At 43.1% G+C, this 288,358-nt stretch overlaps 3 protein-coding genes across 13 annotated transcripts; 1 reads left to right on the top strand and 2 right to left on the bottom strand.

The window, feature by feature from the left end:
* The first annotated feature begins 22,719 nt into the window (after positions 1-22,719).
* Positions 22,720-78,162, top strand: LANCL2 (LanC like 2). The gene is made up of 9 exons (XM_030551426.1): positions 22,720-24,002; positions 50,309-50,426; positions 53,599-53,806; positions 56,108-56,255; positions 58,715-58,861; positions 63,300-63,482; positions 67,106-67,282; positions 73,266-73,338; positions 77,288-78,162. The coding sequence occupies exons 1-9, from the start codon at positions 23,784-23,786 to the stop codon at positions 77,401-77,403; spliced, it is 1,389 nt and encodes a 462-aa protein (XP_030407286.1). The 5' UTR covers positions 22,720-23,783; the 3' UTR covers positions 77,404-78,162.
* Positions 78,163-90,044: 11,882 nt separating this feature from the next.
* VOPP1 (VOPP1 WW domain binding protein) lies at positions 90,045-287,744 on the bottom strand. Of its 11 annotated transcripts, none has more exons than XM_030551415.1 (9): positions 223,022-223,093; positions 215,436-215,556; positions 214,135-214,243; positions 213,478-213,598; positions 123,564-123,622; positions 122,818-122,911; positions 102,387-102,464; positions 101,206-101,342; positions 90,045-93,269 (listed from the first exon to the last, which is right to left on the bottom strand). In XM_030551415.1, the coding sequence occupies exons 3-9, from the start codon at positions 214,157-214,159 to the stop codon at positions 93,088-93,090; spliced, it is 696 nt and encodes a 231-aa protein (XP_030407275.1). In that variant the 5' UTR covers positions 214,160-214,243; positions 215,436-215,556; positions 223,022-223,093; the 3' UTR covers positions 90,045-93,087. The 11 variants fall into 11 exon arrangements, with proteins under 11 accessions (XP_030407275.1, XP_030407276.1, XP_030407277.1 ...); XM_030551416.1 differs by having other exon boundaries at positions 215,436-215,559; positions 223,022-223,036; XM_030551417.1 differs by lacking the exon at positions 215,436-215,556 and having other exon boundaries at positions 223,022-223,094.
* On the bottom strand, positions 240,293-287,747 carry BLVRA (biliverdin reductase A). The gene is made up of 7 exons (XM_030551414.1): positions 287,670-287,747; positions 251,646-251,773; positions 250,010-250,129; positions 249,008-249,105; positions 248,397-248,504; positions 246,302-246,473; positions 240,293-243,745 (listed from the first exon to the last, which is right to left on the bottom strand). Exons 2-7 carry the CDS (start codon positions 251,762-251,764, stop codon positions 243,472-243,474), a joined length of 891 nt encoding a protein of 296 aa, XP_030407274.1. The 5' UTR covers positions 251,765-251,773; positions 287,670-287,747; the 3' UTR covers positions 240,293-243,471.
* Between the last annotated feature and the right edge of the window lie 611 nt (positions 287,748-288,358).

Genomic DNA, 288,358 nt, shown 5'->3' with positions numbered 1-288,358 from the left:
GGACACGGGGATTTGCAACCCTGCAGAGCAAGCCTGGCTTTATTAAAATGCCGAGCTGCATTGCCACAAAACAACACAATCACACGGTCTTTAGCTGCGTTGAAGCCAGGGGCATGTCTTTCTGATTTCGAAGTGTAAGTGTGGTTGGACATTTTTTTCCAGAAGAGCCCAGTCTCATCAGCATTAAAAACGTATTCTGGAAGATAGCCCTTTTCTTCTATGATTTTCTTTAATTGTTTGGGGTAGGCTTTTGCTGCCTCTTCATTGGCAGATGCAGCTTCACCAGTAGTTTGCACATTTTTGAGATTGAAGCAGCTCCTAAAACTGTTAAGCCAACCTTGGCTGGCTTTGAATTCCTTCTCCCCAGCAGGCTGTCCCTCTTTGGTGGGAGGTTTGAACAGCACGTAGAGGCCTAGAGCCTTTTCTCACAATGTGTTGCCATCGATAGGCACACGTTTACGGTTCTTGTCTTCCAGCCATAAGACTAATGCCTTTTCAATCTTCACTAAAGTCTTAGCACACACCTGGCTCATCACCTTAGCAGTTATTGGAGCACTTGATGCCACAGCTTGACAAATTTCTCTTGAATCTTGATGGCACGGATGCGAGATTCTTTGCGGTCAGATTTACATGCCAGGTTGGAGACCGACACACCATCTCTCAGTAAGTCCAACACAGCTAGTTTTTCCTCCAGCATTGGAACAAATCGCTGTTTCTTCAGTTGAGCACCAGATGAAGTAGTTGGCTTGCATTTGGGGCCATGTTGTACAAAAAATATGTATCTTTAAACACTAGAATCACACTCAGTCAGCGAGATGCTCACACTATGAGAGGCACACAGAAACTAAGACCGACTGAGGGAACAGCAGATTCACATCTCCCATCTCACGCTCACTCCAGGGCATACGCTCATTGAGTGGAATGGTGGGTGGAATCGCCCATACTATTGTATTTAAATTGTTATTTTTCTTTCTATTTGCCGAGCGTATATAGTTGAATTCGTGTAAGTTAAAAGGGTGCATGATGCGGCTCCACTGTAATTGGTATGGAGACTGATCTATCCTTTCATCTTCGAAAGTGATCCCTTTACACCAGGGTTGAGGAGATTTTCCAGGGCAGTGTACCACACAGAAACTTTTACTGCTGCTGCCTGAGCTGTAACTATAGATGAAGGATTCCAGTCTCCAGAGCTGCCAGTCCAACACCTTTCATGAGCACCAAATTCAATCTTCTCCAACCCTGACCCTTACAAAGCTCCCCCTCCCTAAAAGCCAGGGAGAAAAGATGGGACTTGCAGTGAACCCTGAATGTCAGCAAACAGGCTATGTCAGACCAATGGTGTTAGGGCATGGGGGGAGTCAATTTCAAAGGCAAGAAGCCTTAATGGAGAGGGCCCTTTTGTACCAGCTGGGTTCTAGCTCAAACATTTCCATTGATCTCTATTGTGGCAGTATCTCACAAGGAAAGAGGCAGTCATTGTGATTGTGACAGGGCTGCCCAGAAGATTCAGGGGGCCTGGGGCAAAGCAATTTTGGGGGCCCTCTCCATAAAAAAAATTGCAATACTATACAATACTATATTCTCGTGGGGGCCCCTGCGGGGCCTGGCGCAAATTGCCCCACTTGCTCCCCCACCACAGGCGACCCTGGGCAAAATAAACCTTGTGCATCATGGCACAAACCCAGTTTTGAGAGAACTTTTTTACAAGGTATCACTGGTCCTCAGTATCAGCTAGTGCTAAAAGATACTAACGCTCATTAAAAGGGTTGGAAAAAATTTCCGTCAAAATTTTTTCTGGATTGAAAACTAGGGGTTTTTAAAAAGCAGAAAAAAATCACGGACAATGTCTGCTTTTCTTCAAAATTTGTTGTGGTTTTTTTTAAATTGAAAAGCTGAAATTAGTCTGCCAAAACCTGAATATGGTTTGGGGTTTCAGAAGTGTGTGGCCAAATATTTGCTCCTTGCTGTATTTGATTGTTTAAAGAAACAATAAAAAAATTCTGCTTAAAAAAAATCCAAAATTTTTGAACCACCTCAGCTTGTGACCAAACGCCTGAGCCCATTGAGTCAGAGATTTTTCCAGGTTTCTGATACTCTGCTGGCTTCCTTGACTCATATCTGTCTCCATAACTTTGCATTCATTTAGCTTAGAACATAAGAACAGCCATACTGGGTCAAACCAAAGCTCCATCCAGCCCAGTATCCTATCTACCAACAGTGGCCAATGCCAAGTGCCCCAGAGGGAGTAAACCTAACAGGTAATGATCAAGTGATCTCTCTCCTGCCATCCATCTCTATCCTCTGACAAACAGAGGCTAGGGACACCATTCCTTACCCATCCTGGCTAATAGCCATTAATGGACTTCACCACCATGCCTTTATCTGGCTCCATGGGGTCCCTCACAAACTGGAGACAGTTCCTGTGGGTTTGTCTTTAGTATAGCTTATGTACATACTCCATGAACTGAGCATTTGAGCTTGTTCCAGAATCTGGGATGAGCCTATGTTGTGAAAACTGAAATGCTCAAAATAGCACATGCATGTGAATGGACACAGGATGCTAAAATTAAATTAACCCAGGTGTTCTCAAACTGGGGGTCAGGACCCCTCAGGGGGTCACAAGGTTATTAGTGGGGGGTCACAAGCTGTCAGCCTCCACCTCAAACCCCACTTTGCCTCCAGCATTTATAATAGTGTTAAAGATATCAAAAAGTGTTTTTAATTTATAAGGGGAGGGTGTCGCAGAGGTTTGTTATGTGAAAGGGATCACCAGTATAAAAGTTTGAGAACCACTGAATTAACCCCTTTGAAGCCTCAGGGAATGCAGCGGGGGGGTCTCCCTTGGTAGGGTTGGGAAGGATATTGCTCTTCTCTGTGATCCCTCCCCCAGTGGCTAATTTTAAATGAAGCTACCCTCCCCTGACATGAATCTCCCTATGGCACTGAAATTAAATATAGACTATAATTTAGCATTTGAGAAGTGAAAGGGATGGTAGCCCTAATGGAAAAGCTAACAACGTGGCTCTTCTGCAAGCCTCAAACTGCTGAATGAGCTTTAGGGTAGGGAAGGCTGTGCCTCCCAAACAGCCTGGCCCTGCCCCCATCCGACCCCCACCCACTTCCTTCCCCCCTCAGAATCCCCAACCCATCCTGCTCCTTGTCCCCTCACCGTCCCTCAGAGACCCTGGGACCCCATCCCTGCTCCCTGTCCCCTGACTGCCCCAACCCCTATCCACTCCCCGCTGAGTCCTGACAGACCCCCAGAACGCCCACAATCCAACCTCCCCATTCCCTGTCCCCGACCACCCCCCAACCTCTGCCCCCTCCCTGTCCCCTGCCCCTTAGCCAACCCCCCCCGGCCCCTTATCCCCAGCTCCCCCCTCACCCGCAGCCTCAGCACATCTAGCAGCGTCCCTCGACAGTGGCAGCGTGGCTCCGGCGGGGCCCCTGAGCTCCACCCCACTCAGAGCTGCATGGTAAGGGGGAGGGGCTGCGAGCTCCAAGCTGAGCAGAGGGATTTCAGGCCCCATTGGAGCTCGCAGCCCTGCCCCCTTACCATGCGGCTCTGAGCAGGGCAGAGCTCGGGCCCTGCTGGAGCCAGGCTGCAGTGGTGTTCTGGGACGCTGCTGGATGCGCTGAGGCTCGGGAAGAGGGGCGGGGGCGGGCCAGGGCCCGGGAGGGAGCCTCAGCCATTCTCTTGTGGGCCCTGGTGGAGCCTGGGGCAAATTGCCCCACTTGCCCCCTCCTCTGGGTGGCCCTGGATTGTGAGGCTTGATGACAGGGAGGCTAATATAACTAAACCCTGGACCTGCTTTCAGCAATTGTTGATAACTCTTGACAATTATGTTCTCACCACAGGGTTTTGTACTTTATCTATTGAAATTGGCTAGTCTATTTCCTTAATGAGGCAGTCTGCAGCCTGAAGGCTGTGATTTATTCTACTTCCCAAATAGTTTAATTCTGCACTGGTTACTGTTGTCTGAAATATCGATCTCTCGACGAGTAATACTAATTAGAGCAAGAGCCACAGTGACTGTTATAGTTAAGGTTACATGACAATTACCTTCTGTGTCCCATTGTTGTTCATACATTTCAGAACTGTCCCCTTTCTGGATTAAATTTTCCATTCTTGGTCTCTGCCAAAAATGCATTATGTTGGGAAGTCTGAGCCAAAATGGTTCATCTGTTTGGAGCACAAAGATTTCCTGGTGCAAAATGGGGCTGTAAAGTGTGGGATGCACTTTTCTGGTTATAAAAGAAACTCATCCCTTTTTGTGAACAGCCCTGAAACTAAAGTTGATAATTCAGCATGGAAACAGGCCTCTCTGAGGAGCAGTGTCTTCCTTTGTTCCAAAGGAAATTGGTTTCGAGTCTAATTTTAAGCCTTTGAAAATCATATATTGGGCAATTATGGTAGGTACTTTTATTGAACTAATAAACTGTTCCCCTAAGGAAGAATCCATTGTATCAGTATGGGATACAAAGTTAGCTGAGTAGGAAAAGTCTAGTTTAATATTTTACAGTAGGGATATTCAGGCTGGGGAAAGGACTCCACGCCTTAAAAGCTGAGGAAGGGCTCCTGTTGTTTCATAAGGTGTGCAGGAGTTTAGGGAAGGCCCAGTGTACATTGCAAATGCAGAGCCCAAAATAAGGCTTCAGTGATGCTGTAGGTGGGTTCTCTGCACAGGGATGAATTTCTCCCTCAGAACAAATGACTTGTTTGTTGGAGTCTAGAGGCATTGAGTGAATTTCGAGTGGGGTGGCACTGGTGTAACTAAGAGCAGAAATAGGAATAGCAGGCCCCAATTCAGATAAGCACTTAACCGCATGCTTAAGTGCTTTGCAGTGTGGGTACCCTAACTCTAATGAGTTACATACTCACAAAGTGGTAGAGGTCTGAGGAGATGCAAGGGCAGATGGCAGCTTTCAGAATTGCCTGAAATACAAAGTGACAGTGTGAGTCAGCATGTTTCTGGTACAGTAGTATTAGAAGCTATTTAACATCTTAAATTGGGAAAGCTTCCTAAGGTACATGCAGGATGGTCTTCTGGGAGAATGTAAGGGTCCTTATTTAGTAGATTTCTATAGGCTAGATTGTACCACTTTTGCATGAGTCCCCCAGGGAGGGGAGGAAGAGTGACAGAAGCATTTCATCTCCCCAGACCCTGTGCCCCCCTTTGAAGGACCAGGCACCTGGGGAGCAGCCATGGTGGGTTGCCGCGGTATAAAGGTTATATTGGCCTGATAGTGCATTATCGGGTTATCCCAAATGTTTTGTGCAGGTCCCCCAAAAACTATTTCCTCATGCTTTGACAGGCCCCAGCTCCCCAAACCACCCACCTGTGGCTCTGACTCTATAAACATTCCTACCATTTGCCTTAACATCCTTACTTAACCCTTGCTCTCCCAACACTTCAGTCCTGACATCCCCAGGGGATGTTTCACCCATACCCCAAACCACTGAGGCCTCAGCTCTCTGAGTTGCCTCAGGCACCAGCTCTCACTAACAATTGCCTCAAGGTTCCAATTTCTTGGTTCCTCCTACACTCCACTCCTCTCAATGCCCCCCCCGCCGCAGTTTATCTTTTTAAGTTGTGCAAACTTAAAAGTTGATGTAGTGGCATTTATCATAAGACAATCAGGTATTCTGGTACTATGGCTAGGGAGCTCCAATACCACAATGACAGGTGAGATAGACAGGCAGGCGTCGAGCGTGTGAAAATGGGCTTAGAAGGGAGTTAAGGAAACCTGTACAGCTTCACCTCACAAAAGGCCAAGGTAGCAGGTGTGCATCATCTGCATGCCCATCAACTACAGAAGGCATTTAACCTCCTGGAGGCTGAATGCTTCACAGTGCTCCCTGGGAGTAGGGTGGCTCCTTGACTCCATTACTGTGGGCTGTGCCCAAATGACACAATTGAGCCCTGCATGAATAGAGACTTGATCTAAAATATGATCATCTCTCTGTGAAGAAATGATCAGTGTGTATCTGACACACTGCTAAGCTAAAAGCCAGTTTTTCTGATCAGGTACCTGCTATTAGCTTGACTAACCTATACTGGCATTCACTTGCTAACATTAGAAAACATTAGGCAGAATTCACACAAATTCTGTATATATAAAACTGCAAACAGCATATATCTAGTAATTCTGTTAAGTGTAAGCTGTCAGGGTTGCTCCTATAATGATGTCAACTCCTGACTTGAAGTGAAATGTAATAATTTGTGTAACTCCCTTGTGCCTACATAATCAGTTCAGTCTGGTTTTGAACTTAGTCTATTCCCAGCTGACATGCTTGTGATCCTTTTGCACCCTTCGGCTCTTGGCAAAGATCCTGACAAACAAGGTTAAATTAAAAAGATTCAAAATACCAGAGGCGACGGATTTCCAAGACTTGATCTGCCAGAAAAAAAAGAAATATTTCTTTTTCAAGTAGAACAAAGGACAAAGTGAAGTCACTTTAGCAATGCTAACTTAATGCTCTCTAGAGTAAAAACCAACATTGACAAACTGGGAGATCACATGCAGAAATATTGAGTCTTTGACAGGCTCTTTTTTGCTAGTAAAATCAGAATAGGATGAAGAGGACTCTGAGCTTGTAGGAAAGAGAGGTATGTGCCGTTTACCGTAACTACCTGCAGCAATTAGCCACCTCTGATTAGTTGGTATGGGTATCTCTTGGATATTGTTGAGAAATAATAATCCCTCTAAGCTTAATGCAATGTTTTTGATCAGAAACTCCTACAATTTATTTCAAACTTTACTGATATCACTAAAAAGATGGCTCATTGGAAGATCAAATATCAACATTCATATGTCAAAGCTAATTTTGTGCTGTGATAGGCATAGAATTCACAGCACTTGAAAATGAAATGTTCTGTCTGCAGAGCAAATGATAACCTCAGCAGGGGCAACACAAGCCAAGAGTATCATTTGCTATCGGGCAAGGGGCGCAGTTGACCCTCCTTGACTTTTTCATAGATCTTTATGATCCACTTTCTGCTCCCCCCCACTGGCTTTGTAGGATATAATATAATCACATACGATATACAATATAGGCTGATACAACGTTGCCTAGCCAATGTGCCTTAGCTCTGATCTAGGATGAGAGGGTAGGTCATGCCTCTTTGCCCATTTGGTCTCTTTGCTGAGACTGCTGTCACATGACAGTGTGGAGTTAGTCTAGTGCCATTGAGACACCATATGCAAACTACAAGGATGACCCACCATAAGCAAGCAGACTCTTTGATCTTGCAGGGGAATAGTAACTATATTGTAGCATATAATTTACACAAGAAAACCTTTACACAATTCTTAAAATCACACAAACTCGCATACAACTGAATAGACACAATATTAACTAACACAGTTTTCTCCCCTCTCTTCCCCCCTCTAACACTGCAAAGGACAGTAGCATTTACCATCATGTAAAATGGTTCCACTAAAATAGGTGACTGGGGCACAGGCTGGCCATCTTTGCATTTACTAAATATCTGCTTGATTTTGTTATATTGAGGGTCTGGCTTTACTTTATACATCACCAGACAGCCTATGGGATTCTTGGATGATTGTAAAACTAGACAGTAAAGATACTACTGTAGTGTGGCTCGGCCGCGGTTTGTCCCTCAGCGGGGCTGTGGGGTATTCCACCGCCTCACTACCAATACTCTTAAGCCTGGCCCTAGGTAAGGGTGGGGCAACAAACACTGAGCCAGTACGCTCAGGCCCTCCGGCAGGGCTGAGCAGCAATAGTCTTAACCCCAGCCCTAGGTCAGGACGGGGCAACAAACACAGAGTTAGTATGCTCAGGCCCTCAGGCAGGTCTGAGCAGCAATAATAGATTTCGGCCTCCTCAGGCCAGGGAAAGGGGGAGTCTGCCACCCCTGGAGGGGTTGCAGGGGGGACGCAGGCCCTCCCACTCCACTGCGTCCTAGCCCGGGGCCCTAGCAGCAGCAGAAACTCGCTGCTGTCAGTGGGGATCCTGGCCGCAATACACTGACATTGGCTCTGGCAGTGCTGCAGCCAGACTGGGGTCGGCTGCCCCGGGCCACTTCCACTCTCCCCCTCGTCGGGTACCTGAGTCCTCGTAGCGTCACCAGCGGTCTCAGCCACCATCGGTTCCTCTGGGTAAGTGTGCGAGGGTGGGTTCAGCGGCTCCTTGGGGTAGCGGGCCAGAGGCAGGCTTGGCCCTTCCTCGGGATAGCGGGCAAGAGGCAGACTCAGCCCTTCCTCAGGGTAGCAGGCGCGGGCCAGTCTCGGCTGGCCAGGTGTGAACTCCAGCTGGCAGCGGCCGCAGACGTCTGGTCCCGGCGGTGGCTGGGCTCCTACTGACCTCTGCAGGTCACCTTTTATACTTCCGGGTCTGTGCCGTGACCTCTGAGGGGCAGGTGCAGGACCCGGCGACTCCGCCCACAACGAGGTTGGGGGAGGTTTGTCCTGCAGCGAGGCTGTGGGGTATCCCACCGCCTGGCTACAATTACAAATCAAATACAAAAAGGATGGAATTCTGCTGTGTTGATCTAGAAGAGAGTACAGGAGGTCATGACATTTTTGCATCAGTATCATTAATAGAGAGGATTTGTTATAGAACAAAGCTAGTATTAAAAGCTTCCATCTGGTGAGGCTTAAAAAAAAACACACACAACAACCTGCAATCTTGTGACTCTGAGTGTGTGTGCATGCGCACACACGTGCATTCACTGTGGCTAGAATGATGTTTATAATCTGTGGTGCCTCAGGACAGTGTCTCCAGATGTAGCCAGGAGATTAACTTGGAAGAAAATCAGAATAATTCAAAGATCACTTTCATTTCTTCAGAAGTTATCCAAGAGGAAATACAGTCTTTAAAATAACCGTGTCTGGATGGAAAACATAATTTCAAGATGTTTGAGCAAATACCCCGTCAAGTGTTATACTCCAGCTTTATTCAGTAACGGAAGGAGTTTCACTGAAGCCAAGAGACCTTATCATTATAAGACTTTGCCATCAGCCATCAAGATTCTGCATGGAACTAATATCAGGTCCCTACAGGAAGCTGAAAGTTTTAGTGTTACTCAGAAAAATGAGAGTGCTGAGTCATATTCATCCAACAAATCCAATGAAGTTATAACTATATCCTGTTCTGAATAAACACTGATGTAAAAGGCCAAGGTATTTATAGCAAGTAAACTCTGAGCCTGAAGGTTAGGAAGTTTATTAGCCCAGGAAATGGCTATTACTGAATTAACAGGAAACAAGTTGCAGCTGTTGTTTTTATACTCAGATGTGTTTGTTTTCTCAGCCCTCTCACCCAGGATCCAGTTCTGCACTGAGGGCCCAATTCATGGTTCTGGTTGAGCTGTACTCAGCAGTTAGGGTTGCCAGACATCTGGTTTTCGACAGGAATGTCTGGTCGAAAAGGGACCCTGGCATGTCCGGTCAGCACGGGGCTGTTAAAGGGCTGGTTGGTGGTGCTGCAGGTCTAAGGCAGGTTGGGCTCTACCTATCTTAGCATCAGACTGTGCCCCGGAAGTGGCCAGCAGGTCTGGCTCCTAAGTGAGAGGGCCATGGGGATCCACGTGCTGCCCCTGCCCTGAGCACCAGCTCTGCACTCACCTTGGCTGGGAACAGTGACCAGTGGGAGCTGGGGAGCGGTGCCTGTAGGCAAGAGCAGTACACTCAGGGCCAGCTCCAGGCACCAGCTCAGCAAGCAGATGCTTGGGGTGGCTAAGGGGAAGGGGCAGCACGTCAGGCTTTTCAGCGGCAATTCGGTGGCGGGTCCCTCGGTCCCTCTCGGAGGGAAGGACCTGCCGGCGAACTGCCGCCGAAGAAGAAAGTGGCACAGTGGAGCTGCTACAGACTATGATTGCAGCTTTTTTTTTTCCGCCGCTTGGGACGGCAAAAACCCTGGAGCTGGCCCTGAGTGCACGGAGCCTCCTGGCCCCCATGGCTTGGAGCCACACCTGCTGGCTGCTTCCAGGGTGCAGCCTGGTGCCAGGACAGGCAGGGCGCCCGCCTTAGCCCCACTGCGCCACTGCCCAGGAGCTGCCAGAGGTAAGCCCACACTCCAACCTTGAGCTCCAGCCCCCTGTCCCAGCCCTGAGTCCCCCCAAAAGCCAGAGCCCCCTCCTACGCCCAACCACCCTGCCTCAACCTGCAGCCCCCTCCTGCACTCCAAATCCTTTAGCCCCACCCCCCCAGCCTAGAGCCCCTCCTTCACCCCAAACCCCTCATCCCTGACCCCACTCCAGAGCCTGCATCCCCAGCCAGAGTCCTCACCCCCCTCCCACACCCCAACTCTCTGCCCCAGGCCAGAGTCCCCTCCTGCACCCTGAACCCCTCATTTCTGGCCCCACTCCTGAGCCTGCATCCCCAGTTAGAGCCCTTACCCACTCCCACATAGTAAAACCCTGCCCCAGCACAGTGAAAGTGAGTGAGGGTGGGGGAGAGCAAGCCACAGAGGCAAGGGGAATGTAGTGGGGAAGGGGCGGGGAAGGGGATGGGGCCTCAGGGAAGGGGTGGGGCTAGGGTGTTCAGTTTTGTGTGATTAGAAAGATGGCAACCTTGTCAGCAATGGAACAGAGATAGGAACAAATGTGCCTTTATGGTTTGACCCTTGATACTATTTAGGGTAGCTTCATTGTCCCATGGGCCCAAGGGACAGTTTAGTAGTTGGGGATAACAGGAGAGTGGTGGTGTAGAGGCCACACAAGTCTTCCAACTATGCTAGGGGCTGGGAGATAGAGTGGTATAGACATGACATATAGGACACGAAGGACCAAGAATCTGGCCCAATTTGTATAAGTTCTTCTGCTCTGACTGGCTATTGCCCTCAGAATTCCATATGCCAATGCCCACAGTAATAAACATGATCACCTCAGCTTCTGATCCACTCTGCACCCTAAACCCAGTTTTAGCAACCTCCTCCAGGCTTTTCTGATTTCTCCCCTTGCTAAGTTTAATTCTCTGTAATGTTGTTAAGGCTGCACATCTTAAATCAACTCACAAACAGATGTTTGTGCAGAATTCAGAAGCCTGTTTGTTAAGCAATGTATCTCAATGTGAGTACACACCAACACCTGTTAATTTCAAGGTGTACTTTAATGTGTTGATTCTGACCTATAAAGCCGGAAATGATTTGGGACCTCACAACCTCAGTGACTGGCCTCTCTCCCTGTGTGATGCAGCTGTGGTTAGCAGAGACCCTCAAGGTAGAAGTTCCTTAGTTTGAAAGAAAGGTGATTATTCCTAGGGCAAACAAGATGAGCGCCTGTTAACCTTAGAATTCACTTCCACAGGAAGGCTGAAATAACCCGGATTTGTTGATCTTCCAGGCACACTGTGAAACCTATGTCTTTGGGCAAGCATTTGGGAAGAGTTAAGCTTTGAACAACATGATGATAAAAATGCCTGTGGCCAATCTATGCAAGCACTCCTACCATTGCTAGCAGTGATGAGTCTGACTGCCTAAAGCTTTAGGAAAGCCTATTATAAACAAGGATATTAAGGGCTATTTCCAAATAAACATTTTGAAATAGCTTCCACTACCAGTCTGGCTATAAAGTTATTGGAAAAAAAAGGCTGCAAAAACAATTTTTATAGGAAATATTTTTCTCTACCACTTTTCTCATACTCAGAAAATGCTGAACTATTTCTGCTCATACTTTCCTTTAAAAAGGCGGTGGGGAGCTAATGGTCAAAGATGAAGACTTGGAAATTTCAGCCTGGAAGTCTCGAGTTTCAGAAAGTTATGACTGACTGAAAACAGTGGCAATATGTTAAAAACATGTTGAAGTATTTATGCAAGAAGTTGGAACTGCTTTGACTTGCAGCTGTGCTGGTCTGTTATATGCCTTTGTACAGGAATAATGATATGTGCTATAGGTATTGAAAATCCTAATGAAGATTTTATAATACATGCCCAGGCATCAGTTTTTTTTCTTATTTTCAGAGTACTAAAAGCATTTTAGACAGTAATCACTCATCCAGAATCTTTTCTTTTTAATCAAATTGTTTAAATGGTACACGAGAGCAAAATAAAATGAAAAATATCCTTGACTGTAATTTTTATATTTTTAAATAGATAATTTTAGCTATTTTCTCCAGTAGTGTGAGACTACATGTGCTAAATTGTAGCTAGGAATGTTCTTTTTTTAAAGACTAGTTATAATCAAGGGCTTCTAATGATAAAGATTAATCACCCATATAGTAACTACAATTTATAAGCATGAGAACCACTGAAATAACGAATATGTTCATAGTATGTATGTGAAGGAAGAACTATATCGTTAAATCTTTTGTTTCCTTTGTGACTCTCATATTGTATAACAAAACAGAACTTTCCATTAAATGCATTATAAAAGCTATTTCTTCCTGGTGAAATAATTCTCCATAGCTGCTTTCCAAATTCACTTCTGCACAAACACAGCCATTCACTGCCATGAAAAGAACACCATTCTGGAAGTCCCCATTTCTGTGGCTTCTGCCTTCAGTACAACTATATCATTACTATAATCTTTTCAAAGTCCTAGCCTTCTTTGGCATGTGCTACCCACTAACATCCCATAATACAAACTGCATTGCAATTATAGTTCTTATAATTTCTAGAAAGAAAGTGTGATGGTATATGTAAAATTACCACTACAATTAATAAAAAGATTTGAAAGTTTTCACAAATACCCCCAAATATTAATATTAAGCTGAAGATGGGAGGAATTGTGGGGTGAGATTTCCTTGCCTTTGGAGGAGTGCATCCTTCTGTCAAATCAACCCTGTCTGGAATTACTTCTGTCTTCTGGGAAATCCACTAGTTCTTAAGGAAAGAATGTTGCACAGAGGTGCATGTGATTAGCTACTACTAGTCTCCATCCACCTATTGGGCACCTACATCTCTCCCTTAAAACCTACAGAACCCTGGGTGCATAGTGTTTACACAAAAGAGAACCCGTGGGCTCCCAGAAAAAGGAGAGCACATCACAATTCCTTTTCTCTTCCATGATATGGTCTTTCCTTCCACAAGGATTTCGGCTTTATTGCTTCTGCATGCACAGTGCAGCAGAGGGCAGCACTGGACTCCATCCTTGGCACATTTAAGTTGGGATCCTGTAATTTGCTGTAGCTGCATATATGCTTGCTGAGCACCCCCAAAGCTCTGCTGTGGATACCAGGCTATTCAATTAAATCCTTCTCTGCTCTTCTGGAGCCCCTGCTGGAATTTGCATACATACAGACTCAAACACTGGAACAACTGCCTCCACATGGATCCTTCATCTGGAGGAGCTAGAGTATTCTCATAAATTAGCATTTGCGAATAGTGCAAAGAATTAGAACAAAGAGTATTCATTATACTCTGATCTTATTTTTGTCAGGGGAGCAGTGTCCTAGTGATCCAATGGAAGAACTGTGTTTCTAGGCCCCAAGATTCTAGAATATTGAGTACACTTAGGGTTGCCAGGTGTCCCTCACTCCCTCTCCCACACCCCTTCCCCAGCCTGGAGCCCTCTCCTGCACCCCCAAACCCCTCTGGACCCACCCCAGAGCCCATACACGTAGCTGGAGCCCTCACTGCCACCCCCTACCCCACAATCTAACCCCCTTCCCCAGGCTGGTGAAAATGAGTGCGTGAGTGAGGGTGGGGGATGCAGTGAGCAGGGAAAGGGACAAGGCAGGAGGCAGGGAAAGGGTGTTCGGTTTTCTGAAAAGAGAAAGTTGGCAATCCTAAGTACACTGCAGCTTTGGAAAATTTTATAATCTGCATCCTGGTTAATAAGTTAAGAATGAATGTTGACAGCTAACACATCCGAGTCATACTGGATACAGTTGTATTTACTTTTGAACACAGCTGAAGTGCTCAGTTGCAAGTTCAGGGCCTGCTCCAACTTCCATTGAAATCAATGGGAGAATTTCTTAGAAATTGGGTCAGCCCCTTTTCATTAATAAAGGTTTATATTACTTCTGAAATTTGCAATGATGCTAGCACTGATATAACAAGGAGATGGAATTGCAGTACACACAGAAAAGTTATTCTGATCCATTTGTCCTCTGCAGGTACAACTAAAACAGGATTTGATTTGCTAAAGACAGCAGTTTTATATTAGTATATTTATAGTTTTTAACGTATGATAGAGGGTGAACCTGGTTTCCCCTAGTGGAAACTATGGCATAAATATGAATGATCTTTTAATATGGGAGTTATTGACTTGACTTCATAGATAAGGGAATCCAAATCAGTGGAGTTACCTTAACAGTGATTTGGACCAAATTCTTTAACATAAGAGGAATATTTGTTGTTTGTGTCCCAGTGTATAAACTTTTGAACTATAGTATATGTTCTCAGAGCCTGTATTAGCCCTTCAGCAGAACCAGTGTATAATGCATAGCTATCCTGTTCATACTGATATTGTCTAACCCTATATGGTTTAGGAAAACTATTTCAACTCTGTTATTAATATTTTATTTTATGTCAAATTGGCATAGTTTAAATGGCTTCCAGCAGAGCACTGCTTTTACATTTCTGTTGTATGTTTTCTCCTTCAATGTTCAGACCTGGGAGCTTAATTCAGAATGATTGAAGTATTTGTACAAGTCAAATACCAGGAAAAAGGAATAAAACACCAATCAGTAAGCTATCTTAACAGGGAATTCACTTCAAACAGAAATCTCCCTCCCAGTTATAAAATGAAAGTTTTTTATATACATCTTTTTTCTACTTCACACTGCATTAGCTGTCACCAACAAGAACTTGGCTTGTTGTTCCAGTGCCAGCATTTAAAGTGGGTTTTAAAGTTTGTTCTCCATCCCTGAATAAACACCATACATACAGACCCTTTAATAAGATTAGATTTTTTTTACATGCAATAGGGAGATGTCACCATGGAGATCAGTCCACACTAAAACCACCCAAGTTGCCAACTTGTCTCCTCTAATTCAGGATGACTGTTCTGCTGGAAAAGTAAAAGTGTGGGGGTGTTTGACTGTGTCCATGTGCACATGTAATTGTAATTAAAAGAAAGATTATAAGAAGCAATCAGAAAACAAGATTTGGGAAAATCCAAAAAATCATTCATGACGTTAAGAATGTCATTATGAATTGCAATCACTAAAAGAAAAATCCCACCCCAACTTCTACTGTCATAAATATCCTCCCATCCTTAGGCAGCAGAACCCATGCAGAAGGGAGAGGGCTGATTTGGGGTGATGATGTAAAGCATGCACCCACTAGATGGTCCCCACAGGGCAAGGGCAGGTGGGGGCTTTGCATAATTAGGCCAGGAGACTGGTGTCTCGTCTATGGATCCTGTGGTCCTCCTCCCCTACTAGGGCTGTGTTAGGGGCAAGCAAGAACACTTTTTCCATAAGGCTGAAGAATATTCTGCAGAGTGGCTCCTGACAGGATTGGGAAGGAAGATGTCTTTCCTCTCACCTCTTTCCCCCTGTGTCTTTCTGCAGGGCCCAGACCAGCTGCTCATGCTGGGTTCTATGAAGATTTGGCTTTAAACACCTAGTCATGCAGCCTCTTCTCATGTGAATAACGACTAGAGCATCAGACCACTAGTGAGGAATGAAATGTGCATGTGTTAATTCTCAGAATAAGCTACTGTACAATGCATTTCTATTCATGGGAATGAATGAGGTTCTATTGTGAGTTACAAATACCAGGTAAAATGAGGTAAGCAGTGTAAACGCTATGTGTGTGACCCTGCCAAGTGTCTCAGCAAGATTCAGCAACCTCATTTCTCGTCAAGATTCATGAAACTGCAATTCCCATTGAAAGAGGCACTCGGCATGTTGCAGAGACAAGTCCATAACATGTGGTAGAAAATTTATGTATTGTTTTCAGTCACAATACATGCAATCCCCATGATAGCAGTAATCAATTCAGATGTACAAGGAAGTTTAGCTTTTGGTTTACCTTAGCCACTTGCAGAGTGCAAGTTGTCCCTTTCCTGATACAGATTTCTAATTAAACATGTGACCTATCAGTCTATTTCATCCTCAGTGCCAAACCTGTTATCTGCAGGGCCCTGCTGTGCACTTTCACCTTCATCAAGAGAGGTCAGCATTTCTTTCATAGACTTTCTTGATCTTGAATCAGTGAAATCAGTGACAGTTTTCTCACCATCTTGAATAGGAACAGGATGGCCCTTTGATCACCACTGGTTCCTTCCCTCCCCCACATCTTTTCATCCTCCCTCAACTGTCCCCAGTACTGATCGTCCCCATTTTCCTTCACAATGTGTTCTTTCTGTCTCTCTCATCCTACTGCTTCCTTTGCTTGCAAATCATGTTAAACTTCTTTGCTTAAGACTGCATACATTTTGCTTATCTATCATATTAAAAACTCTTCTGTCTCATCCCACACTCTGTTCCTGTGTGAAAAAAAGTGACTGAATGTTGGGCACAATTCTGTAAGGTGGGGAGCACCTCTTACAAAACGCAGAGGACACTCAACTCCCATCAAAGTATATGGGAGTTAAGAATGTTCTGTGCCTCCCAGGATCAAGCCTATTATTTCTGATGACTGTTGGGCCCAGGTCTTATTGCTATCCCTAACTCAAGGCAGTGGTTGAGGTTGGTTCTTAAGCCACATTAATAGTATTTCATTCAAGGGACAGGGGGCATGGGTCAGCACTCATGCCGCACTCCCCGTCAGTACCCAGCCCGGGGAAGCTGATGATCTAACCAGCAGACCAAATTTGATGGTGAATCCTGGTCACATGGCACCTGAGGAAAGTTGAGCATATGCAAGAAGATTCAAGAGGTGGAAGAGAAAACACAAAAATGAAACCCATGAGGTAACAGCAGAAGTTTGAAAGCCCTACTCACGGGTAGATTCTTGACACACAGAAAACACCGCTGTAATCCTGAGCTTGTTTTAGATCAGTGGTTCTCAAACTGTGGGTCGGGACCTCAAAGTGGGCCATTTTAATGGAGTCGTCAGGGCTGGCTTAGACTTATTGAAGTCTGGGGCTGAAGCCTGAGCCTCACTGGCCGGGCTTCAGCCCTGGGCCACAGGGCTCAGATTACAGGCCCCCTGCCTGGGGCTGAAGCCCTTGGGTTTTGGCTTTGGCCCCCTCACCCGAGGCGATGGGGCTCAGGCAGGCTCAGGTTTCAGTCCCCGCTCCTGGGGTCATGTAGTAATTTTTGTTGTCAGAAGGAGATCGCAGGGCAATGAAGTTTGAAAACCCCTATTTTAAATATTGTGCAGTAAATAGATGTGCATAAATATATAGAAGACTGCCTTTTCCACCAGCTATATGGCATTGAGTGTGATATTTATCTTCTAATAGTTGATTTGTACTTTCAACTTCCTTACAAAACTTGATGTGGCTGGAAATAACCCTCCTGAAAAATATATTGCTAAACTAATGATTGTCAAGTGGTCATGTTTAATAACATTGAGTAATTGTTTCATTTTCAACATAGCTACAATTAACAAGACACCAGGAGAATATTTAAGGGTATCTTCAGATGACTGCATTATTAATTGTAATCCTCTGGATGTGAAATCAAGAAACATTAAGGGTAAGATGACAAGGAGATGAAATGGGTGACTATGGCAAACATTTATTCTTTAAAAATAGACAGAAGTTCAACTGCTGCTCAGTCTGATCGTTTCATATTAGTGTACACTCATCAAAACAAAGCAATACAGTGCCAGCATTTGATGACACTGCTCTCTCTTAGAAGTTCAAAGATATGGAAAAAAGAATTCTAGGTTCCCAAGCAACAGCATGTTAAATGGAATTGTTATTAAAAGCAGCTATACAGTGACTGAATATCACAGTGATTTACAAGCGATACAGTGAGACATACAAGCTCTCAAGTAGCGAGATCAAACAATAATAGAAACTAATTACTCATAGCAGCCAAAGAAGTGTGCTGTTTATGAAAATGCAACATGGTATATTATATGAACCAGATTCACTCTTGCATAAGTGGATTCAACACCAACTGAAGCTGAGTCCACTTACAAAGGGCTGGATTTGGTCCAAAGTCTGTAAGTACAATATAATGAAAATGTAGGACCTGATTCTTCAAATACTTACTACAGAGCACAGATGCTTACTACCATGAGTAGTCCCATTGTCTTCAGGCCGTATTTTGGTATGATGCCTTTCAGATAAACTGTATCCCTAAATTTCTTTCAAATATTAGATTATATCAGAGGTAGAAGTTCAGACAAGGGAAAAGAGAGATGTTTTCACATGAATTAAAGTATCAGTACAGGTGGAGAGTCAATGAGGTTGAGAAATATTGGATAGGTATTCTAGCTAGGAATAGTGCCAGATGAGTAGTGTCCCTCCCTGCCTCGTCTCCCACTCACTCCTCTCCACCCTCTCCCTCCCATCCGCCGGAGTCCCTAGAGCCCCTCCTGCTTGCGGCCAGAGGACCCCCAGCTGAACAGCCCTGGACCACCGGCCGCCCCCAATGCCAGGTCACCTGCTGGCCTCAGCTGCCTGCTGGCCTCCAGTTGGAGCTGAGCTCTTGCTAGCTTGGGGGAGAGGATGGGGCCAGGGCCTGGGTTAGGGGAGGTTTATTATACCCGCCGCCCATGCATTCCAGCTACTGATGAATCACATGTCCTTCAGTGAATACAATCCATGAAGGAATAATCCCTGAATCATGCAGTGGTATTTGTTCCTGCAACCATGTTGCTTTGAAGTACTGCATTGAGCTGGTAAAGGTCATAAAAATACAGACTTCTCTTCACAAGTCGGGGGGAGGGGTCAACATAATTAGAGCCAGTGACTCTGAAACTGAGGGGAAGGGAGTTTGATGGGGTCTAACTCCCCACCCCCACCCCCCTGACCACTGCCAACTGCTGTCAAATGAAGCTCAACAAAGCTATATTTAGAGTTATGCAGGAGCAGACATTAATCTCATCTTTAGTTTCCCAGAATTTGCAAAGCAATTTACTTCAGATGCTGATGCCCTATCATCCTGTCCCTGCTGAAGAAAACATAGAGAGGTCTGTTGCTTGTATATGTCAGATGATGTTACACAAAGACCTGGAGAAAATATGGAGCAGCAAGAATGAAAACTACTAGTGAAGGAATAATTAAAACAGAAACATTGCTGCCAGTGCTTTGGGAGGCTCTTGATGATTGTTCATACTGATTACAAAAACCACATCAGATTTCAATATGATGAAACACTCGTGGGTTTAACACTGAGCACAATTGTGTACTAGCCCGTGGGGTGAACTGTATGATGCAAAAGGCTCTTTCCATCCCTGTCAGTTATGATCATATGTTAAACATGATGGGATCAACAAGCAAAATATATGGGAAACTGTAATGTCATTACGGATTTATTAATTTATTATTTATTATTTATACATTATCCAAAACAAACAAGACACTTTATTATACATTTTGAAAGGACATGGCACTTTCCCTAAAAAGCTAGATCAGGCAATGCAGCAAGGAAGACAAAAACAAAAGTAGTAGGTGCAAGGCTAGAGGAAGGATGTGTGAAGACTTTACGTATTAATCATTTGGCAAAAATGATCAGAAGATGATTAGCCCATATCATCCCATCAATTTTTCTTTTTTTAAGATGAACTCTTTATTGAGTTATGTTATGTAACTAATTTCTAAGCAAAATACAGTGGGGAATTCTGTTTTTTTTAAATGACATGAAATGACCCATTATCACTATTTATTATTTGTTCTACATTATATAAAATATAAAGACATCCCTGCCCTGAAGAGCTTACAATCTAAAAGACAGACACAGAAGAGACAAGACGCATGGAAAGCCCAGGACTGTGATCTAAGTTAGGTGCTTGTTTTGGGAACGCAGCAAAGAATCCTGTGGCACCTTATAGACTAACAGACGTTTTGGAGCATGAGCTTTCGTGGGTGAATACCCACTTCTTCAGATGCATGTTTTGGGAACAACTCCCTTCCCCTGTCCAATGAGGAAAAAAATGGGATCCATATTGTCCCTCCCCCTTTATCCATAACATCCAGAAATTGTGTGCACTGGCATCAAAGGGAGAATATTCAGGTATGTTTGTGTCTATTTTCCTATTAGTGTAAAAAGAAAAATTGTCAGCTGAAGAATGTTTTAAAAAACCTCCAAAGTATATCCAGCTGTCTGGGTACAAAAGAACGGAGGAAGGAGAGAGTTGCTATTTCCTCACAGACCCTGTCAACATGACATGAAAAATGCTGCAAGAAACCACTGGAATGCAAAGAAAACCTTCTGCTTGCAACATTTTTAGTCTATAATACCTTGCCAACAGTTGTCCCAAGTGTTTTACAAACATTGGATGTATCAGCTGATAGCAGAAAATAAGTCTTTAGCTCAGCTGAGGCTGATCTGGTGCACTGTAGAATGATTTCTCCCCAGTGTGGACAGGAAGTTGCAAGCATGGAAGCTGTACAAATGTACTGCCTCAGATTTAAGCAGTACCCCCAACACTATTTCCAACAAGAGCAGTGAGGATTATGGGAAAAGTGCTTCAGAAGTCCCAGAATGCACAGATACAACAGCGACGGCAAGAGAAGGTGCGTGAGAAAAATCACTTTTTGTATTAAAAGAAAATTCAGATTTTAAAAAATGGGTTTCCACACTAGCAGGTATTGAATAAATTTCCAAGGGCACTGTGCATGTGCAAAGATGTTTTAACCTACTCAAGCTATTATGATAAGATTTGAAATAGTTCAGACCTTTGTTATATAACGCGACATAAATGAAAAAACAGGCCTTTCTGTAAACAAGACTAGTTCTTTGGTCCAGATTTTGTTCTTTGAACATAGATAAGCATATTCAATTGTATAACTTACAGATTTTGATGGCTATTTCTTTTCCAGAGATTGTATGTGGTAACAAATGTTATTTTTTTATGACACACACGATAGGTTTAATTCCACTTTGTCATAAATTCCACTCTTAAAAAATAAAGGGAAAAATGTTTTCTAAAATCTATATTATACCACAAGATAATGGCTGTGTGCACAAACATACCTATTTATACATAGGTATGTGCATGTGTAATCTATGCCTGCTTGGTGTGGTGCTCTGTTCCCCCCTAGGGGCACCTAGCTTAGCTAGAGATTGGTGAATCTGCTACAGCCTTAAATTACAGGGATGCTGGAATAATTTGTATAGTGGGGGTACTGAGAACCTGTATATGGTGGAAACCACTTCAAGCCAGGGGGTGCGGCATATCCCCTAGTTGCAGCACCTATGCTTACTTAAGAGTCAGCTACCTTTTTAGCTTATGCAGTAGAGGCTCACACAGTAAGCTTCAGAGGTCCTAGGTTCAGTCCTGTACGCAGGTGAACAGCGTCTATTGGTATTACACATGCATATGTGTGCACATACATACAAACTAGCACCCCTAGCCAGAATAGACTTACATTCATTCTTAATTTTCTGCACTCTGAATATTCACATTGAAGGCAGTAAGTCTATGCAGGATAGGCGTCATGGACTAGAACCTTGATAAACTGCATACTTCATAATTATTACCAAAAGTGGTGGTTTACCCACTTATTAGTAAATATTTAATAGGAGACTGCTGTAATGAGATCTAGATATCCACATTTTTACAAGATTTTCTACAGTACCTTTACTTAGAGTGTAAGCTCTCCAAGGCAAGGACTGTCTTTCTGTAATGTATTTGTTCAGTGCCCACCAGAATGAGGCCCCGATCCATGACTGGGATCCCTTGGGAATATCACAACATAAATAATTCAGATTTGAATATTATGAAGTGTTATAAAATCAACAATGTCAAAATAAATATAGAATACATTTTGTGATGCGCTCTTAATTTTTGTTGTTTATTCATTTACACCTCTTAATTTTAAGCATGTATTTAAGTGCTTGCCTGAATAGGTACTGATTTAGTCATATGTTTAAGTACACCAGGGCTTTTCGGTTAAACCTCTGAGGTGGTGAACTCCTCTTCAGAAATGCTGAGTGTACTAATCTTCCATGCACTTCAGTGGGATTTGAGGGCACACTTCACTTTGCAGGATCAAGCCATTAATTGCTCATTTGCAAAATTCAATCAGTTATTCACAATAGGAAATCCTATCATAACTTAAAAGTGTTGAAGTTACAGAATCTGTATATGTGCATAAATATATTCACACACAAGTAGAATCTTGCTGATCTGCACTATTTTATACAGTTAAGCTGACACACTGTCTCCAAGATATCTGTTTTCCATTTCCAATACTAAGCAACTGGGATTTGGCAGGCAGTCTCTTTTTCCACACAAAGCTGTAACAGTTTGAATATAATAAATAAAGAAACCAGACTATATTATCTGAAACCTGTTATGGGCTGCTGCTGCCTGTCTATAAAAAAGAAACATATATGAGAAACTAAAACAGTGAGCCAAGAGGAACAAAAAATGGAGATTGGGGTAGGCAAAAATGCTCAGCCAAGACTATTAAACTAAGAAACATTCAGTGAATTAGACAAATACCAGCACCACCATCTGTTCATACATGTGTGACTGTTTCACATATGTGTAGATGCTGTAGGTGCTTTTTTCTTTTTTGGTTTGGGTGTATGACAGCCTGGTGAAAGGTGGCAGCTCAATTGACTGTTGGAAATAGTTAAGTGTGCAGGCAGCGCTCCCCCCTGATCTTGTCATGCAAAATGTATTCCTTCTTCATCGGAGGCAAGGGGGACACAAATTTCACAGCAGCACAGGAAGAATAAACTGCAAAGAGGAAATTACAAACTGAGGGAGCAGAAGATTAAAGGCTGCTTTTCCTCATCCCCCTCCGCCCAGGAAGAGTTCTTTGTTATGTTTATAAAATTGATTAGATAGGCGTGGATTTGTGACTATGGATTGGAGAAAGGCTGCTGCTGTCATCATTTTGGTGGATGGGCTATGAATGAAAGTTGAATATCAGTGCATTGAGCAAAGGAAGGGTAGAGCCTTTCCCATTTACGTGCATGTTTATCGGGGTCAGGGATTAGTTCTATAGGGTTTTTCTCATTCTCGCCTGATGGTTGCAGCAAGCTGGAGGGTTCGGATGACACTGGGGAAGGAATTGATCATTTATTGCCTATACTTTGGATTTTCTTTCCCCTCGGTGGTTCTGGTTATTATGTGAACTGCAGTGTCTCAAGGGAGCTGTAATTTAGGTGCCTTGTGCTATTATGTGAAATAATTTGGGAATTTCTCCCTCTGCAGAGAAACAGAGGCAGTAGGAAGGAGCTCAGATTTGCAGCCTTGGGTGTTGTTCGCAGCAACAGCCTGATTTATTTTTCGGACAGGTTGGTGGAGCAGAGGGGGAGAAGATGAAGAACACCGATGGGTTTTTTGGAGCTGCGATCAAGGCTCAGTGGATTTAAAGTGGCTCTCTCTCGGAAGAGGTGCCCAGCTGTCCGGGCAACGACTGATGGGCGGCCGGTTTTTTTGTTTTTTTTTACTGTGCCTGCCCTTACTTCCTCTCCGTCGTGCTGTTTCGTGCAAAAAGGGGAGGAAACTGCCCATCGTGTCTTAATGTTCAGCGGGGCGTGGCGCGCCTCTTCTCCCAGCCCCGTTCTATGGCAGGCGGCAGCCCGCTTCCTTATTTTTAAAGTTGGTATTTTCTGCTTCTCAGAAGTGGGGGCAGGGACACAGCTACCCTGATACCTGCCAGCTGTGCCCCCCACCGCACTGTTATCAAGGCAGGGCGCGTTTTCCCCGGCGCTAGTGTCAGCTTTTGCCCCAGCCGTTGGCGTGGTGCTGGGGCTGCAGCAAGCAGCGCGTTGCTGCTCTCAGGGCGGGCGCGTGTCCCTGGCGACTCGCCGTGCAGCAGGGGGCGGGCCGGGGGCAGGCTGCCATGGGAGAGAGCATGTCCAAGCGACTGAAGCTGCAGCTGGGGGGCGAGGCGGAGATGGAGGAGCGGGCGTTCAGCAACCCCTACCCGGACTACCAGCTCCACGCAGCCTCCGCCGCCGCCTGCTCGAGCCCAAGCGAGGCCGCGGAGACCCAGCGAGACCCCGCGCCCTCCCCAGGCGGGGAAGAGACTGAGTCCCGCCCCTTCGGCCCGGACGGGAAGGTGAGCGAGCGAGCGAGCGCGCGCTGGGCCTGGGGGGCCGCCTCCTCCCAGCATTCGAGAACGCCCCGGGCTGCCCCCCAGCGTTCTAGAACCCCGCAGGGCTCTGGAACGTTCAGCCTCCCTCCTCCCCGCCGGGGGGTGGGGCGGCGCGGCGGCGAGCGGGGCGCTCTGCTGGAGCTGCTTGTTGCCCCAGGTGGCCGGGCTGGGGGCAGCGCCCGGAGGGAGGGAAGGCGCGTGGCCACACGGGGTGCAGCAGGGTGGTCATTGACAGAGATTAGGGTGGCTCCAACATTTCCCCCTACACGCCACCCCCACCAGACGTGGCTCTCATCCGCCTTGCCAGGGCCTCTTCCCACAGCACTAGGTGCTCCATTGCATGCCACCCATGCGCCATTCTGTACCCTGCACTCCCCACAGCCACCTTCCTCCAGCCCTGTGCTTACTTACTCTACCCCATTATGCCTCCCACCCGCTCTGCCACACTCTCAAGGCACCAACTCCTCTCAGCCCCCACACAGCACATTGCACCCATCTGCTTCCTGCACATTGTTATTGATCTGTATTTTACAGCAGTGCTCAGAGCCCGCCCCCCCCCACCAGGCCATCCTACAAACTCACAGGCCCTCTCCCTGGCCCTTATACCCCCACCTTACCTGCATTAGCCGGAGACACCCCATTTCCTAGTAGGGTGGCCATTCACACATCCCCCAAATACCGGACATTCCAATAGGTTCAGAAATGGTGTGAGCCCATCCTGCTGGTGTGACTGCACATATGTGCATGCAAGATCACACTGCACACAGGATGTCATTTTTAAGAGAATGTTCCTCTGCTCCCCCACCACTGATGTGACCTTGTGTGCAGCTCAAACTGGGGGTGGCAGAGAGGTGCGTTTTTCAAAATGGTACCTTCTCTCGGTCCAGTGCTGGATAAAACCACATTTGCTTTTGTTTCAGTACTGGCCAGGGCACAAACCATCCAAAAGGAAGACTTTCAGGTTCAAACTGGATGAATGACCTGTTTGTTTCTGACCAAAGCTTTTACGTGCTTTGCCCACCCTCACAGACCCCTCAGGCTATGTCTGTGCTTATAGTGGCATGTAGTGTACTTGCACTGCACCCCATCTGGCATAGATATACATAGCAGTGTATACAGTGAAGCACTGCTTAGGTGAGTAAAAGTACATCAGAGCCTTAGGGTATATCCTACACTGCACTCTACACAGCCAAGCAGCCTCTGCCCCATCTACACTGCTGTTTTCAACAGTGTAGTGTCCTGCTGCCTCCCCCAGTGCTGGATGTTTTCCCTGCCACAGGGAGCTGCCGGTTTTTTTTCTCCACCACAGGAAAAGGCACTGCCAGAGCCTTTCCCCATTTCCTCCACCATGCCAGAGCCTTTCGCTGCCGTGTGTAGCTACACACTGCAGTGTGGATGCAGCCTGCTTTTCACTGACATATAGGTTCACGTACCCTGCATACCACCCCTAGTCAGACAAGGCCTTGGATTCTAGTTTAAACCCACAAAAATAAGAATACTTGGTTCTTGTCTTCACTGAAGGAAAAGAAGGTGTGCTCTTAACTTGAGGTAGGAACATGCTTTTATTGGCAGTGAAGGCAAGGCCTCACAGCAAGACTGGAAACACTAGCCTTAGCAGCAGCCCTCAATGTATGCACAGTAGAAGCTGTTTTATCCAGCACTTCACCATCCGGAAAGCTTTATAAACCAGCATTTCTGATCTTCATTGAAATTCTGGTTTATAGTCAGGTTGGTGTGGGGCTGTTAGGGGGCTGGGGTGCAGGAGAGGGTGTGGAGCGTGGGCTCTGGGAGGGAGTTAAGGTGCAGGAGGGGGCTCAGAGTAGCAGGTTGGGGCGCAGGAGGGAGTGTGGGGTGCCGGATCCAGAGGGCACTCATTTTGGGCAGCTCCCCGCAAGTACCAACCTGTCCCAGCTTCTCCTAGGTGGAGGTGCAGCAGGTGGCTCTGTGCGCTGCTCCCACCCCAAGTGCTAGCTCTGCAGCTCCCATTGGTTGGGAAACACAGCCAGTGGGAGCTGTGGGGGCAGCACTTGCAGGTGGAGGCAGTGTGCAGAGCTGTCTGCCATGCCTCCGCCTGTGAGCTGGACAGGTCGCCGCTTGTGGGGAGCTGCCCAGGTGAGCGCCCCCCAGATCTGGCACCCAACCCACTGCCCTGAGCCCCCTGTCACATCCAAACTCCCTCCCAGAGCCCAAGCCCCACACCCCTCCTGCACCCAAAGTCTCTTCCTTTTGGTTAACCGGCATTTTTCACTTACCAGCACCTTCCATTCCTCTAACATGCTGGATAAAACTGCTTTTACTGTATATGTTACAGCTCAGAAATGATCAAACTTTCATTAATAAAGTTATGCAGAGAATGGAGAGGAGAGAGCGAGCCTCTGTTGGGTCACTTCCCTTCCAAATGCCCAGTTTTCACCACAGTATTCTCAGGGTTTGTTTACACAGTCACTTACTATGTGGCAAGCCGCGATGTGACTCTACAGCTTACTAGCTTGCTGTGCAGTAGTGTCCTCTATGAGCATTGCTGTGGTGCAGTGGGACTTTCACTGTGCTGTGGCAGTGTCCCTGGCTTGCCGCACATTGACAGTGTAGCCAAGTCCTCAGTCTGCTATTTTTAGAAAAGATGGATTTCTCTGTGTTTGATGGAGTCCACACTTACTCTTTAGATATTGCTGAGCCATTCCTTCCTCTTTAATCTATGGCTACTTCCATGTACACATGAAGAACAATTTTTTTTGTAATTTTTTTAATTGATTCTATAAGTCTCTTGCCTTGTGATTACATCAAATGATGTACATTTGCCAAACTATTTAATCAGGAGAAGATCTCTCTCTGGTTACTGGTATGGCCACCACCACATTCGTATCTGAGCACCTCACAGTCTGTCTAAATTCCTCCAGCATCCCAATGAGATAGGCAAGTACTATTCTCATTTTTACAGAAGAAACAGAAAAGCTGAATGACTGTCCAGGATCACACAGGAAGTCTGTAGTGGGCAAAGAATTGAGCTTTTGAAGGAGTCCCAGGCTTCGGAGTCCCAGGTTCCCACTCTAACCACTGAGTATTTTCTTCTCAATACCATTGGATGACTCTGCCTCTGCCCTTACTGCGAATTACTGAATTTTAACATGGGTAACAGCTCATGTAGGATAAGAGTAACTGCATGCCATTCTGAGAACCATGCAAAACCTGCTTGGGTGAATAAAGGATAACATGGTGACTTATTCTGAATTTGTGATATTAAATAATCATCTTGACACTTTAATGTAGCTTTATTTTAAATATAGGCTAGTGGTAGTGCTCTTGTGGCTAGGATTCCCCTTCTTTAAGCAAAACAGAAACCTTTGGCATCACAACTCCTGCCAAAACAATTAACTGCTAATTGGCATCTGTGTTGGACATCTTGTCAGCAATGAGAATGGGCTCATAGATTAGAGGGGGTTAAGACACATTGAAGATCTATTGAGAAGAAGTTTGCACTGTAGCTGCACATGCAGTATTTGTAGATAAACAGAACTCTCCATTCTTCACTCTGTCATCTTTTTTTAATCGCTAGCACCAAAATCAATTAGGTCCCGATTCTGCAAACTGCTCCCATATCCCTGCATCCAAATGGAGTACCACTGTAGGGCTGTGTGCACAGAGTGATTTGCAGGATCAGTGCCTTTACTGGCCAAATTCTTAAAGGCCAAATTCTGATCTGTCTCTGAGTCTCTATTGGGAGTGGGTTTTGTGTGTGTGTATATTCAAAGGCATAATTTCTTCTTTGAAAAGAAAAGAAAAGTGTGTCTTGGGGATGTAATGTTATTGATATTAGAATTAAAATTGGATGTCCCCAGAGACTTTTGTAAATACAGGTATAGATCAAAAATCTTCATAAAACCAGGGTTATAAATTCTAATTTATTTTATGAATTTTGCAAGTAGTACCACATACTAAATATATTCAATAAGGGGAAAGGGAATTGGTTTATCTAAATATCTTTATTGTGTTAACACAGAAACACTTGAAAAGTTTTCCCTAAGTGGATCATCTGCAGGGTAGGAGATCCATCTTTTCACACCAACCCTACTTTACATTCTACACATTCTGTCCAGGTTTTAGAGAAAATGTGCATTCATAACTGCTTATTCAGAGAGCATCACAAAAGTGAGAACAAGACTTGGAAAATCTGATGAGGGAAGATTTTTGCTTCTGTTTTGTTTTTAAGTAACTACATTTATAAAATGCATGTGGGAAGAAAATATTAACTGTATCGCAGAACATTTCAGATTCTGATTCATTTGAGAATTTTATGAATCCTTAACTCAGTGAAATTCTCCCATTGCAGATTCATGCTTCAGGAATTCCTAGCTCTAGATTTGCCCTAGGAATTTGTTTCATTTTGCTAGTCTCACTATAATGGAGCATGCTAAATTGCAATGCCTGTGTATGTTCATCCTGTCACACATGGCATTCACTGTTGATAAGTGAGGCAGTTGATAGCTAACTGTGCAGCTTTATTTGGAAGTATTTTGGGTCACCTGTGTACCTTATTATTTTCTACAAGGCAGGTATTCTATTTTTGAAGAATTAAAAGTAGAAAATCTATTTTCCTTCTTTGGAAAAAGACTGAATCAGATTCTATAGTCCCATTAAATAGATTTAAGCTGCTTTAAAGTCAGTGGAGTTACTCTGCTTCCCCCCTCCCACTCTGACTGTTTCTGTTTTTTACTAGTAAATTGGTTTTGTCATAAGATTGTGTGAGTATACTTTTCCTCATGAGATTTTGCTGGCGTGTGTGTAATTTCCTCCCTCCATCCCCAAATCCTAAAACTGTCTCTGACTTTATTGGGCCCTCCTAGAATATCATATGGCCTCAGCATTATATCTGGAACCTCATGTCATTACTTTTGAGAGTGGAGGTAGATATAGGCTTCTGTCCTGTAACATAGACAGACCCCACTTTGAACCCCACTTTTACACAGGTTCAGGGTCTGTTTATATAGAGTGACTTGCAGGATTACAGTCTAAGGTTTGTAAAAATCAAAACACATGAAGAAAACCTCAGTGTTTTGCATGATCCCCATCTGCTACAACGCAAGTGGAATGGTGAGTAAGAACTATGTGACTCGCATAATGACAGCTGCAAATATACGGGGATACGGGGTACTTCAGTTGCCACAGAAGTCACTGTAGTATCAAGCAATCCATTTGATTTCATAAGTTGTCAAGTTAGCCACATAAAACTCATCCACTTTGGAGAAAGGCCAGCTCTTCAAATGGTCATGTTAAATGTGAGACAGGGCTAACTGCTGTATACAAACTTTGTTTTATAAATCTACGTGTAGCACCCCCTCTCCACTGGGTTACCTTCTTTAATGCTGGTCTGCTTACAGGTGTTGATGAACAGGTCTGGGTTCTTCTGGATCCTGCCACCCACTCATCAGGGTGTATCTTCTTTATTTTTTCCTATGAAATTATTTGGTGGTGCCGCCATCCTCCTCGCTCCTTCCTGGCAGGGTCACCAGGGCAGCTGGTGGAGGAAAATTCTACACAGGGTAATCCCCACTTACTTGCTGGATACTTAGAGACTTCCAAGAAATAACACAAACACATACAATATATTGTAACACAATAATTATATTAAACAGGAGACAAATATAACAAAACAGGGTAAAACACTATTGTTAGCTTCACTGGTGCCCACGCTGCTAATACCTGTGACCTCCCTAGTCACATGACTTGATGTAGCAAATGTAAGGTTAGTGTCCCGTTGTGTGCATACTTTGTTGAGGCCCCTGATGACCTGTGACCACAAAATTCTTCTCCACGGTGGTTTGGCAGTGTGGCTGACAGGGTTCAGTACAGCCCAAAGGACTCACAAGTGGGAGGAGGTGGTAAATCCCTCCATAGGTTTAATATGCCGCAGGTTATAAAATCCCCAAACCCTTCCTCCCTGGCTTAAGGACACAGTTCAGAGAGTAGGGTATCCCCAAAACAATTTCCCTGGCTGACTGACTAAAAGATGGTGCACTCACAAACTCCATGAATGATCCTCAGGTTCAGAGATGACTCTGGACTCCTTGGTCACTGCAGAGGGTCTGATCTCTGCTGGCCGGGATCTTCTTCAGGCAGGAATCAGGCTGCTTTGGTCCCAGGATTTCCCCTCACCACAAACGGGTGCAGGGCTCAAGGTGCAGATTACACAACTCTACTAAAATCCAAACTGTAGTCTCCTAGCCCAGAGTCCAGACACACGCACAGCAGGCAGCAGCCCTGAACTAGCAGGCAGAGCAGAGCTGACCGTGTGGTGACTGGTATCCCCTAGGTAGGGGGATGAATTAATGGCATGCCGGGGGAGAGGGAGCAAAAAAAAAAAAAAAAAAAGCCAGCAGCGGAGCCAAAAAAAAAAAAAAAGCCGGAGGCTCCCCCCCACCGTTAGGCAGCAGTGGCACAGCCCTGTCTCCACCCAACTCTCAGCTCTGACCCCCAGCACACCCCTAGCTCCCCCATCCCCTCGCTCCCGGGCCCAGCCTGGGCTCCAAGCTCTGCAGCCGAGCCATACTCCGGGCCCCTCCTGCAGCTCCCAGCTCAGCCGCTCCTGGGTTCCGTCGCTCAGTCTGGCCCTGCAACGGGGCTGTTCCGTTCCGCCCCACCTGGGACACTTGCCCCCACAGCCCAGGGCAGCCCCACCCCAGCCACAGGGAGCTCGGGGACCTACCCAGGCGGGGGGCGAACCAGGCAGCTGGGCCCGGCACCTCCTGGCAGGAGCGTGTCCGCCCCACACGTGTCTCCACCCCCCGCCCACCTGGGCCCTGCCTACTCTGCGCTGCCCCCGCCCCACCGCGCTGCAGGTCTGGAGCAGCCTCTGCATTGCACTTCCAGCCTTGGCCATGGCCTGTGTGCAAACCTGGAAGGGAGGAAGAATGCTGTGTGCTTGGAGAAGAGGTGGGGCCAAGGGGGAGATTTGGGGAGGGATCCAACTGGGGAAGAAGGGGGTGGAGTTCGCGCGGGGGAGGGCAGGGAGAGCCCGTCCAGGCTCCTCCTGTGTGCCGGAGCGGAGGGCAAAATTTCTTGTTTGTCCAGTGTTCCGACCGAACATTGGTCGGGATGTGGGACAAACAAATATCGGGACAGTCCCGATAAAATCGGGATGTCTGGTCACCCTACCCCTAGGGACCTGGAGGGCTAACTCAGCCTGGCGGGAGGAGTTTCCCAGCAAAACTCTACAAACTGGGAAACATCAGTGGAGAAGGAAAAGCCCAGCTAAGGGATCTTGCTTTCAGGTCCCTTGAGGCCAGTTCTCAGGGGAAACCCTGCATGCAGGCCTGGGACTTACTAGCTCCCCACACAGCCAGTCCTGCCCTTCCCCTGGCTGGCTCCAGATTGACTCAAAAATGGCTTCTCCAATTTCCTGAACTCCCTGGGAGGGTCATCTCACTCCTTATTGGTTGCCAGGCAGACTCTGAGTTTGCCTTGGCTCTCCCTCTCTACCAGGGACAGTGTGCCTCATCCCTGAGCTGCCAGCAAACGGCCCCAAGAATCTAGGTAATCTCTTTAGGGGTTACATACACATTGGAACTCTGAATTTGCGATGTGAAAACAAAACTATTTCAAATTATCCGGTTAACTTAAATCACTTAAACAGCTAACCCTTTCAAATGTCAAATTTATAGGTTTCAGAGTAGCAGCTGTGTTAATCTGTGTCTGCAAAAAGAACAGGAGTACTTGTGGCACGTTAGTGACTAACAAATTTATTTGAGCATAAGCTTTCGTGGGCATCCGATGAAGTGGACTGTTGCCCATGAAAGCTTATGCTCAAATAAATTTGTTAGCCTCTAAGATGCCACAAGTACTCCTTTTTATAGATGTATAGGTCAGTCATTCACATAGCTGAAGTATTCTTTTTACATTGGAAGTGATTTGGATTTAAATTGTATATGTAAAAGTTTTAGAAAAGTGATAAACTTAATCTATATGTGTATGGATTGTGGGGGTGGGGAGTTAAGGGGTGTGTGTGTATAATATTTATTAGGGCTGTCAAGCAATTAAAAAAATAATTGCACTGTTAAGCTAATAGAATACCATTTATTAAAAATTTTTTGGATGTTTCCTACATTTTTAAATATATTGAGTTCAATTACAACATAACACAGTGTACAGTGCTCACTTTATAGTTATTTTTGATTCAATTCACCTAATACAAGTACTGTAGTGCAATTTCTTTATAATGAAAGTTGAACTTACAAATGTAGAATTATGTACAAAAATAACTGCATTCAAAAATAAAACAATTTAAAACTTTAGAACCTACAAGTCCACTGAATCCTATTTCAGACAATCGCTGAGACAAACAAGTTTGGTTACAATTTGCAGAAGATAATGCTGTCCACGTCTTGTTTACAATGTTGCCTGAAAGTGAGAACAGGCATTCGCATGGCACTATTGTAGCCAGTATTGCAAGATACAGCTTTACTCTGATATAACGCCAACTGATATAACATGAATTCGGATATAACATGGTAAAGCAGTGCTCTGGGGGGGCAGGGCTGCGCACTCTGGTCGATCAAAGCAAGTTCAGTATAACGCGGTTTCACCTATAATGCAGTAAGATTTTTTGGCTCCTGAGGACACCGTTATATCGAGGTAAAGGTGTATTTATGTGCCAAATGTGCTAAAGATTCATATGCCCCTTCATGCTTCAACCACCATTCCAGAGGACATGCATCCGTGCTGATATGGGGTTCTGCTCGGTAACGATCCAAAGCAGAGCAGACCGACCACATGTTCATTTTCATCATCTGAGTCAGATGCCACCAGCAGAAGGCTGATTTTCTTTTTTGGTGGTTAGGGTTCCATAGTTTTCTGCATGGGAGTGCTGCTTTTTTAGGACATCTGAAAGCATGCTCCACACCTCATCCCTTTCAGATATTGGAAGGCACTTCAGATTCTTAAACCTTGGGTCGAGTGCTGTACCTATCCTTAAAAATCTCACATTGGTACCTTCTTTGCATTTTGTCAAATCTGCTGTGAAAGTGTTCTTAAAACGAACATGTGTTGGGTCATCATCCGAGACTGCTCTAACATGAAATATATGGCAGAATGCACGTAAAACAGAACAGGAGACATACAATTCTCCCCCAAGGAGTTCAGTCACAAATTTAATTAACACATTTTTTAACGAGCGTCATCAGCATGGAAGCATGTTCTCTGGAATGGTGGCCAAAGCATGAAGGAGCATATGAATGTTTAGCATATCTGGCATGTAAATACCTTGCAATGCAGGCTACAAAAGTGCCATGCGAAACCCTGTTCTCACATTCAGGTCACATTGTAAATAAGAAGCACTCAGCAGTATCTCCTGTAAATGTAAACAACTGAACAGCGCCGGTATAGACAGTGCTTTGTCACCAGGAGCTGTGCTTTTGGTGATAAAGCTACCACTCCTCATTCAGGGTGGTTATTTTTATTGCCAAGAGAGCTCTCTCCTGGCAATGAAGTGCAACTACGCTGCCCACGTCACAGCATTGCTGCGCTGTAACATGGCAGTGTAGACATACCCTAACAGTACCTCATGCTTCCTTTGTTTAGTGAACCAGTTAGTTTTTAAATAACAGATTGTCAAATCATTGCCATATAATTATTAGAGACAAAATAATAATTATTATTCATTACAGATCTGCTAGTTTTAAATGCAAAACTTGTTTTGATAAACTGTTTTTCTTGTGTATCCAGCACATGTATTTTTATAGTATTTTTATTTAATTAATTAAAAAAAATTAAATGCTGGGCTTTGTGCATATTTAAGTTAATTTGAATTTCCATCCAAACAGAGCCTGGCCCAAACAAAAATAAAATTAATCTTCTAGTAAATAAGAAATACATACTTCAAAATTTTCTAATAAAAATGTACAAACTAAGAATTTGAATGCAGATTAAGCCATGTAATTGCTTGAACAAATAGAGATAGATATAGTGTATACCCTCCTGGTTAGCAAATAAAAATACCAAATTTAGTGTGTAATAGCTATATTTGATTGCAAACTGGTGGTTTGGAATCTTGATGACTCCCATTAACCAGGACAATTGTCTGCAGATGGCTCTGTTTTACCTGTAAGTCTTTCTGTATATGGGTGTGCTGGCAAATGGGCAATGAAGTCTTGCAGTGACATGAGATCATGTTACCTGAACCGGAATTTGTATCCTATCACAGTAATTTAGCACTAGCCTAGTCTCTTGTAAGGTATGATTACAAAGCTTATACTCTACTGAGTATAATCATCTTATTTGTATAAATGTACCACTCTTGTATCTGAAACTAGAAATATGAGATATAACTCTGAGGGCCTATTGTACTTATGCAAACCAACATGCTTGAAAGGTTGATTCAAATTTATTGGTAATCATTCGTTAACTAAAAGGTACTTATGCAAAACTAGATTAAAACTGATTATTTAAATCAAGATTTCATATTTGCTGACTTAAATGAATCTATCCTGCATAGGACTGGCTTAACATTCAAAGGAATTTACAGATATTAGTTCAGCTATCAAAGGATCCAACAATATTGGAAGTGGAAACCTATTGGAAGTTACGAGGGGTACAGGGGAAGAGACTCAAAGGGCTATAGAGTCCAAACAAAGAGTCTTCTCTAATTCATAGCAAAATGCATCTGCTACTCCTGCTGGAATTCTGTGCTACTGTGCAATGCAGAATTTGCGCAGAATCACTGTTCCCTGCAGAATTTTATTTTTTCCTGCAGAATTTGTGACTTCCCCCCAGCACTCCTGCCTGCTGTCAGCCCTGGGCGGCTGGGGCTCCCACTGTCAGCAGGAGCCCTAGCTGCCAGGGGCTGTCAGCAGGAGCATGATTATATTTTGATGGTCTGACAAATAAAATGTGCAGAATTCCCCCAGGAATAATCTGCCTGTAATATTTCAGAGATAAGGTGGGTGAGATAATACGTTTTATTGGACCAACTTCCTTTGGTGTGAGAGAGAAAAGCTTCAGGCTTACACCAGGCTCTTCTTCAGTTCTGGGAAACGTCTAATAGCCTGGGACCAACATTCAGTATTCCATTCATTTACTTTTCATTCATTTCACTTAACTGTTTCTTTAGCAACAAAAGTATTAGAAATTAAACTTGAAGTTTCTACATTTTTTAAACTATAAATGTATATATTCTTAGATTCACCTATTGACTTTTTTTCCTGTATGTTAGTGTTAAGGTCTCTGAAGAAGCACATTAAGATCTTGCCTACCTTTGCAGTGGTGTGTAGGGTAAACATAGCTACATGCCACAGTGAAAGACTCTGGCAAAGAGAGGCAGCGGGGAAAGGCTCCAGCAGCTCCCCACTGCCTGAGTCTTTCCCCACGTCTGGAACCTTTTCCCTGCTACCTCCTTTCTGACTGAGCCTTTCCTTGTGACAGGGAAAGGCTCTGGCAGTTCCCCCTATCAAAGCCTTTCACTGCAGTGTGAAAAAGCTGCCGCATTGGGGAGGTAGTAGGACACTACACTGCAAAAAATTGCTGTGTAGACTGGGAAGGCACTGCTTGGGTGCGTAGAGAGCCATGTAGGGTTCATACATTGAGATTCAGGTGTATGGCGCTCTGTTCTACTTGTCTAAGACATGCCTCGCTCTCTGCACTGCTGTTTATAGCCATGCTAGCTGGGCATTCACTGTCTGTACTCTGCATGCCACCAGAAGTGTAGATCTACCCTAAGGACAGAGTTCCAGTGCTGAGTGGTATCCATTCTTGTTCTCAGCTTCATCCTGCAATAAAGAAAGAGTACCCTGCTTTTAACTTTGAGTCATCACCATGACTCAGTCCCAGGGGTGGTTCTATGTATTTTATGTATCAGAGGGGTAGCCGTGTCAGTCTGGATCTGTAAAAGCAGCAAAGAGTCCTGTGGCACCTTATAGACTAACAAACATACTGGAGCATGAGCTTTTGTGGGTGAATGCATCCGATGAAGTGGGTATTCACCCACGAAAGCTCATGCTCCAGTACGTCTGTTAGTCTATAAGGTGCCACAGGACTCTTTGCTGCTTCTATGTATTTTACCACCCGAAGCACGGCAGTCAGGCGGCTTTCAGCGGCATGCCTGTGGGAGGTCTGCCGGTAACGTGGATTCGACGGCATGCCTGCAGGAGGTCCGCCGATCCCGCGCCTTCGGCATATCCACCACCGAATTTCCGCCGAAGCTGTGGGACCGGTGGACCTCCCGCAGGCATGCCACCAAAGGCAGCCTGACTGCCGCCCTCATGGCAACTGGCAGGCCGCCCCCTGCAGCTTGCTGCCTGAGGCATGCGCTTGCTGTGCTGGTGCCTGGAGTCGCCCCTGCTCAGTCCCCTCATGATTCCATGATGAAGTGTCAAATAATATTGTGACAGTGCTGAACAAAAGTTATGACTAGTGAGCATATGCGGTAGCTGTTTTTTTAAAAAACACGCTATAACTAAGAGTTGGGTTAGCTGATCTGTGTCATTAGATTTAAAAATATCTTAATAAATTGTTGCATGTGTCCTGACAACCCATATACTAGACACTGTACTTAATTAGGATGACTTTTAAGTAGGACTTTAATGATGATTAACTGTAAAGATTGCGGCTTAATGGGAATGCAAAGTTTTAATGGGGACATCTTCATGTGATTTTTTTTTTAGGGGCATTTAGTTCCTTGGCTGTGTCTCTGTATCATGCTAGTTCTATTTGTTCCTTTTAAATGATTTTTCAATCCTTCCTGGACTGTCCTACATGCAAAAAGTCTGTGAAGTGCATCACCATTATTGCTGGGCTGTTTACTCCTTCAGTGTCAGCTGTACTTGTTGGGTTACCGTGTTGGGCATCTCACAGCTCTCTCTTTTAGGGCAGCAGACTCTTTCTTTTCCTAGGACTCAATCCTACTCCCATTGAAGCAAAACGGAATCTTACCACTGACTTCACTGGAGGCCGGCTCAGGCCTCTAGTCTACATGTGCGCGTCTTCCTAACTCTGTGTGGGATGGTCCAGTAGTGTGATGGGATTGTAATAATATTGCTTAATCAGGACAAAAGGCCATTTCCAGGCTGGCCTGGTTAAACAGTTCTGTGATACTACATTCAAGCCCAGTGCTGCTTAATATAGTCAAGCAATGCAGAACATGTATTTGCTTCCTGTGGCTCTTCCCTCCCCCCGCACAGCAAGCAGGAATCTCTGCGAGCAGCTCCAAGGCAGAGGGCAGGAGCAGCACATGGCAGTGGGGGGAGGAACAGCTGAACTGCCTGGCAATTGATAGTCTGCTGGGCAGCTGCAGCACAGGGAACTTAAGGGAGCAGGGAGCTGATAAGGGGGCTGCTGGTCCACCCTGGTTCCAAGCCCTCACCAGCTAGCTGCAAGGGGCCGCTCTTCTTGCAAGCAGTAGACAAAGCAGGCAGCTGCCAAACAACTTTAGAAGGGAGCATTACACAACTTGAAACGAGCATGTTCCCTAATTAACATTATCCGGGATGACATTAAGTGAGGAGTTACTGTATTTGGATAATCTAGGTTTTATTGTAATAATACATGCCAACCAAAATATACTATGAGGCAAGTGGCCATTTTGGATACCCAAATACCTTAGATTTATTCTTCATACTCTTGCACTTCCTTTAGACATTGTTGATGTTCTATACAGTTCTGAAAATCTTGAGAATTTAAGTGAATGAGTGGCTTCTTGGTCCCCCACTTGAGGCACTTTAGAGGTCTGATTTACAGAAATTGCTTAGCGCCCACTCTCTGAAAATCAGGTTTTTTAAGGCATCTTGAGTTAGACACCCAAAGCAGCTAGACACTTCTGAAAATCCTGGACTACAACTTTTAAAAAAGAAGAAAAGTTATCTTCAAACTGAATTTGCTACCAAGCATCCACTCCTCCTTTTGTGAGTCCTTGGTTTTATTTTTAAGTCTTCTCCCCTGCCCCCAAAGGTAAGATGATTTATGAGTGTAAGAACTTGTTCTAAAAATAGCATGTGGAGTTTTTCTCACAGCCATTGATGTTTACATGAGTTCTAACTATGCTGCTTGCACGAGAATGAATGTTAGATCAATGAAAACAGGATAAAGTGTTCTGCAGTCAGTGTTTCAGAATGTTCAATAAGGACCTGCTTTTGCAGAACTGGCATTTGTTTCCATAGGGATTGGAGTGAGCTGCAGCACGATTGTTAGATCTCTCTTAAACTTCATTTGCTGTATGGTGACAATGCCAAATATCTTTTTTTCAGAAAAGCAGCTGTAGTCAAAGATGCAAAAATGAATAGTAAGTTAATAAAAAACAGAAAAAAAAAGTCTTTTGCTAAACTGAGTCCTGGTACCTCTGTGACTCTTTAGAGATGCATCACCTAGCTGGATTCTGCAGATGCTGAGGCTACTTGGGCTCAGAAGAAGGAACTCCCTGCCTTCCAAGGCCACAATGTGGCATATATTGCCCGGTCTAGAGGAGAAAAATGAGGTGTGTTTACCAAATGTGTTAGCTAGTGTAACCCTTCTGCCAGGTGCTGATGGCAGCAACAAAGGCCAGGTTCACAAAACAGAATGGCTCCAGCCCCACCCAGAAAATTGAATACAGCATGGGGCACCTCCAATATGGCAATATGCCCCCATTCGCAAACACTGAGTTTGTGCATAACAAAAGAAGACTTCCAAGGGGAGAGGGAACTCAGCTTGATTTGGGAAAAAGATCGCAACAGTGACTCAGAGGTATGCAAGCAATAAGTAAAACACCTCACAATATCTTGAGCAGTTTCTTTGCTGCATTTCCCAGCTTGCAATATGAAAGTCCAAGGTCCGTTTAACTCCCCCTTTCCCTCCACCGCACCCACTCCACTCACAATTTCTTGTCTGAGGTCAGTCAAGCCTGATTGTCCAGAGGTTCGTTCATGTGGCTTCACCTCCACTCACTGGATGAGGGACAAATGATGCCACCACCATCACCACTGCTCTGCTGTGTCCTAGGGTACATCTACACTAAGGGATTATTCCGATGTTACATAAACCGGTTTTGTAAAACAGATTGTATAAAGTCGAGTGCACGCGGCCACACTAAGCACATTAATTCGGCGATGTGTGTCCATGGTCCAAGGCTAGCGTCGATTTCCGGAGCGTTGCACTGTGGGTAGCTATTCTGTAGCTATCCCATAGTTCCCGCAGTCTCCCCTGCCCCTTGGAATTCTGGGTTGAGATCCCAGTGCCTGATGGGGCAAAAATCATTGTCGCGGGTGGTTCTGGGTAAATGTCGTCAGTCATTCCTTCCTCTAGGAAAACAATGGCAGACAATCATTTCGCGCCCTTTTCCCCTGGATTGCCCTGGCAAACGCCATAGCATGGCAACCATGGAGCCCGTTCAGCTTTTTTTTTTTTACTGTCACCGTATGTGTACGCTAACGGAGGCGTTACTGCAGCACTACACAGCAGCATTCGTTTGCTTTTGCATGATAGCAGAGACGGTTATCAGTTGTTCTGTACCATCTGCTGCCATTGTAAATTGGTAGTAAGATGACGGTTATCTGTCATTCTGTACTGTCTGCTGCTATCATGAGTGCCCCTGGCTGAGGTCGGCCAGGGGCGCAAAGACAAAAATGGGAATGACTCCCTGGGTCATTCCCTTCTTTATGTTGTATCTAAACATAGAGTCAGTCCTGCCTAGAATATGGGGCAAGTGTACTAGAGAACCAGTGTATCAGAGCACAGCTGCTCCATGTCAGATCCCGCAGAAATGATGAGCTACATGCCATTCACGGGGGGTGCCCCTGCAACATCCCCACCCGTTGCGTCCCTTCTCCCCCAACCTTCCTGGGCTACTGTGGCAGTGTCCCCCCATTTGTGTCATGAAGTTATAAAGAATGCAGGAATAAGAAACAGTGACTTGTTAGTGAGATAAAATGAGGGGGAGGCAGCCTCCCGGTGCTATGACAGTCCAGGCAGGACATTAAGCGGTGCGGAGGAGAGAAGCCCAGCATTCCGCTGCTATGACAGTCCAAGCAGTACAGAATCTTTTCTTTACACAGGAAAGGGAGGGGGCTGATGGAGATCAGCCCCCAGTTGCTATGATGAGGACGGTTACCAGCCGTTCTGTACCATCTACTGGGAATGACCAGGAATCATTCCTATTTTTACCCAGGCGCCCCTGGCCAGCCTCACCTGCGGCCAGCCACGAGCACTCACGGGCTGATGGTGACGACTCATAGACTCTAGGACTGGAAGGGACCTTGAGAGGTCATCGAGTCCAGTCCCCTGCCCTCATGGCAGGACCAAATACTGTCTAGACCATCCCCAATAGACATTTAGACGGATAGCAGTCCTACTGCACTGTCTGCCACCAGGGAGGGGAGAGGAGTAGATACTGCTCTTCACTGCTGCAGCATTGCGTCTACCAGCAGCATTCAGTAGACATAGGGTGACATTGAAAGAAGTCAAGAAATGATTTCTTTCCCTTTTCTTTCACGTGGGAGGGGGAGTAAATTGACAAGCTATTCCTGGAACCACGCCGGACAATGTGTTTGAACCTACAGGCATTGGGAGCTCAGCCAAGAATGCAAATACTTTTTGGAGACTGCTGTGGACTGTGGGATAGCTGGAGTCCTCAGTACCCCCTCCCTCCCTCCATGAGCGTCCATTTGAGTCTCTGCCTTCCCGTTACGCTTGTCACGCAGCACTGTGTAGCCTGGAGATTTTTTTCAAATGCTTTGGCATTTAGTCTTCTGTAACGGAGCTCTGATAGAACAGATTTATCTCCCCATACAGCAATCAGATCCAGTATCTCCTGTACGGTCCATGCTGGAGCTCTTTTTGGATTTGGGACTGCATCGCCACCCGTGCTGATCAAAGCTCCACGCTGGGCAAACAGGAAATGTAATTCAGAAGTTCGCGGGGCTTTTCCTGTTTACCTGGCCATTGCATCCAAGTTGAGATTGCTGTCCAGAGTGGTCACAGTGGTGCACTGTGGGATACCGCCCGGAGGCCAATACCATCGATTTGCAGCCACACTAACCCTAATCCTATATGGTAATACTGATTTTAGCGCTACTCCTCTCGTTGGGGAGGAGTACAGAAACCGATTTAAAGAGCCCTTTATAGCGATATAAAGGGCCTCATAGTGTGGACGGGTGCGGTGTTAAATCGGTTTAACGCTGCTAAAATTGGTTTAAACGCATAGTGTATACCAGGCCCTAGTCTGATCCTACAGCACCATGACCACTTAGCTAAGTAATCACAGTTCTAGGATTTGCAACAGCAGCAAAGTCACTCCCCTATCTAGCATCTCTTATCACATTGCATTTAGTTGCAATTCCACACTCTAATGGTCCACCACTTAGTGTTTTCAGCTCTTAGTGCAAAGAAACAAGGAGTCTCAACTGAGTTTTAATTAGCTCTGTCTGAAAACACTGGAGAGGGAGGGTCAAATGGCAGTTAGGGCCTTTAAACAGGGTCCTCATCCCTAGATAGAAACACCTACCCTCCCACCCCACCCTCTGTCCATCACTTTAATTTTGCTCACTGTCCCATGCTTAGCAAATGAAGGTTACATTCACATATAATATGCCATGGATTAGGGCATATTAACTACAGTTCTGCTGCCCTTTAATCATACAATAAGGATAACATTTCATTACCCCTGCATCCAAGGGCTAAGAAAATTTTAACTCAAAACAGGCAAAATTGATTGCCTTGCAGGTGGCCTGGCTGGCTGGTCCCCACGTGCCCTGCCTGCAGGAAGGGAAGGGATGCGCATGACCGTCCCGCCATTGTCAGAGACACGCACCTGCTGGAGCCTCATGTGCATGCGTGTCCCAGAGCTCTTCGCCCCAGCCCAGCCCAGGGGCCTGGCCCCAGGTCGGGCTCTGGCTACAACCCCCCAGCTGCAGCCCGGGCCACCAGTGCCCCGCCGCAACCGGGCTGTGCACCCGGCAGGGGAGGCCCCAGACCCAGCAGGGGGGCAGAGAGTGGCCACAAGCGGGCCATGGGGGTGGGGAGCAGGTAGCGGCCTGAGGCTCTGAGGGAAGTGGTCCCAGGCCTGATGGGGGACAGGGAAAGGCCTCAGGCAGGCCATGGGAGTGGGAGGCAGGGAGCGGCCCCAGGCCGAGAGGGAATCTAGAACGGAACCAGATTCCCTAACTTCTGGACTCCGATGAGGCTTTTCACCAGTATTCAGGCATAAAGTTTGGACTCCAGCTTGTCACCCCAGCCCAGTCTCTCTGGCTCCTCAGCACCTGAAGGGAGGACAGAATAAGGCAGGGCACAAGCCCTGAGGCGCTGCAAAGCCCATCTTCCTTCCTTGAACGTTTCATGAGTGCCTGGGGTGTTTGCGAAGCAGGTTCATATCCCACCTTGTGTTTCTAGTAATGTGGCTGTCCCATGAGTGCTAAGTTACTCTTTGAAGTGGGAGCTCCCTCTAGTTTGCCTATTGAAACTATTCCACATTACTTTAAGGCGGGAGGGATAGCTCAGTGGTTTGAGCATTGGCCTGCTAAACGCAGGGTTGTGAGTTCAATCCTTGAGGGAGCCACTTAGGGATCAGGGCAAAAATCTGGGGGATTGGTTCTGCTTTGAGCAGGGGGTTGGATGAGATGACCTCCTGAGGTCCCTTCCAACCCTGGTATTCTATGAAGTAGGTCTGCTTCTGGCTTTTCCTCTAATTAAAAACCTCTTAGCAGCTGTGATTGTGATCAACAACATTGCTAAGTGGTGTTATGCTAATTAGCACGTTAGCAAACATGTTAGGTAAACATATCTCCCTTTCCTAGCCTAGACAGTGCTGCATTCATAGCTCCTCTTCTCCGTGCCCAGAAGCAGAGTCCAAAGATTTATTCAAACACAAACATTTCAAGGTGCTTAAACTGTGTTTAGACAAGCCATCGCTCTGCTCAAGTGTATTGTTAGACATGGAAAGATTAGATTTTTTTTTTGTAAACGTCAATTTCACTGTAGACATTCAAACCGTTTTTTTAAAAAATTGCACCATTAATAATAAAAATACACAGGCAAAATAGGAGAAATGCTGTTTGAGAACTGTAGTTTGCGAAGGATATTTATTTTATATATTTTTAACATGTTGTTGACAGTTTGTGTTTAACAGTTATAAAGCTTTAATTTTTTTGAATCTCAGTGTTATTAAATAATTATTGCCCTAAATGCTCATAACTTCCTGCAACTGTGAACATGTAAAGTGATTAAAAATTGGAGAAACTATTTAAAAATCAGATTTGATATTCTCCGTTTTTAAAAGAAGTCATCAACTTAAAAATCATACTTCTGACTGAAATCTTTTTATGTAAAATGACTGAGTGAGATGAGAAGGAAATACATTTTTCTGTTTGTTCACTTGACAGGAAGTTGTATATCGTCAGTTTCATTGTTTTCCCCATATTGTCAGTAAGTTTCTCCTTTGGTTTGTGAGGTTTTACTTTTGTCACACATCATCAGGGGAGAGAAAAACATAAGAGATTAAATATGATTGTAAAATCACAAAAGTCTTCAGAGAGCTTGAGGGGCTAATGATCCAAAGGAAGGACGGTCCAGTGGTTAGAGAACTATCTGGCAACTCTGGGGAAGTCCATTCAGGGCCAGGTTAATAAAGATATTTAGGTGCCTAAAGATACAGATAAACACCTAGTGGGGTTTTCAGAACACCTAGGCACTTGATTTCTCAGTGGGAATTAGGAGCCTATGTCAAGGTTTCTTCCCCCAGTTTGAACTTTATGGTTCAAGAAGTGGGGACCTGCATGATCACTTTTAAGCTTAATTACTAGCTTAAATCTGGTACGCTGCCACCAGCCAGAAGTCTATGTCTGGCACACTTCTGTTCCCCCAAAACCTTCCCTGGGGAACCCAAGACCCAAACCCCTTGGGTCTTAAAACAAGGAGAAATTAACCATCCCCCTCCTTTTTCCCCCAGACTCTCCCCTCCCTGGGTTGCCTTGAGAGGCTTATACAGATCCAAACTCCTTGGATCTTAAAACAAGAGGAATTAACCATCCCCCTTCCTTTTCCCCCCAGACTCTCCCTGGTGAGCTTAGACTCAATCCCTTGGATTCTAAAACAAGGAAAAATCAATCACGTTCTTAAAAAGAAAGCTTTTAATTAAAGAAAGAAAAGGTAAAAATTATTTCTGTAAAATCAGGATGGAAAATGCTTTACAAGGTACTCAGATTCATATAGACTAGAGGTACTCCCCCCACCCCTAGCCTGAGATTCAAAGTTACAGCAAACAGAGGTAAAAATCCTTCCAGCAAAAAGACGCATTTACCAGTTGAGAAAACAAACATAAGGCTAATCTGCCTTGCCTGGCTATTACTTACTATTTTGAAACATGAAAGACTGATTCAGAAAGATTGGAGAACCTGGAATGATGTCCCGTTCCTCTCAGTCCCGAGAGCGAACAACGAACCAAACAGAAAGCACAAACAAAGACTTCCCTCCACCAAGATTTGAAAGTATCTTGTCCCCCTATTGGTCCTCTGGTCAGATGTCAGCCAGGTTTACTGAGCTTCTTAACCCTTTACAGGCAAAAGAGACATTAACCCTTAACCATGTTTTTATGACAGCCTAAATATGCAGATAGGTGCCTAATGGATTTTTCAAAAACACCTGTGCACCTAAATACCTTTCAGTAATCTGGCCCCTAGTGTCTCTCTGCCTCCACTTGACATCTGTAAAATATAAAAAAATATAAATAGTACTTCACTTCCACAAAGGGGCATTGCTAAGATAAATATACTAAAGATTGAGGTATTCAAATGCTATCATGATGGGGCCAAATGAGCACCTAAAATAGCTTCAGGTGCCACACTGTCCGTCTAACTTACTTGCTCTTTTAAATTTACTGGATTTTAAATTGACAGTATTCTTTCAAACCATAAGACTTTCCAGTGGTTGTATTTATTACCTAAGATGTTTCAGGGAAAGGAGAAGTTGACTACTGCGCGATCCAGTCAGGCAGCTGGCTTGACATAAAAATCACAAATGCAAAATCAGCTACGGTTGCAATATGAGTGTAATTCAGCAAGTATTGATCTGTGTTACTGCAACCTCAGATAGCATAGCTGGGCATAGAAGTGACACAGTGCTGGATTAGATCTCTTACTCTTGCATTGTTATACCAGACTATTTACAATGGTTTGGGGTTTTTTATAACATTAAAAAAAATCTGAAATTAATGTGCAGGATTTGGTCCTGTACAGAGGAGTAAACTGAGTTGCCAGTAATATTGTACAGAAAGTACAGGAGAGAGCCAGTCCTACCTGTCCTTCAAAGAGTTTCCTGCTGTTTAGTTTGAATTTCATGAAATAACATCAAGCTCTTTTTTTCTTTTTCTTTTCTTTTCTTTTTTTTTAAGCAAGAGGGAGACTTTCTTCCAAGCCGTGTGAAATTTTTAGATTCCAGCTCTACAAATACAAGAAACTGAACAAATAATTGTAGTGACTGATAACCTCCCTTTTTGTTTAAAAAAGTACCATACCATAACTTTTTAAATAAGATTTGATGCTGAATTTGACCTTAGATTTACTTTAAAGTCTTCAGGCTAACAAAAGTAGGGGCTGGAACATGTAGGCATGAAAAGACATACAAGCTATAGTTATCATATATGCCAAAATTCAGTTAAATTGTATGCTATGTACATGAACCCGAGACTCGCATTGACTTCAGAGAGTTTGGATTAGGTCCTGTGTGCATGCACACTATACATTATTTTTATATAATATATCTATACACACACAGGTCACTACCAGCAATGGAAAACTAATAAGGTTTATGAATCCATTATGCAGCATTTAATCTGCAAAATTATGTATTTATGTTTCCTGGCCTTCTATTGTTTCAGGTTGAAAAGAGCTTTTTCATTTCCCACATAATTGAAAGAAAAAAATCAGGGTCATAATGGATTTGAATTGTTTGTTCTTTATATAGAGAACAGAGTAGCAGTTAGGAAGATAGCATGAGTTTATTTCACCAACAGCAGAGGAGAAGTAATACAGAAACTGTATTTCTGAAGAGAGCCATTTCTGCTCTGAGAATTTGTCATCCCCTTGTGCAGCACACTCCAGTGGAAATCAGGAATAAAATTAATATCTTGCTATTAGAAGTCAGATTCAACACCCCCCCCCCTTTGTGCATTCCATTGCCAGAAATAGGCATGGTAGGAAGCCAGCATGAAAAGATGAACACCAGCTGGAATAATTCTCATAAAAATGAATATGTTGCTCATGCTATATACAAAATAGTACATGTTATTCTCAGCTGTAAAGCTGCCATGAGAATCTGTTTTTTCACATTCTATAAATTAAATGTATATAAAATCCATCTTTCCCCACACTTGCCCATCCCAATATCTTTCATTAACCAGATCAGTGCAAAAGTGACTGCATGGATCAGCTTGCAGGAGTGGAGCTTCTGGGTGTTTCTTCACGTTGGGTGGGTCTTTAAAACAGAGAATAGATTTTTAAGCAAGATTGTTTCTAAACAAATTTAAAATAATTTTCTGCAGAAAATCAGGCCAGTTTAAATTCAGTGACATGCATCAAAATAAATGATTTGGGATTGAAGGAATGGAATTCTTAAACAAATGTTCCTAAAACATAAGGTAAAATATTATCAGACAAATAATGTACCTGCTCAGTTGTTAAACCTTCAGAGCAACCCCCCCCCACCCCCCCAAGATGTAATAAGTATTTGGGCAGGGCTTTGAATAGTACTAGCAACTGATATTCTGTTCTCACTTAGGCTGGTGTAAATTTGGAGTAGCTCCATGGGGGTCAATAGTGTTACACTGGTATAAACCCAGTTTAAGTGAAATCAGAGTAAATCCCATAGTGCCTTTCCTCTTCACTTCTCAAAGCGTTTTATCAAGGTGTGTGGTAGGTATTATTCTCATTTTAGAGCAGGGAAAACTCAGGCATAAAGAGGTTGAATTATTTATCTAGGTGAGAGGGTCCAGAACAGAACCCAGGACTTCCTAGTCCTTCCTCTAAAAAACGACCTCTGTTGGAGGGACCTGCCATGCAGGACAGCCTGATTTGGTAATATGACTGGAATATTCTCATTTTTGTTGAAGTTATTTTGTTCCAGGATATTAGAGAGACAAGGAGCTCTGTGTAGCTTGAAAGCTTGTCTTTTTCATCAACAGAAGTTGGACCAATAAAAGATATTACCTCACACCACCTAATCTCTGGAATGTTCTCAGTAATTTAAAGACCATTTAAATGCTCTTATTTTTATTTATTTAATGTCCATTTAACATTCGGTAGATTAATAGCCTTGGAGACCGAAGTCCTTCATTCCACTCTGTTTATTCCACAGAAGAGTTATAGCGCATTGTATCAGTGCCACCTTTCCTCACTCTTCCTCCAGTATGCATTGGTCCTTGGAGTAACCACCTTGAGGGGAGAGAGAACAGTTTAGTCTCCATATATCATGGTGAAAATGTTGGTTTTAATTCTTGCCCACCCTTCGTGTTGGGGCTACACTACTGTTGTCTAATGGGAAATGGCCATGACCACCAAACCTAGATCATTGAACAGCTGTCAGTTGCAAATAGCTTTGGGTGACTACCAGCTTGGGCTGGTGGATTTGAACCCTCACCCTGGAGGTATACATCTGAATGTCTAATAAATTACTGGGATTCTCTAGAAAAGAAAAAATGTGTAAACTATAAACTGTCATACATAAGTCATCTGTTCTGTATCTGTAAAATGGATGCTTGAAATCAACTAAACGTACAGATCAGTGTGGACAGCTGTACTAAGTGTAGCGTTTTTGGAGTACTTAACTTCATGATTGCACACAAGGCTCTGTTTTACTAATTTTACTGAAGCCTCCCTCATTTTTCATGTATTATAGTCAAGCAAAAACCTGTTGTCTTAATGAACTAATCTCCTGTTGCAATGGAAAATCGCAAATGGCATCAGGTGGACATGTTAATATTAACAGCCTCCAACTATCTGTTTTATTTCAGTTGCCAGTGGAAAAAACTATACAATACGGAGGCTGAGAATTGCTAAAAAGGTTAAACATTTTAACAAACAACCAGCTGAGCTAACAACTCGCTGAATTAGTTGTGTAACTATTCTAGATACTGGAGGCTACTAACGTGTCTGTCTACTGGTTTTAGCAGCTGTGAAAGCTGTACTAGCTCTCATGTTCTTAGAGCTCTCTCCCAATTTGCTAGGATAATCTGAAGTGAAGAAACTAATCTACCATACTATGCTAGATATTTTGTTCTTTCTAGGGAAGTTCAAATGAAAGCTCTTCTCAAATGTTTTTGAGTGATGTACTGTCTGAACCATTGCAGTCAAGTACTGATCTACCAGATTGTCTGCTAAGAACATAATAAAAACTTGTCAGTGAAATAAATTGTCCATAATCAAAAATTGGAAGGATTACCAATTTCTTTCCCCTCCCTCCAAAATGGATAATTGTATTTTACATTATTTAAAGATCCCCACCTATATACTATTTGTAACATTTGTGTGTGTGTGGGGGGGGTGTTAATGTTTCGATGGGGGGAAAAATCACCAAAAAATTGTATTCTAAAAGTACATTTTTATAGGATGCTTAGTATTCACGTTTGGAATGTGGAAGCTGTGAATAACTTTACTTACAGAAGTAGTCCCCATGGAGGTCAACAGGGCAGTACATTATAGATAAGTGATTATTTCATGAACTGTGGCTGTACTCTGTAGTGTGTCTTCTCATATACTGTACCATTAGTGACAGAGTGAATGGTGGTGACAGTGCAGGATCCCAGATTATACTGCATCACATCTGTATGTAGCTTCCCTAATCAAAAATACAACCAATACGTGGACTAAGTTCTTGAAATGTTATGATAAAGCAATTGTAATGAACATATTACACAGTGATTCCTACAGAAGTCTATACCCCTTACAGGAAAACTACCACTCTACATGCATTGTGCACATAAGATTTAGTTCTGCGAATACATGAGTAGCTGTACTCACCCGAGCAGTTGTATTACATTTAATGATTTGCAGTCTGTCTAAAAATAAACTCCAGAAACTGAAAATTCTATCTATTGATCTTGCACTTAGCCATGCTAGTGTTAGCTGAGTTGTCATGGCTGCTTTCACACAACTTCTTTGCTTTTATTAGTTTGTTTCAGCCTTTTCATATTTTATTGAAGTTGCTTTTAACAACACCCCACATACATGAGAGAGAAAATCAAATTTTGTGAGGGTAAGAGTGAAGAGAAACATGAATTGCATCTCCTACAGATTTATCTTTTATGGAATAATCAGGATTTTAGACCAGGAGAGGAGGGTTGTGGTTTTTTTTTTAAATTATCGTTGTGTGTTTTATTATTAACAGGAATGGGGACAATTTCAGAGCTATTTGAGCATTTCATTAAAATAGATCATTTAACTGAAGCCTCCACTCTCATCTCTTCCATTATGCACCTTTATTTTTCCCAGTCAGCCATTTCTGGCACGCTAGTTCAATCCATGAAGGCAGTATTACCTAATGATTAGAGCAGGGACCTGGTAATCAGGGCTTCTGGGTTCTGTTCATGTTTGAGTTCACTCTGGCGTCTCGGGTGCTGGGGGGCAATTCTCTTAACCTCTGTTTGCTTTTATTTATCCACTTTTAAACTGAATATACTTTTTACCTACCTCACAGAAGTAGTGTTAGGTTTGTTTAGTGCTTTAAGATCCTCAGGGCGGGTCTACACTTAAAACATTGTAGGGGCATAGTTGCACCTCTTCAGCGAAGGTGCTATTACGCCAACAGCAGAGCTTCTCCTTTGGGCATAGTTAATCTACTCTGCGAAAGGCAATACCTATATTGATGGGAGAAGCCCTCCAGTCGACATAGTGCTGTCTACACCAGGGGTTAGGTTGATATAAAGTGTTGCTTAAGGGTGTGGCTTTTTCACACCCCAGAGCGATGTAGTTATACTGATCTAAGTTTATAGACCTGGCCTTAGATGAAAGGCAGTATGTAAGTTCATAGTTATTATTAAAAAACTAATACTATTACTACCACGGCATCCATATAATTCTTTAAGTTTACATGAAGGGCTGCTAAAAGAGCTTTGTTTTAATATTCATATGCAAGCGTGACTAGATAAAAATGTTTTCCCTCTTAGGCTAAGGCCTATAAACTGCATGAGGACACTAAGGACCAGCTACCCACTGCTTATGTGCTGTGTACAGTCTAACTGGCTAAAACATTAGAAAAATTTGGGCTTGGTTTTTCCAAGTGAGTTTGAATTTTTTTCACTCCCCTCTCCTTAAATTTCTCTGTCCTGATTTCAGATCAGTTCTCAGTTCACAAGACGGATCCAGAGTAAAATCAGAGACCTGCTGCAGCAAATGGAAGAAGGACTAAAGACAGCAGACCCACATGACTGCTCTGCATATACTGGCTGGACAGGTGAGAAGTCTGAGATCTGAATCGAACGCTTTCAGTTAACTGAGTGAGTTATTGGGGCCCCTGATGGTTTCCACTCTGGTATGAGGGTTTTGTGTTCTGAGAGAAATGGCAATTGCATCATAATCTTATGGTAAGTCTGTGCAAGCCATAATCTAGGAGGGTCTGGGTCCCTTGCCTGTCCATGTTAGTGGAAGGATGCCCATTGAATGTAATGGTCATTGTATCTGGCCCTGAGAGAGAGAATTGGTTTCTGTACTTGAAGAGTCTGACTGTGCAAACAGAGTGTATCTTCGAAGATGAGTTAGCATATTTTTGTTTTAAAGATGTTTTACTGACAGAGAATGTTTTCACCTTGGTCCACTAAGTTGAATTGTGTTTCATGACTCGGCTGATGGCAAAACAACTCTAAAACCAGGAGGGTCAGAACGGCATATTCTTGCACCCAGGACTCTGGAATTCTTGCTCTGACTTCCACACTTTTCTGTGTGGAGCTGGACAAGTCACTGCATGAGTGTCACAGAGATGGATATGTGAATGTTGTGAAGTTGCTTTGAAAATGAAAAGTGCTATGCAAGTGCAAGGACCAAATGTGAATTAACCAGCCTGATCCTCATGGCAAAGAATGCCGTCATCAGGGTTGATTGTTCTAATTAACCTGGGTATAGCTCTTCTAGTTGCCAGAAGACTTCTCCGTCTTGGCCTCCTTGGGTATGTGTGCGTGGTGTTTTGGAGTGAGTGGGAGCAGGGCTCACGCTATTGCTCTAAAAATTGCCATGTAGACAGCTTTGAAGTTGCGGCTCAGGCTGGAGCTCAGGCTCTGAATTCACACCCCGCCCTAGACTTCAGAGCCCCAGCTCCAGCCTGAGCTGCAACTTCAACGAGTTGTCTGCACAACTAGTTTTAGAGCACTAGCACAAGTCTTGCTAGTCCAAGTCCATCGATCCCAGCTGGGCGGATCATGCCAAAATGCTGTGTAGACATACCCATAAGTGCTATGCTCTTTCTACAGTGGGATCACTCTTTGTGCCCTGCCCAGGTCAATCTGCGGACAGTAATGCTTGTAGTACAGCATGTTTGCCGTTTTTCCTGTGAGGAGTCATTCTGTTACCTTCATGTCATGTGGGTACATGAAAGGTTGGATTGGGAAAAGAGGATTTTGAAAGAGGATTTGCCCACATTCAGATTTAATTCTGGACATGGAGGTGCAGCATTTCACTTTTCTTTCTTCCCAATGGCCCTAGGAGGGAAGCTGAATGTTCTGTACAGATGGTGCTGTGGGTGCATGTGTAGAGAAGTTATAGACAACCGGCAGCTTGTATGAGTTTACTTTAAAGTCTAAAAATGGGAGTAATTTTGTGTTGCTTGAGTGAAAGCAGGCAATTTTCACACTGACGTTTTAAAAGAAATCCAGCAGAGCAGTGTTCTGACATTCAGTGATTGACAAGAGAGGTGTTATGACTAAACAACTCAAGTGTAATGAAATGAGTCATAGAATAAAAGAAACAAACTCCTCATTAGCTGGAATGACAAGATAGTTAGGTAATGCAATGTAATGGAAGGTATTTTTGCCATTCTGAAGGGGCCTTTCAACTGCGATAACCCAAAATGTAGATTTTATTTATTTTTAAAGCTTTTACAAAATCTAATCTGAGAAGGAATGTTTCCCATGACTTTGTTTTTAAATACTACAGTGAAAAGGATTTTTCCCAAACTTATCCATTTTCACCATTGTGCCAGTGTATGAAAATCAGAAAGTGACACCAACACTGAAAATGACCATTCTGGTTTCTCTGCTCAAGCTGTGACAAGTGCCAAGAGTAACAAATAGCATAAATGGTAAACAGTAATGCATCTGGGAATATACTTTGTAAAAGCTTGTTTAAAATCTTGTGATGTATAGGGTGTATTGTTGGTGCATAATAACGAAGAGATGCAATCAACATGAAACTCATGTAAGAATTGGCAATGTATTAGGGCCAGATCCTGCACTCCCTTGTTCCTGTGAGTTGTACTTGATTATTCAGGTAATCTCAGTGAATCCATTGTAAGGGCTAGTAAACAAGTAAGGGTTTGCAGAACTGGGCCTTGAGATTTAAAATCCACTCCCTCTTTATAAAGCCCATGTATTTGGGCTCTGTGTGTGAAGAGAAGAGTGGTTGTAAAAATCCAATCAGTCCCCACAACACTGGGGTGCAGTGCAGTGCCCCCCCACGCCCGATGCTACTATTCTAGCCCATGGGCTGGGATAGTAGCCACAGGCCCTCTGCACCAACTGCATGGAGGTACTGGGGCCACTGAACCAGTGTAAATGTGGCTCTGAAGCCCACCCTCATTGTGGTCTTCTGTGCCAGCTATTCAGGGATGTTATGGAGAAGCTTTCTATGGTGGACAGGGGATGTGCAGGCATCCCTGTACAGCCTTCCACCACTGATCTCCCAGTGCAGTCTCTGTATGGGGTTTAAGTGGGCCTTCCACTGAATTTCACTCGTGGTCATATTTTTTTAGCTTATATAAATGTTTTTTTTTTCTAAGTTCAAACAGCAGTGCAGTCCGATACCTTTCATGTTGCTATTACAGTAGAAGACTTCTTTGTAGGAGGATGAAAAAGCTGTAGTTACATTTAAAGCACCTTAATGATAGTTCTTTTAAGTTTTCTGACTGGAATATATGTAAGTCTTATACAGCATTGACAGCCTGAACACTTGACATTTCATAAAAGCCAAAGAGTGCATCAGAGTGCTCTCTTTAAAACAAATTACACATGCAGTGAAGGATTCATTTTATTATATAATGTGTGTACTGTATTTGTGTATACACAGGCATATTGAGCCTAAATTCTTCTAAAGTGCTGATGATTCATTATTGGGTGACTCTAATTGAGTTCTAGTCTTTTAAAAGACTAAATAAATAAAATTAGGCCATTGTAGTTATCCAAATTGAAACATAATCAGGACACTGGGCTTGATGCCTTTTGCTCTTTTCCTGGGATCTGTAACAGATACTAGTGGTCAGAGCCTTGATTTTACATCTTGTTAACAGCACAGGTATCTTCTAACATTCTGGGGCACTGATTCAGAGGGAAGGAGAAAGAGGTAACTGAAAAATGCCATTTAAGTGGAAAGAAAAGGATACATCGTCTTGTTCTGTTTTTGTTTGTCCATGGTTGTTCTAGGCATAGCCCTTTTATACCTACAACTATACCGCGTCACAAGAGACCAGAAGTACTTGCAGAGATCCCTGGATTATGTGAAGAGAATTCTTCGTAATCTGACTGGACGAAGGGTTACTTTTCTCTGTGGTGATGCTGGACCCCTGGCAGTAGGGGCAGTAGTGTACCACAAACTAAAGATTGACAGTGAGTCTAAGGAGTGCATCACAAAGTAAGTGCCTGGTGATAGTGGAAAAGACTGTACATTTACTCAGGATCCCTTTATATATGATCAAAGGCCAGTATTTTAATAAGTGATTGCCAGAGGTTTCATATTTCAATAACGCTGGCTTGGGAAAAGTGCTCTTGCTTTCCACCAAACAGATATCTGTCTTTTATACCTATGTACTTGGAAATTTTGATCCAGAGCCTTTTTGGAGGCTTTCCAATCCTTGATATACCACTGGGGATCATAAGAAGCGGTGTGCTGTGCAGTTTCTATTTGGCACCACAACTGCACCTGTTAGCATTCTGCCTGTATACCTTACTGTGCTAGAATTTGCAGATTAACTCTTGAGGACTGGCTCCACTTTAGTGTTTCCAGTACAGTTTTTATATTTAGAAGTTTAATCAGTCTGTTTCTAATCCAGGATCCCAGTGAGATTAATCTCTGCAGCCACTTTGATATGAATATCCATTTGTTTGTTTTTTAAAACAGACTGCTCTTATGTTGGAGTAAATCTTATTGTCAGATACCCTTCTGGATGCAATTGTAGTAACATTGTTTTCACAAAGCATGAAAATAAAGTCTCTGTGAAATAAGATTAAGAGCAGTAGATTTTCTGATTAGCCTTTGCTTGAAAATTATCTTCAGGAGAAAACATTAAAATGTAATTAGTTTTAGGTGGTCTGTTCCCTTTTTTTAAGAGTGTGTGTATATGTACACTCAGATACCCAAGTGATTGGTATAGTATGAATAGTGCAACTATTTGTGATTTTTTTTGTTCCTTTCCTCTTCAGTTTTTTCCTTGTAGCTGGTCACGCAGTGCTGTGATATGAAGACCTTTTTATGCTCAAATTTAATATTTGCAATTTTAAAAAAGAAAAGTTTAATATGAGTTTTAAATCTGAGATATCATTGATGTATCAAAGGGTGTTAAGGTTTAAAGCCTTTTTAAAAAAAAATTAATTGTTAGTAGAGAGACCAAAGCAAGAGCCTTTCAGATCACTGTTTCAGATCCAGCACGAGCTATAGTTATCAAAGGTGGTTGGTTGTTGGCTATGTGAATTGAGGTTTCGGTCTAAATCCAGGGACAGATGGTCATATTCAAATTAAACACACATACACGCACACACGCACAATTTCAACTAGCTGGCACCTTCTGGGCAATTCTACAGAGAAGACAGGATTGAGCTGGCACAGAAACTGATCCTCCCTCTCCCATTTCAGGATTGAGGCATGTTGTGCTGCGGCTGCCTTCCCATGCTGTGCCTTCTTTGTGGGTGGATTGAGGGTTTCACTCCCTGGGGCTGTCAATCTGACCCCATAAAAAATCCCTAAAGTCAAACAAAGCACTTTAGTAAAATAGCAAGTCCTTGTCAAGCATTCGATGCTACATTTTTTTATTTTTTTTTAACTTCCAAATGATGGGCCAAATCCTGAGATTCTTATTCAGGCAAAATTCCCACAGACTTCTTCTTTTTTATTAGAATTTCACATTTTGGCCCATCAGTTGGTGGCTATTTGAAATTTTAAGCAATCCTTTTGTAAATTATTTTCATCATCAGTAACGTTGAAGTTGGGATTTTAGAGTGTTAAAGGCCCAGGATGGTCTGATTGTCTGGTAACTGCAAATTTTATTCCCAAATCAGAGAAATCGCCTGGGTTGTATTCCAACTTCTGCCACTCATTTGCCATGTGACCTCTGACAAGTTGCACTCTGTGTCTGTTGCCATCAAATAATTGCCTACCTCCCATGGGTGTTGTAAGGTGAATTATTCTTTGTCAAGAGTGTCGAGGTGCACTGCTGAAAAACAGTGGTTGAAATGCAAAGTTTTCATAGTATATGAAGCTTTTCTAAAGTGCAGCAGGTCGATAAACTGCAAATGATTTTAGGGGCAGCTGAAAGCTAGTGGATTGAGCACAAAGCTGAGAGTCTGGAGAGTTTGAGTTCTGTTTCTGAGCCTGCCACTGTCTTGTGTTGTGACCTTGGGCTGGTCACTTAATGGTTCTGAGCCTCAGTTTCCCCATCTGAAATGGCGATATAATACTTCCCCACCTTCAGTTTGGGATTTGCAGATGAAAAATGCTATGATTGCACAAAGCATTATCATTAAGTAATCAGAAACTGCCATAGGAGAAAGTCTGTTCTGATTACATTCCCTGAGCCAAAAACAAACTGTGTGAGACATTTTTAGCAAGCTCTCATTGCCCCTTGGTTGGATTGGGTAACATACCGTACACAGAAGGAGAACTCTAGTATGTCCTAATGAGAAGGTACAGCTTTGCTTTTCTTTTTGTTTTTTGACCCAGGCTTTTGCAGCTCCAGAGAACAGTCATAAGCACAGACTCTGAACTTCCAGATGAGCTGCTTTATGGCAGAGCAGGTTACCTATATGCTTTGCTCTATTTGAATACAGAAATTGGTCCAGACACTGTACCTCAGTCTGTTATCAAAGAGGTAGGTGTTGTCAGTAGCTACCAGTGTGGTGCTCTCTCTTGTTCCATGATAACAGTCGGCTGCGTGCGTGTGCTGCCCCAGCTCTGCGCAGATAGCTGACACAGCAGACCCGGAGAGAACCCCCAAAGACCACAGACTCTAGTAAGGTACAAAGGAACCCGAGCCAGGTTTATTGTCAAACAAAGCACAGTAATAGTTTTCCGTAGACTCTACAAGACATACTACGAATATGTGCCCCCTGGCAATGGATCAGCTCAGTCAGTGGTGGGACTTTCCACTACCCCCTAGGCCAGACAAAGATGCTCACTCCGGGACCTACTCTTATACAGTTTACTCATCCCTACAGACGTATTGAGGTACAGCCTCTTGGCTCATTAGGGTGCTATCTCCCCCTTTGATCATGTTGTTTCAGACAAACAGATCTATCAATCATGCTGTCCTTTTGACCCTGTCTTTAAGATGCACCTGCCTGTTCCTTGTTGTGTCTATGGACTGTCCTTGTATCGGGCTGTCCAGGTGCCATCTTGGCACAAGTTCCTCTTATGAGCACTTATAGGTGAATGCACCTGCTTCTAACAATCCTCTTCTCACCAACTTCTGTGAGTGAGGCCTGCCTCTGGCTCACAGCCCAGCTTTTTCTTAGCAATGCCTGGAAGTACTTTGGTTCAGGCTTCAGACTTCAGACTGGGCCTCTGACACAAAAGTTTGTTTCAGGGCCTCATCCTACTACAGTAGGAAACTTTATATTGCCAGGTACTACGGTGTCTTTGAGGTGGAATCATATCTGTTTCTTCACTTCAAATATAGGAAAGAAAATATTAAGTAAACTTCCTTCTATCCTCCAAAATAGAATTCATGGGGTAGTTTAGTGAGAAGAAACACTTGGGACCTGATTCTGCTTTTATTTACCCTCTTATAACTTCAGTAAAGTTACTTCCAAGTTATATTAACATGAGGTCAGAAACAGGTCCTCTCTGTTTAGCTCTTAGCCATGAAGGACTTCACTTGTCACTCAAACTTGTTTCTTTAGTAATCCATGTAAACAGTAGTAAATCTAGATGCAATGAAAGGAAAGAGGATATAGAACCTTAATTATAGGAGTGGGGCTGAAAGCACTGCTTATTAAGATTGCTTGATACTTCTCATTGTAAGACTGTTTTCAGTTGCTTATAACTCTTCCAAGCTGTACCTTTGGGGGTCAGTATGTGTGGGAGAGACTGAGACTGAGGGAGGAACTGGGACTGAGAACCAGTGGGAAAGAAGGGGAGGGTGAAGGGGAGACGTGCTGAGGAGCTGGGAGCGGTTTGGGGAGCACTAGGACTAGTTGGTGATGACCTGAGTGGAGATAGTGAGACACTGAGATTAGGTGAAGAGCCCAATGGGAGCGGGCAGGGGGACTAGAGGCCACAGTGAGGAAGAGAGACTGATCAGATAAGGAAACAGGCTGGGGGAACTGGGACTCACCGGTGAAGAATCTGGGACTGAATAAGGAGCTAGGGTGGGGCTGGCTGGAGGGGACTGAGCAGAAGGGGACATGCTAGGGTCGGGGTGGGGAATTACCAGAAAAGTTTATGCCTACTACAGAACACACCCCTCCAAAGTCTGGAATGGAACTGAGTATTCTTGAGTCTCTCCATTCCTTTGTTGTCAGGAAATGTCTGAAACCCACTGGCAAAGAGTCTTGTCCCTTACACCTACTGCTGCTATCAGTTACTCCCTTAGCTCAAGTGGCAGAGGTCTATGTGTTGGCTCTAAAGATTCCAACCCTGTTGATGAATACACATGTGGGTATCCGTATGATCGAATCTCCCCTCTCCACCTTCCCCCGGTTTTATTTAAACAAAAAAAGCCCTAGAAAATTACACACACAAAAGCTATGTTAAAAGAACATCATTAAGGTTTCAAAGTCAGGTACTCAAAAGTTAGGAAATGTCAGAATTAAGGTTGTCTTAGTTAAGGGTTAGGGAATTCTTCAATACTGCATTCAACTGTCTTAACCTTGAGCTCATCCTTTCTGTTTCTGCATCCCTTGCCTCATTCACTACGCACCTTCCAACTTCTGCAACAAATGAGGCAGGTGACCTACACATAACAGCCTCCTTCATTACACAACCCTGTTGATCTCAGCGCAGGTTTGTCCTGTGCATCAAATGAGGCAGGGAGCCTTTGGAAAAAATAGTATGTGACTGTGTAATTAAAGACTGTATTATAATACATACGCACAAGGGAGGGAGGGCAAATTAAGGTTAAAGCTTTTTCTGTACAGAAAAATTGTAGTTTTTCTGACACTTAAAAGTCTTGGGATATTTAGTAGTGCAGAGGTAGACTTGTATATTGCCTCATATTCTTTGATACATTCTCTCTAGTGTTGTGTCTTACAATTCTTTGTAAAGTAGTCCTCTCTGAATAAATGAAAGTGATATTCATGGCAAGTGGTGGTTGTTGTTTTTCAACATTAGGTGGTAGATGCCATTATTGAGTCGGGTAAAAACTTCTCAAAGGAGGAACGCAAGACTGAACGCTGCCCTCTGTTGTACCAATGGCACAGGAAGCAGTACATTGGAGCAGCCCACGGTGTGGCTGGGATCTATTACATGCTAATGCAGGTAGGTAAACTAGTGTTCCAAGGTGAGGTTCTTTTGTATGAGACAGTAGTTAGTTTCATTCACTTAACATAATGGTCCCTAAAACTTAGTAAAGTCTGAATCTTATTGAGGGCTTTATTGTGCATGTTAAAGGTCCCTCTTGACCCTCACTCTTCCAAATTAGCTCTTGGCTCTTAATCTTCAGTTATAATTTCTCTCACCTGTTTTGCCTATTCACAGCATTGAACTTGCCATCAGAAATGCCTCCGTTCCCCTTTCCCTGATCTCGCTTACACCAACGACCGCTTTGAGTACATTTTCCACCATCTCCCAACTCCAGAAAACTACATTGTCTCAACCACCTTCATCCTGTTGATTTCTAGCCTGGTTTATTCTGATGTTCCCCACCCCCTGGGGTTGTTGTCCACAACACTGCCCTTCCCATTGCCCTTAACCAACTTGCTGTCCTCTGTACTTTCCCTTTTTTCCTGCACCTCAAATGCCATCCCTCCCAGGTCCCACAGTGACACTCAAAGGCGAAGCTGACATTTGAAGACAAGCAGAACATGCCTCATCTTCATATTAGTGATGAGAACTGGAAATAATTTCAGCAAATGTCATTGTACAACATTGTGGCTGTTGGGCTGCAAAGTCTAATTTATCCCCCTTGCTCTATTTTCCAAAGGTGCTGGCAGTCTTTGTTCTGCCTCAGGTAATATCAAGTTTCTTATCTGCTTATCTTGATAACATCCCCTCCCTTAGCAAAATCACCAGTTCTTTCCAACCCTTTCCTCTTTCTTTGCTGTTTCAGATGGCTAATTAACAGAAATAATTCTGTCAAATACTGCTGGTTGTAAGTGGCAACTGCTCTGATCATAAATCTAGGCAGAATTGTAATTTCTTCCTCTGTACGATTGCTGCTTTTGGCAATTACCACAAAACTTACTTGTACCATATTAGGTTTATGCCTTTTCATTGTCCATTAAATGTTGTGACTCATTCAGAGTTGAGTCACTTCCTGCAGAAGGAACAAGATATGTGGGGTTTTGCCAATACTAAGAGAACTTTTTGGCAAAGAACTTAGGAGTTTTTTATTTCTTTAATTATAATGCTACTTTCTACTTACTGCCTGTGATCTGAGGATCTCTCAACCTTTACAAACAGTTCCTTGCAACACCACTGTGAGGTTAGTAAGTATTATTGTACCTACTTCTAGCTGGATGAACCAAGGCACAGAAGTGTTAAGTAGCAGTGAGCCAGAGCAGATATGAGCCAGGAATCTCAAGGCCGACTGCCCTCCTCTAATCATTAAATAAACTCTTTCCTTCCATCTGACAGTTCTTAGCTAATTAGTAAGAGTGTGTCTTTAATAACTACTCTATTTATTATTTGTACTGGCCCATTTTGCTTGGTCCTGAACAAAACAGAATAAAAAGACAGTCCCTCTCCCAGAGAGCTTATGATTTCAGGCCAGGTCTATACTACAAAGTTCTGCTGGCATAGCTGTGTCGTTCAGAGGCATGGAAAGACAGTGCCCTGTAGCTAACATTGCTATGCCAGTGAAGCCCCCAGAACAGACACAACTGTGCCAATGGAAGAGTGCTTAAGTTGGAATAGCAAATGTTGCTTGGTGAGGTGGTGTTACTATGCCAACAGAGAAACGCCTGTCAGCATACGTTGTGTCTGCTATAGGGGGCTCTGCTGGTTCTTTTTTAGTTCATGCTGTGTCTGTGCTAAGGATAGTAATTTTTCCCAGTTACTGACTTGCTGCCATTGTTGTGGTCTGAGTGAAACAACATTCTGTAGAAACACGTGTCCTATCACGGGCTCTTAACTTTAAAAGAAAGGTCAGCTTAAATTAAAGGACTTGATTTTGCACAGACCTAAATGGGAGCACAAGCAGGGAAAGAAAGGTGTAAAAAGTCTCACTCCGCAGGTGTATCCGTGCATGAGGATACAATTGCACTGAGGTGGCACTGCTGGCACAATCAAAAGATGGTCCAGTGGTTACGTTCCCCCTGTGCACAACTTGAGGCTTTGTGTCTAAGACCATGTCTACACTAGCAACTTATATCAACTCAACTTACGTAGGCATACAGCCGCCGCGGTAAGTGCATCACTTGTGCGCGTGCATGCTTGTCTCCTTATGTCAGCGCACTGTATCTATGCAGAGTGCGGTGCACCATGAGTAGGTATCCCAGTGTGCAACTCTGCACCATCCAATGCACTGTCTTTTGGGAAGCTTTGGCAATGCATGATGGGGCTGAAACAAGTTGTGCCAGGGTGACTGGGAGCATGGGGTCAACTTCCCAGTTTGCAACTGTTTCCATCCCGTAATGTGTATTTCCACCCTCACTTCTGTGCTGCGTCTAGTGGTATGGCTGGGCTGAGTACCTGGAAAGCGCAGCTGTAGAACCTGCCTGTAAAGATGGGGAGCCCTGCATGGTGTGGAGTGCCTCCCCAGTATCTAGACCCCCCAGCGCAATGCTGGCACACATGCCAGCCCTGCAGAGACAGGGTGCCCTGTTCAGGGCAGAACAGCCCCTCTAGGGACTGTGCTCTCCAGCACCCAGCCCCAAACCCAGGGACTGCCTTCCATGCACCTAGCTCCCCACCTAGAGACTGTGCCTTAATATCTAGCCCCTCATCCAGGGACTGCCCCTAGCCACCAGTTCCCTAAGCATCAGCTGCAACCTCCTTCTGCAGCCCTAGCCTCTGACCTTTCCCCCTCATACCCCCATATCCATTGTCTCTTAACTCCACAGCAGATAGCTCAGCCTGCCCTGCCCACTTGCCATTGTGGTCCTAGTGCGCCTGCTCCAGCCAGGGTCACTGGACCTGCAATCCTGTGGAGTGGGTGCGGCACTTAGCACCCTGGTCTCCTGCTACTGATGCTACTGGGTCTGATCCTGCTGGGGGCAGGAGGCTGACACCGCTGAGCATGAATTTGCACCCTCTCCCCCTCACCAGCTCAGTGCCTTGGGCAGGTGCCCCTCCCATCCAACCATAGTTACAGCCCTGAGACTATCACATGGGCCACAGCTGTATGCTGATTAGGCTGTTAGTTGGGATCTACTGGTCTAGAGATATTTAATTCTGCCTTAGTGCAGGGGGCTGGATTAGATAATCTCTCAAGGTCCATTCCAACCCTACATTTCTGTGCTTTTATGGAGAGCTGATGGATTTATGTAAGTACCTGTGATTAATGGTGAAACAATATTGTCCCCCACTGATAGCACAGTGGTTGATTTAGGTACTTATAACTAACTAGGCCAGCAAAGTAAACATTCCTCGTGGGACATAAGAAAAAAACAAAGTAAATAGATATTGCAGTTTCCAGGTGAACATATTTGAAAGCTGTAGGTGCTTAAAGTCTTCTCCTTTGGCTCTAGGAGTGTGATTGCAGCGGGATGCTGTCCTATTAAATGCAGATCTGCAGTCAGAGATCATGTAGGCTTTGAAAAGAACAGAGCCTTATTGTGAAAAATCCCATAAAGTAGGCGGGAGGGGAGATGGATGTTAATTAGGAACACCTGCAAACCCCACCATGTACTTACTAATTTAAATATAAAGGTACTGCTATCAGCACTTCACTTAGAAGTGGGCATGTTCTCCTCTATGGCAAGAATGTAAATCGTATTAACATTAATGCGAAGTCATGGGGAGTATCTAGGGGAAGAACAGCATTCTTTGGGTCAGATTTTTCAAAGATATTTAGGTGCCTAAAGACTCACAAATGCACCTACTAGGATTTTCAAAAGTACTTCTCTGCAACACTAGGCACCTAAATAAATATTGAAAATCTGGTCCTTGATGTCTGTTTTCTGGATGTGATTCTTCCAAACCAACTGTTGGGCTGATTGTATTAGATCCTGCCACTCAGTTTGTTTACTTTCTTCAGCTGTCCATAGGTTTAGGAAGCTTTTATTTATGATGAAAATACTTTACGTTCATAAACATTTAGAAAGATGGGTCATTGGCCACAACAGTACTCTGATAGCTGCCTTATGAGGGACACCTCACTTCGGAGAAACGTGCCAGGTTTGTATTTCACACAGTTAGGCCATTGTTTTAGAACCCACTGGGCTTATATATCTTTTATAACACACACTTGAAGACAAATAACCAAACCGCCTTCCTTCTTAAGTGCTCTTTTTCGATGTTAAGGCATTGATAGAGGTCTAGGAGTCTGGAAACTTGTGTTCTATTCTAGTTCTGTCACAGTCATCCTGGGTCCCCTTGATGTAAGTCACCCAATGTGCCTCAATTTTTCCATCTGTAGAAAGGAGATAATACTGCTTTTCATAAGGGTATTGTGAGGGTAAATTAATGAAATGCTTGTAAAGAGCTTTGAGATTTGTACATGGAATTTTCTACGTATGAGTGTTTGTGTATGCAAAATCGAATGGACAGAGTGAAGAACTACATTTTAACATTTGTGTGATTATTTTGTTTTTAGCCAGTTTCAGATGTGGATCAGGAGACCCTGACAGAGCTGGTGAAACCGAGCATTGACTATGTACGTCATAAAAAATTCAGATCTGGGAACTATCCATCATCATTAAGCAATGAAACAGATAGACTAGTCCACTGGTGCCATGGTGCCCCGGGAGTCATCCATATGCTAATGCAAGCTTATAAGGTAAGTCTTTCTCTTATACATGTGCGCACACGTCCTCGTGTGTCCGTATGTCTACAGAAGTAATTTTTGATCTTTAGGCTCCTAATTTTGAAATCTTGGTCTGTAATCTTTGAGTCTTTATTCAGAATGTTAAAGGTGTCTTTAATTTTAAAAATCAATATCTCTAAACCACCTTTTACTTTAAGGATTGTAGTATTATTAAGATGTAGCACTTACTGCTGATGTCAGATTACAAAGACCCCAGATAGCTGACAAATATACTGTATATCCTGTGATGGGTTGGGTCACAGAAACCCTCTTGGGAGCTGCCACCCGATGTGCCAAGACTACTTCTGCCCCTGCCTTCCCTGCCAGTTCAGGACTCCAGCACCCTGTCTTGCTGAGCCAGACACTCCCGTCTGCTCCAACACACACCCAGGGTCTGAATTATTTGTCCTAAATCTGCAGGTTTACCTGAAAGCACCTAACAGAAGCGTGCTTGTCTTTAACACCTGGATTCCCAACTCCCAGTGGGGTCTAAACCCAAATAAATCTGTGTTACCCTGCATAACCTTTACACAGAGTAAACTCATAAATTGTTCTCCCTCTGTAACACTGATAGAGAGAGATGCACAGTTGTTTGCTCCCGCAGATATTAATACATACTCGGAGTTAATTAGTAAAAAGTGATTTTATTAAATACAGAAAGTAGGATTTAAGTGGTTCCAATTAGTAACAGACAGAACAAAGTAAGTCACCAAGCAAATAAAATAAAATGCACAAATCTATGTCTAATCAAACTGAATGCAGATAATCTCACCCTCAGAGATGCTTCAGTAAGTTGTTTTTTTGTTTGTCTGTTTGTTTGTTCTTTCTCAGACAGGACACCTTCCAGGCCTGGGCACAATTATTTCCCCTGGTACAGCTCTTATTCCAGCTCAGGTGGTAACTAGGAGATTCTTCATGATAGCTCCACCTTTGTTCTCTTCCACCCCTTTATATATTTTTTGCGTAAGGCAGGAATCAGTTTTGTCCCTCTCTGGGTTCCCACTCCCTCCTTCTCAATGGAAAAACACCAGGTTAAAGATGGATTCCGGTTCAGGTGACATGATCTCATGTCACTGCAAGACTTCATTGCCCATTTGCCAGCACACCCATATACAGAAAGACTTACAGGTAAAACAGAGCCATCTGCAGACAGTTGTCCTGGTTAATGGGAGTCATCAAGATTCCAAACCACCATTAATGGCCCACACTTTGCATAAGTACAATAGGCCCTCAGAGTTATATTTCATATTTCTAGTTTCAGATACAAGAGTGGTACATTTAAACAAATAAGATGATTATACTCAGAGTATAAGCTTTGTAATCATACCTTACAAGAGCTTTTGCATGAAGCATATTCCAGTTACATTATATTTACTCATTAGCATATTTTTATGAAATTATATAGCCTGACAAATATAATTTGTATCCTATCACAGTAATTTAGCACTAGCCTAGTCTCTTTGTTCCTATGTAACCTCACTGGTTCTGCTGTTGTTTTCAGGTTCTGGAGTTCTGAGTCACAGAACATTAGTAAGCAAGCAGTTTAATTAAATTAATGCAAATTGATTCCTGTTCTTGACAAGCCTCCTTGGCAGGTTCTCTGCTTGGTCTCTGAGTGGGCTGATGAAAAGCGTTCATGGTTATCTGTATAATTACATGCACTGCTACCTGAAATGTGAACTGTAAACCTCCTAAAGTATTTCTGAATGCAACAGAAGCCACAGGAGCATGTGCTCTGGAGTGCCCTGAGAGGAAGGGTGATTGGACGCTGCAGAAATCCATTTTTCCCTTCCCGGTGTGATGTTTTCTCAGCACAAAATGCTGTATATCTTAAGGAGCTGAGAGGATCAGGAACATTTTTGGTTGGCAGACACTTCTTTGGCCCTCCCTTGTCTTTTAAGATGTTCAGGTCACATAATTAGCTTCTTTTTACTTCTGAGTCTCCTTTTTAAAGAGCAATATAAAAAGTAATTGAAGAGAGAGTCAACAGATTGTACTCCAAGTTGTAAAGTAAGAGGGATTTGGGTAATGGAAAGTAGCTCTTTGGAAACTAGAACCAATCATCCAGCCTTCAAGTTAAGTCATGTAACTGGACTTTCCTTGTGTGGTAATAGAGAAGCTATTCAAATAGTGAAATGTTTTCTCTGCCTTGTTGGTCGTATTTTACAAAGCTCATGAAACTATTAAAAAACAAAAACCCAACTCGTATTGATGGTACTATTCACTTGCTTAATGACAGCCACTGATAGATCAAGGCTTTATAAATCTCTGTGTGTGTCAACCATCCCTTTTTTGTCTTGCTGCTGATCTGAGTGAGACCAGATAGAGAAGGAGCAGAAACTGGCTGCTTAAGACTACAGGTCTCTGGTGTCTCAGTGAAAACCATCTGTTTCATTCCCTGCTTTCCTGATGGACTACATAACATAACTTCAGATGGAGTTTTGGGTGTGAGTAAAGTCTGCAAGAGTGGGTTCTTGGTATTTGAAACACAGCTGAAGGTCAGGCTGGGAGGAATACTTGTATGGTCCCAAGTACGATGGGGCTAGTGCCTCACAGAGCCACTGCAGTACGAACAATGATCTACAGTCAAGGCAATATACAGCTCTTTGTTGTGCTTCTGGTAAAGAGGCAAATGCCATACTGGGTAATATAAATGTAAAGCATTTCTTTGACACCATTTCAGTGTAGAAACAGGGAGGAATGCCCTTGGCCAGAAGTCACCATGACATCAACCAGAAGGGTTGGGGCTGAAACCCCTTGTGCCCCCATCTGTTACATGAATCTAATTAGAATAACCCTTTTGTATTTCAAGTTTAAATCAAACACAGTCACAACTTGGAGGAGGGAGGAGTAGTGAAAAAAGGAGAGTGAGAACTCTTGAGATAGATGATAAATGTGGACTATAGAGAGAATCTAGAATTGAAGATACTGATACCGAGAGAGTGGTGGGGAACAGGTATGTGTACCTGGTAGTGTGGATGCCTTCTGAGGGCTGTAAACACTACTTTGACCCCTTCTCTCTCCACTGTGTAATAACAGAGCTTAGGCGTCTTGTTACATGCTGCAGCGCTGAAATCACTGATTCCCAGGTCTAAGCATTAATCCTACTTTGGGCAAGTGGTTCCGAGTGCACCAGCAGTGGGGGCCCTCTATTAACAGCTGAAATCACTAAAGAGCTGAAGTCACACACACAATTTTGGGGGAGGGATAGCTCAGTGGTTTAGAGCATTAGTCTGCTAAGCCCAAGGTTGTGAGTTTAATCCTTGAGGGGGCCGTTTAGGAATCTGGGGTAGGAATCTGGGGATTGGTCCTGCTTTGAGCAGGGGGTTGGACTAGGTGACCTCCTGAGGTCCCTTCCAACCTTGTTATTCCATGATCTTGCATTTTTCTTTTGATCATGCTTTCAGATTCATAAAGTCATCTTAATTTTCTTTTATCCTGCACAGGAGGGGAGGCAGTCTGGTAAGAGAGAGCAAAATTATTGCCATGATGGATGGATTATAAATAGCTAGAGAACAGATGAAACTTGCCCCATTCTCCACTCCCTTTCTCTGTTGTTGGGTAGGTTGGTTGAATGTGCATGTTTTTCTCCATAGATCTTTAAAGAGGATAAATATTTGAAGGATGCCATGGACTGCAGTGATGTCATCTGGCAGAGAGGTTTGCTGAGGAAAGGGTATGGAATCTGCCATGGGACTGCTGGCAATGGCTACTCTTTCTTATCTCTCTATCACCTAACTGAGGACAAAAAGTATCTCTACCGGGCCTGCAAGGTGGGATTTACTGCATTGCTGCTTCTCTGCTGGCTACAGTCATGTATTAATTTCTGTGTGATAATTGCAAACATCACATACCCTCATATAATAAAAGGGAATAATATTTCTGTGCTACCTGTAACTTTTAATTCTCAAAATGTAGAGAGTGTTTAGAATCAGAAATAGGAGTGACCTGAAAAGATAACTGCTCTAAACATAGCTAACCAATGTTCTATTGTGATATTAAAAATATGCTATTTGTATTCCTTTGTGATATTCGCTATGGGATACATCAGATCTAGCATGTACTGTTCAGTGGTCTGTAATGATTATACTTTGGTTTATTGGTTTTCACACTAGTTGTTACCTTGGGGTTCTAGAACTCTGAATCACATGGTTTAGATTTTAATGTATATAAAATGAGTTGATTACTTTTTGCTAGGCTCGAGAGCCCCATGGTCTGAGTACTGCTTTGAGAGCTAATCCTTGCTCTGACACATTGCTTCCTTTGTGATCTTGGGAAAGTCATCTGAGCTCTGTGCTTCTGTTTTCTTATCTTACCAGGGTGTTATGAGCCGTAACTCCCTGAAGTTAATTAGACAATCGTAGACCTTTCTGTATAGTCTGAGACTATTTAAAATACTTCAACAGGAAATTTGAAAAATAGTCTCCCAACTGTCTTCAAATCAGCAATGGCCATCTGTACAGAGGCTGTGTGTGGTTTCCGATAATTTCACTGTGGAACAGTTGAAAGTTTTTTAAAACTGTTGACCTTCTGTTTGCCTGTATCCTCTGATATTTACTGGAGTGCCCAGAAAGCCAGAGGCTTAGCTGGTATCAGACCTCAGGACTTCCTGTCTTCCAGCTCTGGATTCATCCAGGGAAGCAGCATGATTTGAAGGAGAGTGGCATTAGAGATGTAGATCTAAACAATTGTATAAATCACTTGCAGTCACATAGCATGTGTAATGTCTGTAGGTCAATCTGTCTTGACCACGTCTAACACAATCTATCTTGGGTACTTTATATAGCCTCCATCACCATAATGTCTGAGTGCCTCACAATCGTAGAATCATAGACTTTAAGGTCAGAAGGGACCATTATGATCATCTAGTCTGACCTCCTGCATCCTTCAGTGTTTTTAAGAACATAAGAACAGCCATATTGGGTCAGATCAATGGTCCATCTAGCCCAGTATCCTGATTTCCAGTAGTGGCCAGAGCCTGATGCTTCAGAGGGAATGAACAGAACAGGGCAATTAACGAGCAATCCATTCCCCTGTCATCCAGTCCCAATTTCTGGCAGTCACTGGCTTAGGGACACTCAGAGCGTGGGGTTGCATCCCTGACCATCTAGGCTAATAGCATTGGTGGACCCTATCCTCCTCGAACTTATTCAGTTCTTTTTTGAGCCCAGTTATAGTTTTGGCCTTCACAACATCCCCTGGCAACGAGTTCCACAGGTTGATTGTGCATTGTGCGAGGAACTTCCTTAAGTTGATTTCATTGGTTGACCCCTGGTTCTTGTTTTATGTAAAAGGGGTAAATAACACTTCCTTATTCACTTTCTGTACACTAGTGGCCCTCAGCCTTTCCAGACTAGTACTACTACTGTACCTCTTTCAGGAGTCTGATTTGTCTTACATACCCCCAAGCTTCACCTCACTTAAAATCTACTTGTTTACAAAATCAGACATAAAAACACAAAAGTGTCGCAGCACACTATTACTGCAACATTGCATACTTTCTCATTTTTACCATATAATTATAAAATAAATCAATTGGAATATAAATATTGTACTTGCATTTCAGTGTATAGGATATAGAGCGGTATAAACAAGTCACTGTCTGTATGAAATGTTAGTTTGTACTGACTTTGCTAGTGCTTTTTATGTAGCCTATTGTAAAACTAGGAAAATATCTAGATGAATTGCTGTACCCCTGGGAGGACCTCCGAGTACCCCCAGGGGTACATGTAGCCCTGGTTGAGAACCACTGCTCTTCACCATTCATGATTTTTTAGATTTAGGATGAACAGTCCCAGTCTTTGTAATCTCTCCTCATATGCAAATTGTTCAATACCCTTAATCATTTTTGTTGCCCTTTTCTGTACTGTTTTGAATTCTAATTTATCTTTATCCTCACAACACCCCTGTGAGTTAGGGAAGTGCTATTAATCCCATGTTACAGATGGGGAACTGAGGCACAGGGAGATTATGACTTGCCCAAGGCCATATAAGATGTCAAATCCAAGTTCTTCCACTCCCAGGCTCATGCCCTTACCCCTGGACCACTCTCCTCCTTTTCTAATCAGGTTAAGTTTTGTCATATGCCCTTTGTGGGAGGATTGTAATATCTGGTAATATTTACAGCCACCTTGTGTCCTGGAGTCTCCAAGGTTCTGAAGCATTTAGCATTTTTAACAATTTTTAATGCCTTTAACATTTAAGGGACCCCTCCAACGCATCATCAGGGATCTACAACCCATCCTGGACAATGATTCCTCACTTTCACAGGCCTTGGGTGGCAGGCCTGTCCACGCCCACAGATAGCCTGCCAACCTGAATCATATTCTCACCAGTAACTACACACAGCACCATAGTAACTCTAACTCAGGAACCAATCCATGCAACAAACCTCGATGGGCCAACTCTGCCCACATATCTACACCAGTGACACCATCACAGGACCTAACCAGATCAGCCACACCATCACCGGTTCATTCATGTAATATATGCCAGCAATGCCCTTCTGCTATGTACATCGTCCAAACTGGACAGTCCCTACGGAAAAGGATAAATGGACACAAATCAGATATTAGGAATGGCAATATACAAAATCCTGTAGGAGAATACTTCAACCTCCCTGGACACACAATAGCAGATTTAAAGGTAGCCATCCTGCAGCAAAAAAACTTCAGGACCAGACTTCAAAGAGAAACTGCTGAGCTTCGGTTCATCTGCAAATTTGACACCATCAGCTCAGGATTAAACAAAGACTGTGAATGGCTTGCCAACTACAAAAGCAGTTTCTCCTCTCTTGGTTTTCACACCTCAACTGCTAGAAGAGGGCCTCATCCTCCCTGATTGAACTAACCTCGTTATCTCTAGCCTGCTTCTTGCTTGCATATATATATACCTGCCCCTGGAAATTTTCACTACATGCATCCGACGAAGTGGGTATTCACCCACGAAAGCTCATGCTCCACTACGTCCGTTAGTCTATAAGGTGCCACAGGATTCTTTGATGCATTTAAGGGAGAGACTTTCAAAAGTGCTAGGACAGTTCCTGTATGCAGCAGTATGCAACAAGATGTCTAGTCATACTGGGTACTTACAATTATCTAGATCGATAGGTGTATGGCTCCTGTCACCACAGGATCTGATCACACTGAAAGCACGAGGCTGAAGATAGAGAATCCACCCAAGAATCTTTGATAACGGCGCAGCTGCTTGTTGGCTATTTTATGCACCGTTAAGAGGGACTTGGAAGAGATCAAGAGTTGGGAGTTATTGAGTCAGAGAGAGATCACTTGCCTGAATGCTTCAGTCTTCTGACTTTTTTCAAATAACACAGTTATTTAATGTGTTTTTTGTTGGGCTTGCAACAGATTGTCCCATTAGTTGAATAAACTTGTCTGCCAGTGGCTATAGGTACCTCTGATCTTCTGTGCCTTGTGTATCTGGGATTGTTGAAATTTTTTTTCTGCTGAATAAAACTGTAACAATATAAAATGGAAAGACTAAGTAGTGGTCAGAGGTAGATGATGCCTTCACCCCTTCAGTCACCTAATTAGCAGCCTGAAACAGAATCTCAGTGAGAGTAAAAGCATTTTTAACACAAACGAATTTTTGAAGTCAGAAAGTCCATTTGGGTGGAAACTAGATGGCACCTTAAGCTGCTTTCTTGATGAACATGCCTGCCTGGCTTTCTCTCTTCCTGCTCTCTTCTTCCTCAGCCTCCTGTCTTGGAGCTAGGAACTTTTTGACTTATAATCCAGCTCTGATACTGATTCCCCTCAGAGGCTTTCAGCAAGTCACTTAACCTCTGCTTCCATTCCCAGAATAATGATGATACTTTACCTTTAATGACAGGTTTCAGAGTAGCAGCCGTGTTAGTCTGTATCCGCAAAAAGAACCGGAGTACTTGTGGCACCTTAGAGACTAACAAATTTATTTCAGCATGAGCTTTCGTGAACTACAGCTCACTTCTTCAGAGAGAAGACTCCAAAGAGAGACTGCTGAACTCGAATTAATATGCAAATTAGACACAATTAACTCAGGCCTTAACAGAGACTGGGAATGGCTGGGTCATTACACTAATTGAATCTATTTCTCTATGTTAAGTTCTCCTCACACCTTCTATGGGTCATCTTAATTATCGCTTCAAAAGTTTTTTTTCCCCTGCTGGCTATAGCTCATCTCAATTGATTAGACTCTTCCTGTTGGTATGTGTACTTCCATCTTTTCATGTTCTCTGTATGTATAAATATCTCCTGTCTGTGTGTTCCATTCTGTGCATCTGAAGAAGTGAGCTGTAGCTCACAAAAGCTCATGCTGAAATAAATTTGTTAGTCTCTAAGGTGCCACAAGTACTCATGTTCTTTTTACCTTTAATGGATGCCATGAGAAGTCATTAAGCTTAGAAACACTTTTTGCAGACAAAAGTCTAGTTCTGCTCTCCATTACAGGGGGAGTAATTTGTAGACTTTAGTGGGAGTTACACCTGCATAAGTGAGGGCAGAATTGAGCCTAACAATTATTTGAGATGAGTACTAGTACTTTGTCTCTTTTCTAAAAGCATCACCCTCCTCTCACTAAATGAAGGAGTTATTTTTCAGGAGTATGTGGGAGGAACGAGGGAGGAGTGAGACTTTCCTTTTGCTTCTGATTAATTGATTCTTGGTCCAGTCTCGTGACTGTTGTCGTTGAGTGCAGCAGAACCAAATGACAAAAAAAAAAATGCTATAGCTAGACTCTAGTACAAATGGAGCAATGGTGACCTCTGCTGAGAAGGAAAAGCTATTCTCTATAAGCCTGTTCAAATTACAGGGGAAATTTGTTTAAATAGGAGCTTTGCAGGACTGTTCCAGTAATAGAGGACTCGGAGTTGAAACATGTTAGAAAAGCAAAGCACATGGAGAGACCAGGGCAGTAGGTGGGATCCACATATGTTGCTTCTGAGAGGCCCATAAAAGAGCTTTTCAACTGTCATTGCTGTTAAAGTCTTTCCAAATGCAATTTGCAAGTAATTAATGTTAGCCCAGTACTTTTTGCATTCCCTATACAAAGTATACCAACTATGGTTAATCAGGCATATGGGATACAGTTTTCATTGGCACCCCCTGCACAGTTGAGGCAGAAAATGGAAAGTTCTTGAAAACAAAAGTTTGTCAATCTTAATGATCCAACTGTATTTATAACGATTTACCATAATGCTCAGGGTGGACAAAATAAGGTAAGTAACGTAATGGCTGTTGAATATTATATATTCTAAATTGAAGTGTGAGCAATGTAAGGACACAGAAATGTGATTAATGGGCATTACTCATGACCGCAAGGATACATTAGTAGGAAGAGGGAGAAATTGTTGCTATTATGGTGCATTCTCTGCTTGCCCTTCAAATTGACATACAAATATATTCTTGCAGCATTTTTATTTCCTCTTCTTTCCATTCTTTCTTCTCCCCCTTCCTCCCCCCAAAAAATGTTAAGTGAAAAGTATAAGTAAAATCTGCCCTGCTAATTAAACTGTGTTGCCATGTAGTGGATTTCAGTTAATCTGCATTTCCAGTTTCCTGAAAACTAATTGAAGTCTTAGCCTAGTTGAGGCAGGACAATTTAATCTTGGATAATGATTCCAGTTTGTTTCTCTGCTTGAGCCTCATTGTATTTTCTATATATTAAAAGGCGTCTTTATGTGCTGCTGTCCAAACATGCATCTGTATATGTACACATTTAAGCCACTCTGTTTTCCTTCTTCTTTTTCCCTCTCTCCCACAGTTTGCAGAGTGGTGTTTAGAGTATGGTGCACATGGATGTCGTATTCCTGACCGACCCTACTCTCTATTTGAAGGTAAAGTATTGTTGCTGCAGGCTGGGTTGTATTAGGAAGAAGGACAATCTTGTGGTAAGGCACATGACTGGAAGTCAGAAAAGCTGTTATGTTTTCCTTTATTGGGGAAAACCTTTTAAAAGCTGCATTCTGGAAATTTTCAATATAAAACTGGTGCCACTGGGTATATGATGGGGGCAAGGCACTGATTTATTCAATAATCTCTTCTGTGTTTGGAATCTTCTTGGGTCATAAGCAAGCATGAATCTGGGCAGTTGGATAGTTGTTGTGCATCACAGAACTACCCTATAAATCATAATTACTGAGTGAGCATCAGACTGGAATTGCAACAGCAGTGCAGATTAGTAGTTTGTTTCTTTGACAAAGGCCTGTAAGAAAATTTGTCCGTTAGGTCTGCCTAGGACCAGACGTAAGTCTATTAGTCCTTTCTTGAGCACCAATATTAACCAAATTCATCCACACAGCTAAAGAAAAGAAATGCCATGTTTTGATTAAAGGCCTTCCTGTGTCACTTAAATATTCTACAACAGTGGTTCTCAAACTAGGGCCGCCACTTGTTCAGGGAAGGTCCCTCATGGGTCTGGCCAGTTTGTTTAGCTGCCATGTCTGTAGGTTCAGCCAATTGTGGCTCCTACTAGTGGTTCACCGCTCCAGGCTAATGGGGCTCTGGGAAGCTGCGCGGGCTGAAGGATGTGCTGGCCACCCTCCTGCAGCCCCCATTGGCCCGGAGCGGCGAACCACGACCAGCGGAAGCCGCGATTGACTGAACCTGCCGATGCGGCAGATAAACAAACTGGCCTGGCCCGCCAGGGGCTTTCCCTGAACAAGCGGCGGCCCTAGTTTGAGAACCAGTGTTCTACAATGAACAAGTAGAAAAGTAGAGATTATATTTTTTCTGATGCTCTCTTGTAAATCCTTATCTTTTGTAAACTCAAAACAGAACAATGATCTTCGCCTTTGAAAGGCTTTAAAATAGCTTTGCTGTTCTTTGAAAGTGAACCTAATGCACCACCTATCACAAGTGTGAGGAATTACAGAGGATTTTATAGGGGTGTTTTTTAGAATAGCAATGCAAGCTAAGGACTTTTGTGTCAGCAGCTGTTATGTGCACCTCTTCCAAATGCAGTTGGGGTAAAGAATATGATTAGAGTGTTCATATTTCTGATATGGTGCCCTGAATTAACTGCTGCTTTCTGCAGGAAAACTTTGCTATTCAGGGGAACGTTTAAGCATGTCTTTAAGCATATGCTAAAGTTCCATTACTTAAAGTTCAGCACATACTTAAGTGCTGTCATGAATCAGGGCCTGTAACTGGGTTGTTAGTGTTAGATGTTGGAACCCTGCATGGAGATGCTGACAGATTCTTTCTTGGGGGGGGGCGGGGGAGAAGCTATAGAATTTTTGGGAGTGTTTTTTTTTTTTAAATTGTCTAATACATACATGCCCACATTGGACATTCACTTTAAATAATAGACTGCCTTCCACATTAGGAGATACTTCAATAAAGAACTACTGTACAGTAAGTGAAGATGATACAGGGTGATGCTATGCCAATAAATAAGCATGTACTCCATATGTATAAACTCCTCTGACAGCCATAGGCTTTCTGATCCATTGTAGCACACTTTGAGTGACTTATCTCTTACATTCTTTGAGGTCCTTCCTTGTTAGAACTCTGCAGCAGCCTCTCCCATATAATTCATTTCTGGAAAAGGTTAAAGAAATAGTTTCAGGTTTTTAAAAATCCAAATACAATGGGTTTGAAGTGAGAATTTTTAGTTTTGTTTAGATGGTCATTTAAAAATTTGTTTGTTTTTAAGAAGTGATTAAACTGCAACATTAACAAGATTACATGCTATACATCAATAATGGCAGAACTCCATTTAGAAAACGTTACCGATGTCTTCATAGAATAGTAGTAGTAGCTCTAAAATGCTAAGATTCTTTCATCATTCATGGAATCTAAATTTTACTTGCATTAATACCATGTATTTGTATGAGACCTTGCACAATTGGGCCTTGAGGTTGATTAGGGCCTCTGGGCACTATCTTCCTGATAACAATAAATATATTAATACCTTGTTTATCCAGTGGCATGGAATTGGTGACATTTATTATGATAAACCAGGGTTCAGAAAAGAATGGTGACTTCCCCCCCCCCCCCCAATTCAAAGTTGCTCCTCTGGAGACACTGTGACAGGTTACCCCTGGGGTGCCACCTGGAACTGGGATACCGCTGAGCCCTCTGACCTGCCAGCCTGAGCTCCCTGTCACACTGTGCTGCTGTGACAAACTGCAGACACACTCCCGGTCTTACACTTCCACCAGCTTACACATAGATAGGGACACACCCAACTGCAGTTGCATGCAGGCTCTCTGACTAGCCACTGCATGTACCAGCAGTAGAAAGGCTACAGCCAAGGTAACTCTCAGCTCCCCAGGCACATACCCCCTCTGGAGCATAAACTCAAAATGATACCATCTCACGCTGCACAGGGAACCGTACAACATAAGCTCATAGTGTTTCCCCCCACCCCCCACACACACAATGTGGAGAGGAATATGCAGCAGGCCCTCTGAGTTAAGATTCCCACACACCACTCCAAACTCACTGTTTAGATTAAAACAGCAAATAAATTTTTTAACTACAAAAGACAGATTGTAAGTGATAGCAAACCGATCAAAGCAGATTACCTAGCAAATAAACAGAAATGCAATTTAAGCTTAATATACTAGATAGATTGGATCTGAATAGCAGATTCTCACCTTAACTGATGGTACAGGCAGACTTGTAGATTCTTAAGGCACAAGCTACATTAGCTTTACAGCTTGGGTTTCTCAGGTCTTCATACACAGGCTAGAAATCCCTTTAGCCTGGGTCCAGCACTTCCCTGAGTTCAGTCTTTTTCCTTGGGTGTTTCCAGGAGTCGTCTGGTGTAGGGAGGGAAAAACCACAGATGATGTCACTCATCCATATATAGCTTTTGCATATGGCGGGAACTCTTTGTTTTAAAACTTGGTTCCCAGACCAGTTTGTGGAGAAATACTGACATCCCAAGGTGGAGTCCAGAATCATGTGGCCTGGTCACATGTTCTTGCAGAGTCATAGCAGCCATTACTTACAGGCTGTCTGGAGTGTTCTCAGGAAGTGTTTTTACCAGGTGAGAGAGAAGTTTCTTCTAATGTCTGTTGTTTTCCCTAATGCCTCATTGCCCTGAATAGTAGGGTAACCAGACAGCAAATGTGAAAAAATGGGCCGGGGGGAGGGGTAATAGGAGCCTATATAAAAAGAAGACCCAAACATCAGGACTATCCCTATAAAATCGGGACATCTGGTCATCCTACTGAATAGGCCTCCCAACCAGCTATCTGGACTGAAAGCATTTTATTTAGTGGGCATTATCCAGGTGTAACTACATTTGAAGCACATATACATAGTCAGTATTTATAACTTCAGATACAAAAATGATACATGCATACAAATAGGATAATCATATTCAGCAAATCCTAACTTTTCCAATGACACCTCACACGACCCATCTTGCATAAAATACATCATTGTGATACAGTCATATAATAGCACCATGAAGCATGTGAGGTGCGGTATCATAGACACAATCGAAATTAGGATAATAGGCTCTTTGATTATTGATATAGGTTGAGGTAGTGTCAAAAATGTACCAGACTCTTTGCAGATCCAGAGTGCCCTATAGCGTGCACAATTTAAGACCTCAGTCCTGCAGTTGGATCCATACAGGTGAAAACTTGCACCCTTGCAAAATCCCAGTGGCTTTGGGGCTCCATGTAAACATAAGGATCCCCCCTGCTCAGAGCAGATTGTTGGATGGAGGTTTTAAAATGGGTTCTGATATCTGGTTTAAATTCTGACTGATAGTTTATTTTTAAATTCTTAAGCTATTGTAATAAGAAATCAATTTGTATGTTTCAGGCATGGCGGGAGCTATTCATTTCCTATCGGACATATTGGTACCAGAGACTTCCCAGTTTCCAGCATTTGAACTTGGACCTCAAAGGAGAGAAAACAAAGTGGAACAGGACAGCTAAGAGATCTGTTGCAATGGAAACTCAATGTCAAGAGTGACAGGACTGTCTAGTGCCTCTGAAACTGAACCAACTTTAAAGCCTAAACAAAGGACAAGGAAATCCCTCTTCACACCTCTTTCTCCAAAGGACCACAAGTCATTAAAGCATGAATCGGAAGCCATGCCCAGGTTTTATTTAAGTGATGCCTTTGGTGGTGGGAAAAGAGAGATTAAGTTTTGAAGTCTTTTTTGCAGTTGTTCTCTTCAGGTCTTTCAAGTGTTCGCATGTTTCTTGGTGTTGTCCATAGATGTGAGTCTTTTGTTGTAAGCCAAAAGCTGTTTTCTTGTGTGAATCCCACTCTTGTCCCTTTTGTGCATGAGTAACAGCAGCAGGATTGCTATTTCTGCAGTGTGACTGTGGATAAGGTTCCCTTGACCTGACAAATGAGAGAGGCCAGTGTAGTGTAGTGTAGTGACCAGGTTAATACATAGTCATATCTTAAATGAGCTGATAATTTTCAAACAAAACATTAAGCTTTTCTGTGCTGTACTTCTCTGTTTCTTTATAAGAAACGTTTTTCTCCCCATCCTCTAGAACAGGGGTGGGCAACCTGTGGCTCATCAGGGTAATCTGATTGTGGGCCGCAGGACATTTTGTTGACATTGACCGTCCACAAGCACTGGCCCCTGGATCTCACAGTGGCTGTGATTCGCCATTCCCAGCCAATCGGAGCTGCGGGAAGCAGCAGCCAGCACGTCCCTGCCACTTCCCACAGCTCCCATTGACCAAGAACGGTGAACCGCGGCCACTGGGAGCTGTGGGAGGCCGTGCCTGCGGATGGTCAACATCTGCAATATATATCGTGGCCTGCAATCAGATTAACCTGATGGGCTGCAGGTTGCCCACCATTGCTCTAGAAGTTACATTTAAAGAAACTGGCCTGAATTTTAAGAAGTGATTTTTTTGGTGGCTCAGTTTTTGAGAAGGCTTAAAGCGACCTGATTTGTCAGACATAGGGGCTCAACACTTTCAGAAAGAGAAGCCCCTTTAAGATGTCTTCAGTTGGGCCCTGAAAATTGAGGCATTCAAAATCATTAATAATTTTTGAGACTATTGGTCTTCCTGCCGTACAGAGCTGCTGGGAGTCCCCTTCCTACAGCAGTAACAAAAGCAAAGTATTTCTTAGTTCATTAAACACATATCAGTAGATGCCACGAGTGTGTCACTCATACCAGCATTTCTCAGAGTTTCATGCAATAGCAAAGTGTGAAACTGTGACAGCAGTTACACTTTTCCTGGTAGTGCTCTTTGGTTATAACAAGCACATCCTCGGAAGGAATCTGTACGGCATATAGTTTACAACATATAAGTAAACGTGGGGAGACCAGGGCTGGAAAAATAGAAGTGTCTAGTTATTGGTAATTCTAGACACTTCTAGAAGGCGCACCACTTCTGAAATGAGAGGAGAGCAACTCATTTCCTCTTTGTTCTCAATTTCAATGAGCCTAATAGCCCATCCGGTATGATAGGACCTGTAAATGTTAGCCAGTTGGGGAGGTACAAAAGCATTAATAAACAAAACTTAAACTATCACAGTGACCTGCGGTTGAAACTTGTTATGCAAAAAATAAAATAAAATGCAGATTTATGTTGAGCAACCTCCCTCTCCAGTAGTTTCAATAAAAGGACAAACAGTCTTATAGGACCAGCTCTTCAGCAGGTGTAAGTCAGCATAGCCCCACAGCATGTGTTGTTGAGAATCTGTTACCTAATAATATTTTTCTGTTTCGGTCAGAAGGAAGTGGTATTGCATCAGGATTCCCGAGGAATAGAACTAAACCTGATGTTCTACACTCTAGTGTTTTAAAATGTTTATTATGTTAGTTCCGTCATCTGCGAAAAGGGCCGTATTGGAAGTGAAGGTTCCTTTATGTTGTATTAAGATTTCTGCAGTTAAAGTGTATCAACCAAATCCCAACTTGCATAACCCCAGTTTGCCTGCTTTAAACAGTACCTCCCCACATCCCTGTGGTTTCATTTGGATACAAGGCTTATTCTCTACTTCTTTCCCTAAGCTATCATGCAGCGTTGCTATGCAATGTGTGCAGCCCACCGTAGGGCTGACACATAGCCCAGTTCTGGCCTTGTGAGCCCAGGGGTAACTCATAGCACTAAGGAAAAAATCGGGCCCCTAGTTTATAGAGAGCATTAAAATCCTTCAAAAGATAAGAGGCTGCAGATATGTCATTATTTTTTTTTCCTCTTTCCTCCAGCCTCTCCCCAACCTCCGCCTTTCCCGGTAACAATAATTTAGTTCACCTTTAATATCAGTGTGGTGTGACTGTGATCTTGTCGAGACTCAACAGGCCTTCCAGACATATGCTGACATAAATATGAACGATCTGTGCACCCCACAATAAGATCCTAGGACTGTCTTCACAATTAAACACTGGCTTTCCATCCTGTGCAAATGTCAGAACAGTGACCAGTAGGGGCCATTACACCATCTCTTGCCAAATCATTGGGGGAATTATGCCCCTGATTCATTTCTTTTGTAAGTGTCAGGAGGCTCATGTGACTGGCTGTATGGGTAGATAGGAACGGTTTTGAGCACAAGAAGGATCCTTGCAGGCTCCAGAGAGAAGAAAGAAGGGAAGGGAAGGGGCAGAAGGGTATGAGAGTGAGCATAGAGAAGAGACGGGGAACAGGGGGCAGTGAGGAAATAGGAGAGCAGAGGAAGAGATTCAGTGTCTGCAAAATGTACCACGGGAGGCCATGTCTAGTGAGGAAGTGAGCCTGCTGTGAAAGCCCATCAGAATAATGGGTCTGCGGATGCAGGATGCAAAGCTGCCTGGTGAGTCCTGCACCTCTTGTGGGTCATGCTGCTTAGTTCTTTCATCTCTCGCCCATTGTGACAGTGGAGCAAATGTTGTCCTCCGAAGAGGGTGGCGTGGAAGGGATAATGAGGAGTTCCACAAGGGATTTTCGCTCCGTGATTGTAAGCCTTGTTGGCTACTATGTACAGTCTGGCAGTTTTGGGAGGTAACTTTGGCTGGATGGAGCCTAATGTGCATTATAACGAAATAGTCACTGGATAGTTTTAAAAAAATACACATTAGAGCTGTTTAATAACTGCTGATTGCCGAACCTCCAATTAAAAAAAAACGAACAGGAGAGCATCCAGCCTGTGGCTTGGTTGGTCTGCTGCTGCTGAGTGAAGTTGACAGCATGCTGTGCAGCCTCCTCTTCTCACACAAACTGGCAGCATGCTGGGGAAAGTAGGAAACACACTACTGAATGTTGGGCTTGCCTCTTCTCCCCCATATCTTTTATCATGGGCCCTTGTCGTTCATGCAAGCTCCATGGAATGCAGTGGGCCAATGGGAATGGGCATAAAGTGCATGGGGTGCTTGTTTTTTTAAAACAGCAAATTCTAGACTTGAGTTTCCAGAAACCACATGGAGCTAAAACTTTAAAATGTCTTTACATTTTTTAGTTTGCTTTGTCCATATTTAATGATCCATTTGTGGCAAAGGAACAGCAGCGATGTTAAAATCAGAGAAGGCCATTGTGTAGAGAGGGGGGAAAAAGTGCTGATGGTTTTGTTTATTGGTGGTGTTAGTAAAAGCCCATTTGTCTGGTGATAACTTATAAAAGCCTCTCTCCTGCATGTAAAGTCTGTTCAGTATATGGGAATGATTTACTATCCATACCAGCTAATCAGTTAGAGGAACTGCTCCAGGGGTTTGTAATTTTATTGAATGGAATAGGAAATCCCCAAGGCTTTGACTTACTTTCATGCCTGTTTAGAGTCCTAAGCAATACAAAACTTTATTTACTGTAAATCATCCCAGAGCAGTTTTGCCTTAACCTACTTTCCATCTCCCCTTGTTCTATATGTTAAGTCGATAGATTCTTCAAGGAACGATTAATTGTAAAATCTTGTTGTTTTGTTTTTAACAAAACTGTCTAATCCAAAATGCCTTTCACTCTCACCTGATCTGAGAATAGTGTATAACATCATGCTTATGTGTGTGGAGCAATAACTGCCATAATTGTTCTCAAGGGTCCTGATGATACTTATTTCCTTTAGAAAATGCTTTGAGGCTTACTGATGAAAAGTGCTCTCTCTGTAAGAGCCAGGTATTATTGTATTCCATATACTGCCATCAGGTGGTGTGAACAACTCTTGTTGGTATCAATAAGAGTTGCATGCTTGGATCAAGGGTAGTATATGTCCCTTGCCAGTATGCAAATAAACTAATGTAAGCCCTGCAAAATAAGAACGGCCATACTGACTCAGACCAAAGGTCCACCTAACGCAGTGTCCTGTCTTCTGACAGTGGCCAATGCCAGGTGCTTCAGAGGGAATGAACGGAACAGGTAGTCATCAAATGATCCATCCCCTGTCGCCCACTCCCAGCATCTGGGAAACAGAGACTAGGGACACCATTGCTGCCCATCCTGGCTAATAGCCAGTGATAGACCTATCCTCCATGAATGTATCTATTTCTTTTTTGAACCCTGTTGTAGTCTTGGCCTTCACTACATCCTGTGGCAAAGAGTTCCACAGGTTGGCTGTGTTGTGTGAAGAGCCGCCGCTTGACTATGCGTTGTCTTTTTTCCACTGTAGCTGAAGCCCTGACTAGAAATAACCACTAGGCCTATTGATGGTTTTTCAGTGTATTATGTGGAGTTTCAGCTGCAAAAATTCCACTGTTTTATAATTGGAATCACACAGTTAAATCCATATATGATGTTTTGAAAATGTACCCATTGGGGCTCGTCTACACTTGAAATGCTACAGCAGGAGGAACTCTTCTGTCAGTGTAAGAAATCAACCTCCCTGAGAGGCAGGAGGTAGGTCAGCACAGTCTACACCAGCAGTTACATCAGTATAGCTGTGTCTTTTGGGCTATGGATTCTTCACATCCCTAAGATCAGTAGCTATGCCAGTGTAAGTTCGCAGCCCTTAGTTTATAGACTGTTTGTTTGCAAGAACAAGATCAGCAAACCATTTTAAAGATCTTTTTGCCAGCCCTCACCTCAGCAGTCCATGCGCTGTAAAGGAGGTTCTAGTTAAAACAGCACCACTAGGTCTTGTGGGTTTCATATTTTTTTATTTGCTTCCTGCACAATGTATGGCTCCACCTCCCAAGTTTGTTTTCCACAATAGCATAACAAGTAATGGGGCTTGAAAATTCACCTGTCACTGCATTGTCTGATCCTCAACTGATAATGAAATGGTAGAGTTGGTTAGACTGCTACTGGTGGAATTCCAAAGACAGGCACTGCTATTGCTGTCTTTTCCCTGACATGAACTTAAATAGGAATTTTAATTTAAATTAAATTAGATCTACTACTTAACAGGACAAATGGAGCCCAAATAAAAGATGACTGAAGTCAGTCGAATTACACCACCGTTAAATTTGGTCATGCCTGTTCTAGACTTTGAGGTAGAGCGGGTGGGAGAATGAAAAGGCAAGTGTGTGTAAAATCTGTATCATCCTGCCACATAAGAAGATGGTGTCTTCAAGGGCTCAGGGTATTGTGCAGGTCAGTTGAATGGAGAGTGTATGTAATATGGCCCTGTGGTAAGCGGTAAACTGACTTTACAAAGCTATTAAGCACACAGTTCTTTTCCTTTTGACCCAGGCAAGAACTTACGCTAAGGAGCTCCTGCCACCCCATCCTAAGCAGCGACCAGATTAACACCTGTTCTGATTTTTCTTTCACTTGCACTGATGTAAATTAGCAATAATTCAGTTGAAATAGATCAGAGGAAGGCAAGTGAGTGAGAGAGAGGGAAGGCTGAGCTCAGGCAAGTTTCATTAGTAGGCATAGGAGCATTCCTGCCAGTTAGTGCTCACAATTCCATTAGCATCAGGGCCCTGAAGGGCTTTCCTCTTCTCTTCCTTGGCAAAAGTATGCTAACTGCTCATCCAAGGGTGAAGATGCTGGTTGGCACAAGCAGAAAACAAAGCAAAACGTTATGAAGCTCCTGTCTCTGATGAACTTGCTCGCCCTCTCTATAGCCCTTCCCTAATTAACATGCAAGGTGCTTTGAGAACTTTGGATAGAAGGTCTGACAGAAGCACCATTTTTATTTTTGCTGAGAGCTGGAAGAGTGCATATAATTTATGTGCACTGCAGAATAATTTAAAATAGCAATAGTTTCAATGCTAATCCTTAAACTTCCCCCCTCCCAAAGCTACCATAGAAAGTTCAGTCCAATTAGCAGAGGTTAAAAAAAAAGAGGAAGCCTATTTTATTTTTATTGTTTAGTACTGTCTCAGTTTGTGTGTGCATGTACTAAAGACTGAATCAGGGAGTAAAATGTAAAGTCCCCTTGGCTGACAGCTCTGAGCTCTGGTGAGTAAGAGGGAAGGGAGGGTGTGTTGGACCAAGGATTTCTCCCTTGCAACCCTAACTTTGAGCAACACTAAGGAGGAACCTCCACAGCAGCAGTACAAGGCCTCTTCCTGCCACACCAGCAACAATGAGGATGCGATTTCCACTCTGGCAACCAGAGCAGGCCTTTCCACAGGTGCCCCTCCACAGTCTCAGGTTTGGGCCCCATGCAGCTCTAGGTAATAGCCAGATAAATAGAAAAATTGGCCTAGGCTTTTGCACCCATTTCCCCCTCCTTCCACACATGCGCACACACACAGGTACGTTCTTGCTGACCTCCTAAGTTGCAGTCTACCTGTGAGAGGGGAAGGGGAAGAAGGTCATTGCAACAAGGACTAAAACTATTTCTCCTGTTACGGTGCCCTGAAGATGGTGGGCCTAATGTGCACACAGCATATAGGGCGAGCTCACGTATGTGTTCCAAAGCCCACTCCCCTCCTCTGCTGCATAAGGCTTGGCCGTAGCATAGGGGATGTTAGTGCAGGGCGTGTGCTTCAGCAGGACCATTAATGGCCCTGCTCCAGGTCGTAAAAGTTGGCTGTGGGCCAAAGAGCAACAGAATGTGGGGTGGGGTAGAGAGCCACAGGCTCCAGTCGGGGATGAGATGGACTGAGGACAAAGGTGGACTAGGAATCCAGCATAGGCCCAAGAAAGTTTGTCCCAGATTGGTACTGTGATTAAAGCACTTTCTCTTCTCGAGTTTGGGGGATGACCTGGCTTTACAGACTACATACCAATCCAGTTTGGCAAAGAGTGGGTGTAGGCCAAAGCAGAACAGCACACTTACATACCACTTTACCCTCAGCCACCCATGTAGAGCTTTGTCTACTTGCTCTGATCACGGTGGGGAACTTTAGAGTTACACAGTTTTATTCCTTTGGTGCTAGAATCGAGGTCATTCATATTGGTAAACCGCAGTTAGGTCACCCCCCTACCCCCAGTCACCTGCAAAACTTTGAGACCCCAAGAGATGAAACAAAGCCAGTGCATCAGATGTCCTTGTTTATAATGAGACGTCAGGACCATTAACAATGAATATGCCTTATTGTGATTGTTTTTGTGCCTCATCTACAGTGGGCCCAAAACCTCTTTCTGTCCAATCACGGCATGTGGGAGACAGCTAAGAGGCTGACAGGGCTGGTCTGTACAAAACAGGAGCATGAGTTTTTATGTAGTTTAGAGCAGATAGTGCCTTTGACAAGCTCTTCATTACTGGTTCCCTGATGATTCCTACATATGTCATTTGCCTCCCAGGGTTGTAGCTGCAGCAGGCCAGCGCTGCGCTCGCTGGAACATGAAGGCCTGTCGCGGCTCAGTTCTGTGTGGTCATGGCAGGAAAGGTCCCAGGTCTTAAAAAAAGGCTGTGTGGTGGAAGCCTTTAAAGACAGATGGGGCTCTTTCCACCTCAGTGGGGTGACCACCTTGTGTGACCCTGGGGCTTTGTATTCTGAGCAGCAGCTGCTTTGAGCCCAACAACGAAGCCCTTCTAAGCTACTAAATAAGCCTGTTTTAGAAAGGGCAGGGAGGCTGCATATAGATGCCCTAGGTGTCCTTTGGCTAAAGAAACCCTGACAAGGCTTCACCCACTGGCGAGCAGAGGACAGGGAAGAGCTATAAAGAACTTGCGCCTGTTGTCGTTTCCCTCCCCCTCTGCCCTTTCATTTGCGCACACAGGCTTTTATTTATCTCTCTCCCCATTACCTGCGCTGGGGCCAAACATGATCACAACACCATTCTTAAAGATGTCTTTGTGCCCAGTCAGCCAGTAGCTATGAGATCTGGTAAGGCTCTAGCACAGGGGTCAGCAACCTCTGGCGCGTGGCTTGCCAGGGCAAGCACCCTGGCAGGCCAGGCCGGTTTGTTTACCTGCTGCATCCACAGGTTTGACTAATCGCTGCTCCCACTGGCTGCAGTTCGCTGCTCCAGGCCAATGGTGGAGGGGGGCTAGGAAGCTGTGACCAACACGTCCCTTGGCCCGCACCGCTTCCTGCAGCCCCATGACTGGCCTGGAGCGGTGAACCGCGGCTAGTGGGAGCGGCGATCAGCCGAACCTGTGGACGCGGAAGGTAAACAAACTGCTCTGGTGCACCAGGGCCCTTACCATGGCGAGCTGCGTGGAAGACGTTGCTGATGCCCTGCTCTAGCATTTAAAAAAAAAAAGGGCAGCTGGGGTGGGAGGGGGAACTAGTTTTAAGCTGGGCTGTGCATGACCAACCAAAAGCGGGAGGGGTTGGGGGGGGCGCAGGGAGGGTGATGCAGTTAGCTACCTCTTCAGGCTTCAGCTCTGTCACATCCATTAGTACCCACCTTGACGCACCTCCCCACAAACCTGCTTGTCAAATTCTGCCCCTTGCATCCTGGTTGCCATTCAGCCAAGTTGGTGTCACACCCAACTCTCACATGTCCATCGCCATTTTTGCTGTCCTAAAGCCCTCTCCTTCCTGGCACTGACTCCCCGATGAGTGACGGTCTCTCTCCTACATGAGACAGGTACACCTTGGCTGTGTGCTCACCAAGGAATCTGCCTTGTGCCATCAGTGTTGGCCAAATATGATACGCGCTTGGGACCTGCGCCACTTGTGCGTCTCTTGGAGCAAGCGTGGTTCATTAGCTGGGGTAGCATTGCACAGCTGGTGGGCTTCTCAGTTTGGGCTGATCTACAGGGGATATGACGCCACGCCTACTGCCTAAAAATAGTGTGGCTGTGATAGTGCAGGCTATGCTGAACTACAGGCCCATTCGCCTCGCTTGGGTGGCTCGCCCTGATTGCTAGCTGTGCCTTCATGCTCACACTGCTATTTTTACATGCTAGCTCCACTATGTCTTCCCAAGCTGGGCAGCACCAAGGGCCTAACATCTAGACCCGGGGCGGGGGGAAGTGTTGCCCATAACCAGTAATGTGCCTAGGCACCTGACCCTGCTCCAGCCCCATGCTCACCCCCACCTAGCCCTGCCCCCCCCAACAAAAAGATGGGGGCAACAGCGCGCAGTGCAGGATGGACACAGTGGCACAGGCAGGCCAGAGGGCCATGGAGCACATGGGCAGATGGACACCAACACGTGGTTGGGTGGGATGGGCAGAGCATGAAACCCGGCAGGGTTCCACCCTCTTCCTGGGGCGGGGGGGGGGAAGAGGGAGGGCAGCCTGCGGGCCACAGGCAGTCTTGTCTTCTGGTGCCTACAGAGGGGTAAGAGCCGGTGCCATGCCCCAGTCCCACCCTGAACCCCAGCTTCAGGCTCCGCTATACTGCCCAGTTCTGTTACCTCACTCGTGTCCACACTTCCCTTGGTCCTGCCCCTTCCCCCCAATGCCAGCCCTGGGCCTCTGCTCCTCCTCTCTCCCCAAGTGCTGAGCTAACATGATCTGTCATTGCCCACCCACCCGACAGTCGGAGCCCACCCAAATTTCCACTCCTCCCAGCTCTAGTGTAGATGCACCATTGGTTGGATAGCTGAAGGCAGAGGCCTTACTTGAGTCCTGCAAAATGCCTGGTAGAAAAATGTAAGTTTGACAAATGTGTTTAGGCTGGGTATCTGGGTGGGGAAGGAGTGCCCCAGGTTTGCCTCGTTGCTTAGACATTGGAATCCTTGCTTTCCTTACGGAAGACTAGCGCCCTCTTCTTTTCAAACTAAAGTTTAATTTCAGCCTGCTAGCTCTAGTTATTCCCTGATTGATTCCATGTTATCATTGCTGTTTACACGCTTCAGCTGCTTGTTAGACTATCAACACATTTGGTCCTTCTTGCCCTTTTTCTACGTGTGATCACAGCTTTGCCAAGCTACACGTGCGGGGGCACATTTTTTTCAAAGGTACTTAGGCTCCTAAAGATGCAAACGATCTGATGGGACTTTCAGACCTGCTAAGAGAGTTAGTTGCTTAATTCCGACTGATTTCAATGACCTCATTAAGCAATTTTTGTAAATCCCACTCTGGGCTACAGTTACAAGGGGATTTCAGTGCCTAACTGCCATTTCAGGCACAGAGGTCCCAAATTTAAATCCCCGGCCCTCCTCTTCCCATCAGCTGCTGCCTCACCGTACCCGTACACATCCTATGGTTCCTCCATTTTGCTTCATGGGCATGAACCAAGATGCTTAAGTCCAGACATGGACCCACACCTCAGGCCTAAGCTGAGCAATGCTATGCCCAAATCCTCCTTGTGAATCTAGCCCTATGTGTCTATTCATAACATTTTTTTTCCTGGTATGTAGGAGGAGCTGCTGCCCCAGCATCAATGCACAGCTCATTTTTCGGCTAGAGGCCTAAAACCAGAGCATACACATAATTGGTCAGCAGTAAGCTTTTGCTGTCACACCTGCATTGAACTGTGATCATTTCAGTAACTCACAGAAGTCAGACATGGAAAAGGTCTTCCAGGCAACTGTAGGCTCATTTCTCAGACAGCACTAGCCCGTGCTTTCTCCAGTCGTGCGTTAAAGGTTCTGTGCCCAGCTGGAATATTCACCTCTTCACATAGGAAACTAGTCTACAGCCGCTCCCTCTTAGAGAGCTTTAACCAATATGCAGCGTCTTGGGAAGAGGTTGGAGATAGGCAGGTTTGTGATCCTAAGTAGCTTGGCCCAGCTGGGCCTCTATGTTCTTGTTTTGTATAGAACTGAGCACGTGTTCAGCTCTGTGTTAGTGATAAATAACTCCTTCAAATGCATCCCTCCCTCACGCTACCTAATCACTTTTACTGCCCTTTTCTTCACTCTGTTGCTTAATTTTGCTTTAATAGACTGCAACTTAAATTGAACTTTCTAGTAGACCCATTCTAAGATAACAGCAGAAACGGCAGGGAGCAAAAGGACTAACTTCACCCCCACCCTCCCCACCACCATTCCCAAACCACATTGGGCAAAAGAAGCAATAAACACACCCAGATCAGTTTTATTTGGAATACATATGAAACATGACCCTATCAAAAGATACAGGGTTTCTTCCCCCATCCCTTTTTTCTTTTTAAAAAAACTAAAATAAAGGGAAACAAAACAAAAACCTAGAAACCAAAAGACGAGGAATATCAGAGGAAAAGCATGCAAACAATCTGCAAATAATTCCTAGATTTACCCACAGTGCTGCTCTGTTTTCCATTAAGTATCAAATGACTTCACTAGAACAGGAGTTTGACTCATTGTAAGAGGTGGTTATAATCCACCAACATTAATAAAGGAAACAAATGGATCACAGAAAAACTTCACCAGAAGTTGAATGTCAATAGACAGCATAAGAGTCCACTGGAAGAGGGTTCTACCCAATGTTATCAGGAAAACATCAGTTCTCTTGGCCACATTTAATAATATAAAAGGGTTTAACAACACCTATTTGCTCACATCATAAGGCCTAGTCTGTTGAAGGAAAAAAAACCAAACCCTGTGATTAAGTTAAAAAAAGTAATACAGTGTATACAGAGCCATATTATGTGATCGTTGGCAGCTTTACAGTAGGGGGGAAACTAGTTTGGAAATCACATACAATTGTGCTATGCAGGTAATTGGGCCAATCGTGTAATAGATATATCTGTAATGTTCACAGGGCCTGCATTGCATACCCACAAGTAGCTGCTGTATCCTTACCACCGGCCCCAGCCAGGAAGAATATTTTAACCGTAATATCCTCAGAACACCATACTATTGCTGCAACACTTTTGAAATGTATTTTTTCCTTCAGTGTTTCTCAATACAGTGGAATTGGGTGAAAGCCTTTGACATGTGTTGTACACGTCAGATTAGCTTATCTAATGAGCCCTCCTGGCTTTAGATCTATTAAATCCATGAGTAACACTGCAATAGGAGAGTTCGCTAAGTGCAAGCGTCTCCTCTCAGGTCTGCACTGCAGGTTTCCCCTCCAATATTCCGTGTAGGCACATACGTCTGTGTGGAAAAACGATATGGGCAACTAAGAGATCTCAGTAGTTGGTGGTTAGGCAATCCTGCAAACATTTATGTGCAATCTTAATTTTCAGCCCCCGAGTACTCACACTGAAGCCTCCTTGCTTAAAGTTAAGCACATATGTGTTTGCAGGATCTGGCACCTCGGGTGCTAGCAAGAGACGTGCAATGATAAAGAGATTACAGTAAATTTAGATTCAGGTAGGTTAACTTAGTCAAGATCAGTTGGGTGGAGTTGCCTTTCGTGTCTAGGACACAGTAGGGCACTCAAAAATATCACACAGAAGGTTTAACGAAGTTTGGTTTGTTATTTAAAGGCAACTCCCTTTTAAGTTTGCGAAAAAGAACAACAGAAGATATTAGAATTTGATTGGTTTTTAATCGGCAAAGTAGGCTGTAGGGATAAGCAAGAGATCAGGTCAAACTTCATGTTGTAATATAGCACTAAACCCAGCACTACAGAAAGGAATGAGCTTTGCCATGTATTGCGAAATCTAAGTCTCAGTAAATATGAGTGTCTCTTTTTACCCTAAAAAGATACATAGATATGAATGTCACATTCAACACTTCTAAAACACAATATGGTCGGATACAATCTGATTTAATTTCCTATGGACTTTACTATAAGTGCAAGTAGAAAAACAGGGCCTGATTCTAATCTCATACCAGTGGAACTGAGTGGACTTTACTGGAGTTCCTCTTGGTTTGTAACAGTGTAAGTAGGCTTAGAAACATACTCTTTGAATTTGCTTATTTGATCATTTAATTCACAGCAAATGGGGGGGGGGGTGGGAATCTACCCTACACTGATGCACACTAACAACTCCTTAATGCCCTTTGACCTACTCCTGTTCCAAAGCTAGGTAGATCAAAGTGTACTAAGGAACTGATACTGCACATCAGCAGGGTCCACGTGGACAGTTTTGACGCAGCAGGCTAACACAGGATAGATTCACGCCTCAGCTTGCCGCAAACTAAATGTTCATGTAGACAAGCCCTTTTAAAGATTGTATTTATAAAATGCAAAAACAGCCCAGCCTTACAGGTCAGTATTTTTAAACTGATGTCATCTTTATCCCTTCATTTATTTCTTCTTGAAAGCAAGACTAATTGTTACATGCCGAGATGAAATCCAGTGCAAAGGCTTACAGAAATGCTACCACTGCTCCTGGCACAAATCCTCTGCTTATATTTTATTTGCTAAACACGTTTAATCCTTGCGTTTGGGCCAAATCTTGATTCAGTTGAAATCAATGGCAAATCTCCCATTGACTCCAGTGGAACTGGGATCTGGCCCCTTAAGGCTGCTTGCAAATGACCTACTGGAGTCTATGAAATGTGTTTCTGTGACCCTAAGGATTCTAGCTGAAGTCCCAGGCTGGGCTTTGGTGAATGTAACACAATTCAAATGAATGCAATTTCAGTGTATTTATATCAGGCCAGTTCCTCCCAGAGTGTGTCAGGGATATACTGGAGTGGGCGCAGAAAGTATTTTCTCCTAGACGTCACACAAGTGGCGATTTTCAATAGTAATTCCGCCTGAGTTATGACTACTGGATTTGATCCTTTGAAGGGTAGTTCCACTCGGAAAAGGGACTAAAAAGAGGACAGGGCATTCCCGGGTTTATTGGTGCTCGGTATGGTCTGTATTGAAGGTGTGCAGTATACAAGCAAAAAGACGTTGGTCTCTGATTGTTAGCCCTGCAAACTCAGCCTGGGCTCTGAGAACCAAATTCTCACAAATCATCACCAGTGATAAAGGCTCTGCAGGCTAAATAAGGCCCTCAACCACATCTCCGCAATGCAGATGTCTTGGGAGTATGCATTCAGTTACACATGGGCACCCTCAGGCATCCAGTGGGATGGCACCGGTGTAACTAATTGGAAGTTAATAAACATTTCTATAGGTTTTGTGCCAGGAGCTCATAGTTGAGGTGATTCTTCAGTTCAAACAGCAATAAAAAACACCACACTTTAATTGGAAACAATCAAAATAAGTGGGAAAATGTCTGCAAAAACAACCATTCATTAACACCTCAGGAGAAAAGGTTTTGTTTGTTTGAAGATGTTGGGTAGTAGCCACTGCCACTCAAAGAACCTCCCAGGAGTCTGAGGCAAATACAATTGGGAACATTTTCAGCATGATGCACAGAGACTCGTCTGCAAGTGGCATTGCATGGCCAAAGTGTCCATGCATTAGGCTCAGAAGCAACCCTTAAACATATATCCCAGTAAGTTATTGCACTTAAAGCATCATTAAGAGAAGATTTTCAAATCTCTTGCTTGGAGAAGACAACACCCTTTTGTGCTCTCTCTGTGACTATAAGACCATAACCAAACCCAGTGAGCTAGCGCGTTGTATGGAATAAGGACCCAATCATCACCCAGTGAAGTCAATGACAAAACTCCCAGTGACTTCAAAGGGAGCAAGATTGGGACCCAAGGCCCAGATGGAAGTTCAGTGCCCAAATACCTTGAGGATCTGGGCCTAAGTTCCCATTTTTTCCATTTTAACTTTAGGGCAGAAAATTCTTCTGTGTATTGAAATATTTCGAAGTAGTTTCTCTACAAGTGTAGATGTGTAGCTGTTAGCTGATAACATTTTCCCTGCCACACAAAGGTCATCAACTATATTTTACAATCTTATCCTTGGTAGCAACAACAACATCAACAAAAAAGCCCTCCAGAAAGTGTCAGAAGAAGAAGAGGAGCCAGGCTTATGGTGGCAAGTTCAGAGTCCAGGTGCAAGTGAAGACCTTGCAGACCTGCTCATTCATAATTTCTTGGACCCACACCTTTTATAGAAGTGAAGTTCTCAAGTGGGACTCGTTCCAAACAGAACCCACTGCCATGACTCGACTTCCTCGCTCGATGGATTCCATAACATCCTGTCCCCCTTCTTTGTCTCAGAACAGAGCTTTCCTAGAAAACCACAGGCCATGAGGTTGGTGGTTACACTTCTCATAAATATTTTGCCCTGACTCTTTTCCCCAACTCACGCCTTCTCTCCTTTCTACTCTAGTAAAACACCACATTTGTCTACTGGGTTTTAGGAGAGTGTGCATCACTTTGTGGTTGCATAAAGCTGCTACCGTATTTTGCCACAATGCGTTAATATACACCTTTGAAACAATAAATAAAGGGAAAACATACTGGATTTAAATATAGGTTTCCATTAAAAGCATTGAAAAGACCTTGCTTTAGTTTTGAATACATCAAAATGAAAATTTACCCCCTACTACAAAAAAAAAAAATCATCCCTTGCAAATAATGTTAATGGGGAGTGTGTGTAGGGAGAGTTAGAGAACTAGTAAGTGTTCAGAAAGACAGAGGCTCTCTACCCCAGTCACTTTGCAATGGCACCTGCTTCTCACAGAGTCAGGTAACAGAGCTGCAGAGTTGTTATGTGGAGGATTTCACCACCTGCTCATATGGAGGTGGTGGTGTGTTGCAGTAAGAGGGCGGAGGTGGGTACGCTGGATTTCCTTGCGGGGAGTTGGGCTGGACATGGAAAGCCATAGCCATGGGGTTCATCACAGGTCCTCCCGGATCTGTGTAATATGGCATCCCTGGTTGCTGTGATCCTAAAAGAAATAGAGAGAAAATACATTAATTTACAATGCAATGGTAAATTTATAACAAACAGACAGGCTAGTATCATGCTGCTCCAATGCTAGGGAAAGCACAGATGTGCTCTTCTCTAAAGGCAAATGATACATAGTAGGTTTTAACTATGACACATGGCAAAGACAATGCACACAAGTTGTTTCCATCTGATGGCTGCCCAGTCACATGAGGTTGGTGGTCTCAGTCCAGTGGGCAGCTGTTGACACCATAACAAAATCATCATCACGCTTACTGGCACCCTGGCTGGGAGTCTCAGAAGACAACGGAAGGACTGAATGGACCCAGAGATGGAACTACCTTTCACCCCCTACAGGTGCTTCCTCCAGATCATGAGCACTGGGGATGCTTGCCCTGTCACTGCTTCTTCTGTGGATAGAAGAGTTCAGTTTCCAGGGGCGTTGAACCTGCACCAGTTAGGAGCACTAAATTCACTTTGTAGAGAAAATACACAACAGGATCTCAACCTACACTCACAGCCTTTAACCGACATGCATGTATTCTATATCAAGTTGCCTGCGGATACTGTTTGAATACAGTAAGGACATATCCCCAAGGATAAATCCCCAAGATCCCTAAGAAAAATTAGATGGAAACCCTAGAACACGTATCAATGTACTTAGCTGTGTCAGCTAAGAAACAACATTCAGAGCAGCAAACATTAAGGGCCCAGTTAATACCAACATGCTTGCCAATAAGACTGTTCTGTAGTTCTTCATTAACTTAATGGCAACATCTTTGACATTAGCAATAAGCGTAGGCCAGAGAGAACTGAGAACAAACATGGTTGCTCTACGCACCAAGGAAACTTTGATGCCATTGACATTCTGTCAGTTCTGTCAGTTCATTTAGGCACAAAACTTCAACTAGCTCAAAGGGAAAAAATGTAAACACAGAACCAAAGTCATATCAAAGAACACTTAATAAATCACTACATCTAATGACAAAGGAAAGTAAGTCACTAAAAGCAGCGTTTTTAATATGATGAAAAAGAATCATTAGTCAAACACCAAACTACTGCCTGGGAAGTATGATGATTAGTATTGTATCAGTATTATATTACAGTAGTGTCTACAGGTCCCAGCTGAGATCAGGGGCCCACTGTGTTAGGTGCTGTAAAAAGACTGGGTAACACACAGTCCCATAGGTGCTGGAACTAAGGGTGTGGGGGGAGCTGCCGCAACCCCTGGCTGCAAGTGCTTTCCATCATATGCAGGGTTTACAGTTTGGTTCAATGGTTCTCAGCACCCCCCCACTGTACACATTGTTCCAGCACCCCTGAACAGTCCATGTCTCAAAGGCCTGGTCTACACTGGAGGGGGTGGGGGGATCAATCTAAGATACACAACTTCAGCTACGAGATCCGGCAGGTAGTGTAGACATACCCAAAGTGTTTAAATCTAAACAGACGATGGCTTGGAGGTGGAAGGCAGAGGCACAGAGACATGAAGTGATCTGTCTGAGCTCACACAGCAAGCCAGTGGCAGAGGCAGGAACAGAACCTAGGGCTTCTGTGTCCCAGTCCAGTTCCCCACCCACAATGCCTCTCCATTCCAGTAATTAGAACTGGTTGGAAAAATTCCAATGACACATTTTTTTCCGTTGAAATTTAAAGATTCAGTAAAATCAAAACACTTTGCAGAGCTTGTTCGATTTCAGCAAAGTCCGTCAGGTATCCAAATAGGTTTCCCACAAGTGTGTCCACCTGGTTCTGCAGCAGTCCACATGTCTCATGGCCGAGGAAGCCCAGGGCTTCCAGGGTCTGTGGCTCCCAGGCAGTCTGCCAGACAGACATGTATCCATGTACATGTACCTTTGTCTCCTTGTTCTTTGTACTCCCCACTGATCTGTCCATATCCATCTTGTTGCATACTTAGAATGTAAACATGTTAGGGCAGGGACTGTCTTTTTGTTATGTTTGTACAGTGCCTAGCATAATGGGGTACTGAGCTCCTCGGCACTACGGTAACAAACAACAACAAACACAGGATGGAGAGCTGGGGGGTTGTGAGTTTTCTAGGTGGCAAATGGGAAGATGGGATTAGATAGAATGCTTGCCTAGAATCAGTACTAAGGCTAGATCCATCTTTCCATTTACTTCACTGCCACAAGCCTTTCCTTCCTCTCACCCCCATCAACTGGCACAATGCGCTCTAGCAAACCTTAATCCCTAATTCAGTGTTTCCTAAACTTGGGCCGCCGCTTGTTCAGGGAAAGCCCCTGGCGGGTCAGGCCGGTTTGTTTACCTGCCGCGTCCGCAGGTCCAGCCGATCGCGGATCCCACTGACCTTGTTTCACTGAAGGCCAATGGGAGCTGCTGGTAGTGGAGCAGGCTGAAGGACATACTGGCTGCCGCTTCTAGCAGCTCCCATTGGCCTGGAGCAGCGAACCGCAGCCAGTGGGGACCATGATTGGCCAAACCTGCGGACGGGGCAGGTAAACACACTGGCCGGGCCCGCCAGGGGCTTTCCCTGAACAAGCAGCATCCCAACTTTGGGAAACACTGCCCTAAGGGAATAAGCTAGATTCCTGGTGATAGCTACCTGAAAATTAGCAAGTTTAATCAAAGGTGATATTACAGCCAAATCTGAGTAAGAAAACCTCTTTAAGATGGAGCCTCCTTACAGTGGTGCAAGAATTCACACTGCAACAGATAACAGACATTTTACAGCTATAATAATCAAACTTCCTTCTGTCTGGATCTGTGCAGCATGACAAAAACAGCAAGGGCCACTTTTTCAAAGAAGGGACCCCTGGATGTACCTACCTATCAGCTGAGCCTGCCAAATGCTGTATGAACACGTCAATTGGCATTTGTACATGCCAGGGTGGGGTTCTATAGGAGAATACACACACTGTTCCAGGTGCATCTGTGATTCTTCCTTGAGCAGACTGGCCCCAAGAGATCTAAGCCATTATACTCAGAAAAGCTGAACAGCCTATACCTGCTGCTGCTGGTTAACTATCTCCTCTCAGAGCCTGATCCAACTCCCATTTGTGTTTTGTAAATTGCTCTTGGTGCCCTGGGGTTTTGGTACTTATTTGCCGATGCTGATTTTTTGCCCCGTCAGGTATGCTGCAATTACAAAGAAATAGCTTTGGGAGCTTGCTTTTCTTATTACTTTATTTTTAACCAAGATCTTTTTCTAAAATCTTCCAAGATACAAAAAAATGCACCTGGTATTTTACAATGTACTGAATGGTATTGCCTCTTGGATTGCATCTCAAGCTCACAACCCCGCTTTAAGACAGACAAGTGTGAGGCCCAATCCAGCTCCAACTGAAGGCAATACAGTCTAGCTAATATTATGGGGCAGGTTTTCTTAGCACAGAGTAAGATTAAGAAATGTTGAATTCATCACATGCCAATAATGAAATCTGAGCCCAGAACAACAGGAAATATATGCTCAAATGAAAAACTATGTGGTACCCAGAGAATCAGAGACATTATACTTCCATTAAGAATGATGGGAGATAGACTTCAAACTCTAGATATCATAATGATCATAAAAGGATAAGAATGGCCATACTGGGTCAGAGCAATGGTCCATCTAGCCCAGTATCATGTCTCTGATAGTGACCAATGCCAGAAGTTTCAGAGAGAAAGAACAAAACAGGGCAATTTGAGTGATCCATCCCCTGTCGTCTAGTCCCAGCTTCTGACAGTTGGAGTTTTAGGGACACATGGAACATGCAGTTACATCCCTGACCATGTTGGCTAATAGTCATTGATGGTTCTATCCTCCACGAACTTATCTAATTCTTTTTTTAACCCAGTTATACTTTTAGCCTTCACAAAATTCCCTGTAATGAGTTCCATAGGTTGACTGTCCATTGTGTGAAGAAGAATTTCCTTATGTTTGTTTTAAACTAGCTGCCTATTAATTTCATTGGGTGGCCCCTGGTTCTCGTGTTATCGGAAGGAGTAAACAGCACTTCCCTATTCACTTTCTCCATCCCATTCATGACTTTACAGACCTCTATCATAAACCCCTTTAATCGTCTCTTTTCTAAGCTGAACAGTCCCAGTCTTTTTAATCTCTCCTCATACGGAAGCTGTTCCATATCCCAGTCATTTTTGTTGCCATTCTCTGCACCTTTTCCAAGTCTAATATTTTTTGGTTTTGAGATGGGATGACCAGAACTGCATGCAGTATTCACGGTGTGGGCCTACCATGAATTTATACAGTGGCATTATGATATTTTTTGTTTTATTATCTATCCCTTTCCTAACGGCTCCAAGAATTCCATTACATTTTTTGACTGCTGCTGCACATTGAGCAGATGTTTTCAGGGAACTATCCATGAGGATTCCAAAATTTCTGATCAATAAAAATCTATTGAATATGGTTTCAGCAATTAAAAAGTTATGCCCTCTAGGAACTTTGCAGGGCTTATCTGTGGGAATATATCAAGTTCTTTCCTCCTTTCCCTCTTTTTTCATGGCAAAGCTGAGTTAACAGAATAAAGTGGTCAAGGAGCAGCAGTTTCTCCTTGGTGCCTTGCTTCCTACTTTGTCTGTAAGGAAAGCAGCCCCCATGGATTTTACATTTGATCACCAATTTCCATGGCTCAGTGGCCTGGGGATTCAGTATGACAACAGGATGGAACCCAGAGACACACTACTAGTGTTACACACTACTTAATACTTTTTCAGACTGAGTTTTTATTCCCTTAGTCTCAAAGAGAGATGGGCCTAAGCCATAAGGTGCCGATCCAAACATCCATGGAGCTTGGGGTGTCTGGATCTTGTGTTTGCTTTGGCCCATTCAGGGGTTAAGGTTAGGAGAAGCAGGTCGGGAGCATAACTCCTCCTTCTCTGCAAATAGATAGGAGCGCTTCTTCTCCACCCTGCTTTGGGTAAGTAGCACTTTCCAGACAGCTTCCCCTCTTTCTTTGTTTGGCAATGAGAGAGCTCCTGCCCCTGTTTCCATCCAATGTAACCACTGGTCCCATGATAGAAATGGAGTCAAGCCATGGAGATTGGATTGGGAACTGGATCCAAACCCAAGCTTCCCTAAAGTGCAGGGGTGTTTGGGCCTATGTCTGTGATTACAGCAGTGTTATTTTTCTTTAGCATTTTGCCACAAAGAAGGTGCTTGCACATTTCAGCATTTTTCCTCACTTTTCCTTCCACAAAGGGAACTCGGGCGAGGAGTGGGGGAACTCCTTGCATTCTGCAATTATTATTGTTAAAATGCCTTGCACAACTACATCATAGTAATCAGTTTATTTCCACACTGGTATTCAGATCAGCGACACTTTCAATAAACCCTAAAGCAAAATAAGGGCTGGATCCTGACCTTCTTGCAGGGTCAAATCCCAGGTGTTTACTTTTATTGCCTAGTATATCAGAACTATTCAAGCTCATTAGACCTTCAAAAATGGGGTGCTAGGCAGCCACAAATCCATTGAATCATAGAACATCAGGGTTGGAAGGGACCTCAGGAGATCATCTGGTCCAACCCCCTGTTCAAAGCAGGACCAATCCCCAGACAGATTTTTGCCCCAGATCCCTAAATGGCCCCCTCAAGGATTGAACTCACAACCCTGGGTTTAGCAGGCCAATGCTTAAGCCACTGAGCTACGCTCCCCCCCGCCCAATGTGAGTCATAGGTGCTCAGTACCTTGCAGGCCCTAAGTGTGCTTTATTTTAAAGGACAGGCATGGTCGGAAATGCAGAAGAATTCAGTCACTGGGACTGAGACTCATATGAGAGAGACTGAGAAAGCACTTACAAATTAAATGCCTAATCTAAAGCTCACCAAAGCCAATGGGAAAGACTCCCATTGACTTCAATGGGCTTTACATCAGATCTTAAGACTTTTTAAAAAAAAAATTAAAATCATGTGGCATAACTAGGACATTAAAAGACTTAACTAGACAGCTATTTTCTATTTCCACATGACTTCTGCCATGTGTAGCTCATTAAGAACAATTAAATATATTTGCCAATCCAGCCATGTGATGCTCCCTATTTATATATAACTACTGAGTTACTTCCAAGACTTATAATATTTTATTTTTTATTTTTTCCTACCATCTCAGGAAAGAACTACCTAAACTATCTCATTAGGCAAATGCGTGATTGGTAAACAAAGAATAAGTGTGTGTGTTTCTCACGTTGAATGGAATGTCCTATGCATTTAATATGTTTAACAAATGAAAGAATGAAATACCTTTAAGGGGAAAAATAAAAATAAAAGGGAGTGTCTTGGAGCCTGAGAGTGAGGGTATCCTTTTATATGATGCAGTTAGATCTCTGACTGAAAGACAATATGCATGCATATGCATAAGGATGCGGATAACACTGAGCAGGGGTATTTCCAGAGCTTATGCAGTGTATCTGGGTGCAATAGGATATGGGAGAGATTGGAAAGTCTGAACTTAAGATCTCTGTGTGACCTGCAGTTTGTGATTATGTTACTGATTGGAACATTTTCGACTAACCTTTTTCCATTGAAATATGCTGCTTCATTGAAGCTGAAATGTTTTGCGAAGACATATACACTTTGACCAAATTTTCATCAGGAAAGTTTCTGAGGTTCAGGGTGGACTCTCCAGTCACTTTCAGATAAATGAAACCCTGACCTTTCCAGTGGGAAAACAGATGTTTTGACACAATATCTGTTTTGTGAAAATGTTGGAAACGTTTTGGTTTCATTCCAATGCAGAACAAAAACAAAATTTTGAAACCTGGAAAGCGGACAAGAAATGGAATAATCATCCTGCAGCCAGCTCTATCTGCGAGGCAATGTACTCCAAGTTGGGAGCATAGGGATGTCTTAACAGTTTGTGTACACTGCAGCTAGGGGTGTGATTTGCAGCTCGCATTCACATACCTATGCTAGCTGTACTCTAGCTAGCTTGCTAAAAATAGCAGTGAAGATGTACCGGTCTGGGCTTCATCATGGGGTGCACAAGTCTGTCTGACCTACCTGAGTACAGACTTGCTTGTGCAGCTGACGCGAAGCCCACACCACCACATCCTCACTGCTATTTTGAGCTAGCTAAAGTGCAACTAGCACAGGTATGTCTGCAGCTAGAGAAGGTCTCATAACTGGAAGGGACAGGATTCAAGAAGTCCCACAGAGCATACATTCCCTCAGAAGGGCTCTCTTGGTGGGACTGTTTAGGGGACAGGGTAGGAGTAGGCTGGGGGGAATGGAGGGATCAGCTGATCCTTCAGACTTCCTCAAAATCATTGTTTGACAGTTGAAGAATGCTCAGACTGATAAGGAAGAAGTAGTGTTTTCCCACTTTTAAAGCAGTATTCCATAACACAAAGTGCACAGCAAAAATGGAAAAGCCACAGTTAGGTAGGATCACAGAAGGAAAATGTTTGGTTGTCTCATTCTAGCAAAGGTATTTTCAAGTATATTGTACCAACTATGGGAAACTGTTCCTTATTATTCATATAAAAGAGGAACATCATTGCTAATGTGGCATTGCAACATACGCAGAGCAACAGGCAATGTGATTAACTGTTTTCCTATTCTGTTTGCATTCATGGACATAAGTTATAAAACCAGTGGGGGAAGAACCCTCTAGAAGGGATTAGTAAAAGAAATGCAAAAATTCTTTAGAAAGAGAATTGTGAGCACTGTGATTGCCCTTCTGTTCATTCCTCTGAAGCACCTGGCAGCCACTATCGGAAGACAGAATACTGGGCTAGATGGACCATTGGTCTGACCCATTCTTATCGCCTACTGGATCTCAATAGTATTGGGTGTACATTCACAAATGGTGCCACATACTCGAAGCAGAATTTGAACCCCCATCACCTGTGGTGAATTAAACTAGTGCAACAGCTACTCCTAGCTAAAAATCACATGGTTTTTAAACATTTCCTGTGCACACAGAAGAAATTAGGCTAGCATATAAGTAGTCTCTGACCTGCTGCAGTGTTGGCTGGTTGTCTGGTGTAGGATACATTAAAAGTAGGTTCTTCTATGAGTGGTGGAGGGTACATCCGCCTTCGGATGAAGAAACCAGCTCCGCAGCAGAACAGAACGCCCATCATGAGAAGGAACCTGAGCAAAAGAAGGAGGAAAAGTCAAACTTGGAGATGGCATCCATCTAAAGTGCAGGGCCTCAGGAAGCTGGGGTTATTCAAAAATTCATAGATAAAAGAAACCAAGATCATTACCCTCTAACCATCAGCCTCCATATGCTGTTATCAGGATTTTCTGAAAATATTATTCCTTGAAAGCAGGACTGCACAAGTTGAGATATATGTGTATGCCAGCACGTAGTTGATATTTCTACAGTGACTGAGGAGATTTTGTTCTTAGGAGTGTTTTTGTTCATATAGTGGGTTTCCACTGTATTTTCTCTCATTAGCTTACAGGAACAATAGTGATTAGGCCAGCAGCGCTGGGAGACTACTGTCTTCTTCCCCCAACTCTGGGGTTATGGGCTCATCTGTCCCCTCCTGACACCTCTTTACCTCACCAAGATTTGCTTGGATCAAAATTCCAAATAATATTGATGGAAATAAATGACTTAGGTCCACATGCCCCTTCTTTGGAACAAGGTGTACCAGAGGGGATTTCTTTGGAGCATAGCCATGCCATTCCTTAAACTGACCAGAGGGGTCATTGTTGAACAACACAAATGCTCCTCTTTCAGCCCAGATGCTAAGTAGGTTTGCTCTGCAGGGATCCCTTCTGGCTGATGGAGAGAAGGGTTGAAGTACAAAAGTTGCATGGCAACATAGACCACTGGATGAGATGGGCCAAATTCTAAACTGATGTAAAGGCAGCAGAATTTGGTCCCACATCACCAAGCCAACATTCATAAATTCCCTTTGGCTCTGTTATCCGAAAGTGTTTATCCTGAACATAATGGCTGAGATTTGCAAAGCTGCCTTGGGGATTCAGATGCAGACATCACATTCATTTAAATGCAAACAGTGCATCTAAATCTCCTATGCAGCTTTGAAAATCTCAGCCTATATATATTTTAAATGTTAACTATATAAAATACCCAGGCAGGAAATGTGGTGCTTTATCGGGCTCTCTTAAAATGAGGCAAGTATAGGATCCGTGTTCAGAAAAAAAGAAGTCCTAACCTACCAAAAATACCAGAGTCGCTGGATAGAGAGGGCTCTTACGCAGCATCTTGACCCACAGCAATCTTCATAGGAGCGACATCTACACAGGAATAAAGAGAAAAGGTCATTTTGGGAGTGTTTGTCACTTAAAGTAAAAATGCATCATATCAAAATCTAGTGCCAAGGGGGGAATATAAACTGAGCAGTAAAATCTCTATCAAATCCAGTTATTGTGAACTGACAGTACAGCATCTAAACACAGAGACAGAGGAGTCAACGACTCAGATGTAATTAGATTCATGGCCGGGGCATCATTTATGACCGCACAAATCTGGAAGCAAAAATGTTACATTGTTGCCATGGTGGCACAAAGCACAGCTGGGGTTCTCTCAAAGCAGTGAGTGGTTCTCCACCTATAAATACCACTGTGAGCTGCATCAGCAGCTCTCTGTGTGTTACGTGGGCTGCATCCACACAACACAAATACTACCTGTATGGCGCTGAGGATGTCACATTGGCTGCAGCTGCAAGAAGCCCGCAGATTGTGAACCACTGCTCTAGAGAGTGGAAACGCTGTTAATTTGGGGTTGTAAAGAACATTATTATCACCATAGATAGTAACAGAGGGCCTGATTGTCCTCTCAACTGATACTGGGCTTACACCACTGATGTCCCTGGAGTTGCTCCTGACTTACACCAGTGTAAAAATCAGACCCATGGCATCAGTGTCACTTTAATACAAAGTTACACACACACACACACACACACACACACACACACACACATTCTGTGAATAGTAATCCGTATCTGACTCCTACAGCCATACCTAGGCAATAGTCCAATTGACTAGAGTAACTACTTGCTAAGGACTGGAGTATTCAATTACTGGTTCATATGTTCAGACCTGTTGTACAGGGTTTTTTTGCCATTCATAAGTATTGCTGCACATTATTCAAACAGCCTTCTTCTATGCCCCCTTTTAAGCCTCCTAAAATGACTTGTTGGAGCATTTAATTTTATACAGTGGAGCTTGTTGAAGACCAGTGGTTTTCAACCTGTGGTCTTCAGACCCCTGGGGGTCCGCAGACTATGCCTAAGGGGTCCACGAAAGGTTGTCATTACCATAGAACAGCGGTTTTCAACCTGTGGTCTGCAGAGTCTCTCTAAGATTTCCAAAAGGTGTTAGCACCTCCATTTGAAATTTTTTTAGGGGTCAGCAAATGAAAAAAAGGTTGAAAACCATTGTTATAGAGGAAAGCAGCATTGCTGCATTTCATTCCAGCACGGGAACAATGCAGACACTGAATGTTAAGCAGGCTGGATTTTGTTCATTGGCAACAGACCAGAAGTACAAGATCACAGCAGTGAGATCACTGATCCTTTGCAAACTGGCAGACTAAACCTCCTTGTATTATTACCATATCTTCAAATTAAAAAAACCTCGTAATATTATTTTGGCTTCTTAGAGTGCAAAGCTGTTAGGAGAAAAATAGGGAAGAAAAAATCCCCAAACCCACAGAGTTCATTCCATGCAGCTTTTTCTCCAATGAAACTTGAAAGAAAAACCAACTAAAGACTTAGGAAAAATAATCATTTCGTTTATACAGTTTTATTAAATGAAAAAAAGAAAGTGATACACTTGAACTCCCAGCCAAGATTTTTCAGGAGTGGATTTCAAAAAGCCAAGAGTCCCATGCCATGCATTTAACTAGCAGACTTTTCTCCAATAAACACGTCAATCTAACATTTTATATGGAAAAAACAGTTTTGAAAATATTTTAGCACTATCCATTGAAAGGGTAAGGAAAATGTCACTAATGCTGAAGCCAACATGTGTGTTCACAGGTGAACTCACGAGGAGTTTTTATTGCGGCTGCCACTTCCAGCAGCAGCAAGAAAAGTAGCCAGATGCTAAGATGGAAAAAGGACAGAGATAACATGGAGCTGTGATACACAAACAGCCTAAGGGGTTAGCTGACAAAATATGCCCTCGAATGGGAATATGATTCAGATTGCCAAATCCAGATAAGACAAGAGGAAAATAATCAGCAACTGCATTGAACTACTTTAATATGCCCAATGTATGAATCTAATTTGAGCCAAATTTTTAAAAAGCAGAAGCTAGGTTTGTGCTTGTGCACCCACATTTGCATGTAGAAATCAATTGGTTATCTGCATGCACAATTACCCATTTACATGCTCAGTTAACAAATCGGCATTCACAAATGCAGGTGAATGCACATAGGCTTCAAGCCCTGCTGTTTGAAAATTGGCTCCCTTGTTCTTAGGGATTATTTCTGAGTAGATGACATGCTACGGCCAAGGAGAAGAAGAGGATGCTATTTGATGTCAGAGAATTTAAAATACACAAAGAGCAGCTGTAATGCAAGGGAATGTGGTAGAACAGTTTTCCAGTGACTCTGCAGAAGTTTCTCAGGCAAGCCAGAGAGTCTGAAACATCAACCAGCTGATAATGCCTAGTAGGATTTTTAAAAGAGCCTACATGCCAAACTCCCATTGGAACCAGGTGCTTAAATGGGATTTTCAAACATCCCAAGTTGCCAAGTCCAATGAGAGTTAGGCACCTACGCTGTTCAGGAAAAATCCTACGAGGTGCCTAGCTGTATCTTTAGGTGCTGTCACTAAAATGTAAAGAACCTATCAAGAATAGAGAAAAGTATTTTTTCTTTATTCATTCAGCTTGCTTACTTCTAGTATTAGATAGTCCTTTGTGTAGAGTCATCAGCTAGTCATTCTCCCTTTTTGTTTGGATGGGTTTTTCCACACAGCAAACGGGGACGGACGTTTTTAAAACAGGAAACTATGGTTATTAAAACCACAAAAATTGACAAGAGGGTCTCTAGGCCAAGTGTAATGCCCGAAACAACTTTTAATTCTTTTCTCTTTAAACTGACAGAGTTTCAAGTTGGCAGTGTCTCTTTTACTTCTCTGTGCCTCAGTTTCCCTACCTGTAAAACAGGGATAAAAAGAGGGAGGAAGGGAGGCTTAATTTATGAATGTTTATAAAGCAGTTGAGATCCTTCAAAGGAATGTTCCAAGGGTCTGCACAGATCCATTCTGTCCCCTGCATGTACAGTTGTTCGTGTGTGCGTGTAGTTGATAATATTTAAAAAATGCATGCATGCTTATTGCGCAAAGTCGCATGTGCACAAAAGGAGGCCAGGCTCAGGGCCCTCTGTGACTCAGGCCCTTTACATCAAATCTCTATTTCAAAATAGCAATTAAGCTTTCTGAGGCAGCTCCTCTGAGGACAATTATTGTACTTTCTGCCTGGTTCTGTGAAAATGAACTAATATATTGATTCAGGAAAGAATCTCTAAAACACCTGGCACCACAAGGGCATTCACTTTTTCCTCATAAAAAAAAAAGGGATCCATTTAATACTGATTTTAAAAAAAAAGAATGAACAAATACATACAGAACGTTCTTAAATCAACAGGGTAGCGTACGTGCAATTGTTAGCATTTCCCATCACTTAACAGCAGTGCCAAAACATTGAAAAATCAATGGTTTATTTGCTGCTACTGCTCTTAAGGTCCTGCAGAAGGCTAGCTAATCCTTTGCTATTAGTGTCTGGACGCAGCTGGAGAGTCATTCTAACACTTTCACTGGCTCAATTAATATTTAATTATTGAATTAAAGTGGAATAACTTCAATAGGAGACTGAGGGAGAATATTCAGAATATCCCACAGTCTGGTAGTTAGGGCACTCACCTGAGAGGCGGCTGGTCCCTATTTAAATCCCTTCTCCCCTTCAAGAGAAAGGAAGACTTGATCCAAGAGTCTCACATCCTGGGTGAGTACCTATTCACTAGATTAAAGGTTATAAGAGAGCTCCACTCCCACCAAAATTTCTTACTGCAAGCCTCTTTCAACACTGATTTCAAATGAGGATAGCATTCTCCTTCACTTCTCTCTATGTTATTAGGTAACGTGTTGCTAAACAGTTTCCGAGGCCTGGTCTACACTTAAGCGTAGGAGTCTACACTTAAAAAGTTTGCCCGGCATAGCAATGTTGGTTAGGAGTGTGAAAAAAATCCTACCCCTAACTGACATAGCTATGCCAGCAAAAACTCTAGCATAGACATAGTTACACTGGCAAAAAAAAAAAGGCATTTTGTTTATTTTGCTTATTCCATTCAGGGAACTGGTATAAGCTATTCCAGCAAAAGCTGTGTGTCTCCATGACACTGGCAAACTCTTCCTAGAGCAGAAAAGAACCAAGGTTCACCCCAGAGATGGCTGCAGTCCACCGGTAGATGTAAATTATTTCTGTGCATATCATGGGTAAAGTCTGTAAAGCTCACTGGGATTCTTTTTAATCCAAGGGATCATGACGATAGGCTACAGATGGGTGAAAAACATCAAGGGAAAGAGAGAAATTATTTAGGATAGGAAAGGGAATTTAACTAGGACTAATGAGATGAAATTAAGAAAGGGCAAAGTCAGGGAAAGATTTCTGGAAAGTGGCGTCGATGAGGCTGTGGAACAGTCTCCCAAGGGAAGTAGAGAAATTCCCATCACTAAGGAAATTTCAAAGTAGACTGGCCAAGACACTAGTATTGGCAGGGAGATGGACTGGGTGAACTGCAAGGGCTTTCCTACACTGGGTGATTCAATGATCACACGTACTGCAGAAGGCTCTGGTCTGCCGCTGAGAGGTGGAGATGGGTGGCAAAAACGTGTATGTTTGGGTAATGAAAAAAAGTCAAAAAATGCATTTACTTAAATCCAGAGAGGATCTAGTCTGTGTAGAACTCAGCCCCACTAGGCGGTAGCCATGGTGAGTGGAAAAAACAAAGTGAGTCAATGAAATGAGAAAATGATTAATGTTACAGATTGCAAAATAACAAATGTGACACGACAAGCAAAGACAACAGAGACAGAGATTAGCAGCCTGGTTCTGATCTGACATCTGTAAATTAGGAGTAAGTCCCATGTAAAACTGTTTCCAAACCAGAATCAGGCCCTAAGGATAGGAAGGGCAGGGGGTTAATAAAAGACTTTTTTCTCACAGACAGGCTGGTGAATAGCTGAAATATGTATAGGAGTGAATATTTTACTAAATGTATTCCACTATCAGATGGTTCTGTATATTATTCTGAGTTTTGGGCTCACAGTAAAAAGTGTTCTTTGAAGCACAGCATGACCTGAACTGATAAGGCTGTATAGTCCCAGTGTATCAAAGACATAGGGAAGGAACCCCGTCAAGTGGAAGGGAAAGCTGTACAAACATGGAGGAGAGGTTATCCCAAGGACTCCATTCTGCTAGAGCACTCTGCTGAAAAGTTACATTGTGGGGCTGCTTCTCAAAAGGGAAACAAGGAACCCAATCTTGACGTCAGTGGGACTTTTGCCTGAGAATGGACTTCAAGTCTGGGCCTGTCAAAGTTCCTTCCCCACTCTGAACTTTAGGGTACAAATATGGGACCTGCATGGACACTTCTAAGCTTAATTACTAGCTTAGATCTGGTAACTCTGCCACCATCCAGAAATTTCAGTGTCTGGAGCACTTTCTGTCCTCCCAAAACTTTCCCCTCCCTGGGTGGCCTTGAGGGACTTCACCAATTTCCTGGTAAACACAGATCCAAACCCCTTGGATCTTAAAACAAGGAGAAATTAACCATTCCCCCTCCTTTTCCCCCCACCCATCTCTGGTGAGTCCAGATCCAATCCCCTTGGATCTTAAAACAAGGAAAAATCAATCAGGTTCTTAAAAAGAAAGCTTTTAATTAAAGAAAGAAAGGTAAAAATCATCTCTGTAAAATCAGGATGGAAAAATACTTTACAGGGTACTCAGATTCATATAGCCCAAAGGAACCCCCTCTAGCCTTAGGTTCAAAGTTACAGCAAACAGAGGTAAAATCCTCTCAGCAAAAAGGGACATTTACAAGCTGAGAAAACAAAAATAAAACTAATCCACCTTGCCTGGCTGTTACTTACAATTTTGAAACACGAGAGACTGATTCAGAAAGATTTGGAGAGCCTGGATTGACGTCTGTTCCCTCTTAGTCCCAAAAGCGAACACCACCCAAAACAAAGAGCACAAACAAAGACTTCCCTCCACCAAGATTTGAAAGTATCTTGTCCCCTTATTGGTCCTCTGGTCAGGTGTCAACCAGGTTTACTGAGCTTCTTAACCCTTTACAGGTAAAAGAAGCATTAACTCTTAACTATCTGTTTATGACAGGGCCCAAAATTGTTTTAGTATCTTTTGGGATGAGTCTTTAACATCAAGGCCCTGTCTGCCTTCTCTAGACAGTTGTGCTGCATGCTGGGCACCAGTTGATTGCTGCTCTCAGCCCTACTGCTGGCTGCATTTCAGTGGTGGTGTATGTATACATGACCTGGTTTTCAGAGAAGCTGCACATCCACAACTCCAACTGAGTCAGTGGGAGAAATGGTTGCTCAGCCCCTTTGAAAATCAAACCTTATGTGTCCAAGTTGGGTACTCAAGAATAAAGACACCTCAGATACCTTTGAATGGTCTAGACAAGTCAGTGAGCTGGGCATCAGAAGACCTGGATTCTACTCCCACCTTTGCCACAGGTCTTCTGTGCAACCACGGACAACTCACTTCAATTCTTCACGCCTCCGTTTCCCCTCTCACCCCTAGTTTGTCTTGTGTATTTTGTTTTCAAGTTAGTTGGGGCAGGGGCAGTCACTCACTAGCACAATAGGGCCCTGATCTCAGCTGCTGAAATAAATATAAATAATACAATTGCTTCACAGCTGAATATATGCATAACTTCTGTGGAACAGCAGTACTTCAAAGGTAAAATACTAGGTGCAGTACATGTGACAGCAAGGGAGATACATTTTGTCCACCTACTTGATAAGTCAGCCGGTACTTCACTGGGTAATTAAAAGGACACAAAAGGAAGGAGGGGAATTTTCAGTGAATTAGCCTATGGTGTGGCAAAACCAGAGACTGATAGACGAACAGTATTGTTCATTTTAGTCCTCTCCCTGCTTCTGACATGATTAAAATCCCTCCAATGAGAACAGATTTGGCTCGTGTCCTTCATGCAAATGAGAGTAGACAAGAGCTGATCGTTTTTCATGAACAGCCCAAATTAACTGGCCTTCCAGAAGGGGCTTACATAAACTTTTTTTGGGGGAGGAATTTACACATCTGTTCCATGGTTGCTATTATAAACCAGTGGGTCTACAAATCCATGGTTACACCACAGTCTACTTTGGCCCCAACTACCTCTTCCCAGGCCCACGAAGACAGCCACGGAAGAGTGTGTCTCCTTTTCTGTAAAAGGTGTGGAATACCACCATGTGGCTTTTCTGTGGCCTGCACACATACACGTGTAGCCCACTGCAACAGAACTGAGCAATCTCTGTTGTGTTTTGGACCTTGCCCATCCTTGGAAGGGGGTGCAGCATTTGGCCCATTAAAAATATTTACAGTCATCTCTTCGCATAGGTTGCAGGCCTGTATTTAGTAGAACAAAGCACAGAAGCTAGCTAATTTAAGGCTTGGGTTTGGGCAGGCATACATTCTCTATACCATGACAAGTTTTTAATTTCCTAGAGGTGGGAATATAAATTTTTAATGATGACTGGAATAGGGACTTTTTGTTAATCATCAGGCCTTTCATTAACACATCACTAGCTGTCTCTTTCTTAAACTGCACCACTGGGTTAGCAATCATATTGATTTTAATGGTATGTCTTCCTTCAGAGATTATGAACATACTTCGTGGATGGGGGGGAGGTGCAATGGGTGTACACATTTCAAATTGTGATCTACTGCCCTGGCTTAAGATATGAATGCACAGAAATTCACTCTTCACCAAGCCACCTGGTCCCTTATTTAAAAAAAAAACCAAAAAACAATATTCAACGTTAATGGCCCAGAACACTAAATCTTACAACAGAATCATCACAGTGTCTTAGATCATTACTGTGAACGAGTATAGGAGGTTGGGATTTTTCTAAATAAAGACTGCCTGATAACTTTCGCTTTTCTTCTTCACAATAAAGTTCTCTCCTTATGCTCTTGAATTGAACTGAAAATGCATCTGAGACCTTCATGTAATCAATTATGGCTAAATCAATGACTTCAGCCCAAATCCAGGTCTACATTTGTGTACTGTGTCAGTCATTCAAAATGTCTGGAATTATGCTAGCTGTTGCGCAGTGTCTCTTTAACCCCCCATGCTGTTTTCAATTCCAATGAAGGAGAAATCTGCAGCCAGATCACTTTGCTAAACACACACCTGCTGACATTCTATGCAGCTGTAATTGTCATTGGAAAGCTAAGTGTAAAATCAGAGAACCCAACTTAATTAAAAGCTATAATCATTCACAGGATGCAGAGCATATTAAGTAATTCCCATAATGCAACAGGCATTATGTTTAGATGATGATTTGCTCTGAGTCTGACACAGCGCTATTGTATGTATCTTTGAGAATGTATCTACTTTCTGAAGCGCTATAGTAATAACAGCAAGAGATTAGAGATAGAAAAAAATTGATTTGATATTGTTTTTGGTATTAGTTTTCAGGCCCTTGGTAGCATGAAATAAGTATCTTCTTGATTGACTACACCTGTAGAATACCTAATTACAGGCTTATATTCCAGAGCTAAGCAAACATGGCAACCAACTGACAAGCAAAATGTAATAGAACTAAATTATATTCCTGTGTAATCACTAATTAGACATCTTTGCAGTCAAAAACGGAGAAAATGTGTGCAAAATTGTGAAATAGATTACGCAATTAAACATGCGCAAAAATAAATGCAATCAGTAGCAAATGTACTTCAAAACAAAGAAAAAACTTCAGTACATGGATTATTGTATACATATTGCTGGAACATAATTTTGCTTATTTTTTATGTTGTTCACAACACTGCTTTTTTATTTTTGAACGGAATCTGATGCTTATGCTATGTCTACACTATGCAGCTTTTGGCGACATGGTCGTGCTGCTAAAAGGTGCGCAGTGTAGCCGCCATTTGTCGGCAGTAGAGAGCTCTCCTGCCACCAAAAACTTCCACCCCCCACAAGCAGCATTAGCGTTGTGGGCAGGAGAATGCTCCTGCTGACAAAGTGCTGTTCACAGCGGCACCTGTCGTGGACAAAACGTCTGTCTTTCGGGGGAGGGGGTGTATTTTTTTAACACCTCTGAACGACAAAAGTTTTGTCTTTCATTTGCCAGTGTAGACAAATCCTTAGAATCTAAACAGGTAAAAAATGGGAAATTAAGTAGACATCTACAATCTGAAAAATGATTTATGTACATATGCAATAATTTATTTTACATATGCATTAAACCAGGGGTCCCCAACGTGGTGCCCGTGGGCACCATGGCGCCCACCGGGGTGTCTAAGTGCGCCCATGTACTCGCTGGCGGATGAGCATCCACCGAAATGCCACCGACAAGCTGCAGCATGCAGAGGCGTCGTCGCTGAAATGCTGTCAATTTTCAGTGGCGACACCTCTGGATGACGCTGCTTGTTGGCGGCATTTCGGCAGCAATGCCTATTGACGTTGCCGCTTGTCGGCGGAATTTCGGCGGATGCTCATCCGCCGCCACAGTCCTCCGTGGCTCGTTGTCTGGCGCCTGCCAAACGAAAAAGGTTGGGGACCACTGCATTAAACTAACCTATGTAGGAGAAACAAATATTAAAGGGGCATCCAACTCTAAAATAAATACACTTCTTTCTGTAGGAAAGCGTTTTATCTACTAATGATACAAGTCACTCCTAAGATTAGCACTACTGGAAGAAAGTCAAGAAAAAATATTTTTTCTATTTTTGTTTATTTATCATGCAGATTGGACAACACCATCAATAGTCAGTTTTAATTTTGCTATATAAGCAATTTTCTGGGTTTTTTTCAGTGGGTCTTTCACACACGAACAGATTGGCTACGAAACACGTGATTACCAATCAAGCTTATACACACCTGTTACACTACCACCCTTTGCAGCTTCTGATTGGTTTAAGCTCAGTAAGCTGTAACCCAACAGGCTGATCTGAAACAGTGTCTGATTAAGCAAATTTGGATATCACCAAACTAGAAAACTGAACGTGCCTTAAATCACTGAAGATTTTGCAACTTTTGCCTCCTGATTTGCCTTTTTGACATAAGCAATTTATTGATTACAATAAGGAGCAAATTAATGGGTTTGTAACAAGCAAACCTTGGTCCCAATCCTGCACTTGGATGGGCTAGACAACTCCTGCACCTGGGCAGAGGCCCACTGAGTTCATTGACTACGCATGGAAGTAGAGGTCAGCATAAGCAGATCTGATTGTAGGATCAGGGCTAGTCTTTGTAGTACAGTAACTCCTCACTTAAAGTCATCCCGGTTAACGTTGTTTCATTGTTACATTGCTGATCAATTAGGGAACATGCTCCCTTATAACGTCGTTTGGCAGCCACCTGCTTTGTCCACTGCTTGCAAGAAGAGCAGCCCATTGGAGCTAGTGGTGGGGGCTTGGAACCAGGGTGGACCAGCAACCTCCCTATCAGCTCCCCGCTCCCCTAAATTCCCTGTGCGGCAGCCGCCCAGCAGGCTATCAATTGCCAGCAGTTCAGCTGTTCCTCCTCTCACTGCCATGTGCTGCTCCTGCCCTCTGCCTTGGAGCTGTTCCCAGGAGCCTCCTGCTTGCTGTGCAGGGGAGTGGAGAAGAAGGGGACTAATGTCAGAGTGTCTCCCTCCCCCCTACTTCTGCCCCTCACTTACCCCTTCTCCATATAGAGCAGGGTGGGGATAGGACAGGGATCAGGATGCAGAGAGCCGCAGCTGCTGTCTCAACTTCCTGATCTTTTTAAAGGTCCTGATCTTTTTAAAGGCAATGTACTTAGAGTGGGGTCAGCATACTTAAAGGGGCAATGCACATCTCGCTGTCTCTCTCTCTCACACACACAAGGTGTGTGTCTCTGTCAGCCATGCTGTCTCCCCTCCCTCCATTCGTGCTGCCTTGTAGAGTGTGAGGCTACATCAGGGGTCGCAACCTTTCAGAAGTGGTGTGCCGAGTCTTCATTTATTCACTTTAATTTAAGGTTTCGCGTGCCAGTAATACATTCACATTTTTAGAAAGTCTCTCTCTATAAGTCTACAATATATAATTAAACTATTGTTGTATGTAAAGTAAATAAGGTTTTTTAAATGTTTAAGAAGCCTCATTTAAAATTTATTTAAAATGCAGAGCCTCCTGGACCAGAGGCCAGAACCCGGGCAGTGTGAGTGCCACTGAAAATCAGCTCGTGTGCCGCCTTCGGCATGCGTGCCATAGGTTGCCTACTGCTGGGCTACATTAACAACGATGTGTTAGCCCTTGAGAGCTCAGCCGAGTGCTAGTTCATCATTTAGCCGCAAGGCATTCCTTGGGAAATATCCCAATCCCTGACTTCACCACCTCAACCAAGCTTCACAATCATCATTGCTGTGTACAGTATTAAATTGTTTGTTCAAAACTTATACTGTGTGCGTGTGTTTATATTTATACATATATCAGTTTTTTGTCTGGTGAAAAAATTTCCCTGGAACCTTAACCCTCCCATTTACATTAATTCTTATGGGGAAATTGGATTCACTTAACATTGTTTCGCTTAAAGTCGCATTTTTCAGGAACATAACTACAATGTTAAGCGAGGAGTTACTGTACTTCTTTAAAACCTGCGTAGGATTAGTATAATGTTTCACATGCTATCTTCAGTGTTTGACAACGTAATTCTGGGGAAATTTAGCAAGCCACTGGTAAAAAGAAAATTAAAAGAAAGCAGTAATTTTTACCTCACTGGGATTCTGCAAAGGCACAGAAATATGCACTATTGGATCCCACTGCAGGATAGAAGGATAGATTTGATGTCCCACTGCTCTTTGCTTCTTTCCTCTCTCCCATCCAAACGTTCCCCCAACCATGGGCCTGATCCAATGGCTACTGACGTCAGTGGCAGTCCATTCATTTACTTCAACGAGTGTAGGATCACACCCTATCCCACTTCCTTCTCAAAATGGTTGTGCTGCTCTATAGAACATACTATCAACTCTGGAGAAGAAATGAGATGCTGGATTCGGTGACTGGAATTAGATCATTTTACTAGGTGCTCTGATATGATGGCCGTGATTGTAAGATGGAAAGATAAGATATGTCTGACCTACTTAAAACATACTCTTGCTTGTAATGAAAGACAGACCTGGGATCATCACCCTCACACTAGTCCAAGTAAGTAAAAAGCAAACACCCCTCCGCTTACCCTCCATCCCCAGTTCATTTGTCAGCAACAGGAGAAAAAAACAGTACAGATAAAAGCACCATTTGACACAGAACATTTGACGTGTGCATCAGTCTTTTGTGATCTAAAATATTAACTGGCATATTATAAAAATGTTCTGTGTCTATACCTCACTTTCTGTTCAGATGAGAGAACTGTTCACAACAACTCATCTCTCGGTCTAGGCTGTAGTTATGTCTGGGTTAAAGCTGGGCTAACGTTCCTTGTACAGTCCCCGCCCTCCCCCCACTCTTCCTGTGCATTCCTATGGACACAGTCACAATCTAGCTCTTAAACAGCGTCAGGGATACTTACGCATATCTTCAAAGGGGCAGAATTGGAATCCAAAGGTCAATGCATTTTCGATTACCAGTGAGCCACACAAGAACCTTATTCAAGTGAGAGCAAAATAATAGATGGGCCTTCCTGGCATATGACTCAGGAGGATAAGCAGCAGTAGTTTGAATGGAGGGCTAAAATGCTGAGTGCTTTTTTTAGGTCAGCAGTAGAAAAGCCATCCTCTTCATGGTGTACAAAGAATGCCTGAACATTGTTTTTTGTTTTTTAAGTTCTGATTGGAGTTTTTAAAAGAAAAGATTTATTGTTTTGTGGTTTCCTTAACTGGGAATTTCTTTTCAAGGTGGGGGGAGGGAGTATTTTTGTTTCCTGCTTATTTCACAATAAAAATATATCTGCTCTTCTCTGATTTGGCTGAACAACTTGTTGGAAGTCTCAGGGATGTTTGGCCTTCTCTTCTCTTCTCTGAATTGAAATCTTTAACAACACTTTTCCCCCACCCAAGTGTTTCTCAGGCATCTGAGATAGATAAAACACATTTAATCTGAATAAAAATAACGTCCTCTCTCAATTAATTGAGGTTTCATCCTTCTATGCCATCATCCTGCCAGGTCTCCAGCCACCAACAGCTTCAAAACAATAGACAAAAGATGAATTTCTGATGTAAAAAATCAGCAGATAATTCAACAATTTTAACACGGAGAGGCCATTTCTAGACATCATAAAGCAACAAAAGAGGGAACAAACCCAATTCTTTTCTTTTGCAGGTCACTGTTAACTTGCTCCTTTGCATCTCCCGTTATAGCAAATAATGTCTGCTTAACGACCAGCTGTTCTGTCTCAATCTATTGAAAGTTCCCCACAAGCCAAATCCTTGTTTTCTCTTTCAATAGCCATAATCAAAACATAATCCAGATTCCCCTACAGTGGTTGAAGCTTGCTGTATTGTTAGCTGCACTTTACCATAAACTTTTCTGCAAGCTGTAACAATATGAAGGCCTTTCTCACTAAGGAAGGAAACCTCTTTATGATCCCAGCTGACAATGGAAAAGGACACCTGTATGGATAGGGCAATCTGAGCATCTTCCTTTCTGTAGTGTAATCTACAAATCTTCCTGCACACAACGGATATGTACTACAAAGCTTGTATCTATCTTGCCAAACAACTACTGGTTCTTGTGTGAGATCTCTTTCTGTGCCATTTTTTTCAATGGCAATGTCCTTCAGATGTGCAGTACTCTTAGGATGCAGTATATTTCACCTCTGGGCCACCAGTTCCAATCCCGCACTGCTCATTAGGGACTGAAAGTTGTACCTGTCTCATAGTGTTTGCTGACTCATCTGAAATAAAATGATGACTTCATTCCAGTTCCTAAGGCTACAGCTACACTACAGCACTACACTCTCCGTTTGGTTAGGTAATCCCCCCTGTCCCGCTTGAATCATGCCTCCCCCCCCAAAAAAACTGTGGAACTAAGATGATATTTGCCATCATATTATTCATTCTGCTGGTGTGTTTTATCGCTTGACTTTATGCTGTATCTATCTTGTCTATTCAGATTATAAATTCTTCAGAGCAGAGACTGTCTATTACTCTGTGTTTGTATAGTGCTTTGCACAAGGAGGGTCCTACTCTTGGCTGGGAGGGTCCTTGGGCACTACCATGATCAACATGATCCATCATCATCCGGCTAAATGGTACAGTGTCCAGCAGTCTCCCACCACAGGGACTTGTGAAGAATCCCAACAATTGAGTAGGTCTGTTAACAATTAAAAGAAAACTCCTACAAATGGAGTAGTCTCTCTCACAATTCTCAGCATAATGTATGAGCTGTCTCCATTTCAGTGTTGGGGGTGGTGAGGTGTTTACAACTCCAATAACTGTCACTGATGGATTAGAAAATAAATACATTGTCTCCCCGCAGAATAATCAATTTTTGCACACAAGGTGCTGGTAAGCTGGCTGCCTCAAGAAAAATCATTAGGAAGCATCCTTGTACTTGGGAGATCTGTCAGTTTCATTACTGCAAATAGTCAGTCTCTAGTTTGGTCTGTGTGTGTAAGCAAGGCTTTCACCAGTTCATGTTGAATTTACCTGGAGTATAAACAGACTGAGCCAACACTGAGAGCAGATAGAACCTCGTGTTAACAAGGAAAACAGCAGTCTTCTACGATTGTGTGTGAGCAGAAACATAAGTGGAACCCCAGTGTGATGGTGAATAATGTGCTCATGAATGTTAAGGTACAGTGGAATTTTCATAACATCTCAGATTCTTGCAGAATTGCTGCAAAAAAATTAAATGTAGGGGGTGTCATTAACAGATAGCTAAGGGTTAATGTCTCTTTCACCTGTAAAGGGTTAACAAATAACACCTGACCAGAGGACCAATCAGGAGACAAGATACTTTCAACTCTGGGTGGAGGGAAGCTTGTGTGTTTCATATCATAACCTTAGTCCCAGATTTGGACCTTAGTGTCCAAAATATGGGGGTTAGCATGAAAACCTCCAAGCTTAGCTACCAGCTTGGACCTGGTACTTGCTGCCACCACCCAAAAAATTAGAGTGTTTTGGGGCACTCTGGTCCCCCTGAAAAGCCTTCCCTGGGGACCCCAAGACCCAAATCCCTTGAGTCTCACAACAAAGGGAAATAATCCTTTTTCCCTTCCCCCCTCCAGGTGCTTCTGGAGAGATACACAGACACAAGCTCTGTGAAACTACACAGAGTGACTCCCCCTCTCTGTTCCCAGTCCTGGAACAAAAAGTACTTTCCTCTTCACCCAGAGGGAATGCAAAATCAGGCTAGCCAATTCAACACACACCGATCTCCCCTGATTTCTTCCTCCCACCAATTCCCTGGTGAGTACAGATTCAATTTCCCTGAAGTAAAGAAAAACTCCAACAGGTCTTAAAAGAAAGCTTTATATAAAAAGAAAGAAAAAATACATACAAATAGTCTCTCTGTATTAAGGTGACACAACACAGGGTCGATTGCTTAAAAGAATATTGAATAACAGCCTTATTCAAAAAGAATACAAATCAAAGCACTCCAGCACTTATATTCATGCAAATACCAAAGAAAAGAAACCATATAACTTACTATCTGATCTCTTTGTCCTTACACTTAGAAACAGAAGACTAGAAAGTAGAAACTACTTCTCCAAAGCTCAGAGAAAGCAGGCAGGCAGACACAAAGACCTCAGACACAAAGTTCCCTCCACCCAGAGTTGAAAAAATCCGGTTTCCTGATTGGTCCTCTGGTCAGGTGCTCCAGGTGAAAGAGACATTAACCCTTAGCTATCTGTTTATGACAGGTGTCATAAACAGATAGCTAAGGGTTAATGTCTCTTTCACCTGTAAAGGATTAACAAATAACACCTGACCAGAGGACCAATCAGGAGACAAGATACTTTCAACTCTGGGTGGAGGGAAGCTTGTGTGTGTGTTCTTTGTTCTTGTCTGTGTTCTCTCTGGGATCTGAGAGTGACCGGATGTACTACAGGCTCTAATTTTCTATTCAAGTAGTAAGTGCAAGTAGAAAGGCGGTTCAGGTTTTTTAATTGGTCTTCTTTATTTGCAAATGTGTATCTGGCTGGTAGAGTTTTAATGTGCATTTGGCTGGAAGTATGTTAAATGGTATTTCTGCTGGAGGAGGTTTTTCTTTCTAGCGTCTAGCTGAAAGACCCTGTAACTTTTACCATCTAAATTACAGAGACAACTTTTACTTTTTTCTTTCTTTTTATTAAAAGTTTTGCTTTTAAGACCTGTCTGATTTTTTCCCTTGTTGAGGCTCAAAGGAACTGAGTTTGTATTCACCAGGGAATTGGTGGGGAGAAGGGAGAAGGAGGAGTGGGGGAGGAAAGGTGAATTTCCTCTGTGTTTTAGATTCACGGAGCTTGAATCTGTCTAGCTCTCCAGGAGCCCAGGGAGGGAACACCTGCAGGGGAAGAGAAGTGGGGGGGGAACAAACCTGATTTCTCTGTGTTGTGATTCAAGGAGTTTGAATCACAGTGATCTTCCAGGGTAACCCCGGGAGGGAAAGCCTAGAAAAGGCACTGGTGAGGGAGAGAGTTTACTTTCCTTGTGTTAAGATCCAGGGGGTCTGGGTCTTGGGGGGTCCCCCGGGCAAGGTTTTGGGGGGACCAGAGTGTATCAGGCACTCCAAGTCCTGATTGGTGGAAGCTATCAGATCTAAGCTGGTAATTAAGCTTAGGGGAATTCATGCTGGTACCCAAACTTTTGGACTCTAAGGTTCAGAATGGGGAAAGATACCATGACAGGGGGAACTGAACTCCTGTTGTTATGAGGGTGGAAAGAAAATTAAATTATTTAAATTACACATCTATTCTGGCCAACAGCTTATGAGTAATTCTGAACATTTTGTCACCTAAAAAGACAGTCAGATCCTGACAAACACATCATATACCAGTTAATACTTTAAATCATGGATGATTAACATGTATGTAAAGTACTGTGTGTCACTTCAGAGAGCTTTGCTTCTTGCCTGCCTTCCTGGCTGCTCTTGTCTGCAGTGTTTTTCTTCTGTTTCAGGCAGATGAAGTGGGGGTGGAGAATAGAAGGAAGGCTTGTTCTTATGCAGTATAATGACTGTTTTTATCCCAAGTCTCATAGACTCATAGACTCATAGACTCATAGGTCAGAAGGGACCAATCTGATCATCTAGTCTGACCTCCTGCACAAGGCAGGCCACAGAACCCCACCCATCCAATTTTATAACAACCCCTATCCCAGGACCGAGTTATTGAAATCCTCAAAATTGGTTTGAAGACCTCAAGCTGCAGAGAAACCACCAGCAAGCGACCCGTGCCCCACGCTGCAGGGGAAGGCGAAAAACCTCCGGGGCACCTGCCAATCCGCCCTGGAGGAAAATTCCTTCCCGACCCCAAATATGGCGATCAGCTAAACCCTGAGCATGTGGGCAAGAGTCACCAGCCAGCACCCAAGAAGGAATTCTCTGCAGTAACTCAGTTCCCATTCCATCCAACATCTCCCCGCAGACCACTGAGCAGACCTATCTAGTGGTAATCCAAGATCAATTGCCCAAATTAACGATCCTATCATAACATCCCCTCCATATACTTATCAAGCTTTGTCTTAAAGCCAGGAAAGTCTTTTGCCCTCACTACTTCCCTCGGAAGGCTGTTCCAGAACTTCACTTCCCTAATGGTTAGAAACCTTCGTCTAATTTCAAGTCTAAATTTCCTAATATCCAGTTTATACCCATTCGTCCTCGTGCCTACATTAGTACTAAACTTAAATAATTCCTCTCCCTCCCTAACGTTAACCCCCCTGATATATTTATATAGAGCAAGTATATCCCCCCGCAGCCTTCTTTTGGCCAGGCTAAACAAGCCAAGCTCTTTGAGTCTCCTTTCATAAGGCAGTTTTTCCATTCCTCAGATCATCCTTGTAGCCCGTCTCTGAACCTGTTCCAGTTTGAATTCATCCTTCTTGAACATGGGACACCAGAACTGCACACAGTATTCCAAATGGGGTCTCACCAACGCCTTGTATAACGGTACTAACACCTCCTTATCCTTGCAGGAAATACCCCGCCTGATGCATCCCAAAATCGCATTTGCTTTTTTAACAGCCGTATCACATTGGCGACTCATAGTCATCCTGCTATCAACCAGTACCCCAAGGTCCTTCTCCTCCTCCATCGCTTCCAACTGATGCGCCCCCAACGTATATCCAAAATTCTTATTATTAATTCCTAAATGCATAACCTTGAACTTTTCACTATTGTATTTCATCCTATTTCTATTACTCCAGTTTACAAGGTGGTCCAGATCTTCCTGAATAGTATCCCTGTCCTTCTCCGTGTTAGCAATACCCCCCAGCTTCGTGTCATCCGCAAACTTTATTAGCACATTCCCGCTCTTTGTGCCAAGGTCAGTAATAAAAAGGTTAAATAAGATCGGTCCCAAAACTGATCCTTGAGGGACTCCACTAGTGACCTCCTTCCAGCCTGACAATTCACCTTTCAATACGACCCTCTGGAGTCTCCCCTTTAACCAGTTCCTTATCCACCTTACAACTTTCATATTCATTCCCATCTTTTCCAATTTGACTAACAGTTCCCCGTGCGGAACTGTGTCGAACGCCTTACTGAAATCTAGGTAAATTATATCTACCGCATTTCCTTTATCTAAGTAATCCGTCATCTTCTCAAAGAAGGAGATCAGATTGGTTTGACACGATCTACCTTTACTAAATCCATGTTGCAATTCGTCCCAATTACCATTGGCCTCTATGTCCTTAACTACTTTCTCCCTTAAAATTTTTTCCAAGACCTTGCATACTACGGACGTCAAGCTAACAGGCCTATAATTACCCGGATCACTTTTATTCCCTTTCTTAAAAATAGGAACTACATTAGCAATCCTCCAGTCATACGGCACAACCCCCGAGTTTATCGATTGCTTAAAAATTCTCGCTAACGGGCTCGCAATTTCACGCGCCAGTTCCTTTAATATCCTCGGATGGAGATTGTCCAGGCCCTCCAACTTCGTCCCATCGAGCTGTTCAAGTACGGCCTCTACCTCAGTTGCGGTAATATCCACTTCCATATCCACATTCCCGTTTATCATCCCTCCATCATCGCAAGGTTCCTCACTAGTCTTATTAAAAACTGAAGCAAAGTACTTGTTTAGATGTTGGGCCATGCCTAGGTTATCCTTAACCTCCATTCCATCCTCAGTGTATAGCGGCCCCACTCATAATAAGCAAGGATGAGTTTGCATAGGGAACGTTTCACCTATCGCTTCTACCTATCCATCTAGCCCACATTTCGTTACAATAGTATGCAAGTGCCCAACAAAGTTCTAAAATCCAAATGACAGAATCCAGCAGATCATCTCCTTCCTTCCCCCAAATCTTTAAGAATGTTCCCCGCACTCACCCATCCTTCCCACCCACTTGGTGCTATACCAAAGAACAGAGTTTTGCAAGTATAGGCTGCAATTCAAGAAAGCACTTAAGCATGTGCCTACATCCCATTGACTTCAATGGTACTTAACAAGAAGCATGTGTTTAAGCTCCCTTTCTGTTCAGGGATGCCATAGCTTGCTGCAGCACTCTCATCCTCTTCTCCACTGCTGCTAACAGTCTGTGTTCACCTGCCTAAAGGCACAGACTGACGGGCAAAACAGGCAATCCAGCCACCTGTGGGGTGGAAGCAGGCTGAACAAAGTTGATGGAGGCTGTATATGAACTGAGTACTGAGGCCGTGTTAGCAAAAATGGTGTTGTTGGTAGTGGTTCCATTCAAATTTTAGACTTATGAAAAGGAAGGTTCTGAAGATGCAGTGTGATTCCATGGGTAAGAGTCTAGATTGAGACTCATGAGACCTAGATTCTGTTCCCAGCTCTGCCACTGAGCTTTGGGCAAGTCACTTCACTTCCTTCAGGTATCAGAGGTGTAGCCGTGTTTGCTGCTTTTACAGATCCAGACTAAGAGTCCTGTGGTACCTTACAGACTAACAGACGTATTGGAGCATGAGCTTTTGTGGGTGAATGCATCTGATGAAGTGGGTATTCACCCAGAAAAGCTCATGCTCCAATACGTCTGTTAGTCTATAAGGCGCCACAGGACTCTTTGCTGCTTTCACTTCCTTCAGTTTCCTCATATGTAAAATGAGGATAATGATAGGGACCCCCTGTGTAAAGTGTTTCAAGACCTCTGGATGAAAAGCACTAGCTAAAAGCTAGGTGTCATCACCATCATCATCCAGGGTTGGGACCGTCTCTTACTATGTATCTCTGCAGTGCCTAGTACAATGGGCCCTGGTCTTGGCTGGACCTGTACTCAGTACTGTAATACAAATAACAATAGTAATAATAAATAATAATAATAATAATCTGGGTACTTACATCCTTGCTCCCCATGTTATTATATAACCATATCCAGGATGCAAGTACCCATTCGTCTTTGATAATTTCACCCGGTACATGGATGGCAAAAACCCTATACGAAGGCATGAAACATTCAATCCTAAAAACAAATCTCTCCTGAAACAAACTGGTTGGTAATGCAGGTGGCCATCTTCACACACACTTACCAATCTAGAAAACAATGAATGTCTCAGGACTACTTTATGGCTGAACTTGATGTAAACTTGGATGCCAGTCACTAACAGCGCAGCTATACTCTGGGTAAGAAATAACCTCAGCTCCCTTGACTAAACAAACAGTAATACCACAGAGACAAATTTATTTTCAAAGCCTGCTTGGTATCTTGCCCAATAACTTGCTCCTTGCTCAAAACAAAAAGATATGATCATTGCCTCATAAAACACCGGCCACCTTTCCCTGTAACATTCTGATGGCAGACCCTTTGATATACTCCTTTATTCTTCTCTCAACTTAAAAGTGGCCTGAAAAGTGAGGGAAATGTACTTGTGCCCTGCTTTTTATTTTTTTGCTTCTGCATGCTATAAAAAAGATGTAAAAGTTTAGATTTGTTTTAATTAATTTAATTGCTTTTTTACTTGAGAACCTTCTCTGCTCTGGAAGACTCTAGGATAACTGGAGAACTAGTGAAACAATGCCAACACAAGACTCAAGGGAGTAAAATCTGAGCAACTGAACACATACAGAAGAAAATGATGACTACTTACATATAATATGTAGGATACAACCCTTCAAAATACCAGCAGTGCTTTTTGGCCTCTGTACACTGGAAATAAAGAAAAACAACATCATCTTGGTGTTATTATTAATTTAGGGCAATCATAATTTATTATAAATACAGGCATCAAATAAATATTATATAGTCAGACAAGAAAAAGGTCTCTGATCCCAAAGATTTCACAATCTTAATAAATACCAATATTGTGAAATCAGACGTCTTGAACTGTAATATGCACCTTTGGACCCCGGACTCTGTATGGAGATGTCCACGGAGGTCAGTGGAGCTCCAGACAGACATGGGGCTCTATCTGTCTGATCTTATCTCCATGCAAAATTTTAGGGCTTCACAAAAACCCCAAAGATAAAGGGAAGGTAAGAGCCAGTCAGTATCACGGGTCATTTACGAAACAATTCTAAAGCATCCTCAATTGAAATTGGCTACCCAATTCATATGACCACACATTTAATTAGTCATTAGTTTACAGCAGAGAAGTGATAATCTTTATGTAATCTCTGTGCAGATGGAATAGAGCTAGGAAAGGAGTAAAGGCAACAAACAGTGTTGGGATATTTTTTTATTTCTCTACAACAAAAATAAAATCAGTAAATGTTCTAAGGTGCATGGTAAAGTATCTAGGAAAGAGACTGCTCTCTGCAATCTAGTAACGTTATTCTCTTTCATGTGCACTTAGTATAACCCTCTTAGAGGACAGGGGCAGGAATTTTTTTCTGTGTGTGAGGCAATGCCTATCATTGTGGACATTACCAAAACACAAACAATTAATAATAATAATGATGATGATGATGATGATGCTTGGAAAGGAAACATAAACAGAGATGTCAAGTATAACGTAGCATATACAATATAAGGCACAAAATATTTCTATACACTTCACTGGCATCCATAACGTCAGAATGAATGATTATAGATACATTTCCAGAAGTTTCATTGCAAACTATGTTTCTTTGATGTCACACAAATGATACATTCTTTGATATCTTCCTCACACCAAAGAGGATTTTACCTAGGGAATGTTTTGTTGGGGTTTTTTAAAAGTTAGTTCAAACTTCTCTCTCCAAGGAAAGTCCCCCACAGCCTAGTTTTGAGGGCATTTATAATGTCCGTAGGGCTTAACTCACTCTTTGTTTTAACTCTGCAGCTCATCTTTAAAAAAGCTCATCTAAGATTATCAGAAGAATTGCAGGAACACAGAATACATCTGGGCAAGAGAAAGAGAAAGTGCTTTTAGAGTCCTGACTCTCACTCCATTAATGAGAGAGGCTGTGGGCCCTTTATGAAGCACCTCATGCGCGGATTCAAACACAGAACACTTACTGCCCAAGAAGACCGTTTGCTATAGATTAAACAGTTAAGACTGGATGAAAAGACCCTTGTCTCACATGATCAGTGATTGAGTGGTAGGGCTCATGCCAGCCACCTATTAACAGAGACAGGCTTTGGGCCCTGTAAGGACCACAGTTTTCAACTTAAAAACAAAAGTAAGCCTCTTTTCCTTCTGAAACTGACCCCATTTTCCTCCTCAGACTGATGCTAAGATTGAAAGCAACATGCAGCTGGGCTCCATTCCTGCAGCAGGAGAGCTAAAGATCCACCTGCCCACACATACACTTTGTGTAAAATGAGTCAGTTAAGTTTGGGGTGCACTCAAAAAATCCTCTTACTAACCCTTCCCAGATCAGACTCCACTGACCCTCTTCTCATCCTTGAGAGAGGGGAATGGCCATTCATTTCCTATGACAGTCTTGACTCTCTCCTCTCCTAGTTTCCCATTTTCTCCTCTTCTCCCTTCCTCCTTGATCCCAGCCACCCTGCATTCTCTCTGACCTCCTTCACAGGCAGCTGCATCTTCATTTATCAGACAGAAAATCATGACATTATTTAAAAATACTCTGCCCAGGAGGCTATAAAATGGAGCTGGAAAGTGAACAATGAACGTCCAAGAAACACAAAACATCCTCCCCTAGAAGCATCCAGTTTCCCCAATTATTTTACAATAAAAATGTATGTGAGCTGCAAAGGTCTGCGAAGCTGTCTTCGCAGCATCAACCACCTTGCTCACTGCTGAGACCCCCCCCCAGCCCTAGCAGAGCATTTGATAACTCAGCGTTGCAGTGATATTTATAACCTTTAAATATTATTATTTAAAAAATCATCAAGTTACTCACATTCAAAGCAAAAATAATTTTAAATCATTCTCCTTTCTTCCTATAATTTTGATAATGACATAACCATATCACTTATCCAGTGATTACACTACATTATTTAAATAAAATAAATCTCATAATTAATTGTCCAAATTAAATAGCCAAAATAAATTATTTTGTATTTGAATTTTTCTTCCTGCCTTCTCCAGGGCCTTCTCCACTGCCATCAGCGATGGGGAAGTGCTGCTGCTGGTACCAGCACAGGAGCAGCTCTGGGACAATAGGAGGCAGCAACTGAATGCAGGCCCAGCACCAACGTTTTCCCATTTCCCCCTTCCCCGCCTCCTACTACCCCAACCTTCCCTCTCCTAAGGCCAACGCATAGAGGCAGGCAGGACTCAGTGGCCGAGCAAGTCTCTTTTCCTCAGCCCCGCATGCCCAGCCGTGACAACAATAGCAAAAAGGAGCTTTTTATATCATTGCCAGAGCTCTCCCTGCAGGCTCCAAAACCCTGTGACTCAAGATCAATTTGTGAGCACTAGCTATACTGTCATTCATTCCTGCAGCCTGAATCTCACAAACCTGGCTCAGTAGCAGGAAGGTAGCAGGTCTTTAATTCCAGTTTCTCCTTTTCTGGCCACTTGAGGCTGGTGTGGCACCAAACACTTCCTCTCTTTGCTGGCCATGCTGGATCAGGGCCAGGGAGAGGAAGCTGGAAGGAGAAGATGGCAGGGGCAGCAATAAAAGGTATGGGGGGCCTCGTTCTGGCCTCAAATGCCCATGCCTCTTCCCCCTGCAGCCACTTGCTCAAGGCTTCACAAGCACAACCCCCCAGTCTCACCCTAATGCCCATCTCCCATCAGCCCTCTAGCCCCCTGGAGCATACCAAGCCCCTGCCACTTAGAAGGCCCCTGCCACCCAGCACCCTTTACTTCCAGGAACCCTGTGAAACCATTATCTCCAGGAGCCGCAACACCTATGGACCCTTCAGCGCTAAAAATCCCAACAGCCTTCCACACAGCTACCTCCAGCTTTCCATGCACTCCACCTCGTCCAATTAAGGCCTCCGATACCCTTGAACACCAACACACCTACCCACTCCGGCCACAACTGTCAAATTCTGTTCAACTCCATGCCCTGCCTGATCCTCACCACTGCTCAGGACAGGGCCTGTTGACCATAACCTGACGTTTATGGTTATATACAACTATGCAAATTGTTTCGTTAAACAAATAAAATGTCACAAGCTGGATGGCACAAAACTTGACAGCTAGGTAGCCCTGTGGTTCAAGAGAGCAGGAGAAGTAGGTTATTCCCTGCTAGACATGAAGCTTCTCTGAAATTTAAAGGGTGGGGGGAACAACTTGACAACTACTACCATTCAATGTCTTCCTGCTGCATGTTTTGACTACCGCTGGGCTGCACTGCAACAGGAGAGAAGGGGAAGAGCAATGGTATGGAATGCCCACACAAGCTCCTTTGGGCAGGAACTGTCTCTTTGTTATGTGTCTGTACAGCACCTAGCACAATGGAATCCTGGTCTCTAGGCACTATGGCATTACAAATAACAAATAAACCAATAATAAAACAGACCTCAACAATTGGTAGATAACAGCACCCCTCTCCTCAGAATGAATTCAGTAAAGGAAAGTCATTGTGATTGAATTATAATTATTAAATATGGATATTACCACAGTACCAAGAGATACCAAAATCAAGACTGGTGCTCCATTGTGCTAGGCACTGGCAAAGTCCTTGTCCCAAAGAACTTGTGTTTCGTTTAGGTCTTGAAAAAGCTACTTGCCCATGGCAAGACAGACAATGAGACCTGTGATGTAAAACCAAACTTGCTTATGACACTGCTGGTGTTTTAACTTTTATGATGGGAGATTTCTCTCCATTTTGGCTGTAAAATAGTTTATCCCATGTCCTTTATCAATTTGGCCATATTATCATGAAATGTAAATAAATATAGAAGTGTGCGCATTTTTTTAATGAATGATGCAGGCTTAATTGGTGAGTATAGGTCAATTCCAAAGAATTAATGGCCTGTGTATTAACCAGATTGCATGAACCATTTCTCAACACTGGTACTTAGAAAAAAATGAAAAATCATAGATGAGACACATTATATCTGCTTCTCTGACATATTGTTACTGACTGCTTTCTTTAACAGGAGTTAATGACACAAACTGCAAGCTGGGCTTTCCTAAAATCACTGAACTCATTTAGGTTTCCTCTAAGAAAGGACATGTGCTTTCTATCACAGACCGAAGCAGTTTTCCTCAAAACGACTCCGCGACTAAGAACAATAGGGAAGAAAAGAAGTTATTAAAATATTAACTCTTTTTAATGCCACCAGAGAGCGGGCAGTCTGCTTGTTAAATGTCTGAAGCTATTCTGTGGATCATTAGTTACAGTATGCAAGTTTTATAGAAATACTACAGCAGGATCCTCCTCCACACCATACATCATTATCTTCAGATTCACCAGTGACTTCAAAGATACCAGGTCAGTCTGAACAATGCTCAAGACTGGGCACAAAGGATAATGTAACATATTCCCTCATAGTGCTTTTACTGGGACTGGAGGGAAAAAGGAAAAGCCTACTAAGAAGTTCACTATCGGTATTAAACACTTTCAAATAAAGATGCAATTCATTTTTTTTGAGGGAAACGGCGAACAAAGAAATCTTTTGTGTGTGGAAACAAGGGATTGTTTTTTTATTTGAAGGTACATTAAGTCTGAGTTTGTGAAGTTTGTTCCAATCCAGATCCTCATCTGATGTAATCTGGCAAAGCTCTACTGATTGCTAAATCAGTGGACCTACACTGATTTTCATCAAGAGAGGATCTGGCTACTTCTTTTTAGTCAGACAAAGTGCAGGCAACAGCAGTACAATTTTTCTCTACACACGTAATCATGAGGACTTAGAAAGGTGAATATTGAGCACAAGTGGGAATTTAGCCATGTGACCTGCAACATTAACAATTACAGAAACGGTTCCTAGCATTTTGTAGCAACTGTATCAGTCAGTGCCCACCACCTCCCATTCAGCTGGGCATATACTAAACTGCAATAGACTCTGGGCTGTTCCAAAGCCCATTCTCAAAGCCTCAGTCTCTGCTGAAGATTGAAGCTTCCACAGCTGAATGGAAAGTGGGCAATAAAAGCCAATCAGAAGCCCAGAACAGAATCTTCTCATCAAAGGCCTGAATAATTGAGCAATGCCCAGTGTGGCTTAGGGAAGGAATACTCAGTCCAACATATGTTCAGGACAAGGACACCCATGCAGTCAGGCCATGACTGGCTATAGCTAAGTATGCGTGTTTGCTGGAGGCGGGGGAGGTGGGGACAGAAGGCACAGCAGAGAAGGTGTGCTGCTTTTCCACATGCTGTGTACTAACCAGGTGGTTCCAAACTTGATCCAAGAATCAACTCCTCCCGCCCCCATTACACATGATTCCGTAAGGACACCTTTCACAGAGGTCACTTTCATGGGTTTGCCGCAGACTTCTCTGTTAGGGCAGCAGAAATTTCTTCTGCATAGGGGACCTGAACGCTAGAATGTGGCCCAAGTGGTGAGAGCCAACTGCTACAGGCTAAAGAACAAATACTGGTAGACATGTCAGTGGCTGGGAATCACTGTACTGCAGAAACCTTAAACAAGAGCTGAAAGCATTCCGAAGCACAAGCTGTTTCTTAGAAATGGATTGTTGAAATCAGTGGGAAATCTGTATACAGATGTCTGGAAGAATCAGGTATGTAGACTAGAAAATGTGCCTGGTGTTACTGCTTTTCCACAGACCAGGAGAGGAGCTGAATCCCCCCGGTCAGATTAATAGATTTCCCAATATCAGGGCTGCACTGTTCAGTATCAGTATGGGGTGAAACCAACCTGCTAGGAAGTATGGTTTCATTTAGTTTTGTTTGAACTGGCAAAATTCATCCTTATTTCCTAGTTGTTGGCTCTGACAAATGAGGGCAAAAGTGATCAGACTTGAAGCTTCCCAGCTACCAAGCTCATCAAACAAGTGATTGGTGACTGCAGCAGATGTTCCTTTCATGTACCACAATGGTAAGGGTACACTAAAACACCTCTGGGTTTTTTTATACTCACTTTTTAACAAGTGGATGAAGATACTAAAAAACCTTGCATACCAGCTCTATCCCAGGTCAGAGACACTCTGATCTTCTGATTAGTCTCTTCCTCTCAATCTAATAGGAATAATAGCTCTCTGAAGAGACACAGTCCCTTAGATACAGCTGAATCCACCAAGTCCCAATATTAGACAATTGCATGACTAAGGTCTTTTTACATTTTATATTACAGACCTTGCTGTTTCTTGCCATTCTCTTTGGATCTTCTCTTAGACAGATGGGGATATTATTCACATAAGATTCACAACAGAAGCAGATTCCTTACCTTAGCTTCATTAATCCATGTTTGGCAACAATACAATTTTACCACAAGCAGCTAGTATTTAGTAGTTCCTTTGGCGTTCACAGTACTGGCATTAATCATCATATTTGTATTTGGAGTTAATGTGAATTAGCATTAGATAGCATCAGAAAGCATTACATTACATTACAATCTATTAGCCTTTCCTATATAAAGAATACAACAGCCTTTCAATGCAATTTCATTTTAAGAGGATACATCAGTGATTTCTTTGTCATTATGCACTAACTGTGAATGCATTTCAATCCCAGAGCAATATAATTTTAATTGACTGTAATCTCTTCTTCACTGTTCCAGAAAAAGATACCCACATTTTCCAAAATGTATGAATGAACAAGAGTACAATTGTCTCACACAGGGATCACCAAACTTAACAAACAGACACGGATAGTAGGAGTACTGGAGAGGTAGGAGGAGTGCTGGAGAGGCTCAGATTGCTTTTCTTGCTGCTGCTTTGGTTTACATCAAACACGTCTGTCACAGGGAAGACTATCCACCATGAGCCTGCAAGTGGATAGAAGGCTTGAGAGAGATCAATGACACCCTCTGCTATTTCTCAGAGGGATGAGCAGCACCCCACTGTGCCAGCCTGTTGCCTTCATAGCTGTCAAAAGCAGAACCTGACACATGCTGCAATGTGATCTTAGACAATTTTCAGTTTCAACCCAATTAAATGCAGTGTCTTTCATTCAACTGAAACAGAGACCCTCCAGACAGAGGTGAATTGTGCTCTCAGGACCCTGGACAGTGGCACAGGGACGAAAAAAGCCTTTTCTGCCAAGAGGTTGGTATTATGAATGGGTTGACAGAGAAATGCATTAAGGATTCTGTATGTTCAACAGTGAAAGGAAAAGGCCATTTATTTGTTACCTATTCTTGAAGTTTAAATCAATAGTCCTAGAGATGATGACTGAATTCCTGCATTTATAGAAACCCAGCAGCCGAGAGACAACAAACAGGTGTTATCTGAGTTTGGCCAAGCTTCAGGAAGTATGAACATTCTGTAAGTATCAATGGAACCATTGGTTAAAACATAAGGCAGAAAAATAAAATGGGGATAATACTTAGAATTTGACAAAGAAAACTGTCTCTCTCCATTTTAATGTTGGTGAAGCTGGCTTAGTATTGCATACGTTTCATCCAGGCGGGAAAGTTATATTTACAAACAACTTTTTGAAGGGTCTCAAAGCATTTTATAAACCACATATTTATAGTAATTGTTTAATTCTGTTCCCAAAAGGCAGCCACCTCTGGGAGAGAACATGAAAGCGGTTTAGCAGGGCATAGCAATACCACAAACCATTTTAGGATAGGAAGAGAATAATAATGTTTGATCTGTTTGAAACCAGAATAACAACACTGTATCTCATTGAAACTACAGGGGAAAGTTTAGGTATGTGAAATATAATCAGCCTACTTAGAATCTGTTCAGGACATGAGGACATTGAACCAACTAGTTGTGAAAGTGCCAGAGGATCCTTAGTGAACAGAAGTGGCCCGGACCTTGGTTTTCATCTTATTCATCAGACATAATTTGCTATCGTCCATTGAACTTGACAGCACTTTGTTTGGATATCAGTGCACCTCTTTTTTCTGACCTTCTCGGTAGGACTGACCATTCATACAAAGACCTTATAACCTTGTGAGCTGAAAAAGGCACATGAAAAATCAATTTTGTGAGGTAAATCCTGTCAGTGGTTTCTCAATGCACAATCTGATCAAATGGTGCTTACACACAGGATTCTATGGGAAAGTGTGGAAGATGAAACAAGATATTAACCAGGGGTTTCAAGGACAACAAAATAATTGCACCATCCTCTTGACTGATGTTTTACTTTGTTGTGTAGTAAAGCTGAATAAGATCCACACAGATGGTCTAATGACAACACAACACTGTGCACAATGGGGGATCCAATTTAGGTCTCAATCTCATTGGCTAGCAGGGGCCCAACTGCTGGAGAAGAAGGGAGCACATCATGTTACTCCAAAGTCTAGTTCTGGCTAAAATATACAGCAGCATAGATAGTCTCTGAACAGAGCCACAGCCAAATATCCTTGCCAGAGGGAAGGTAACCATTGTGTGTAGCCACTGTGTGTACTAAGGGAGAAGAAAATGAGAAAAACTGGACAGACTGTGATGAACAAGTGGAAATTTCTCTGCTAGACCAATGCAAAAAGGTAGTTGGTTTGCAGATTCACCATATACTGGGTTCATTCATTAGACAGAGCTTACTAACAGTCTCGTTATGGGTTAAGCAAAACACACATGCATGTGCGCACACGCACACACAGAGTAAGGAGATCAAGGTACAGGGGGACTCTCATCTTTCACCGAGTCTTTGGCAGTTCAGATGAGTGTTGGACTCAGCCTAGCAGCCATCTCTGTGCTCTTTTTAATTGTCACCGGCTGCATCCTCCCAACATGGCAGAGCTATAAGAAAAGCACGGGGCTTCCTTTTTTAGGAGCAACATGCTACATACAGAGCATCAGAGATCCCAGTTGCCTCTATCAAAAACAAAGGTGCAGAGACCAAGAAGCGGAATGCTGACGTGTAAACAGGTGCTTTACCCAATAATATTGAATATAACCTCCATGATTATTCCACTTCCTTTCATATGTGCATGTAAGAATATGGCAGGGTAATTTGGGGCCCAACTTATAAAATAACCCATAAAAAGGGAGGATAGATGTAAGGGAAGAAGTAAAAACATACCAAAATTTAGGCTATTCATGAATTCCTCCCACAGTGTCTAAAATGGATATTATCCCTTTCAGGAACAAGATTCCTTGCCTTGTATGATGCTGAACTCATTTTACCTCCCTGCAAGTAATGAAGTGAGGCAGGATTGTCTACATCACTGCCATCAACATTGTGATGAAAAGGAAAAATAATAAACATGGTCCAGTGTGGCCAGTGCCACTTTCAAGTACAGAGAGTACAAACCTCACTCGCTGTCGTCCAGGAACTGCACTGAATGTATTTGCCTGAGACTTGTGCCGCCTCCTGCACTGACCCTGAGGTGTGAGGTACTCACATGTGAGGTCGCATCATTCACATCAGAGTTTAAATTCAAGTTCTTCCCATTCTTGTCTGAACAACTCCAACATTCAGTTCCTTTGTTAAAAAGGTTTAAACTGGAATGTTTTTCTACATGTTTCCTAGACAGATTTTGCTCTTTCATTTTCCCATCCCAAGAATAAAAATGCCGCCCTCCCTCTTCTTTTTTTTCCTTTTTGCCACTAAGCATTTAAGCCTTCAGGAGCTACATTCCCTCTTCCATAATAATTAAACCAAATTTCAGGAAAGGTCAAGTATAACGAGGTGGATTCAATGCCTGATTTTCTATCTCACACACTCACAGAGGAAGAGAGCAAGCCAGTGACAATGGCTAGTGTTCCAGACATCGGTTAGTTAAACTATGACAACCCATCAAAGGCTAAAAGAAGGAGAATTTCTTCAATGGTCCCATGAACTAAGAGGCTTTGTTCTGTTCATGTTCTGTGTGCTTTCTTTCTCATTTGCTCGGGAGAGAGCACACTGACATGATTGTGTGCTGCTACATAATCACAGCTCTTCTCTGTCCTCTTTCTACCAGCATTATTTATCATTCCTGACATTTCATCTGATAATGAACTCGTTCCCCTTGTCTTTCTTCAGAAATAATCACCAAAAGTCAAACTACTTCTTTTACCCCAGGGAAGCTTTTTTCCTATTGTTTCTGAAATATTTATTCCAAAATTTCAGTTATGGGATCAAAACCCTATGGGCTGCAAAATCTCGCAGTACAAAATAAAGATTGTACCATCAATCACATACATCCAGTACAAGGACTAGAGCATGCAAACTATTTTAAGTCAATTAACACTGATAGACTAGACAGATAACCTAATATGGTTCACTAAGAGGTATGTGTGCCAGGCCCACTTCTGAACTTGCAAGGAGTTTATTTTGTAAATCCCCTTACGCATGAGTGTCTGTTCACTGTAAACCAGATTACATGGGCCCCATGTGTATTAAGCAAGTGAACATATGAACACAGAAGAGAAGTCAAATAGATTGCATGGAAGTCATTCTGAGGTGTGAAAGTCAGTTCATGGAGAGTTTAGCTACTTTAGCACTATGAGCCTGATATTTATTCTACCTGCCTACGTAAGGTATCCAAGGGTGGAGCTTTTTCAACGGTCAGATTCTGCCAGCCTTACACTGAATAGTAAGCCCAGGCGCATTCTATCATCTGTCCCCTGCAGGGAGAATGGCATTAACTGTCATTAGTACTGTGCCCTCCGTGTTCCCACAATATGACTATTTAAAATTAAATTTGACAATCTAAGTAAGGCCTAAATTTATTATAATGTAGTTAAATCGCTTACATTAAATGTAAAAAAAAAAGGATATTAAGATGTACCTGCTTTCTGCCATGTTTTAAAGAAAGTCAAACCACTGAACTAGTGGAAGTCACTGGATAAGCATCTCGAACCAGAACTGGCTAAAGTTCTAAACCAGCTGTTGACAGCAGGTGCAGAGAAACTAACTCTACATTTCAGTTTATTCAGTTAAATAACTAATTCATTCAAAGTTAAGAAACCTACTGGGGACGGAAAAAGCAGGAAAGTTTGTCTTCCTCTTCCAATCTATGAATAAAAATGAGGTGAGAAGATGAGATGGGTTAGTTCTAAAATCCTGAAGGACATTGCGACCAGAAACAATCATTTCATTTCACTAAACTATGGATCATACTTCATTTGTTTAATAAAATCAGTTAGTTTTAAATGCAAAACATAGTTTGATAAACTTTTTTTTTCTTATTTATCCAGCACATTTATGCATAGAGTTTAATGCCAGAAGGGACCATTGGATCATCTAGTCAGATTTAAGGTAGTTTTTTTTAATAAAAACTGCTGGGGTTTTGTGGATTTTTAACTGAATTGGAATGTCCATTCAAACAGAACTTGATACAAACTGCCAGTAATATGTAATGTAAACATGTAGAAAATAAGGAATGCATCATTCACCATTTTTAACATAATAAAAATGTAAAAATGAAGATTCTGAATAAATGTAAATGATATAATTGCTTAAATAAATAGCATATCCTCCTGGTTAGCAAAAAGAAGCACCAAATTTTGGGTAAAGGCTAAATTTAGTTTCAAATCAACATGTTTTAATGGTTACCAACCTATCAGAATCAACTGTTTTTAGGAAACTAAGAAGCACAAATGCAAAACGCTATTTAAAATCAACAATTTAAATAAAAGTTTCCTGCCTGCTGATTTAAATCATCATTAATATCTGTGATTTAAATTGATTTGATTTAAATTAATTCACCCCGCTCAGTCTACTGTATTCATCAAGCAATTAAAAAGAAGCAAATAGTTTGATCTGATGAGATTTGTATTTAGTTAACATGTCAGTTCAAGTTCGCAGGTGAAGCAAGGATGGCCTGTGGGCATTTACCTGCCATGGGACCAGGTGAGCCAGCATAAGGTTGAACAAAAATATTACAGGTCTGAGCTATTTGTTCAAAATGAGAACCTGACCCTACCCATATTTGGATCATCAACCGCAGCACCATAGCAAAAATAGTGGAAGCATGACCTAAAGGCCCTCCCTTGGAGTGAGTATTTCCCTTCAGAGGCGGGATATCCTTGGCATATTTCTAAAGCAAGGAATTCAGGCAATTCAATAGCAAAAATCAATTCTGACAGGTAGTAATGCCTGGTAATGGTGAGACATTTTTCAGGACTAGGAAGTAGGCTCATATGCAAGATCACAACTTTAACGGTCTTTCTTTCAACAGTTTGAATACAACAATATAATGTCTTCAATGTCTCAAATATCTGGTGATACAAACACTAATTGTGATGTAATCCACAAATATAAATACCCACTAACCAGTGTTGCCAACTCTTGCCATTTTTCACAAGTCTAGCAAATTGGTGTTTTTGCAACTAGAGTTAAATGATTACACAAGAATCTCAATATTCCTTTTCATAGGTTATCAACGCTTTTGGAAACCATCTCATAACATAATCTGAAGAGTAAACATCTACCGCAGGTTCCAAAAACTAATATAGAGATGCTGGAGTCATAGGCACTGCCAACAGAGCCATCTGATTTAAAGAACCAGTCAGAGTACGGCATTCATGCCATTGGTATGGCAGTCATGCTTTTACCTAACCTGCTTTTTGCTCCTCTAAATTCAGTCCAGTATGAAACATGACATTCTAAATGGAGATAACCATTTACACATCTCCTATGCTGTTCAGCTTATGTAAATCCAAATGCGAACTAATCACTTCATTAGAAAATGAAGCCCCTTCCCTACTTCCTACCTCCACAATAAATGGTTCGTATGGGCATACTGGAAGCAGTCTAGTTGAGGGTTAGGACTCTGCAGCTTCCCTACGAATTACAAAGTGTGTTTAGCAAGGAATGCCACTGGAAGCTTAGGATACAGATTTCCAAGCTGTGATCTGTGAACTGCAAGTTGTCTACAGAGCCCTTGTTTGTGGTCTGTGGCGATATGGCTGGTTACATGGTGTTAGATCTCCTTCTTGTTTCCATTTCTGAGAAACAGAATGCAAGGGATTGGGAGATGAAGTGACGAGGAAAATTGGATGGGATGGTGGGATTAATTTTTTTTTCAGAATAAAGACTTTGCAATGAACACAGCTAAGAGCTCTCCAATGTAAGATTATCTTTCCAGGGCAAGCAATTGCTGTAGTTCCCAGAGGGAGGTTAGGCAACTGTGAAGGGAAGGGCAGGTGTGCATGAAATACTCTCTCCATTAAGATGTGGTCCACCCTTGAGAAAGATTGAGAGCCCTGCCTTGAGGTATTGCTAGGGATGGATAAAAGCATGAAATAAAGCCAGCAATGTTTAATGTATGAATCTTATAACTGCTAGACAATTATTCACTTGGAATGAAAGTATCAAGGATTTCACCTGTACACTGTTCACATTAACAGATGGAAATAGCAGCGATAGTTTCAAAGCAAACACAAACAGAAAAAAACTGACACACTTGCCTGGCTCTAATTAGGATGACAGCTGGGTAGAATTTATGGACCCTGGATAAAATTCAATCCTGGGGTAAGCAGGGGGCAACTCCATAGGAGTAATTTGGGTAATCTGTGTTCATAATGGACTGGAAACATGTCACCTCAGGATGTGATGCAGACATAAAATTTCTAGACACCATTAATGAGTGCTTCTTGGAGCAGCTAGTCCTGGAATCCACAAGGAGAGAGGTAATTCCTGATTTAGTGAATAGAGTGCACAAGATCCAGCCTAAGAGGTGAATATAGCTGAACTGCTTGGTAATAGCAAAGAAATGTAATTAAATGTAATATCCTTGTTGGGGGGGGGGGGGGAGATACCAGAGAAACCCACCACAGTAGCGCTTAACTTCAAAAAGGGAAACTACACAAAAATGAGGCTAGTTAAACAGAAATTTAAAGGAATAGTCTCAAGAGTGAAATGCCTGCAAATGGCATGGAAATTTTTTGAATACACCATCACAGAGGCTCGAACTACATGGACACTCCCCAAAAAATGACATCATGGCTAAACAACAGAGTAAAAGAGATGGTTAGAGACAAAAAGACAGCCTTTAAAAACGGAAAGTCAAATCCTATTGAAGAAAATAGAAAGGAGCATAACCTCTGGCAAGTCAAGAGTAAATATGTAATCAGGCAGGCCAAAAAAGAATTTGAAGAGCAACTAGAAAAAGACACAAAAAATAACAGCCATTTTTTAAAGTACATCAGAAGCAGGAAGCCTGCCAAATACTCAGTGGAGCCACTGGGGGATCGAGATGCTAAAGGAGCACTCAAGGAAGACAAGGCTGTTGTGGAGAAGCAAAATGAATTCTTTGCATCAGTTTTCACAGCAGTGGATGTGAGGGAGATTCCCAAACTTGTGCCATTCTTTTTAGGTGACAAATTTAGGAACTGTCCCAGATTGAAGAGTTAGTAGATAAAGTTTTGGAACAAATTGAGCAATTAATCTGTAATAGGTCACCAGAACCACATGGTATTCACCCAAGAGTTCTGCAGGAACTCAAATATGAAATTGCAGAATTACTAACTGTGGTAGGTAACCTATCAGCTAAATCAGCATCTGTAGATGACTGGCAGATAGCTAACATAACACCAAATTTTTTAAAAAGGGTCCAGAAGCGATCCTGGCAATTACAGGCCAGTAAGTCTAACTTCAGTACCAGGCAGACTGGTTGAAACTGTAGTAAAGAACAGAATTATCACACATATATATGTTGGGTAAGAGTCCAATATGACTTTGGTAAAGGGAAATCATGTCTCACCAATCTACTGGAATTCTTTGAGAAGCGGTCAACAAATATGTGGACAAGAGTGATATAATATACTTGAATTTTCAGAAAGCCTTTGACAAGGTCCCTCACCAAAAGCTCTTGAGCAAAGTAAACTGTCATGGGATAAGACGGAGGTCCTCTCACAGATCAGTAACTGGTTAAAAGATGGAAAACAAAGGGTAGGAATAAATGGTCAGTTTTCACTGTGGAGACAGGTAAATAGCAGGGTCCCCAAATGATCTTTACTGGAACCAGTGCTGATCAACTAATTCATAAATGATCTGGGAAAAGGAGTAAATAGTGAGGTGGCACAGTTTGCAGAGGATTCAAAATTACTCAAAATGGTTAAGTTCAAAGCTGACTGAGAAGAGTTACAAAAGGATCTCACAAAACTGGATGACAAAATGGCAAATGAAATTCAATGTTGATAGATGCAAAATAATGCACATTTGATAACATAAACCCAACTATACATACAAAATTATGAGGTCTCAATTAGATCCAAGAGATCTTGGCATCATTGTGGATAATTCTCTAAAAACATCTGCTCAATGTGCAATGGCAGTCAAAAAAGTTGACAGAATATTAGGAACAATTAGAAAAGGGAGAGGTAAAAAGACAGAAAATATGATATTGCCACTATATAAATTCATGGTTTTACCCACATCTTGAATACTGCACGCAGTTCTAGTGGCCCCATCTCAAAAAAAGATGTATTAGAACTGGAAAAAATACAGAGAAGGCAATAAAAATGACTGAAGGTATGGAGCAGCTTCCATATGAAGAGAGATTAAAAAGACTGGGACTGTTCATCTTAGAAAAGACAACTAAGTGGGGTTATAACAGAGGTCTATAAAATCATGAATGGTGTGGAGAAAGTGAACAAGGAACTGTTATTTACTCCTTCATGTAACACAAGAATTAGGGGTCACCAAAAGAAATTAATAGGCAGCAGGTTAAAAACAAGCACAAAGAAGTACTTCTTCACACAACACACAGTTGAACTCACTGCCATGGGATGTTGTAAAAACCAAAAATATAACTGCGTTCTAAAAAAGAATTAGATAAGTTTATGGAGGATAGGTCCATTAACAGCTATTAGCCAAGATGATCAAGGATACAACCCCAGGCTCTGGGTCTCACTAAACATCTGACTGCCAAAAGCTAGGACTGGACGACGTAAGGTTTATCACTTGATAAATTTCCCTGTTCTGTTCATTCCCTCTAAAGCATCTGGCACTGGCCACGATCAGAAGACAGGATATTGGGCTAGATGGACCACTGCTTTGACCCAATTGTGAAGGATCATGGGCCCTGAACCCAAGCCTATCGGTCCCCAGGCACCGCTCAGGCCTCAACCACCATCCAGTAGCTCACTTGAGCAACCCAGGAAGGGCCCAGCAAACGATTAGCTCTAGGAGAGCCCTTCCCCCAAAGCTCCCAATTGGTGGAAATATCCTGCTCCCCAATTGGCTGAGAAGTGCTATATAAACCAGGAACAACAGGAAGATGTCTGAGTACCTAGAACAGTGATTTTCAACCTTTTTTTCATTTGCAGACCTCTAAAACATTTCAAATGGTGGTGTGGACCCTTTGGAAATTTTAGACATAGTCTGTGGAACCCCAGAGGTCCACGAACCACAGGTCAAAAAATTACTTAACTAGAGGAATCTCTGGGTGGCTGCTGCTACAGACCCCTCCTGCTTACATTCCTGCTTACTCCCAGTTCCTGTCCCCACCTGCTCCTGGTTCCTGTCCTCCTATCCCAGATCCTGCTGTCCTGCCCTACTCCAGGGCCCTGCTTCTCTGCCTTACCTCTGATGCTGTCTCTGGCTCTGACCTTCAGCTTAGTACCTGACGCTGTCTTTTGTTTTGACCTTTGGCTCCAACCACAACGCATGACTTGTGCTCCGAACACTAGGCCTGACCACCCATGGCCTGGTCATTGCACCACTATGGCCATTCTTATGTTCTTACAGTAGACATGAATTGTGCTTGCTGCCTCTCTCCCTTCAGGGCTCTGTTTGTTGATGCAGAGTACACTGCTCTCCAAAATATTAGTCTTCTGCATGGTTTGCTTCAGACTATAAGACTATATTATGGCAACACTGAACCAACAATATGATGCTTCAATCCCTGAAGGACAGCATCTTGCAGGCAGATAACATAGCACACTGGAACTGCTGAAGTTGGGGATGGGAGTAACACTTATGGGAGAGAAGAATGAGGTAGGATGAAAGTGGCAAAGGGGAGAATGGCAGGGAAGTGGGCAGCAGAGGAAGATGACAAAGGAAATTAAGGGAATAAGAAAAGTGGGGGGAAGATTTATAAATGGCTAGGAGGACAGCAAAAGAAAAAGAGACTAGAGATAACAGTTCCCTAGTCTCCAAGTCTCTGGGACAGGGATTGTGTCTTTGTGCGTGTTTGTACTATATGTAACACAATGGGGCTCCAATCCTGAGTGTAATATAAATAATAAATGATAAAAAAAAAGAACATATAGAACAGCAATAAAAAAAATTAACCAGTACATTTGGGGCAGAGCCTGCTCTTCCCCTGGAGTAAATCCATACAAGTCAGTGGAGCTACAAAGCTGTATAACTAGTATAAATCAGATTAAAATCATGCCCCAAAATCTCCAACGGACCCAGAATTCTGGGGATTTATTTAAGAATGTAGAACATACAAACCAATAGTCTTTAAACATTCCCAGTCAGGTTTCTTCCCTCCCAGAATTAAGACCATTAGCAGGAGAGAAGAGGCTAATCCCACCCTTTGACCGTGGATGGCTCTGGATTGGACTTCACAAATTCTAAGCTGCAGTTGTGGCTCCTCCTCCTCTATTCTCAAGTGAATTGCTCACACTATCATTTTTTTCAGACAAAGGGCCAAATTTTCTGGTAGGGTATGTTGGCCCCACTGCATCGAAGTCAATGGAGTTATGCCATTTTATAGCATCAGAGAACTCACCCCTCAGTTCACTGACTCCCAAAGTCACTTAACTTGCTATTCTTTAAATATAGCAAGAGATGTTAAGAGTAACAAGAAGGGTTTCTTCAGGTATGTTAGCAACAAGAAGAAAGTCAAGGAAAGTGTGGGCCCCTTACTGAATGAGGGAGGCAACCTAGTGACAGAAGATGTGGAAAAGCTAACGTACTCAATGCTTTTTTTGCCTCGGTCTTCACGAACAAGGTCAGTTTCCAGACTGCTGCACTGGGAGGCACAGCCCTCTGTGCAGAAAGAAGTATTCAGGACTATTTAGAAAAGCTGGACGAGCACAAGTCCATGGGGCTGGATGGGCTGCATCCGAGAGTGTTAAAGGAGTTCGTGGATGTGATTGCAGAGCCACTGGCCATTATCTTTGAAAACTCATGGCGATTGGGGGAGGTCCCGGATGACTGGAAAAAGGCAAATGTACAGCCCATCTTTAAAAAAGGGAAGAAGAAAGATCCAGGGAACTACAGGCCAGTCAGCCTCACCTCAGTCCCTGGAAAAATCATGGAGCAGGTCCTCAAGGAATCAATTCTGAAACACTTAGAGGAGAGGAAAGTGATCAGGAACAGTCAGCATGGATTCACCAAGGGCAAGTCATGCCTGACTAACCTAATTGCCTTCTATGACGAGATAACTGGCTCTGTGGATGAGGGGAAAGCAGTGGATGTATTATTCTTTGACTTTAGCAAAGCTTTTGATACAGTCTCCCACAGTATTCTTGCTAGCAAGTTAAAGAAGTATGAGCTGGATGAATGGACTATAAGGTGGATAGAAAGCTGGCTAGATTGTCAGGCTCAATGTGTAGTGATCAATGACTCCATGCCTAGTTGGCAGTCGGTATCAAGCGGAGTGCCCCAAGGGTCAGTCCTGGGGCTGGTTTTGTTCAATATTTCATTAACGATCTAGAGGATGGTGTGGACTGCACCTTCGTCAAGTTTGCAGATGACACTTATCATAACCTTAGTCCCAGATTTGGACCTTAGCGTCCAAAATATGGGGGTTAGCATGAAAACCTCCAAGCTTAGTTACCAGCTTGGACCTGGTACTTGCTGCCACCACCCAAAAAATTAGAGTGTTTTGGGGCACTCTGGTCCCCCTGAAAAACCTTCCCTGGGGACCCCAAGACCCAAATCCCTTGAGTCTCACAGCAAAGGGAAATAATCCTTTTTCCCTTCCCCCCTCCAGGTGCTCCTGGAGAGATACACAGACACAAGCTCTGTGAACCTACCCTCTCCGTTCCCAATCCTGGAAACAAAAAGGACTTTCCTATTCCCCCAGAGGGAATGCAAAATCAGGCTAGCCAATTCAACACACACCGATCTCCCCTGATTTCTTCCTCCCACCAATTCCCTGGTGAGTACAGACTCAATTTCCCTGAAGTATAGAAAAACTCCAACAGGTCTTAAAAGAAAGCTTTATATAAAAAAGAAAGAAAAAATACAAATGGTCTCTCTGTATTAAGATGATACAATACAGGGTCAATTGCTTAAAAGAATATTGAATAAACAGCCTTATTCAAAAAGAATACAAATCAAAGCACTCCAGCACTTATATTCATGCAAATACCAAAGAAAAGAAACCATATAACTTACTATCTGATCTCTTGGTCCTTACACTTAGAAACAGAAGATTAGAAAACAGAACTACTTCTCCAAAGCTCAGAGAAAGCAGGCAGCCTGAAAACAAAGACCTCAGACACAAACTTCCCTCCACCCAAAGTTGAAAAAATCCGGTTTCCTGATTGGTCCTCTGGTCAGGTGTTTCAGGTGAAAGAGACATTAACCCTTAGCTATCTGTTTATGACAACACTAAACTGGGAGGAGCGGTAGATATGCTGGAGGGTAGGGATAGGACACAGAGAGACCTAGTCAAATTAGAGGATTGGGCCAAAAGAAGTCTGATGAGGTTCAACAAGGACAAGTGCAGAGTCCTGCACTTAAGATGGAAGAATCCCATGCACTGCTACAGACTAGGGACCGAATGACTAGGCAGCATTTCTGCAGAAAAGGACCAAGGGTTACAATGGACGAGAAGCTGGATATGAGTCAACAGTATGCCCTTGTTGCCAAGAAGGCTAACGGCATTTTGGGCTGTATAAGTAGAAGCATTGCCAGCAGATCGAGGGATGTGATCATTCCCCTCTATTCGACACCGGTGAGGCCTCATCTGGAGTACTGTGCCAGGTTTTGAGCCCCACACTACAAGAAATATGTGGAAAAATCGGAAAGAGTCCAGAGGAGGGCAACAAAAATGATTAGGGAGCTGGAGCATATGACTTATGAGGAGAGGCTGAGGGAACTGGGATTGTTTAGTCTGCAGAAGAGAAGAATGAGGGGGGATTTGATAGCTGCTTTCAAGTACCTGAAGGGTGGTTCCAAAGATGGATCTAGACTGTTCTCAGTGGTACCAGATGACAGAACAAGGAATAATGGTCTCAAGATGCAATGGGGGATGTTTTGGTTGGATATTAGGAAAAAACTTTTTCACTAGGAGGGTGGTGAAGCACTGGAATGGGTTACCTAGGGAGGTGGTGGAATCTCCTTCCTTAGAGGGTTTTTAAGTCAGTTTTAACAAAGCCCTGGCTGGGATGATTTAGTTGGGGATTGGTCCTGCTTTGTGCCAGGAGTTGGACTAGATGACCTCCTGAGGTCCCTGCCAACCCTGATATTTTATGATTCATATGAAGCCTGAGTCAGTTGACCCAGGCTCTGAGACTCACTGCTGTGGGGTGCTTTTTTTTTTTTTTTTTTTTTTTGGTACGCATATAAAGGTCCAGTTTGAAGAAAAGTTTCCTTCTCACTTTGCACTTTCCAACTGCTGCTTCTTGCTGTTCCCCAGACCTCAGGACAACATCTTCATTCTTCACGAGGGGTGATAATTCCTGATCCCCCAATAAGTGCTTCCACTGAACTCCATGAAATCCTAACCATCCCCATGTTCCAGTACCTCAGCAACAAGACCTCTCATCAGCTATAGACAAGAAGCTCTGCCTCCAGAATACACAGGTCTATCATTGGGTGGGGTGACAGAAGTGAATATGGAAAAAAGTAATCACTTCAGCTAATGTAATAACTTAATTTATACACTTTGGGCTGACCTTTAACTTTAAAATGTTGGCTCTGAATTGTCATTCTCGGTGAATAAACTATCCTGCTTTTATACTTTCTTAAGAGAAAATTCCTGTGGTTGGACTCTCAAGGGGCATCTGATTTCTAATTTTCTTGTGCATCCTTTGCTGGATTTTAGAGCCTGATCCAAAGTCTGCTGAAGTCACTAGCTTCTATTGGCATATATGAATTTTGGCCCAGGCCCATAGCTGGGACCATTAAACCTAAATAAAACAGCCAAATGAAAAGAAAATTTCTATGCTGCCACTAATCTAGAGGTCACTAGATCTGGTACTTTACGAAAGACTGAAACAGGTGTCACTAGGAATGTCTGTGGATTCCGCTAGTTATCTTACAGCTCAGATACCAAGGTAATGAGGTACCAGGCCTGAATGGAGTACTTATGTGGCAAACATTCTAGAAAATCACTTTAACAACCAGCTCAAGGGGCATATATAATGCTGAACAAATTGCTACAGTGCTCTGTCTGCTATGTCTTTCTTTCATGAATTTTTGTTGGGGGGGGGGGGGCATTTTTTTTCCAAAGGAAAAAATCTCCCCAGGGGACCTATTTTATTTTCCTCCTGTAACCTTGGCGCACACACACCAGAAAAATTATAGCTACAGTACAAATAAAAATAGCTAGAGAACCTACAGCTGTTGTTAATTTCCAAAGTACTCAACCTTGCCCATTTAATGACAGAACGATATGATTCGATTTCAGTCCTGGCAAGATATTGTACTTCCAGGCAGATATTTCAGTTAGAGTGAATGCCAAGGGCAAGCAATGAATCTGAGTTTCAAGGAGAAGGACAAGAGGACAGATTGGCATGATCAAGACCACTGAACGTCTACTTGAACTTTTCTGCCTGCCTTTTCATTCTCATTTAAACAGTCAATCACCTGTTGACTATATCAGGCTCGCTGACTTCTTAGCAAGTAAAGCAGAAAAATGTGTTTAATGAGAGCTCACAAACTGCGAAACATTTTTACAGTTGAAGAGCAGATTTTTCTATTTGAAGTGTTGAAATGTGTAACACAATTTCCCCACCCCTCACCCCCCCAAATAAAGCTCAGGTTCAAATTTGTCATTGGTGTGTATTTTGTTCTAGCTGAGTACAGAACAAGATCACTGTAAATTCCAGTAGCTATTTCTAATTAACAAAAAGTGTCCCAATCAAGCTTTGTAAATAGTAGCCAAAGAAGCAAAATGCTTTAGGATTAGCTAAGAAGGATGTGACACCAAAAGTACTTACCTGTGCAGGCCCCAAGTAACATTTCGTTGGACCCAGGACAAACCCATAACATGGGGCCCCATTTCCATCCACCAACCTACTTAAAGAAAGAAAACCTTTTATTTCTGAAATGGCACAGATAAAGGCCAGAAACATAAAGTGATAAGGCCTGTCATTGAAAAATCATGCATGATCTCACTAAAGTCAATGTTTCTTGTGAGTTCACATTCAATAGACAAAACAGCAAGATAACTTAAGCATTCCTGTGCCATAGAAGATCATCTGCAGTTTTTGATGAGTGCCAGCTTGCTGAAATTTCTTTCGGCTTCTGCTCACTGGCAATGAGCAAAAAATTCATAGGGCTATGCACACTTTACTAAAAATTAATTGAATTTTTTGTTGTAAATCTCATTAACTAGTGCTGGCAGCTTTCCAAAAGTAGTCTTGAAGATTTTTTTCAGATGTAGTATTTCACATGGAAAGTTTTCCGAAAGAACCTGAAGATACTTGAGAACCAGATATTTGAATAGTTCCTTCAGTTCCTCAGGCTCCAGTGTGACATAAAACAAATGGAACGTAAAACAAATGGACTAGATGGAACATAAAACAAATGTCATTGGTTCTTTGAATAAGCACTACAATTTTAAGATAACATTGTCCAAATTTGCATAGAACACATTCCTTCTGAATACTCTCTTTCATCTTCAGAGGTGACGGAATATGAATCCTCAGAGTCTCTCACCATTAAATCTTTCCTATGTTCTCTTCTGCAGTAATTGTGGCAAAATTCCCACACCTTCTGCCACAAGGCACGCTGTGAATAGAATCTGAGGCCACTGATGTAAAAGTTGCTTTAATTCTTCAATAATATCAACCCTGAGAGCGGACTCTGAATCAAGCGAGATTCTTGATGTTGCTTCAGTTCTAAGACTGCTTCTGATTGGCTCAGGTAAATCTTGAGACCTCTGGACACTGCATAGTTGCATAGGTATAAACACACTCACTGAGATGATACAAATAACATTTAGTCAAACTCAAACATCCACAATTTAGCCTGACATTTTTTTCACACGGTGATGGGCTTGTGGCCCTCTGGCTGGACCCCATTCACCCCCGCTCCTTTAGTTGGGGGCCTGTACTTGTGACATTTCCAGCATCATCACCAACTGCCACGGATTGCCTTATACTTAACTGATTACAGATAGGCAATGCAGAATTAATACTGCTTACAGATACACAGAGAGAGAGAGAGAGAGAGAGAGAGAGAGAGAGAGAGAGAGAGAGAGAGAGAGCGCGAGCAGCTATCCATCCATAGGCAGCTACTAAGTGAAAAATTATAGCTTCATTTATGCATAGAAAATTAAACGATGCAGAAATGAAACAGAAATCAAGAAATAAATAACTTCAGTAAGAAACTGTAGGGCCCACTCTGCAAACCCTAACTAAGGCAAGGACTTCAATGGTACTACTCACATGAGTAAAGACTACTCACCAGAGTATAGGTTTGCAGGATTCAAACTACACTGTATGTAATATTTAGTACAAAAGTTCCATCCTCTTCTTTCTGAGGGGCCATCTACATTATGTTTCTAACCACAATTTGATTCCATCCCCACCGCCAAGACAAAAACAGCATTATAGCACAGACAGGGCACTACCATGTTTGAACACAGTGCTACAGCATGGTACATTGTGCTGCACAAACAAGACCCTAAATTACTCTCAGACCTAGGCCCAGTCTCTGCTAGCAAATGGGCCATTGATTTATAGACACATTCATTACCTAATCCAAGAGGGGGCAATCAAGCATTCTCCGTCGACTGCTGAATGGGGCTTGGCTCTGCCTATACCAGTAGTTAGTCTTTCCACTAACTTACATTTACCTGCAGTTGCAGGCCATAGGGATTCAGTGGGATAATCATATGTAAGGCATGTTGTCAAACACAGCCCCACATCTTGTGCTGACACAGGTTAGGCTCTGTTTAAACTACAGCTTGAACTGTGAAAGATTCAACAAAACTAATTGTTCCTAGCACAGCTTTCCTGTCCAGCATGAACAGGATCCATTTGGTGTTTGTTTTTCCAAACAACAGAACTAGCTGAAACAGTACCATACTCTCCTTGAGGCAGTCTGTACCATGATTTTTGAACAAGTTTGTAACATGATTTGTGACTGTACTAGATGGGAGTGCAACCACCCTACGCTGCAACCATGTGTGAAAATGATTTCAAACATGACTTCATCTTAGATCGTGGGCAGGGCTTCAGGTGAGACAATTTTCCTCATACCCCCACACAGGAAACATTTTTAGAGCCACGCATGGATACAAAATTCGATCCGCAATCTGCAAAAATGATCTGCGGATTTGCAGGGCTCTGTACACTTTTACTAATGCAGTTGGAAAGTTTCAAAGCAGTGTAAGAAAATGAAAAAGCAACATGGGTAGAAATGAGAAATGTTTTCAAACTACCATTGTGGACACTGCCTCAGTACAGAAACAGCCTGATCCCAAACCCACTCAAATCTATTGGAGTCTTTCCACTAACTTCACTGGGTTTTGGCTTCAGCCCTAACACTTCCCTCTCAACGAAGGAGCACAACTGGCAATGCTTTTGCTACCAGGAAGATAGAGTGACATGATAAGTTTAAAAAAGCAACAATCAATCACTCCTGCTGACTGTGCACCTCTAACCCTTTCTTCTTTAATATTTCAAATATTAATTATTTAAATACCTCTCAATGGTCATAAGTCAAGTGCTGCAGATGATAGTTGAACTGCAGGCCTAACTAAAGGGAGGAAAACCATTGTAACTAAGAAGAATGGAAGCTCTGAAGGCAGGGGAAACCTCTTTTAGATTATGCATAAATAAGATTTCAGGTAGCCTTGAAGCTGACTGACAAAGCAAGCAGCTTCTTGAGGTTCTGTGCAGTTAAGAGGCCTGCAGTTACACATACGCTATGCAACTCAAGGACCAACCCTGTTTTCCCCCTTTAGCAGTAAGAACCACCACCAGACACTGTCATGCAGCAGTTGGGTGACAGTGGTTGTGGAAAAGCCTGACCTAATTTCCTCTCTCTAGCAACCTTAAAAATGATAAGAGCTGCCTTGAGAGTGTGTCCCAGGGCAAGATTTGTCTCAGGGGAATGGTCTGTTATGTTTTCATTTTAATAATGTATTTCTTGGAGGGCTGTGTACTCACAGACTAGTTTTCATTTGGTCCTTCACAAAAGAAACCGAAGTCAGAATATTTTTGGACAGGTGTCCGGCTAGCTAATTATCACAGCCACTCCCAGAAACCTGCACTTGGGACGGCATATTTTTCGTTAAAAAAAGGCAACCCAGCACAGGAGGTAGCATTTCATACTTCAAAGGAACAGTGGCTGAATTAGAAGCACTTTACAGCTTGATTGTATTTTAATTGGAAGTCTTTAGAGAGAATATTTTCATTTTGACTTTAGTCCTGTCCACCAAACAGAATTTAAATGTCAAACTTTTTCCTGCAACCACACGGGCTAGCACCCTCTTTGTTTTTAAGGGAAAGCTCCCATAATCACATGACTCAAAGAGCTGGGTCTTTAAGAAAATCACCAGACTCTCAATAACATTGTGAGAGTTGGCAACACTGAATACTCAACAGGACACCTATAGTTAAGGCTATGTTTTAGTCATGGGTATTTTCAGTAAAAGTCCTGGACAGGTCACAGGCAGTAAATAAAAATTCATTGCCAATGACTTGTACTATTTACCCATAACTAAAATTAGGGCCGGGTGCTCTAGGGGTGCGGTTTGAGGGCACCATTGGTGCTGGGGGTAAGTGGCCCGGGATCCCCACTGGTGCTGGGTGGAGTGGAGGTGGGCAGCAACATGTGGCCCATGATCCCCGCTGATGCTGGGAGGCAGGTTGGCGGGGCAGGTAGTCTCCCTACCCAGCTCCGTGTGTACCTGCAGCTCTTAGGGGGAGGAAAGGCTGGGGAGCGCTGCACGCTGCCCCTGCCGAGCTCCGGTTCCACAGCCAGGAACTGCAGCCAGCGGGAGCTCCAGTAGCAGTGTCTGCAAGCAGGGATAGTGCGCAGAGCCTCCTTGGCCCTCCTTTAGGACAGGAGTTGCAAGGTCATGCCGGCTGCTTCCGGGGAGCCTCCCCCCACCAAATAAACGCCACCCTGCATCCCAGCCCCCTGCCCCAGCCTTGAGCTCAGACCCGCACAAACTGCTGCTGGCCCAGGGGCTGCCCGAGTTTTGGGGCAGACCCTCAACCAGCCGCACTGGCTACTGCAAAAGTCACGGAGGTCACGGAAAGTCATGGAATCCATAACTTCTATGACCAACATGCAGCCTTATCTATAGTCCACGGACCATATTTTGAAAACCCTTCACCTATCTGCTAATAATTTATTAAAGGGTTAACATGACATAAGAGAAAGGAAAGCTATTTGTCTTTTAAATAAAGTACATAAGTAACTAAACTAAAATGGATCATGCTTACGAGCAATTACTGTAAGCTCTGTTCTGAGCATGGGGGTTTTCAAAGAACACTTACGTCCTTTCCCCTACTATCCATCTTGCTCTGAATACTACTGAATTTTCACATCACTACATTTGGCTAGCCATTTGTCGGAACGCTCATACTGTGAGAGTGTTTCAGTAATATTTTACTGGCTGAAAGCTTTTTCTGGAAGAGAGTGATCTTAATATCTTTTAGTTTCACACACAAAATTTAAAAGTTGGTACTTTCTTCATTTTACTGTTTACAAAATGGAAAGGGAAGGGACTCTCTAGAACCATAAATTAGGCTGCAGCGTGGTGTTACGAAGGAGGCAGGGTTACCAAGGAGGCAGCCTGGAGGCCAAATTCAGTGTAGGTTGGCCTGTAACTATGAATAAAAATAGCTGGTCAAATTGCTGGGTTTTCATTTTGGTGAACTATAGGTTAAAAAAAAAATCTGTTCGTCTGTCTAGAGAGAGAGAAGCATAAGCCAGTTTTATGGTCATGTGCCCATATTCCCCCGGCCCCCCAGCCCCAGGTACTTGAGCCCTTTATGGTTTGGTTCCTGGGTTTCTAAGAGGCTATTTCTTCACACTCCAACTTGTCAGTTGAAATTAGCTGGTGGCAGAATTATACATCTGGGGGCTGGGTGTATAGAATTTTCAACAGAAGACCCAACAGGCTAGAATTCACTTTGGTCTGTGTTGAGCCAATGGATAAATTAATTGATTTGGGGGATGCGTTGTAAGACCTATTAATTCATGCAGATGTTCTCAAGTTTAAAGCGGTTTAAGGAAAGTTGTGATATCTTAATTTTGTGGCTGGTGCTATCCATTTTTCTACACTCAAAGAGCAAACAAATACATTCAATCAGAATTACTTTTATTTTAGATTAAGAGAGCAACAGAGGAAAGAAGAACAGTAGTAAAGTCCTCAAGTGAAAATCACCCCTACTTAGAGGGCCCAGAAAGCCTACAGACCATTTATGCCTTCAAATTAGAGCATATGTGCTGTATAGGCTTTGTTGTGTGCACAGGGGTGAATTTCACCTTACATGAGAGAGCACGTTGTGTGACTCCTCTAGCAGACTGCACTGAACTGAACACATAATGGCTGCCTGTCTCTATAGCCAGCAGAAATTTAAAGATGCATTAAACAGAAAAAGGCAAAATTGTTACGTAGATAAACACACAAGAGGGTTTTTAACATCATTTGTTGACATTAGTTCATATATGATAAATGTAGGTAGGTGATTTTATAGGGTTTTTTTTTTTGTACATGTGCATAGAGGCTACAATAGACACACTGACAATTTGAAAAACAAACACCCCGATGTAAATATGCATGCAAATAAAGTCTAGTGGCCCTTGACACTCTTGGCAAGTTTTCAGAGTTGCCCAAGATGTTGCAAAGGTGTTTTCAGCGTAACAGAAAATATTGTAAAACAATTTTTTTTTAAATGCTGACATTTCTAAATGTCAAACAACGAGTTCAGGACAGCCAGCAAATAGACACTAGGGGTCACAGCATTTGCTGGCACTCATCTGATTTCTTCTCAGAGCCAATTTTTCTTGTTGTCACTACTGTTTCTCTTTGTCTGGAGCCAGTAATTTTGTTTGGCCAGTGGCTCAGGCAGGGGTACTGAAGCAAGCAGTTTACACACCAGTTGCTTTTATAGGTCAATTAAAATAAAATGAACTGGTACAAAAGTTTTTATAATCATCTAGGTTATTTCCTTAGATGTTGAGAGGGGAAAGCAAGCAATTGGGTGTTATATAAGAACACAGACACCGTGCATCTGTCCCTGATAAGAAAAAATTCAGGTAGACTGATGTGAGATAAAATGAACAGCAGGAAGCTCAGAAGGTGTGAAATCAGTTCTCTTGAGTTTTTGCTGGAGGAGGAAGCGCACACAGAATGAAAGTGTGTATAGCGCACACAGAATGAAATAAAATGGAACTGGATTCATTAGAAGTAGAGTTTGTTAGAAAATATAAATAGGGATGAGGCACTGTTACTCCCCTCAACAGACTGGACTCATTACTGAAGAGTTTTCAGGGTTTATTCAAAGAATGCAGGGGATTGAAGAGCAAAAAATTAGGATCACATGAGATCAGGGAGTTGGGTAGACTCTAACCAAAACCTTCCTAGTTCCTTACTACTCTGTCTACCTTTCCAACTGAGAGAGCAGAGATTCAGTGACAGAATATCATGAACACCAAAAGGACCTTTTCCTGGTTCCTTTTCTAATATTGTATCTAAATGAACCTTCACTATAGAAATGTAGGGTTGGAAGGGCTCAAGAGGTCACCTAGTCCAGCCCTCTGTGCTGAGGCAGGATTAAGTATACCTGGGCCAATCCTGACGGCTGGTGGGGTTACCACCACCTCCCTAAGTAAACTGTTCCAGTGCTTAACTATCCTTGTAGTTAGAAAGGCTTTCCTAATATCCAAACTAAACTTCCCTAGCTGCAAACTAAGCCCAATACTTCCTACCCTACTCTCGGTGACATGGAGAACAATTGATCATCATCCTGTTTATAACAAACCTTTCACATATTTGAAGACTGTTATGCTTCCCCTCCAGGGCTGGCTCTAGCCATTTCGCCGCCCCAAGCATGGCGGCACGCCGCGGGGGGTGCTCTGCCGCTCGCCTGTCCCGTAGCTCCGGTGGATCTCCCGCAGGCGTGCCTGCGGATGCTCCACCGGAGCTGCAGGACCGGCAGAACCTCTGCAGGCACGCCTGCGGGAGGTCCACTAGAGCTGCCTGCCGCCCTCCCGGCAACCGGCAGAGCGCCCCCCGCAGCATGCCGCCCCAAGCACGCGCTTGGCACGCTGGGGCCTGGAGCCGGCCCTGTTCCCCTCAACCTTCTCTTCTCTAGACTAAATATGCCCAATTCTTTCAACCTTTCCTTATAGATCACATTTTCTAAACCTCTGCTCATTTTTGTTGCTCTTTTCTGGACTGTTTCCAATTTGTTCACATCTTTCTTAAGTGTGGTGCCTAAAATTGGATGCAATTTTCCAGCTGAGGCTTCACTATTGCCAAGCAGAGTGCGACACTTAACTCCCATGTCTTACCTACAACAAAATGATGTTAACACAGCTCAGAATGACATGGCATTACGCTTCTGCAACCTTCCTCTGAAATGGAGTGCCAACAAACACTGAACAGCAATCCGGGAGCGTGTTAGTCTAGAGAGTCTACAAATATTTTCATTTGGGATTTAAACCTGAGTGCATTACCACTTGTCGCACTGTAATAGATGCGATGGCTTTTCATCCTGTCTGCTCTGATAAGTTCACTATTTGATTTTCCGGGCCACATGTAATCAAACATGAGCTTATTTTCTCATTTGGCTCTCAATTAATCTGATTTTTTTAAACCTAATTAAACTCTTGCTTATTCTTCCACTGATATGAGGCTTCTAGAGTGATACCTAGCACCTATTTAGCACTTTTACTAGCCAAAGCACTGTATGAACATTAATTGAACAATCCTCACGCCATTCCTTGGAGTCAGGTACAATATTATTATCTCCCTTATATTGTTGGGGAAATGGAGCCAAAGAGATGAAGTGCTTAGGGCCTAAGGCCACAGAAGAATTTAACACTGGGATTAGAACTCAGAAATTCCTGGGCTCAGGCCTCCAGGCCACACCTCCTCTCTCAGTTATCTCACTTCTAAAACTAAGACTCCAGTCCTGCTTTCATTTATGCACTACATAACACAGAGGCTTTCTTGGTCATTTATGGTAACTGAGATGCTCAAACAAACAGTTTCTTTCATATCAATGAGCATGGTAATGAATTCATCAGCAGAATGCTGAGTAAATCAAAATCCAAAAGGGCTAGGTGACCCAGAGTGTATGTACTGGATTCCTTTTGAGGAAACAGGAAAAGTAGGCGTCTTAGTGACCAAGTTACTCCTGGATCCAAGTCTTCACCCTATGTATTTTAAGACATGGACATATGGTTCTGACAGATTTTGCTGCGGGTTGACATGGCAAACTTATTGCCATTAGACACATTTCTATTGCATCACATTTGACTCCAGACATATCGTTATGGAATATTTTGTGGTTGACATTTTGGCCCCAGCAGTTAGAACCTTGAATTATAATATTTAATGCGAGGCATATTTGATTTTAAGGCTAATACAGACCATTATGATCATCTAGTATGACCTTCTGTATAACACAGGCCATAGAATTTCACCCAGTTACGTACTGAGCCCAATAACTTGTGTTTGACTAAAGCATATCTTATGCTTATAAGGATCAATTCTCTTTCCGGTCATTTTCAGCCCCTATATGCAGCCACTAGGTGAACAGGCCTCAAGAGCCAGCAATATGCAGATGACCCACAGGTCTATCTATTCTTCATGACGTATGACCACACCTCTATCAACAAGACGACGGATTCTTCTCTGGGAGGCAGTTCAAGACCATGGAATAAACTCCCCCAGGAAGTAAGACCAATTACAAACTTCACTACCTTCCACTCCAAGTGCAAGGCACATATCTTTGACCTTATTTCTCTAACAAACACAGCATACACACTTCTCTCCCCAGAGGAGAGGATAAGAAAACAAACAATGCATGATGGATATTAGCACACTGCTCAATGCACTATTGCAAGGAGCTCAGATACTACAGTGATAAGCACAATATCAGAAGCTATACAGAACAGAATATGCTCAAAGACAATAGTTCAGCATGACTAAAAGTTACACAACAAAACATCCACATGTCATGCAATGAGATTTTTGTGACAAATTACTGTCATGACTAAATGTCACAATCTGCTTAAGGTACCAGTACTGTACTCATATTATACCATATGAGAGCAACAAGCATTTGCCAGCTAAACATGAATGAGTCCTTCAGATTTACCTACCTCCTCCCTCAAGAATACTCAAGGAAATCCTTGAAAACTGGCTTTTCAGATGTATTGTTCCTCTCTCTCATCACTGTCCCCACTCATTTAAAAAAGCAAGAATTCTACATTCATCTACATTTTGTGCAACCCCCTGGAAATCTGTGGAACTACCTGAGGTGTAAATAAGCACACTTGTCAAGATAGCTTTTATAATCTTCAGCCTTTATTCCCAATGAACACCACATTACTCCATGAGTATCTCTACTAAGGTCAATGGGATCACACATGGAGTAAGGGGCTGCTAAGAGTAAAGGTTGGTTCACATGGGAAATTCACAAGAAGTTAGTGCAAAATAGCTAGGATATGAATTTAAAGCAAAAGAGTTATCCCAAACTAACTCCCCATGTGGGCACATTCTGCAGTAAGAGTGCCTTTGTGCAGGTTATAGACTCATAGACTCATAGGTCAGAAGGGACCAATCTGATCATCTAGTCTGACCTCCTGCACAAGGCAGGCCACAGAACCCCACCCATCCAATTTTATAACAACCCCTAACCCAGGACAGAGTTATTGAAATCCTCAAAATTGGTTTGAAGACCTCAAGCTGCAGAGAAACCACCAGCAAGCGACCCATGCCCCACTTAATTCACTTCCAGTAGCAATAGCTATTCCACACTAGCTATTCTGGACTTTTTCCCAGAGCAGACAAGCCATGAGTGAGGCTGTTAGAAACTAGCCCAAAGCAATTACTTTCTTATCATTGTTTATTATAGCTACTTGGGAGTTTGAAAGTAAATCAGTTTTCTTTTAAAGATTATTTTATGCCTCCGTCCTCCAATATGTTCCAGCTCTCCCAATATAGAAGGGACAAACCCTGTTTTTCAGCAAAATACTGACCCATTTGTCCAGATGTCCCTCCTAATGCACTCTCAGCCCAAAAGACTTACGTTTTCTCCTCAAAGGTCCCTATTTATAGCTTTCGAATATTGGCAGACAGGATCTTGCAAGCACATGCTCGCTGGATTGTTGTAAGATTACCAAGTGTTGCATTCATGAATATTGTAATGAGGAGGGAGAATTTGGCTTGGTTTAAGGCGGGGGAAAGAGCACCGAAACTATTGTTCTAAACAGTTTTTTAAAAATTGCAGTTTTCTAACAAATTTAAGGAAAATAAAAAAAAAAGACAGGTCTCATTTTCAGTCTCCTGACCTTTCCATAGGTAAATAACTGAAAACAATCAATATGACAGTAAAATGCTATATTTCCTGTTTTGCACTGAGAAAATGAAATATTCATTATTTAGTGGAATCACTGCATAATTATTGTTTAAATGAAATTTTACTCCTACCATGTATCTTAGTGGCAGGGATGAAGCATTAATTAAATAATGCTTTATACATCAATTACAAAAGGTGTTCCATACTGGTCTAATCTCGGACCCTGCAGAGATGTATTTTTTATTGAGTTGAGCCTTTACATTGACAAGATATGCAGAATATATTACAGTGTTAGATATCCAGGGTTTCTCCATCTAGATTTGGTGAAAGAAGAGTAGAAAAAAAACCCACATCGTGTCACTGATTCTAAGGCTGGTCTGACCTCCTGCAAAACACAGGCCACAAAATTTCACCAGTCATTCCTATAATATAGGGACTTCTTCTTCCTTACTTCATAGGTGAATGTTATCAAGCGTAATAACTTGTGGATCAATTAGGGCATAACTTTTAAAAAGACAGTCAATTTGGATTTAAAGACTTCCCATGATGATGAGCCGATGACTTACATTTGGGCCGGTTTGGTGGCTCAGTGATGATGCTTCTCATGAAACTTACACAATAAAACCCAAAGCCAGTTGAAACTCATTTGACTTTAGGACTCATTACAAATCAGAACCTACATGAATCTGGACAAGAAACTACATGAATCTGGACAAGAAAAAGGTCCATGAAAATTCTGCAAATTGAAGCATCAAAGTTCTAGGGTCAGCAGTGACAGAGAGGCAGCACACTCAGCTGTGATTGGAGGGGGTAAAACTACTCTAGATTGCTCAGATGTGATGCCTCTCACTCATTAAAGCACAACATAGAAATTGGCTTTGGTCCTGTCAATCTGGGTCATTTCTGGCTGAGAAGATGGTTGTGGTGACTTGAGGCTGCCAGAGGGGAGTGAAGAAGGTTAAAGCAGAGGGAAACTGAATGGTTGTGGTGACTTGAGGCTGCGAGAGGGGAGTGAAGAAGGTTAAAGCAGAGGGAAACTGAAGGAGTCTCACGGATATAAAAGGGATTGTAACAAATCCTCAAATGGTGACAAAAAATCATGCTAATTTATACCCAGAGTTTTAAATAGACAAATCTGATTAAATATAAAAGCTCCTTACATGCATTAAGAAAACTATTTCTGAAACAGACTACATGAGGGAAAGGTACCCTCCGAACAAGTTAGAACGGTGCAGCTTAGTCAGAGCCAGCACTGCACAAGGGTGACATCATTGTTACCCTTTCGAGCATTAGGATTAACTACAAGACAAGGTAAAATAATTTTGTTTGGTTCTGGTAATGGCAGAAATCTATGTAATAAATTATATATAGTCCATCAATGGGAAAGTTTCATTTAAAAATGTATTAATAATAAATAACCCTATTAGCTAGGTCTTACATAGGACTCTCAAAGCAATTTACAAGGAAGATAAGTATCACTCCAATTTTACAGATGGGGAAACAGAGGCACAAAGACTTGTCCAATTTCACTCCATTGACCAGTGAATAGAACCCAAGTCTCCTGAGTTCCAGTCCAGTGCCCTATCCACTGGGCTACATGCTTCACAAACACAATAAGTAACAGTTGAAGAACAGGTGGAAAATAGTATCTTAAAAATCAACATTTAAAACCCTATGAAGCAGCTCATTATTGCCTCTGACAAATTTTCTGTCTTCCACAAATTGGGATTCAAAAATAATCAGAACTACGGGCATTAGTTAGCAACCTTGCTGGTAGTCTCAGCAGAGGGACAGAGCACTGAATGGGCATGGGATGTAAATAATATGTAAAAACAATAACTGTGTAAAAACAGGAACCGTGTAATCCATTAAAATTCTATCAGTTAAATGGTTAAACATTTGACCGGGGAACTAAGGATGCGGGGGGTGCTACCCCTGTCATAAACAGGTAGCTAAGGGTTAATGTCTCTTTCACCTGAAGCACCTGACCAGAGAACCAATCAGGAAACCGGATTTTTTCAACTTTGGGTGGAGGGAAGTTTGTGTAAGAGGTCTTTTGTTTCTGTCTGCCTGCTTTCTCTGAGCTTTGGAGAAGTAGTTCTGTTTTCTAATCTTTTGTTTCTAAGTGTAAGGACCAAGAGATCAGATAGTAAGTTATATGGTTTCTTTTCTTTGGTATTTGCATGAATATAAGTGCTGGAGTGCTTTGATTTGTATTCTTTTTGAATAAGGCTGTTTATACAATATTCTTTTAAGAAATTGCCCTGTATTGTGTTATCTGAATACAGAGAGATCATTTGTATTTTTTCTTTCTTTTTATATAAAGCTTTCTTTTAAGACCTGTTGGAGTTTTTCTTTACTTCAGGGAAATTGAGTCTGTACTCACCAGGGAATTGGTGGGAGGAAGAAATCAGGGGGGAGAGCTGTGTGTGGGTTGTATTGGCTAGCCTGATTTTGCATTCCCTCTGGGGGGAATAGGAAAGTACTTTTGTTTCCAGGATTGGAAACGGAGAGGGCAAGTCCCTCGGTTTGGATTCACAGAGCTTGTGTCTGTGTATCTCTCCAGGAGCATCTGGAGGGGGGAAGGGAAAAAGGATTATTTCCCTTTGTTGTGAGACTCAAGGGATTTGGGTCTTGGGGTCCCCAGGGAAGGTTTTTCAGGGGGACCAGAGTGCCCCAAAACACTCTAATTTTTTGGGTGGTGGCAGCAAGTACCAGGTCCAAGCTGGTAACTAAGCTTGGAGGTTTTCATGCTAACCCCCATATTTCGGACGCTAAGGTCCAAATCTGGGAATAAGGTTATAACATGGTGGCAGTGAGTGGGATATAGACAGAATCCAGAAGCCAGTAGGAATATTATATTTTTCTTTTCTCTGCTAAGGGCTTTTTAGCAGAGAGAAACAGTTTGGTTTTAAAAGGGAACCAGAGAGAATTTTTTTTTTCTGCTCTCTCTAGCAGTTTGTGGTTTGCATGTTAAGCGAGAAGCCATTAAGAGACGGTTGAGGGTCTTTTGTCATGCAATAGCCCTCCCATTAGGAGGCAAGTACCAGCACTTATATGCATGCAAATAAAGTGGTTTTTCAGGTTTACTTAACATTGAAGATTAGCTAAAGGCACTGTTGCTAGGCAGATTTCAGGAGGCAACAGAGCCTGCAGTTCAAAAGAGAAACACCGGAGGGCACCCCAACACAAGAAAACAGGAACCATGTCTACCAGGACAAAAATGGAGGCCGAAGACCAATTCAAAGAAGCTGAACACAGGCGAGAGATGGAAAAACACAAACAGGAACTAGAAATAAAACAAAAAGAGATGGAGATAAAAGAAAAGGAAGAAAGCCTCAAACTGGCAGCCTTCCAAAGAGAACAGGCAGCCCAAGAGGCAGCACACAAAAGAAAACTAGAAGAAGAAGAGGTGGCCCACCGCCGAGAAATGGAAAAACAACAAAAAGAAATGGAAAAACAACAAAAAGAGAATGAAGAGAAGGAAAAACAGAGAAAACATGAACTGGAGTTGGCAAAAGCTGGGCTGCATGTGCCAGCCAACCCTAACAACCCGGCGCCAATTATTGCTCCACAGCACAGGAAATTTCCCACCTACAAGGCAGGTGATGACACCGAGGCCTTCTTGGAAAATTTTGAAAGAGCCTGCCTTGGGTACAGCATCCCCGAAGACCAGTACATGGTAGAATTAAGGCCACAACTCAGTGGACCTTTAGCAGAGGTGGCAGCTGAAATGCCTAAGCGGCAAATGAATGACTATAAACTTTTTCAAACCAAGGCCAGATACAGAATGGGGATAACCCCAGATCATGCCCGTCGGCGTTTCAGAACCCAAAAGTGGAAACCAGAGGTGTCATTTCCCAAACACGCCTACTACATTGCAAAAAACTATGAGGCCTGGCTAACAGGAAACAACATTCAAACCTTGGAAGAACTGAACCTCCTCATACAAATGGAGCAGTTCTTGGACGGTGTTCCTGAAGACATCACACGGTACATACAAGATAGAAATCCCAAAGATATCGCTGAGGCGGGGGAGATTGGAGCCAAATGGATGGAACTGGCAGAAAGCAAAAAAGCTACTGTCAAGGGGAATGATTACCCCAGGGGGCACACAGACCATAAACCCTACAACCGAGGACAGCCAAAGACCCCACATACCACCCAAGTAAAGCCACAAACACCCTACCCTTCCACCTCACCAGTCTCCAGTAACTCACCTCGGCCCAGTGACCCATCAGATGGAAGATGCTTTAAGTGTAATGAACTGGGACATATCAAGGCCAACTGTCCCAAGAACACCATGCGAGTGCAATTCATTACACCACCATCACACCAAAGATCCCCAGGCCCGGATGCCTCTCAAATACCCTTGGAGCGAAGGGAAAATTTGAGAGTGGGCGGAAAGAAGGTTACTGCGTGGAGAGACACGGGGGCACAAGTGTCAGCTATCCACCAATCCTTCGTTGACCCCAAATTCATCAACCCAAAGGCCAAAGTTACAATTTACCCCTTCATGTCACAAGCTGTAGACTTGCCTACAGCTCAACTACCTGTCCAGTACAAAGGCTGGTCAGGAATGTGGACTTTTGCAGTCTATGACAATTATCCTATCCCCATGCTACTGGGGGAAGACTTGGCCAACCAGGTGAGGCGGGCCAAGAGAGTGGGAATGGTTACCCGTAGCCAAACCAGGCAAGCTTCCAGACCCATTCCTGTTCCTGAGCCGTCCACAGACGCCCCGTCTGTGTTACCAGAGACCCAGACAGAGGTAGTGGATCCAGATTCCATGCCAACCACTGAAACAGCCACAGCATCTCCAGTCCCAGGCCCGGAACTGGAACAGCAACCAGCAAGTGCAACCACATCTTCAAACTCAACGCCAGAGGGCGCCAGCGAGCCAGAACTGGCAGAAGCAAAAGACAGCCATACCCAAAAGGCTCAGCCAGAGCCTGAAATACCCTCAGGTGCACCAGCGGAGAGCGGTTCACCAGCAACGGAAACAACCCCATCACCTACATCGCTTCCAGAGGGACCAAGCCCAAGTCCACAGTCTGAGGAAGAACTGGTGACCCCAGCCTCAAGGGAACAGTTCCAGGCTGAGCAGGAAGCAGATGACAGCCTTCAGAAAGCGTGGGCGGCAGCACGGAGCACCCTACCGCCTCTCAGCTCTTCTAATCGATCCCGGTTTGTTATAGACCAAGGACTTTTATACAAGGAAATTCTTTCTGGTGGACACCGGGAAGAATGGCAGCCGCAAAAACAGTTGGTGGTTCCAACTAAGTACCGGGAGAAGCTCTTAAGCTTAGCCCATGATCATCCCAGTGGCCATGCTGGGGTGAACAGAACCAAGGACCGGTTGGGGAAGTCCTTCCACTGGGAGGGGATGGGCAAGGATGTTGCCAAGTATGTCCGGTCTTGTGAGGTATGCCAAAGAGTGGGTAAGCCTCAAGACCAGGTCAAGGCCCCTCTCCAGCCACTCCCCATAATTGAGGTCCCATTTCAGCGAGTAGCTGTGGATATTCTGGGCCCTTTCCCAAAAAAGACGCCCAGAGGAAAGCAGTACGTACTAACTTTAGTAGACTTTGCTACCCGATGGCCAGAAGCAGTAGCTCTAGGCAACACCAGGGCTAACACTGTGTGCCTGGCCCTAACAGACATCTTTGCCAGGGTAGGTTGGCCCTCCGACATCCTTACAGATTCAGGGTCTAATTTCCTGGCAGGGACCATGGAAAAACTGTGGGAAACTCATGGGGTGAATCACTTGGTTGCCACCCCGTACCACCATCAAACCAATGGCCTGGTGGAAAGGTTCAATGGAACTCTGGGGGCCATGATACGAAAATTCATCAACGAATTCTCCAATAATTGGGACCTAGTGTTGCAGCAGTTGCTGTTTGCCTACAGGGCTGTACCACATCCCAGTTTAGGGTTTTCACCATTTGAACTTGTGTATGGTCACGAGGTTAAGGGGCCATTACAGTTGGTGAAGCAGCAATGGGAGGGGTTTACGCCTTCTCCAGGAACTAACATTCTGGACTTTGTAAGCAACCTACAAAGCACCCTCCGACACTCTTTAGCCCTTGCTAGAGAGAACCTAAAGGATGCTCAGGAAGAGCAAAAGGCCTGGTATGACAGACATGCCAGAGAACGTTCCTTCAAGGTAGGAGACCAGGTTATGGTCTTGAAGGCGCAACAGGCCCATAAGATGGAAGCATCATGGGAGGGGCCATTCACGGTCCAAGAGCGCCTGGGAGCTGTAAACTACCTCATAGCATTTCCCAATTCCTCACTAAAGCCTAAAGTGTACCATGTTAATTCTCTCAAGCCTTTCTATTCCAGAGACTTACAGGTTTGTCAGTTTACAGTCCAGGGAGATGATGCTGAGTGGCCTGACGGTGTCTACTACGACGGAAAAAAAGACGGTGGCGTGGAAGAGGTGAACCTCTCAACCACCCTGGAATGTCTGCAGCGGCAACAAATTAAGGAGCTGTGCACTAGCTTCGCCCCATTGTTCTCAGCCACCCCAGGACGGACTGAACGGGCATACCACTCCATTGATACAGGTAATGCTCACCCAATCAGAACCCCACCCTACCGAGTGTCTCCTCATGCCCAAGCTGCTATAGAACGGGAGATCCAAAACATGCTACAGATGGGTATAATCCGCCCATCGACCAGTGCATGGGCATCTCCAGTGGTTCTGGTACCCAAACCAGATGGGGAAATACGCTTTTGCGTGGACTACCGTAAGCTAAATGCGGTAACTCGTCCGGACAACTATCCAATGCCACGCACCGATGAGCTATTGGAGAAGTTGGGACGTGCCCAGTTCATCTCTACAATAGACTTAACCAAGGGGTACTGGCAAGTACCGCTAGATGAACCTGCCAAGGAGAGGTCAGCATTCGTCACCCATGCGGGGGTGTATGAATTCAATGTCCTTCCTTTCGGCCTTCGAAATGCACCCGCCACCTTCCAGAGGCTGGTAGATGGTCTACTAGCTGGACTGGGAGAATTTGCAGTTGCCTACCTCGATGATGTGGCCATTTTTTCCGACTCCTGGCCCGAACACCTACTCCACCTGGAAAAGGTCTTTGAGCGCATCAGGCAGGCAGGACTAACTGTTAAGGCCAAAAAGTGTCAAATAGGCCAAAACAGAGTGACTTACCTGGGGCACCAGGTGGGTCGAGGAACCATAAACCCCCTACAGGCCAAGGTGGATGCTATCCAAAAGTGGCCTGTCCCAAGGTCAAAGAAACAGGTCCAATCCTTCTTAGGCTTGGCCGGATACTACAGGCGATTTGTACCACACTACAGCCAAATCGCTGCCCCATTGACTGACCTGACCAAAAAGACCCAGCCAAATGCAGTTAAGTGGACTGATGAGTGTCAAAAGGCCTTTACCCAACTTAAGGCAAAACTCATGTCTGACCCTGTACTCAGGGCCCCGGATTTTGACAAGCCATTCCTAGTAACCACAGATGCATCTGAGTGTGGTATAGGAGCAGTGCTCATGCAGGAAGCAACAGATCACAACTTCCATCCTGTCGTGTTCCTCAGCAAGAAACTGTCTGAGAGGGAAAGTCACTGGTCAGTCAGTGAAAAGGAATGCTATGCCATTATGTACGCCCTGGAAAAGCTACGCCCATATGTTTGGGGACGGCGGTTCCAACTACAAACTGACCATGCTGCACTAAAGTGGCTTCATACTGCCAAGGGGAACAACAAGAAACTTCTTCGTTGGAGTTTAGCTCTCCAAGATTTTGATTTTGAAATTCAACACATCACAGGAGCTTCTAACAAAGTTGCTGATGCACTCTCCCGTGAGAGTTTCCCAGAATCCAGTAGTTAAAAAGTGTTCTTAAAATGTAAAAGTCTGTTAGTTATATACTTAGTGGTATATGTAAAGGTGCATGTGTTGTATTACCCTGGTTATTTTCAAGTTCTAGAAGGAAATTGCCGCCAGTGAGCTTCCCCACTGTCTGCAATTTGGGGGGCGTGTCATAAACAGGTAGCTAAGGGTTAATGTCTCTTTCACCTGAAACACCTGACCAGAGAACCAATCAGGAAACCGGATTTTTTCAACTTTGGGTGGAGGGAAGTTTGTGTAAGAGGTCTTTTGTTTCTGTCTGCCTGCTTTCTCTGAGCTTTGGAGAAGTAGTTCTGTTTTCTAATCTTTTGTTTCTAAGTGTAAGGACCAAGAGATCAGATAGTAAGTTATATGGTTTCTTTTCTTTGGTATTTGCATGAATATAAGTGCTGGAGTGCTTTGATTTGTATTCTTTTTGAATAAGGCTGTTTATTCAATATTCTTTTAAGAAATTGCCCTGTATTGTGTTATCTGAATACAGAGAGATCATTTGTATTTTTTCTTTCTTTTTATATAAAGCTTTCTTTTAAGACCTGTTGGAGTTTTTCTTTACTTCAGGGAAATTGAGTCTGTACTCACCAGGGAATTGGTGGGAGGAAGAAATCAGGGGGGAGAGCTGTGTGTGGGTTGTATTGGCTAGCCTGATTTTGCATTCCCTCTGGGGGGAATAGGAAAGTACTTTTGTTTCCAGGATTGGAAACGGAGAGGGCAAGTCCCTCGGTTTGGATTCACAGAGCTTGTGTCTGTGTATCTCTCCAGGAGCATCTGGAGGGGGGAAGGGAAAAAGGATTATTTCCCTTTGTTGTGAGACTCAAGGGATTTGGGTCTTGGGGTCCCCAGGGAAGGTTCTTCAGGGGGACCAGAGTGCCCCAAAACACTCTAATTTTTTGGGTGGTGGCAGCAAGTACCAGGTCCAAGCTGGTAACTAAGCTTGGAGGTTTTCATGCTAACCACCATATTTCGGACGCTAAGGTCCAAATCTGGGAATAAGGTTATAACAACCCCCATGTTTTACGTGGGGCTTTGCTGCTGGCCCCGCGACCAAGGATCCCCACTGCCAGCCCCACTCCAGGGGTCCCGGCTGCCAGCCCCACATTTGAGTCCCAACTGCCTCCCACGCCGGCATCCCGGCGCGTCTACAGTCCTGGCCTGTATATGCATCTATCATCACTGTATCTGAAGTTATGAATATTGGCTATATTTCTGTATCCCAAATGTGTTTGTTCCAGGGATAACACCCACCAGGTAAAATCTACATTGAAGCCAGACAACTATGTGTTGATGACCCATTAAAAACACTTACCTCTCACAATGGGCCATTGAAGAAATTCACTTCATCCAGTAAGACTTCCTGTGGATGCCTTAGCAGGGATAAAACCAACGGTTACCCCCTGTGAGTCAGCAAGTCATGTAAGGATATGTGATATGCTCATGTGACCCTTGACTCCATCTTATGCCAGTATCTTTCCAAAGACTGGGATATGAACTTTCTTTGGGATAGGAAGGACACTGCATTTTTAACTTCTTGTTAACCAATATGGTGAGACAGAAATTTATTTTTGTTACTGACTTGATGTATCTAATGATAGAATAACCACCAGTTTGGGGTGAGTCTCCCCTATTTCACAGCAGTTTGTCCTGTATCTGGCATTCTCAGCTGTGATCTACTGAGGCATAGTAACAGCAGACAAGGGAGACTTATTTACTCATCACTTTTGTTTATTCATAACCGCCAGAAGAAATTCAGCATTTTTCCCCCTTGACAGAACTTTGCACCTTGTGATTCCAACAAGTAAAGCCCTGCACGGATACAAAAATTTGGATCCATATCCATGATAATTAACTTGTATCGAACCTGCAATCCACATTCCACCTTTATATGTATCTGCATCCACACCCTATCCCACTGTGCCTCTCAAGAGGAGCATCTGTGTGTGTGTGCACACATGGGTACTGTATAACAAAGCTATATGGCTTAATAAATGCACACACTATTATTATTATTATTTTAAACATCATATTATACAACAGACTACAAATAGCCTTTTACATAAAAACAACAACTACAAACATCTCAAGTCAATAATGCTCAAAATCACAAAACTGAACTATAAAATAAAAAAGTATCCGACGAAGTGGGTATTCACCCATGAAAACTCATGCTCCAATACGTCTCTTAGTCTATAAGGTGCCACAGGACTCTTCGCTGCTTATTTAGCTTGTGACTTCTACCAGCCCTGAACTGTGGGACTTTGTCTTAGAGGTCTTCCTTGGGACAGCTGATTTTCTTTGAAATATTACTGTGTAAAATCACGAAATCATCCACAGTTTCTGGCTTAAGTGAAGTACAATTCTCGTTAATTGTGTAACCAGAGACTGAGAAAGCTCTCACAGAGGGTGCACTGGAAGCAGGGATGGAATGCATAAACCAAGCAACTCGACTGACAAGGGGAAAGTTGTGTTTGTGTTGTCTCCACCACCCCAGCAATTGCACATCTTCATTCTTTGCCAGCTTCAGGGTGACATCCTTTACACTTCATCATCTTCACTTCCACACTCCCTATGCGAATCTTCAGACTCTGTATGAGACCCTTTTTGTCTTCTTTGGTGATAGTGTCTGTGTAGCTGACAAATGAGGCATAAGATTCATTGCAGGTATATTTTTCTTCTGCAATGAGACAAGCTTCTTGGTCTCATGATAAACTTCCTGTCTCTCCTCTTCAGTGAAAAAAATTCATCCCTTCATTTGTAGGTGCAGGAAAACCGTGACTCTGTGCATAGGCTTGATGTCAAACTTTTCAATGAGATATTGCAAGGCTTTGGATTTGAGTTGACTTAGACTATTTACACCAGTGGTAGACTATTTACACCAGTGGTAGAAGGATGGAGATGCTTTTTCAGTCGTTTGTACCAAATGGGCACAAAGTGGAAAGTGGCCTGTGAAGACTGCTCTAGTGCATCTGAAGCTTCCCTGAAGGGCTGCAGGAACTCTGTTAAGATGCTCAGGGTGTTGTGGACAAAGCTATCAATGAGTTGAGTATCTCCCTTTTGCATCAAAATTTCATATATTCTGTCCCACTGCTCCTCGATTGTCCTAAATATGAGTAGTTTGCTGTTCCATCATGTTTCTATATCTCCTTTCAGAGACTTTTGCAGTCTGCTCTGAAATCCAGATCTCCTGAAGTAAGTAATAAGATTTCAGCTTGCGTGGATCAGTTAGGCTACTGCTTCCTCTCTCTGGTTTGATAGCATGCTCAAGTACGGTATTTATAATGTGCGCTGAACAGCTTATTCGCACATAGGATTTGAGGGCTGCAACCATGTTCGCTCCTTGGTCCGTAACGAAAACCATCTGGTTGGTAATGCTGTGTATATCAAACCTTCTGAGAGCCTGAATAACAGCCAAATGAATGTTCTCTGTAGTTTTTGATTTCCCGCTGTCAAACTTAGTCACACAACGCACACACTCTACCATTCCAAACTGTTGGGGCTCTATATAGTGAACAATTACTCCCAAATAGGCAACCTTTCTGTAATCATTCATCCACATATCTAGGGTAACTCCTCCACTCATTGTGCCAAGAATGTTTTTCAGCTCTATGGAGATTTGTTTTCTTTTTTCTTCTGCCATAAGTGTGGCATGCTGGGCTAACTTTTTGGAATGTGGCATTAGCACACCTGCATCTATTTGACCATATCTGGCACCCATGTTAATCAAATATTGAGAATATGCAAATAATCCCTCACCGCTGTCTACCTCAAAAGTTCTCATGTCTGTTGCTACAAATTTCAATAATCCCTGAGTTACAGTTGTCTTTATGTCCTGTGTGATAGTGGCCCAATTCTTGGTAAATATCTTCAGCAAACTGGATCTCGATTCCAGTCTACATTTATGTAAGTTTGACATACCAGTTTTATGACTGTGCTTTTACTAGACTTTTTTGCGTGAGACATATCCAGCCACAGTATCTCTGTTTTCATTAACAAGAAATCTGAAAATTGGCCATTTGCCTCTCTCATTTCCCTTCAGCACTTAATTTCTTTTGGATTTCTTTCTCCATTGGCTCTTCAAATATAGAGTTTGGAATCTTTTCTAGAGTCAACCAGAAAGAAAGTGCAGAGGGGTGACACCGTGACAATTTCAATTCGCGCTGACAAACTGACAACGCAAGACAAAACCAAAGTGAACTTTCACCAGCATTAGTTGAATCTGAATAATTATAGCCACATCCAGTCCGCAAAGATGGTAAACAATACAACCGCAGCTGCATCCGCAGATGCAGATATCTGCGGATTTTCAGGGCTCTACCAATGAGCATACTACATCAAGTCACAATTTAGAGAGTTGAAGGATTCTTGAAGATTTTGGTTAAGAAGTGAGAAAGAGCCCAAAAAGAAAAAGTTTCAGTATGAACCACCAAAGTTGGAGAAATTTGGAAAAACTTACGAATATATTACTTTAGATTACGTGATATATGGGAGCATGGGACTTGCAGAGAAAGGAATTCATGTTATTAAAACCTGAAAACATGATGGGATCACTACTCTCTAAATATGTGAGAGAAAGTCTAGATAATTACATCCTATGTTCTTTTCAATATGTTAGAAATTATGGGTGATTTTACAGTTACTTTTCAGTATCAGGCCCTCTATTTATTTCTTAATGAATGGGTGTATCTCCCATCACTGATGGCAGCTTGGGGCACATACTAAGAGGAGAATACCTAGTAGAGATGGTCTCTAACCAAAAAGATGAACATAATTGTTCTATAAAACAGATTCAGGTTCTGTTTAAGAAAGGGAAACATCTACTGGACATTGTCCTTGTGACCCAGGAACCCATGGGCGCCAACTGGCAGAAATCACAGGGGGTGCATAATATTGTACAAGGATCCCCAGATGAGATATCTTCATAATAGTTCACCAAAGGGTGGCTTGTGAGGTCTCTATCAAGAGCCGATAGCCCACAGGTCGTAACAATCATTGCAAAATGTATATATAGATAATAATTTTCAGTATAGATACTTAAATATGTTCTGAAGGTCATGGAGTTAAGGCAGATTAAGGAGGTGTGATGATATATCAGAGATGTGCTTTTCAGGCAGGAAGTAACTGACACCTGTTTCCCTGTCTGGCTGTTTGTGTATTATGTATTGCATGCCTAGTTGTATACAGCGCCAGGTGCAAATTAAGCGATTGTGAAATCTACAAGGGAGAAAAATCTACAGGCAGAAACAAGCAGCGGGGGATGTTCTGTTTATGAACAAAGACAAAGGCTTGTTCTAGTATATCTTGGAGTGCAAGGGGACACATCTAGTTCTTCCCCTAAGCAGCAAACTGACGTCATGCATGTCTCATGAAAGGAGGGTCACAGCCAGCCTAGCTGTAAAGTGCTCCATGGTTTTTGGTATCTTGCTAATTAAGTCTAGGCTCTAGAATACTTGTTATGATTTTATTTTATATGTAAGCATTTGTTTCCAGTACTTCTACTTGCTACTTCTTGAATCTCCATGCTTTGTTAAATAAACTCATTCTTGATTTTACTAGAAACAAGTCCAAGTGTTATGAGTTAAGTGGAGCGGGGATCTGAAGTGAAATTGGTAAGCTGAGGTGTTCTGTTTCTTTGGAAGCAGTGAACCCATGAATACTGCAAGTGTCCAGTGGAACAGGGGCTGTACACTCCAAGGAAACGTGCGGAGGGCTAAAGGGTTGGAGTGCGCCAATCACGAAACTGTATAGTGCCAGCAGGGCCTGTGGGCAGGTCCGGAGGCGAGTGCTTGTGTTGCTTGCGGCTGGTGGAGCTGACCCACAGCAGGCACAGACTAGAATTCCTCACACTAAGGGGAGGTGGTAATGAGGTGCCTCAAAACCCTGGGTAGCCCCAGGAAGTGTCACAGTGCTCTCTGCAGTTTTCATTGTGCATGCACACGTACACACACAAAAGGCACAATGCTAAATTTGGAGGAGCAGAAATTACTGAAAGAGGTTGCTCCAAACTACCCCCAATGGTTGGTTGAGTGGACCGCAGAATGCAGCATTTAATATTATGTAACATTGTCAGTTTGGCATTTTTTAAACTGACGTTTTCTGTGAGCTATACATTATTAAATATGTATTTCAGTGAGTCTATGAAGTGACAACATAGTTAATAATGACAAGTGATTTCCAGATGATACTACTTTGGCTAAGCACCTAAAAGTTCAAGAGGTCATCCCCAACCTTATCTGAACTTCTCGTTTCTTACAAATTGGGCTAGAAGTCTCATAGGAAAAGCTGCTCTTGCAGTATTTCAGTACGTCTGCTTCCAGCACTGGATACAAGCCAGATACGCTGAGGCAAAATTTCACCACATTTATTCAGAACTCCAATAAGGTAGGTTTGAGGTGAAAGTTTAAGTCAGTTCTTATTCCATCTGAACTCATTTTCCCATCCCTAATAATCAGAGACCAGATTAGTTCAAACAATAATAGTCCTACATGTCACTGTGGAACTACAGTAACTCCTCACTTAACGTTGTAGTTATGTTCCTGAAAAATGCAACTTTATGTGAAACCATGTTAAGCGAATCCAATTTCCTCAGAAGAATTAAAGTAAATGGGGAGTTAGGTTCCAGGGAAAAAAGTTTTCACCAGACAAAAGACATTATATACATATACAGTACAAATTTTAAACAATTTTAAACAAACAGTTTAATATTGTACACAGCAATGAATGATTGTGAAGCTTGGTTGAGGTGGTAGAGTAAGAGGGTGGAATATTTCCCAGGGAATGCCTTGCTGCTAAATTATGAACTAGCACTTGGCTGAGCCGTCAAGGGTTAATATGCTGTTAATGCAGCCTCTCACTCTACAAGGAAGCATGGACTGAGGCAGGAGGGAGGAAACACAATAGATGAATGGCTGTGGCTGCAAACACTTCCCTGCAAAAACTGAACATGATGATGAGCCCATGCTATCCAGCTGGAGCACACCACTCCCTCCTCCTGGCAGGGGGGAGGGATAGCTCAGTGGTTTGAGCATTGGCCTGCTAAACCCAGGGTTGTAAATTCAATCCTTGAAGAGGCCACTTAAGGATCTGGGGCAAAAATCAGTAGTTGGTCCTGCTAGTGAAGGCAGGGGGCTGGATTTGATGTCCTTTTGGGGTCCCTTCCAATTCTATGCACGGCTACACAAGTACTGACTTTCCAAAGTGCTCAGGAGTACGTTCATGAGAGAGAGACATGCATTGCCCCTTTAAGTACACTAACTCCACTTCAGGTATGTTGCCCTGTTAAGCAGTTCAGACAGGAAAAAACAGCTTCCAGCAAGCTCCCTCCATTCTGTCCACGAGCCCCATCCCCCTCCTCTGCTTTGTGGAGAGGAGGTACAGAGCGGGGGGCAGGAACATGGGGACATCCTGACATCAGCACCCCTCTCTCTCACACTCCCAGCAAGCAGGAAGCCCCTGGGAGCAGCTCCAAGGCAGAGGGCAGGGCAGGAGCAGCACGGCAGTGGGAGGAGGGACTGCTGGGCAGCTGCCGAGCCACATACCTTACAGGGAATTTAGGGGAGCTGATGTGGGGGGCTGCCGACCCCCCAGTTCTAATCCCCATGAGGAGGAGCTGCTCTTCCAGCAAGCAGTGGACAAAGCAGGCAGCTGCCAAAGGGAGCACGGTGCAACTTTAAACGAGCATGTTCAAACAGATCAGCAACATAACAACGTTAACCAGGACAACGTTAAGTGAGGAGTTACTGTATAGTGATATTCAAGGAGGTAAGTATCTGAAAGGGCTACTAAACTAAAGGATTTGGGTAAGTCGACAGTGTAACAATCACTCTCTCTCTCTCTCTCGTCTTTCTCTCACATGCATCCGACGAAGTGGGTATTCACCCACTAAAGCTCATGCTCCAATACGTCTGTTAGTCTATAAGGTGCCACAGGACTCTGCCGCTTTTACAGATCCAGACTAACATGGCTACCCCTCTGATACTTGTCTCTCTCTCTTGATATCAAACTCCTCACTGACAAAATACACTGCAAAAACATTTTGCAACTCTATGGTGGTGCCACGTTGACAATTAGACAAAGAAAGGAGTCCCCTGCTGAGAAATTTGGGACCACATTCAAGGTTATTTGGATGGATGCCCCCTGCCTCTGAGAACTCTGGCTTGGGATTTTCAATATCCACCTCCAGAATTACATGGAGAGGTCTCTCTCTTCAGGCTCCATCCTGCAGAGTACTGAACACATTGGCCCCTGACCAGTAAAGTAATGCATCTTGTAGGACTGAGGCTTAGAAGACAGAATCGTTCCTAATCATTAGAGCAAAGGACTAGAGTGAAGAATCCCAAGAGTCCTATCCCTTGTTCTGCCACTGATACACTGTGCAAGTCACTTCACTGCCTTGTGATGCTATGTCTCCATCTGCCCACCCAAAACAATAATTCTGCTCACTTATGTGGCAGGCATGCAATGAGGCTTAATTCATGTTTTAAAAATGCCAAGAGATCCTGGTATGAAAGATACTATTGAAGTACAATTATTATTAATTTAAAAATTCTAACTGTTAGCTGTCACAGAGCTCGACAGCCTAACAGCCTGATCAGCTCTTTGCTTCAGTGCTAGGTTTGAATACACCCTGAAGAAATACACTAGATCTACAAGCTGATTTCACATACTTTAGAAAATCAATTCAGAGAAGAAACAGCAGCCATGAATAAGGAAGGCACCTGAGCCTAAAACATTATTTAAAAAGACTCGGTCCCAAGGAAAAGCATATAAGAGCCTTGCGAGGTCATCTGGAAATTGACTCTGGAATCAATAGGACACGTTTTGTGGGTCTGCAACTCAGAAACAGGTTACTAGGGATGTGCCTAGGAGACCAAAGAACTTAGAAAAATCATTCATTTTTATGGAGAACTTTATACACCTAAACCCCATTCCTGTCTCAAGGACTATGTGGATACATCCTTACATACACACAGTTCTCAAGGCAGGATGGGGGCGCCAGTCACCGGGTCAAACACAGTACGTTCAAACTCTTTTGTCTCGGTTTCATTACTGTTGCTAGAGATATTGCAAATGCTGACAACATAATTATAACTGCCATTCTTACTGCTATGAACTAGGCTTGCAAGCACTGACTAAGCAACCTTATGAAACCCAATATTAATTGCATCTTCTATACCTCATTTCATGTTGTATGTAAACATTAGAGCTTGAAGGAAAGCACTGTTACAAAGGGTCCTTATTCCCACTCCTTTCAAGATGTTATTTTTAAAATTCACTGTTGGAAAATTTCAAAAGGAAACTTTTTTACAAGTTATTAATTTGTCTCCAAAAGGCACTTCCAGATGGTGGGATTTTTGTAAAAGCATGTAATTTTCTCGTATGTAGGGCTTGCTCAGACACCACTACTCTGTGGTTAACCTTTACAGAGCTATTCATCTGAACTATATTCCCTTAAGGAGCTTTATATCTTTCAAGGGGCCTCATTTTCTTGAAATAGAGTAAATCACAGATTAGGACTTGGGTTAAACTTCAGAATATGGCTCTAGTTATGCTCCTGCTGAGTCCATGGGAGTGCTGCCACTGACTACAGTGGTAGCAAGATCGGCCTTACATTTGAATACAAGACTCTAATTATTTGGTATTTGCATTATAAAAGATTTCATATGTACATCCAAAGTTGTAGAAAAATGTGCAGTTCATTAAAATTTATTATAAATTGTACGTATTATATTTATCATCACCAAGGACTATATGATATAGTTAAAGTCTGTATTGTACTACGTATGTGCAAGCAGGGCAGGCTTCCCTGAATTTCCTCACATTTGTGATATGAGGTTAAATTTTCAGTCTTAACATTGCACTGATATGTGCACTCATATAGCTTTGGGCCCCTTATGTAACCAGAGAGTAACAGATAATACAAAAAGCAAGTAATTCTTCTCTCTCTTTTGCTTTGATGTTAGACAGACCCACGAGAAGATAAAAGTAATTTAGAGAGAGAATTCCCATCTCAATACACAGGCATAACTCATATTAACAATAATGGGAATCAAACACAAAATCCATGCCTGGTATAAATCTATTGTTTTTAATGGATTTACACGATGGATAAATTTGGTTCTGTGCCTCTGTTCTCATCTGCATATATGCACATAACTCCCCGTTGATGTTAACAAGAATTGTGTGCGTCCATGAAGAGAAGAAGCGATCTCACATTCTGGGGCGGCTCTGTTTTTTGCTGCTCCAAGCATGGCAGTCAGGCAGCCTCCGGTGGCACACCTGCAGGCAGTCCACTGGTGACGCAGATTCAGCAGCGTTTCTGCGGGTGATCTGCCAGTCCCGCGCCTTTGGTGTACCCGCTGCTGAATTCCCGCTGAAGCCACGGGACCAGCGGACCTCCCACAGGCATGCTGCTGAAGGCTGCCTGACTGCTGCCCTCATGGTGACCAGCATGCCGCTCCCCGCGGCTTGCCACCCCAAGCATGGGCTTGCTGCATTGGTGCCTGGAGCCGCCCCTGCTCACGTTTACACAGGTGCCGCTGCCCATTTCCCTTGCTCATCTTAAACCTCCTCTGAGCAAATGCTTCCAAGAAGCGTGAATTTCGTTTAGATGCATAGTTACAAGATTTGTGTAATCTGACATACTGGAAAGCAGTCATGTAAGAAGATGTTGTGCTTAAGACACTCAACTGGGACTCTAGAGATCTAGGTTTAGTTCCTTCCTCTGCAACAGATTTCCTGCCTTACCTTGGACAAGTCACTTTCAGTTCCCCATATGTGAAAAAGGAATAGCAACTCTTCCCTACCTCACAAGGGGCACTATGAAGATAAATTCACTAATATGTATGAGAGACTCATATACTATGGTAATGGAGACCATATAAATAGATAGAAAAAATGCAATTGTATTATTTGTTACCAGTGGTAGCCACAATGTAGGAGGCTGAAGGTCCATGGTGCACTTTGTAGTTGTTCACAGAAAGCTGGTCACATGATGCCGGCTCCTCTTCCTTATTTCCAGCCATTAAACTGCATTAACCAACAGCTAAATGTACATTAAAATTCTTTTCTAATATTACTTTCCCATGGTAGCAATTGCTATCACAAACAGGAAGGGTAATCACAAAAGGAAGCACTGTTGGCCTGCAAGACAGTCTCTCCCTAGTAACATGTAATCCACATTATGAAAAAGTTTGAGAACCCCTGTAAGTTGGCACTTTGAAACATAAAAGAAGGCACAGTCTCTGTCCTAATACATAAGAGACGGAACAAAGAAAGAGGACAGGGGAAATAGAACACCAAAGTAAAGAAGTCACATGGAGAGGTACAAGATCATACAATGATAGGATGATGTAGGTTTTATTAAATATATTTTTTCTGTTGCATAGACAGACTATTTCCATTTACCTAGCAACCTCCCTGGTGTCAGCCATCTAGTTTATTACAGGTGTCAGGGTAGAAGTGGGCTCTCAGGAGGGATTTGAATACAAAATGAGTATGGTCCTGGGGATCAGCTGAGAGAGCGAACATTCTATGAAGCGAGGATTGGGGGGAAGCACAGAGGGGTCTGTGGGAAAAGAGGATGTGTCAAGGTCTGCATCACTAGTGGCCTTGGTGTGTGGCGGGGAAGGGTGCATGGAAAGACACAAAAGTGAATCAGTGGAGAGAGACAGAAGAAAAGATCCCTGGAAAATGTTTCAGGAGAGAAATTTGAAGTAGGAGAAAGGGGCCCTGACAGCCAGGAACAGGAGATTATTCCAAGCCACGTTCATTTATGTGAAGTCACGACTGCAGAGAGAGAAGAAAGCAGCTGTAAGACAAGATGACTGGAAGGAGCACCAGGAGCAAGCGAGGGAGTAGAAGGAAATGAGATCAGAGCTGTAGGCGGAGGTAGAATTCTGTTGTAGCTTGAAGGTGAAGATAAACAACTTAAATTTGAGGCAGTAAGATGAGGAGCCAATAAAGGGATTAAAGGGAGCCAGGGGACATGGCTGAAGTGATAAAGAAAATAACACCTTTAGCTGCAGTGTTTTAGTTTAAAAAGAAAAAGAAACATGAGAAGAATGGAGGTCAGAAAAGAGCAGATTCCAATAGTCAAGGCAAGAATTGTAACAAGGATTGCAGCACTTAGAACTCAGGTTCTAAGATGAGAGTCAGGAACTAAGGAAACTCAGTGCCATCACCCGTCTACAATCCCTGATTTCTTTGCTCAAAAATTCTGCTAGCTCTCCCCACCCCATGACCCCAGCTTCTGTTCCTATGTGTCATCTCCTCCCAGCTACTTCTCAGGGCTGGTCTACACTGGGAACTTACATTGGCATAACATCTATCGAGGGTGTGAAAAATCCACACCCCTGAGAGATGTACCTATGCCGACCTAACCCCCAGTGTAGACAGCACTAGTTTAACAGAAGAATAGCTACTGCCTCTCAAGGAGGTGGTTAGCTACACCAAAAGGAGAACCCCTCCTGTAGGCATAGGTAGGTTCTACATTGAAGCACTACAGCTGTGTCACTATAGTGTTTCAAATGTAGACAAGTCCTAGGACTGAGAGGATAAACCTGGCAGTGGAGAGAGGCAGGTGGGAGGTGAGACTGGGTACAACATTATCTGAAGCCCTCCTCAAATTTGTGACAACAACCTGCCAAGCCTATGAAGACCTGGACCCAGCCCCTGGTTTGAGGTACAGGCCAGTCAACAACAAACTCCACCCTTTGGAGCTCAGGACAAATGTGTTCTCCCCTAATGTCCTTTTACGTTATTCCTGTTGAACTACTCTTGTATAGCCTGGAGCTTTAAGAGACTTTGTTGCACTAAATCCGTCCTGCATTTGAAATTATCTCTAAATCTGGTTACATATTCCGTTATGGGCTCTCTCCTTCATTCCAGGTCCACCTCCCAGGAATCCCTAATAAGATACAGGGGCCCTCTGATCTTTCTCCCACGCAAGAGGTCAAACGAGGTAAATCCTGTGGACTCTTGGGGATACTCACTTGCAAGCAAATAATAGATACAGCAGTGATATATTCCAATCTCCCACTTTCCTGTCCACATACATTCTTAGCATGAACTTGACCATTTGCCTCTGAGCAGTAAGGGGCAGATTTTAACTATTTTACCTCACACTTCTTCCACAATTCTCTCAATTTCAGGGACGTGATAGCTGACCCTCCATCCATCAGGATTTCTTCTGGAAAACACACACTGATTAATGTAGTGAACTGTGCATCTGCCACTGTTCCAATTTCCACGTTTGACTTGGCGACTGCCTTTGGATATCTAGTGGCAAATCAACTACCACTAATATGTATCTTTTCCCATTTCTGGACAGCCTGGAAAATGGCCGTATGATATCCATAACGACCTTGTGGAATGCTTCTTTATTCACACATAAAGGCTGCAACAGAGCCTTGCTGACACTGGTAGGTTTCTCCTGCTTCTGACGTAAGCCACGTGCCTTACGATAGGTCTTCACCAAATCCTGAATATGGGGCCAACAAATGTTTTTCTTAAGTCTCTCAAAAGTTCTTTCCCTCCCCCAGTGACCAGCAAATGGACAATCACGTGCCAAACTTAATAGCTCTGCACCTTTTGGGCACCACAAACTGCCTGAAGAGCTCTCCAATGAGCCTGGTCTCATTCTCCTGCACAAAGAACTCACCACTGCTTTCCTTATTGGGCACATGCCTGTGCTAGGGCCCTGTAATGATGATTCCCATAAAGGGATCGGTTCTGCAGAGGGGCATGCTTGGAATCACACTGCCTTCCCCTTTTCCCAGGGATAAACGGGGTGCTCTCTTCACACCAGGCTTCTGCTTCTCTCTCTGGGGTTTGTGCTCACTGAACGGTCTGGCCTGGATATAGGAGTCTGCTGCTTCCTGTACAGTGGCAAGGAATTTATCCCTGACTGCCACTGACTTCTTCAGTACATATACTAAGAAAACGTTCCTGTGCAAAGAGATAAAACAACTGGTCAGAATCCTCTACCCCTTTGTCTACCTTTTCATTAAATCACACATTCTCTACGCAGTCTCAATGACTCAACTTCTCATGCGCTTTTTTGAGGTTTGTAAATCTTAAACGGTACACTTTGGCGGTGATCTTTGCAACACAGCTGTTTCACATTTCAATGTCTCCCCCACATCCATCTCATTAAACTCCTGCAGCATTTTACCAGACAAGGTGGAGATTGGCTTGGGTACTCTCTTTTCCTCTGGAACTTTTTGCAGCTCACATACTCTTTCAAAAGTGATGAGATACTTCTCAATACAATCTGTCTCTCTGTATGCTGGCTGACTTTTGGGGAATATTACCCCTGGGCTAAGGGTTCAGCTTTTGTAAGGCCAGTATGGTCAGGGCATAGAGCCTCTCTTTTTTCTTTGGCTTCAATTTCTGCTATCCTCTACTGGTGCTCACACTCTCTCTCTGTTTCTGCTAATTCCAGCTTGTGAAGCTCTATCCTGGCCTCATCCAGGTCCATGGGTGTCACACTGGTGGTGGTATTAGGCAGATTCCCCGAGTCTTTAAGCACACTCATCAGGGAGTTTGGCTGTCCTTCGTGGTGCCTGTCAGATTCCATGAGGAGGGTTAACAACCCTTGCATATATCTTCTGCGGCAAATAAGCAGCACTCTGCACACAACTCTTCCAGCTGCTTCTTGATGGGCTTAATATACAGTTATCTGCTCATCCTGCCTTTTCTGCTGCTCTGTTTCCTTTCCCAAAATAAAACAAACTGTAATCTTTCTTTCTCTGTTTCTAACTTTCCCTCTCTTTGATCTCTCACTAACCGATGTACAAGTGCGTGGTGTGTGGTTAGCTAGCAAACAAGGTAACAGATCCTGCCAACTACACCACTGTGACGGTGCTCGAGGCAGCCAGGACTGTGAGTCACCTTGTAATTCCCTGCTTCCAGTAAGAGAGAGTCTTTCCTGTGATGTCTGTTGCCAGCTCCCTCACACCACCAGCCACTCAAGCACTCCGCTACAGCTACGCCAACCCTGACTTTGCCTTGCAGGTTAACAATAGGTGCACCTCAATCCTTGAGTGCCCCCCCTGTGATATCCAGCCCCTGATCACTTACAGAAATCCCAGATCCTCTGCCCCCAAAGGAACAGAGCACCCCAGTTTACGAGTCTGACCTTAAATCACAATTCCTGTATAATGCACAGCACTTGTGAATACTTATAAAAAACCAAAAGCAGTTTTATTTCACAGGGAGAATAGAAATTCTACTCTAAACAAGACAGTGGTGGAAACAAATGGTTACAATAAAAAACAAAATAATAAAACAAGAACCTGGGGCTGCACTTACCAATAGTTACCTTTCCTATCTAATAAAATAGGCTCCCCCACTACCACCACCATCACCCCCCCCCCCCCACACACACACACACAAAGTTAAGTCTGTTGCAGGGATGGCTTCATAGGAACCAGGATCCAACTTTTCATGAGAACGTCCCTGCTCCCCAAGGATTCTCCTCAGTGAAAGGAGTCAGGGGGTCTTCCCCCTCCTCTGTTATACTGATATAGACTTTCATCTCTATTCACACACAGGGCAAACCAGTCTGTTGTAATGTTCCTTTTTTACTCCAAATGGTTTTGATTGTTTGCAGTTGTCTCTGATGGTTTGCCACTAATAGTCTGAGGATGAAGACAATTAAGCCTTGCATTACTTCACCAGCTCACCAGGGAAGGGGTGACAACTCCCTCTTGCATGTGTGGGCCATCATGAGATACATTATCCCCGGTGACTAACTTTTATATCAAGCTCCTAAAGCATACTTTCAATATAGTCACATTATTCCTTAAATATTACCCATACATACATCTTGCAATGATTATGAGCCTTGGTAAGTTATGAGCTGTAGATACCTTACACGTTACCCCTCATGGATAAATACCCTGCAAGACATGTGTTTGGTGTCAGGGCTAGCTCCAGGTTGTTTGCCGCCCCAAGCAAAACACAAAAACAAAAAATCTCAGAGCGCCCAGAATGCTGCCCCTGAAATTGTGCTGCCCCAAGCACGTGTTTGGTTTGCTGGTGCCTAGAGCCGGTCCTGTTTGGTGCAGTGACTTAGTCAAGTCTGAGATGAGACTTGTTTGCAAGAACATGGGGCCCTCTTTGCCAAAGAGTCCCTGTGTCACAACATGTAAAACAGAGCTGATACCTAGGCAAATCTGCAAGAGGAAAGCTCCCAAACTCTCTGTGAGGCAAAGCAGGTTTTCTTGTCCTTCCAGGGATTTCAACTACACATCCTCTTAAACTTTCACGTGGCTGGAAGCCTGGGAAATGACAAGATTCCAAGACTTAATCGAAAAAACCAGTAGAAACTAATGAGCCATATGATTTTAAACTTTATTGTATAAGATTTGAGCCAGATAGGACCCTACCAGACAAAGATACAATAGCTGAACAACACACTTGGCCTGTTAGAATGCTACCTACACTACAGTGTACCGGAGTAAATATGCCCTAATAATCTGACACTATGAATTTTGTCCTGCGCTTTGGCCTTCCACCCAAAGTTTACAGAAATTAAGCACTGTGTATATAAAAGAAATAAATGCACATTCACAAATTATTCTTACCATTTACCAGGGACTTGCTTACAGAATTGCTTTGTTACATAATCTCTTTTACATAATCACTACAGTGCAATTCTACTTACGCAACGTTAATCACAACCAGGGAGCACACAACTGTTTAAAATAACCCTCTCTCACTCAAGCGAACTGTTTTAACTGTTCTCCAGATTTGGCATGCGACATTAGGTGCAGAAAAGAAGAACTGATTCACGAATGCTTCGGTGTTCTAGCAGTGGTGCTATAAATAAATTAATGTAGTTTGTTTGATTTTGGGGCAAACACCAGTGCACTGAAAAACAGACATGAATCTGTACAATACACACAGTGCACAGTTCACTTTGCAACAAGTCAAATCCTGAGAAGTGCTGAGGCCCTGCTGAGCACTCACAATTCTTAGCAAAGTCAATAGGTTTTGCAGCTGCTCAGCACCTCTCAGCTGGCTTGTTCCAAGATCAGCAGAGTCAATGGGAGTCTCTCCACTGATCTTAATGGAATTTGGATGAGACCCAGGATTAGGGCACCAGTAAAATCAGGAGGTCAAGATTACTGAGGAATTAAACTTAATCCAAATGCCCTTGATACTATAGGACCCTTGTGGAATCTATGTTTAGGAATCACCATATAAAACTGTAAAGGTAATAGGTTGAGGGCTCCTGTAGCCTATGTTAAAAGTTAAAAGCTCATAATGGGGGGGAAATATATGCATCATATTTGATCAGTAAATTTTACCTGTCAGAAGGTTTGATGCATTTTACAATAGGCCTCAGATAGTACACATTATAATATGTCCCTTATTGAGATTTCAAAATTTCTACAGTCTTCTGGTAAAAGTGTATGCATCTGTAAACAATCTGCATAATAATAACTGCCTACTCACTGAATATTGCTAGGCTTAAAGAATTAACATTTGTCCAACACACTGAGATCCTGGCATGAAAGATGCTGTCTGCTGTGGGTCAGAATCACTGTAGTCAATAAGAGTTTTGGGTGCTGAAGATCTGTGGGATCATGGTATATAGTACTTCTCATGTACAGATCTCAAAGCACTGTACAAAGAAAAATATCACTTAATACATGTTAACAGATGGGGAAACTGAAGCAAATGATGTTGTGACTTGCCCAAGTCATCCAGTAGGTCAGTGGCAGAGCCAAGGCTAGACTCCCGTGCCCTATTCACTGACTCATGCTGCTTGCCTGGGAATATGAATCATAATGCAACTATTGAAAGCCAGGGACTAACAGTAACAGGTACCCTCTGCACCATTATCACCCAACCTGTTGCAATTTGTGATCCCTAGCAGATATCCTTTTGGGGATCGATAGTTAATTGAACACTCAGTATAGCTAGAGGTTGTGTTAGACTTTTAAAAAATAGATTTTTAAACCCCAGATTTACTAATGAAAACATAAGATAGACACTTGGCTGACAATATCAGAGTAGCATGTTAATGGTCAGAACCTACTCTCAGTAACTTCCATGCAACCCAATCAAAGACAATGGGGTTATACAGGTGCATCTGCAGGCAGAATTTGAAACCCAATACTCCATTTCCTTCAATGTTTTGGTCCTCGGGTCCTTGCTGTCCTGAGTGCAGTACAGCCCCTAGCTGGAAACTCAAGCTCAAGGAAGGCCAACAGTGAGTTTCTGGATCTCATTTCACTGGGATGGGATTGATTATCTTTAGTGATGGGAAAGTCAGATTCCCCTGGGGGCATGAAAGAAAACTCTTGCTTGAGTCATCCTGCACTGATCTTGCATCAACAGCTAATGCTTTCTTAAAGCCACCAGGCACAATGAAACTGCAATGAAACAAGAGTCTGAACTGACTTTCTACATTTGCAAAAAGGCTTTGGAGGGGTGGGGGGGGGGGGAAAGAGAGAAAGGAAATGTATCAGGAAAAAGATTTCAATTATATTACTTTCTGTCTGTGGAATGAGTTTGGCAGTTTCAGTCTAACCACCCACAGACAATGTGCAGCTCACAAAAACCCCAAACACAGCTGACACCTATTGGCAATTCTCACAGAGAGACAGACTAAGAATTTAAAAAGCCATGTATACTAAAATACTTGCCCTTCCTAGAGGCGGTTCTTGTAGGTCAGAGTGGAAGCACGTTGGCAGGGTGACATGGAGAGGCTTGTGGTGCGGATAACCATGCCCTTATTTTGCTGGGGATAGTCTTTAGGCTGCAGAGCCGAACCTTTCATTATGATCTCCATACCCACTCGTTTCTTCATTTTTTGCCTCCTGAACACTTAAATACTGAGCTCTGCAGCAGGCCTGTCCCCGCAGGGGCGGTTCCAGGCACCAGCCTGCCAAGCGCATGCCTGGGGCGGCAAGCCATAGGGGACGCTCTGTCGGTCGCCATGAAGGTGGCAGGCAGATTGCCTTCGGCAGCATGCCTGCGAAGGGTCCGCTGGTCCCAAGGCTTCGGCGGACCTCCCGCAGGCATGCCACCGAATCCGCGGGACCGGGGACCTCCCGCAGGCAAGTCGCCAAAGGCAGCCTGCCTGCCGTGCTTGGGGAGGCAAAATATCTAGAGCCGCCCCTTTGTCCCTGTTCTGGAGGGTTCTGTTCATTATCCCAAGATTTCAATGGGCTGGGAAGAACTACCTCCACGTTGGCACAAAATATATTACTTTAAGGCAGGTAAAATCATTCTGTTTCAGCGGGAGTTTGGGGTGGGAAAGAAATGTAGGATCAGAGCCAGTGCTTCTACCTTTGTTTCTTCCCACGTGAAACTTGAGGGAGAGGTAGCCATTTTCAAAGTGGTGGGCAGCAATTTAGCTGCAAGATGTCCATTAACAACAGAAGCAGGAGGGCAGGCAAATCATCGCACAGCACTTTGAAAACTCACTCCCATGGATTCAGAGATGTTTTTCCTTTCTGGAAATAATAAATTTTTTTTGAAATGTTATCAACTGGGATTGTTCTGGAGAACACTTAATCTGTCAAATTAAGCAAGCATATTTTCTACAGAGATTCATAACATCCATTATTTTTCTAAATGGAGAAAAGAGATGCTTAGAGAGAGCTACCGTATAGCGGAGGATGGTGGTCAGAATGTGTATTAGTAAATGTATGTTTTTGTTGCTGCTGTTCAGCATTGATGAACAATGTCTGCTTTCACTGTCCCGAAGCCTTGGAATGCAGTGCCTGATTGTTTTCTCCCTGGATTCAATCCCCTTGGCTCTAAAACAGCAGTGCGACTCAGTGGATGGGGCCCTGGGTTCTATTCCTGACTCTGTCACTGATATAGTGCGTGAAGGTAGGCAAACCATTCAGCCAGTCCATGCCTCAGTTTCCTCTTCTGTAACATGGAAAGGATAACTCTTACCCAGCCTTTGAGACTTGTAGATGGGAAAATTGTTCTCATTATTAACCAAAGCAATGGGCAAAATTGTAAGAATGATCAAAAGAAACCTTGCAGATCTCAAGCACCAAACAGAGTCTGGACCACCTTCAGCCAGGCATAAGATTATTCTATTAGCGGAAGTAGTATGTGTGTCAGTATTGTGGTAGCACCTATGCCTCACGCTGCCCTGAAGCCTCACAGGCTGCTAATCCTGACCTTTCCACAATGCTACACCACTAGTGCTAGGCATCTGGTTTCTTACACAGCCTTACAAGGTTGCTTAAGAAAAAGAATCAATGCAAGTTTCCCTTATTCAAACTTCATGTTCTGATTGAGACTCAAAAAGACGCCCCTGGGACTAATGAAGAACTATGCCACAGGAATGCTGGGACCAGAATCAGACCCTATTGTAGTCTAGAATTGTGATTCTAAATCCTTTCCATCCTGCAATCACTATCAGAGCCCTTTCCTATCTAGCTGGGGTCTTGTCAAGACCCCTCTCTCATTATGCAGGAAGTGAGGCCCAGAGAGGTCACTAGAACCCCTGCTCTAAGTACTGAGGGACAGGGGGTAAGCGATGTGGGAAGAATAAACACCACTCTGGAAAAGTTAACTTATTTAAAGGTGACTTGTAGTGGAAAGCAAGAATTGGGGTCTGGCTACAGTTACAGCTGTACAGCGCTGAGAGTTACAGCTGTCTTCATACAGCTGTGTAGGGAAAGCACTGCAGTGTGGCCACACTGACAGCTACTAGCGCTGCAGTGTGGCCACATTTGCAGCATTTGCAGCGCCGTTGGGAGTGGTGCATTGTGGGCAGCTATCCCAGCATTCAAGTGGCTGCAACGTGCTTTTCAAAAAGGGGTTGGGATGGAGTGTGACAGGGAGCGTGGGGGAGACAGAAAGAGTGGATTTTTGGAGCTGACACTGTGTCAGCTCCCTGCCTTGCAAGTTCTAAGGACTGGAAGATATACAGCACCAACCTTCAATCATTTTAAAAGTTTTGACCCCTTCCCCCACCCCTCTCTTATTCACTAAATGCAAATAGCCTTCAGACCAGATAAGCAGCTGCTCCAAAACGGACTCCCTCCTCCCTCCCCGCCCTGTTGCTTCTCTCCTCAAGCAAACTGTGAACATTCCAAAGGAATCTCCCTGCCTGCCTCTGCTCGAGCAAACTAACTGTGTTTGTTTTTTAGATAAGCAGCTCCATGAGCCCAGAGTTCACAACAAAAAACAAAAACAAAAAATCAGAGTGGCTGAACAGGCATTCTGGGATACCTCCGAATACCTCAGAGGCCAATTACAGCGTTTTTGGTGGCCACACTTGATGAGCAGCGCTGCATCACTAGTGCTGCAATCCCAGGCAGAGCAGGAGTACAGCCAGCGCTGCAGCCAGGGAGATGCAGTGCTGCATGTGCCTTGCAAGCGTGGACGGTGAGTAAGTTGCAGCGCTGTAAACCCACCACCAACGCTGCAACTCTCCAGTGTAGCCAAGCCCTTGGATTTGTGCTCCTTTTCACTCATTTATGGTATATGAAGAAGGCTTCAGTGATGCTCATCTGCCCTCTCCCCACCTACTGCAAAAAAGTAGGATTTTTTTCTATTACTATCATAGGTCTTGTCTGTTTTATAACTAGGTAAGATGACTTGGAAAGTAGGGAAAATTATTAAACCTAAAGAGATTGAAAGCTGGGCCATTAAGAGGAAGAGATTATTAATCAGACAGTTTAAAATTTTGTATTTTGTTAACAGCTATTTAACGTTAATGCTTAATACACAATTGGTAGTAAGGACCTCTTTCTAAAAGATTCAGCATCTCTGCCCCTTCAGTTAAGGTGTGAAAAAGCCGTCTGTGTGTACTGAGTCATCCAAAACCAGATCCAATAAAACTAGAGAAGCCCAAACTTGACATTCCTGATAGTCCCAAGATAACACAGGCAGGAAAAAATATTAAATTCCTCACTATTCAGACCTTCATTATCTCCCCTTGCCACTTTTTGGCAGGACACCTTTCAAAGTTCAGGGCCTGGAAAACCCTGGCCTTGGAGTATTATTTTTTAAAACCAATCAAAAATTTGTCCCCCAAAAAGACAAATTTTGAAACTTAGAGGTATGTTAATTATAAAAAAAATCCTGAGGTTTTGAAAACTTTGCTAAAGATCTTTGAAGTCACGGTAATAAACTACAACTTCACAAAAAGGCTCCTGCATGCTGGAAGAATGGAGGAGACAGGCTGTATTGCCATAGACACAAAACACAATATTAAACTGATAAGTGCATGCAAACTTTGGGAATCTCCATCAGCTAAGTGGGAACTAAGAAGAGCAAAAGGGGGTCAGAGAGAGAAAGTGCGACTTCCCTTTATAGAAAGCATGATGACAAGTACTAAGTATTTGTGAGAGCTCTCTATAAAAAACCAACTCAGTGATATAACAAAACAAAAAAACCTACACAGTAAAGAAAACTCACAGCAGGCATATCCACCGGGGACTAATTCCCCAACCTCTCTGTACAGCAGGCAAATGGTTCTCAAGAACCTCTCTCTTGTTTCTAAGGTACCACTATTGCAATTAACATAGAAATGTTCTCACTGACAATAATAAAAGGGCTCAGTGTGCAGCTTGAAGCCGCCTGCCTGTAAGTCACTGCAGATCTTGCTGCAGTCCAGAGACAGGGGAGACTTGGCTCCTACCAGCCCTGGTTGTATCACAAAACAATAAGTCATACTAAGCGGCTCTCTTCCTTCACTCTGTGATGCAACAGTTACTTTCCAACCAACAGCAAGAGAGAAAGGAGACACAGAAAATCATTTTCATGCTTCTGAGCCCCTGTGCATCTTGAAACAAACAGATGAGAACGGGTCAGCGGACACATCTGCAGTAACATTCTCCATCACATGGTAAAGGTGTTATGTTATGCAGAACAAATGGACAGAAAAATGCTCTTGGCAGTCCTTTTTAGTGGGTTGTGCATGTGAAGCATCCCTTCCCCCGGCCCCCATATGCTGCCAACCACAGGTAAAGCTTCTTATCCACATGATTTTAATAGAGCATGGTTAATATCAGTGGCCTTTTATTGACAATCACTTGTCATGGAGATCACACACACCATTTAATGAGTACAAACAATGAGAACTTTGTGGTTTTAAAAAACCCAAACCTTAAGAACTCTGCCTGTATCTAAACGGACCAAAGGGCTTTTTAGACCAGTTTGTTTGCCTTTGCTAACATATTTGTTCACATAAAGGGAGGTAAAGAAGTTTTATGAACAGCCTGAACTATTAAGTTTACCTTACATCCTAGAATCCCATTTAAGTCTATGCAAAAAAATGAGACAGCAATTATACAAATGGAAAGAAGCTTGCAATTTGTGCTTTTTTATTTTGGATTTTATTTACAGTTAAAACAATTTGATCAGCAAATTATGTCTGTTCCCTTGTTCTCAAAAAATAATACTTTGTTCTTCTTTTAGTTTACCTTTCATCGGATGATCTCTACGTATTCGTCAAAATTGATTAATTTAACTTCACCATACATCTATCAAGTAGACATAGCGTGTATCATTCATCATACATATTTTACAGAGGCCGAACCGAATGTACACAGAGGCCAGCGCTTACATTTTCAGAAGCGCTCAGGCATTGTGACGGCCTCCATTTTTGGATGGCCAATTTAAGACACTTACAACTTGCCTTCCACTCACACTTTCAGCTGTCCATAGTGGGACCTGCAAGTGCTCAGCTGGTCTGAAAATAAGGCTCTAGGCGATCTCGTGTTGACCATCCAACTGAAGCATCTAAAATTAGAGGACACTTTTGAAAATTTAGATGACACAGCAGACTACCTGCAGAATTGGGAATAGTATACCTAGATCCTGTGAGCCACCATAGAACCTCCCCCCCTCTGCATAGTGTTGTGACTAACATAATACCTTTTAGCAAAAGTAGATCCTAAAATGTTCAATTCAATCTTCCTCATCACTGATTTCAAGCTTCATAAAGACAATGGCCTGGGCCTGCTGCAGAGGTTGACATGAACACCCGTCCTGAGAAATAATCCACAAGTATATGTTGTACCCTCACTTTGGCTGGCAGAAGGTCTAATTTAACCAAGGGGGGTTTCAACAGTGTCCTAAAGGCAGTGATTCATTATTAAAATAGTGTTTGAATATATAGAGCACCTGCCCCAAAGCCATTGGGTGTCTAAAAAATAAAGGCAGGGTAACACAATACATTCCAGAACTGGCAAACAAATATTCTCATTAGACCCACTTTCCACTCCTCTATAAAGCTGACCCACAAGACTAAAACAAACAAAGCAAAGGACTGTTACAAGGGTCACAGCTGCAGCAATAGGTGATATGATTGGCTATATAAATGCCCCAACAGCTCATGGACTTCCACAGTGCTTTTTGGAAAAAATAGCATTTTTGAGACACAAGGACCTCTGCATAGAGCATACAGCTACTGCGGCACAAAACTGACTCTTGACTAATCGGGTTCATTTTTAAAAGAAAGAAAAATGTACATTTAACAACGTTCATTTACTTTTTGCGGGATCATAAAATATCTGTGCAGCTATCTGCCTTATGGTTTTGCACTTCCGTCCACCACTGTAGTATCTGAGTGACTTCCCCATTAAATAGACTGACAATAATAAGTCATTCGAGCCCAGACCCACTGATTTCAATGGAAGTTAGAAGCCTAAATACCTTTGTGGATCCTTGAAATCTCTGGCTCTTCTCTCATTTGGGGTTCTAGAAATTTCTGCTTAGGGCAGAGTTGCTTGTTTGTTTTACTTTTTCAAATGAAAAGAGTCAGTGATTGATGTTGTAAATGTCTCTCTAGTTATGGTGGGAACGCTTTGTCAAATAGGAAAACCTCTGAATTAACTGTCCATTCCCACCATATGTGCTTGCAATAAATTTCCATGCTAAATACATTTCAAGCCCTGCTATACAGAGCATCATGGTCCTGCGAACAGCACAGAGAGCCAGGAATTTAATGTGTTCTAATCTCTACTCCGACACTGACCTCCGTCACTAGCCTCGGGCAAGTCATTTAACCTCCGTCTCAATTTCTCCCTCTAAAATGGAAACAACAACAACATCTGTCTCACTGGAATGTTGCGAGGTTAATGAATTAGCTAACGTTAACTTTGGAGAACATCTAGAGATATTTAAGAAGATATAGGTCTAGTATCTGAGGTTGAATTTAATATATATTTGTTTGTAATCACATTGTGCTTTTTGGATTGCCTAAATATAAATATTATTTTATTATTTAGATATAGAAATGTTTTATTTGGGGTATATTTTGTGCTATTTAAGCAAATAAATAAAATACTTTATATGTTAATGGTTGTAAAGTGCTTTGACAATAATCAATTCTAAGTATTTATTATTATTATAGTTACTTCTATTGTGGTAATGGCCTGGGAATCCCAAAAAGTCAGAATGAAAAAAAGCATGACACAGCTAACACTACTTTAAATATTAAATCAGTTCACATGGCAGCTGCAACCTGGATAAAATAATCATGTAGCAAGTCAATCTCATGCACCAGTCATAAAGCAGTCAGTGCACCTTACACAGATTTCAGAAGTTTCACTCAAAAAAACCCATCACATTTCTCTGATCCAGTAGTTTATGCTCAACAGTTCTTAAACTTGAGCCTTTTTTCTACATGCTATTTCGGATAACAATTTACAATACATTTTATTTCTACAGCACCTAATGCGTAAAAATATCTTGTTTACAAAACAAATGCAGATGGCAAAACAAACATACCAGATTAAAAGAACAACTAAAATCAGTATTAAACCTTAAATAAAATCAACATGAAGGTATATCCAAAGAGGATTTATGCAAATTACATTTCCAACCACACCAAATCTTTCCCAACATAACATGGATTATAGACCAAAGACATCTAATCAAATAGATCTTGCATGTGCAAAACCTCCCACATTTTCTGATGAACAATTCCCTTTCTGGTTTATTTTATTGCTTGTCTTCAAGTCTGTTTCCTCTTATTCACATTTTGCCTCTTGTTCTTTATAGTGAATTTTTGCAGAGTCCAGGAGTTATCATGGAAGGCACTGGACCAGATTCACAGCTGGTGAAAAAGGCACAACCCAGTTAATTTGAATAGAATTAAATCCACTAATACCAATGTGATTTTGTCCATCCCTGTCCCGTTTTCTTCCCTTAAGTGTGACAATTATGGATGGCATAATAGCCAATATTCCAGGAATAGTTCATCTAAGTGGGTGGCATAAATCTAAAAAGAAAGAACACAGATTCTAAAAATATCCATTTCCTGAAACACTGCATCATTATGTAGATACTAGTAGTTTTCCAATCAATCAGTTTTCTCAGTTTTCTCTTTTTGCAACAACCATATTCCTTCTCTAAACTATCCAGCACAGAGAATTACAACATTTCTACATTTCCAAAGCTTTAAACTACCAGACAGCATCCAAAGGGTCAAGTGTTCAAAAAGAACATTAAAGTAAACCACTTGGTCTTCTGGAAGTTAATGAAATACGCTGTACAGGGAAGTACTTGATAAGGAAGAAACTGATGTGCATTAGCAAAGTTGTGAAGGTGGAGCTCACACATGGCAACATGCCTGCAGCAAGTCTGGTTCACATCAGTATAATGCCATGCTTTTAGGTGCACTGAATTCAAACCCAAATGTCAAAACAAGAAATGAGAGAACAGCTGATCTTTTTATTAAAAGCCTGTGGATCTCACTCCTGTAAAATCAACCTTCCAGCTCTGTGATATAAGTATAAGGCCTAAAATAACTTTTTTAAATTAACATAAACTGCACTTCTTTCCCTTTCTGTTGTAACTGCTAAAGCCAAGTGTGAAACTACCCAAATCATCCAGGAAGTCTAAAATAGAGTGTTCCTCACTCTCTCCAGCCTGTTCATTCTGATGCTAATATTGGCAACCGTCCATTTTATATAATACATTTCATCAACAAAAGGGCACCAGTCCAAAAACTGGATACATCTTCCGTCCAGTCCTAGCCGAAATCTGCTCATTCCCACAAGAGCGAATCTGTGCAGCATTTAACACCTAGGTAAGAAGCTAACCAACCCAAAGTGCTTCAAGGCAAGGTAGTGTTCAACAGATAGTGTTCCAGACTATGTGTCTGTTACTGAACCAATTCCAACACAAGAATAATATACAAATGAAATTGCATAATACAGCTGAATACTAATAATTATAAAATGTTAGTTCTTAGAGCTTCTAAATTGCCAATTTTGTATAGCCAAGAATAGTTTCATTTGCCCATAACTAACACCATACCAGTACTCCCTGTATCCTCTCCTTCCCATCAACACCCTGCTGCACCTCCCTGAGAACTAGCAAACTCAGTCCTACAAAATCAAATCAATCAAGTCAGCATAGAAAATATTTTTACATCAGCCCCACTCCAAAGCTGCTTATTAAGTTTTTCAGATGCCCATGGGAGTTTTCCATGGCTCCTAGGGGACTGAAAGCTTTTTCTTTCCCCATCTGAACAGTTATAGCTTGTGAGCGTCATTAATATTTGACTACAGACAGATTTCTCTCTCAAAAGGTTAATGTTCCCCTCTACTGGGGGGAAAAAATACACAACAGCACAAGAAAGGAGGGAAAGAAAGACGTGGGACGGGTGATCCAGAGTGAGAAAAATGAATCCGGAATCTCAAACTACCCATTCAAAAATAAAAAATGAAAACGTATTCAAAGTCTCCAAGGCTGACAGCACAAAATATATTATAGCTTTCATCTTTAGAGGGGAAAAGGGAAGAGAGGTAATATGCACACATAGGGGGAATCCCCAGGTTGGGGGGGGAGGGAGAGACAAGGCCAGATTTGGGGGGGACACATGACCACACAGATCCACTTTCTGCACTAAGTGATTTGCCATCATTTAAAAAGTAATCAGACCAATCTCTGAATACATAAATGCCACGATTAATAATATGATTTTTAATATATCACCAGAAAATCTATTTGCAAACAACAGAAGAATATTTATTACATTAAGATATATATATTTCTATCTTCAATCTTACCTCCAGAAACAAGGAGAGCAGGAATATGACCCACTGCTGGAAATGGTTCATTTCGCCTCTTCTTTCTGTATCCTTATTTTCTCAGATGTACATGAAAGCTGTCAGCAGAGCAAGCCCCATCACTGACACTGGGGGGGGGTGGAAGGGGGGCAAGAAGAGGATCAGGGGGTGAGCATGGTGAGGGCGACACCCAGGGGCTATGCCCTGATTGGGTGGGTCTGGGGGGAGGAGGAGCAGTGCACAGACAGAGGGATCCCCTGTCTGGGGGGAGACAAGGAGAGATGGGGAGCCACGCCCACCCCGATCCCCTGGCGAGGGGGGGCGGGTCAGTCCGCAGTCAGGCTGCCCTGCGCCCTCCCGGCCAGCAGCTGCGGGGGGGACGGGGCTGGGGGAGCAGCAGCGGCAGCAGGGAGCGGACCCCGGCGAGAGCAGCTGAAGCAGCACAAAGAGGCCCGGAGCCGCGGGGCGGGGAGATGGAGCGGGGGGGACCCGCCCCCGGGACCGCCCCGCGGCGCTGCCTGGCGAGGGAGCCGCTGCAATCGTGGGCAGGGGGCAGAGCCGGGCTGCGGGCGGGAGGAGAAGGGCAATGGGGGCGTGCCCCGGCCGCAGGGGGAGGGAGCTGCTCGGCACCTGGGGGATGGCAGAGCAGCCTGGAGGGAGCGAGACCTGAGCCCCCGTCTGCTTCCCGCGGAGCTGGCCCTGCAGCCTCCCCGCCCTCGGGCCGAGCTTCCTGCCGCCCAGCTTCTTGGTGTCCAAAACGCGGCCACATTTTCATTGGGGGGGCTGAAAACCTGCCCTCTTCTTGTGCCAAAACGCTCAGCCAGATGGCAGCGGGTAATGCCGGGCTGGGGTGGGGGGCTTAGAAAAGGCCTTAGCAGGAAGCGTCCATCAGGCAGCCTCTGGGGTTGACAGCCCCTTTTGGGTTGTAACTGCGATCCTCAGAGGAGTAAGGTGCCTTGTGGAAGAATTTAGGAACAAATTTTCAGAAGTAACCACTGATTTTGAGGATCTTCCATTTCCCAGTGGTAAGGGAGGCTGCCAGTCTGTCACAGAGGTTGTGGTTTCCGGGACCTCTGGGACGTCTGCAGCAGCTGTGTGCGGCTGAGCCTCGGGCTGTCCAGCTGGGAGAGCCCTGGGGCCTGCCGCACTTGCCCCTGCTCAGGTGGCCTCAAGCAGCTTGACCAGAGGGGACGCCAGAGCAGCAGAGGACCTGGGCGCTGTCCTGGAGCAGTGGTCTCGGATCAGCCGCTGTGCCCTGGGGGCCATCCTCCAGAGTAGCAGTGGCGCCCTGGTGGCCCCCAGGGCATCTAAGATTTAATCAGGGGTATTTATAGTACAGGTCGGGGTCTATGAATTTTTGTTTATTGACCATAACCTGTCCATAACTTTTAATAAAAATACCTGTCATTAAAACATAGCCTTCCTCATTGGCCAACATGAGATACCCTGGCCTGGGTTGGTCAGATATTCCTAAGCATCCACAGCACCTATGGAAGTCAATAAGTAGCTGCAAAGTGAAGGCCACCATTTTGGCCAACATCAAGGACTGAACCAGGGGTCTCGGACCTAAAAGCAAAAGTCTCTGCCATTTAAATTAAAAAGGTAGGAAAGAGCTGTAACAGACTCGCAGCCTCTGCAACTTGGACATAGAAGAGGACTTCTAACACACTGACTGGTGGGTTACACACACCATCTAGGAAAATCAGATCCAAGTTATTTCAGTGGCCACTTCTGAAAATTTGGCCCATAATCCTTAATGTGAAATGAGAAGCAATGCATAGACATAACTCTAAAATCAAATGTAGGCTTAATAGTCTTCAATTACAGGGCTCTGTCCTGCACTTGCATTAGAATTTAACTCACTTTCCCTATACTCCTAAGGGCATTCTGCACAAAAAAATTACAGATTCTGCAAACACTATTTTAAAGCTCTGCAAAATTCTGCACATTTATTTGTCAATAAATTAATTTGGAGGTGCCAGCATGGCAGTGGGGAGCACAGGTCACTGGCTGCAATGAGGTGGAAGATCGCGCAGCCGCCCTCTCTCTCCCGTCAGACATAGACTCAGTGGTGAGACTGCACCTGACACTGACTCAGTGCAAGGACCAGGCCTGCCCCAGAAACACCCCAGGGCCCTGCCCCTTTACATCAAGCACAACCATGGGTCACACATATAAGAGGTTTGGGGAAGCTAAGCTTCCCCCAAAAATGCTGCCCATGCAGGAGAGCAAATGCCGTGGATATGGCGCGGGTCACCTCCTTTTGGAGGCACACTGGCCTGCAACCTTTGGACTGCCAGAAGCAAAACTCCCTAGAACTGGGAGCATGGTGCCCAGACTGTCGCCCTGACCGCACTTCACCCCAGGCTCCAGCCCCGCTCTGCATCTTCCCCCAGGGACCTGCGCTCTCTCCACCTCTTTCCCATTGGTGCCTCCCGCCCACCATGGAGAGGAGCAGCTGGCCAGGACTCAGGGGAAGCAGCGGAAAGAAGCAGGGAGGGGGGCATCTAGAGAAGAGGCAGAGGGAGTGAGGGTGGTCTTAGGGGAAAAGGAGCAAGCAGCGGGTGGGCCTCGGGGAAAGAGAGAGAAATGAGCTGAAGGGGCCTCAGGGAGGAGGCAGAGTGAGGATGGGGCCTCATGATAAGAGATGGAGTGAGGGCAGGGCCATGGTCTGGGTGACTGTGACCTCCCACTTTCAGGGAGCTTCCAGCATTTGTGAGTAAGCCTCCCCAAATGGAAGACTCACATGCAGCCCATGAGTGAACCAGGTATGGGCAGGAAGGCTCAGCCCAGCAGGATCCAAGTGTGGATGGGTTTTAGTGTGTTTGTGTGGGATCCAGGTGTGAGATGAGAGGTTCTGGGTGGCGTAATCAGTGTGGGCAAATCACTGGGGGGCTCGGTGAGAGGGAGATCTAGATGCACGGGCTCGTTGTGGCATTCTGGGTGCAGAGGTAATGGGACTCTGCAGGGAGATCTAAGTGAAGGTGGTTGGGGCTCAGCTGGAGGGGTCTGGGTATGGGGGACTCAGCAGGGGGTCTAGGTGCCAGGGGAGTAAGGCTTGGTGGGAAGGGAGTCCAGTTGCAGCTGGCTGGGGCTTGTGGTTGAAGGTGGTCCAGGTGCAGGGGGGTGGGGCTCATCAGGGTGGGAGTTCAACTGGGGGGGGTCTGGGTGCAGGGGGCAAGGCACAGCAGGGTAGGAGGTTTCTGCCGGGAGGCTCACCAGCAGGGTATGGGGTGGTTAGATGCAAGGGAATTGGGCAGATGGGGAACAGTATGTGGGGGGCATGTGCAGAGCTTCTTGTAGCTGGGGGAGGTTTTTTGAGGGGCGGGTGTCTGATCCAGCTCTGGTCCCAGCTGCTCCATGCAGGGGAAGAAGAAATCTTGTCTTCTCCCACCCCTAGTCCGGACTAGCAGCTGAGCCTGGTGCAGGTTAGGAGCAACTGGCCAGGGGGTCCCCAGCTCTGCCTGCTGTGACTTACCTCTCTGCCAGCTGCTCTGGGTGTCCAAAGCGACACGCCCATGCAGCTGGTAAGGGCATATGACTGCTCTTGCAGCTTCCCTTTGCTTCCCTGTCAGAAAGTCATTTTTCTGCAGGGAAACAAAGAAATCTGTGGGAGACATGAATTCTGTGCACATGCAGTGGCATAGAATTTCCCCAAGAGTGCCTCTCTAATTTATATAATCTCATATAACATACAAGATATGCTTTGGAGAGACACCAAATATGTTTGTGCCTCAATTTGCAAACATTTTACATGTATTTAGTTATTAGAGGTGCAAATGCATCTGCATATGACATATTCCTTAACAAAGTATTGGTTGCATACCCGAGTGGAAGATGGGTGCTCCTGCATACATTGATGGGATCTCTGTAGCAAGAGAGAGATAAAGGGAGAATTCTGGCTGCAGAATTGGCAGTTGGGAAGGAACTGGGAAGAAGAGAAGGGCATGGGAAAAGTCAGAAGAGAGAGAGAGCACGCACATGGGGAAAGGCTTGGAGAAAGAAGTATTTCTTTACACAAAGCACAGCCAACCTGTGGAACTCTTTGCCACAGAATGTTTTGAAGGCCAAGACTATAACATGGTTCAAAAAAAGAACTAGATAAATTCATGAAAGATAGGTCCATCAATGGCTTTTAGCCGGGGTGGGCATGGATGCAAAACCATACTTTGAAGTGTCCCTAGTCTCTGTTTGCCAGAAGCTGGGAATGGGCGACAGGGGATGGATCACTTGTTGATTACCTGTTCTGTTCATTCCCTCTGAAGCACCTGGCTTTGACCATTGTCAGAAGACAGGATACTGAGGCAGATGGACCATTGGTCTGACCAATATGGCCGTTCTTATGTTCTAATGGAAAGAAAAAGGACGGACAATACTTTGTCAACAGGAGATATGGTTGTTGAGGGGGAGAAAATTCTGGGCTTGAAAGGAAGGAAATAGCAGAGCATAGTGACATACCTCACCTCGCTCATAGTGTATCTATTACTCTTGATGGAAATTATCTTTGTAGAGAAGGATATTGATATCCAAACCCATAAAATTCTCTCCCAACCAAATGCTAAACTGAAAGAACAAAAGTAGCACAAGGCACAGGAATAAAAGGTTTCAGATTTCATATAAGCCCTGCCTAGGCTCCATCAAGTGGTATTAGTGCTCTTCCATCATCTTTGTTTGGACTCCAGAGGCCAAATTCATCCCTGGTGTAAGTCTGCTACATTTAATAAAATTGCACTAGAAATTCACTTAGCCCAGCATGCAGCATTTTTGTTGTCCATGAAAGCATGCGTTTCAGAAAAATCATTTGCAACTTGTCTATCAGATAAATGATCACTTTCCTTCTACCACATTACAACGCATCAGCAATGCATCTAGAAGGCACATGTTGCACCAATCAAATAGAATAGCTGACTTGGACAAGCCTTTTCTTCTGGGCAATTTCTCTAAATAAAATTTAATCTGTATTTCACATTCTGATTTTCCTGTCTCTTAAGACAACATTTAAATGGGTTAGCACTTCAAAGAATAGCCCCCCTGTGCCAATATCTGGGCATAAAAACAAGTTTAAAAAACCCACAGAATAAAAGTTAACACTTATCACAAAAATGTTTGTATTGACTATTAGTTCTAAAGCCATTATGAAATATATGGTCTCACTGGGGCTGTGTGTAAAATAAATATGGTAACCACTATACTATGAAAACAGCTGATACTATATTATCTTTCATTTCCTATTTGTACTGTATTATATATTGTAAATTATTTGTATTAGCATAGCACCTAGGTATCCACGTCATGGACCAGAATCCCATTTGCACGGTCAAGCATTTGCATGGTGGAAGGATTTGGGGAAGATCAGGGACTAGCTGTAATCATGGTATTGCTAGGGGACTGATTTTCCACTGCCTTGCTTCTTATGTTGTCATGTAAAATACTTCCAAATCAGAATGGTAATGTTATGCGCTGACTTTGACCTGTTGTAAATGAGTGCACAAGTGCTAGGCAGTGGAGAATCAGGACATAGAAGTGAATTAGTATGAAAGATAACTTCAAGGAGAGAATCAAAAGTCTATCAGAAAGAGACAAACCTCACCAAGAGAGGGGAGGGCCTACCAATGAGAACGATTGTCTGAGGTCTCTCAGAATGAGACAGAGCCTTAATGAGGGAATGGGGACTTACCAGTGGACAGGATTGAGAGAAGGTCATTTGGATGTCTGTCAGCGGGAGAGTTGGCATCAGGAAAGAGGTGAAGTTCAGCTGTGGGAAGGTGTGACAGACTGATTATATCCTGTAATACTCTGAACAACCCTTATGGAATTAAAGATTATGACTTCATTGAATGTTTTGAATTAGGGCTATTACCTTTGGGATACATTGTATTAAAAATGCAACTGTGTCTACTTTATAGTGGCATTGTACATCCCTTCCCTAGTAGAGGTGGTGATGTTAATACACTTCCTCCATTATCAACCCTTTGAGACCACCCACTGCAGAGGTATGCAATATATTAGTTCAAACTGGATTCCCCAGAGACCAACAAACAAAGAAAGGGTGTTTTGGGTAAATAACCTGGTTTTAAACTGGCTGAGGACCTTCTTCCTGATCCGGCAAGCAGACACGACTTCTGGTCCATGGAGGGCCTCAATCTGTAGGGTAGGTTTGGAAGGACTGGATCTACTGAGGTCCCATACAACTGTGTGCTTGTTGTGAGCTGAAGCAGTTATGAACTTGTAACCACAAGGAAGTGCCTTGGGTGAGGAGTTGAAGGACTGCTTCTGCCAGAATCCATCTAAGGGCGAACTTCGGTAAGCTTGTTAGCAAGCATGTAGGTTCTTTTAGTGTTTTTAATAGTTTTTCTCCTTAAGAATAAAGTAGTTTTGCATAGGAAGTGCCGTGTGGTACCTTATAACAATTACACCTATTAACCATCGCTGAAGAGAAAGCAAGCAAATGTCCTTGGGCACGTGTCTGTGGTGGAACTAACACAGTACAGGCAGGGAACTGCACAGCCTGGAAATGTCCCAGTCAGAATCAAAAGAGACGCAGGTCTCTACCAAGGAAGACAATGGCTGAGAAGCTGCAAACCTGAGAGTAGGACAACATGCTGGACACCCGAAGGGAAATACAGGCACAGTTGTCCTAAACTATGACAGCGGGTTCAAGAACAGATGAATGATTCTAGCAGTGGGCAGATGGTTTTAGGGGAAGTGAAGTGGAAGCAGAAAATGAGTGGGGAGTTCATCATGAGAGCCTTGCATTATTAGGAAGGAAGAGGGAGTAGGAGGGGAGTGAGACTTTGAAGTGGAAGGTACAGTAGAACAAAGCCTAGTGAGCACAAACTATCTGTTCTTTAGTGTATATTTATCAATTGATATGGAAGCAGTGCCAAAGATATCATTTTACATATAAAACAAATATAATGCCAAAAATTCCTTAAGGGCAAAAGTTCATGTTCTGCAGATACAGCGAACAACAAAAAGCGAAAGCATGTCGTGCCATAATCTGTCTACTCCTCTGATGTTGCCAGGAACTGATTCATTATGTACAGCAGTAGCTTGATTAAAAAGATTTTAAAGTCCTTCTCTCTGGTAGAAAATTCTTTGGGAAAGAGGAGGAAAAGGGGCTGTGGGGTGAGTCGAAGAATTGAAAATATGATGGAATGAAAACCAATGTGATGTATGATCCCACCAACCCAAGAGAGCTGTCCTAGCATTCCAGCGGAAGTGACTAGAGAATGCAACCTCAAGCACATGATGGTATAATGGAAATGTAAAGTTATTCTCCTGAGGCCTGATAAGACAAACTCTCTGGGCAAAAAATCCCCAGAACAGTTTATTTCACATTATATCAGCTTGCTTTCTTGTCTGGGCTGTGAACTCATCCTGTCACCAGAGATTGGAAAGACCTTCCAGATCATCAGTTACACTCTGGGGGCTTGATTTTCCTTTCATCCAAGTAAATCAGAATTAATCCAATGAAATCAATGGTGTTATACCACTGTAAAACTGGTGCAAGAGGAGAATCTGGCGTTAGAGGTCTGCTATTAAACAAAAAAAGAAAGAAATCAAGCATGCTGCTTAACTGGGCATTTTCTGCACCATTTATAGTAGTATTAATTTGCTGGTGTTTTTACTATTGTGAATTTCTCACTCCCTAACAGTCTAAGGCTCCCTCTTATCCCAGCTGGACCTTTCAGTTTGAGAAATGAGAGCTCATTAAATACAGCATCAATTTGCCAGGAATTACAGGCCACATGTTTATTAGCTAGTGCCCACCAGCAAACTCCATCTTCCCCTGTTATAAAGAGAGAGGAAAGAGAACCAAGCTGTCATTGGACTGAAAAATAAATACTGGCTATCCCTCAGAAATGGACAGGGGAAATGTAACTCATGTCACCACAGAAGTTACATCTCTAATACAGGTCTGAGTTGTAAAACAAGGAATTGTTCACGGAGCTTTAGAATGATGTTTTCTTTGGTTGATTGTAATGGCTTTTTAAAAGCCTTTTGGGGTCGATTGTGAAAAGAGCAGTTTTGAGCACCTTTAAAAATGAGCATCATTAACCAGAATAACTATGACAGCTCCCTCAGAGCCTGCAGGATGAATATCCATTCACTGACTATTAAGATGTATGTTATTTCTTCACCTCACTGTGTAAATCCATATTTAGGAACTTTGTAAACAGTAAACTGCTGAAATAAGCGATGTAGCATTTCTTAGGCATTGACAGGGTTTTTGGGCATGTAGAGTGCAGACAAATATCATACACAAATTCTCACTACAGTTTTGATTGGATAATATACTACATTTCCTGTTCTAAACTGTTGCATTGTGGTGCTGTGCACTGTTAAACAGCTCTTGGGTTCCAACCAGTACATGACTACATGTCAATGTTGAGTGAAGTAACTCCTGAACAGAGAGTGGAGTCATCCTGCTGTCTTTCCTCAGGCCAAACCCGCTGATGACAGAGGCAGTTCTGTCTGCATAAAGTGTGCAGGGATAGTTCTATAGTTAAGGAGCTTTTAGAGTCCTTTTGAGATGCTCTTATCCCCTTAGCCTGTTCCAGTGGCACTGGATAGAAACTACATATATAATAAGGTAGATCAAAGTAAGCTTTGTAAATCAGATGCTTATTGTCAAATGGCATTGCTTCCTTAATACCTGGATTTGTATTCAATAGTATTTAAGGCCTTTTGTTTGGTATCCAATAAATAAAAAAATGGAGTTATCACATCTCCAATTGAAATAACTTGCCATTTAGACTTTTTTGGTCCTCAGCTGACCAAAGAGTTGGATAATGGGGAAATCTCAGACCCATAATTATAAGGGAGTAAACGGAGTTGCTCTAAGAACTGCTCATTCACCCAAACATCCTTACACATAGAATCAATCAAACAGCATGCTACGGTGAATATTCAGATAACTAGACCATGTGGCTCTAATTTAGGCTGGTGGCCTTTATGTTTAATAAGGTAAATTTACTTTATGAAACCACACACAAAGTCATCCTGTCAAGTCAAGAAAATAAAGTGTTAGGTAGTACAGGAGTGAAGACGTATGAAAAACTCTAGTGTACAAAAGGACAGCAGCCTCAATGGAAAAGATTGTATAAAATTGCATTAGGAAGGAGAGAAATCACTTTGGGGAGAGGAGAAGTACTTTACTCACATTGGAAGTTGATGGGTCTGTTTATTTCAGTGGGTTTTAGATAAGTCCCATTATTCCTTACAGTTCAGGACATGGTTTTTACTCTTTGATTCTCCCAAGACTGACTTCAGAGAATCATGCTTGTTCACTCAATGCCACTCCACCCCCTACTAGTTCAAATACAATAACTCAGTTTGCTGGAATAAAATGTAACAGATCTTTTATTATTTGCTTTGCTGACCAGGATGCTAAGATTTTTTGAACTCCATACAGTTATCTGAAGAACATTATGCATCAAATTATAGGACATTGAGGAATATGGCCTTCAAGTAACTGGGAAACTTATTACACATTGCAATGTTCTTAAAATCTTGATTTTAAAATGAAATCAAATATCAGTTGAATTATGTTCATTTCTATAGTTTCTGTTTTAGTGAAGTTGTAAATTGACCCTTCACTTTTGTGAAATAATTCTTTCATGTAAGTTTACATAAATTATACTAGAGTCTAACAAAATTTTGTCCAGAATCATTTTCCATTTGGGGTGATAATAGAAAGGAAGTTCCTCCATTTTTAAAAAAAGGACACACAGCCAGTAATTTGTATTTACAACATTTCCTCCCCCGTTTCCCCACACACTCTTACTTCTGGCTGAGGAGGCCAAGACAGAATCCCAGTCAGGAGCGGATTAGCACTGCTGCAGACAGAGCAGCAGTGGCAGATTTAGAGTTAGTGGGGCCCTGTGCTCAGTTTCATTTTTGCTCCTTGCCTGCCCCCCTACAGGGGAAGCATTCTCTCTTATCTCCCCCACCTTTTTTTCATTCATTTTCTGCATTCTCATCCTGGAGCTCAGAGTGGGGGGTGCAGGGTCTGGGAGGGAGTTAGGGTGCGGGAGTGGTCTGGGAATGGAGGGTCTGGGTGGGAGTAATGGTGCAGGAGGGGTCTCAGGGTTGGGGTACAGGCTGTGGGAGGGGGCTCAGGGTTGGGGGTATAGGGGCTGGGAGAGAGTTGGGAACAGGCTGGGGATGGGGATCTGACCAGGACTTAGGATGTGGGAGGGGGCTCATGGCTGGGGTGAGGAGCACTTCCTTGGGGCAGCTCCCGTTTGGTGCAGGGGTGAAGTGCAGGGAGTTCAGGTGGCTCCTTGCAGCCCTGTGCTTGTCCCGCAGGCACTGCCCCCTGCAGCTACCATTGGCCATGATTCTCAGAGCTGCCTTCTCCTGCCAGGCAGGGCCAGAATGCAAGGGCTTTAGGGGCTGCAGCCCAGGGCTCAGTGGGCCCTGGAGCCCGGGGCTGCAGCCCTTAAAGCCCTGCCCCCTTTCTGAATCCATCCAGAGCAGCAATGGTTATGTGCCCCAGCACACTTTACTCCAGGGGTTGGCAACCTTTCAGAAGTGGTGTGCTGAGTCTTCATTTATTCACTCTAATTTAAGGTTTCGCGTGCCAGCAATACATTTTAATGTTTGTAGAAGGTCTCTTTCTATAAGTCTATAATATATAACTAAACTATTGTCATATGTAAAGTAAATAAGGTTTTTAAAATGTTTAAGAAGCTTCATTTAAAATTAAATTAAAATGTAGAGCCTCCCCGACTGGTGGCCAGGACCCGGGCAGTATGAGCGCCACTGAAAATCAGCTCGAGTGCCACCTTTGGCACTCATGCCATAGGCTGCCTACCCCTGCTTTACTCTTTTCAGTTACAACAGGAGAAACAATCAAACTCTTCTGGGTTGCAGACAAGCAACAAAAATAAAACAGGCTGAAGGAGGTTTGTGGACATGAAGAAAGGATTAAGACGAATATCTGTCTACATGAAAAGGGGAGAGGATAGCAATGTGGGACGGTGAGTGTGATCATTGCGTGTTCAACAGAGTAATTGGAAGTGAGTTTGGGGCAACTAGCTCACCCTCAAAGTGTTTTAATTTCCCATTATATTATCTTCATGAAGCCCTCCATAAGGAGTGCTAATCTCGTCACTGAATGCCAGATGCTTCATGGGGAGGTTTAAAACCCCCCTTAGTGGAATATTATACCATATAGAAAATTCCTTCCTGACCCAGCTGCTAAACATTTTATGCCCTGAGGCATGTACCTCTTTTAACCTTAATGATGTTGAATCCAGCAGAGAAAGGTATAACACATATCCAATGGCTGGAAGTTGAAGCTAGACAAGTAGAGACTGGAAATAAGGTATACATTTCTAACAGTGATAGTTAACCATTGGAACAATTTTCTAGGGTCACGCTGGATTCTCCATCACTAGCAATTTTTAAAATCAAGATTGCAAGTTTTTCTAAAGAGAGATGCTCTAGGAATTATTTTAGGGAAGTTCTATGGCCTACATTATACAAGAAGTCAGACTAGATGATCACAATGGTCCCTTCTGGCCTTGGAATCTATGACTCTATAAAGCCATTTTTAGAAACAGACAGCTATACAGTAGATACAAATGCAAACTACTGTTGCCCTTTTGGCCCAAGCAGTTGGCCAAAATACAGAGCTCTGCAGGGTGGTTTCCATTAGTATGAGAAAGATTATACAAGTTGGATATATATTCTTGGTGTAATCTTGTTCATTTATTAAAAAATGTACACAAAGTCTTCTTTCCCCAAACAGTAGAAAGAAGCAACAGTAGGCAGTTCCTTGCTCAGAAATCCACATATCTGCCTCTCTAGTGAGCTCTGAGCCAAAGAATCTCTGTCTCACCTTCCTCTCTACGTCACACTCACAGCTCCTTCTCCAGCTTTAAGCTTGTATATTTTTAAATTTCTTATTTACATTGTGTTTTTCAGGACAATGTCACCATCCCAAATCAATTTTGCTCCCTTCCAAATCTCCTTGGAACTTTCCCCTCCCTGTCTGTTATCCTTTCAGCCAATGGAGAAGGGATGATTTCAATGGATTCCTGCAGCGTATCCACTTGTCCTTTGTTTCTGTGGAGTCTGCCTGTTGGGATGGACTTCACCAATTGTGTTCCAATGGGGATTTTGTTATTGTCACAAAATCTTCCAGCCTCAACTTTGATAGCTACAAGCTGTTTCTAGGGGCAGCCAAGTTGAAATTCTGGTACCATCTCAGATGGTCCTTATGCTCTTGTATCAACACTTCCTGCAATCTGTAAACACAGTATTTTCCCTAATCTGTGTCTAATAATGAAAGAGGTTTTGAAACATGGGTGGGCTAAGTAGGAGCAGTTACAATAGCCTTATCAATTCTGAAAATACTAAATCCCACTCTGCTGACCACTGAAATGGTTTTCTTTCATCACCCCACCTATACAACGGTTTCACAATATTTGTAAATCTACAAGGAAACCTTCTGTAGTAGGAGTGGAGCCCTCTAAAACTCTGCACATCTGAGACTCTCTGGACATTTTTGCACTGCCTCATTTTTTTATTGTCAGTAGAAGTCCCCTTCTCCTGACCATGTGCCCTAGGAAGGTTACCTCTTTTTGAAACAACTCTATTTTTTTGAGTTTCAACCAACAACATTGGTTTCAATTTCAGACTCAGCCTTTAACTTATCACAGACCATTTGTAAATGTATCAGTTCCTACTCAAGGGTTTTAGCATGCACCAGGTTATCATCTAGGTATTACAAGCAGGGTGAGAGAGGCTGCAATACCCTCTTCATAAGCCTCTCAAATTTGGCAGGTGCATTAACCAAGCCAAGAGCCATCATTCTAAGTTGCACAAGTCTGGTTTTGCTAGGTAAGCAGACTTTTGCTTGTCTTTTGGATCCACTTCCACTTACCAATATCCACTTTTAAAGGCCCAGTGTTGAAAAAAACATGGAACCTGCTACAGCATACAGAGTATCATCTGTTCTAAATAATGGACAGGAATCCTTTAAAGTATCTTCATTTACTTTTTATAGCCCAGACAGAATCTGATGCCACCATCTTTTTTTTTTAACCAGAACTCTGAATGAAGCCCACAGACTGGTTCGAGGCTCAGTTAAGCCTTCCTGATACATTTCCTTGATAGTCTGGAAAGCTTCTTCCCTCTTTGCAACTGGTAATGGGCTGGTTTCCCCAGTAGCAATCTTGGGCTGGACCAGTGCTACATAATCTATATTTTTGTTGGACCAGAAGAACAAATGAGTCTAACCAGAAAGTCTCTTAAACCATTCCGTTGCTCTTCATTTAAATGCATCATATTGTGCTGGAGCAACTAATAGAAACTCTGGAAGCTCACCTTCACTAGCATTTACGTGAATGACTGGTCCAACATTTTGCAACTGTGGTTCCCTTTTTACTATCTCCTGATTGTCAGAAACATTCAGCAAATGAACAGAGATCCATTCCTGCTTCAGGTCCACAAGAACTTTGTCAGATAAAATTCCCATGAGATCCTGGAGCTCAAAACAGGTCTCAACCATTCCCCATATTTCCCTTGCTGGAAGCTACCAGAGCATCTAGCTGTTACGCTTGCTGCCCCTGAAGGTAGGGCAACTTGCTCACTGCAAACCAATTGCCTAAAAACCACTTGTTTCACTGAGGGCACATCTTTAAATGAATCTCCAGAGACTGAATTGCAAGGCATCTTTCCTGACATTTATTACACAGTAATTAGCCATAATGAAATCCTCTATCATGGCTATCCAGGCTTCTTGCTCAAGCTCCATAAATCCAATTTTCAAACCCAATTTTTGGATGAGTGTGCATTCCCATTCACTTTCCCCCTTTGAGATTAGTTACATGGTTCAGTTTTGGATCCTCTCCCTCCCTCATAGTTTACCTTGTCTGGTTCACAATTTTTGAGCATTTCACAGCTCTTATTACACATTTAACAGCCAAACTCCCATTATTGTTGTATAACTGCCCAGAGCAAAAAAAGGATGTGGAGCTGCTTTTACCTCTCAGCCTTGCCCTTCAGTTTGGTCAACCTCTGTTACCACACAACCCTGATTCATACCAAAGTAGGTCCAGCCTGCGCACTAAATGAGGCCTGGCTCCTGTGGAAAACTTACTATGTGATAAATAAATTAGACATTGTATCATAATGCACGTGCACACACACATAGGCCAAGTTACACAAGCAACCTTAGTTCTGGCATTTCCTAACTTTTGAATGCTTCTTTTTTCAACTTCAATAATGTTTTAACAAAGTGTGCGTGTGTGTGTGTGTGTGTGTGTGTTGTTCTCTCTCCCACATACACACACACACTTCCGTAAGTTTTCAAGAGAATAACCTGAAAAAAAAATCTATTATGTATCACCATACTGTCACCCACATGGTTCATCAGCAGGGTTGAAATCTTTGCTATCAGAGTAACTGATAGCGGTAGTCTGTTATTCTCTATGTAGACCAGCCAAAAGAAGGGCATGGGACATTTTGCCAGTGCGTGTCACACATATTTGCTGATAGCAGAGAAACGGTGAGGCTCAGGAATACTCAGTTCCATTCCAGATCCCAAAGGGGAATGGTCTCTAGTGGGCAGAGACTCTTCTGATCATTCCTATGTGTGACCTCTTCTGTCCAGTCCCCTCCAATCTGTCCTTGTCATAATCCAGTCTCTTCCCCTCCCCTGGTTTCTCTTCCCAGTCTCATTTTGCTCACCTATCCAGTCCTGGTCTCCTTCACTCCTCAAACTTCTCATATCAATCCCAATCTCCTTGCCCAGAAAACCCTAGTCACCCCTCCGGACGACTCCTAGTTTCCTTGCCCAGCCAGTTCAAGTTTTCCCTACTCTGCTCCTCATCTGAAATGTCTCTATCCTCCAATCCCAGTCTCCCTCCCTGGGGTCCTAGCCTAATATTAGTTTCCTACTTCCCAGCAACATGTCCTGTCATCTCCCTTCCTGGCTGGCTCCTGGTCCAAGTCTTTGTCCAGCCAGTTCCAGTCTCTCTTGCTCCAAGCTCCTCATCTGATCTCAGTGTTCTCTGCCACCCAGTCAACTGGCTCCTACTTGTACTTGGGTGGATTTCATAGAATATCAGGGTTGGAAGGGACCTCTGGAGGTCATCTCATCCAACTCCCTGCTCAAAGCAGGGCCAATCCCTAGACAGATTTTTGCCCCAGATCCCTAAATGGCCCCCTCAAGGATTGAACTCACAACCCTGGGTTTAGCAGGCCAATGCTCAAACCACTGAGCTATCCCTCCCCACCACAATTGAGAGAGGTGAAGTGACCGAGGACATGCAGCCACTCAGTTGCAGAGTTGGGATTAGAACCCAGGACTCCTGAAATCCAGTCTAATACCCTATTCACTAGACCACACCATCTCTGATAGAAAAAAAACCACACCTCTGATACAAAGGACAGCACCTGCTGGATTTCAAATCCCTACTGCAAAGCATGGGGGCACCAAAGCTTTTCAAAGGAAAAGTCACCAGAATGTTTTAATATGGACAAAACAACCTATTTTCTCAAACCTCCTCTCAGAAACAGTTGAACCATTTTGGCTGAAGGGTTCTTAGTCCCACTTAGCTCTTTTCCTTTAGTTTAGCTGTTATATAACTGATGCCAGGCGATAATGAGGACAGAGATCACTGGAATTATGAGAGAGACTCCAAATCCAGTATTCTCACAAGACAAAAGAAAACAAGTAAGGAAAGAAGAGAGGAAGGACACTGGACTGAGACTCAACAGAACTGCGAACTGAACCCAGATGTGGTTCAGTTTGACATTTTACAATGGGACTAAAACCAATCCCAGCATGTTTCTGTCCTGGTTGTTTATATAGTAAGCAGAAGAGTTTGCAATCTATTACTGTGTTTTTGTACTGCACCTAGCACAAAGGGGCCCTGATCTCAGTTGACACCCATGGGCGCTACTGTAATACAAACGATAACTGGACATTCTTATTATTCATTATAAGAACACTACAAACTCTCTCTCCTTTTTATCTCCCATTTTCTTTCACTTTTCCATCTGTATAATTTTTGGACTCATGCTTCCCTTGGCAGTTAGCCATAGCTTTTAAGGCTACTAAGGGCCATTATGATCATCTAGCCTGACTTTACTGGATGAGGTTCTTTGGCCTGCATTTTGCAGAAATTATGCCTCAACTCATAATTTCTGTTGGGATATATATATCTTAAAGAGACATTCTCTACCTCAATCCTTATTTAAAGACTTTAATTGATGGAGAATTCACCATGTCCTTAGGTAAGTTGTTCCAATGGTCAGTTACCTTCACGGTTAGAAATTTCCAGTTTATTTTTAATCTGTATTTGTCCAGCTTCAACTTCCAGCTCACAGACTTTAAAACCAGAAGGGACCATTATGATCATCTAAGTCTGAACTCCTGCATGTCACAGGCCATAGAACCTCACCTACTCACGCCTGTAATAGACTCAAAACTTCTGGCTGAGTTACAGAAATCCTCAAATCTTGATTTAAGGACTTAAAGTGATACAAAATCCTCTGTTTACTCTAGTTCAAACCAGAAAGTGATCTGTGCCCCAGGGTGCAGTTGAAGGCAACCTTCCCTGCCACCCAGAGTCTCTGTCAACCTGTAGCCTGAGCTATAGATTATGAATATAAATTCCCAGTTATCACTTTGAGGGTTGACAGGTTCTTGTCCCAACACCAGGCCCAGTGTTATTAAAGTTATGATATAATTGGGAATCCCGATGTGCACAGTGCAACACTTACATTATAGGAACTTTTTTATATTTACAAATAAATAATTTAGCAAAGTCACACACACTAACTCAGTAAGGTATGTAGAGATAATACAGAAAGGATACCTGAACATCCATACTCAAGCCATCCCTTGCAGAACAACCGGAAATATTAGCCATTATCTTCCTCATCACTGTTACCTTCCTCATCTTCACCAATGGCCATCATTCTGGTGCCTCCCAAGGGCTACATCTCTCTCCCCTACTGCCCTGGATGCCACTTTTATAATATGTTAGGCTGACATTACCATGTTTAATGCATATTCAATAGGGATTTCTCCCCTCTTCCTTATTTGTATTTCCTCCCCTTACCAATGTTAAGGTGTCCTTCTTCTATAGGTTAGTATATTTAGGATTTCACCCTATTATCATATACATCAATTCATTGCCATGGCACTCTTGAGGTTGGATGTTCCGTCCAAAACCTTCCAAAACTGTCAGTTCATGTTCTATGGTTGGCTGATGTCATTATGGACAAAATTCCCCCTAACACTCTACTTCCAGTTCCCCAAAACTTATGGGTTACCTAAAGTTATCTATTCTAAAGCTCGTAGGCCTCAAGTCTCATGCTAACTGCTGAAGCCAATGTCTTACAGGATACAAGCCTGTAAGTTTCTTTCATTATCGCTGAATATAATAAAGCAGAATATAATACAAAGCAGTGAATATAATAGAGATAAGCTGGCCCACTGGGCTACAAATCTGACCCAGGGGAAAATTCCTTCCCAGCTCCAAGTATGGTGATCAGTTAGATGCTGAGCTTTTGGATCTTATGCTACACAGTGGACAAACAAGAGCATGGATATTGTCATTGACACATTGACATGGACATTCACCTGTGAAACAGCAGTGCTCCAGGAGTACAGAGTACGTTGAAAGGAGATTTAACTAGAGTCCTAACTATAGTAGTATATGCCCCTCGCCCCCTCTCCCCTCAGCAGCACATGGAAGCAAAGGCTATAATGAGACCATTAAGGCTGCCTTGTATTGGAAAGAATGCAAACCCCACCATGGTCATCTTAGATCACTTCCAATGTGTTTCATCATCATTCTTCAGCAGATGCACAGGTTGAATGGTTGGGCCTATGTAATACAGTTAGCTGGATGGGATATGGGATGGGCTATTGAAATCACACAACTGATGTCTGTGGACCTCGTTAAGTCTGTCTTTCTGGAGCCTGCTACAGGTGCATGAAGCTTTTGGCTGCCCACAGAGGTCATGAACTCTACTGAGATCACAGCAAAGGTTAGCAAGGTCGATGAGTAGATCTGGTACACCGCTCTCTGTCATCTGCTCAGCCTTTCTAGTTGTGGATCTGGGAGTTAGCGAATTACCTCCTCAGCTAGAATGGATGCCATAATTATCTAACCTAGCCAAGGCCAGGGCAGCCAGTGAATAAGGGAGGCATAACTAATTCCCTGAAATCAACCTTTCCCTTCCTGTGCCAAGTGTATCTTGGCAGATTAGTGAATGTGAACCAATATTTTAAATTCAACAATGGCTGTGGCCATAGAATGAGATACTCTAAGGTAGGATAGGTATCACTGCATAACTTTGCAATAGCTAGATGGTCACTGGAGTGTTGCAAGGACAGAATGTAGTTCTTAGAGCCAACTGGAAGGGTGTAGGAACAGAGAGAATGAAGGGGAAATAATCCATGTCACAGGACTAGAAGAAAAACTAGAGGGTTATTGGAGCATTGAAGGTAGGAGATATCCAAAAGCAAGTGTTTTTTCCTAAAATTTCATACCAATATTTTTGTGATTGTCATGGAGTTCACCCACCAGAACAGCACCTCCTGCTGGCAGTGTTGGGGATTAGCTCTCTCAGCTGGTGCGCCCTCGTCTGGTGGTACTTCTCTCACCACCTTCTCCACTTGCAGATCCATGTCCACCCATGAACTGCAGCTTCCTTTTCATGACTCGGCCCTCCAGCTGTGTCACCATCCGTGTTTTCCCCCTTCTGGGGGGGGCTAGGAATCTCCCAGTTCTATAGTACAGCCACTTCTCCAGTGGTGAATGGGCGGGGGAGGGGGAAGAGTGAAGAGACCTGTACCCACCACTACTCCGGGTCCTGGAAAGAAATGCTCTGAATGAAAGTTGAACGTTAAGTGCCTCATCCTGCACTACTGGAAAAGATCTCATCTTCAAAGAGTTCAATGGTAGCAGGATTGAGCCCTATGGGTGGTGGAGAAAGAGAAATTAAGGAATGTTTCAGGTACTGCTTATAATGCAGGTAGCTGGGGGAGGGGACGGGTTGTGGTTAGCTATATATATTTGTATTTTTTAAGATCTGCCTGGTGCAGAAAAAGCCTAGAGCTGGAGCTGTCCACAGTGCTTATGTCAATGTGTGATGTAGGATGGGATTTTCAAAAGTACTCAGCAATGGATGGATTCTGCTTCCTTTGGAATCAGTGGGAGTTTTAACTCCAACAGCATAAAAATTAGCTTAAAAATTCTACAGGAGGAATTGTGTTAAATTCTATATGGACTTCAGCTGAATACATACCCCCCTACTGCCTTTTTCTATATAATCAGCTTGCCAGGGTGGAACTTTGGAGGCAGCTCAGATCTGGATGAAAACTTTGGAGATTGCATACATCTTTACTTATAATCTTTGGATGTTTCTAATAACTTCTTAACAAATAGATTTTCATGCTATTTTGCAGTATTGGCATCAGTAATGAAGAGATTAAAATGAGTATAATACAAAACAAGTCAGAATGGTACACGGCATAAAATAAATCTCCAATTACATAAACATCTCTAGTACAGCTGCACTTTAAAGATCATACATCAGTCAGAGGCTTTGAACAGTGCTTTCCCTAGGACTTGGGTAGATTGTCACTTTTTCTTTTTATTAAAAGTCTAAACCAGTCTAAACTAAAAGGTGAGTGATTAATTTTTTTTAGATAATTATAAAAAGAGACCTAGGAGCAGAGCTTTGGTGAAACCTCTACTGGAGGTTAGGATATATGACACCGTGAATAGCTGGGAAAGAAGGGAACCAGAATTTTGTGGGGACAGGTGAAAAGAGGGTAAAAGGCAGAGGAATAGGAAAGAGACCTAGAAGGAGAACGAGATGGAGGACAAAAAAATAAAGGAAAAAACGCTTAATATAAATACATTCTCATTAAGTACATGATTAAAGCACAGTTCCAGTCTACAAAGTGACTGTACAAATGGCACTTTGACTTCTCATGTTTACGGTCTCTCAATGAGTGCTGTATCTAAGGTGCTCAGTTCACAAGCTGAAAGCTGTCTTTTCAGGGCTTGTCTATGCTACCACGTGGGGTCAATCTAAGATACAGTAACTCCTCACTTAAAGTCATCCTGATTAACGTTGTTTCAGTGCAGATCAATTAGGGAACATGCTTGTTTAAAGTTGTGTAATGCTCCCTTCTAATGTTGTTTCACAGCCACCTGCTTTGTCCACTGCTTGCAAGAAAAGCAGCCGCTTGCAGCTAGTTGGTGGGGGCTTCGAACCAGGGAGCACCAGCAGCCCCCCTATCAATCAGCTCCCCGCTCCCCTAAGTTCCCTGTGCTGTAGCCGCCCAGCAGACTATCATTGCCAGGCAGTTCAGCTGTCCCTCCCCCAGCTGCTCCTGCCCTCTGCCTTGGAGCTGCTTGCAGAGAGTCCTGCTTGCTGTGCAGGGGAAGAAAGAGGGGGGCTAATGTCAGGGCTTCCTCCTCCCCCTGCTCCTGTACCCCACTTACTCCTTCTCCCTATAGAGCAGAGAGGGGACATGGAGGCAGAGAGACAGAGAGAGCTTGGGGCAGCAGCTGCGGTCTCAACTTCCTGATCCACTTAAAAAAAGACAATGCACTTATGAGTGGGTCAGGTTACTTAAAGGGGCAGAGCGTATTTCTCTCTCTCTCCCACACACAAGGTGTGTGTCTGTCTTTGTCTGCTGTGCTGTCTCTCCTCCCTCGTGTTTGTGCTGCTTTGTGTGAGAGGCTACATTAACAACAATGTGTTAACCCTTGAGGGCTCAACTGAGTGCTAGTTCATCATTAAGCAGCAAGTCGTTCCCTGGAAAATATCCCTCCCTTTTCAACCTCTAACTTCACCACCTCAACCAAGCTTCACAATCATCATAGCTGTGAACAGCATTAAATTGTTTGTTTAAAACATGTACTGTGTGTATATCTATATAATATATAGGTTTTGTCTGGTAAAAAAAATTTCCTTGGAACCTAACCCCCCCATTTACATTAATTCTTATGGGGAAATTGGATTTGCTTAACATCGTTTCACTTAAAGTCACATTTTTCAGGAACATAACTACACTGTTAAGCAAGGAGTTACTGTATGCAACTTCAACTATGTGAATAGAGTAGCTGAAGTCGATGTACTTAGATCTACTTACTGCGATATCTTCACTGTGGTAAATTGACACCTGACACTCTCCCGTCGACTGTGCTTGTGCTCCTTGTTCTGGTGGATTACCGGAGTTGATGGGAGAGCACTCAGCGGTCGATTTATCGTGTCTAGATGAGATAAATTGACCCCCCTACTGGATCGATTGCTGCCCACCGATCCGGGGAGTAGTGTAGACAAGCCCTTACTGTCAGCCCTGAAAACTTAAGCTGGGCTCTGAGTCATACTGCAGTCTTTCCCTCTCACTTATCACCACCAGTAACAAAAAATCTCTAAGATATAGCAGGTCCTTAATGACATTAATGGAATACAATTGCCGTCATTGTCTTTTCATAGGTGTAAATGACTGAGATGTAGTATATAATATCTTGAGGAAAAGGCAGAAACAGAATCTGGCTCCTTCTCTCCCATTTGTGTTAGCTTTTCAGAAGGAGCTCAGCCTGTTGCATTTTAGGGAACGGGGTAAATGTTTAAAGTACATTTTTTTTAGGGGAAAAACTGGCTTATAGTGGAAAACTGCTGCTAGAGTTGCAGTGTTAAAAGTAGATGTGACAAAGGTAAGTTAGTGGGCAGAATGCAAGTGAAATGGGTAAAAAAGATCCAAACAAGGACCCAATCCTATAAGCATTCTTCACATAGAACTCACATTGAAGTTCACGAAAGCACTCCATGCCAATCCAGCCACAGAATCAGAACCTGTGTGCAGTATAGTCCAAGGCTGCAGATCATTGCTGCGTCTTCCATTGTTGCCATGACTATATGAGTGGTTTAAGTTGAGACAAAGAGTTCAAGTTACTGGGTATGGTGACTTCAGTAAATTATCCAAGTCAGACTCTGTGCATTCCGAGATATTTTCTGTACCAAACATTTTTACATGATGTTTAAATGAAAGACAGAAACTAACAATGCTAAAATAATTGACTGCAAAACTCAAATTAAAAATCATATTTCTGACTTCTAGTAAGGCAAACTGAGTTCAGATTAGGCGCTTTATCTTTTATACAGCAGAGAAAAAAGGATGTCTGAAAATCTCTCACTCAATTTTGATTAAAACACACAATGACTGAGATTGAAAAGTATATCATCTCTCTTCAAGGACATCGAAAGGACCAGGAGATTTCAGAGTGAACATTTTGAAAGCCTGAAATGCTCCCTAAACTGTGACCTGCAATCTCAGAATTTATCCATTTATCCTCAGAATATCTTTAAAGTAACTTCAAGGAATTTAGATGACTGCCTACAGTGCCAAGAGATGATAAACAATCAAAATAGATATAACACATGCACTCAGCACCCTCAACTCCCATTCAAGTCGGCCCTCAGCATTTTTGAAAATCTAGCCAACATGGTGGATTGCCATCAAAGGAGGTCAACGGACCTTATAAACATTAATTAGCTGTGAGTGACAAAGTGTGTTATACCCAACAATTTATTGAATCTTTGAAGACAAGTCTCGCCCCCTATTTTCACAGCTTCCCAAAAAAACCTAGTCCTGATTTTGGTGTCTAGAATAGTGGTTTCTACATCCATTTATGTCTGGGTTGCTGTTAGCAGAGTGCTTAGTTCCAGGCTAACGTTAATTATTTAGTATAAGAGGGGTAGCCGTGTTAGTTTGGATCTGTAAAAAGCAATAAAGATACATAAGAAACATAAGCTTTCATGGGTGAAGATGTCTAACAAAGTGGGTATTCACCTACAAAAGCTCATGCTCCAATATGTCTCTTGGTCTTTAAGGTGACACAGGACTCTTTGCTGTTAATTATTTAGACTCTCATGTTATAATCTTCTGTCCTCTCTAATGTATCTCGGTGATCCAATGTTGGCCCACCCTAGGGAACAGGCCTCACAAAGTCATCTTCCATTACCGAATTTTTCACATGCAACAGAAACAGATTTTAAAAAAGAAACAGCATTTATTTGAATCCTTCAAGTAGGAGTTGCTCTCACCTCATTAGTAAAGCTGGCTTCCCCTATTTTCATCTCCTCCTCAAAATTATCTTCTTCTTAACCAAAATCGCAGCAATTTATCTTATTAGCAGGCAGGGGGGACATTCTGTCTCCTGTGAGGCTGCTATCAAAGATACTAGATTAGCTGCTAGAATTGAAGGGAAACACAGAGTTTAAAAGGCAGCAACCTATGTTGCAGTCCAGAAAATAAATTCCAACCTGCCAAATACAATAAGAGGAAAGAATTACTCTAAGTTTTAAAAAGTTTTAAATAGATGTAGTGCTCATGAGAAGTGCTGGACTGATAAACACAGGCAGCTCACTTCCAGGGTTATCTACAGCACACTGCCTACCTCCCTCATGCTGCTAGTCAATATATCTCACACTTTCCCTCAGGGACCTCTACTAGCAGAGGGTGTAGTTCCATCTATTTAGTCCCTGGTCTCTCTACTGAGATTGCTAATGAGCAAAGAGTGCTGAAATTTTTTAAAGTTTGCTTTACCCTGCAGCCAAGTTAAATTGAAGAGTGTAATATTCTATCACAGTCACATAAAATTTGTCTAGACTAGGATTTAAATTGTGATGTTAGCACACGCTAAACTGGTTGGGTTAAAAGCATAGGCTCTCCCCAAGGCAATATACCTTCTCTACCCTAGGCTTTTAATACATGTTAATTAGTACAGCCTGGATGCACAAAAGGAGTTAGACACCTAAGTGCCAGTTTTAGGCTCCACTGCAATGCATAAAACCCTGCAGGCACTTAAACTCACTCGGAGCCCATGTTTTTGCAGTAAAAATTCACTGGACATTTATGTTTCTGCCTCTGGACACATGCACTACAGCCTCCCTCTGTGTGTTTCCGGGCACCTATCTCCTGCCTAAGCCTCAGTAATTCACAGACCAGGGGAAGATAATATTCAACTTTCTAAGTTCTGTGTGGGACCAGATGCAGTAGGCAAGCTCAGAGGGCACAAAAAACAGCCCAGAGAGGGTTGGAGGAGGATGAAAATCACTTCCCTCACTAACTTTCAGCTTAGTGGTCATAGTGCTCATTGTGGAAGAGCTCTGGTTCAAGACTCCCTCTGCCAGTGGGGACAAGCAATTTGAACAGGAATCTGCCACCTCAGGTGAGGGCTCTAACCTTTGAACTATAGAATATTTTGATGGGAGACTCCCTCAATCTCTCTTGCTTAAGATGGAACACTGTGGATAAATAATTAAGCAAGTGGCACAAGGGGACTGGCCCAAATGACTCTTGAGAGCAAGGAGTACAAGCATGAGAATGACTCTTCAGCCTGGTGATTAGAGTGCTCGCCTGGGAGGTGGAGATCCATGGTCCTATCCTCCCTTACTCTAATCTCCCTTTTGTTATTGATCCAGAGTGCAATAGCTTCAACAGGAGAGACTGTTGTGTATTTCCCCAGTGTACAGTCTGGACTGTCAAACAGCTGTGTCCACTCAATTCTCCAATCTAGGGTGCCGTTTACACTGCTTTGCTGTGAGAATAGCTACTCCTGGCCAGTTCTCTCACAGCTTCCAGCACACACAAAAAATCACTGTCAGCTGAATTACATGAATGTTCTGGCCAGCCACTCATGCAGGGTAACATACAGCAAATTCCTAGTCCCAGATCTTCCCCCAGAAATTTTTCTCTTGTACTGCGCAGCACCTTCCTGGACAATACAAGCTCATAGAGAGTCCATCATTCCATCAATGGAAAATGATATGCACAAGCCTTGCTATCTCACGTGGAGGTTCCCAAACACTTCAGTCCAAACACACTGGGTTAGGTAAAACAAGTTTATTAACTACTGAAAGATAGATTTTAAGTGATTACAAGTAATGAGGCATAAAAATCAGAGTTGGTTACAAAGAAAATAAAAGTTAAAATGCAGACTGATATCTAACTTAGCAAGCTAAATGGATTCAAAGCTAAGGATTTTTTTCACAATAGGCTCTTTAGTCTTTACTGGCTGGAAGCCTCCAGTCAAGGAAACCTCCCCCAGTTCAGTGTTTCTTCAGACATTGCTGCTGCTGTGAGCAGAGAACAGTGGAAGAGAGAGGTCATTTGTATTGTGTGTGTGTTCTCTATCCTTATACCATTCACCCCTCTTCGAGGATTATCTCCAGCTGGGGTTCATGTAATAGTTGGTCTGTTTACATGGGAACCCCCAGTTCTATTTCCAATATGTACAGTTCTTGCTTACAATCTTCTTCCAGCTGAAGAATGGCCTTTTAAATAGGTTATTGTCCAATAGGTTATGCTGACCTAGCTGAGGTGCCAGCTAAGGAACTGGTTTGGGCTGCTTGTCTAAGCGTGGAACATGTCACAGCAACGTAATACAGTAGAATCTTATACATTTATATTACAATGTTGCAACACATTTATCAGGACAATAATGTTCAGAAGATTATGAGTTTTCAAATGATACCTCGCAAGTCATACTTTGTACAACATTTATCATGGTATTGTAAAAAGGATGAACATGGGGTACTGTCTGTCACAACTGTATTTTTAAACATAATTAACCCACTAAAAAAAGATTATAAAACAAATACGTGGGTTTGTTTTATCTCTATTTTATTTTTCCAGCCCAGTTGGTGTATTTTTAAAGTAACATACTGCTCATGTGTTTAAAATAATTTAAAAGTGTGATTTAATGTTGTAATGCACATCTGCTAAAAATAACACGAGCTTTAATGTTGCACATAAATTCTAAGTCCTAATAATCAAATATCTGAGTTAATGAGCATTCCATCCTCACTCTTATGGGAATGAAATACTTCCCAAACTGTTGCTATTTTTGTACTGAAGAGAGATAATGACTCAACATTGAGTTTTTGTGCATTGAGGCTCTATTTTTTTTTTAGCTCATATTGTTGCTGAAACCCATCAGCTTTAGCTAGGCCACCTGCTTCTGAAATAATCCCTCACCACACATATTTAATATAGGCCCTGCTCCAGCGGAGCACTTAAGTGCATTCTTAACTTCCAGCATGTGAATAGTCTACACTGAGCAGTAAACCACATTTAGCATTATGTCACCTAACATGATTGTTGACACCAATGTGCAGACATGGTAAAATTTCATTGTCTAGCAGGCCTATGCACTGAACATAAGACAGAACCTTTCATCCATAGGCTGTTGCCATGAGCTGGAATGCACCTCAAGTTGGTAATGACTGAAATCCATTATTTTGTGCTAGTTGTGTTATATTCAATAAGATTAAGTTGATGGTTTCAGTCTAATTCTTTGTCTTTTTTTAAATCACAAAACCCACACATATCTACTGTGGTAGGCACCTGTCAGCATAATTACTACAGTCCCTTGGTGGTCAACATCATCAGAAAGGCCAAGCACAGAATGGGTTTTATTGTCTCCCCTCTCCAGCAGATCTCTCCAGCAGAATATGGATGGAGTGGCACTGAGGAGTTTTCCTCTGTCACTGCCCAGGCTATACCTCATCATTTGACATCACTGGAGACTGAAATCCTCTGTTTATATAATGAATTCATCAATATCAATTATCAGTTCAGTAATCACATTCAACACTATAAAGAGAGGGAGATTTGGAGCCCACTAAGGACTTGTCTAGACAGAGTATGGGTGGGGCAAACTGTAGTGTAAATCTATTGCACACCAGCATACCACACACCCTAGCTGTCTGCGTGGACCCAGCTACCACCCACTAAAAGTTTCTTAGTGTGCATGGACTGATTCCTTTTGAAATAGGAATACATCAATGCACACTGGCGAACCTTTAGTGCACGACAGCAGGGTCCACATGACAGTTAGTACATGGCCCATCAGAGCACTGTTAGATTTACATCCCAGCTTGCCACGGACCAACTTACCAGTTAGACAAGCCCTCGGTCATACATCTTTGCTACAAATACAATTTTGGCTCATAACTGTCAGTATATTTGAATAACTACTTTTATACTGAAGGATCCACAACCCGACCTAGGTAAGGAAATAAATGGTAGAGAGATGTCTCCCAAAACAATCACAGTGCTAAAATACTGATGAACTACCTAATGTTGATTAGACCAGGAAGCCATGTCATTTTACTTCCCTCCCCCCACTTTGGTTTTTTGGTTTGCACCACTCATGAGAACACACTGTAAAATCAGTTCTATTTATTTAGAGTTGTTAACTGTTTTTAGGGCTTTCATGCTTTTAGGACCCAATCCAGTGCCAATGGGAATATTTCCATTGACTTCAGTAGGCACTGGATTGAGTGCTCAGGCTTTTGTAGGTAGAACAAAAATAACTTAACAGCAGTCAACAGTATTAGTTATTTCCAGAACAACAAAATGACAAACATCCACTAGTTTCTTACTGTTAAAGGGTCACTATCAGTTTGTGTGGTGGCTACTAGCTGAGTCTAGTTTTATGCACAGTTTTCCCAAACTTGTTCTATGAAGTGCTGCTCAGCTAGCCACAAGACACCGTTCTGTCACTCTTGTCAATTCATAATCAGGAGAAAGTCAGATGCAATCAATCAAGTGTAATGTTCCACCTGGTATGAACTTTAGCAGACATATTTATACCACAAATTTGCTTGCAGAGTCTCTATTCACTCTGTCTGGGTGTCACAAGGAAAAAATTTGAAGTTGGGCTGCACCATTACTGGAACTCCAAAATGTCACTTATATTCATATCCCAGATAGGTGAAAGTTTCTGCAAAAGAATTACTGCCTGCAAAAAATCTGGGCTGCTTTGCAAAGACAAAGACTGTTTCCTCTTTGGAGAGTCGCTTAGTTCTACATGAGAGCTAATTGCCGTCAACATCCTTAGGTTTCAGGATGCTGCAAACATATGTGATAATGAAGCATTATCATTAATTGCCTAGCAAGTAATGTGTCACCAACAACTACAGTCAAACTCAGGCAGAAAAGAATAGCATGCAAGTCATTGTTCTTTTCCGCCTTCTGTGATTATTAGCTTCCATAGTGACATTAGTCATTACCTCTAGCAGAACCACGATTATTTCACTTAACTGTTGAAGTTTACAGCAAACACGTTACTTTGTTGAAAAAGGTCAGAAATCTCATTTTGCATAAATGACACAGAGCAAGACAGAGGGCTAATTGTACAGAATAATGCGCTGCTGGGATGCTGTCATGACATAGTCCAAATGATAATGTAGCACCACTGTATGAGAACCCAAATCCTGTGCATTACCAACTTCTCAGAATAGCTGTGAGGCCATATCTGAGGAACCAGCTCTTCTATGTTTGGTACCATTCAAGATGGAGGAAGGACTACAGGCTAATAGTGCTTCTTTACAATGATTTGATTATTTTTATAAGTTTTAATCTTGTGTTATTCAATTTTTTAACCTAGTACACCATCATATAACCAACTTTATTATTTTCTGTGTTTTCAATTTTAACTTTTTAATCTATTTTAGTAATGAAACTGAAAATAACTGCCAATATTCTGTTCTTTAGCCAAGGAACCCTGAGAAATGTGTATGGGCAATTGGTTAATAGCTTGGGTCAAAAGATTAACCAATACTCAGGATCTTGCGGGTTGTTTCCACTAGATGCAGAAATTGATGGTAGAGTCAGGTATTTCTTTGATATAATCCTGTTTATTTACAAACAACGTGTATAAAGTCCTGTTTCCCTGAACAGAGTAGAAATCAGACAAGAGGAGACAGTTTCTTAGCTCACAGTTCCAAGCCCTATTACAGCCAGCACTCTGCTTGCGAGTTCTCTCAGCTTTTTCTCAGGATCATGCTCTAAGTGCTTCTCTAACTCTCTGGTGCTGCTTTATTGCCTTTTTTGTCTTCCTCTGTAGAGTTTCTGGCACACACGCTCCCTCCGTCACATTCTTCCCCTCTTCTCAACACTCTTCAGCCCCCTGCATTTGCATTCTGTCCACATAGCTGAGCTCTTCATGTGTGGCCTGTGCTTGTGTAACACCAACAGACCCCAGTGGTCAGTGGATAGGATCAAACCTGGGACCTCTGGAGCTAAATAAATGAGCCTCTACTGCATCAGGGCCAGCTCCAGGCACCAGTGTAGGAAGCTGGTGCTTGGGGCAGCCAATTCAAAGGGGCAGCACTCTGTACGGTATCAGGGCAGCATGTCCGGGTCTTCAGCAGGAATTCAGCGGCGGGTCCCTCATTCCCTCTCTTCCTCTTTAAGCTGCAGCCAAATAGCCACCAAAGAGGAAGAGAGGCGTGATTGAGCTGCCATTGAAGTGCTGCCGCTCCTCTTTTTTTTTTTTTTTGCCACTTGGGATGGCAGAAAAGCTGGAGCCAGCCCTGTACTGTACATCATCTCTGTTTTGTTTGGGGTCAGCTGTGGCCAGCTGGTGTTCAGCCACATGCTGATTACTGTTAAGCACTAAGAACGCTTTGGGATGGTGCAGTATACATCTGGTGGCACGGAAACATAATTGACTGTCATCTATGTACATCTGGCATTTCAGCCGGTGTGGTCTCTCTAATGGTTTCAAAGAGACATTCAGTAAGTTTGGAGAGAAAATTCAATGCTTGCTGCTTCTTGTCTTGTAATGTGCTTCTCATTTTCCCAGCAGGAGAAATGTTTATATTCAGCCTATTGATCTAGTTCAGGATATGGGCAGCTGCGTGCACTGAAATGGGAATTACCCATTTGAAACCACAGGGAACAGAATTTGGCCTGTAGAACATTTGCTACTAGAGAGGATGCGGAGATAGAAAGAACCAGGACACTGTGTTCTGAGAAACATCTTTCTACTTCCAACTCAGTAAATTTGATCTGGAAATCCATAAGACACGGCTTTATTTTAACCTTTTTTTTCCTCAGGCTTAAAGGAAGATGCAGTCTTGATTTCCACTCCATCATTATGGACAAGTGTCTACTTCTGGACTTTGATAGGATGCCTTATGAGAGTCACCACCAAGTCTGCCTCTTCCACATGCAGAGATAAAATCCTCCACCAAGTCCACACCTTGACCAGCCTGGGTGTATCTTTACTGAACCTGGACACAAATTTAGTCATTCATGGTGCAAAGGAACTATTCCAGCATCAAAAATTCCATAATGTGATCCACTCACCTATTCTCAAGATGGATCAACATTCTTATTACTCTTTGAGATGCAGATATTGCCCCAAAAGCCATTCACAAGGCACACCAGTATAAGATCTGGTAATGCTCTTGATTTAAATTCCATTTCCAAGATTTCACTAATAAATTTAGTCACAAGACTCCTGTACTGCTCAGTTCAAATTCAGGTTAGCAACAGACATCCACTATGTACTTAGAGGCCACCAAATACTGTGGGTCCATAGCTTTTTGTCCCTCACAGCTCTGACCCAACAATATATGCAGCCTGTAGTAGCTGGTGATAGCACAAGGAGGTATTTAGACTGGTTCCACTTCATGCAAACCAAAAGAAGTTTCAGGTTTTTTTTTCTTTTAAACTTTACTGCTTTCCTCTTAAGCTGCAGCAGTTGCTACACGCTCTAGTTTATTAGCTCTACTGACTAAAGGGACATTCCATAGATTAACTATAGGAAAACCTGCTTCTTGCATTTTGCCAGATGCCTGTACCAGAAGTTGCAAATTATCTTCTAATGACTCACCGGAGATGACACCATCCAAAGAATGCTGCTGCAAAACTTTCACAGTCCCACAGGGCTTGGTTCATGAAATGCTGCACAGACACAAACCAATAGGCAGTCAGGTAGATTGAAACAAACTGTAGGCGTCTGGCATACAGTTTACTCCTGGCTTCCCTTGGCTAGTATCAACTATCAATATCCTTTACTCATATATAATGTAGTTACACAGGGTAGTGACTAAAACTGGCACTTCATTTAATTTCCATCACCCAGCCCATCTTTGGGAACAAAGCCTTGTCTACAGTGGGATCTTTGACTGTTTCATTAGATGTTTTTGCACAGACTGGAGCATAAACAGCTCAGAGTGTCTGAATTGATTTAAGATTTTGCCCTGTTCATGCGAAGGCTTGGGCTATGTCTACACTACACATTATTTTGGTATAATTTTTGTCGCTCAGGGGTATGAATAATCCACCCTAAGGTATACAGACTTAAGCGCCATTGTTAGACAACATTATGTTGCTGGAAAAGCTTTTCCCACTGACATAGCTATCACCTCTTGCAGAAGCAGGAGCTATTAAGCTGCCAGGAAAGCTTTCTCCTGTCGGCTTAGAGCATCTTCACCAGAAGTGCAGTATTGGTGCAGCTGCACCACTGTAAATGATGTAGCTCTAAACTGAGACATGTCTAGTGAGAGCTGTCATCTTCTCAGCTCCCAAGTCCCTGTGTCTCTCCCAACATATGTACTAAGAGATCCCAACTCTCTTCTTATGCACTATCGCCTATGCACCTATTGCCCAGATACTCGTCACCTTGACAAGTACTTCCTTTAGATACTTATCTCCATGTGCATGCACCACATTGCCTACAATAGAAGGGCAAACCATACACTTTTCCGTTGCTTCTGTCATAAATATAAAGGGAAGGGTAACAACCTTTATATATGCAGTAACGTAAAATCCCTCCTGGCCAGAGGTACAAAATCACTTACCTGTAAGGGGTTAATCAGTTCAATTAATCTAGTTGGTACCTGACCAGAAGGACCAATGGGGAAAGAAGATACTTTCAAATCGGGCATGGGGGAGGTTTTGTTGGTGCTTTTTTTGTTGGTTCCCTCTCGGGTCAAAGAGAGAGACTAAGCAGGTAAACCAGCTCCTAACAAGATCCTAAAATGATACATCTAAAATTACAGAAATTGTAAGTAATAGCAAGGAAATGCGTTAGATTGTCTTTTGTTTTAGCTTGTGAATTTTCCCTATGCTAAGAGGCAAGTTTATTCCTGTTTTGTAACTGGGAAGCAGAGCCAGAGGGAATCCTCTGTGTTTTAAATCTTTTTATTTACCCTGTAAAGTTATTTTCCATCCTGATTTTGCAGATGTGATTCTTTTACTTTTTTTTAAATAAAATTCTTCTTCTAAGAACATGATTAATTTTCAGTATCTTAAAAACCAGGGATTTGGTCTGTGCTCACTTTGTTAACCTATTCGTTGGCATATTATTCTCAAGCCCCCCCAAGAAAGGGAGTGAAGGGACTTGGGGGGATATTTTTTGGGGGGGAGGATAGGGCTCCAAATAGCCCCTCCCTGAATGTTCGTTTAAATCACTTTGTGGTGGCAGCAATACCGTCCAAGGACAAGGAAAGGAATTTGTTCCTTGGGGAAGTTTTTAACCTAAGCTGGTGAAATACAAGCTTAGGGGGTCTTTCATGTGGGTCCCCACATCTATACCCCAGAGTTCAGAGTGGGGTGGGAACCCTGACGGCTTCTCTAGATCACTTTACTATATTTTCGTCATATACAGAAGTTCAGGTCAATGCTACATTATGTTAAAGAGCAATCGTTTGGAAAATTTGTAACAAACCCCTTGTCCCTCATAGGCGTAGGCTTGCACTGATGTGAGCAGCAGTGTGCAGAAACTGGATAGAGTCAGGCCATATCTATAGGTACAGCGCTGCAGCTGCACCAATTCAGTTGTGCCACTGCAGTGTTTCTGGTGAAGCTGCTCTATGCTGATGGCAGAGAGCCCTCCTGTCAATGTAAAAAAAGGCCCACACATCTCCATGAGCGGCAGAAGCTACGTCGGTGGAAGAAGCTCTCCCATCAACATAGCACTGCGCACACAAGCACTTATGTTGGTGTAACTTATATTGCTCAAGGGAGGGGTTTATTCACAACCCCTAGCGGCATAAAAGTTATGCTGACATAGGTTGTAGTGTAGACACAGCCTCAGTCTCTGTAACAATGCAACACAGTCCCGAGAGGCAAGTTCTGTAGGCGCTCCAACTATTTAAGCTAGTTGGGCAGGTAGGTTCATGCAGAAATTAAAAGTACCCAGACAGAGAGAGCTTTACTCGCAGTCTGTCAGAGAGATCAGACACAGGTTAGAGGGAATGCAGGGTAGTTCAATTAAAAGATGTACCGAACAGCAGATACCATTTTTAGCATAGAACCCAATTTTGAATGCTCATGATAATTAGAGATCCCAGACTCTCACCTCTGCAGGTTGGAACTTGGACCCATACCTGCTACAGTCCTGAGGGAGAGCTTTCCACTCCTTTGGCCAATGATCATGGATGAGCCCTAACCCAGCCCCCTGATTAACTCAGCTTATTGACTGAGTTTCCCGCATACATCCTCACAGAGCTCCCTTTTCAGGCTGTTTTTCCTGGTCCATTTAAGAATGGTTCTGCACATAGGACTAACTCAGACCTCACCTTCCTTTGCCTGGATCCCCAGAGCTGCTTCCTCTCCCTTCAAACCTAAGCTGATTCTCTCTCATAGGCCTTTCATTCTTTGAGACAGATCCCAGGAGCTTCCTCAGCAGAGAAGCTGCTTCATGGGCCTGTCCGTCTTCCTATCTCTCATTCTATTCCCCACTGTGATCTGTTTGGCAAAGTAGAAGGGACACAGAGCTATCCATCAATTCATTAGTCTCTGATGAATCCTAATGTTGTAGCAGCTCATCCTGCTGCTGCAGAGAAAGTATCAGCCCTTTCAAAATCCATTACAATATTTCCATTATTAGGTTCTCCATAGACAAACTGGATAAATTCCCCCTCCACACTCATCTCCTCAAATATCCTCTCTTTCAGGATTGCCTAGAGGGAAGAGAATTAGTTCACAAGACAAAAGATTCCTGTGGGGGAAAAGAAACCATTTTGAGAAGAAAAGAACAAGAGGTACTACCACACAAAGTAAGCCAAATACTCCATTGAAACATCACCTTCTATTGAGTTATTGATATAATGAGTTTCCCCTAGGTCTATTTTAGTGTGGATAATAAAACAAACTGAAAAGAAATGTGGAGACAAACCCTTGCCAGAGAATATAGCATAAGCAAACTGGATAATCAAAATTTATTAAACCTCCATCCAGCAGAACATATCAGCATGCAAGGTGTCTTGTTGCCTGATGGGAAAAGTTATGCTAAAAGTTAAGCATGTGCAAACATTCTTTGCTGAATTTGGGCCTTAACCTTACATATACAGAGTTTTGGATTATATTCTTCTTTACATTCTTACATATAACTTTTGGGCATCACATTGCATAGATGAAAGCTGCCAGTGAATGGTATGAACTTAACTGAATCTTTATTAATAATTAAAAACAATATATAATATTCTAATATATCCCACCACTAAAAAAAGACACAATCTTGAAAAAGAAATCTCTAATTTCTGCTTTTAAAACACTGCAAAGAAATGCATCAAGAACTGGAAAATACATTACAAAACTCATCTTCCTCATGGTCCAGTACGGTACAAGAATAAGAATATCAAGCCTCATGTCAGTCCTTATGAATTGAAGAACTTCACTTATGTTACCTTTTTAACCAAAAAGAACAAGCTTATGTTAAATTTTTAACCGAAAAAAGATTAAAAAAAAAAAACTCTTATGCTTCAACAGAACTATATTACCAAGCTAATCTGATCCTCCAAAATACTTAAAAATAAATACCTCCTTCTAACAAGTGACCCAATTAACAATAATTAATCATTATAAATATTATATCATGTTTTTCATAGATTCACAGATTCTAGGACTGGAAGGGACCTCGAGAGGCCATCCAGTCCAGTCCCCTGCCCTCATGGCAGGACCAAATACTGTCTAGACCATCCCATATAGACATTTATCTAACCTACTCTTAAATATCTCCAGAGATGGAGATTCCACAACCTCCTTAGGCAATTTATTTCTGTGTTTAACCACCCTGACAGTTAGGAACTTTTTCCTAATGTCCAACCTAAACCTTCCTTGCTGCAGTTTAAGCTCATTGCTTCTTGTTCTATCATTAGAGGCTAAGGTGAACAAGTTTGCTTCCTCCTCCTTATGACACCCTTTTAGATACCTGAAAACTGCTATCATGGCCCCTCTCAGACTTCTCTTTTCCGTACTTAACAGACCCAATTCTTTCAGCCTTCCTTCATAGGTCATGTGCTCCAGACCTTTAATAATTCTTGTTGCTCCTCTCTAGACCCTCTCCAATTTCTCCACATCTTTATTGAAATGCGGTGCCCAGAACTGGACACAATACTCCAGTTGAGGCCTAACCAGCGCAGAGTAGAGTGAAAGAATGACTTCTCGTCTCTTGCTCACAACACACCTGTTAAACTACAATAGCAGCATACACTTTTTAAAAGCATACAACATATACCAAAAATTAATTCTCTCTCTGACAACGAAACCGAGAACAAAATCATATTTCACTTGTCAGGCAACAACTATCTACTGTATAGTTTGGTTATATTAATTGTTTGTGGGTTGGTGATTTTGTTTTGTTTTGTGGAAATGTAGGAACAAACCTTTCATATAATTACTGGAGAAATATACTGCCAGACGCACAAGAAACTGCTCTTTATTCAAACCACTTTCTGCATAAAAAGAAAACAGGTTCCTAAGGCAACTTGTGACCAAACAGAAAACCTTTATACTGACAAAGGCATCTCTTGGGAAGAAAACCAGCTGCCATACTGGAGTCAGAGAGGAATTTTCCAGATGTTATTCTTTTTCCCACTTAGTGGAGGGTTGTTTCCCTTTCTTCCCCCTCCCCCACTTCTGTTTTTGTCTCTTTCTCAGGAAAAACTATGTTTCTAAATAAACATCACAATATGAATTCATGCACTCTCTGAGTCTTTTTTCAAAACAGTGTAAAATCCTAGGAACTGTACCCATAAAAAAACCCACTTTATTTACAAAGAGTCACAGTTACTACCTCATTTCTGAGAATTCAAAACCACAAACACCTGGGTAAGCCATCACCACTACCCCCATGTAATATACTTCATAACAAAGCAACTGGAAGATCATGACATGGAAGGGTCTAACCAGCACAGATTCTGCAAAGGAAAATCATGTGTCAGTAATGTCTGAGGCTTTGTCTTCAGTAGGATCAAAGGTGCATCCTTATCACACAGCCTGTAAGGCAGTTAGTGGCTAAAATCCATTCCATTTATATTTATATTATTATATGTGATTTAAACATGGTTTGTGGGATAAGCAAAGTCTCCCATTAAATGTATTTACATTTCCATCACGAAGGATTTCCTATGCAATGTGGACTCTGGCAGGTACTAAATGTTTCACACAGTAATGAAGAAGTTAGTAAGGGTTGCACCAGGCTTTCAGGTAGAATATCATGAGGCTAACATGGGAACCAATGAAATCCTTGCTTAGTACCACCCATCTCTGTTTGCTCAGTCTTCTCAAGGAAGAAGAGATAGCAGGCAAGTTGAGGGTGACATTTTCCTTCCTTCTACACAAAAGAAATCTTTGCACTGCAACCAAAGACATTACCCAAGGCAGCACAGCTAAAAATAGCAGTGAAGAGTGAAGACATGGCATCACAGGCGTCAGCAAAGGTCGTCAAGCAAACCCAGAACTCCAGAGACATATTCTTACTCCTGCCCCACACTGCCGCTTAGTGCTGCCGCAACTTTAAAGCTATTTTTAGTCATGCTAGCTTGATTAAAGCTAGCCTGGGTATGTCTACCCAAGCTGCAACCACATCTTTGATTACAGCATAGGAATACCCAAAGGGTGTCTGCTGTTGTCTCTGAATCCAGAAGTACTAGAAGTCATGATACGTACATATGTACTTGTGCGTATGTGTGTGTGTGTAAAAGAGACAGATAGAAAGAGCAGTCTAACAAAGCTTCATGTGAAGTATAATCTAACACTTCTAGAAGAAAAAAGAGGTATTTTATAAATGCTGTTGGCAAAAGAGAGCCTTTTATTGGGAAGAGGAGGGGAGAGACAACAGAGAGACGAGATTATTATTCCTAGAGTTATTATTTCACTCATTTTAATTTTAACCAGCTCTTGGAGCCAGTATGTCTAGAATGACAGACAAAAGATGGAAGGCGAATAGAGTGGGTTACTGTAGTCTGTTTTTTGTCATGAAACATTTTCCAAAAATATAAACGTCAGCCAAGCATAGACAACAAACACTGGCCCAGACAAACTTTAACCGCCTGTAGAGCTAGTAAAACACATTGATGCTGCATCTTGCACACAAAGTTTTGGGTGATTTTCAATGATTAGTTCTCTCTTTTTGGCCAGCCAACAAGCTGAGATCTCATTTTTGCATGTCGCCAACTGAGCATGGAGACCTTTGTCTAACCATTTGTATTTGTGCTCTGACAGTCATTTGGATAAACTTAAATAGTAAAAGGAGGAAGTGATTCTCCTTTTCAAATGCCATGAAGAATAGACAAGTACCCAATGGAAATCGGCATCAGTAGAGGTGATCATTTGCTAAACAGGCAATCAAAGGAAAGCAGGTGACCAGTCCTTGGATTGTTTTTTTTTTTAAGAAGAGACTTTCATGCTTCAGGGCATAATACATCCACAACTTGATGAGAGTTAGGAAGAAACTCCCACTCTAAGCATGTTATGCCATAATTGTCCATTGTGGGTTTCTTGCACCTGCTTCTGAATCATGTGTTACTGGCCACTGACAGAGAGTATAACTTGGTTTGCAAATCCCTATTATTAGCAGTGATTATGGACAAGAATGAACGAATCAACTGTTTCCTGAGGGGCTAGTTTGAATCTGCTGGTGGTTAGAACCTTTAAACTGAGTGTATTTGATCTGGAAGCCATGGAGGGACAATAAACATGGAAGCCTTTAATGGTATTTTCACAGTTACTTTTCAGAATGGAACAACACTTTTAAAAGGACTTCCTCATATTGCTTCTGACTATAATTAGGGCTTCTGATTTTTGTTTTAATGGATAAACACTGATAAAACATCACCAATAAAAAATGAAACTGATGTTTATTCAATAAACACAGGAAAAACACTAGAAAATGATTACTTCTATCTGAGGGTTATCTACACAGAGCAATAATGGAGTGATTCAGAAAGAGAGGAAGTCTGGGCTGAATGATGAAACAGGAAGATTAGCTTAGCTTGCAATGGACCCAGTTGGGATGAGGCAGGCATAAGGAAAGCTAGAGATGCAGTAGTCAGGATGATGGGAGATGATGAGGCCCTCGATGAGAGTTTTAGCTCTGTGGACAGAAAGAGAAGTGTGGATCTTGGAAGTGTTCTGGGGAAAGAAAGTGGTAAAGTTTGGGAATGGTCTGGATGTGAACAGCTACAGAAAAGGCAGGGTGTCACCCATGCTGAGGCCTCAAGTGACAGGGGAGATGGCAGCGCTGTCAGCAGGGACAGAAATGAGGGAAGACAGGAATTTGATTTTGGCCGCCTCACGATGAAGTTGGCAAGGGGAGAGCTAATGGAGAATTCAGCACACTCCTCCAATGCTGAATAAACTCAGCACTGCTAACAGGATTAAACCTGAGATTTTGTAAGTAATTGAGAACAGAATTTAGGCTAGAGTGTCTGCCTCTGTTCTGAGTCCTCCAACTCAGAATATTTCAGTTAGGCATATCTGATTAACTACATACATATTTGTCAACTCAATATTTCTCTGAAATGGTTGGGTGGTCTGGGGACACATGAAGGAATACATTGGTAAATACCAAAGTCACTCTTCTAAATACAGGGACTGTAATTTAGGGCCTGTGAACTAACACATTTGTCTGCCTCTGTGGAGACATCTATGTTATAATAGCTTTACTAGTGCTGTGAATGAGACAACATTATTACTTATTTCAGCAGTGCTCAGAGGCCCTGAGCTTGTGCCAAGCACTGTAGATTCGTAGACTCTAATGCCAGAAGGGACTATTGTGATTATCTAGTCTGACCTCCTGTATAACACAGGCCAGGGGATTTCCCTGAAATTAATTCCTGTTTGAGCTAGCACACATCTTTCAGAAAAAACATCTAATCTTAATTTTAAATCAGTCAATGATGGAGAATCTACCTCAACCCTCAGTAAATTGTGCCAATGGTTAATAACCCTCATTGTTAAAAATGTGTACTTTAGCTGTAATCTGAATTTGTCTAAGTGCCAATCATAGGTGTTATTTCAATGGGTGTACAAACATGCCTCTCCTTCCCCTGAAGAATGTATAATCTAAGCAGATAAAACAGACAAAGGAGAAACAGAAGTGAAGTGATTTGTCCACACACAGCACCTCAGCAGTAGAGGCAGGAACAGAATTGAGGTCTCCTGAATTGTTGGCTAGCACCTTATCTCTTGGACCACACGTGTCATATAAACCAACGTCTTAGGGACCAATGTTGTAGTCTAGATTGATGCAAGCACAAAATTATACTTGTTCAGTGGGTGGGCTCTTAATACTGTACTAGATGTTACTCTGGAAATGCTACCCTAGTATTTTGCTGGTTGTCTAAGCCACAGCAGCCCAGGGGAAAATTCAGCTCTTACCTTTGACTTTCCTTGATACCAGTTGACGTTAGAGGGGTTGGTTTGTTCACAAATTTGCATTCTTTATTTGCTTCTTGCCACCTGATTTCCTGTTTCCCATAGTCTTCTGACTTATGACACCTCCATAAGAATATCCTGCTACTTTGAGTCTATTATTTAGGAGTTAAATGATAGAAAAATCTAGTTGCCAGCATTTTTAGTGTAGATCACACAAAAAGTGGCCTTAGAGTCTGGATTCTGCAAGATGATCAATACTTTCAGCTCCCCCTTAAATGTGAGTTGAAAGAACTCAGCACATCACAGGGTCCGACCCTCACAGTACAGATCACTTGCAGGATCTGAAGGCCTGATTTTCCTCTCTATATACTGATGTAACTACATTTACACAGGTTTCCAACCAATGTAAGGAAGAATCAGAACCTAGGTCATTTCAAAATCAAACCTAAAGTGTGTGCTTTATCTAAGGGAATTTAACATATATACCTCATGCATCTTTCCTGTAAAATGAGTGGGCTGAATTCTAGATATATTTGTTTTTTATTACTGAGGACAGTGTACTGCAGTGATTTAATTGCCACTAGCATTTTGGCTGGGTTGAAACATGATTTCTCATACAAGCAGATATGAGTCTCTGAATTTAATCTCCAGCAGGTGTTTGTCAACATAACAAAAAACCCACGGTGCAATTTGGTACGATAGGCAGATGAAGTTCAGGACTAGAGAAAAAACAGAAGAGGAGTAGGGAGAGGACAGCATTGCAAGTAAACTCTGAGGCACAGTAGCAGAGCTGCCTATGGATGTTTGCACAGTGTCTCCCAGCTCTGTCACTTCCCCATTTTCACAAATACTGAAAATGTCCCTGCTTCAGACAAACATTTATTTAAAAAGAATATAAAAAATTCCCATGTCCTAAGCACAGGAACAAACAGAACAGCACAAAAGGAGCATATTCACACCCCAATTGGGTGCCAGCTGCTATTTCTCCTACTCAAAGCAGCTTTGCTTTGAGGTTAGTTTTGCTTTGGTCTGTCCTTTGTGATTCTCAGAAGGATGATCATTTCTAAAATAGCCCATCATTTCACAGGTTAGATGGAAAATGTGTAGCCATTGTGAAACATGAACAGCAGCAGAGAGTGCTTAGAAGTGACTCTGAAGTGGGAAGGGAAGATCAGCAACAAGCAGCTGATGGCAGTAACGGTCCATTCAAAGCAGAATGGAGGGGCGCAATGCTGGGACCTTACAAAGCTCTTCTTGGCAAGTGAGCTCTGCGTCAAGCGCTTTGAGCCACTCTGCATCATGCCTGTCAGACTACAGGGTTCCAAATGAATAGAGGATACAGTGCTAACAACAAAAATCATTACATAATGGGCCTAATTCTCCACTGCCTCACACCCTGTGTATTCATTCAGATATGACCAAGGCAAATCTCAAAATGCTGCTATTCTGATCTGATAGCATTTTACACTTACCTCAAAAGAGGGCAATTGACAAAACAAGGTGCAAGGCCGTGGAGAATCTGACTCCAAGGTTTCAAACATTGTCCTGTTCAGGCTTCTTGACTTCCGGTTATGGTGTAATTATTTAATCAGAGAACATAACCTAGAAAAAACAAGAGCTCAATGAACATAAAAACGTAGTTAAAAATAATAGCGTGCTTTTAAACAGTTTGACAAAACGGTGCCCAGCATACTGTGAGCCTGGCAACCAAAATGCTTGTGTGAAAAGCTGTTGACAGTATTGGCGTGACTGGTTTGATGGAATCTACAAAAACTACAGAGTCTGCAGAGCAGAGGCCAACGTATCATTCCCAGGCCAAGCAGGGAAGTTCTGGAAAATGCTAATGCTAGTACTTGGAACCAGTTCCTATTTGTGCACTATGAGTCAGACCACAATTCCACTTAAGTTAAATTTGTCATGAACTTCAAGAAGACCAGGATTTGACTCAACAGACCACCTAAATGACTTCACTAAAATCCCTTCTCAACCATACTTCCCCATCAATGCTTTTTAGCTGTAACCCACCAAAGCTGCTAATAAATACAACAATAAATAGGGGGATCATCTATACTCCTATTTAAACCACTGCAGATTTCTTTGGTCCTGTTTATCTTGTGGTATATACCAAATCCCTGCACTGAACACCCGAGATATTTGGATCTGGACCTGGACTGCATGGCTGATCCTTATCTCTACAATGAATGAACCCAAACCCCAGACTGAAATGCCTCCAAAGTTTGGATTCCAACTTTGTAGGTTAGGTCTATCTCTAGTTCTAGTTAAATGTTTTGAGCAGCTCTACTGAATTCTGACTTTGTCAAATGGTGCCTGATCCTCACACATGTACATGGGGAGGAAGGGATAGAACATACATCTTGTGTGGCCAGTTCAAGGGTCAGGCACAGTTGCAGTCTCTGAATGAAGGGGAGCTTAGCTCCTCAAATGGAGCAGGGAGGGGCTGGGAGGGGGAGGAGGATTGGTGGCCACTCTGCAGTAACTCACAAAGCAGGACTGGCACAGGGAATTGAGGGGAACTAAGCTGCACACCACAAAGGGATGTAAGCAGCAGGTGCCCCTATACGCTCAGGAGCCTGAGGAGGAATTTCCTTCCCAAGGTTCTTCAAGAGCAGTGCTGTTCTGCACTGCCCTAACATAGAGCTGTTCCTAAAGGGCACAGCTTGGCCCCCAGAGATAGGGACGACTTGTTGTACAACACTGAGATTACTGAAAAAATCATGATTACATTGTGCTTCATGTCTATAAAGCAGCTACAATCATTCTATCAAATATACGCTCAGTTAGACCCTGACAGCTGGCAAGCTCAGGGTAGAGGTAATAGATGATCAAGCCTTTCCCCTTCGGCTCATTGCTTCTAATCCAGCCCAAGTCCTCAGTAATCACACATGGTTACTTTTTGATGGCTGATTGGTGGCCTGTGTGAAAGGAGTTGGTAGTCTTAGCTCCTGTTCTTAGAGAACAGCTGTCCAAAGAATAAAAGCATCATTGCAACTGACAGCTGGCAGTGTCAGCAGGGACACAAGGATTGAATAGGTATAGAAAATTAACCACCCTATAGCGATGGCCCCTCCATGTCACACTTGAGGCACATTGGCACAGCAGCCTGGGTCACTGCCTCAGCTATACATGACATTACAATATAACCGATGATAGCAACGAGGTTCAGTTGTCATGGGATAATTGTTTCCTGTTATGACAGGAGAGATGAGTGAAGACAAAGGTCAAGGTTAGCCCTGGTGTAAAGCAAGGGCAGTTCTATTACATGCAGCTGCACTTAATTTCACCAAAGCTGTATTTGACCCACAATATTGTCAATTCATGACACACTGAACCTGTGCTAATGTCCTGGTCTCATACCTTTAGTTCTCTTATGTCAAACTACTGTAGAATAAACCATCCTAGATGATGGCACAGCACAGTGTGCTGGGTAAAGAGATGCTCTCTTTTACCGTTATGGTCCTGCTGCACTGACTAGCATATACAACAGACTTTCAAGTGCTTCAGCCATTCAAGAGAGATGTACAGAGGTTTCTTTTAAGAACTGCAAACTGTATGTTAATTAGTAATTAGAGAGAGGGAAAAGATGCATTAGTTTATTGTATGTTAATTAGTGAATTTGAATCATTCCGAGAGAGAAAAGGAAAAGATACATGAGTTCAGTCTATTGTCCTACCACTTCAGAATTATTTTCTACAGCATATTTATGAATACATTCTCTAGTCTGTATTAGAAGTTCCAAGAGATGGGTCATCTAGGACTTTCCTAGGGAAAGTATTATGCAGCCTAATAGATCTGTGTCAGGAACTTTCCCCTGATCCTCAGCTGTTTTGTAAAACTAATTATTTTATCATCTTTCACTTGTGTATCACCTTTAGCATGAGACAGATGTGTCAATGATCATAAAACTCTTATTCAGAAAATTAGTTATTCATACAATTAAGATAATCTGACAGGTTTGCGTGCGTGTGCTAACCTTTATCAATGAATAACTGTGACTCATCATAATCAGACAGGATGGCACAGATTACATTGGGTACAATAGACAGTAATGTTATTAGACAGATTGTGACATTAACAGGAATGACAAAAACAGGACATTAGCTCATACTGACTATGATTTAAAGGGTCTTGGGTTTGGAGATTTACCTAACTTGGGTTCATGTCCTGTTCTTGAGGTAATAACCATACAATGGGAGGGCAGTGGGCAGGTCGGTACAGGAAGAATGAGATATTCCAACCCTCCACTAGTCTTGGGTCACAATTTGAGTAAGTGTGAGTAATTCTTAACCCTCCCTGCCAGGATCGCAGCAAAGTCTTCAGCTGCAGAGGATGTGGAGAGGATGGTGATGAAGTATATGCCTTGTGCTGGCAACCTGCATTATATACACAAGCATGGGCCAGTCACTACACCCATGGGCAGATGATGCTCTTTAGCTCAGGTCAGTAGCTCATCTAGGAGAAGCACAACTCAGAATACAAGTCCTGCACCCATATTAGCTGCCAAGCTTGTGGCATCTGTTGCACCAGCGTGGAACAGCTGCATGGATGAGAGTGTGGGAAGTGCTCTGTACAAACCTCTCTCATTTAAATCCATTCGTAGTGCAGGTTGTTCAGCTACCTCATTTAACCCAGTCAACTCACCGGAGTCCTGTAGCGATGGGGAAGTGGTGACAGGGTCAGGTAAAGGATGCTGCTGGCCATCCTTAGTCACAACTGTGCACATCGGTGGCCTTAAAGTGATGGTCATTCTCAACAGATCAGGGCACACGTGGAGCTTGTATCCTCCTGACGTGACAGAGCAGGCCTTTTTAGGCACAGCGCTGTTCTCCCTAATCTCGAGGAAGGGGACTGAGAAGGAACCCTACACACAGCCTGCCCTTTCAGTACCTGTCAGATTACTGCTCCTACCTGGTCAGCCAAGTAAGCAGTCAATATAAAACTAAGGTTTACAGATTGACACTGGGATCATGGAATATCAGAACCCTTCTTGCCAATGACCAAGGACCAGAATGAAGAACAGCCCTTATTGCCAAAACACAGAAGAGGTATAACTAGTGCCTCACCAAATTCACGGTCCATTTTGATCAATTTAATGGTCAGAGGGTTTTTAAATTGGTCAATTTCACCTTTTAAGCTGTTTACATCTGAAATTTCACTGTGTTGTAACCCTGGGGGTCCCAACCCAAAAGGTACCAGGAAGTGAATCTGAACTCTCCTCCCTCTTCTGCCCCCACCATCCAACGAGTTGCCATGAAAGGGAAGGACAAGTCCTGCCCCTCCTCAACCCAGCAAGGACTCACAGCTAGGCACCCGCTGGCTGGGACACTTCCAGGAGCAGGGGGAGATCGGACTCACCTCTGCAAGTCTTTTCCAGCTGCAGGAACCTCTGGGGCTGCAGCTTCCTGCAGCAGGGGAGGCACTTTGAGGTGGTCTAATCTCCCCCGAGAGCGCAAGCAGCCATGTAGGGAAAAGACAAGTCCTGTCCCTCTCCAGCCCAGTGGGGACTTGCAGTTAGGAGCCGCCTGGCTAGGGTGCTCTCAGCAGCAAAGGGAGATCAGATTTCACAGGGAAGGCCTTATTTCACAGTTTTTCATGGCCATAAAATTGGTAGGGCCCTAGGTATAACATAGACATCACTACCTTCAGTGAAACCAGACTTGTTGATGAGTCCCAGCTTGAGGATGTGAGAGCAGGCTACACCTACTACTGGATTGGCAAGGCCAAGGATGAGCTGAGACAGACAGGGGTAGAGTTCACCATATGGTCTCATGTTGCTCACAAGCTTGACTTACTCCCCAAGGAAGTCAATGACCCACTTAGGATGCTCTGTGTAAACTCATCCAGAGACCAGTATGCCACCATTATCAGCATTTATGCACCAGCATTGACTGATACAGATGAGATCAAGGAGGTGTTTTAGGAAGATCTCAGCAGGGTCATCACAGGGGTGCCACACCAAGACAAACTCATTGTTCTGGGAGACTTTAATGCTCATGTGGGAGCTGATTCTGACATGTGGAGCACAGCGCTAGGCCAGTTACTTCTCCTCAAGTGTGCTGAGTTCAATCTCACTATTACCAACCCTGGCCAATGGTATCATACTGAAACTCCACTAACTCCATCTGCATTTCCTCTGCAACATTGTCAATTTCCACAGCAAATGGTGTGGAAAAAAGTTTAAAATGTGGTTCAAATGCATTAAAATCTTTAAACCACACATCAAACTGTTTGCGTAAATTAGAAATGATCTCTGCATATTCTTTCAAAGATTTGGGTTCAACTTTTCCTAAGGAATTCAGTCGAGAAATGGACCAAGTTGCCAGCAGTCAGCTGTTTCCCCCACAAAGTAAGCTTGACTTTGAATGACTTAACACTGCCATATATCTGGGTTATCACCTGTTTTCTACCCTGAAGCTTCAAGTTCAGTGCATTCAGGTGATCAGTTACATCTTTTAGAAAAGCAGGGCTGCAGATGAAAGTGGAATCAACAAGGAACCTCCTTGGTTTTCTTATTTTCATGAAGGAATCAATCTTCTAAGTGCAAAAAAACACTTCAAAACATTTCCATGACTCAGCCATCTAACTTCAGTGTGATACAGAAGTTCCCCATATTCACTGTCTATACTTGCTAGAAAAGAAGTGAACGGTCTGTGATTCAGCCTTCGTGCATGTATAACATTTTTGGTTTTAACAACTACATCCATAACTTCCTTCATTTGTAGACTTTTACTACACAGGGCTTCTTGGTGCAAAATGCACTGTATACTGGTGAAGCTAATTCCTGGTATATTGAGGCTGTTCAGTTTGGTCTTCAATAATCCAACCATACTAACGTTTTCAAAGCACATTGATGGCGCACCATCTGTAGCCAAAGATACGAGTTTGTTCCATGGCAGCACAGCTTTTTCAATGCACTCTTCCAGTCATTGAAATATGTCCCATCTCGGTACCTTTCAGTAACATTAAGTCTAGCAATTCTTCAGTTATATTCAAATTACAATCCACACCTCTAATGAACACTGCACACTGTGCAGTATCTGATAGATTTTTGAATGCTTGGGCTTGACAATGCTGTTACTTAACTGTGGGGATTTTAGGGAACTAAGATGCACAAATGTAATTGAATTTCAATGGAATTTGGACACATTTCCCTCAGTTGCCTTTAATGATCCCAGAATTAGTTCCCATTCCCCCTCATTCCTCCTCCTTTTGTAATACACCAATGCTATCTAGTGGGCACTAAAGGTCCATTATCTGGTGAGCCTTGGTTTTGTTTATCATCATACCCCATACCCTGTGTGACTTTCAGAACTGGAGGGAAAAGTACTTTGTCCTCTTAAGCAACAAATCCAGCTAGAACCTGCAGGGGAAGCTAAAGCAACTTGTATTAGCTGATCCCAGTCCTTGGAAAGCCCAGTGCCTTCAGAACTCTCTTGCTGTCCTGTGTGATCAGCAGCAGACTGCTGGCTCCTGGGGTTTCTGGATGAACTTCAGCGCTGGCCCGGCAGGAGCTGTTGAACACCATTGACCAACTCCTTCACTGCTAACTTAAGTCTGGACTGAGCTCCTGCTTCTGTGCTCCACTTGCAGAATTTGCTTGGCCAGCACTGTCTGTTGCGAGCCCTTGCTACAGCCTGACACCTTGTGGCTCATTAGCTGCCTTTGTGCACAAGTTTGGCATTAATAGAAAAGAGCACAAGAGCACCTGGCTCAGGGTGTTTGAAGACACCATGAGTGGCTTCCCTGCTGTTTGAATGACTTTACTCTCTGGGGGCTGGAAGATGCACTCTGGGAGCTGGGCTGCCATTTTGTTTCCCAGCTTTGCATCTCAATGGCACTATGTGGCTGAGCCTGATGGGCACTGTGTGCATGTGATAGGGAGCTGTCATGGGGACTGATGGGCTAAGAGCCATTGGCCTGAGCATGCACTGAACCTCACAGAAGGCAGCGAGCAGCACCTTTCAGCCTCAGGTCACAGCCCAGAACAGCAAGGGGCTGGGACGTAGGTTTTGAATCCCCCGCCGCTTGTGGCTCCCTTGTGTCATCTCTCTGTTCCTTGTGCGGGGCTGAGGTGCCTTCTCCTCCCACTGAGACCAGTGGGATCTCAGGGTGCTTTCCCTGCAAGGCACTAACACAATCCAGTCCCCTATATCCAGGTGAAGGAGGGCTCCCTAGTCTCTTTTGCAGGCCTGGGTCTAAATCAATTATTTTGTCCCTGGATCATCTCCCGGTGCCATTTGGCCACCTTAGCTTTCTGTAGTTTCTCTAATCATGAAACACAGCTGTGAGCTGAGCTTCACATCCCAGCAGCCTATTAGGCCAGAGCTGTCAGCTGTCTTCTCCAGGCCTGACACCTTAGGTAGCTTTGGGAGGGGGTGGAGTATGTACTGAGAGGTGGCTCAGCACCTTGGAAGATTGGGCCTTACTGGGGAAGCAGTGGGAGTTGTTCAACTTGAAAGATAATGAAAATTACAGAGAAGACGCTGAACTCCAACAGCTTTATTAATGTGAATGCAACACATTCATTAACACCTGCAGATATAACCAGCACAATACATCAGCAAATTCACATCTCGGAAGATATCAAAGCAACTCTAGTGCATCAGACACTGCAGTGCACAGTAAAGGGAGTGCTCTGAGCAGTGGAAGGGCAGGTCACTGGACTGCCATGCGTAATCCAGAATGGTCACAAGTCTGTCTCCATTTTCACAAATAGTAGCAAAAAAAAAAGTTGCAAGTCAAGTCAAGAAATCAGATTTCAGTTGTAATGTTCCACAGCATCAATAATAGCAAAGCGAGGTAACAAAACCAAACAAGTTAAAAAAAATATTTTAAGGTTGACAGTGTCACTTTAGGCTGTCCACTTCAATTTTCACATGAGGTAAGTTTTCTTTTTAAAAAACATTGATGTTATTTATATTTTTCTTTAATCAAAGGCCTTTTGCCTTCATCTCAAGAAAATGGAAAAAACGTGACATGCAAGAAATGAACGCATGAAGGCTGTCACTGTACTGAGATCCCGCATTTCTGAGGCCGCACCCTTCAAGAGCAACGTGAAGAATTCCATTTTAATACCTCCACATCCCTTTGGAAAAATGACTCGATACATGTAGCTTCCAATTTGGCCCCTGTGTACAAGTGTAACTACACCAATAGCATAGAGAGGGAAGTTTCAGTTAAGGTAGGCAGGGTAGCGTTTCATACACATTGATCTGGCAGTACAAGCCGGTAATAACTGGAAGAGCATCTATAGAATGACTTCACAAGCAAGACATAACAGTGCTTGTTCAGGGCAGAACATTCAAAACTTCTCAGCACTGGTTTCTTTCTGCTCTTATTGAAGTTAATGGTAAAATTCCCATTGACTTCACTGGGAGCACAGATAGGACAACACTGAAAATCTCACCTTGAAGCTTTCACTCACTCAAAGATTAGTGTGTGGTGGGGTGCTTATTTTTTTTTTTAACAAAAACTCAACTTCAGTGCTAAGTACAGTTTGTTGGATCTATTTTACCTATTTGCCTCCCTGTTGCGGTTTTTTTCCAGCTTGTCCAAGACACTCTCCTGCAGTGTGCATTTTTTTTAAAAAACAGGATTATCTGCAAAACGCTTCAAACACAATTAGTGTGACCTGATTAGGAAAGGAGGGACTGAGTCATCAACTCTAGCATCTACAGCATTTTTTCCAGCAAACAGGAAGAGGTCATAAACCAGAAATATTTTGTGCACTGCTGAATATCCATAGCAGAAGATTTTAATTCTATTTTTAATCAGGATGCACTTCACACATTTTGTCATAAAACTAGTGAGGATAAAATTTCCTTCCTTCTAAAGATGGCATTGTATTTGCTCCTGCAAAGTATGTCCATGTGTAAAGAAGTCATTGTGAATCCAAAATAGACCAGTTTGGTACTGAAGTACCCATTTGGCTCCACAATGCATATTGCGCAGGCACGTTTCCTGTTTGTGCACACGTGTATTTAAGGTCTGATGCAAAGCCCAATGAAGTCAAAGGGAGGCTTTACATTGATTTTACGGGCATTGGATCAGGCCCATATTTTGCAGGCACAACTTAGAAGAACATTAAAGAAAAGATATTACTAATTAGGTCTGGCTGAGCTGATTTGGATTTAAAAAAACCTAATAAACCAAACAACATACCCCATCCTACCCATCCCTAATCTCTAACTGAACCATATCTGCTGTTCAGATGTGTATGGTTAAAGTTTTATTTGGCCATTATTTTATATTTATTATATTGTATATAATTTACAATATATGTGCTTGGTTTTGGAGTTTATTCCTCCAGTGCCAATGCAGACAAGGGCTGCTGGCTTCCCATGAGGTATGTTCGGGAGACAACAATACCTTCTGAAGAGGGCTTTACTGCTATTATAACAGATGTATGTTGTAATTAGAATATAATACAGGGAGACAAAGGTATTGCTTCAGTGTTTTCTCCATGCATGCTGATGACTTGGTGCTTTTCAGGACTGCAATTTCTTTATGGCAGGGACCAAACCTTCCCATGTATTTGTATAGCAACTAGCACCATGGAGTCTCTGGGCACTACTGAAAAACGACAAATAAATAATATCACAGTTGCATGAGAGCATTTTTTCAAATAGCAACAATGCTCTGTTTCCTAACACCATGCTATAACTGGCATTACTATATTGTCCCTGTTTCTATAAATGTATTATTTATAGTTTCTATTAATTAATACATTTCATTTATTCAGAGTGGTCCATTCTCACACTGAGTTATGTGCAGAATTTTCATGAACATTAATAGGGGTTATGGGCATGCCTCAGTGTGCCACTGTGTTCAGAAACAGAGGAGTCAAGGATTGGTTATGAGGAAAGGGGCAGGTGATGCAGTGGGTTAATGTATTATACTAACCTTTTGCCTCTGGAAAACTGGGTTACAACCTGGCATAAGGCAGCAGAGAAATCAGTTTAGTGATCTCAGCATAACGCCCAGTGAGAGGACAGATTCCAATCTAATTTATTCTGTTTAAACCAGTGTAAATGCTGCTGTAAGTAATGGATTTCGTTTACACTGGTGTAAAATATCAGAATCTGGCCCACAGCCAATATACAAAGTATTGTTCAGGGCAACTACTCAGGGAAGGGACAAGACTGGAATATCTGAAGTTTTGCAGGTCAGGCGTATGGTGCTATAACACCTTTGGAGGTAGAGAGGCTTGTAGAGCAGCTCTATGCCTCATTCTAGACAGTGCTATAAATCTCTTGCTCTCATATATATTAAAAAGAAGGAACTAAAATTATATTTAATAAATTGTAACTTCTGCAGTCTCACTGGGCCTGCTCCCCCTGAAGTCAATGACAAAATCTCCCATTGACTTCTGTGGGAGCAACATGTCTGAATGCTCTTTGCCTGATAGCTTTAAGTTTGACTAGAAAGATGCCATGTACTGGGGACAGCCCAATGCATCATCCAGTTCTGCCATGTTAAATATCTCACACAGCATAAAACACTTGTGGGGCCCAAGCTTCTGAGCAAAACCCCACAGATTTTAATGGTAAGAACTAATCAAATAGACATTAACTGCCAACAAGCTGCTTTATGGTAACACTAAGCTGCAGCTCTACTCAGTGTCTGACTATCATATTCCCTTTCTCATAAAGAGCGGCCTTATGAATGGATTTTTGCTGGCCGTTCACAGTGCTGCTGAATCTCCTCTGCGAGGTCCAGGCACCGCAGGATGCGCCACTTCTCAGCGGCCAGCTCTTCCCTGGAGACCTGGCCCAACAGTTTTTTGGCAAAGAGGTTCTGATCTTGCATGAAGAGGCCCACAGCAGACCTCGGGGCCTCAGGGAGGTTCTCCAGGCAGCCACTTTTGAAACAGAAGTTGATTTTCTTATCACGTCTCAGCCCTGGTCCCCTTTCTTCAATCCATGTCAGAGGTCTAATGTGAGAGAGTAGAAAAACAAAGGACATTTAGGAAGAAATAAACCCACAGGGTTATTCTGTTTTTTCCATCACTGGTTAACAGTAAATGCCTACCTAAAATGTTTTAAAACTTTGATACAGATGTAAGCCAAAGCCTGAATAAGCTCTCCCCTAATGTCTTTTGGTGAACTAGAAAAAGACCTCAGGAGCAGACTAAATTTGCCTAGACCCACCTATTTTGCCTAAATGATCAGAAGACAGACCTGCTTTGCCAAAGGGATCACTTTTGGCTGTTCTGGGTGTTACCTTACACCCCATATTCTTCACAGAAATATGGTTATGATATAAATATGACATAACTAAGATATACTTTATGCAAGGTGGCTCATGCAAGATATTTAAAAGGCTGTGATCTACTGAATGTGTTTATCCAATTTGTATGCATGTATCATTTTTTTTTTATCTGGAGCTAGGAATATTGACATGTATGTGTATTTCAAATGTGCTACTTTGGGTGACACCCAATACTAGCCCTTTTAGTATAACAATGAAAAAGTCAGACAGGGCTGATGACCCATCAGGAAGGACAATGGCCTGTGAAAGAGCTTAATCTTCCTGTGGACTCTCCAAACAGCCTGCGAGTAATGGCTGCTATGACCCTGGAGAGACATGTGACTGAGTCACTTGTTACTTTTCCACTGTAGGGGGATGGGGACCAAACAAAGGATTCCTGCCTTTGGTAAATCCTTTTTAAGGGCTGGGGAGGGGATTGATCAGGACTCTCCTCCATTGCCTACCCAAGAAGAAGGACTGCTGAAAGAACCTGAAGGGACAAGGAAACAACCTGAAGGGAAAAGCAGGGATGAGTCCAGACTGAGACAGGGGTCCAGTCTGTAAGAAGAAATAACTGGAACTCTCAGCTACTGAAACTCTGCAACTTACCTAAAATAACATTTAGGTGAGGAATTATTTCTTGAAACCAGTCTCTAAGATCTTCAGGTTAGTATGCATATTTTATTTTATCTGCTCGGTAATCTGCTTTGTTCTGTTTGCTATCCCTTATAGTCACTTCAAATCTGCCTTTTATAGTTAATACATTTGTTTTGTTTATTATTAAACCCAGTTTGTGCAATTTCCAATTGGGTGGGAGAGAAAGAAGTTCTGCACATTTCTCTTCACACTGAGGGAAAGGTGAATTTTTATGAGCTTGAGCTGTGCAGATCTTTCTATACAGTGCAAGACAATATTATTTTGGGTTTATTTCCCAACAGGGGTGTGGAAGTGAGTGCTGGGTAAATCCCCACACACAGTACTGACTTCAGTCTGTGTCTGCAGCTGGGTGTGGCCATACCTGGGTGTGTGTGCTGCAAGAGGCCGGAGAGCTAATTCAGCAAAGCAGGGAGAGGGAATCCAGGTGGTGGAGCAGAAGGAGCTGAGTGAAACCCCAGTACATCAGGTGGCACCCAGATGGGGGGGGGTCTAACCCATCACACTGACTTAAAATTCACCTTAGTCTTAGACACAGGGGTAATGAAATGTTGTTATGCTTATTGTATAAGTAAAGGGCAGCAGAACTGTATTTAATATGCCCTAATTGAGGGGTCACCCTAAATTAACATAACTTGCTAAGTAGGTGTCAACTCCAAGTGAAAGTCAGAGATGGTGGGGACAGATATTCCTACCTGGTGGTGTGGATTTCTTTAAAGGGTCCTACAAGTCATTTGATCCTCTGCCTCTAGTGTATAAAGGTAGAGCTGACGAGACTCAATTGAGAGTCCTGGTTTCTTCTCAGTGATCACTACAGCTAAAAACACTGACAAACTCATTTAGGGTCTGAGCCTTAGACCTGATAGCACGGACAGTGTTCTGGTGCAAGACAACACAGAGGGAGCATCAGCAGTGAGGTTCTCTGCTGTGCAGTGAAATCACTAACGGCTGAAATCACTAGGGCATGGTCTGGCGGAGGAAGCTCAGAACGTGGCACTGCAGCTGAAGGCAGAAGCGGTAGAAGCACCAAGACTGGCAAATAGTGAAAGAGGTGGCAGTGGCAGCACTGAGCAGCTGTTGAGATGGCAGTGTCATGCCATGGCATCACTGGGTCTCAAGTTGGTTCTGTTTGATAATGCTGAGAGGCACCCCTAGACACTGAACCCATCCTGTGTTGCCGACAACATCGCCTGGCAGAAGGGTTACATATGGTGTGTTCAGGCAACAGGCTCGAAAAGCAGTAATTAATGTAACACAGAAGAACAGGGTCCTGAGGTTACAGCAAAGGATTTTGAGTATAATACCTGGGTACTATTCCCAACTTCTGCCATTGATTCACAGTGTGACCTTGGCCAAGTCCTGTAAACGCTCCACAGCTAAGTTTTCCCATCTGTATAATGGGGCAAATAATATCTAACCACCTCACAGGAGTGTTGTGAAGCTTAGTTCATTAGTGTCTGTAAAGTGCTTTTTGATTCTTTCATGAAAGTTGCTGTACAGGTGCAAAGAAGAGAAGGTGCTAAGTTCCTGCTGAAGATACCTAAATAGCATGGCTAATCTGCTCCTGTATCGTTACATTACTCACTTCTTGTCTGCAGTCTGAAAATGTGCTGTCATTCTGGAATAATTCTTTTCTTTCTGTTCCTCTCTACTGGCAGAGGTGACAGTGAGGTCTCCGAAGAGGTCAACAAGCCAAGTCAGGCGGGCAATTCCGCTGAAAGCTGGGAAACCTGATTGCTCTTCATCCAAGGCACCACCTATAGGAATAAGAACGAAAGGACTTGAGAAGTGGGAAAGAAATCCCTACCTTAATCAGCTACATGGAGTAGGGGAAAACTCTGAGGGTCAATCTGGGATGGGAGTCTGATGGTTGGGACCCCAGTGAATCTACTCTGCTGAAAAGGATCATTTGGTGAGCTACGCAACAGGATATGCTGCTTCTTTTCTGTTGTTCTTAAAGGCTGAAACCTTTCAAGTCTCTCTTGCCCTCCTCAAATACTGATAACTCAAGCAAACTCACCCACTATAGCATATGTGTGCCATCTGTCTCATTTAGGCCAGGACCATCTCCGGTTTCTGCAGTCTTGGCCAATGATCCAGAAACCCTCTAGGAGCTTCTACTGGGACCAGGCGGGAAGTTTAAAGCTGCCTGTTTATCCCTCTTTTCCAGCCTGAGCTGCTGTGTCCTATGCTGAGGGCTCTAAGAGCCAAACAGAGGGCAGCACAGAGCATTGTCAGGGAAAGGCAGCAACTACCTACCCAGTCAGCTGTTACAGCTGATGAAGATGGTAGGGCAGAGCAGGGCATGGGAAAATAATTGCCACCCAGATCCCATCAGAAGGTAGAGAGGAAGACAGACACAGATACAATGAGAGTGCAGGAAAACCCTAAGGATATGTTGGGGAGTGCTAGTATATGGGTACACACAAGAATCACGTTTGCTTTTTTTGCAACAGTATCACACTGTTGACTCATATTAAGCTTGTGGTCTACTATGACCCCTAGATCTCTTTCTGCCATACTCCTTCCTAGACAGTCTCTTCCCATTCTGTGTGTGTGAAACTGATTGTTCCTTCCTAAGTGGAGCACTTTGCATTTATCTTTATTGAACTTCATCTTGTTTACCTCAGACGATTTCTCCAATTTGTCCAGATCATTTTGAATTTTGACCCTGTCCTCCAACGCAGTTGCAATCCCTCCCAGTTTGGTATCGTCTGCAAACTTATTAAGCGTACTTTCTATGCCAACATCTAAATCGTTGATGAAGATATTGAACAGAGCCGGTCCCAAAACAGACCCCTGCGGAACCCCACTTGTTATACCTTTCCAGCAGGATTGGGAACCATTAATAACTACTCTCTGAGTACAGTTATCCAGCCAGTTATGCACCCAGCTTATAGTAGCCCCATCTAAATTGTACTTTCCTAGTTTATCTATAAGAATATCATGCGAAACAAGAAGCAATGGGCTTAAACTGCAGCAAGGGAGATTTAGGTTGGACATTAGGAAAAAGTTCCTAACTGTCAGGGTAGTTAAACACTGGAATAGATTGCCTAGGGAAGTTGTGGAATCTCCATCTCTGGAGATATTTAAGAGTAGGTTAGATAAATGTCTATTAGGGATGGTCTAGACAGTATTTGGTCCTGCCATGAGGGCAGGGGACTGGACTCGATGACCTCTCGAGGTCCCTTCCAGTCCTAGAGTCTGTAAGTCTATAAGTCTATAAGGGGATGGGGGAATGAAATCTTTAATCTCTCCCACCTCTTTGAAGACAAGAATAGGGGAGGAGCCTGGGGATCCTCAGTGGAGAGTGGGGTGATTTTCAGCAGCTCTCCATCCTTTCCGGAGACCAGGTGAGGATGAGGGGGCTAAAGGGACCTCCTCAGGTCACTGATACCCCAACATAGAAAGAGAGCAGACAATAGCTGCAAAGATACTAGAGGGGAACAGGTTTGCTGTCCTCCATCATAGAAACTGGGGAGAGAGTAGCAGGCCACAGACCCACTCTCCGACACAGGCAACTGCCAGCAGGGGGAAACGGTTGTTTGAAGGTCTCTCTGGATGGGTCCTGACTCCATGACTCAAACTACTACAGAACAAGCCCTCACACGAGCAAGTGAATGGATGAAGTGGCTGGCATCTCAGCAGGACAGGCAGCCTGAGTTTCTTTAACAACCGACCTGTGAAATGTAACATTCCTTTCACAAGCTCCTTCCCAGCCACCTCCTTTTTCAGCTGCTTGTACTCTTCTGTCAAAAGTTCAATGTGCTCCACATGGAGGATTTTACCTGTCATCAGAGAAAACGAAGATCAAATGGGATTAGTAAAAGCTTTCTGCATGAATCCAAATCCACTTCTAGGTAGTAAACCTTTGAGCAATCATCAGAGTGAGCACACTTCAAACAGCCTTATCCATGGCTGGCAGAATGGTGCCAAGACAAATCGTCAAGACATTGCATTAGGGATCCAATTTTGGTTCACTGTTCTCACGGGGCCACACCTACAGTGCAAACAATGGCAGCGTTTTAGCTATTGACTTTAATAGGAATTGTGTGAATGAACCAACCGTAATACGGTGCCTTGAAAGTTGAGGCACTAGCCTTCAAAATGAAGCTTGGGTGAAGTCCTAAATCTTAGACTGGGAGTTCTGTGAAGCAAGCCCTGTCCTTGTGTTATGCCTCAGATAATGGAACCCTGCACTTTGTTTGAGGTTCTTAGGCACTACCACAGCAGATGTAATCTAATGTCATTGTACAAAGCTAGTTACAACTTTGACATTAAGGATCATCACCTTTCTGCTCAGCCATGTCCCAGAGCTCACGTGCTGTGCTAGCAGACAGTGCCATGGGGTACTCGACAAGAACATGTTTCCCAGCCTCCAAGAACATCCTAGAAGGAGAGAGAAACAGGTCTTCAAAAGGTGCTACCTTATTCATCTCTCTTCCTCTGAACAAACTCTTTCTTACTCTAGCAGCCAACTCTATCTCTAGGGATGTGGGAATAGCATGAATGAATGTGTTGAGAGTGGGGGTAATAAAAGGCATTTTCTTAGGGTACGTCTACACTGTGATCAGACACCTGTGGCTGGCCCATGCCAGCTGATTTGGGCTCACAGGGTTCGGGCCAAGGGGCTGTTTAATTGCAGTGTAGACGTTCAGACTCAGGCTGCAGCCCATGCTCTGGGACCTTCCTACCTTGCAGGGTCCTAGAGCCCAGGCTCCAGCCCAAGTTAGTTAAGTCACATGCCTATCAGATTTGGATTCTATTTCTGCCTCCACCACAGACTTTCTGCATGACCTTGGGCAAGTCACTTAGTCTCTCTATGCCCCAGGTCCATATGAGGAGGATACTGCCCTATCGCACAAGGTTGTTTTGGCGCTTAATTCATTAATGTTTGGAAAGCTCTATGAGATCCTTTGGCAGGTGCTTCAGAAATACAGGTTACTAGGGAGAAGATGGCATGAATAAGAGTGTCAGGAACCAGTTGGTAGGGAGGGGAGTGGAGGAATTGAAGGAAGTGGTATTTTCTGAATCCAGTTCTTGTATTTCCTCCAAAATACATGTAAATCCGATAGCACTAACACATGCATGCAACAGAGCGCCTGTCTCATTTTACCTCAGGAGGATAAACCTCACAGTCACATTTATTTTGAGAATATGGGGATTATTTTACATTGCTAACAAACAAATGTTTCTAGACAGAATTCATTCTTTGATATAGCACGTTCCATTGCATAGCAGTGCCTAATGCAAGGAAGTAACAAGCAGAGAAGAAGAAAAGAGAGACACATACCTGACATTCTCCTCATGGGTTTTGTTGTCAGTGCTGATGATGGCCGCCTGGACCTCTTTGTTTCCCAGAGCATCTTGCAGACTAATCTGCTTGACCTCATTAATATTACCCAGGGTTCTTCTAGTTGTTCAACAGAAAGAAATAAAAAACCCAAACATCACAACCACAGGCCGCGCTCCCCAATTATTATTGGAACCTCAGTCATAGACCAAGATCCCATTGTGTTAGGTGCTGTACAAACATAGATAAAAAAAAGATAGTTGCTGAGCCAAACAGCTTAAGTAGAAGACAAGATACAACAGGTGGATACAAACAGACAATAGAGCAAAAGAAAACAGTGAGACAATATCAGTCAGTTTAATGGACAGTGGTCACAGCACACCAGTGGCCTAATCACTGTAGGAATCATGGCAAAGGAGAGTTTGAAGGAGGGATTTAGAGGAGAGACGAGGAGGATGTTTACAGGAGGCTCCTCCCAACATAGGGGGGTGGCAGAGAAAAAGCACATAGATGCGTGTTTGAAAATTTAACAGCTGGGTGGTGAAGACTGGCATCATTGCCAGAGAAGAGGCAGGAGTCAACATCTTAACAGTGTGTGTGAGATGACAGGTAGGACGAGGATAGGCCATGCAGGCCCTTGAAAGTGAAGATGAGTCATTTGCGTTTGATGTACTAGAGAAGGGAAGCCAATGGAGAGACATAAAGAGAAGGGTGACATGCTAGGAGAATTACCTTTGTAGCAACATTTTGAATTATGTGTTAGACTGGAAGCCAAGTATTGCTTGGGTCATTCAATAGTAGATCTAGCACTAGAAAAAACACCCTAGGAACAAGGTTGCATTGGCAAGGAGATGTAATGGATGGCCTAATAGGTCTTTTCTGTCTCAAATACAGCTGGAAAATACATCCACAACCCGAGCTCCCCATATGTTCCACATAACTATTTTAAATTATTGTGCTTTGTTGCTATAGTGCAGAAAGCCTGATAGGAATGCTCTGAGATAGCAGCACTGTTGTGCAGATTTGCTTAAGTTTCAGCCACATGGTTGCTGAGAATAAATGATACTGCCACCTAAAAGGTAACGTTATTGCACAGCCTACATTACGATTTGTTCTTCAAAATCCACATCTGGCTTCAAAGACAAATTTTACAGCAGAGTCGCTTTACCAGAGTTCTACAGATGAATTACTTATAGACACTGGTCCATCAGTGCAGCTGCTTAAAGCCTGTGCCATCCTACTGCAGAGTTCAGTCATCTGGTTACATTTCAAGTCTCTTTTAAAGGCCTGATCTTACAGGGCTCTGAGCTCTCTCAGCTTTCCCTGAGCTAAGTGAGAATTGAGGTGCAAAGCACCTCATTAGAGACCCTCAGCATCTCTCAGGACTGAGTCCTAGATCTGCTTGAATGATCTCATTGAGGCGCTTTGCAAAGCTTCCTGCAATCATCAATCAACCTAACCTATGGACACTACGCGCTGTCACATAAACCGCATTTACTGTGCGCCCAGCAGACCTCCTTGAATTATTATATCAGAGAAATGTATCTTCTAAGATGAGCCTGGAAAGTTATACATGCAAAGGGCAAAAATAATCTCTACACCACACTCATTAAAACACATAACTGAAATATCTAACCTGGATACAAAGCCAAACAGTTTCAGGTGCTCAGAAGGACTGGAAGGCATCGGATTCAGCATGTCTCTTATCCGCACAGATCCAGCAATTCCGATCCCCACCACAACAGTGCCAAACATTTTGTTAGCCTGGAACAAAACAAAAATAGATAAGTATAGGAAAAAATGCATTCCGTTAATATGCTCCACTTCCCCTGCATTATACACCCACACTTTAGCATCCAGGCAGCTCACCAGACACCCTGATGTGTTGCAGGAGGCTGAGTGCACTCATATCCTATTGAAGTCCATGGGATTTGAGGACGATCAGCACCTCACAGGATTGGGGCCTGAAGACTCTTGTAATTGACAGCCAGTATGTCAGATCCACAGTACAAGGCTGTTCTTTCTCAAAATGGATAGGCAGATCTTAGAGAGGACAGGGATCTTCTTGTTATATAGCACCTTTTGCCCAGACTGATCCCAAAACATTTTGGAAAACTAACAACATTTGACACAAACTACATTCAAGGTTCACTCTCTCAGCCTCTGCAATGTAGCTTTCTCTGGACTGAAAAAAGAGCGCACAGCAATGTTTCACAAAACTTTAGGACAGGAAGTGAAGGATGCCCTTTTCCAGTTGAAACTGCTGGAGAATTTTAAAGATGCAAAAGGTAATGACCTAACTTGTAACTTGGCTGGAATATTAGGGTGACATCTCTACTCTTCTGAAAAGCACCATGATCTCTTTAATGACAAGTGGTCATGCCCTCAGTTTTCCTTCTCACTGAAAAAACAGCACTTTCAATGGCAGTATCCCCTACTATCATAAAGGAGCATTAGCAGGAGACAGTGTGGTCCAGTGGCAGGGTGCTGAACTAGGAGCAGAGAGAGCTCAGTTCTATTCTCTGCTTTGCCTTTGTGATGATTTAGCCTTTGAGTGGCTGAGTATTCCCCCTGGGGATAATAATGCTTATTCATCTCGTGTTCTGTTTCTTCTATTTCATCGCTCTGTCTTCTCCCCTTCTCCTTGCCTTGGTGCAATAAGATCTGTTGATTACTTCTGCTATATGATTACTTCCTTTCAAATCTTTCCTAAAACCTCATCTTTTCCTCAGTGACTCTTGTCTGATGGGATCACAGCACAACATGGCACAGCTGCAGGCTCTCGTTGCAATCCGTTTCGGCAACTGCATTTTCTAACTGTACTGACAATGCTAGAGGTCAACTGCTACTAAGAAATTCTATCAACTGGCACTAAAGAGTCTCACATCGCGTATGTTGCATCTGGGTTTTGGCCTCTATTTATGTATGGCTGTCACTGCCAATATGGTTCATTTCATGTTTATTATTGTCTGTCTGTACTGTAGTATCTGGTGAAGTGCTCCGACATACTGTCTTGCTTTAATATAAAGCAAGAAATGATTGATGTTGCAAGAGTCTCCATTAGAATCACAGCAATGTGCAGTTACCAGAGGGTGTCATGTGATGTATAAGCTCGACTAACCAGGGAACAAAGATGCTGTTGAGCCTGAGGCTTGGTTTTATTTGGCCCATAGAGAGATAAGGTCAGAATGACCATCACCAGCATAACCCATTTCAAATGATCAACATTCCCTTTGAACAAATTATGGGCCTGATTTGCATTTACACTAATGCTCCTATAATAGCATTTTCCATTGCCAGAGCCATGTACTGTGGGCGTAAATTACACTTACACTTGAAGGCCAGTGTAAATGAGACTCAAGTCCTCTGACAGAGCAAGTAGGGTATCACTTGGTATAGTTTCAGTTGATGGTATATTGCCCAGAAATCCTATAATACATCTGTGCTAGCAAGCGTAGAGTCCATGGAAATGCCCGCAACTGGTGAACAGTGGGGAGCTATGCCTTACTGATACGGCACAACACAATATTTTTTCTATTTGAGAAATCAGCTAAAGAAAAAAATATTGGCACGTTCAGGCCAATTTTTGTCCTCTGAAACATTACAGGAGCTTCCTGGGTGTCTCAGCACAGCCACAGAGTATCCCCTACATAGTGTGGGCAGCCAGGGCTAATCACCTTTGCAATGATGGCAGAATTCTGGCAACAGACCAGCTGGCGAAGAGCATGGATATGATGTGTCCATGTAGTTTTAAGAGCTGTTTTTAAGGCAACTGGTGTCCGAGGCTGCTAACATTTTTTAGTGCTTTCAGGTATCTCTATCTCACTTATATCTGCAAGCAAAAGTTCTGCTCCAATGGTTGCTAAGCTCTCCTGAAAGCTCTGTAGGCTTCTCACTCCCAAGCAGTGCCTTTCCCTCTCTAGCTGGTGAACTATATTTCAATCCAGAAGAGGAGAGGGAGGGAGCTGAGCCTCTACTCTCGTTGGCAGAAACAAAATACTATTTTTCAACAGATGCATAGGATACTGCACATGAAACCTACAGCTACCCTTTGAAAATCTTCCCAAATTTTGCCCCATGTAAAATTAATGACCTCCCAAAGTAGACACATTTGGCAGAGGCACGAAAGAAGCTTTCAACCCTGTAACAAATCCTGTTACTAAGCAACCCGTTGTCATAGCAACTAGCCATTCAGAGCAGGTCCCTAGTTCTTTAGGGCTTCAGAGATTAAAAAGAACACCTCAGTCTTCACCCGGAAACTAACAGGCAGCCAATGTAGCCTGCACTTATAGATAAAGGGAATCAATATGCCAGCATTACTGCTACTTGTATTTTATTCCTCTCAGTCCATTCACACACCAGATCCTGAAACTGTTCAACAATCAACGGAAGATAAATCTGATGTTACTGGGGGCCGCTCTGCATCTCTCAAGGCAGAAATCAGTCCAAACCACTATTTCTGTGATTAATTTTTCTATTGGTTTTCATAAAGAAACAGACAGTGAAGTACAAAAAGGCAAATGCCCCACAGCCTGTATACATTTCCAAACACTGCACGCTTCATCGGATCTCCAACAGAATTATGCTATTTTACGATGTGTCAAAGCTGCAAGACCATATAATGCTACATAAGCATAAACGTTAGAGTGTGGGGAAAACAGTGTTAAAATAGAAGACATACATAAATAGGGAGGAAAGAAAAAGGGCTAGGCAGAATGGAGGTCTAGCATTCTTGGAGCCATCTCAAGATATTTTTATCCAAATGTATGTAGAAATGTAGTTCAAATTTTTTCAGAACCATGTAATTGTTCTCTATGCTGATAAACTCCTCTTTGTTTGGCTGCTAACTCAGACAGGTCCAAATACCACTGCTCTATTCTAGGCAAAAGTCTATTCTTCCCCTTTTGTAAAACCACTCCCTTGGAGATCATTACAGCCCTCATCCCTTCCCATATCCCAACCCCCTGCCCCAGCCGAGCCCCCTCCTGCACCCAAACTCTCACCCAGAGCCTGCATCCCCTCCTGCAGCCCCAACCACCTGCCCCAGCCCCGAGACCCCTCCCATTCGTCTGAGCCCCCTGCAACACTTTGAACCCCTCAGTCCCATCCCTCAGCCCAGAGCTTGCATCCCACCCCCCTGCCTCAGCCTGGTGAAAGTAAGAGAAGGTGGGGGAAAGCAAGGGACAGAGGGAGGGGGATGGAGTGAGTGGGGAGGCAGGGTCTTGGGGAAGGAGTAGGCAGGGGTGGGGCAGTATCTGGACCAAACTGATATGTTAGCAAGTGTTGTAAGTACCACCACTTCACTAAGGGTGGCAAGTCCTCATGATGTTTTAATGCTAGAGAAGGGAAACACCTTCATGACTGATTAATTGGGAAATCCATATGATGCCCCTGATGCAGGTTTGTTCCCAATTTGCAAGTGTGAGTTGCCTCAGATAGGTGCTTTTGCATGACAGTTAGGATGAAATGGCTACCTCTTAGCCAGAATAGCCAAAATCGTTAGCGCAGCCACCACAGTAGGCACTTTTGTTTTTCTCCATCAGACAAAAAGAAGAACCAAGGGCACCCCCAGGGGGAACTGGATACATTAACATATGTTCAGTTTTCACCAACGTGAGTATAAGAGTGTTAGACATCTGTGACATGATAAATCCCTAACAGTAGTTTTGTTTTGGGAGGTAGGTCTAGGAGCCCAAACCTCTCCCCCTACCATCTATAGGTAGTTGGATTTTTTTTTAAATTACAGTTGTGGTCATTGACCAAGGCCCTGCAGAAAGCCTCTAATAATGCTATTACATTTTTTTATGTAAGACAGAGGGATACACACACTCACACACACGGCCCACTTAGAACAGAGGACCCTAGGCAGAATCTTGATTTCCATTGTGTTAACTCTTCCCCAAAAACTTGGAGAGAGGATGACTTCTATCTATATAATTAGATATTTGAGAAAGTACAGGATCGATACTTATCTTCACTAGTTTATTAATATTTCTTAGTACTTTTATACCTAGGTACTTGCATCAGTTTATTTACAGAAATTCCTCTGAGAGAAAGTCCCACTACACTACCACCAGGAAATTGCCCAATAGTTCTGATTTTTCCCCAATTTATTTTGTAACCAGATATTAATCCAAATTTTTGAATTAGTGACAAGTGGGCTGGAATTGGAGTTTTTGGCTTGAATACACAAAAAGGCATCATTTACTTATAATATCAATTTCTACTCCATGGAACAGAGCTGTCTGCCTTAGATATCTGGATTTAGATATGAGATATTGGTTCTCTCATTATTTCAAACCTTCATTCTGGGCCAATGGGTATAGTTTTCCTTTAAATGCTGAAGTGAAAAAAGAGAAAAAGTTTTCTGCCATAACGGCTGCACTCTGTACCTACCTGGGTGAATAAAAATCAGTGATGAAAATTTAATTTTTTTTTATTTTAAATCAGTTTTTTAATTTAAATTAAATATAGGTTTATTAAAAAAATACTATTTAAAATTAAATTTGAAATTGACAGCCTATGTTAAAAATCTATTAAATTGTTTAAATTAAATATAAAAAACAATATTAAGTATTACACAATTGCCTCCAAGTTTTAAGAGGAGTCAAAGGCTAAGCATCTGGATCCACAATTTGTTGAAGTGCTAAACCAACTTTTGACAGCAGTAGCCTCTTCTGCAGGTGCAGAGAGAATATTTTCTCGAGTTCAGCTGGTCTATACTACAAAGATAGCTTGACATAAGTCACCTTGAGTCAACCTAGTGGTGCATGTGTATACACTCAAATATGTCTCCTGCCTCTGTAGGCAGCCTGTTATGGCAATGCAGTAATACCTTGTCCTGATTGCCCAGCTTGGGGAAGAGGTACAACAGGGACCTGCAGCACTACTGCGTAAAAGTGAAAGAACTGTGGCAGGCGTATCAGAAGATCAGGAGGCCAACAGTCAATCTGCTGCTGAGCCACAGACCTGCTGCTTTTACAACAAGCTGCATGCCATACTTGGCAGAAACCCCGCCAGCACTCAGAGCACCGTGGATACCTCCAAGGAGCAGTGAGGAGGAGGATGGAGGACATGCGATAGGGGGCAGGGGTGTCCGGATTTGCTACGAGCCAGGATCTGATAGAGAATCCACTACAGTCTAGTCAGTCTTGGCAGTCAAGCATGGGTGAGCCTGATATAGGGGAAGGTAAGTGTGTGCATTTCCCTTTACAATGTTTAATTGAAGGGCCCAACGCCAACGTAGCAGGACACGAGTATCGACTTTGCATGAATTCACCCATACTAAAAGAGGTATAACGAAACAGAGGCAGACTAGTTATCTGCTTTTCATTCTCCTGTAGAGTTAGCCCTGCACCCCCAACATTTCACATGGCGTCGGGGTAGGCATTCCTACCCCTATTGCTCCACCCCGGGGGACAGTAAGGAAAACCATAGCTTCACATATGCTGACCTTTGACAGCCATAGCTGGTGTATGTGTAGCCGTAATGAACTGAAATGAACATGAATGCTCTTTCCCCTTGTCAAAGTTCTGTTCCGTTAATTTCACTTTTTTTTAAATTATATTTGTTTTTTAATCGCAATTTTTTTGCACTGCTTTTGCACTGCTTTTGTACCTAATAATCTGTTTCTGGTAAATTCATCTTTATTAGTTCACAACAAATGCTGCAGAATGCCTAGCGGCACTGAAAGCACTCACTATAGGCGACAGAACTCATAGGATCAGTGACAAAGAGCGTAATAATTGTGAATGAACAGCAAACACCGAAAATGAATAGGTGCATTAACGGTTATTTTCATAGATGTGCTCCAAGCACCATACAATTCTTAACAGCCTCCCAAACTGCAGGGCCAGGTAGAGCACAGTCCACCACATCACTGCGGCTCACTGTTAAAGTGCTCTTTCAAGGCCTCCCTCGGCCACATAGCTTCCTCTTGAACTCTTTTAATAGCCCTTGTGGCTGGCTGTTCAAAATCAACAGCCAGTCGCTCCACCCCCGTCCTCCACCGCACCGGTAACGTCTCCTACTTTGTCTCACAGATATTATGCAGACACAACAGACAGATATTGCCACTCAGATATTTTTCTCACTGAGCTCTAATCTTGTGAATAAAGAATGCCAGCTTCCCTTCAATCTACTTAAAAGCACATTAAATTGTCATTCTGCACCTGCTGTGCTGGTGGTTGAACCTTTCCTTGGTGCTGTCAAAAGGAGTCAGTCTATGCCTACATGAGCCAGGGGAGCAAGGGGTAGAGCTGGGTCCCCTAGGATAACTATTAGTATTTCAACATCACCAATGGTAATCCACTGGTAGGGAAAGGAAGTCCTTGCTTGCAGCTTTCTACGAACTCCTATGTTCTTAAAGACGCAAGTGTCATGCACCTTCCCTGATCAGCTAACATTAATGTCGGTAAAGCATCCCCAGTGAGCCATCAACGCTTGCATAACCATAGAATAGTAGCCCTTTCTGTTGATGTACTCTGTGTCCAGAGGGGCTGGTGCCAAAATAGAGACATGCGTGTCATATATCATCCCACCACAGTTCAGAAAACCCACTGCTGCAAATCCATCCACTATGTCCTGCACATTGACAAGAGTCACTGTCCTATGTAACAGGAGACAATTAATGTCCCTATACATTTACATGACAACAGCCCTCACTGTGGATTTTCCAACTCCAGAATGATTTCCCATTGACCGGTAGCACCTGGTGTTGCATACTTCCACAGTGCAATCATTTCTCAACTGTTCGTGCAGCACTGATTCCCGTGTCTCTGTGCCAGAAGGCTGGGGTGAGCTTGGCACACAAATCAAGGCATGTGGCCTTATACAGTTTAAGTTCTGAAGCTATTTTGCATTGCGATGTGATCCCACCAGTCAGTGCTTGTTTCTCAGGCCCAGAAGCAGTGCTCCATCATATGCAGCTGCTCCATGACCACCATCAAAACCTTGAATTGGCTTTCACTATGTCCCACAGCATTCTGTCTTCCATGAAACTGTCATGTCCCCCACTGCCGCAATTCTTCCTGAGGATCTGCAAATACTAGAGGATAGTTCATCCTGTGTTTGCATTGCTCGTGAAACTAGTGAAGAGGTGTGTGGGCTCCATGATTCTGCCAGAGATGGAAGACAGTGAGAAGTACTGCATGGTTTTGTGGGATTTTTTAAGAGAGGCATGAAAATTATGGGATATGGATGGAATTATGGGATGGAGAAAGAAGTCAGCCCTGTATGACTTGTTTTTGCCCCACCATGCACTGCCATAATTTTCTAAAGAGAGTGCACCAGACAATGGCGAGCTGCATACTGGGATACCTACTCATGGAGCACCACACCATGCATTGACACAAGCACTGTGGTGAGTATGCACAGTGCCAATGCAAGAAGTCATATGCATGAGTGATATACTAGTTGTGGAGGTTTTTGCCAATGTAAGGTGCATTGACAAAGTTTGTAGCATAGATATGGCCTTCAACAAGTTCAGTTTACTGTCTAGTTCCTTCACAGCTGAGACACTGATTGGGAATTAAAAAAAAACCTAGAAATCTTGTTTGCCTCCTCCAATGAATAAAAACTAGGTAAGAGGGCAAGATCTACTAGTTCTAAAATCTTGAAGGACGTGGTGATAAAAACACAATCAGTTCAATTCATTAACTACACTTAACATCTCCTTTGTTCAATAAAACATTTAGTTTTAAGTAAATAACGTGTTTTGATAAACTTTTTTCTTATGTATCCAGCACTTTTAAGGTAGCTTTATTTAACCAAAAAAAACCCCTTAAAATTGATTTTTTGTACGTGGAACGTACTTTTTTTTGTATATGTATAATGGAATTTGAATTTCTATCCAAACAGAGCTTGAGGCAAATCACAAGAGAAAAATTAATCATCTAGTAAATAAAAAATGCATCATTCATCATTCTCTAACATGATAAACATTAAGAATCTGAATAAATGTAAGTTAAGCTATCTTAAATAAGTCTTAAATGAATATGCATAGATATAATGTGTCCTCCTGGTTGGCAAAAAACACCAAATTTAGTGTAAAGGCTATATTTAGTTACAAATCAACATGTTTTAATGGATACCATCAATGAGAATCTCTTTAGGAAAATAATTTTAAAAGTTCAGATGCAACACACTATTAAAACTGATAATTTAAATGAAAGTTTCCTGCCTCCTGATTTAAATCATGATTGACAGTGATTTAAATTAATCCAGCAGTAAAGAAGCAAATGTCTGATCTGATGAGAGTTATATTTGGTTAATTGGTCAATTCAAATTCTCATATGAAATTACCTATTAATAAAGTTCATGATATTTGGGCATTTACTGGCCATGGGACCAGGTGTGTCCAACTGTAGCAGGGTGGACCCTCCACCCCCCACTCCTGCCCTGAAGGGTTAAAAACAGCCCTGGGAGGGGGCTGTGGCTGGAGAAAGAAGCTGTTAGGCTGGACTGATTGGGGAAAGTGGCTGCAGCTGGAGCCACGCCCCAAACAGACTCATCTGGCCCTATAAAGGCAGAGAAGCCAAGGGCAGACAGAAGTCTTCCTCTGCCTGTACAGGAAGATGGGCCTGGCTGCAGGGAGCTAGAGACAGGGCTGGGGAAGCAGGTCTGAGCGAAGCAGGGATGGGGAACAGCAGAGGAGCTCCAGCCTGGAAAGCCCCAGGCTGTGGCCAAGCCTAAGGCCAAGAGGTATTGGGGGGTTGCAGAGGGCAGCCCAGGAGTAGGCCAAGGCAGCAGGTCCAAACCCAACCTTGCCAGTGATGAGTAGGCTGATACTGCCCCAGGGCGCGGGGCTAGACAATGATTGGCAGTAGCTATATATTGAGGCAAGGTGGGGACAGAGGGTGGGGGTTCCCTGGGGAGGAGAGACCCTGAGAGAAGGGGTTACTGCCAGGGGGCAGAACCCCATGAAAAAGGGTGCCAGGTCCAGGGAGGAGACATGGGGGCCAGAGCTGGAATGAGCTAATTCCTGGGAGTCACCAGCAGGAGGCGCCGCAGGGGTCAGTCCGCTCATCTATACCAACATAGGGTTGAACAAAAATATCAATGCTCTGAGCTATTTGTTTAAACTGAGAACCTGAATCTACCCATATGTGGATAGTCATCAGTAGCACCATAGCAAAAATAGTGGAAACTTGACCGAATGCCCTCTCTCAGAATGCCCTCAGTGGGAAGAAATCATACATACTTGTCCTTGAGATATTTCCAGTGTAAGGAATAGAGGAAATTCATATACCAAAAAAAAAAAAAATCTGCTCTGGCAGGTTGTAATGCCTGGTAATGGTGAGACATTTTTCATAACACAGAAGTAGGCATCTATGTAAGATCATAAGCTTTACTTGTCTTTCTTTCTACAGTTTTAATGCAGGAATACGTCTTCAATGCCCCAAATATCTGGTGATATAAACACCAATTGCAATGTAATCCATAAATATAAGTGCCTACTAACCAATGTTGACAACTCCCGCCATTTTATCTGAAGTCTAGCAATATTTAGCACCTAGACACAAATTGATTACACAAGAATCTTAACATTCCTTTTTGCAGATTATCAACACTTTTGGAAATCATCTCATAACATAATCTGAAGAGTAAACATCTACCACAGGTTCCAAAAACCAATATAGAGATGCTGGAGTCGTAGCCACTGAGGACAGATCCATCTGATTTAAAGTAAAAGTCAAGATAGGCAGTCATGCCTTTGGTTTCCTACTTGCCAATTTAAAGTGTGATTAAAATCAGTGATTTCAAATTGCTTTGATTAAATCAATCTACCTCGGTACCTGCTCTAGTTTTTTTGTTTATTACTTTGTATTGTGACAAGAGCTTTGCCTGATGTTAAAGGATTACTGTGATATTGCTGATTCTACCATACGTTGGCTTTCACCATACTGGGAAAAGGTAGAATAAACCACATGACAATACTTCTAACAGCATCAAAAATTCATTTCCCCTTCCTTCTCCTCTGCTAATTGACCTGGTCAAAGACAAAGGCTATTAAGAGGGTTATAACGGGACTAAAGAACTATGCAACCTGTGAGGAAGGTGCACTTTGCATTGCTCAGCAGTAACCTCTCTGGCCTATTAACAGTCACCACTGACTGCCGGCAAAAAAAGTCCTGTCTGAACTAGAAGAATGGTGGCTACAAAATGGAATCTGATGTCTTGCAGTATTGCAGCAAGTTAAAAATGACTCCTATAATTGGGAGAAGGGACCACATGGGATGGTGGGAAGTGAAAGAAGGAAAACAAATCTTTTTATTCACTGGTAGCAGTATCTTCAGTTAGTTCTTCATCGACAACAATCCAATTCTCTCATTGAGATAAATTGCTGGGGGCTGTATTATTCCATGCAGGACTACTGTTACCCATCAATTCTTCCGCTGCGCTTTCTAGGCACTTACTGTGCTCATGATGTCCACCAACATCCTCACTGGGAAATGCTTGGTTTATTCAGCAGCAAATAGGTGCATAGGACTGGAATATACATGGAAAATTGAGTAGCATAAACAGGCATATTCCAGCTCAGTGGTTCTCAACCACTGCAGAGATCTTCCAGGGGTACATCAACTCATCTAAATATTTGTCTAGTTTTACAACAGGCTACAAAAAAAGCACTAGCGAAGTCAGTACAAACTAAAATTTCATACAGATGATGACTTGTTTATTCTGCTCCATATACTATACACTGAAATGTAAGTACAATATTTATATTCCAATTGATTCATTTTATAATTATATAGTAAAAATAAGAAAGTAAGCAATTTTTCAGTAATAGTGTGCTGTGATACTTTTTTGTATTTTTATCTCTGATTTTGTAAGCAAGTAGTTTTTAAATGAGGTGAAAATTGGGGGTACACAAGACAAACCGGCCTCCTGAAAGGGATATAGTTGTCTGGAAAGGATGAGAGCCACTGTTCTAGCTGGAGCTACCAGGAATATTCAGAAGCAGAAAAGTCATGTTCTATTTGAATATGCCTGAGAATTTAGTAGCACAACATATGCATTCTACTTGGATGTAATAGTAATACTTAGCAGTCTTGTTGCATTTTACATCTTCAAAATGCTGTGCAAATACTAATTCTTACAAAACACCTTAAAAGTGAGTGAGTTTTCTTCTCCATTTTAAGTGATTTCCCCAAGATCACAGATAAAGCCAATGGAAAGATAGTATTAAAACGCAGATGTTCTTAATTCTTTGCCCCAAGTTCATTTCTCCAGCCATAAAGCCTCCTCACTGAATCATTAGAAAGTTCAGCAACAGTCAGGCATTTAAATGTCTTACACCTCCTTCCTGCAGTTTTCAAATGTTGCTTTTTAGTTACTTGTTCCTAATAAAGAAATGAGTAACTCAGGACCAAAAATAAATAAAGATTTTGCAATTAATGTAAACTAGACCAATGTAACATGGATATGTGCCCCCCCTTCCTGAGGTTCTTCCATCCTCCTCTTACTTAATGTGCTATTTTAAAATGATTACATCACTTTCACACTTCTTAAGCATCACAGATTAGCATACCTCCCACATAAGGTTACATATCACATGATCATTTAGCTTAAAAATCTGACTAGTAGTTCTTGCTAGCTTTTTGTGCACTTGACAGTAGATCTCTGACTCCCAACTATTTCCCACAAAATACTCACTATTTTCCCACTCTGACCAAATTTCCCTTTATATGGCTTTCATGTGTGGGCCGGCCTGATATTAAATCAGTAACCCTCTCAAGCTTCAGTGCTGATGTACATATTTTTGTTTCCATTTTACCATTTAAAGACAGAGGATCTGATTATCATTCACATTATGGCTATTATTACACTGCTCTGGCAGCATAAAGAGGCCTTAAACTGAGCATGAAGGTCATTTACACCTATCTTAAGGCACCTTTACTAAGTGGACTTTCTATCACTGAGATCAGGCCCAGAACTTTTGAGGGTCAGAATTTACCCTTTTCCAGCTGGTGCCTATAAGAGAAGACTCGCTTCTATTTATTCCTGAATCCCTCTGTGTTTCTCTTAGGAACCTGGTAGTCAGGCAGATTTAATTCTGCAAAATTTCCAATACAGCATTTACAGTTTCCCCTCAGAGAGGGATCAAATGCAGTTGTCTCTGTAGTAAATCGTAGGAATCCAGCGAAACAATGGAATATTATGCAACAGTTGTAGTAAAAACGCTGCTTCTAATCTAATTTGAGCAGATAAAGCAGAAGCAGAACTGACTAGTAGTCATTTTTTATTACTACCTAGGACCACCATACAGCATTTGTAATTTTTTGTTTTGTTTTTTAAAAAAAGAGGCGGCTTGCTTATAGGCCTCAATTCAGCAAGGTATTTAAGCATGAACATCCCAGTGAAGTCCGCTAACTAACCCCATAGGGAACTATTCATGTCTTCAAGTTAGGCATGTGCTCAATACTTTGCTGAATAAGGGGTACAGAGCTCACAGCAATCTTAACTAAACCGAAGATTAAACTTACATAAAAAGCAGAATGAAAGATAATGCCAAAAATTTTGTTCGAACAGTAACATGCAATGTGAAGAATATGTTTCTTGCTCCACCTTTGCTGTGCCCTAGCGATATGGCTAAACACTTCTGGAAGCAAGAGATAATCAGAAAATTAATTTACACCTGTCCCACCCCCACAATGTACATTTAATACGTTAACGAAACACAAAATAAAAGTCACGCAGAACTTCTCTCCAGACCACTGAAAGGGTTTTCAACTTTCATTTGTTGAAACACCCTTGTATGTTTTTCCTAAGGGGGTTTGTGTGCGTGCACAGCTGTTTTTTATTCTTTGTTTTGTGGTCCTTGTGTGTTATCATTCTGAATTCTCAGAAATAAAGTAGTATTACAATACATCCTTCCAGCAAGAGTATTTATGTTTTTATCTACTCAGTTCATAGGTCATGAAACTTAAATTCTATGACAGCTTACAGGAAGGCACATGGGTTATGGTAGGAGTGTTTTGTCACTTTGGAGCTCACGCTACTGCTCTTGCATGAGTTTGTCAGCAGATAGTTCTGTAACAATGGCCTTTAAAACAGAGCAAATTATTCCTTCCTGGCTATTAATGACCATTTACACAACATACATGCGAACAGTTTAAAGTTTATAGATATACCTCTGCCCAGGCCTTCCAAACTGATTAAACCCTAGTCTTCTGACTGGCAAAACTGCAGGCAGCAGTCTGTATTATTAAGATTTTGAGTGTCTCATCGTAAGACATGTAATACTATGGTAATAGGTGCCTAAATGCTTGGAATAGTAAGTATGACTCATTATAAACATCGGCTGTCTCCAATATTAATATTTTAGGCAGATCTTAAGGGTGGAAAACAATCTTAAAAATACATATCTTTGGAACCCCTCTTCCTGCACCATCACTTATACCCTCCATTCTCTGTTGAGACAATTTAGACTCTCAATACAGACTGAAGGTCCATTCTGCCATCGCTGTGTCCAGACATATGCGGAAAATGTTCAAAAACTAATATAAAGCAATAAGAGATGCTGCCCTAATCCGAGAAGCTGACTAAATGAATGTTCCACTCTTTATAAGATTGCATAGCAGAAGCCTTGCACTAGATGGCTGGATTCTAAAGTTTATAGTTAGAGGACCAAATTCTGCTCTGGGATATACAACCACTTATGTGGAAGTTACTCAAGGCCCACACAGTCATCCAAGGGAAGAACTAGGCCTTGACTAGGGTGAAAGGAGAAGGAAATTAACAAATAGATCTCTCTTTTCAACGACTTTTATAATGTAATTTTAAGCTTCCATTAAGTACTTTGCATTATAAAATGCCTTATATAAATTATGGCTGGAAGACAGACAACCCTGCTTACAATAGCTTCACATCAGCATCCTTTAACTAAGAGGTTCCTTATAACTGATTTATACACACTTCCTGCATTCACATAAAATGGAAACAGAGCCAAAGTTGGGTCAACAACAACAAACAAATCGGAGACATTTCTCCTAAATGTGCAAAACCTATATCCATTTTTGCAAACACATTTTGCATTTGTGTGTGCGGACATGTTGTGATGGATCAACTTCAAACACTTTCTAGTTAAGGTTCAATGTAGATAAGCATCCCAAGCATTTGAGAGATGGCAAGACACCACCAGCTATGGTGCCAGCAATACACCAATTGCACCTCTCTTCAGAATCAACCAATGCTATTGCAGAGACCAGTACCTGCCTGAAGGCTAGAATGATCAAACTAAACCCAAGCCGGACTAAAGCAACGCCAGTCCAAAGGGGAAATGCTTTGAAGAATTAGCTGAGATGCTAATTCCACCAAAGACATGCCTCACCATTTGTCAAAGTGGGGTGAGGTCTCTGGTTGTGGCTGGACCAAGGAGTAACAGACAGGTATAGATAGTGACAAGAAATGCTATCTTTCACCTCTCAAAATAAAAAAAGGACCAAGCTCCAGAGTTTCATGCATTTGTCACTTGCAGTGTAGGCAAATGAAATTTACTGTCTTGCACTGAAGATGGTAGCAATGGAGAACCTCTGGATCCTACATAAAGCAGTAGCCCACCTCTCTAATAGGCTTGGCCACTGTGGGCACATTACCTTTGTGTTTTGATTCCTCCATGGGCTCTCTATTCACATCCTGATTTTCAAAGCTAAACAACAGGGCAGGACATGGCTACATCAATGACCACATCTTCATCTATGATACATTGAGACAGCTGAGTTCCTCTGGGACAACTCAGATAAACCAGAGAACAAGGTGTTTGAGATCCCAAAATAAGACACTCTTCCTTGAGGGGGCTCAGCAGTGGAATGAGCTACCAGAATGCATCAGTTCCCAAACTGGTGGCCCACAGAGTGCTGGAAGATTACAGGGAGCAGGCCCCAACACCCTTGCAAGTACCACAAGGGGCTGCAGCTGCTATTCCAGCCCATATGCTGAAGCAGCACACACAGAGAAGTTGTGCTGAAGCTCCGTGGACTTCTCACGGGTTGTCAGAAGATGAGTCCAACCCACTTACTGCCCAATACAAAGTGGGGGGGGGCAGGTTTGCATAAATTTCACTCATACATGTCAGTGTCCCTTCAATATACACACAGAAGTCCTATTAACATTGTGACAGAAACAGGCATGAACTAGAGGCTGAGGGAAGGGAAGAGGATACTCATGAGAGGGTCTGCTTCTAGACTCTCTCTCTCCTGGCCAAACTCACAGGTACCATGGGGAGTCTGATGTCACAGGATTTACAATAATGATTCAAGTATCAGAGAGGTAGCCATGTTAGTCTGGATCTGTAAAAAGTGACAAAAACGCCATGTGTCTGACGAAGAGGATGTTCACCCACGAAAGCTTATGCTCCAATACTTCTGTTAGTCAGTTAGGATTCAGAAACTTTCAGAGGCTCCAGCCATTCCTGTAACTAGAAGGAAACTGCTAAGTTTGTACAACTTGTGCCTGAACCACAAAACTCAAGAAGAATAAATTCTAAATATGTTACTGTAAAATCCAATATGTTACTGTAAATACCCTCAGCTAGATCCATGTACTAGGCACATGTCTTCTCTCTTCTCTACTGAACAATAAGGCTACTGGAGTTTAAGATTCTGTGATCTACATGTATAAGACATCCATGTTCATGTAACTGAACTTGTAATAATTTAGACTCCAATTAAGTACCTCCTGTTTCCCACTGATTGCTGACTTATTGTTAATGCAACTTCCAAACAAATAGCCTTCCTACTTTTCTCAAATAACTGAAGCACTATGCATCCACACACACATTTTTCGGACAATGTTATGCAAAGAAAAATTGTCACCTTAGCATCTAGTCAAAATCATGAGAGGACTAGTGGATAGGACAGTGTTTCCCAAACGGTGGGTCCCATTCCACCAGTGGGTGGCAGTAAAGTACTAGATGGGTTATAGGCCCCGTGTGGTGAAGAGGCCCTGCAGGGCATAGGGGCAGGATTAAAGAGCAAGGCCACCCTGCACTCACCTCACAGTGGTGGCTCCTATTCTTTGGGGATGGTCCCAGCTATCTGTTCTGGATGTTGCAACCTAGCGCTGCAATGCCATGCGCAAAGTCGCAATGCCACTCAGATTTGTCCCGGCTGCCCTGCTGTCATGATGGAAGGGTGGCCAGGCCAAACCTGAGTGAGTAGCATTGTGATCTCATTTGCCAGGCTATAATGCCCAGAATGGGGAGCCAGGCCTACCCCAACGGACAGGAGCTGCATTATGGGTTGAGTGTGGGGCAGGCTCACTCTCTAACCCCCTGCCTCCCTTCTGCACTGTACTAGGGGTGTAGTGCTGAGTCAAAAGGTACTACTGCAAGTTGTCAATGCACCCTCGGCAGGGCAAAGAGGAGGCAGCAGTGGCGAAGGACACTGGCCTATGAACACACCTCCCCACCCAATCTGGACCCACAAAAAAAAGAGACAAAATGCAGTTGGTGGGTCACCTTAGTAAAAGGCTTGGGAATCAATGCGATAGGTAAAGCCCTTCAAATCTGCGGATATCTGCTGACCACATTTGCAGATCAGATGCAGATACACATTTTGTATCCACACAGGGCTCTAGAGATAGGTCACTGGCCTAGGCGCTGTCCAAAGTTCTGCTGAAAAACCGGCCACTACTGTAATAAAAATAAAAATGGTCATTTTAAAATATTGTGTGTTAAAACCAGTTTCAGATAGTACAACTGCACCTGAGTGCCTCTGCCAATTTTGGGGGTTTTACCCCCGATTTCCTTTTTAGGAAGGCAATGTGGCCTACAGGATAGATCATGGATTGGGACTGAGGACACCAGGGTTCTATTCCTGGCTCTGCCACTGGCCTGTTGGGTGACTTTATACAAGGGGGAGGAACAGCTCAGTGGTTTGAGCATTGACCTGCTAAACCCAGGGTTGTGAGTTCAATCCTTGAGGGGACCATTTAGGGAAGTGGGGTAAAAATCTGACTGGGGATTGGTCCTGCTTTGAGCAGGGAGTTGGACTAGATGACCTTCTGAGGTCCCTTCCAACCCTAATCTTCTATGATTCTAAGTTACTTTGCCACTCTGTGCCTCAGTATCCCCAACTGATATGGAGCTTTGTTGTAAAGCACTGTGAAATTTACTGAAAAACCCTATACAAGAGCCAGATATTATTTTTAAAATGTTTGTTTTCCCTTTTGTTGTAGAAAATCCCACACAATCATTAGGGAAAACTGACTACAGCAAAGTTTTCATATTCAGATAAACTATTCAATTAGTACATTAAAATGCACAAAATAAAGAAACTGAAGAAACAGAGAAAATGTTTTTTCTGTCATCTTTCAGTTAACCTAATCATGAGCCCTGATCACGTATATACACAGAGGGTTAACTTTAAGCACAAGTAATCACATTGATATCACTGAGATTACTCATACGTGTATGTGTTCCACTAAGAAATAAAGGCCTTAGTTGACTCATCTGATAGATAATATCTGTTGTCTTCTGGTGCACTTAAGGTCATAGGATCCCAGCTCTGTGACAGACTGATCTACTTTGAGAATCCCCCAAAAGAAAGAACAAAACACTTTATTGCCAAGAACTGCAGAGTCCCCTTAAACATACTAACAAAGGGCCAGATTCTCCACTGGTGTAAATCAATGTAGTTCTATTGAAGTCAACAGAACAATGCCAACTTACTCCAGTTGAGGACCTGGCCCATATACTTGGCATAGTAGACAAGGTACTTGAATAGATTGCCGTTAGTCAGAAATCTGATTTTTTTTCCATTTTAAAAAAATCAAATTTAAAATTGTTTTATGTGAAAACATTCTCACTACTCCAATATAAATTATTTGTAGGGGAATGAGTTTGCTTTATGTTATGGCTCAGAGTTAAGGTGAAATGGGTCAGGTGAAGTTTTATATGTCAGTGTTGCCACTAAGGGAACGTGTATACACAGAATAAAGCTTGTGTATCTTGTTTGAATGACTAGGTAGCTAAGTCTACCACTACCCCAGGACACTTGGAATGAAACAATCTTTGTCTTCATTAACTTTCATAGAACTACTAACACTTGCAATTGCCAAAGAGAAGGGGGGAGGGGTAGGAAGGGAAAAGGAAAAAACTCTAACAATAGGGGTTATTCAAATCCCTCTCAATTTTAGAACCCCATATAGTTTTCAAATTGTTGGCCTACATAAAGCTTTAAGCTTTAGGTCAGCTACCAGATCTTACGTCTTGGTAGAAGTCTAGTTAGATTACAATTCAATGCTACAAGTCAGTTTGCTCATTCTGGTACATCACTCACTCCTTTATCTATTAGGCTACCTTCAGAAACTAAAGACATTGTCACATGTTACATCAGCCACAAGAGGGCGCCTTTAGAAGCCATATAAATCATAGAGTGAATTAAATATTTTATACATGGATTACAAAGATACTTAAAAAGTACATTCCATTCCGTACATCACTCCACATTATACTCACATGCTATTTTTAGAAGGTGCTATTTTATATATAAACAGGACAATTCAAAAGGAACCTCTGAATTTGCCTGGATTAAGTCTGAGCTCCTTAAAACATTTAGACTTGAGCAAGGAAACTGCAGTTTTGTATGCAAATCGAGTAGCCAGATAATCTAGTTTTCTTATTTTCATGGATAAATCAGAATTTTTGAGCACCCCAGAATTTGAGCATGAAATTTTGAGCTTAGGGGCTAGATTGACACTATCTTGAAAGCGTAAAAGATGAAAAAGAAAAATGATTCCACTGTACAGCTATATGCTCCCCTGCAGACTGCCATGCTTATCCTCATCAGCAGCCTATGCTATTACACTACAAAATTGCACCAAAAGGAACAGTTATAGTAATTATCCATCAAGTTTAGTCCGGTAGAGAGTGAAACAGAAGTTCTACATTGGCTCAAATTATTCCCACAACTACCAAAATTAAGAACATGAATAAAAAGAAAGTTAAAAAGAGAACATATTGCAATTCACAAACCACTTCCTTAGCTGTTCCTATTGACTTATTTAAAACAATATTAATATTCTGATAACTATCTCCTACATCCTGGGACAGACTAGGTAAAATAATTCTGCTATCTTATGCTATATGTTCATGCTACTTATTTTTCTTCCCTAAAATAACAGATCTCTCCTGTACTATAAGATAGACTGTTCTGTACTAATTGTCTAGTATACTTTTGCTTAAGGTCTGGCATTTTATGAACCACATTTTTGATTAAACTGCAGCCATACAAATTGCGGGCACATGCATTGTGAGCACAAGATTCATATTTGTATGTGAAAATGGACATTTTCTATATGCAACACCAGGTAACTGTAATGCCCAAAGGAGCCCTTACTTGCACAATTACCTGGTTGCATGTACAAATTCTCTCTGACTGGCACAAGGGTGTGTTTTCCATGCACAATATTGAGTGCATACATTTTGCTGGTGCTATTAAAAGGCAGCCAGCTTAGGAAATGTAGCCTAAAGATACTCTATAGCTCTGCCCTTGCAAGGTGAGATACTTCATTCTCTTTAAAGGTTCTTTTCCATTTTTAACTACAACATTCCTGTAACTGGACAAATGAGGACTGTAAGTTCAGTAAAAAGAAAGAGGTTGTACTGGCTCAGAGTGCTGCAATCCTGTGACTACTTAGCTAACAGCTAAAAAAACTTCTGAATACCCCATATATTCAGTGGTTAATACAGCCTTGCCCCCTGAAGCACCATTTTTAAAATCGCAATTTAAAATCTTTCTTCTCATTAGCTTATGACAAACTCTCTCTACAGAGCATTTGAGATATTGGATTGAAAGTACATTCTGCAAACATAAATTGTATTGTGTTATTTAAGTCATGCATATTGCAGCTAGGCATGAGGCCAGCCCTGATACTGGCGTCTACAAAACAAGTTTCATAAGTATATAATTATTTTTACTTATTAGACTTGCTAGCAATGGGAGACAGAAATGAGACATTGTAATACTGTGCTGTAATTATCTGCACTGCATATGGGTACTACTAGGTCATTGCTATTTTACAGAATCCTGCCTTAGATGTCTTAAGATGTAGCCTCAGTCCTCTCACACATGGTCAAGCTTCTATAGATTACATATGTAGCAGAACCACAGTGGTTCAAAATATGTAACTGGTATATGTGATGATCTCTAAAGCACTCCATTCATATTCACTTATTTTGCTTAGAATTAGATGGAGACAGCAGGGAAGCAGAATTTCCTAGCATTTCTTCCCATTCACCACTTTTCTCTTCTCCTATCCTTTCTCGTTCTCTCTTTCCGTACATGTTCACAAGTAGCTGGGCTTCATATTATGGTTCTATCTTTTTTTGTCAGCTTGTATTTCCACTTGCGGTCAAAGTCCATGCCTCTGTTCCAAGTATCATTTGATTAACCCTGTGGAGCCAGCTTTCCATTCACATTGTTTTGTGTAGGATGCTTTAAAAATGGTTAAAGAGCTACTTTCCTCCTAATCCTTTTAGAGATAGTTATGCTTATAGATCAGACTTTCTGGAGAGATCTATCAGCCCTACTTATGGGGGCTGGGGAGGGGGAGGAGTTAATTTAATGCTAGTGAAACATGCCAGGTTGTCAGTCCAGCAGAATGAAGACCTCTACCATAGGAATGGGACCGCATGGGCAGCAACCAATCGACCGGTCAATGACCCTCAATTCCAAACCTGCAGGTATCACCTTTAGAAGCGTGGGGGAGTGAGTGTTTTATTCGCCATGGACTTTCCTTTGTTCATGCTCCTATTCTCTTTGTTTCATTCAGATTCCAAACTCTTCAGGACAGGGACCACGTCTGTCCTTTTTCTAATCCCTGTGACAGCAGCAGGCGATGTTAAGGTTTATGCAAGGGCTCAGTTGTGTCTCTTCAGCACAGGCATGTGCTGAGGTGATATAGACACACTGTTTCCAGCGGAGCATACCCAATGCCGCACTCCTTTATGGATGTTGCATACTGCCTGCTGTGCGCCAATCCTCCTCTAAGGTGGGAGGTTGCACGAAGGGAGCAGAAATTTTGATCATTAACAGTTCATCTGTTCCAAATACATATTCCCAAGCTGAAATCATAGCTATGTGTTTTATAGGAGAGGGGATAGAGCAAGAATGAAGACTGGATCATCCAGCAGTTATCATAATCAGAGGGGCAGTGCTGCCTAATGGATGAAGGACTAGATGGGGACTCAAGGCCTGAGTTCTAATCTTGACTCTGACAGTGGTCCACTGGGTGACATTTGGCAAGACACTTCATCTCCCAGTGCCTCCATTACCCCATCTCTAAAATGGGAACAAAGGTACTCGCCTCATTTTAAAGCGCTTTGAGATCTACTGATGAAAAAAACTACATATTATCATCATCCCAAACGTGGCATAATTGGATAGGGCTCCAAACTAACTAAACTGCATGCATATAGGCTTCTCAGCAGCAATTTTACTACTAATTCTTTTGGGGTTTTTGTAACATCAAATTACATTGACTCCTTCTAGTATTTAGAATAGCAGGGTATAATCTTTCCTTAAATAGGCATTTCACAGTCATTTATAAAAAATAATGTATTCAACATGACCCTTCAGTTTTTCCAGAATATTCAGATTGGCAGTTTTATGCTTATACTAAGTATCTACATGAGTGCAATATGATTTATGTCAGAATTAGAGTATAGCCCCTGTTGTTGATAGAGTTAAATTTAAGAAGACCAAACCAATCAACTTCTATGTCCAGTTGCTTGTAAGTTGCTTTAAAATATAAAATTCCTTTCCGACTGAAAATTCACACGTGGCCTTTTTCCTTAAGGAAAATTTGAGCCAAATCAGTTGGGCTGTTTTTAAGTTAGAGTCGTGTGGAAAATACTCTGCCTTTCCCAGTTTTAAAATTTGTTCCTCCCATTTGCATGTAGAGAGGTAACTCCAAAATGGCCACATGTTAGAATTTGAAACTTGGCAGGTCACTCAAGAAGCAAGTCACTTGACTAAGGCTGAATTACAAGCAATCAAAATGTGGCTTTGGGGCATATGTCATACACAATACTAAGTATATTTTATATTAACTGGGCCTTGCTGTAGCTGGACAGCAGCAGTGCATGTTTCTCCTGGAAAACACACTGGATGCCTGTCGTTACTGATTTAACTGCACAAGCCTGGTGTCAAAGGCACACAGGACCACACAGGTGTTGCTCTGCACTTCACAGGATCAAGTCCGTGGCTAGCAATTCCTCCTGAGATCTCTGGGGGATTGCACTGAAGTACCTTCAGCTCCCACTGACTCCTATGAAACCACTTTGGAGAGGGCACACTGCATCTTGGAGAACTGGTCACCCCCTGGGTGGCAACGACATGCTTTCTAGTGGTTTGAGCAGGGGACTGGGAGTCATGTGTTCCAAGTGCTATTCTCAGCTCTGACACTTAGCTAGCGTATGACCTCAGGCAAATTACTCAGTCCCTGGGGCTCTGTTTCTCGATGTGTAAAATGGAAATACTATAGCTCAGTGGCTCTCAACTTTTCCAGACTACTGTACCCCTTCCAGGAATCTGATTTGTCTTGCATACTCCCAACTTACACCTCACTTGAAAACTACTTGCTTACAAAATCAGACATAAAAATACAAAAGTGTCACAAGACACTATCACTGAAAAATTGTTTACTTTCTAATTTTACCATATAATTATGAAATAAATCAACTGGGATATAAATATTGTACTTACATTTTGTTTTATAGGAGATAGAGCAGTATATACCAGTCACTGTCTGTATGAAATTTTAGTTTGCACTGATTTCACTAGTGCTTTTAATGTAGCCTGTTGTAAAACTAGGCAAATATCTAGATGATCTGATGTACCCCCTGGAAGATCTCTGCGTACCCCTGGTTGATAACCACTGCTATAGCTAACACAGTGGGAGAAGTACAAGAAAAAATGATTGCTTAGCTTTTTGTAACTGTTGTTCTTCGAGATGTGTTGTTCATGTCCATTCCATTGTAGGTGTGTGCATGCCCACATGCACAGTCACTGAAGATTTTTGCCTTAGCGGTATCTATAGGGCTGGCTCTGTTGACCCCTTCAGTGCCGCGCTCATGTGCTAGTATATCAAGTGCTGCTGGCCCTACATCAGAGGTGAAAGTAAACCGGTTTGGTCCGGTAGAGCGTACCGGCAAGAGCTGGTAAACAGCTGACCATACTGGCAGCGGGCAGCTCCCCCAGGCTAGCAATTTAAAAGGATCCTTGGCTCCTGGCAGCAACCGGAGCCCCTGGCCCTTTAAATCACTGCCAGAGCCCCCAGGCTCCCAGCTGCGGCCACAACTACTGCTACCATTGGGCTCTGGCGGCGATTTAAAGGGCCCTGCGATTTAAAGGCCCCGCCCCTTCCAGTTGAGCCCCCTCCCTTGATCAGGACCCAGCCCTGCGTACCAGTAAGTCCCTTAAGTTACTTTCACTCCTGCCCTACGCCCTCTCAGTTCCTTCTTGCTGACAACTCTGACAGAGGGGCAGGTAATGGAATGAACATGAGCAACACACCTAGAAGAACAACTGTTAAAAAAGGTGAGTAACTGTTTTTTCTTTTTCGAGTGCTTGCTTATGTCGATTCCATTGTAGGTGACTCACAAGCTCCTTGGAGGCGGGGTCAGAGTTCACAACCTCACAGATTGTAGCAGTGCTCTGCCAAAGCCAGCATCTTCTCAAACTTATTGGGTCAGCGCATAATGTGATGCCAACATGTGGATGAACAACCAGGTCGCGGCCCAACAGATCTCTTGTATCGGCACCTGTGCCAGGAAGGCTGCCAATAATGCCTGTGCCCTAGTCAAGTGAGCCACCACAATTGCTGGAGGGGGAAGCTTAGCCAGCTCATAGCAGTAGCAGATGTAGGCTGTGATCCAGGACGAGATTCTCTGAGTGGACACTGGGTGACCTCTCATCCTATCTGCCACTGCCATGAATAGCTGCATTGACTTATGGAATGGCTTCGGTCTATCTATGTAGAAAGCCAGCGCACTTCTGACGTCCAGGGTGCATAGCCTCTGCTCCTCATCCGATGCTTAGGACAGAGGACGGGTACAAATATATCCTGGGCAGTATGAAACTGGGTCACAACCTTGGGCAAAAATGCCAGTTGTGGGCACAGCTGAACTCTGCCCTTGAAGAAGGCCTTGTAGGGCAGTTCCGAAGTGAGTGCCCTGAACTCTGACACCCAATGGGCCAACGTCATAGCGACCAGGAAAGAAACCTTCCAGGAGAGGAGTAAGAGGGAGCAGGAAGCCAAGGGTTTGAAGGGAGAATCCATAAGCCTAGACAGCACAAGATTCAGCTCCCATGATGGGACTGATTCCTGGATGTGCAGGTATAGACGCTCCAGTCCTTTCAAAAACCGTGGTCATGGGGTGGGCGAAGAGGGACCTACCCTGGACGGGGGATGTAACGTTGAGATGGACCATGACTGAAGAAAGGGACAACCCTTGAAGCTTAAAATGCAGCAAGTAGTCCAGGATAACCTGCAGCAAAGCCTGCTCGGCCCTAATGTTCTGAGGCCCAATATTTGAATCTTTTCCATTTTGCCAGGTAGGTTGCCCTGGTCGAGGGTTTCCTGCTGCCGAACAAAACTTGCTGAACACTGGCCAAACATACTTTTTCGTCCACGTTCAGCCATGTAACAGCCAAACTGTCAGGTGCAGCACCGCCAGGTTCGGATGCAGCAGGCTGCCGTGGTTCTGCGACAGCAGATCTTGTCGAAGAGGCAGTGGAAGAGGGATAGCTACCAGCAAGTCCAACAGCACGCCTAACCAGTGTTGACAGGGGGACACAGGGGCCATGAGGTGAACTCTTGCCCTGTCCAGCTTGACTCTGTAGGGTACAGACCCCAGCTATTATGTCCAGGACCCAATGGTCTGACGTAATCTGCAACCAGGCTGAGTGGTAGGGAAAAAGGTGGTTGAAGAAAGGTAGCAGTGGATCTGGGGAATTGGCCGGGGCGTCGCTCTTGATCGTGCCATCAGTATGAGTGCTTCTGCACTGCCAAATGTTTAGCCTGGCTACTCTGCACAGGTGAGCGGGAGGAAGAAGGGCAGCGACAACCAAACGTAGTGTCCCTGTCCCTTCTCCTGGCAGATCCGAAATGAAGTTGCCACGACGTTGGCAGTTGGGGGTGGCTGCAATGGCTTATGCACTGACTGCGGCATATGGATGCCCAGTAAATGGAGATTGGCTTCGGTGTCATTTATCCCGTGCAGCCTCACAGCCATTTGATCGGAAAACGGACCATTCCCGCCAAAAGGAAAGTCCTGAATGGAGGTCTGCATCTCCAGGGAGAGTCCAGCAGTTTGAAGCCAGGAGCTGTGCCTCATCACCACTGCGGACGCCACCAACCTGGCCGCTGAGTCCACTGCATCCCACGCCACTCACAGGGGCAGCAGGCCGCTGAGGTCCCTGCACCAGGGTGACAAATTTCTGGGCCTGATCTTGTGGGAGGGACTCCTTAAATTTATGGTGATTGTGTCATAAATTGGTGATATAATGGCCCAGGAGGGCCTCGGTGTTACCCAGCCGAAACTATAGACTTGCAGTGAAGTTTTTCTTCCAAACATGTCCAGCCGCTTGGACTCCTTATCTCTTGGGGTGGAACAGGAGTGCCCCTACTTCTCCATCTCATTGGCAGTGGAAACTACCAGCGAGCCAAGAGGAGGGTGAGTATAAAGATATTCAAAACTTTTGGCTGGGACAAAGTCCTTTTTCTCGGCCTGTTTTGAGGTGGGAGGGATGAAGAAGGATGTCTGCCAAATGGCTGTGGCAATTTCGAGGATCCTTTTGTGCACTGGTACTGAGATAAGGATAGAGGTTGAGGCTGACAGGACGTTGAATAGAGTGTCCTCCTGTTCAGCCATCTCCTCCACTTGTAGGCCCAGGTTGTTGGACACCTGCCAGTAAGGCCTAGTGGTTCTTAAAGTCATCAGGCAGGCTGGCACTAGAAGCGCCTGTGATTGCCTCGTTGGGGGAGGACAAAGGGCTGTTCCTCCTCTGCTAGGGAGGATGGCTTGGGGGTAGGCACAGCCTCTTGAGACTCGGCCACCAGGTATGCCTCCAGTACCAGGCCCGGGTGGCCACTGTTTTGTGGTGCTGGCGGCCAACAAATGTACTGAAGAGGGCATTGCTATGACTGGGACCCCCCAGGCATTCTAACATTGCCCCTGAGCAGGCCACTGCCCTGCTGCCACCAACGCTGGCTCACACGCCCAATCTCGCCACTGAAGTTGAGGTGATGGGCTGAACCGGCCCTTGGTTCTGGAGGAGCCCCCTTCCAGAGACCACGGTGGGGCTGTTGAGGCCTGGGTCTGCCTAGAGACCACTGACACCGGAAACCAGTGCCCTGCCCGAGGGGACTGGTACCGACCGTGCGGCAGGCAGGTCTGGTGCCGAGGAGGTTGGAGGCGTGAAGGAGATCATTCCCACAGTGTCAGTGACCAGGATAGGCGCCGGGACGATGAACTTCAGGATGACGATCGGTATCAGTAATAGAGGGACTAGCACCTCCTTCTCAGTGAGCCGCATTGACACGATGGCCACCACAACCTGGAGCCGGTGAACGACGGTAAGTCCATGCTGATCTCGATGATGGCACTGGTGACTGTGGATATAAAGGTGGAGAGTGCACCATCGTCTCGAGGAATTGGTGGCACTCCATCGCTCCTTCAGGAGCCTTATTAGCTGGCTTGCCCTTTTGGGGAGCCTCAGCCTCAGCCTGAGGCACTGGTAGTGCTGGTTGTGTGGGTGGAGGTCTGTGCTCCTTTGATGCCTAGGCTCTTGAAGGCATTGGTGCCAGCAGGGGAGTCGGTCCAGCCCTGCTCACAGGAGTCAGAGAAGGACCTTTTGCAGGCTGATGGCCCCGACCAGAAAGGGCCGACCGCGGGGCTCCGCGGTAGGCAGGCAGTTCAGGGCAGGCTCTTTGCTTACTGCTGACTGGCCCTTTTTTGCTGGGGGGCTGTGCTTCTTAGACCTCTTCTTTGGCACCAGCGAGATAGAGCGGTGCTGCGTGGGCCCCTGGTGATGGTGGTGCACTTTGCACCAATGCGGAGGTGCTTGGAGACTCATGCTGGGATGGCTCGGACGTCAAGCAGAGGGCGGACTCCATAAGAAGGGCTCTGAGCCTAATGTCTCTCTCCTTTTTTGTGCGAGGCCGAAAGTTTTTACAAATCCGGCACCTCTCTTTAACGTGTGCTCCCCCCAGGCACTTGACACAGCTGCCATGGGGGTCATTATCAGGCATAGCCTGTTACAGGATTCTCAGGGCTTAAATCCCAGAGACTGGGCCATGCCCCACTGGGGGCAAAGTCCCTGCTAGGACCTAACTACTAACACTAACTACTACAATAAACAAATACTTAACACTAAAGGTAACTATGTACAAAGCCTAAAGGCACAGAGTCCAAGATAAGAAAAATTGCAAGTCCTCCACAAGTAAAGAAAGGCGCTCTAACTGACCAGCATGGGCAGTAAGTACGAACTGAGAGGGCATAGGGCTGGCAGCACCTTATATACTGTGCATAAGCGTGGCATTCAAGGGGGTGACACAGTTGGCCCTACCGATACCGTGAAGACAGAAATCTCCAATGATCGCGCACATGGGCACACGTACACCTACAATGGAATCAACATGAGCAAGCACGCAAAAAAGTTGTGATGCTTAATCAATTATTGAACTTTAAAATTAGGTGAAAGGTGCTTAAAGCCTCAGATGGAGGAACTAATTTGCTACCATCCTGCATCTTGTGCAGACATTTACTTCAGTGCAAAGTGGATGTAAAGCTCTATCAAACTGAAGAAGAGCTCTGTGTGGCTCAAAAGCTTGTCTCTCCCAAGAGAAGTTGGTCCAGTAAAAGACATTACCTCACCCACCATTTTATATTGGCATAAATGATCACATAAGACAAAGAGCAACAGAGAAAGAGGACTAGGTGATCTTGTTTGAATCAATCAAACCTTCCTCAAGCCTTTTGAGATGCTTTGTCAGAAGGCACTAAAGAAGTGCAAGGTATTATTTAACGACACAATTGTCTTTGCCAGTTAAGCTTCTGTTACCTAAAACAAACTACGACCTCTGCAGTCTGCTAAATGTTAGCAGCTCTATTGCTAAAGCTGACTTACTGACTCATTCAGAGGCATTTCCCATGTCCTTTACAGCTTGTCCTGTAATAGCGAGAAAGAAATTTCTGCCCCTGCTTCAGCTTTATTTTGCTGTCTCCCTCATTCCTTGTTTGTATGAGGCACATGTCTCACAATACGGGCTAAAATTTTTCCCAGACTTCATGAATAATCGAGTTTCCCCAAGATGAGCCATAAGGATTTAAGGGTTTACTCCTGTTTAGTTCAGTCCAGCTGTCGGAAAGGCTAACAGCATTTAAAAAAAAACAAACAGTAGAACACAGGAAGACAGGACATACATCTCTTTTGTAAACTGCACTTCCTCTCACGCACCCTCCCTCCCACACACCTCTTTTTCCTCCCATTAGTGGCAGCCATTTTGATGAAAAGTGAGAGTCTTTGTGACAGACGTGTGGAAACCCAAAGGAAGAGACCGAACAAATGTGCGGCCTGGTGTAGCAGGGATTTCAGGGCCAGGCAAAGGAAACGTTGAGTCTATTTCTGTAATGTGGTGAGCCTCTGCACTGACTTCACTGGGAGCTGAGGAGACTCGGCAGCTGTCAGGAGCTGATCACCACCTTGCAGGATCAAGCCATTCAAGTTTAAAAAGTGCTTCACAGTTAAAGGGCCATGCTGGGGAAAAATGTTAAGGTGCCCTGTCCCAGCAACAGTTCTGACAGCCATTGTCTCCACTTGGGTATGCTCTGGGAAGCACAAAGGGACGACAACTCTTCCTTCAAAGAGGTGCCGCAGATGCTTCCCTAGGTTCTCACCCCAGTGCAGAGGGAGCAAGACCATGGCAGTGCTGTTTTAGGTGCAGCTTCACAGAATCTTGTGCTTAGGGCAGTGAAAGGACCATATTGTCCCCAGCCTCTGAGCAGGGACATACATAGAAAGGAGGGGATGCGGTTCCTCTTCTCCCCTTGCAAAGTGACAGAAGACCAGACACAATCCAGCCCCAACGTTATTGTTGCGATCATTATAGCAAACACTACAAAAGTAGACAGATGTTTTTATGGTTTCTTCGACTACACTCTCCTTCTGACATTATCGCAAATACAGTATTATTATTTTAAAGCAAGCTGGTTGTACCAGGAGTGGCGCAGGAACACCAGTCAGAATAACACTATTTTCAAACCACATTCCACCGATTATTCAAGGTGACAAAGCTTATTTATTGGCACTTAGCTGCTAAGGTTATGGGTTCATTAGCAATACCACCACTACATAGATGGGAATACTTCTTACCTTTGAAAATGCTATGCTAAGCAGAGCACCAGCAGTTTTTTCTTTAATATGGAGGATAACAAATGCAAGATATGCTTCCAATCATGATTATTGGTTCCTTACTGCTATTTAAGAAGGTTACAAATCACAAATGAATAATGCCTTAAGGCCAAAATTCTCAACAGTGGCCAGAGATATTGGCTACCTCAATGTTTGGATGAGACAGCTTAGACCTGATTTTTGGATGTGTTGTGTTTGTGAGGTCTTCAATTGGGAGTTTTGGGTGCTCAACACTTTCGAAAGTCTGGCCCAAGGTGCCTTGAGTTGGGCACCTAAGAACTGAGGCACACAAAATCTGTGGCCACCTTTGAAAATGTGATTGCAAATAATATGAACATTGAAAACACAGCCCAAACAAATGCATGCAACCCCACAGCACTTACAATCAGCGGCCTCAACCATGTTAAAATTTACATACCAGCTGAGTTGTGTAACACTATTTGTGGCATTCAAGCTCCTGGTGCATTTCCCAAGAATACATGTAATATGGCACCTCTGGCATGTTTAGAGACCTATGGGGCTGACCTGAGAGTCATATTGGCATTTAAAAAAAAACAAACAACCTGATCTACAGCAATTTAACAATCTGGCTGAGTTCCTGTACAAACCACTTCATACCAAATGCTACCAAATCTTTATTCATAGTAGATAAACAAATGTATAGACTATGGGCCAAATCATTCTTGGCTTATTCATACAAAGAGGTTCACTGAGAACAATGAAAGTTGTAAGACATACAGAATTTGGTTCTCTCTGAATGAAAACTCATCAAAAGGGTTATGCTACTGGAGTAAGAGAGTGGACAATATAGTGGTTACCACTTGGTGCCATTGGAAGAGTGCATATTCTAACACAGAACACATTATTCTGTAGCCCTGACCTTTCCCCCTCATTTGCCCCTTTCTATGCTTCACTGAAGTGCCAAAGCAGAATCTTTTAGTCTGAGTAGCAATAATCCACCCACCAGGTCATAGTCTGCTCAGGTGTTAAGACCATATGAATGTTATTCACATGCTAATATTCAAAAGAGCCTGGGAACAATTAAAACAGTTTAACAAAAGCATAGTGCACAGGCCCACCTTATTCTCTTTTCAAATAGGAAAATGTATTTATTCCACAGCTATGCATTTCTAGAATGTGGGTGCCTGGAATTCTGGAGCTCTTGGTTTTCCTGGACCATGCTTGGTGTATACGTCACCACTGTCTAGATTCTGAGCTCTTCATGGACGAGACTTTGTCTTTATGCTTGTCTGTAAAGAGACTTACATACTTCCAGCACTCTAAAAGTAATTAATAAGGACATAGAGGTGATGATTTGATTAGCCTTTTCCACCTCTAATTTCTATGAACCTGGGATTTAATTCCTATGAAAAGTCTGTCCTCTACATATTGACATGTGCCCTTAAGAATGAGCATACAAAAGAATTCTGCTGATTCATAAAGGCATACTGTTCACTCTTTCAGCTAAGTGGGCAGTGAGTACTTCTGAAAAATGTCAATAAGTTAGCTTGATGAAACGTAAAAGAGCAAACCAGAGTGGTTCTAAATCCACCACCAAATGCCAGATTAAAAGTCCTCCAATCCCATTCCTGTATGCTATGTTCTACTAGCAAAGGTGTAGACTTTTTAAAGCGTGGGGAGGGGTTCTCCCCACAACTCCGCCCCAGGCCCCACCCCCACTTCACCCCTTCTTCAAAGGCCCCATCCCCACCCTGCCTCTTCCTGCCCCCTTCTCCTCCAGCGCCTCCTGCACGTCATGGAACGGCTGATCGCCGCGAGCAGGGGGAGCTGATCAGCGGGGTCACCAAAGAGGAGCTGATAGGAGGGCTGCTGGTGGGTGCTAAGCGCCCATTTTTTTTCCCCATGAGTGCTCCATCCATGAAGCACCCATGGAATCGGTGCCTATGCCTACTGGAGTCAGTGGAAAACTGTTTAAATACCAGAATAATGGCAGTAATAAGGCTTTGATCCTGTAACAGGATCCACGCACCAGATCCCTGCACGGAGCCCCTTGGTCTTCAGTGGATCAGCTTGGAGGACTGGGGCCTATGTTTGTCCATAAAGCACCTTATATCCTGCACCACACCTTTAGCTCATCTATTCTTACGCTAGGTTTCTTGGGTTTTCTTTCCTTCTTTAACAATCTTATATTCTCCCTTTAGCTTTTCATCCATGGGGGGGGGGAGGGAAGGGAGGGAGGAAGAAGAGAACTGCAGGAACAAAAATTATACCCCTATGAGGAAAGGAAGGAATTATTTAAAAGTGAAAACAACAGCTAAAGACAGAACACCAACTGAGTCAAGAAGTGGTAGAGGGCAGGGTTCTTTACAGACAAGTGCAACCCTTAATTTGGAACTTAATGTGTAGTTACCATGTTAACGGGAACATTAAACATGTCTTAGGTTGGCTGAACTATTTGGTTAAAACATATATATAATTTAGAAATTTTTTTTTTAAATCTAAATTATTCTTCGTTATATTTGCCTTTTTAAAAAAAATTCATTCCACTCAAAAAATGAGACCAGATTGGTCAGTTTCATATTTTTTCTACAAAACCCATTAAAAATAAATTGTAAATGTGGGGCCTTAACGCCTGACAACATGACTTGGAATTTAAGGCTTGATCCTTAATTGCTAAATAATACGCTTTTAATTGCCTTAGGTCTTCTAAGCTACAGTAGACCATACATATCTGCAATATGCAATTTTGAAAGTAGTAAATAACAGGAAGATAAGCAGAAAAGGTAAGAAAGAGAGAGAAGAAAAGAGATTCTCCTTAGTGATTCCATGCAATGTGCTCTGCCCCTCCTCTAGGAATAGCATGCACTAAAACAATTCCCTACTGAAGCCTCCTGTTGATCCCAAACATTCTCTGGATTCATCTCTTTAAGAAACTACTAGGGTTGGTCTAGGAAAAAGAAATTAATTTCAAAACCAATCACACGTGAACATGAACAGGGCAAGTTCCCAAACAGACTTGCTCTCAAGTGGAAAGGAAGTTTCCCTGTCCCAAAGTAAAGGTAATTTTAATGGCAAATTAATAAATATTATAGGCAGTGATGCCTATGGTTAAGGTTGCCTGACTCTTCACATTACAAGATCCTGTTTGCAGTTGCTTACAACTTAAATCATTTGGGCAAAAATTTTCTGTGCTGGGTGTCGGCCTCAGGTTGAGTCTTTTAGGGAAGTTTTCAGCTAAAATACTTCAGCCAGTTCCAGGAAGGTAGTTAGTGAAAAATACATTATTCTGCCCATGTTAAAAAAAAAAAAAGTGAAAACTTCATACAACTGTTATGTTGAGAAGCTCTAGCACGTTGGCACTCTACACCAGTGGTCTCAACCTATTTGCCATCGTGGGCCACATATATAGCTCTCTGTGTGTTATGTGGGCCACAGCCACACAATATATATATACTATCTGTATGGCCCTGAGACTGGCACATGGGCTGCAGCTGTGTGCTGATTGGGCAGCAAGTTACCCACGGGTTGAGAACCACTGCTCTACACATATGCCAAAGAGTGACATTTAATGCTACCAAATTCGTGGCCATGAAAAACGTGCCACGGACAGTGAAATCTTTTGTGTGCTTTTACCCTATACTACATAGATTTCATGGGGAGACCAGCATTTCTCAAATTGGGAGTCCTGATACAACAAAGGAGGTGCAGGGGGACGGTTGCACAGTTATTTTAGGGGGGGGTTGTGGTATTGCCACTCTTACTGCTGTGCTGCCTTCAGCGCTGGATAGCCAGAGAGCAGCTGATGTTGGCTGGACACCCAACTCTGAAGGCAGAACCCTGCCAGCAGCAGCACAGAAGTAAGGGTAACAATACCATACCATGCCACCCTTACTTCGGCACTGCTGCCTTCAGAGCTGGGCGGCTGAGGGTCCAGCTCTGCAGATAGCAGCACAAAAGTAAGGGTGGCAATCCCATCCCATCCCATCCTTACTTCAGCACTGCCTCTGGTGACGGCGCTGCCTTCAGACCTGGGATCTCGGCCAGCAGCCACTCTCCAGCCGCCCAACTCTGAAGGTAGCACTGTTGCCAGAAGCAGTGCAGAAGTAAGGGTAGCAGTACCACAACCCCCCCTACAATAACCCTGTGACCCTCCCCCCAACTCCTTTTTGGGTCAAGATCCTTACAATTACACCACCATGACATTTCAGATTTAAATAGCTGAAATAATGACATTTTTTAAATCCCATGTCCGTGAAATTGACCAAAATGGACGATGAATTTGGTAGGGCCCTAGACATAGTCTATGTTGTATAACATTTTTAGTAACTTTGATTTTTTAATTATGTTGGTTATTTCTCTGGCTACAATTTTATAATACATTATCTGTTGCTTTTTACTTTGTGTGGGTTTTAACTCTGTATTCCTGATGTGTGAAATAAAGAGTCAACTTATTTCCTTTTTCCATCATATTTATCTAAGCACACCAAAAAGATATGCAAACCCATATTTATTAATCTTGGCATTTGTGCTGTTCAGTGTTAGCATCTATAACACAGAAGCAGGATAGGGCACCTGCAACGCCCACTGCCTGTCCTGGCATCAGGATATTAATCTGGCACTACATAAGGTGAGCTAGTGCAGTAGTGTTGCAAGTCTCATTTTGTAGTGCTGTCTTCTGCCTTTCGTACCTGTTGACAATCTGTTCAATAAGCTATTGGCTCTAGTTAATACTAATTAGCTATCCAGTTTTGGACAACTGCTAAGGTAAAGTGCAGTTATCTAGTTTGGCCCTTGGGATATTTCACAAAGGATCCCAGTCTCCATGTTTTCTGCCTCTAAAGAGGCGACAACCAAAATCAAAGTTCAGAATATAACACCTACATAACCTATGTAACCAGAGAAAATAAAGACTTTTCCTCTATTTCTTCCAAAGTTAGTCCAGAAAAAAATTATTTAGGCCTCAGTCCTGCAAAACTGTGCATGCATGTTATCTCACTGAAGTCAATGGAACTCGCTACTCTTGTGTGTAAGCATTTGAAGGGACAGGGCCTTACAGTGTAACCTGGAATGGATGTTGGTGGTAGTGAATGCACACACTGTGAGGGGATATACCACCTCTCTCAATTTAAATAGAAAGTAGAAGCAAAATGGCACATTTTTTGCTATCCAAATTGAGTTATTTAAATCTGATTTTTATGAAGTCTTTGAATTTTAGCTATTGAATGTATTTTTTAAAAAAGGAGAGGAAGATCTTGTGACTAAAGCATAGGACTGAGAACTAGGTCTGTATTCTGTTACTGACTCTGTCAAAGACTTCCCATGCGATGTCAAGTATGGTATTTAATGTCTCTGAGCTTCACTTTCTTCCTGTGTAAATTGGGGAGCTGCCTTCACAGACATGTTGTAAACCTTCATTTATTAAAGTTTTGTGGCATACTTTGAGATTCTTGAGCGAAAGGGTCAACCAAAGTGCAAATCAATATAAAAATGACTGCATATTCTTTCTACATTCCACTTAAATTTGAGAATGTAATAAAAGAACCACACTTCACACAGCTAGACGGCTTTTCATCTGACGATCTCCCAGTGCTTCATAAAATAAGTTAAGTCTCACAAGACTTAGACCGGGTAGTATTATTATCCCCATTTTACATATGGGTAAGTATAGAGGCAGTAAGGTTAATTTGCCTGCTTTTTACTTATGCTAAGCACCTGCAGCTGCCTCTGACTTCAAGAGATTTCTGGGAGCTCAGCAACTCTGTGGCCAAGGTCAGATGCTACTAAGAGGAATAGAATCCAGGAAACTTGACTCACCACATCCTATTCTATCACACTCCACTCCTTCTGAATGATACACTCTTTTAAACTACTAATTACTATGAAAGATAATATTCCTTTCCACTTCCAGAGGGCACTGGATCACAGTTTTTCCAACCAAGCTCACGCTCTATCCTTTTTAAAAATTACCCTGTGTTTTTTGGTTTCCTTTTTGCAGTGTGCATGAGGATTACAAAGTTCAGAGCTCTGGTTTTAGCCCTTTGAATTGCTAAGTTTTGGTGGCTGGGATAAAATAAGCAGCATGAGCTACACTTATAGCCTCCTAGCCTCCCATCCAAAAACCCAAACATGGAACACTATATGGTGGCAATGACAAACAATTTTGGGGAGGGCAGGGACGGCATAATCAACAACCCCCAGCATCCTAAGGATGTTAACGGGCCTGAATTAACACTGCCACCCTCTTTAGTTAACCGAGGAGGGACGAGATCTTTGCTTACCCCTCTGTAGTTCGCTGCAGAACCTGTTTACACAACCAACTCTCCAGCTCCAGCGTATCAGAGTGCGGCTCCCACTCTCCCCTTACACAACCCCTGCTGCCAGCGAGGCACCGCCCCTTTGCCCGGCGTCTGAAAGAAGCAAGGGCGGGCTGAAAGGGTGAAGCGAGAGGGTGACATGTTGGGTAGGAGCCAGCGAAGGAGCAATCGGTGCGGAACGGGGACAAGCGGAATCACTTCAGCAGGGGCTGCTGGAAACCGCTGCGCTCTGGGACTCCTTTAAGTTGCAGAGGAGACACGGTGTGCAAGGGGAAGGCACGTGGGGAGTGTAGCTGATGGGGCCGAAGGCAATGGGAGCATGAGCGAGCCCTGCCCAGCTTAGGCTGGCACATCCTCCCCCTCGACTGAGCAAACTCAACCCTGCCCTGCATTGTGCGGGCATGTGCCTTCTACAGGAGCCTGTGCAAACCCATCTGAACCCTGTAATGCCTGACCCAGGCTGGCTGCGGGCAGGCTCTGCAGTAGCCTGTGCAAGCCCAGTTCTGCGATGCCTTACTCAGGCTGCATCTGCAGAACCTGTGCTTGCCCACCCTAGACAGTGGTGCCAGTCCACGGGCACCTGAGCAAAGCCAGCAGTACTATTGCTGGGATATCACAACCTCTGAAACTGCAAACCCAGTTCAGCCCAGCTG

The sequence above is a fragment of the Gopherus evgoodei genome, chromosome 2 (genome assembly GCF_007399415.2).
Source record: "Gopherus evgoodei ecotype Sinaloan lineage chromosome 2, rGopEvg1_v1.p, whole genome shotgun sequence".
NCBI classification, from domain to species: domain Eukaryota; kingdom Metazoa; phylum Chordata; order Testudines; family Testudinidae; genus Gopherus; species Gopherus evgoodei.
Note: the sequence above shows the minus strand (reverse complement) of the source record. Positions and strands in the feature narration are given on the sequence as shown.

Coding starts and splice junctions, on each gene's coding strand:
- LANCL2 (XM_030551426.1), top strand. CDS start 23,784: ATGGGAGAGAGCATGTCCAAGCGACTGAAGCTGCAGCTGGGGGGCGAG. Junction 63,483..67,105: donor TGCTAATGCAAGCTTATAAG/GTAAGTCTTTCT, acceptor TTTTCTCCATAG/ATCTTTAAAGAGGATAAATA. Junction 67,283..73,265: donor ATCTCTACCGGGCCTGCAAG/GTGGGATTTACT, acceptor TCTCTCCCACAG/TTTGCAGAGTGGTGTTTAGA.
- VOPP1 (XM_030551417.1), bottom strand. CDS start 214,159: ATGGAGTGCTTTCGTGAACTTCAAT. Junction 213,599..214,134: donor GTGCTTTCGTGAACTTCAAT/GTGAGTTCTATG, acceptor TATCTCATCTAG/ACACGATAAATCGACCGCTG. Junction 93,270..101,205: donor ACCAGCCAACACTGCAGCAG/GTCAGAGACTAC, acceptor TATTTCTTTTAG/GATCACAGCAACCAGGGATG.
- BLVRA (XM_030551414.1), bottom strand. CDS start 251,764: ATGTTTGGCACTGTTGTGGTGGGGATCGGAATTGCTGGATCTGTGCGG. Junction 248,505..249,007: donor GGACATGGCTGAGCAGAAAG/GTGATGATCCTT, acceptor CTCTGATGACAG/GTAAAATCCTCCATGTGGAG. Junction 243,746..246,301: donor TTTCAGACTGCAGACAAGAA/GTGAGTAATGTA, acceptor CTCTCACATTAG/ACCTCTGACATGGATTGAAG.